General features: G+C 39.6%; 2 protein-coding genes across 10 annotated transcripts; both read left to right on the forward strand.

Annotated features, from left to right (window-relative positions):
• Positions 1-9,319: 9,319 nt before the first annotated feature.
• Positions 9,320-171,385, forward strand: LOC105729494 (tubulin-specific chaperone cofactor E-like protein). Of its 9 annotated transcripts, XM_064375502.1 has the most exons (32): positions 20,922-21,535; positions 21,722-21,829; positions 30,262-30,358; positions 30,598-30,747; positions 32,442-32,581; positions 38,427-38,608; positions 40,217-40,473; positions 43,450-43,576; positions 45,071-45,187; positions 93,335-93,399; positions 96,379-96,512; positions 99,721-100,008; positions 103,611-103,748; positions 104,098-104,263; positions 108,282-108,694; positions 113,992-114,562; positions 116,481-117,073; positions 118,294-118,867; positions 125,464-126,065; positions 133,343-133,904; positions 140,313-140,512; positions 145,244-145,627; positions 148,173-148,459; positions 150,412-150,692; positions 153,622-153,732; positions 154,926-155,128; positions 156,400-156,563; positions 157,026-157,274; positions 168,319-168,481; positions 169,567-169,654; positions 169,943-170,059; positions 170,608-171,385. In XM_064375502.1, exons 4-32 carry the CDS (start codon positions 30,615-30,617, stop codon positions 170,706-170,708), a joined length of 7,410 nt encoding a protein of 2,469 aa, XP_064231572.1. In that variant the 5' UTR covers positions 20,922-21,535; positions 21,722-21,829; positions 30,262-30,358; positions 30,598-30,614; the 3' UTR covers positions 170,709-171,385. The 9 variants fall into 9 exon arrangements, with proteins under 9 accessions (XP_012325706.1, XP_064231567.1, XP_064231571.1 ...); XM_012470282.3 differs by lacking the exons at positions 93,335-93,399; positions 96,379-96,512; positions 99,721-100,008; ... (18 more) ...; positions 169,943-170,059; positions 170,608-171,385 and adding an exon at positions 77,328-81,353 and having other exon boundaries at positions 21,370-21,535; XM_064375498.1 differs by lacking the exons at positions 93,335-93,399; positions 96,379-96,512; positions 99,721-100,008; ... (18 more) ...; positions 169,943-170,059; positions 170,608-171,385 and adding an exon at positions 77,328-81,353 and having other exon boundaries at positions 21,370-21,535; positions 30,262-30,334.
• A 96,241-nt stretch (positions 171,386-267,626) lies between these two features.
• On the forward strand, positions 267,627-287,448 carry SC5D (sterol-C5-desaturase). The gene is made up of 5 exons (XM_012470271.2): positions 267,627-267,700; positions 278,013-278,232; positions 278,981-279,113; positions 280,705-280,805; positions 281,392-287,448. Exons 2-5 carry the CDS (start codon positions 278,023-278,025, stop codon positions 281,845-281,847), a joined length of 900 nt encoding a protein of 299 aa, XP_012325694.1. The 5' UTR covers positions 267,627-267,700; positions 278,013-278,022; the 3' UTR covers positions 281,848-287,448.
• Positions 287,449-288,358: the final 910 nt, after the last annotated feature.

The following is a 288,358-nucleotide window of genomic DNA, read 5'->3' on the forward strand; positions in this document are numbered from 1 at the left end:
GTTCCTCAAAAGGTTCAACACAGTTACCATTTGACCCAGCAATTCCACTTCTACATATGGGTTGGTCAGTTCAGGCTGTTATAAGAAAACAGCACGGACTGCATGGCTTAAACAACAGAAATTTATTTTCTCACAGTCTGAAGGCTGAAAATTCCAAGATCAAGTTTTTAGCAGGGCTCTTCATGATTTGTAGACAGCCACTCTGTCCTCATATGCCCTTTCCTCTAAGAGTCCACAGAGGGGTAGGGACAGTGCAAGAGCTAGCGCAGCTCCTTTCTGGTATCTCTTTTCATACGAACGTTAAAATCCTATCAAATCAGGGCCCTACCTTTGTGACTTTATTTAACTTAATCGTTTCCTTAGAGTCCCATATCCAAATATAGCCATATTGATTAGTCATACTGGTTAGTTCAATATATGCATTTTGGGGGTGACACTAGCATTTAGTCTATAACAAGGCATATATTCAATGGCATTGAAAGCAGAGACTCAAACAGGTCTCTGCACTCCAATGTTCATAGAAGCATTATTCACAATAGTCAAAATGTGGAAAAAACACACATGTCCATGAACAGATGGATTAGGGAAACAAAATGCAATATATCTACACAATGAAATATTATTCAGCCTTAAAAATGAATGAAATCCTAATACATGCTTTCAACTTTTGAATTAGTCCATTCTCACACTGTTGTGAAGAAATAACCAAGACTGGGTACTTTATAAAGGAAAGAGGTTTAATTGACTCACCGTTTAGCATGGCTGGGGAGGCCTCAGGAAACTTACAATCATGGCAGAAGGTGAAGGGGAAGCAAGGCATCTTCTTCACAAGGTGTCAGGAAGGAGAAATACAAGCAGGGGAAATGCCAGACTCTTATAAAACCATCATATCTTGTGATAACTCACTATGACAAGAACAGCATGGGGGAAACCGCCCCATGATGCAATCACTTCCCACGGGTTCCTCCCACCAGGTCCCTCTCACAACACGTGAGTATCATTGGAACTACAATTCAAAATGAGATTTGGATGGGGACACAGCCAAACCATATCAACTTTGAAGACAGTATGCTAAGAGAAATGAGCAAGACACAAAAGGACAAATATTGTATGATTCTACTTATATGAGATACCTAGAACAGGTGAATTCATAGGGTCAGAAGGTATATTAGAGGTTATTGGGTGGGGGGCAGGGGGATGAGGAGTTATTGTTTAATGGGTAGAGTTTTTGTTTGGAGTGATGAAAAAGTTGTGGAAATTCAGAGGAGTGATAGCTGTACAACATTGTTGAATGTACTTAATACCACCGAATTTCACACTTAAAAATGTCTAAATAGTAGATTGTATGTTTTATATATTTATCACTATTAAAAATTAAAGTTGAGAACCATGGGATATATCTAAATGAATAGTATTAAAGAAATATTAACACTATCTTGTGCATTTTAAATATTTGTGTTAAAACTTATGACAGTAATAGTATATAATTCAGGTAGAGGTAAATGGTATTAAAAATCTGTATATGGCAAGACCCAGTCTCTACAAGATATACAAAAATTAGCCAGGCATGGTGGCATGCACCTGTAGTCCCAGCTACTTGGGGGGTCGAGGCGGGAGAATCACCTGAACCTGGGGAGGTCAAGGCTGCAGTGATCCCTGATGATGCCACTGCACTCAGCCTAGGCAACAGAGTGACACCTTGTTTCAAAAAGAGAAAACAAAAATCTTTGCATTGCCTGAGAAAATGGCAATAGTGTCAAGTAATATTAAATTTTATTATTCCAGGATGCATATTTTAATCTCCATATTAACCACAAAGAGAATAGTAAAGGTGTATATAACTTTCAAGCTAATAGTAGAGAAAAGAGAACGAAAAATGTACTCAAGTTTTTAAAAGGAGAGAATAATGAACATGCAACAGGTAAAAAAAAAAGTAGTAAACTGCTAGATCTAAACTTAAATATGTCGATATTTACATTAAATATAAATAGACAAAATTCTCCAATTAAAAGATAAATAATAGACTGAATTAAAACCCAATAACACTATGCTTTTTATAAGGGATACATTAAAATATAAAGTTACAGAAATAAAAGTATAGAAGAAGATTTACCAAAAGAAAGCTGATTAATATTAGGCAAAATAGTCTTTAAGGCTATTGTTAAAATATTACTGGAGATAAGTGGGACATATCATAATGAGAGAAAGTTTAATTTACCAGAAAGAGAATACAGTTTTAATTTATTTAATACAATTTTTAGTATTACACCACTGAAACATAAATCAAAAACTTGCAGAACCATAAGGAAAAAAAGATACATCTGTAGACTTAGTGAGATATTTTAACACACCTCTCTCAGTAACTAATACAACAAGTAATCAATCTGCTTGTAACAATTATTACAAAATCAATTTGTAACAAAATATCAATGAGGATATAAAATGAACCACATAATTAACAGAAGTGATCTAATTGCTTATATAGAACACTGAACTTAACAACTGTAAAATACAAATTATTTTAAACATTCACAAATAATTTATCCCCAAACAACAGGGACATGTCTGCTCAACTGGTGGATGGGGAGTGAGAGAGCGAGAGAGAGAGAGAGAGAAAGAGAGAGAGAAAGAGAGAGAAAGAGACCTCCACTGGGCCATAGCCTTTACTGGGGTCATTACCCAAGCAGGTTTCCCACAAGGTATTCTAACTGATGGGTTTAGAGCAAGCTGACATGGGGTCACACTGCGACTGAGAGGGGCTACTGTGGCATATCTGTGCAGTCCTTGGGGGTTAAGAGGATCACAGGGGTGAGCGAAGTAGGTTGTATCTAACCATCCCATAGGGAGATGGTCATCAGAAGGTGGTTGTATAAGGCAGGTAACTGGATCCACTGCATTAAGGAACTGTAAGGAGGTGGACAACTAGAAACTGTTAAAGTCACTATGTCCCACTTCTGATATCTGGTATGAGAAAGCTAAACTTATATTTAAATAGATGTTGAAGTAACACAAAATTGTAATAATTAACTATACTAACTAACTCATGGGCCAAAGAAGAAATCACAAGTGAAAAAATTTAAACTAAATGAAAATGAAAATACAACATCCAAATTAGTAGGGTGCAGCAAGAGTAGTGCCTGGAGGAAAATTTAGAAACTTGAATGCCTATATTAGAAAATAAGAAACACATAAAATCAACAATCTGAGCTTTCATATTAGGGAACTAGAAAAACAAGAGCAAGTTAAATCCAAACTAAAGAAATAAATAAAAATTAGAGCAGAAATCAATGAAATCTGAAAGAAATCAGTAGAGAAAAATCAATGAACTCAAAAGCCGATTCTTCGAAAAGATTAATAAAATCAATAAGCCTCTAGACAGGCTAAGACAAACAGAGATAAGACACAAATTACTAATATCAGAAATGAAAGAGAAACATCACTACAGATCCCATGGACATGAAAGAGATAGTAAAGGAATATTATGAAGAACTCTATGCCCATAAATTTGATAACCTAGATGAAGTGGAACAATTTCTCGAAAGACACAATCAATCAAAGCTCACACAAGAAGACAATCTGAAAAGGCCTATATCTCTTAAAGATATTAAATCAATAATTAATATCCTTCTAAAACATAAAGCACCTAAGCCAGGATAGGTCAATTGATGAATTTCACCAAACATTTAAGGAAGAAGTTACACCAATTCTCTATAATTTTTTAAGAGAATGGAAACAGGGTAGTACTTTCTAGCTCATTTTATGAAGCCAGCATTACCCTAATACCAAAACAGCACAAGGACATTACAAGAAAACTGTAGAGCAATATTGCTTGTGAACATAGATGCAAAAGTCATGAACAAAATATTAGAAAATAAAATCCAACAATGTACAGAAAGAATTATATATTACACCAAATGGGGTGCATTTCAGGTTTGCAAGGCTGATTCAATATTAAAAAATCAATTAATGTCATCCATCACATCAATGAATTAAGAAAAAGTCAGAAAATGTTTAAAACAGAATAATTAAAATGTACATATCAAAACTGAGGCTCACAACTTATAGTGTACTTAGAGATGTACAGTTTAAAGGCATTTTTTTAAAAAATAAGAAAATTAGAAAAATAACAGTAAATGAAACCAAATAACAGCAGATATGGTAAGATGAAAGTTAGTAACCACTTTTGGTTTTGGAGCATTTGATATGTGGCTAGACTAAATTGCTACAAGTGTAAAATATACACGAATTTTGAGGATTTAATATGAATAGAATAACACAAAATATCTTAATAACATGTTGGATATAGTGGGTTAATAAAATGAATTATTAATATTAATTTAACTTTAAAAAAATATTTTTGGCCAGGCGTGATGGCTTATGCTTGTAATCCCAGCACTTTGGGAGGCTGAGTTGGGTGGATCAGGAGATGAAGACCATCCTGGCCAAAATGATGAAACCCTGTCTGTACTAAAAATGCAAAAATTAGCCAGGCATTGTGGTGGGCGCCTATAGTCCCAGCTACTTGGGAGGCTGAGGCAGAATAGCTTGAACTCGGAAGGCGGAGGTTGCAGTTAGGATTTACCAATTTTACTCTCGGGTGTATTCCCAACAGAAATGTTTATATATGCACTAAATGCCAAGCCCAAGAATGCTCATAGCAGTGTTATGCATAATAGCCAAAACCTGGCAACAACCCAAATGTCCAATGGTGGAATGGATAAATAAGTAGAGTGTTACTATAAGATACTATGTAGCAATAAAAATGAATAAACTATAGCTACATGCAACAAAACGGATGCCTCTCATAATGTTAAGTGAAAGAAATCATCTTGCTTGATTTCATTTATATGAAGTTTAAAAACTGGGAAAAATAAACTACACTAATAGAAGTCAGGACAGCAGTTAGTTAACTTGGGGAGAATCGTGAGTGTAGGTACTGGGAGAAGTCTCTGGGAAATTGGCAATGTTCTATGACTTGAATAGGAGGTTGTTACATGCTTATCTGTGATAATCCATAGAGCTGTACATTTATGTACACCATGTGCATTTTTCTATATGTCTGGTATTCTTCACAATAAAAAAATTACGAGGGGTTAGTAAGACTTCTAGCAATTTGTTGCAAGTGATTTTAATTAATGTAAGGTCTTCTTGAAAATTAAGCTTTTTGTGGCTGATCCGATCGGAAATTGCAAAAAAGCAAATTAAGAGTTGTTTTTAAAGACCGTATTCTGCCCGGTAAGGAAATACCAATCCTTTGTAAATAATTCTAGGTATGACTCTCCAGTTTAAAATTTTATAAATCTTTGCCCTTTGCTTGGTCACTAGGCTTGGCATGACAGTACAGCTCCTGAAAAATATGTCAATATTGTTGACAAAAGTAAAATATAGAATCTGAGAACTGCAAAATTTAAAGGGGTCATCCATTTTGCATTTTTTTGACTTAGGATGTGTGTGTGTGTGTGTGTGCATGTGTGTGTGTGATGAAATCTGTAACACTTCCTTTTAAAAATGCATCCATGTGTAATATACACAATAAATATAATTTCAGGTGGTTCACCATGATAGTTTATCCAATCTCTGTTATTTGGTAGATAATGCTTTAGGCAGAAACAGTCCAAGAGACAGAGCTGGTTAGTGGAAAAAGCAGGACTGGTAGTAAAGACACAATCACCAAACCAGCCATTATTCTTTCAAGTGAAGCAGCTGCTTTTATCTTCCCCTGTGTTCCCATCTGTGTACTCTTGTTGTTCACATTAAATTATCATGTAATTACATCCTTATCCTCTTGTCTACTTGGGAAGAGCCTTCAGCTGTGAAGGTAATTCCCTTATCCCCTTTAAAAAAATAACATCCTGTAAGTTGCCCTGTATCACTGTTATTTGTGTATACATGTTATCTTTCCAATTACATTGTAGAGACTATGCCTTATTTATCTTTGTTTTCCCCAAACCACCTAGCTAAGTATAAGGAACACAAAAAAACTGTTACAAAATAAGCAAATGTTGAATTAAAATAACATGCAAATATCTGACTGAAACTTCATGACAGAACTATATTTCATCATACAAGGTCATTAAGAACTCAGATTCTGATCTCAGACTGACCTAAATATGAATTTGGACTTTGCCTTTTACTAGTTTTATGTTGCTGGGTGTATGACTTAATCTGAGTCTTAGTTGGTAGATCTGATAGCATTAAACATACTTCATAAGATCATTGTGAAGATTAAGAAAAAAACAGTAATCTACATGAAATGTCTCAAGCAGTGTCTGGCATAGTAAAACCTTAGAAAGTAGCTATGATTCATGGCATACCCAACTCTGAATTAAAGAGTCAGTAAGAGAAACATAGACTTAGAATCTTACAAGACTTCAAATCTTCTGATCCAGGAATTGTCTACATATTGTTTTAATAGGTTCTGCCTTTGTTCAACCTATTCCAATGACAGGGAATTAACTAGAACTGACTAAAGCAGCTCCAATTCTCCCAAAGTTCCTCCTTATTATTATGTTGCACTGTATAAAATTGCCCTTGGTAGGTCAAAGTGATCGAATTATGAATATTTTTTGGCTGGGCCTGGTGACTCATGCCTATAATCCCAGCTCTTTGGAAGGTAGAAGTGGAAGGATCGCTTGAGGCCAGGAGCTCAAGACCAGCCTGGGCAACATGGTGATATCCCATCTCTAGAAAGAAAAAAAAAAAATTAGGGAGGCATGGTGGCATACACCTGTAGTCACAGCTACTTGGGAGGCTGAGGAACAGGGATCACTTTCGCCCAGGAGTTTGAGGCTGCAGTGAGCTATGATTGTGTCACCGCACTCCAGTCTGGGCAATAGAGAGAGACCTTGTCTAAAAATGATAATTAATAATAATAATAGCTAACAAAACGGCCACAAATCTGCCTTGCTGTTTTTTTCTCTCAGTTTAGTTCAATGTTCATTCTCTTCTTTTCCTATATGACAGCCCTTTAGAAATAATGCAGAATCAATAGTGAACATGATAGACCTAGCTCCTGCCTTCATTGAGGCTTACTTGCTCGCCAAAGAAACAACAGGGAAATAAGCCATTATATATAATTTTCTGTCTCGAGGAAGTGAAAGAAGAATATTTGAAGCAAATGGCTTTGCGGAGGGAATTCCTATAGAATATATCATACAGGAAGATTTGTAAGTATAGAGCAGTGCAGTTCAATAGAACTTTCTGTGATAATGAAAATATTCTGTACCTGCACAGTCTAACATTATAGTCACTAGCCACATAAGGTGATTGAGCACTTGAAATGTGACTAGTGCCAGGTGACTGAGGAAATGAAACTCTAATTTAACTTAATTTAAATTAATTTTAATTTAAATAGCCACATGTGGCTAGTGGCTACCAGATTGAACGGAGCAAATGTAGAAGAGCAAACAGCAGCAAGAAATGAGGCTGGAAAAGTTAGCAGGGTCCAGATCAGGAAAAATTTTGAGAAGTACTTCAATAGTAATAGACTTTATCCTGAGATCCACAGAAACTCTTGAAAGGGTTTTAAGTTCCAGGGAATAACAAAATCAGATACGAGTTTTAGAAAGATAATTCTAGCTATCTTGGGGAGAAAGATGGGAGATGGTTAGTGGAAAAACCAGGACTTTTCCAGCTGTTTAGTGGAAAATCCAGAGTAGAGACATTGATCTTGTCTTTAGAAGTTTGTTCTATAAGGGGAAAGATGAGAAGAGGGGCAGAAAAATGACTGGAGGATATCTCAGAGATACAAAGAAGTGTATAATCGACCACACCCAGTCACATACAATACTCATATATGTATTTATATACTTTGCACATAGTATTTGTTAACAGTAATGACCCATATTTCTTGATTTTTTTTCTAGTTGCTCACAGGGCATGGAGCCTCTTGAGTATTTCTGGTGTCCCCAAAGGTACCTGAGCTCAGAAGTAAGTCTGTCAATAGACTATCCCTGCAGCATCCACCTTATACATTTCATTCTGCTCTTCTTGTGGTCCTCACCACTGAGGCTACTTTCGACTGTGGTCATGCCAATGATCTCAGTGCTCCCAAAGCCAGAAATTCTTAAATTGCCAGAAAGGCACTCTGTTCTCTATGGAAGGGGAAGTAAAGTCCCCTGCTCAGCAACCTAAGATACAATTCTTGGCTTATCATCCCCTTTATCCTCAGAGCAGTTTCTTTACCCATGTCCTCCTGGCTTTTTTCCCCTATAACCCCTCTGAGCACTACCTATGGGATATGACAAAACAAAACAAAATGACAAAAATAAGTCTCCAGGAACTGATGATGGTAGGCTGCTATTGGGTCTCTCCTAAATAATTTTGTTTCCCCCTTCTAGAAACCAACACAGACATACGCATGCACATTACATCCCCCATCTCTTTTCTGGCACACACCACACAAAAGCACAAACACTTTATGCACAAAGAAATCTTCATCTCCTAGCACTTCAGCTGACATTTTCATACAAGGCTGAATTTACTTCAGGATGAGCCAGCGCCATGCCTATTCCATGTATGTTTCTGCAAAAGAAATGGACAAAGGAGTACATAAGCAATCACAGCTCAACAGTCAGATATAACAATACTATGCATGGCATTGGAGCAATAGCGTGGCATAAAGTGAACTGCATGGACCCTGGTGCCAGCCTAACTTGGATTCAAATCTCACCCTGGTCACATTAACTAATGGGGTGGTCTTGGACAGATCACTGGAGCACTCTGCATTTGTTTTCAATTCTATAGATACCATCTCTTTGGAGGGTTGTACAAATTAAAAATAGCACATGCGCAGTGCCTGTACCTAGAAGGTGCTCAATAAATGAAAGCTGCTGTTACTATATTGGTGTTGGAAGCTCGGGATGCCACTTGTGAAGGGCGCATAGAAGGAAGGCCAGACTACCACCATATCCTGAGGGCTCCTCTAGTGTAGTTCCCTCATTTTGTGATTGAGGACACTGAAGCCAGAGACAGGAAGTGACTTGGTCCAGATCACAAGCAAATCAGTAACAGAGCCAGGCCAAGATTCCAAGTGTCTCTGGAAAGTTTCCCCGCAATGCTCCCTTCTGCAGCCCCTTTCCTCCTCTGATATGACAATGTGTACTCCCGTTCTGCCCCTGGGGATGTCCCCTCAATGGATGGGCACGAGAAAGAGCAGATGAAATGTTTGTGGTGAAGCCCAGGCCAGCACAGCCATCCCTGTCGCCATGGCAACCCAGCTCGGTTGGGTAGGACCCGCTCCTCCGGCGCCCCCTCCCATTCACGCAGCGGACGTGACACGTGCGGCGGGGTCACGTGTTGTTGTTGGGCCGGGAAAGCTGCTTCCGGGTCAATGCAGGACACAGGGCTCCGGCGGCCAGATTGGGGGACTAGGTGAAGCGGAGCCGCGCCGGGGCCGGCCGGGACCAGGCCCGAGGCTGAGCGGCGGCGACAGCGGTGGCCGGGAGGGGGGAGGAGAGGCGCAGCCGGAGGAGCCGCCGCAGCAGCTCCCCCGCCTCCCGGGCTGAGGGGTGAGTGGAGCCGGGCCCGCCGGCTCTGCAGGGCTCTCGAGGCCCGAGGCGCTCTCCTCCGGAGCCGAGGCACGGGGGGGTCTCTCCTGCAGGGTGTAGGGATAGTACACTCGGGGAAGGACTGAGAGCCACACGGGGCCGGTTTCGAGCAGCTGTGGGGATGGGATACCTGCCCTAGGGTTAGAGGGAGGATGGAGCCTGCCTGGCCTGGGCTAGGGCGGAGCAGGGAGGGTCCTGGGCTGGGCTAGGGGTCTGGCCCCGGGTTGGAGGAGGGCGTGTGGGGGAGCTTCCCCGGGTTCCTGGGAGAATCGAGGCGTCTCACCGTGCTCTATGTGGGGGGATGGGTAGATGCCTCTAAGCTGGTAGGAGAGGGAGACGTGTCTGGGACTGCTGGGGAAATAGGAAACTTGTCTCTGAACTACAGAATCCCAGAAAAGAGGACATCTCCCCAGGGAGGTTTGCTGGGGGAAGGACGAGCATGTCTAGGCTCTTGGGACATTAGACCTGCTCTTACCAGGGGCTGATAAAAGGATGTGGTAATTGAATAAGGGCTTTTGGGAGAAAAAATTTGCCCCAAGGTTGGGAGACTAAGAACGGGGCGGGGGGGGGGGTTGGGATAAGATGATGACTGACAGGAGGGTGCCCTGTCCTGGGATCTTGGGGGAAGTAAGGATCTGTGTGGAGCTTCTCTGTTGAGTTCTAGGTCTTCTAGTAGGAAGACATTCTGGGAATTGGTGAAGGGAGATTTAATATTGTCTTTTCTTGGGACACAGTGATTCCAGAAGCTGTAGTTGAGGAAAGTTGGTTGGAAGTGTTGAACTGTATACAGTCAGTGGAGAAAGGAGGAGCTCTCCTCTGAAGGTTGCTAGGCTACAGAGAGCTTGTAGGCAACGCCTAGGGCTGTTGAGGGAAGCTGGCAATGCTTTAAAGTCCAAATACTGACTGAGCTGGGGCTTGTCCCTTACTTCATGCTGCTGTGGAGCTCTTAAATTACTAGTCTATCTTGAGCAAAGAGTATGAATAGGTGCCAAGGACTAAGGAAAACATTCACCCTTTGGGTCCTGAGAAGCATTAGACCCAGATCTCTAGGGTGGTAGCTTTCAAACTTAAAAAAAAAAAAAAAGAAAGAAAATCATGTCTAACAGTAATAAGTACATCTTACATTCTGATCTAGTACATACCTAGGTATGAAGGGAAACTTTCACAAAACAGTATTTACCCTTATTACATGTGATATGTTCTGCTAATTTCTGTTATATTCCATCCTCTTGCATTAAAAAAAATGCTGGCTGATATTTACTAAATTGATGATTTGTGGGTCACAACTTGCAGTTTGAAAAACACTGTTTCTGAGGCACATTTATTTGGCTTCAATCAGTGTCCTCATTCTGTAAACTTCTAAAGAGTAAGGATGATTCTAGGAAGATGAATTTTTTTTAGGAAAGGGAGGGCAGCTAGGTGCAATTGATTGCTTCAGTTTAGATGTTTATACCATGTAGCATATTTGACCTGTGTTTTCTGAAGTACCATAATCTTGACCTTTGATATCTTAATGTTGCCTGATCATTTGATTGATGGAATTTTGTGTATGCATGCGTGTTTTAGTTTTCTCTGTCCTTTGCTGTGTCTGAGAAATATGAGAGGCCTAGTTCCATTTAGTTGCTTTATCACCACAACATAGTTAAAGAAATTTTATTTTACTTTTCCAGTGTTGTGAAAATACACTGATTTGCTTTTCTGCTATTTAAAAACATCCAAAGTTCTTCTTACTCCAGTAATTATTATGATATACTTTTTGCTACGTAATGAAAAATTTGTGAAAATACACGATAAAATATATATCAAAGCCATACAGTTTGTGGCTTTGGTGTATATTTTAAACTTAATCATAAACCAAAGTATAACTTTGAATCAGTTAACGACTTAATTCCCCCTACAAAAATTTTAGGTGGGTTCCTTAGAAAAAATAGTATTAACTAATAATAAACATTAATGACTGCTGAACAAAGTGGAGCCCTTCACATAATCTTAAATGTTGTAATGTTAAAGTCCTTTGAAAAGTTGTTACACAGCCTATTACTCCAGGACGTTGAGAGTCAAAGGATGTTGTCTAATTTCAGTAGGTACATTTATAGGGTATATATTTGAGACCAATCCAATAGTGCTTCTTTTTGTTGAGAATGAGTTCATATTACTTGTAACATAGAATTCAAAGACACAGTCATCAGGGCAGAATTACCCAAGTTAAACTTCATCAGTGGGGTCACATTCTTCATCAAATGCTTTATGAAAACATTCTATCATCAAACTTTGTGTGTTATAAAATACATCTTTCTTGCTTTTAATTATTTATTGGGTACTGATAGAGGGGTTATGCTGGCATATATCAGCTGTCCTTTAAAAATGACCTCTTAATCAGGGAAATATTTGTTTTAAAATACTTAACTTTAATGAATGTTTAAAGAAGATTTTCTTTTGTGGTAGGTGCTTGAACGTTAAGGAAGATTCTTATTTATTTCATTTTTCTGGGAATCATGTGTACTTGTCAATAAACATTTATGGAGAAGTGATCCTGAGTGATTGTGTTTGCTTTTTAACGGTTTTTGTTTCTTCTTTGATCCCGACACTCTTAAGCATGTCCACCTGTAGCAGGCTCTTTTCCCCTTCTAAATTTTGCTTCCAAACTACTATGATTTTGAAAATCAGATACTTATATTTGTTATATATAATACTTTTTTTCTTTTCTTAGTATGTGAACTGTATGACATGTATGTTGGTTACTTAGAGGCTAATTTACTTAGTCCTGGGCTGTGTTTTAAATAAGTGAACTCTTTATATATTTTGGGCCTGGTTAGCTATATAAGAAGTAATACGAAACTGATAGTGATACAATTTGGGCTTAAAGGGTAAAGGGAATCATTTATTTGCAATTGTTGCCTTTCTCCTACATGTGATTAGTCATCAAGATTTATCATTTCTCCCTTTTTCATGCTGCTGTTCTGACTTATTTCTTTGGGATGAGAATGGTAATAACTGGACAATTCCCATTGTCTGTCCCTTGTATAGCTTCATGAGAGTACTCTTCCAAAGAATATTGCTGTGATTATTCCATTTCCCTCCTCAAAAACCATTAGCTGCTTTCTGATACAGGCACTGAATAAAGCCCATAGTGTTTAGCTTGACATTTAGGGCCTTCTACAGCCTTTCTCTACTTTTTTTCTGGCATCTTCATTATACTCCTAAATGTAGTTCCTCTGCCTGCCAAGGCCTCTGCTCATGTACCTTCTTTTGTGTTTAAAATTATCCCTGAAAGTCTGCATATAAAATGTTCCCTTTCTTAATGAAATCCTACTCACTCTCATTTCATTTCAGATGACCCCTCTTCTTTGAAGTCTTTGTTGCTTATGTTGTCTGTACTACTTTTGCTGTATTGCTTGGTATTATTTGTGCACCTTATTTTTATCCCTTTTAGATTATAAATGCCTGGTGAACAGGAGGCTCAAATATCCTTGAATCATTAGGACATCTAGCACAGGGTCTACCAGAGCATAGTTCATAGACCAGATGAATTAGAATTGACTGAACATATGGTTAAAAATGTGGTGAATTAGAATTGACTGAACATATGGTTAAAAATGTGGATCTGGCAAGGCATTGTGGCTCATGCCTATAACTCCAGCACTTTGGGAGGCTGAGGTAGGAGGATTGCTTGAGTCTGGGAGTCGAGGGCAACCTGGGCTATATAGGGAGACCCATCTCTATGAAAAATTTAAAAATTAACCGGGCCTAGTGGTACATACCATAGTCCCAGCTACTTGAGAGGCGGAGGCCAGAGGATCACTTGAGCCCCAGAGGTTGAGGCTTCAGTGAGCTGTGATTACACCATTGCACTCCAGCCTGGGTAAGAAGAGTGAGGCCCTGTTTAAAAAAAATAAAATAAAGCAGATCCGTGAATTTTAACCTAGACTTACTGAATCAGAATCTCAGGTAGAACCTAAGAATCCACATGTTATCAAGCTGCCCAGATGATTCTTCCATACAGTAAAAGTTAAAAGTCACTGACCTAGCATGATGCTTTAAATTACAGTACGTACTCAAATAATTTTTCAGCAAGTGATGTTAATAAACTGAGCAATATCATAGTTCAGCAAACTGGTTTAATTTTAGGCCCTTGAAGTCAGCCTAGATTTAAATCTTGGTTTTGTCACTCACTGTCTCTGGGCCCATAACCTCTTTGCTTCGGTTTTCTGATCTGCAAAGTGGGACAATAGTACCCCTTATAAAAGTGTTGAGATAGTTAAATGAGAAAACACGTATAAAACAGCACAGTACACGACACATAGTAAACTCACAGTAGATTTTATCTGCTGTCATGAAGATGCCTAGCACAACAGTGGTCACCTAATAATTAATAAAACATTCTGAGGAGAGGTTCCAGGTCAGTCATTGTTACTAAACAAATTGCTCATACGGTTTTAAGAACTAAGGCTTAATATATTTTCTATTTTACATTAACAGATTGTGGCCCTGTGTGGTGTTTAAAGTCATAAAGGTGCTTTGCCTTCTTTAGAAGAATTGGTATCAAATTATCATGTTAAGTTTTTTCCCCTTCATCTCCCCACTGATAGAATAAAGTGCAAACTTTTGAATGGTGAACCTTACCATCTGGCCCTACCAATCCTTTATCTTCTAGCCATCGTCCCATATATACTCTACACCAACTGCACTACTTTCTCACTTTATTTTGCATCTCTCACTCATTTGTGTTTGTGCACATGCTTTCCCCTTGTTTTCATCTAGTAAATTCCTGCTGTTGTCTTGCAAAACTCAGTTTTACATGTGATGACTGCCCTCCTTGGTGAAGATAGTCACTCCCTCAGTGTTCTCAAAGTCCTTTGTCCATACTTATTATATATTACCTTTGTATACATTTGTCTTCTGGGAGGGAAAACGATTTAATCCTGGCATGTATTCTTACCTCTGCCAGACGGGGATGATGTTTGTTTATTTGATTCATATCAGCTTCTCCATTTATCTGTAATTCTCAGCTTTCACAATAATAACTAGTCTGTTTACCACTTACTACATGCCAGGTACTTAACTAAATGCTTCAAAAACTTTATATCATGTAATCTTCACAATAACTGTGAAATAGCTTTTAACAGCTTCATTTTACAAGTGAGGAAGCAGGCATAGAGATAGGTAAGTAACTTGTTCAAATTACACAGAAAAGTCCTAAGTAAACTCAGAACTAACTGAAGACCATGCTTTTAATCACAGTGCTCTTCTAAAAATGAAATTTAAACAGGTAACACATTTCCCAAACTCAGGATCTTAAAGCTGTGTGAAACTTTGATTAATCATTAATCATTCTTAGGATTGTGATCCATAACAAGTACTTTGTGAAAAGTATTATTTAAAACTGTCTTGGAATAATGCTTTTCTGGTGATTTAAAAAATTTTTCTTTCTCCTCATTCTACCATTGGTGAGCTTGATTTTCTTTTCGCTGTCAGAAGGTGTTGCTTCATGTCTATTGGAAATAAAATTCACTTTTTCATTCATCCAATGAGTATTTTTTGTCGTATGTCAGGCACTGCTCTGTACAAAATTGAACTAGACTGACAAATGCCTGCTTTCATGGGACCTATTTTCTGCTGGAGAACAAACACTAACCTAAGGATTATGATAAGTGCTATAAAGAATGACAGAGGGTGAAGTGACCATGAGTGATGGTGGCAGTAGTGCTATTTTTGACGGAGTGGTCAGAAGCAGCCTCTTTGAGAAGGTGACATTTGTGTTTAAATTTGAAACTTAAACACTGAGATGAAGCAGCTCTGCGAAGAGACAGGAGAAGGGCAGTCCTGCAAATGCAGAGGCCATAGAGGGAAATCAGCTTGGCAAGTTTGAGAAGTAGAAAGCGCAGAGGCTGAATAGTGGGCTAGAAGAAAAGAGTGGGAGGAAATGAGGTTAGAGACATAAACAGCAGTCAGATTAAGTGAATCTTTGGCGACTATGATGAAGAGATTGGATTTTATTCTCCATGTGAAGGGAAGCCATTGGAGAGTGTAAAGGACATGATTTGACTTAAATTTTGAGAAGATCACTTGACTGCTTTGTGGAGAATGAGTTGTACGAGAGTCCAGAGAGACCAGGGTGGAGGCTAATGCAGAGGTCCTGGTGAGAAGTTGATGATGGCTTGAATAAGAATAAAGTAATAGATATGGGCACAATTGGGCAAAAATGGAATGGTTTGGATGTGGTATTGATAGGTCTTGCTGATTAGTTATGGGGGTATGAGACAAAGAGAAAAGTCAAATATAACTTCCAAGATGGAAGTGAGTGGAGGAGGAGCAGATTTGGAGAGGGAATTTAGAGTTCTATTTTTGCCTTCCTGATTATACTATCCACTAGGATACCAGTATTCTGAATTTTGTGTTTATTCTCTACCTTTTCTTTACAGTTTTTGCCATATATGTATGTGACCTTAAATGATAAGATGATTAATTTCCATGTTTTAAAATTTTGTATAAATGGAATTATACTGTATATATTCTTGTGATTTTTTTAACCCATTCAGCATTGTTTTATTTTCTGCCCTTTGTGAACAAATCAACATTGTTTTTTAAAGCCATTCATGTTGATGAGGAAGTAGGCATAATGAACTACCAGTTGTTAATTTCCATTGCTGTGTAACATTTTATTTTATGAATATATTGTAGTTCACCCAATTGCCTGTTCTGAGATGTAAGGGCTTCTCCACTTCACCCACCCCAGACGCTCAGGATTTTTACAGCTTTAAACAATGCTGTTGTTATGGACATTCTTTTACTTGTTTCCTGGTACTCAGTACAAGTTACTATACCAGTTCCTGTAGGGTTTATACTGAGAAGTGGAATTGCTGGATCATAGAGTATGTACATAGTCTTCAACTTTACTAGATAGTAATAGATTATTTTCCAAGGTGTTTGTACCAATTGATACTTCCACTGGCTACATTGCCAGTTTCTGTTCTTCTACATTTTCTTCAATACTTGATGTTGTCAGAGTTTTTAAGTTTTGCTGATTTGTATAAAATGGTATCTCACCGAGGTTTTAATTTTTGTTTGGTAATTATTGAACGTGAGCATCTTTTGCATATATTAACCATTTTAATTTTATCTTCAATTAAGTACTTGTTTATGTCTTTTGTCCATTTTCCTACTAGGTTGTTTACCTTCTTTTTACTGTTTTTAAGAATTCTCTGTATTAGTTACCTGTGTTGCAAGTATCTTTTTTCCAGTTTCTGACTTTTCTTTTCATGTTTTTAATGGCTTTTGACCATCAAAAGTTTTTCTTTTCTTTATTTCTTTTTTTTTTTTTAAACGGGGTCTTGCTCTGTCACCCAGGCTGGGGTAGAGTGGTGTGATCTCTGCTCAGTGCAACCTTCACCTCCTTGTGATCCTCTCACCTCAATCTCCCACATATCCAGGACTTTTGACAGGTGCATGCCACCATGGCCGACTGATTTTTTTTTTTTAGAGATGGGGTCTTGCTGTGTTGTCCAGGCTGGTCCTGAACTCCTGGGCTCAAGTGGTCCTCCTACCTTGGCCTTCAAAAGTGCTGGAATTACAGATGTAAGCCACCATGCCTGGCCAAGTTTTTCATTTGACTGCTCAACTTTTTAAAAATGTACTTTAAATATGTTTGCTTTATGAAATATTTCCCTAAATCAAAATCATAAAGTTCTTTTCCTATTAGAAGAAATAGGAAACTTTATCTCCTTTCTTTCTCAAGGAGATAAAGTTTGCTTTCATATTTTATCTGGAGGTGAATTTTTTTGGTAGGGATCCAATTTCATCTTTTCCCAGATTGTTACTCACTGTCCTAGCACCACTTATTGAATAGCTTAATGTTTTTCTACTGATCTCTGTGCTACTTCCTGCCATATTTACATGGGCATGTTTCTGGGCTCTGTTTTCTGTTTCGTTGGTCTATTTTTCCTTCTCCAGGGTTATTTTCTTCAACAGAATGCAGTTGATTCTTGTTATTCACAGTACTTATGTAAAGTTGCGATGAACAGTGAATTAGTGAATATTGTTACTCCTAGGGGAAATACAGGGTTAGGTTCCTGTGATTCTCTGATCATAACATTTATATCAAGTAATCAATAGATAATTTTGTTTTATATCAGTTTCTGTTTAAAGACATTTAATATATATCATTGGTTCATTAACATTGAACTCACTGCAAACAGCCCTATAATTCACACCTGAATAAAGCGATCTAATTGTGTCTTTTCTCCATAAGGCATATTATAGAGCCTTATGCTTTAGAAACACTAGATGGCATTTCAACACTACCCTTAGGGACCACTTAAATAGTGAAATCACCAACAAAAAGCACAAAAATGAAAAGCATGGCACTAGATAGACCATGGAAAGGACACTTGTTTATATTATGAGAGCTGAAACAAGAAGGCATAGTGCCACGTTGTTCTACCTCAGCAGGGAACATACACGTTGAACTACTCGAATTTTTTGTCACTTTGTGATTATCTGTAAATGACCATGAAAATGCTGCAAGGGTTGATTTTGGGGTAACAGGTACCTTTTGGCAAATAGGGAAATTTGCAGATAGGGAATTTGTGAAGAATGAGACTCAACCTATGAAATACTGGGAGAGAGACAGTTTTTTCTTCTTTAGGAAACTTAGCATTAGCACTTTCCCCTTTCTATCGTATTTACACATATCTTTATAGCATTTTATTTTAAGAGAATAATGCAATGAATCTTTCAAATACTAAGTGTTCTGATAGATGCCATTATGTCAATAAAGAGACTTCTTTTTTGAGAATACCTTTATTATATTTATAATCATGTTATTATTTAGTTCATAGGTAAATGCTTGAAGCAAATAATTTCAGGAAAGAATTGCAACCCTTAAAATGTTGAAAACAAGTCTAAACTATTAAACCTTTATTATATGAGAATCGTATGGGGATCATATTTTCTCATAAGCATTATTAGTAACTTAAGGCATGAGTTTTGTAAAGGCAAGTACCATTTTGGAGGTTGCAATTTAAATATTGATTCTATTAGTCCCTCATTCATTTAGTGACGATTTCCTCATGAACATTGTTAAAGGATTCCAAGAAAAACATAAATGAAGATTATATACATTATAAATCAGATCTCCCAGTAAATGTATTTGTTGAGACTTGGCTGCTTTATCCCTCATGATTTAAGATCTTCAAGTGAATTATTAGCATTCATTTGTTAAGTGCCAAGAGTAAGAATCAGGAATTGTGGACTTTACCTATATTCATCTTTTTTTAATATAGCATACACTATATTCCTGTATTTTTCAAAAATGCTTATTTTATAGTAAAATACACATAACATAAAAGTGGTCATTTTAACCATTTCATAGTTCAGTGGCATTAAGTACATTCACATTGTTATGCAACCATCACCACCAATCAGCTTCAGAATTTCTTTTTCCAAACTGAAGCTTTGTGCCCATTAATTAATAACTCCCCATTCCCCATGCCCTTGGCTCCTGACAACCACCATTCTACTGTCTCCATGAACTTACCACTCTAGTTACCCCATATAAGTGGTGTCATATACCATTTGTTCTTTTGTATCTGGCTTATTTCATTTAGCATCATGTCTTCAAGGTTCATATATGTTGTAGCATGTGTCAAAAATTTTTTTAAGGCCGAATGATATTCCATTGTATGTATCTGCCACATTCTGTTTATCCATTTATCTACTTTTTGACTGTTGTGACTAATACTGCTTTGAACATTGGTGTACAAATATGTGTTTGGCTCCTGCTTTCAATTTTTGGGTATATACCCAGAAGGGGAATTGCTGGGTCATATGGTAATTCTATGCTTAATTTTTTGAGGAACATCATATTGTTTTCTACACAATTGTACCATTTACATTCCTACCAGCAGTGCACATACATTAATCTTGAGTTACTGAGCAGCACCTATTGTTATGAAGTGGTATAAATTATTAACTCTTGCATATGAGTTGTAAGGTATGGTAGAGGTACAAAATCATATATTCAGTATTAAATCTATTGTGGTTGTGGTTTTTGCTGACTACTTTAACTTGTGGTAGTGGCAAATATTTCTGACTGAGACATGATGGCACCTCTTTTGGAATCTCTGTGGAGTAGATAAAATTATGTATTCTAGCCGTAGCTATGAAGAATTTTTGTTTCTAAAATACTTTGATTTCAGAGTTTATTAATAAACCTACTTTTCATATTACATAAAATATATTTGGTATGCACAATCAGAAATGATTAGAAAACCTATTGATTAACACATTTATGTGGTGTCAATTATATGCAAAGTTCCAGTATATGATAGATAAAAGAAGCATTAGGATATGGTTGTTACTCTCAAGAGCTATACAGTTTGAAAACACGAGACAAACACATGAAAGTTACATTGCTACACATGCAAAATAAGGGTATATTATTCAAAATGAAAAGACATGCCCATATGTGATTGATCGCCCACTGAATATTTCAGGCAAGATTAACATGAGCTTAGCTCTAAGGAAACATCAGTATAGGGAGAGGTATCTGAAAAGGCTTCATCTCTAAAGTATATTTTGAGTAGTGTGTGGAAGGATGCATAAAATTCAGATAGGTGAAGAGGTAAGGGCAAGCTCTTCCAATTAAGGAGGAATAGCATAAATGTCAGACATTTTTACTGTGCCAAATCATTAATTGGCATTAATTTAGCATAGTCCTTGGACCTAAAAATTAGATTAAATCTACTTAACAAAAATTGCAAGTTAGTCCTCCAGCTCTAAGTTCAATTCATGCTATCATGTTCACTGAGCAGTGATGGTAGTAGTAATAGGGGCAGCAGGAGAAGTAATAGTAAGCTAATATTTATAAGTGCTTTCTATGTGCTAACCACCCTTTACCAATATTATCTCATTCATTCTTCTGTAACCCTGTGAGCTGGGGTTACAGGCTACTACCCCTTCCTGTGAATGAGGAAGGGTAGACTTAGAGAACTTAAGTAACTGGCCCACAGTCACACAGAGTAGTGGAATCAGTCAGGATTCACATACCCAGAGAGTTTAGTTTTAGAACCAGCACTTATTACCATTGGGCAATATTGCCATAGCACTAAATGTAGAAAGGGGCTAGTGAAAAAAATGTAGATTTTTCTTTTCTTTTTCTTAATGATCTGCAAACTTTTTCAACCTTTATGCGTGATTGATGTTTTAGATTCTGGCAATCCCTGGTTATTAGTCAGGGTGGTTTATAAACTGCTCTGGAAGGCTGTAGAGTGACAAACTAGTGATCTGTTCCTAATGAGGCTTTTACTTAACATGATGGCTTCTGTAGTTGCTCAAGAGCATAGATAATGGGAGTAATCTTTCTGTAAACAGCTAAGTAATGACCTTAAACTTGTGTGTTCACAGTGGAAAGAAAATGTGCATGTACAATTTTCTTCTGATGAAACCCAAAGTATTCAAGAAGAAAAAAAATCTTCGTTGCTTTTTGGAAGGATGGAAAAGTTGGGAATAATTTTTTCCCATTGATGATTAGACCAGTCAGTACTGCTGCTTAGTTTTTTGGTTCAGTTACTTTAATGTGGTTACAAGAGGAATTTTGGCTGTAATGGGTTTCATATATTTTTGTAAGTTATGTTTCCATGTCTTGTGTGTGATGTTGTATACTGTTGACATGAAATACTCCTTTTTTGGTAAAGATGGCATGGCTTAGCAGATTAAGGCTACAGAAAGTATGACTTAGCATGCTGGTAGGGCCACAGAAAGCCAAGCAAGTCCCCTCAGTTTCGTATCCTGTAAATAGAGATAAGTTTTTCTGTTTCAGAGAGTGGTTTTGGAAAATTACTAGGCTTTAAAATGATTGCTAATCTCAGTGTGAGTACACTTAGTTTGGGAACATCAGTTCAAGAGTAAATGTATCTAATCCTGCTTTGAATAAATGCAACTTTAAAGCCTTGGAATTTTACCAAATCGAATCTGGGCCAAATAGAAAGGTAGGAGTAGATGTAAATTTGTTTGTAAAGGAGTTGGGTGTGTATGTGGTGGAGCAGAGTGAGGGTGGAGGGATGGGCAGGATGGAACTCTCCTTGGACGCCCTTAGAATAAAAGTCAGTGAATGTTAAATCTTTTTCGTTTTGTTGCTGAAAGTATATGCAAAGTGCTTTTGTCTTATATTTCAGAATGTCTAATTTAATAGGGATATAGACAGTTGGTTTAAACCAACATTTTTGGAAGATGAGAGGCTATAGAAATGAAGAACGAAGTGTTTAGAAATATCACACAAACAGGTACTTCAGTCTAAATAGTAGTATTGTCTTAATTTTTTCCCCTCATATTTCTCATCAAAATTATGAAATTCTGGGGCTAGTGTATTTGGATCAGAAATTTCAAGGGCTGTGTTTATGTGTGATGGACTACAAGCACGAGAGTCAGTTATAGCTGCTAATGTGGAGTTGTAGATGAGAAAAATTTGTGTCTTTGTTCAACATCTAAAGTGCCTTATATGCAATATAGTTCTTTAGTAGAAAATATAGACAGCTCTGAAGCTGTACTTCTCACTGATAACATAATCACAGTTTTAGGTATCTTTGTCACTAATAACAATGAAATAAAGAATTTTTGATAGGTATTTTAATGTTTATGGTACTTTTAAGGAGAAGCATAGTACTATGATAAAAGAAGAGGGTGGTAGTGGCTGACTGATAGCATAATTAAAGGAATGATCAGGAGTCCAGATTCACATTTCATCTGGCAGTGTTGGATTTTAAAAAAACCTCCTACCAAGAAAGGTTGATGTGCCACATCACTACACTTGCGTATAGTGTAGTATACAGTTGAGAGACTTTGAGACATAGGGTGGTTCTTAGTAGGGTGTGAAATCGTGGTGGCATGGTGTGTTATGATAAGGGCTTTATCAGCTACACTCATTTTGCTTTTAGAATACTTAGAGTTAAGTTAGTGAATTGGCTAACTAAAATTCTACAAAATAGTGCTAAAATTTTTAGAATTACTTTATTTTCCTTTTTATCCAAAGAGAGCATCTACTTAGCTATATTACATAATGCTGAAGGGTAAAAACTGAGGTAGAATCACAGGTATAGACACTTCAGGATAAATGAAATTGGAAGTGCCACACAGACTGAAACCATCCAGCCTAATCATGCTGACTTGGTCAATGTCCCAGAAGTGTTTGTGTAGGAGAGACAGCTGTCATTCATGACTTCAGCTCCAAAAACTTATTAGTGGAATACTTTATAAACCTTAAAAATGATTAGGTAGATATGCACTTACTGACATGGAAAGTTTTTCATGGACTATTTAGCCAAAAGACAGGTTATAAAACTGTATATCTAAAACTATACATCTAATCTTTGTGTAAAATATATATATCTACATAGCATGGAAAAAATGGTCTGGAAAGATACACACCCTGAGGTGCATCCTCAGGCTTCACGTGCTTGCTAAATCTAAACCAGAGGCTCCTGGTGTGAATGTGGCTCTAACTATGCTTCAGATATGAAAAGGTTTTGATAATACTTATTTATATGATTAGCTTAGCTAATAAAAAGGGAAACTACATGGTGAGGTTACTGGTTTTGCCATTGTTGTTGCTTACTTATTTTTAATTGGAAATTGTAAAAAAATTCAGAATGAACATTGTACTTTTTTAAAAGCAAATATTTAGAAAAAATATTTTAGTAAACCTTTATTCATTGATTTATTTCATCTTTCCTGGAGGGAAAAATATATAACAGATACATATGCTTTTCCAGAATAAATCAGTTTTTTTGTGGATACTCTTGTGCTGAAGAGCAGAAAGACTGCTTTAGAAAACAAAACAAAAATTCCAGCTACCTAAAATGTCTAAGAATCTGGCAGAGTTTGCATACAGTGGAGAACTGTTCAAAAGAAGAAAGCTTTTTGGAGATGAGGTTAGAAGAAGAGTCCACAAAGTGAAGTTTAATGGGCTTAAAAAACAAAACAACACCAAAACTTGCAAAAATTGAGAAAGGTAGCAGTCCTGAGAGGTTCCTTGAAGGTGGCCAGGAGGTTTTCCTCCTCTGGCTTTGTTTTCTTAGTTTTTGCTGACCTCCTCTCATCCCTTCCAAATTCAGATTATACATTTCTGTCTTTTGTCTTTTTCCAAAAACAAAAAAAAAAGAACAACTCTTTCTTAACCCTTGGTTTTTTCCACCAACTGTCTCACCTCATTCACTTTCATTTAAGCCTCTTAAAGGTATGATTGCTACTCTTTGTCTCAGCTTATTTACTGTACTCCCTATTCTATGGTTTCTACTCCCCTGACTGTACTGGAAGTGCTTTTCCTAAGGTAAACAAACTCCTCATTGCGCAGTCCTTTACTGATTTTTAAATTCTCATTTTTGACCTCTCTGTATTCTACATAAATAACAGTAACCCTCATCCTTGCACTCTAGTCACAGTACTCTCAGAATTTTTCTTACTTTTATCTTTGTAGGATAAAGTAGCCCAAGAAAGGTCAATCATGACCTTACTGACCACTGTCACCTCTACAGTTGAATCTCCTGTCTTCCCTACCTGTCAGCACACATGTTTTATGTTTCAGCAGTACAGTTGATAACCCTTGTTTTTGGTCTCTTGTGCTTGCTCATGTGCTGTTGTTTCCTGTGCCTGGAATGCCATTCCCCACCTTGTCATCTAATCTTCATCTTTCAAAATGGCTCAGGATTCATGTACTTCCTTGATCACACTTCTGAAAGTTAATCACTTCTTATGTTTAATTCACTGTTTGTCTGGTTTATTTTAGGTATGTGTTACCTCATTTATTTCATTCTAGACTGTGGATGCCCTAGGGGCAGAGTTTGGATTTTATTCATTCTTACTTTCTTTATTGGTTAGCATAGTATTTGGCATAGATTTAGCATCTGGTACTTGCTTGTTGAACTGAAGTAAACGAAACTAAGCTCTGTGAAGGCACACGTTTTAAAAATAAATGAATGGGCAAATAAGCCTAATTGGGAGAATTTGTTAAGGTATGAAAATGAAAAGAGATGGCAGAGAAAACTAGATATATTTGTTGTCTGCATTTTTACTAAACAATTGATAAGGAAATTCTCATTCTCAAGTTGTCTTATGAAGAAAGCAATTACCCAAGTGAATAGCAAATCACTGAATGAAATGTCATCTGACCAAAGGAAGTTAAAGGTGAAATTGTGGAGCCTTTGGCAAATTGTTTACCTGAAGTTTTGTTTTCAAATAGTGGTAGCAAAATATTGGCAGGTAGCTTTTAGAGTGTAGTTTTTTCTGCCCTTCTCTGATGAATAGATATGATTGATTTGTTGTATACAAATAGGTCCTTGTCAAATAACTGAAAGTAATTTTAAACTACTCGAGAGTATTTTCCTTTTCTCCATTTCTGTGAAAGCTATGAAAACTTCTTCAAGATTTAGCTGCATCCTAAATTAATGCACATTTTGAATTACTGTGATTTCTTTTTCAAAAGCACATATCAGTTTCTAGCTATCTACTATTGTAGTAGCTTGAAACCTGCAGGAATGGCTTCCTGCTGTAGGAAGCACTTCTCTCTCCTTTTTAAATCTCTACAGTCCGAGGTGACAGGAAGGCCTGAATCTCCCAACCATCTTAAGGCATCACACCTCCTTAGCTTGTGGCTCCAGAGTCAGAATAATTTGGATCAAATTTGGGTAATTTGGATGAAAGATTTGGGTAACTTATAGGAACAAATTTAACTTGGCTAGCAAAGTAAGGGGAACTGTGCAAGCCTGAGGTATTCTTCCAGCCCTTCAATACACCCCATAGTTGAGCTTTCGCTTTGACCTGTGAAAGCCATGGTAAAGAAGGGCAGAATGCTGCCGTGGCCTTGGCAGCCTACTCATCTTCATCTCATTCCCTTCTCTTAGTTTTTGGTTCTCAGACTCGGATGTGTTTTGTTTCTGCTTGCTTTTTCTGTGCTGATGCTGTTTCACAAAATTATGTGTTTCTGTTTAGCCATCTATGTCATTTCTCGTTTCTTCCTTACTCCCCAGTTTCCTTAAAAATAATATTTTATATTCTACATATCCAAATTCCAATTTGGAATTTTAAAAATAGAAATATTATGACAATGAAGACATTAAAAAACCCTTTGACAAATGATTAGGTTATTTCCAGGTATGTTACTTAAAAGCATTTTACATTTCAAAAAGATGATGTATGTACATGGTGAATTCAAGTGGTTCAAAAGGGTAAACACTGGAAAGCAAATCTTTCCACTCATATTCCTCATTTCTTTTCTCTGGAGTCAACTGCCGATACTACTTTTATTCATTTCTATTTTACCCTTCCAGAGATAGTCTATGCATATACAAGCAGATAAATCTATTTTTATAAGATTTAAAATGTATATTTTGGCACTCTGTGGGGTACTTTTTATATCTTTTGGTATTAGTGAGTGAGGCTGGCAGTATTCATACTTTATGAAGTATACTACTGTACATTGTTTCTTTGTGAAATAAGTATTGACCTTGTATACTTACTACACAAAAGGATCTATCTTAGGTTTCCCAGTATTAGTGGTCAGACATGGCCTACTTTCTGTTTTCAGTTGTGTTGAGCTTCTTACTAATTTTGACCTAACCCTTTTATTGGGAACATAAAGTGCAAATTGTTTGTGTACTTAACCTCAATAGTGGTTAAGGGTACTTAGGTGACTGGATGTTCTGTTCTGATTTTAATGTAATTGGCAAAAGTGTACTGAACACCTTATCCTCCAACTCATACATTATCCTGACTTTTTCCAAACACTTTACAAGAGTATATTATAGTCAGGATCTTGAGGCACAAACGAATTGAGATTTTCACAGGCCCACTTTACAACTTAGTAATGGAACCAAGCAATATCACCAGAGATCCGTGGCTCTCTGGCTTTCAGCACTAATTCAGAACAGTTTTACAAATGCATTAGAACTCTGCCAGCTATAGAGGTAGTCTGATGTAGTTTGACACCTGTTATTTCCCGAATGTTATAGATTATCCTCCCACCCCCCCCCAAAACCTTTTAAAGGCTCTAGTTAAAGATCTTTTTCCATTCAGTATTTCCTCATTTTTCAATCTGTTTGGTTTTCAGCCTTTTTTCCCACCTACTGTTCCTCCTCAGACTGCCCCAACAGATTTTGAATAGAGTTACATTACCAATCCGTTTCACAATCTTAATGTTCTAATTCAAAATCTATGTATTAATGTGTACCCATCTGCATTCATGGAAAGTTAATCCAATCGTGTATCCTGGAAAATGACCAATGAAGGCACTTGGTGTTGCTTTTCAGTCTTAAAAAAAAAGAAGTATTTTTTAAAAATCCTATTTGGAAGAGTTCTTAACAGCATGGGACTATGAAGAAAAACTTTTAAGTTCCCATGTTTGCTTGCTCACTAGCACTTTAACGTGAATACGTTTTTCCTACCATCCCTTGGTTTCTCTGTATTTAAATTGTATATACAGTTATTGCCCTGGAACTGTATAAGTTTGAGTTTAAGTGGTTCTGAAGCCTCCAGATAAAAGGTGCTACTTAAACTCAGTGGTATTTTTTTGACAGTGACAGTTCACCCCCTCTACACACTTTTTATTCTTTTGAACTGCTGATTTTATGGAAGACAGCAATGTAACTCCTTTGGCTTTTTGTTAAAAATTTCTAAAACTTCTGTTGGCATTCTGCTTGAGACAGCTTTTTGATAGTATCAATGGTGCCTGTCGCTAGTGGCATAGCACCTGCTCTATGTTGTCTGCTGTTGGTGGTGAGGAGTTTACATTGAAAAAGCACTTTTCAACCTGAAGTTCCCAAAGCCCTAGATGAACACAACACCTTTCAATTTTGACACACTCAGTGTTGGAATAGAGGGCAGCTGCTATGTAGACAGTTAACACTGTGTAGATAGAAAGAACAAACAGTTTTGTACTGAAACACACTCTATCCTTCAGCTTACAAATGGGAATCTTGAGCAGTGGGCAGCCCTCTGTTTTCAAGGTCACTTTACTCATTATGAAATAGATGCCATTTACCATGAAAATTTTTGTTTGATGGATGAGCATGTGCTCAGTGAGCATCTCCTGTGTTCTAGGCATTTGTGAATTGCTTCCACAAAGTCCAGTAGATCATGGTCCTGATAGTAATCTAGTAAATGAGCCAAGTTTAACAACCACTTTTATATTCATGCTTTTTTCAAATTCTTATTACAAACCTGAGAGGAAAGTTTAGGCCATACGTAAGTGAAACAATTAAAGTAGAGAGAGATTAGATAACTAGCCTATGGTTTACCCTGCTAGGGAAAGAGCTTTGATTTCCTACGTCCATGTGCTTTCTGTTATACTACAACTTCCTCTTATAATTAGTGATAGATTTGAGAACTTTACAATGGCCCTGTAATCCAGATAGTGCATTTACATATTTTAGGGCTCTATAGCAACCCTGTACTCCAGAGAGTAGAGGTGTTAATACCTTATTTTATAGTTGAAGACATTTGAGATACAGTGACTTGCCTGATGGCACAAAACTATTAAGTAGTCAGAACTGGATGGAACGTAAACCTACCTTCCATCCTGAATTCTCTGCCCTTTCTTCTCAGCACCTGAGAGGCTAGTGATTTTAATACTCGGCAACATTTATCAAGCTGTTACCATGATGCCTGATGCTATCAATTGATACTGAAAGAAATAGGATTACACAGTTCCACTCCCCTTTATTATATAATGGTAGAGATAAGATAATCACATAAGAAAAATACCTAATGTTCATTATAATTAAACAGTATAAGCAAAAAGTAAACCAGTAACTATAGTGAAGCAAATATGTCACCACTAATGGGAAACAATTTGAAGTATTATCTGGCTGGTATCACACAGCCTTCTGAGAAGGTTTTTGGTTCTCATTCCTGCTAGTTTCTTCTGGGACAAAGTACGGGTAGTGATTTTTCAGCCTCTTTAGGGCTACTGGCTTCTTCCTTGTAATCTATAACCTTGTTTGGGTCTCTCTTATTTTAAGATATGAAATCTTGACAGTTGCTCCAATTCCCTCCTCTATTTTGTTCCTGTCTACCTTATCATCCCCATCTTCCTTCTCCACTTCCAGCAAAACTTCTCAAAATATTGGCTAAACACTCCACTGTCTGGCTGTTTTCTTTCTTTTTCTTCATGACTCTGCTTTCTCTGTCTGTCCCTTAAATATCAGTGACGATTGTCCTTCTGTTCTTATTCATAAGATTTTATATATCATAATGATGTCCACATCTTCATCTTTAGCTCACCTTCTCTATCCAACTTCAGATTGTTTCCCTGGATCGTCCACAGGCACTTCAAATTGAAGATGTTTATAGTGGAATTCATTATTTTCTTGTATAAAATGGGCTCTGTTCCTGCTTTCTTGTTAGTTAATGGTATCACCAGTCAGTGGGTCACCTGAACTAGAAACCTGGGAGTCATTTTTGACTTTGCCTTCTCCCCCTGTAATTTCTGAAAAGCTTGCTTTTTAACGTGACTGTGAATCTGCCTCTGCTTTCTATTTATTCTACTACTGAATCACTTCAGGCTCTCTCCTGATTTTTGCAGTATCTTCCTAACTCTTCTCCCTGCCTTTAGTCTTGTTTCCCACATATTCGTCAGCTCCATGATTGCCAGGATGAGTTTTCCCTAAAAATTAGTTGTTGTAGTCCCTTCCTCAAAACCTTTTAGTTTTTTCCATTTCCTGTAGGATAAAGTTCAGCCTCCTTATGTGGTATATAAGATCTCCTCTGAGGTTCCTGTATAGGTGCTCCTGATGATGTCTACCATTGCCAGGCTGCTTTGGCAACATCAGATCTTTTGTGCATACTCATATATATCATAATACATTTTTACTTCTGTTTCTTTTCTTATGATGTCCCTTCTTCTCTGAATATCCTAAAGCCTCTATATCTTTCTCCCTTCTGATTATTTTAGTAAAAGAGCCTGATACCTAATCGTTGAAATTACAGAAGTCAATTGTAGCTGCCTATATTTTGATTAATATTTAATATGGATCATAGCCAGCCCCTTAAGTCATGAGTTAAAGGTTGTCAGAAGTTAGTATGTTGTTTAATATAACCTGTTTTAGTGTATGCATGAGCATTTCTTAGTACTCATCTTCTCAGATGCTGGAGTCATTCAGTGTTTGGACCCTTAGCTGGTGCTAAACAGAAAGGTCCCTACCCAAACTCAGAACCAAAAGAGATGGCATTACATATTATTTAGGATTAGCTTCAGTTATAGGTAACTAAAAATTTGAAAAGAATGATGACTTAAACAAAATAGGTTGTGTATCTGTCACTAAAATTTCCAGAGATATGTACCAGTATGGCAGCTCAGTTACATGAAGTCCTCAAGGATGCAGAGCCCTTTCAGCTCTTCATTCTACTTTTCTTAGGGTATATTCCTTGGGTCATTGTCTGGTGGCATTAGTTTTCTAGGCAACAGATGGAGGAAGAAACAAAGAAGGAGGGCAAATGGCACACTCTGGTCATCTTTTAAGGATGACTCCTAGAAGCTACCACAGAATACTTGGTTTCTATCCCATCAGCTAGAACTTAGCCAGCACTTATTCCTAAATATAGTTATCCAGATATACAGTTAAATATTCTTTTACTGTAGAAGAAGATAATGAATTTTGAGGAACAGATATTAAAGGATTCATCCAAACTATTTAGCCTGATGTTCAATTTGTATGTTCTTTTTCAGACCTGTCTCCAGTTGCTTATCCACATGAATCCTATGCACCAGCTAAAAGCTTTCTCATTGCCATTGGTTGGAAGTAATCACTCCTCTTCTAAATCTTGTAATACTTTTCATCTGTATAGCAGATATCATATGCTCAACTGTTATTGCTGTCATTTGTCTATATATGTAGCTTCCTTAAATTGTTAGCTGCCACCACAGTATATGTTTCTAGGGTCAGTGACCAAGTATTATATGTCTTGCAATGCCCAGTGCTAGTACTTTATAAATAATTTGTTTTCAATAGATACTTCTTATATGAGTAAATAAATAATTTGATGATTTCTTGGTTTCTTGTAGCATTTTAAGAAAGAAACATGGATCAACCTAGTGGAAGAAGTTTCATGCAAGTATTATGTGAAAAATATAGTCCTGAAAATTTTCCTTACCGCCGTGGCCCGGGGATGGGAGTCCATGTCCCAGCCACACCTCAGGGCTCTCCTATGAAAGGTAAGAAACATGGGACCTAAAACACTTGCATTCTGGAGCTTACTTAGGATGTTAAATCACAATATTGCCTTGTTTACAAATGATTAATTTTATTTTTAATTACAGTCAAATAGTCTTTCCCCCTTGTTATGATTTCAGTTTTTTAAAGAACCTAACAGGACTGGTTTTCCTCCAGATTGACCAAGAGATGTTTTAGTTGCATGTGTAGGACGTAGGACAAGAATAATATTTGAGTTATAATATTTCAAATGCATATTCTTTTATGGAACTTAGAGGGTACAAAACAGTACAAGACTGGCCTGTGCCCTTCAGGACCTTATAGCCTAATTAGTTTATAAAATATTCACATTTAAAAGGTAAATCAACACAAGATAATTTATGTTGAGCCAAATGAATGGTATAGTGATGGGGAAAGAAATTTAAAAGATAATTAATGTGATCAAGAAATTATTCAGAGCTATGAGATTTTAATTAGTACTTCAAGAATGTAGAATTTGGTTAGAGATGAGATACATTCTAGGAGAGGGATTAGATGTGAGCAAAAATCTGTAACTAGAGATGTGCAAGGTCTATTTTTGCTTGCCTTTTAGCTTAATGTTGCAATAAAAAGTTCTTGGAAGTAGTTTTTTGTAATTGTGGGGGATTAATATTGAATCACTGTTTTTAGTTCTTTCAAAGGTTACTGAGTGTTTGCTGTTTCCAAATACAATAATCTTATCTCTGTATATAAAACCTGGAATGGCAGAGACAAGTGGCTTTCTTCCATGATAATTTTTTTTTTTCCAGGATCCATTCCCATTCTGAGAAATATGTTGCTGAAAGTAGCAAGATTACATGAAAACCATGTGATTTGAGGTCTCCATTAATAAAGTATTACTTTGATGAGTCCTTGTTTTATACCAAATGGGAAAAGAGTGGTTGCATTCTCATGTTTATACCTTCAGAGTGATTTTATTGACACATGTGTTTTTGAGCCAGGCAGTAGCCAAAAGTTGTTACCTTGGTTTCACCAAATTCAGTGAATAGTTTAAGACTCTAAAACACTTTCTGTCATTACAATATATTTTAAAAGAAGGCTAATTTTCATAAGGGACAGATTCTGTAGGGATATGAAGTAGAAATAATTGATAGACAAGAATGAGAATGATGTAGAGTTTTGAATGACCCACTTAAGTGAGGAAGATTTCTTGAATGATATAAACTTGATAGAAGTGATTTAGTAGGTAGATTAATTATTTAATGGTTTGAGATGATTTTCAAAGGCACAAAAGATAAAGATCCACATCAGGTAAGGAGAAAATAGCCATTCAGAATACTTTGGAACAAAATTAAAAAAATAAAAAAAGTATTGAGGCCTATAAGAAAGCACTGGTAGTCCACACATGAATTTCATGGATCCTGTGTTCAGATGATAAGATGATATCATGGACAAGGGCTCTGTTGTTGGTGAACAATCCTGCTACAGTTAAAGCCTAGAGGACTGCCGGTGCAGTACTTCTGAGCTCCTCCTGGGCAAATTTGACTGTCTCTTCTTAGAATTCAGTACCTTTTGGTTCCATTATAGCCTGTATTTTCTAGGTCCTTGTGTAATTTCACACCGTTTGATTTTTGTTTCTTGACAATTCCTGGGGGCTGAACATATGTAAACAAGAATTTGCTGATATAAAAAGTATTTTTTGTCCCTCATCATTCAGATCGCCTCAACCTCCCAAGTGTACTAGTGTTGAACAGCTGTGGAATAACCTGTGCAGGAGATGAAAAAGAAATTGCTGCCTTCTGCGCTCATGTGTCAGAACTAGATCTTTCTGACAACAAACTCGAAGACTGGCATGAGGTAAAGTTTTATATTGCTACATTTTGGTGAAAAGCAGGAATAACCATTGTAGCATTGTTTATGTTATTATATATTCTGCTAACTTGTGTTCTCACTTGATGACTGTATGTCTTCTTCTTGTCTGTATGTCTGTATGTTTGGAGATAAATAAGGGCCTATAATCCCAGTGCTTAAGGTGCTGAGGCAGGAGGATCACTTGGGCCCAGGAGTTCAAGACCAGCCTGGGCAACATAGCAATAACGCATCTTTAATTAAAAAAAAATAAAAAGATAAATAATTGACTCTGTCTCTGGTGATTTTTCAGTTAGCTTTGTTATTGTTAATTTCTTTTTCATCAATGTGAAAATCACTAAGGAAATTTAGGTATCAAGAGGTTGATTAGTCTTTATCAGTTTAAACTGCTAACAATGCATTACATTTTCTACTGTTTCATTAATTTATACATCCTATGTTCATTCTCTACTTCTACTTCAATATTTATTACTGTACATTGACATAAAATTATTGAAACTGAGATTATATTTATTCTTGTTATTGAAATGTATTCGAATACTTTGCAACTTTCCTTATATTATCAAACCTCTTGGGTGGTTTGACATAACTGATGTTCCGACTTCAGAATAACTATAAACTACATGCATAGTTTGTAAAAGTACACAAATACAGTTTTATAACGTTCTCTTATATATAACATCACCTACCTGCTTATAACATTACCTGATTAACTTCTAAGCTACCCTGAAGAATAAGGTTAAAATAGTTCTTCCTACTTGGTTCATTCTTCTGCCTTAATTTAGGCTGTCATTTTTTTATTTGACTTTAGGAAGACTTTCCTAATGGGTTTTCCTGGATCTGGCTTTATCCTGCCTCCGCTAAGCTACCACATACTCTTTTTAATAAATGAAGCATGATTATGACACCGTCCTGCATAAAGGCCTACAGTGTCCTTTCTTTGCCAGAAAGCTAAAGTCTGAACTCTTTAAGGATGGCCCTTCATCATATGGCCCTTTGCTGTTTCTAGAACTTTATCTCCATCATTGGCCATATACTTTTACTTACAGCTCATGATAAACTCTTGACATAAAAATCTTCCTTGCTTTTATTCATTCTGAACCCACTGCTCTCTTTCTCCTCTTGTCTACCTGGCCACTTCCTGTTTATCCTTCAAGACTTGGCCCAAGTTGCTATTCTCTGTGAAATGTTCCCTGGCTGTCTCACAGACAGAGTCAGATTATCCCAGAGCACCTACACTATACCACTGTGAAAGGATTTATCACAGTGTAGTGTAATCACTTGCTTGCTTGACAGTTTTCATACTAGACTATGAGCTTATTCCAAGTGGAGATTTTTATCTTTTTTTAAACCATAAACCCAGCATACTAAGTAGTCAAATGTTTGTTGAGTGTGTTAATTATTAAATGATTATATCTTAAGGATTGATCAAGACCTCTTATTCCAACTTTTCCTATGATCTTAAGAAATTTATGTAATCCTTTAGAGCTTTAGCTTGCTCATCCATAAGATAGACTTGCCGATAAAATTAATCATTGAAACACTTAGTAGATATTGAATGCTATACAAATTCTAAGATGGCTTTCTTGTTTAAGAAAAACTGATCCATAACCTAGTTTTAGTCAGGTTTTCTTATATTTATCTATTTTATGCCCTTGTTTAATCTGGTAACTGTGTTCTTGGTTATATTTCCTATTTTTATTAGGATTTTAATCAAAATTCTTTGCAATGCATGCCACCGATTTCTAAGTGATTTATTAACCTATGCAGATTTACGGGGCTATTCGAAAAATAACTTCTATTTGTACACGTATTTATTTACTTTTCTGAGCAACTTATATAGTTTATTCTTAAACAAATTACAGACTGCTTTCTTGGTACTCTGCAACATTTAATTGTCATGCATGCTTTGTCCACACTTCAAATTTGTTTCTTTGGAAACAGAAAATTTTACAAAGGTTTTGTGCTTTGACCAGGTATAGAAGCTTTTGCTAATTGGTGGGAACAGTGTAACAGTGATGTAGTTGTTACCTCAGGAGGAAGATGTATGTAATGTGTACACAGTGTGTACACTAAGTAATTCAGCATTTTTCTCTGCTTAGACAAAGGTCTATGTTAAGTTTTTCTCAAGCCACATTGACATATAGCCAGAGGGTCACATACTGATCTATACTGTACTTGTACTCAATTTGTATATTCGTAATTGCTCTAAAGTCTGTTTTCAGGCAGTTTTCAAGTAAATGTTTGTTGCTGCTACTTTCAGGTATCTATTTTCCAATTTATTTTTGTTTTCATCATTCCTTTATATGTCCTCCTTATCCTTAAATATGGTTGATCCCAGTCTTCTAGAGGATATATCAGATCATAGAGAAGGGAGAAATATGACAAAAGAATGTTGATTTTTAGGATTGATTAAACTCTTTGCCAGGTTACAAATGCTTCATAGGTTGTCAGTTTTAAGACATTAGATTTCAACCCCATTATAACCCATATCTCTGATTACCAAAAAGATAATTTGTCCTTAGCCATTAATGGAATTTATTTTAGCCAGTATTAATAGGGCAATGTGGAGCAAATTACATAATTTTTCCCTTAGTTTTTTAGATGACCAAGAATATTATAGGTTATAAGTAACTTCTTCTGTAGCTTAATTTAATGGCTGTAAAATATCCAGAGTCTAAGATAAACGTGGATGAGAAAAGTAGTACTTTTGAGGAGGCAAAGATTTCTCTTCACCCTTCTAAAATTGGGCACCTATGTTTAAAAATAATGCATTTTTTAGCTTTTGTCTTGAATTTTTGGCTGAGTAGATCCTTGTCTGACCTTTCCCAAGGTACCTTCTTTCTATTCCCTTCCTTATCAAAACCATTTTATAAAAGAAATTAAACCTAGTTGGTTGAGAGGAGGGAGGAAGTAGTTACTCAGGTAAGGTAGAGAATAACTTGGGTACAGATGACAGATTGTGATCTTAAAACCCTTTTCCCATTTTTCTTAAATCTTTAGTTTCTTCCTCTTTAGAAGCCAAAGTAAAGGGTCGCCTATTACATCATAGAACTGTAGAAACCTAAAAGGTGATCTGGGTTCGTCTCCATGTTCTGCACATGAGCCATACTCATTCCAGTTGGGGGAGTCTTTTTTATTTTTAGAATTTGAAAAAGAAAAAGCAATATACTACCCTAGAAGCTCATGGAATGTTTGTCAGCTTTTGGTATTGGGAAATTTTTCTGTCATAAGTAAATTTACCTGTGTAATGAATATTGTGTCTTCCTGAGTCTCATCAATTTGAGGTTACTCAAAAACCTTTTTCATTTCAGCCCTTTAAAGAAAATATTCATTTATTTCTAACATTTGTTATTTTTCCTGCTTGAATGATTAAATTCTAGTCTAGTTTTATCTTTTAGGATATTCTAGGGTTAACGAGTCATTATTCTGAAAATTTATTCTCACTGTACAGTAATGTTGATGCAAACTATGATGATTATGTCATGTATCTGCTAGCCTTGGGAAATCTCCCAGAAATTGTTTCAAAACCCTTAAATAATCTATTTTTAAAAGTGTTTTCTTCTTTATTATAAAAATAAGATATGAGAGGTAGTGGTTAGCAAAGGGTTTATGTTTTGTTTTTATTTAACTGGGGTTCTCCTATAATTAAATTATTCTTCATGCTTTAATTGGAGCATAATGCCTGTCCCCCTCCCACCCCTACAAAGAGATTAAATATAGCTGGTAAGCATCTTCTGTATGAAAGTTCTTCATATCAGTATTCAGTCATAGAATGCAGTACAGATTGGTTCCTGCATGAACTATTTAGCTATGTTTTGGTCACAGACTGAGCTCCAAATACTAGCCATATATTGCACAAATGTTTGATATCATTTGATCACAAAGGGGATAAAGCAAGAGAATATGTGCAGACTGATATAAATTCCTTACACTTTAAACAGAAAGTGTATTTTCTCTAAAAGGTAGCTCATTTCTTCATTTGTAAAATGAGGATAATGAGCTACCTTTTCTCTAAAAAGTAAAGTGAGGATAAAAAGGGTACCCACTTTAGAGGGTTAGTGTGTGGAATAAGTGAAGGAGTGAGTGCAAGGAACTTTTTCTTCGGACACACTCTTCTGAAACTTCTTAGAATTAATCTACTTCTCACTGATTTTAGAGCTCCTGAACTGATGTAAAATACAGGTTACTTTTTCTTTCTACCTGTAGTTCTCCCTCCTGGATACTCTTTTGGCATTACTTCTGGAGCTCTAAAAAGAAAGATTTTCAGGTTGCAACCCTGAAGCTTGTCCCACCTATGAGGCTTCTGATTCAATTATTATGGTGGAATCTTGGAATCAGTATATATTAAATTCTGTCAGTGATTCTGATGGGTAGCCAGGGTTGAGATAATGGTTCATACTATGTTTATGTTCATAATAGTTACATTTATTAAATGATTTTGTGCCATTAAGCTATTCAATAAATAAGTGCCCAGTACACAGTAGTGAACTAGGTAAGTACTGTATCTGCTTTTTTAGAGCTTACATGCTATTGGGGGGTAGGTAGGGAAACAAGTTTCAAAAATATGTGTCAATTGCTATGCTAAGCGCCTTACATGTATATCTCATTTAATCCTATCAACAGTCCTGTAAAATAGATGGGAACTGTTTTCCCTATTTTGCAAATGAGGAAACTGAGATTTGGAAAGGTTAAGTAACTTCTCTGAAACCACACAGCTAGGAAGTGTTAGAACCTCGTTTGAACCCAGGTTTTTCGACTCTAAAACTAATCCTAACTACTCTTTTCTCCTTTTCTTACAACTTTTACTTACCACATTGCCTGGCTGTTTGATGCTTAATACATTTGCTGGACATCTAGCATTTATTTCATACTTGTTTAAGCTGATCCTTCTCACAGATTGTACCAACTAGTCTTCAGTTTTCTTTATTCATTTTTTTCCTGGTTATGTTTATGATGTATAAATATGGTATATTGGAAAGAACAATGGCTCTGAGTTTTAAATCCCAGTCTTGACCTTTGTAACTGTAAAGCCTTAGTCAAATTATTTAACATTTCTTAGCCTCAGTTTTCTCATGTATTAAAATGAAAGTAGTATTATCTTGCAAGTTGTTTTTAGAATTTAATGAAATAAACTATATCAAAGAGACTAGTACTATGCAGACCAAATAGTTAAGGTCAGTAATGATCATTTTCTTTTTTTCCTTTTTGTCTACCAAGTTGCTAGCTAAATCATTAAGTTGATGGTCTTGTTTTCCCTTTCATTATATAGTTATGGATTTTTTTTGGTTTTGAGTAAACATATTTTAAAGTTTGGTACATCTTTGAACCAAATTGAAACTGTTTTCTAAGTGATTGTGATAATGCAATCAAATTTAAAATATGAATTGTTATCATGTGATTTTTAACCTTTAATTAGCCTTAATATTGTGCTAAGAATGAGAGGAAAGAGACATTCAAAGAGAATTATGTGACCTAATCTCAACTGTTTAAGAAATGTCGTCTAAACTATCTTTTCTCTACTTACCAAAGAGAACATCACATAAGAGCAGAATCAGAAACCTTTCTAAAGATGAAATAGGAAATTTTCCTTTTTACCATTAAGTTCTGTTATATACCAGTCAGTTATGCCAGTATTTCATTGAAAGATTAAATTATTTGCCAAGGTTTGCTGAAATCACTTATGTCCCTCTGTGAGTACCATCACTAAATAGGACTCCCCAACATAAACAGCCCTTTGCCTGGAGACCGGCTCCCCTAGGCTTTCTTGAGCATGATTGCTATTTAACACCTCTGATTACTGCCTGATAATGCTTTTCTTTTTTCTCCTTAGGTCAGTAAAATTGTGTCAAATGTTCCTCAGCTGGAGTTTCTAAACCTGAGTTCCAACCCTCTGAATTTGTCGGTTTTAGAAAGAACATGTGCTGGGTCCTTCTCTGGGGTTCGCAAACTTGTCCTCAACAACAGCAAAGCTTCTTGGGAGACAGTCCACACGATACTGCAGGAGTTACCAGAGTAAGCCCCAAGAGCATGAGGGCGAGGGAGCTATGTTGCCATCTGTGTTAGTACATAGGATTACTGCTGATCTCCCATCCAAGAAATACTAGAACTGCAGATTGAGTGGAGAAAGAGGTTAGAAAAACGAGGTTATTGGAATGAGAGCGTGAGAGTAATCTAGTAGCATTTCCAGTGGAATACATGTTCAGTGTTGAGTAGCACCAAGACATGGGATATGTCATCTCTGAGCTAGAAAATACCCCTGAGAAGCACTTATCACTCTAAATCAACTCAGCCTTACTCCATTTTAATCTTCTGATATGACAGTTGATCCTCAGCCCTTTTCTTTGGGAGGAAAAAAGTCATAGTATCTCTAAAATGTGTTAACTTTCAGATGATTAAGTGCCTAGTTGGTCTGATGGGAAAATTGACCTAGTATTATTTTCAATAATTTAAGAAAGAAATTATGCTTTTGTCAATTAAAAAATGCTTTATTATGTTTTGTTTGTCTCTATCTTTGTATATGTATATAAATGTGCAAAGGAAATTTAAAGAAGCCATAGTTTCTTTGACTACCTAAATATGGAAATTCTCAAAGCCCTTCAGAATCTTGTCCCACCCTACTTATTCCATCTTAATTTTGCACTCTCATTCTAATGAGATTGGTTTTCTCACTGCACCCAACACCTAGCATGGCATAGAATGAGCTTTTAAGTACCAATTTCATTACTAACCATATGACCTTTGATAAGCTACTTAATTTCTTTGAGCTCAGTTTTCTTGTCTGTAAAATGAGCATAATTGCATTTACCTTGCAGAAGTGGGAGTAAAATCTATAATACACCTGGGCCGGGCATGGTGGCTCACGCCTATAATCCCAGCACTTTGGGAGGCCAAGGTGGGTGGATCACGAGGTCAGGAGTTCAAGACCAGGCTGGCCAAGATGAAGAGACCCTGTCTCTACTAAAAATACAAAAATTAGCCAGGTGTGGTTGCAGGCGCCTATAAGCCCAGCTACTCGGGAGGCTGAGGCAGAGAATTGCTTGAATCTGGGAGGCAGAGGTTGCAGTGAGCTGAGATCATGCCACTGCACTCCAGCCTGGGTGACAGAGCGAGACTCTGTCTAAAAAGAAAAAAAAAATCTGTAATATATCTGGCATAGGGTCTGACACAGGGTAGGGATTCAATAAATGATAGTTATTATTTCTACTTCTAAACATTTGTTCATGTTGTTTCTGGAATTTTCTTCTATCTCTTCTCAACTTGTGGAAGTCCTCCCCTCCTTCAAGACCATGTATCCTTTCCTGGTTATTCTAACTATATTTCAATTTCATTCTTACGTGAATGACTATTATTCTTACAGTTAGTACTGCTTAATTTAGTACTTAATTACTTAAGCACAAAAGTAATTTAGTAATTTCACACTACCTTATATCATTCTTTGCTATTTCAGTGTGTACTGACCGAAAGACATCTTGGTATTTTCTCCACAATTCTAGTAGAGTCTCACATATAGTGAGACTCACATATAGTAGGCTCTTATTTATTTATTGAATGAGTGAAAATAGGTGTAAAGTAGAAACTAAACTGCTTTAAACAATGAAATATTTCCTTTTTTCTCTGCAGTTTGGAGGAGCTCTTCCTGTGCCTTAATGACTATGAAACAGTGTCTTGTCCTTCTATTTGCTGTCATTCTCTTAAGCTACTACATATAACAGACAATAACCTCCAAGACTGGACTGAAATACGAAAGTTAGGAGTTATGTTTCCTTCACTGGATACCCTCGTCCTGGCCAACAATCATTTGAATGCTATTGAGGAGCCTGATGATTCATTGGCCAGGTTGTTTCCTAATCTTCGATCCATCAGCCTCCACAAGTCAGGTGAGGTTCAGGCTGGTTCTTACTCTACATGCAAATTAATCTGAGCATATGCATGAAATACAATGAAAGTATATTCCTTTCAGTCATAGTTCTACCTTGTTTAGAGTGAAATTTTCTGTATGACATGCAGATGCTTATGACTGGCTAAATTTAAGACGTTAATTATCATAAATGATCTGATAAATATTAAGTGGCATAGCATTACATTAACAATTTATATTTTGTACATTAAAGGGTTCATGCTATGAAAGGAGTGAAATGAAATTGATGCACTGGATATTAAAAGACACAGTAAAAATAGTACAAAGAATTACAAAATAGACCATTTTATCTGGACTTAGTTTAAGGAATCCCCACTGCTGTCTTTTCAAATGCTGACTTTTTTAGTATCTGTATGTAATTGGTTGTCAGTTTATTGCTATTTGATCCTGTGTATCACAGGAATGAATATATTTAGCTTTTTTTTAATTGATAAAATTTTATAGAACAGTTTTAGGTTTACATAAAAATTGAACAGAAAGTACAGAGAGTTTTCATATTCCCCTTGTTCCCACATATATACAACTTCCCCCACTATCAATATCCCACAGCAAAATGGTATTGTACCATTTCAATCAAAGAGCCTATGTTGACTTATTGTTATCACTCAAATCCATAATTTACATTAGGGTTCACTATTGGTGTGGTAAATTCTATGGATTTTGACAAATGTGTAGTGACATGTATCTACAATTGTAGTAACATTCAGAATAGTTTCTCCGCCCTAAATATCCTCTGTGCTCCATCTATTTAACCCCTCTAATCACAGCAACCACTCATCTTTTTACTGTTTGCACAGTTTTGCCTTTTCCAGAATGTCATCTACTTGGAATTATACAGTATGTATCTGTCTCAGATTACCTTTTTCACTTAGGAATATACCTTTAAGTCCTCCATGCCTTTTTATGTCTTGATAGCTCATTTCTTTTTAGTGCTAAATACTATTCCATTTTCTGGATGTACTACAGTTTATCTACTCACCTACTTACTGAAGGACATCTTGGTTGCTTCCAAGTTTGGGCAGTTAAGAATAAAGCTGCTGTAAACATCTGTGTGCAAGTTTTTGTGTGGACATAAGTTTTCAGTTTGTTTAGGTAAATACCAAGGAGCATGACTGCTGCATCATACGGTAAGATTATGAGCCAAACTGTCTTCCAAAGTGGCTGTATCATTTGTATCATTTTGCATTCCCACCAGCAGTCCGAGAGTTCCTCTTGCTCTACATCCTTACCAGAGTTTGGTGTTCTCAGTGTTTTGGATTTTGACTATTCTAATAGGTATATTGTGGTATCTTGTTTTAATCTACAATTCTCTAATGATGTATGATATTGAACATCTTTTCATATGCTTTGTTTGCTGTCATTATATCTTCTTTGATGAGGTGTCTGTTCGGGTCTGTGGCCCATTTTGTAGCCAGGTTGTTTTTTTATTCCTTATTGTTAAGTTTTAAGAGTTCTTTGTATATTTTGAATAACAGTTCTTTATGAGACAAGCCTTTTGCAAATACATTTTCCCAGTCTGTGACTTTTCTTCTCATTCTCTTGATATTGTCTTTTAGCGTATTTCTTAAAATGCCTACATAACTAAAAATAACTCTAACCTACAACTGAAAAAACATGAAGTTAGTTTAATTTACCATAGAAGTTTTAAGAGTGGGAAGTAAGTTTTAAAATCCAGTGTTTTGCGCAAGGAAGCTGTTTATTTCACACCTTGTCATCCCTTGAGCTAACTATTCTTCCTCCTTGATGGAAATGCCATTCTAAGGGTAGAGGATGGTTGTGACTTGGGGGTCGTTATTTCCCAGAGTCCTCATAAATTGCTCTTCTGTCGTTACCTTTGCTGAAGGTTGATAAAAATAGGATGGGACTGTGTTCTTCTCTGAAGTAGATTTGATGCATTGTAAAATCGACCAGCTTCATTATTATAGGAAAATTTTTCCTACTTAGAAGACGTACTTGACTTAGAAGTCAAGTATAGACTTGGAGAATACATTTTCTCACAGCTATAGGGAGAGTTTCATTTTAGGACTAAAAATCCTAATTTACTACATACTCTCCTTACTCAAAGGTTTAGGTTTTTTCTTTTTGTTTGTTTGTTTGTTTTAAACTTTGGATCTGTCTCTTCTGATCTAACAGTCACTCCTCCATGTTCATGGACTCTTCATCCATGCAGTCGCCCAACTGCAGATCAAAAATACTTGGGGAAGAAGGGTAGTTGTGTCTGAACATGGACAGACTTTTTTTCTTGTCAGTATTCCTTATACAGTACAGTATCACAATTATTTACATTGTAGTAGCTATTAAAAGTAACCTAGAGATAAAGTAAACAGGAGGATATGTGTAAGTTATATGCAAATACTATACTACTTTATATGAAGGACTTGAGTATCTGTGGATTTTGGTATCTATAGGAGGTCCTGGAACCAGTCCCCCACGGATACAAGGGACAACTGTATTTAGTTTCTGGTTCTGTTGACCTTGCCTCACTTTAGAATTTTTCAGGTAAAAATTTGAGTATGTCAGTATCAACTCTGATCAGTAGTTTTATTCCATGAGTCTATATTTGAGTGAAATGAGTTGGTCACATAGCTTTCTTTAAGTTATATAATTATGGCATACATCCTGCTTATTGATGAAACTACCAGTGACCCCTCTTTATCAGTCATTTTGGTAGAAAATGAGTAGATGAGAGGATGTTAGACAGTAACGCTCTTCTTTGTTAACCCCTGTGATCACAGGTAGGAGAGGCTATGGGGAAGTTTCTGTGGTTTTAACTATGTTCTGTTCTTGCCTTGGATAAAGAAAACTTTCAGACGACTTTGTTTATGATCATTTTAACATTTCGGAAGTTATTAATTGAAATAATATTTTTTCTGTGTTTCACTTCTTATGTGTGTGCATCTCTGGATTTACTTAAACAATATATTTCTCAAATTAGGTTTGCAGTCCTGGGAAGACATTGATAAACTAAATTCATTTCCCAAACTGGAAGAAGTGAGATTGTTAGGAATTCCACTTCTGCAGCCATACACCACTGAGGAGCGAAGGAAATTGGTAATAGCCAGGTCTGTTGTCCTGATTGTTTTGCTTTATTTCTGTGGGGTCCTATTGTTTCATTAAAGGAATAATGCACTGTGTAGTGGGAGTGCACTATGAGTTTATTCATCCTTTGAGCAGACTGTGCTTGAAGGAGCTGCTTCCGTAGCTCTGAATCCTGGATGAAAAGGAATGTGAGCAATATGATGCGGAAAACATGAAATGTAATTTGCTGCTGACACCACTGAAACATTTCCCTACAAATCTGTACTTAGAATATTTGAAGTTCTGTTTTCGGTGATAAAGTAAAAGTATGTATAGTAGGGAATCATTTCTATTGTGGTTGTCCTTATTTTCTCTGTTAACATATTCATCAGTTAGATTGTAAATTCCTGAAACTTGGGCTATTTCATTAGTGTAAAACCTAAGAGAGCAGCATCTGCGTTTTCTTCTTGAATATAGATTGACTTAAATATGAGCACCATTATTTTTACCTTCTGTCTGACTCCCCTTGCCTTTTGTGTCTCAGCCTCTGCCTCCACACACTCGGGAATTTCACATGAGTATTTATTTTTGTATGAACCTTAAGCAGAAGTAAGATTTGGGCAAAAATGCAAGGGCCATAGAGCTTTGCTTTTTTCTCTTTGTATACTATACATAGTAGTTTAGAAAGGGGAACAGGAGGCTTTAAGGTCCTTTAAAGAAGAGTGGTTCTTTAAACAGGGTCTTGATCTTTGCGACAAGCTGATGCCTAGCAGATCCTTACTGCTTTGTAGTTGTTAACATACACATTAATACCTTTCTGAAGAAATAAATTTGAGCATACTTTTCTTTGAAGAATATGTCTTGCAGCAGGTCTTGTGGTTTATTTTCTTTACACAATTCTTTTGCAAATATGATAAGTTAATTCTTGAATTATATAACCCACTTTTACTGACTACTTTCTAGACTATGCTGTTTACTACAGTAGCCATTAGCTATGTGTGGCTATGAGTACTTGAAATATGTCTTGTCTGAATTGAAATGTGCTATAAGGGTAAAATAAATACTGGATTTCAAATATTTTATATAACTAAAAATGTAAATTAGCTCATTTAAGAATATTGATTGCATGTTGAAATGATTATATATTCTGGATACATTGGGTTAATTGAAATATATTATTAAAATTAATTTCATCTGTTTAATTTTTATATATTTTTTAAATATGGCCATTAAAGAAATTTTAAATTACATATATGGCTTTATTATATTTATGTAAGTTGAACAGTGCTGCCTAGAATCTTGTGTTGAAAGGGGAAGTGTGATCATGAAAGTTCAGTGTCACATGAAAGTGAAACTCAATTTATTTTGTCCTTTCAGTTTAGACCACTTTAGTTCAGGTCAGTAGTTGTATACAAATGGAACTACATCAAACGTGTCCTTTCAAGAAAATAAGACTGGGCCACAAGCCAATTATTTTTCTTTCTAAAGCTAAATATGTTAGTATCTTAAAATGTCTTTATTTTGGTTTTAACTTATAGATTACCATCAGTTTCCAAACTTAATGGTAGCGTTGTTACCGATGGTGAACGAGAAGATTCTGAGAGGTTTTTTATTCGTTACTATGTGGATGTTCCACAGGAAGAAGTGCCATTCAGGTAAAAAAATTCCTCGTTGGCAAAACACTTAGAGGGTGGTGATGCCAGTTAAGAACTCCTGTGGTACAGCAAAATCTAATCATTTGTTATTGGACCCTCTTAGAGAACTTTGTTAATATGTTAAAAAAAAAAAAAAGGAAGAAACACAAGAGCAAACTATTTTACCGCATTTTCCACAGTGTATTTCTTTTAGCTTTGCACATGTATTAACACATATATTAAGAATGATTGGGTAAGTATTTGACTAATTCCAGTAGTTCCTGCTGCATACTCCATATCATTTATTCCTTTTTGATCCTCTCCTTTGGGGTACATTTTTACTCACCCTTAAAATTAGTCTGTTCATTTATGTTGGATCTGCTTTTAGGATATACTAAGTTCTCCAGTTAGGAAGATTTGGCATATGTGCAGTAAGCTCACAGAATATGAGAAAAGGACTGGAAAATAGACTCTTGAGGAAATATTAAAGGAATTAGGATGGTGAATATCAAGAGAAATGCTGAGGGCTAAATTAGTAATTAGCTTTAAGTCTATGAAGAGTTAATAAATATTATTTGGTGAGGAACTAACTTTAATTCTGTAAATGTAAAAGGAAATGTAGCAGGTATGGTATAGGTAAACATACAAGACAAAAAAGATACCCCCCAAAACAGGTTTCTGGGTGTTGGTAACTAGAATCAGTTACTGGAAAAGTGATATGCTTTTCTTCCTTAATGACTTTAAGGATAATATGAATACCCATTTGACTGGAGGAGTTTTAGACAAACAGCCTGAATGTGAGTCACATTAGTTGTTCCTTTGGTTACAAAATGCCTGTGACTTTAATTGATTCTGTGATTCTAATTAAATCTGATTGAATGTGCCTCTCCTTTTTCCCCAAAAGTTCTCTATTGTTTATAGATTTTAAGGGGATTAGCATTCTATAAGACTCAATCAGTGCCATATAACAAGACTTTGTGCTATTATTAGTAGTGTTTTAAAGCCCAAGCATTTAAAAATATTAGATAAATCAAGTAAAAATTTTAAGATAACTTTTAAAAACTAAGAACAACTAGGTAGGGGAAAATAGATACTAGTTTATCATTTAACATAACCTAGGTATACTAGGTTAAACCAGATGAAATTTTTTTTAGGTAAAAAATGCTCTAGTATCTATGGTTTCATTTAGTTTAATCTAACATATTAATGGATTTGTTAGATTAATAAATAAATATTATGGCTTTGGGCATAAATCTCTCATCACAGTTTATTTAACTTCCAGTCTGCTACAAAAGTTTTTTTGTAGCACATACACATATATATACATGTACATACATACATATGTATGTACATATAGTCCTGCACTGCTTAATGACAGGGACATGTTGTAGGTTATATGGTACAGCCTATTACTCCTAGGCTATAAACCTGTACAGCATGTGACTTTAAGGGATATTGTAACACAATGGTAAGTGTTTGTGTATCTAAATACATCTAAACATAGAAAAGGTACAGTAAAGATACGGTATCAAAGATAAAAACCGGTACACCTGTCTAGGGCACTTACCATGAATGAATCTTGCAGGACTGGAGTTCGCAGTGGAAGAGTCAGTGAGTGAGTGGTGAGTGAATGTGGAGGCTTAGGACATTACTGTACACTACTATAGAATTTATAAACACTTAGACTATATTACATTTATACATTTTTTTCTTTCTTTAATAGTAAATCAACCTTAGCTTAACTTTTTTACTTTATAAGCTAATTTTTTAAAACTTTTTGACTCTTGAAATAACACTTAGCTTAAAATGCAAACACATTGTACAGCTGTATGAAAACATTTTCTTTGTTTATATCTTCTATAAGCTTTATTTTAAAACATTTACTTTATTTTTCTACTTTTTAAACTTTTTTATAAATTGAAAACGAAGCTACTAGCACAGACAAAACACTATGCTGATCCTGATGGTCAGGATCAATATCACTATCTTCCACCTTCGCATCTGTTCTCACTAGAAGGTCATCGGGGCAGTGACATATATAGAGTCTTTATCTCCTATGAAAGCAGTGCCTTCCTCTGGAATACCTCCTGAAAGACCTGCCTGAGGCTGTTTTACAGTTAATTTATTTTTTTATAAGTAGGAATATACTCTAAAATAGTGATATATAGTATAATAAGTCCATAAGCCAGTAACATAGTCATTGATTATCATTGTCAAGTATTATATACTGAACATAATTTTGTTTGCTATCAGCAGGGTAGTAAGTTTGTTTATACCAGCATCACTCAAACACTTGAGTTATATGTTGCGTTATGATGCTAAGATGTCACTAGTGATAAGAATTTTTCAACTGCATTATCATCTTATGGGGCCACTGTCGTATATGTGGTCCATTGTTGACTAAAATGTCCTCATGTGGTGCCTAACTGTACAGTGAATTGTTTTCTGTCCCTGATGGTATAATTATTCTAAGATCATTTATACTTCTGTACTAGTTGGTGTTCTTGAATGCGAGTCATAGAAACCAGCTTTAATTAACTTTAGTCAGGAGAGGAATTTATTGAAAGAATATTGGAAAATGTAAAGAATTGTTAGGTAGGATGGAGAACCAGCTTTAGACAGGAACCAGGGGAGTCAAGGATAGACATAGTTTGAACTCTTGTAGTGCTTCATATATTGCTGCTAGCACTGTCATCTCTAGACATCACATGCTGGATTTTGCCACTGGACGCTTGCAGCTGCATCACTGGACTTTTTATTCCCTCATGAGTGCTGAAAATAATTTCTCACTGTCCTTTTTATCCTCTCCATTTAAAAAATATTTACTAAGTACTTACCTTGTGACTAGCAGTGTTGTAGATGCAGTTAATAGAAGGGAATAAAGTTCCTACTTTCATAGAGCTCATATTCTAATGGGATTTCTCACTCACCTTTATTTACTTCATTCCCCAAGAATCAAAAATTTGCATGGGACTAACTGGCTATGTTTAGGACATGTACTCACACCCCATCTCCAGATATAGGGGGCTGGATTATCTGCAGGTGGTATAAAATCTTGTTTCCTCTGATCTTGGGACTTCCCTCAAATAGGAACAATTCAGAAAAAAAAATAGTATGTATTATTGTCTTATACTAGGACTCTTCAATATCTATGCATACATTTTCCCTATAGTTACATTAAAAAAATTATTCTTACCTGCCCTAATGCATTCCTTGCACAAATGAAAATACATTTCTTGCTCCTGAAATGGCATAACCTCAGTCTTAGGAATTGCTGCATCTAGTTCTCACAGTCTTGGATCTTTGGGTGGTATTCATTTCTCCTTTATTTCTGTATCTTTAAATCTATTGATTCAGTTGTAAACTTAACTACCCTAGTATATACCTTTTACAGAATAATGGGAAAAAATAGAGAAGAAAGAAAAGGAAAGTTAAAGTTCATAAACAATTACATGAAACAGGAAAGAACAAAATATAAATATGGATTGGTGCTCTCATTTTTCTACACTGATCCTGAGACTATAATTGGTATTTATGACTTCCCTCCACCATTATTTACCTTTTTCTCTTTGCTTGCAACTAGTTTTACCTGCAGATAACTTAGTTGGACACTATTCTGTACCTGTTTGTTAGGGGAGAGGGGTGGATCTCAATCTTTTCTGGTAGAATGTACACTCTTGGTAGTTTTACCTGTATTTGGTTTTAGTAGTCTAAGATTACTTTTTACCACTAGGCCTGGTAATACCAGGAGATACCACCAGGGATACTCTGGGTTCCATCTACACTCATATATTACCCTTCCTGTATTTCTTCTTCACAGTCAAGATTACTTATCTTAGCTGACAAGCTTTACTTCAAGTGGGGATTAGGGATAGGGGGTGATTTTTCCTAGTAATTTGTAGAACTTAAATTCAGTACTTGGAAGTCTCAACTTCCAGTTGGAATAATTGTTGTAGCACTAGTGTAGACATGCCTCTCGGGTTCTAAAGCCTCTAAACCTAGGAATATGAAATAATAGTTTTGCAAGTTAGTCACTAGACGTAATCATGAGCTGTATTGTGTTTTTCATGTTTACCCTTGAGTTTGCAGACCTATCTACTCTGACAAAGAATTTGTTCTTCAAGACCCATACTTACTAAAGAGTTAAATGGGAGTAAGATAAGTAATCATCATCCAGTTTTTCATGGTGGCAATGCTTTTCTGTTTCCTTTTAGGGAAGTGGTGTTGCTTTTGCTTCATTGTTTTTGTTGAAAGGGATTCGTAGACCACCTATTTATTATAATCCTAAAGACTCCATGACCAATTAGCTACTGCAAAAGATTCATTCATTTGGACTATTTTACTTACTGTTCTGGCCTTGCTATTTATGTAATTATGCCTACTTTCCCATGCACTAGTGGTTGAATGCCACTGCTTGATTTCTTACATCCTTCATTAAATTGAAATGGGCAACCCGATTTCAGTGTATCCGATCTGCATTCCTGACCTATAAAGCGTTTTTCAGATGTATGGGTGCTTTACTACCTAATAAATTTTCAAGGTCTTGGAGTAGGAAATGTCTTCTGGGTCCTTTTAGGGTTTGTAATGGAGAACAGGTAGAAGGACACAAGTAACACAATAATAATAATAATAATCTTCATTATCATACTTATTCTCTATATGTTTGTCCATATAAATAACAACAGCCTTGCAATTCTTTTGGTGGTTTGTAATTAACCCTACAGAGCATGCTGTTACCTGAGCTAGTAGAGCAGATTATATGTATGGAAGGGTCAAGCCAATGGGGAATAAGTTTACTTTTGGAAGGAAATTCCCTCAGGCAGGGGGATTTTACTGCCTTTGCAAGCAAGAAAATATCAGTTTCATTTGACAATGGGGGAGGGGCTACCCAGTTAGCAAGGGGGGCCTAAGTGAGAATTAGAGATTTAGGGTATTCTTACTCATCTCCTTAGAATCCTCCTGTATACCTCCATTCCAATTCTCTTTCTCTCTGTTTTCTAATCAATTGTCCAACATATATGTAATAGTCTCAATATGTTCGCAAATTTAACTGACTTGTACTTCAGCAACCTAGAGCATCAAACCTTGTGCATTTGTTTTTCTGGTTACCTCAGCTCTATTTTTATAAGAGAAAAAAGATCATTTTCTTAACAGTACCTGCATTTCAGTCTGTGCCTAAAGCCTAGTTTATAGGGATTTGGCCTTAACGTTTTCTTTATTTAAGCTATCCTATGTACTTAGAATAGCAGATGCCCTAACTCATAGTTTTGAATTCCTCATGCCCTGCATATTGTTCTATTCTCGACAGCACTCTTTAAATCACCAGCACAGCACAGCACTCTCTAAAACATTCCATGTGACCACAGGTGATAATTATTTCATTACTCCATGTCAAGGACTTACAGAATCCCTTCCATGAACACCAATATGATATTTACTGGCCTCTTCTAGGCCAGAAACCAATCCTTAATTGCCCTTAATTACCTGAGGGACTGTTGCTTGTAATCCACTCCTTGGTACCAATTTCTTAGTGCAAACAGCAGAAATCAATGCTGGCCAACCAAAGTAGAAGAGGAATGTAGTGAAAGAATAATGAATACTGTGTAGCTTACAGAATAGAAAAGATTAGACTTGAGCAGGATTGATGGGAAGCAAGGTACAGCCAAGGTTTCTGTATTTCACTATACAAACAATATGCTTCTGACACTGGTCATTTTACAGTCTTTAGTAAGCTGGTGGACTTCATTGCCCTCAGACACATACAGCCGTGCTTTTGACTTCTTTGCTCTTTTATATCTGTTGTGAATAATCTGTGTTAGACCTTGTGCCTTTGCATTACTCCTTAAGATTTAGAATCCCAGTTATAGTTAGAGAGGCTTATATCAGCTTCCCATGTTCTAGCTTCCAAGGAATGGAGAAAGAGAATATCTACCCCTCTTCAGTTTCTATAGTAGGAAGTGGTTCCTGCCTCTCACCTATTGATAGTTGGTTTTCTACCAATCAGAAGGGCATTCAGATGCTGGACAGCCAAAGTTGGCATATATCTACTATAGCATCTGTTCCTTAGTAGTTGTTCATACAGATCCCCTGGTGGAATTACCCATTTACTCAGCAAATGTCTTTTGAGCCCTTGCAATATGCCAGGAAGTGTTAGGCTCTTAAAAAGGAGCTATAATAGTATTCATGCTGATGGCAGAGTGAGTGGCGAATAAGAACAGAGGAAATTGCATCAAAATGCATTTGTTATGAAGTATGCATTTGTTACGAAATAGTGATATATAAAGAGTATTAGTATTATACTTCTCTCTTTCTCTTCAAAATTGTATCCATAATCTCTTTCTAAAATGCCAATGAGTAAGTAGCATGTAATACTGTGTATAGTTATTAAAAGATGGAATTTGACACTCTGCATCATTCAGTGTCTCATATAAAATTGAACTTTAGTTTCTAGGTAGGATGGAGGTATCCATTTATTTGGAGAAAACATTGCTTTTCATTTAATGAAATTTAAAAAAAAATCAATGTTCAACTCAATTTTCCTTTAAATTCTTACTTCCACTACAGCCTTCCTAATTTGTTTTCCTGAGCTTTTCTTCCTCCCTTCATTTTCCTCTTGTGTCAGTTAAACATGAAATAGCTCTAATTAACTTTGACATAAAGTAAGAAAAGTTACCCAAAATGTCTTTGAGGTTATGAATAAAGAGCCGACATGATCAGTTGAATGTCCTTTATGGTAGCAAAGTTATTTTGTGAGTCACTTGGATTATTCACACACATCTGTTTCTATGTGATTAGTCATTTTGGCAATAGAAGACTTTAAAGATGATCCAGAGATTCACATATCTGTTTTTCTATCCCAGGATAAAATGCAAAATCTGAATCATTTGAATTTTTACGATGAAAGGAATAAAATGTTTAGGGGACTGAAGGGAGACATACTTATTAAGAGCTTTATAATTTCTTACAGGTGCTCAGTTATCTTTTTTATTGCCTTCTACTGATAGGTAGAGCTGGAAGTTTAGCCTGTCTACTCTAGCTGGTTATGGCAATAATGCACTAACAAAAAACTGAGCAATCAGTCATATGTTTCATGTTTATTTACTTTGTGAAACAACAGAAGAGGAAAAGTCTGTTTTTTGATTCTTGGCCTTTGACCGTCATACTGTTTGCTTTTTCAATCAATAGACTCTTTCTTTTAAAGCCTTCATCTGCGCCATGTCTCTTAGTAGCTTATGTTGCAGTGGCATGGTATGCTTTTTCCAAATAAGTTCAATGTGTGCTGCAGGTAGCTAGAAAGATGTCCTTACTGGGCTGCTTATATTTTAATTATTAGACTCTCATGCCTTACCAGGAGAACTTCTAGGAAATAACTCTAGATTTTGGCTGGGTTTCAAAAGACAATTTAATTTATTTACTGAATACCTACTAAGGACCAAGAGGCACTGGGCTAGAAGCTAAAGAAACAAGAAAGGTAGCGTCTACTCTCAAGAAGCTAAGCTAGAGATAGATTTCCTTTTCTGGGCCCTCTTCATATTCCCAACCTCTAAAACTGGACTTACCCCAGGACTTGGTCCTTGGATATCTTCTCTTCTGTACTCATCTCCTATACACTTTTAGCCAGTCTTGCAGCTTTAAATGCTTTCTGTATTCTAATAACTGCCAAATTTATACATCCAGTTGTGATCTGCCCCTAAATTCCAGACTGCGATTTCCAGCTGCCTATTTGATACTTCTATATGGATGTTTAAACTTAATATGTCCAAAAGTGAACTTCTGAAATCCTCCCTTTTCCCTTTCCCTGCTTCTTTCACCCCCAGCCTCATGTGCCATATGTACTGCTCTGCCAGTTTTCCTCCTCTTTTTAATTCTTCCAGTTGCTCAAGGAAAAAACTTTGGAGTCATTCTTGATTTTTTTTTTCTCCCACACCCCACATCTAGTCTGTTTTTTTTCCTTTCGGTTCTACTTTCAAAAACTATGTATAGAATCTGACTACTGCTTACTATCACATTAGTCCAAATCCTTCATCATCTCTTGTGTTACTGTAGTAGACTACTGACGAGTCTCCCTGAGTCCACCCTTGTTCCCTTAAGGCCCATGCTTCTCATAGCAGCCTGTTTATAAGAACTCAAGTTTATTTTTTAAAAAAATAGGCCGGGCACAGTGGGTCATGCCTGTAATCCCAGCACTTTGGGAGGCCGAGGCAGGTGGATTATGAAGTTCAGGAGTTCGAGACAAGCCTGACCAACATGGTGAAACCCCGTTTCTACTAAAAATGCAAAAATTAGCTGGGCATAGTGGGGCGTGCCTATAATCCTAGCTACTCCGGAGGCTAAGGCAGGAGAATCGCTTGAACCAGGGAGTCGGAGGTTGCAGTGAGCAGAGATCACGGCACCGTATTCCAGCCCGGTGACAAAGCAAGACTCCATCTCAAAAAAATAAAAATAAATAAAAATAAAACAACAGAAGCCTTCCTTGCTGTTCCTCACACACATCGAGCACACTCCCTCCATAGGCCTTTGCAATTTGTTCCCTGTTTGGAATGCACTAAGCTACCTGCTTCATTCTCTCCCTCACTGACACCTTATCCAAGATTTCTTCTCTCCTCACCTGATGTATAGCACACCTCTATCTCCCATAATTCTCTTACCCTCCTTTTGTTAACATTTGTCTTGTCATTTATCAACACCTGACTTACATTTCTTGTATATTGTCAGTCTCCCCCCACAGTACTGTAAACTCTGTAGGAATAGGGACTTTTTCTGTTTTGTACCTTGCCATCTCCCCAGTGCCCAGAGTGGTGCCTGGCAGTATAGCAACTGTTCAGTAAGATGATTGAATATTCACTTTATACTCTGAGAGCACTAGGTCTGCTGGAAGAGGGTACTTTCCTAGAAAATGACTGAGTTAATCTGGTGAAGATGAGAAGAGAATATTCTAGACAGATGTGAGTACATGGGAAGTAAAGGCACAGAGGTATGAAATGTCTTTATGTGCAGTGAACTACAACAGTTTGATATGACTAAAAGTGGGAGCTGGGCGTGGTGGCTCATACCTGTAATCCCAACACTTTGGGAGGCCAAGGTGAGTAGATCACTTGAGGTCAGGAGTTGGAGACCAGCCTGGACAACATGGTGAAACCCTGTCTCTACTAAACATACAAAAAATTAGCCAGGCATGGTAGTGCATGCCTGTAGTTCCAGCTACTGGGGAGACTGAGGCAGGATAATCGCTTGAACCCTGGGAGGTGGAAGTTTCAGTGAGCCAGGATTGTGTCACTGCACTCCAGCCTGGGTGACAGAGCTAGACTCTGAAAAAATAAAAAGTAATAATAAGTGGGAATTATGATACATATTATGTTGGGGAGGAAGGTAAGAAACAGGGCAGGCTGTGAAAGACTTTGGTATGCTGTGCTGGGACAGTAGGGCTTATTCTTACAAGCAGTGGGAATTCATTGAAAGGTTTCAAGTTGGAAAGTTAAGTGGAGAGATTCTGATTTGTAAGGAGAAGAAGCTGAGAGAGGCCCAGAGACTTAATTAATAACTGAGACTGTAGTAATGGAGGACTGTGTGGTGGAGGTTGCTTATGTCTTTTTAGAGGGATTATATGTATTAAGACTGAATTTCACTCTAGAATTTGAACTGGTCCTCAGAAAACACACTGTGAAGTTGTACTTCTTGTCTGGTATTTATAGCCCTGATTTCTCTGAGAGTATAGAAATATCATTTAGAGAGAAAGAAAGGTATTTCTTTTTAAATGAAATTTCTATACTTTGAGGGTATAGAAAAATTATTTAGAAAGAAAGACCCATGTTTGTGGGTCTGGCACATACTAAAGTGTACGTGTTTCTTATTTTGGCCTTGCCCTTTATCAGATGTCTATCCACATTGCTTATATTTTTCAGTATTCCTTTCATTTTGTGTTTACTTTCTCTCTCCATTTCCTCTGAGAGATTGAATTTAAATTGCTTCTTTAGTGCTTACCTAATACATAGTCGTCCTCTGTTTAATTTTAAAGAGAAAAAAAGAAAAAAAATGCAACTTTTAGAAATCAACTTATCGTGTAACTTTGGGGACTCAATGATTTCTTTTTGTTTTTGAGGACAGCGGTAGGAAGTAATTGCATTGATTTAGTGTGTCTTTTCAGACTTTAAATTTTTGCTTATCATAAGGAGGAATCAGAAACATAGCTCCAGTGAACAATTTTTTGATAGAAGGAGGAAATTTTTTGCTATTGTCAGAGACAGTGGCAAAGCCAGAAATAGGTTTTCTTAGAGGCTTTTCTTTGCCTTTACTTTTCTTTGTTAACTTATTTTCTGTTTGTCCCGAGTAATCCCTAAACTATGTCCTGGGAAATCCTTTATGATGGCAAGAATTACATTAGGAATTCCTCAAATGCTGATTTGATTGTCATTAGTGGTATGCTTTTTGAAATATGGAGAGTATGTTTTTCCCTGCTTAAGACTAATGGCTTTTCTAAATAGAGCTGATTGTATCTCCATGTTATTGTGAGAGCAGGCAGCAGCCTGTATTTGGACACCACCTCAATGAAGGCTTATTTTGTCTTGGATGCTAGAGAAATCTTAGTGTGCTGTGTCCGTTACCTCATATTCCTTCCAGACAGAGGACCTGCTGTTGTGAAGGAACATTTCTGTACTGGACATGAGTCTCCTGGGGTTCTCCATATTGCCATGCTCCATCATCCTCTGACAAGGGCCATGACACAGCACTCCTCACATTCAGCTGTGAGTCTGAGGAGAAACAAAAGGGGCATTCTCCTTGGTGCACCATGGAGAGCCTCTGAAATGTTAGCTTTCCCTGTTGCTTACAGCCTTTGTCATTCCAGTTACCTTGGACTTTATTTTGACTTCTTGCCACTTTCCCAGACCAGCAGAAGACAGGCTACCTTCCGAATCTTGATTGGAGTTATATACAAGTATTTGCGTATACTCGCAAAGTAAAGAGAGAGCCCTCCCAAATCATGGGCTTGGAGGAAATTATCTTTGCTGTCTGAACTTTTGTTTTGGCCAGGGCTTGGGGCCGGTTTTATCTTTTCTGTTTTTGTTTGCATTTTGTCAGTAAAACAATACTAAAGAATACTGACAGTAATAAAACATTCATGTTTATACTGTTCAGAACTGAAAATAGTTAATATTTTATTCTACTTTGAGTTTATTTTTCATTAAAAAGAAATAATATTATACATAAAATTGGAGTACCTTTTTTCTACTACTCTCAGTCCTGTTTCTTACTCCAAGAGGTAACCACTAGCAGAAATTTGATATGTATCCAGTCTATTTTTCATATTTTATATCTCCATTAAAATATAAAGTAGCATTTTATAATTCTTTGTTAGTTGAATTGCAGTTTCTTCCCTCATACTGTGACTTTTCAACCTACAACTTTTAGATGCAACTAATGTCTGATTTGTCTGTCCTTAACTCTTTGGTTTATTCTTATTGCATCTTTTTAAAGAAACCTATTTTCCCCCAAAGTTCACTTAAGATAAGTTCCTAATTTTTTTTAAAAGATTTTTTACATTTATGACTTAAATCTACCTGGAATTTGTTTTTGTGTATAGTTTTAAATAGAGGTCTGAGGGTTTCCCGCCATATGGATAATTGGTATTTACCACTGATCTGCAATGCCACATCTGTCCTATGTCTTATTTTTTATATGTATGCTTCTGTTTCAGGATCCTGTTCTATTCCATTGGTGTATTTGTCCATCCCTTGTACTATCACAACATTGGTAAATTACTTTATATTAAGTCTTAATTCCCAATAAGAGTAAGTTTTCCTACCTTCTTGTTGCTTTTCAGATTGTTGCAGTTATTGTAGCCGCTTTTCTCTTACATATGAATTTTAGGTTCAGCTTATGAGTTCTATAAAAATTCTGTTGTAATTTGGATTTTGATTACATTAAATTTTATTGACTTATTTGGAAAGAATTTATATTGTGATGCTATTATATATTCCTATTTGTGAACACAGAATGTTTTTTCATTTAACTCAGAACATTTTTTATTTCCTTCAGTAATGTTTTCTAATTTTCTTGCAAAGGCCTTGTGCATCTTTGTTAAGTTTCTTTTTAGGTATCTTAAACATTTTGTTGCTATTTGAAGTGAAATCATTTTTTTCTGTTATCGTTTCTAATTGATTATTGTTACTCTATAGAAATGACATTGATTTTTTATGGTGATCATGTATCTGTCAGTCTTATATACAGAGTAATTAATCTTTATTTTCCGTTGGATTTCTATGGAGACAGTCATATCTATACATAATTTATATACCTTTTTTTTCTCTTGGATATGACCTCTGGTATAATATTAAAAATGAATAGTAAAAAAGGTCATCTTTATCTTTTTCTTCACTTCACAGGGAATGTATCTAAAGTTTCAATATGTAGTATTTCAATATAAATGCTGACTTTTGCTATAGGGTTTTGACAGGTTCAGGTAGTTTCTATCTCTGTTTTTCTAAGAGTTTCTTTTATAACAAGTGGACAATGAATTTTGTAGAATGTTCTTTTTGTATTGAGATGAGCATATTTTCTTCTGTAACTCTTCATTTTAATATGATACATTTTCAGATATTGAACCATCTATGCATTCCTGGTATATTCAACTTGGTTGGGAAATATTAAATTTCTTTTAAACATGTAGAATTTAATTTTATAATGTTATTTGGGATGTTTCCATCTATTTTCATATGTAAAATTGGCCTTTAGTTTTTTGTGGTTCTTACCTGGTTTTTTGAACATTGCACTGGCTTCATATAATGAATTGAGTTGGTGATTTCATATTTTTTCTACTAAATAACTGTTTCATTTAGATTTAAAATTTAATAGTAATTTATAAGCTTATGATTTGGGGGTAGGTGTTTTAGTTTTTAATTATTATATTTAATTTTCATTTGGATGGGCAATACTTCCACATGGAACCTGACTGGAAATTGGAAAAGGATGTATACCGCAAAGTAAGTCTTCTTCCCATTTGTATCCTTAGTAGTTACTCAAGTATTTGGCCCCTAGGCAGCCACTGATACTATTTCCTTGTTATAGTTTCCATTGCTGTTTAGTGTGTAATTTTTGTACACAAATGGTCACAAAACAATACACTCTGTACTATATCTTGTCTTTTTCATTTAACAATAGATCTTCAACATTATTCTATATTGAGGGTCTTTGTGATTTTTAAAATGTACTATATCAATATTCATCTCTTTTTTATTCATAATAATGTCTATTTCTGCCTTTCCATTTTTCCTTTATCAGTCCTGCTGTCTTTTGGTAGTGTCCTTTGTTTAACAGCAGATTGATTGAAGTATGTGACATAAATTTTACCCCTTTTAGTGTACATTTCTGAATTTTGACAAACACTATAGGCATATATCCACCAATATAATCAGAATATAAAACAGTTCCATCATCCAAAAAAAGCTAATATTCCTCAACTCTTCTCCCTGACTCCTACCCTCTGGCCACTACTGATCTGTTTTCTGTTCCTGCTGTTTTGATTTTTTCCAGCATGTCGGATAAATGGAATCATGTAGTATGTAGCCTCTTTTTAATTGAAATTTTTATTGTGATAATTGTAGATTCACATGTATTTGCAAGAAGAATACAGCAAGATCCCATATACCCTTTACCTAGTTTCTCTCAATTGTAAAATTTTGCAGAACCTCAGTACAACATCACAACCAGAATCTTAATGTTGGTATTGTCCAGTGACCTTACTCCGACTTCTTGAACTAAAACATACACACACACACACACAAATGAGTTTTATTGTGTGTGGAGGGGTTATCTATGCATTTCATTGTGTGTAGAGGGGTTATGTTAACTATCTGGAAGACCTCTGAAAAGCATCTGGATTGATTTCAGGTTTTGGTTTTTACAAATAAGAGAATCTTCTATGAACATTTGTGTGCAGGTTTTTGTGTAAACATTAATTTTCATTCCTCTGGAATAAATGCTCTGAGTGCCATTGCTGGGTCATATGGTAACTGCATGTTTAGTTTTATAAGAAACTACCAAATTGTTCTCCAGAAGGGCTGTACCATTTTGCATTCCCACCAGCAATAGAGGTGTGATCCAGTTTCACTCCATTCTTGCCAGTGTTTGGTGCTATCATCATTTTTTTAATAGTAGCCATAGTGATAGGTGTGTAATGATATCTCATTGTGATTTTACTTATATTTTTATGATGGCTAAAGATGTTGAACAGCTTTTCAGGTACGTCTTTGCCATATTTAAAGCCTCTTTGGTGAAATGTATTTTCATGGTTTTTGCTCACTTTTGAATTGGATTTTTTATTTCTTTACTGCTGAGTTTTGAGAGGTCTTTATATATTTTAGAGAGTAGCCGTTTGTTGGGTATTGGTTTGCAAATTCATTCTCTTGATATGTAGCTTGTCCGTTCATCCTTTTTACATGACCTTTCAGAGAACAAAAATTTTTAATTTGAATGAGTTTCAATTTATCAGTTTTTTCTTTTATGAATTGTACTTTTAGTGTTAACTCTTTGCCTAGCCATAGATGTCATTTTCTTTTTTCCCTAAAAGTTTCAAAGTTTTACTTTTTATATTTGCATCCATAATCCATTTTGAGTTAATTTTTGTTTAAGGTGTGAGATTTATGTTGAGGTTCTTTTTTTTTTTTTTTTTTTTTTTGTTTATAGTTGTCCAGTTGCTTCAGCATTGTCCATTGAAAAGGCTTTCTTTTCCCCATTGCGTTGCTTTTGTGCCTTTTTCAGAAATCAGGAAAGTATATTTGTTTTGGTGTGTTTAATTTGGTTTTCTTTTCTTTTGCAATGATCTGTATGTTTGTTGCTGTATGTCTATGACGAGTATCACAATCTCTTAATTAGTGTGACTGTATAGTAAGCTTTAATTAATGTTGAATGATTCCTCACACTTTAGTCTTCAAGATTGTTTTAGCTATTTTAGGGCCTTTGCCTTTCCATATAAATTTTGGACTAATTTTATCTCTGTCTACAAGAAAACTTTGCTGGAGTTTTGACAGGAATTTTGTTAAACCTATAGATTAATTTGAGGAAGGTTAATATTTTTTTAGTATGTGGGATCTTCCAGTACATGAATATATTATGTCTCTCTGTCTAGACCTTCTCTGATTTCTTCCACTAGCATTTCATAATTTTCAATGTACAAGTCCTATACGTCTTTTATATGATTTACACCTAAGTATTATAGTCAATTTGTGTTGCTTAATGACAGGGATACGTTCTGAGAAATGCATCGTTAGGTGATTTTGTTATGTAAACATCATAAAGTGTACTTACATAAACTTAGATAGTATAGTCTACTACACCCCTAGGTTATATGGTGTAGTTCATTTTCCTTTATGGTGTAGGATATGGATTAAGTGTTTTGTTTTGGCATATGGGTGCCAATTACTCCAGCAGTATTCACTGGTAAGGCTATCCTTTTTCTGTTGAATTGATTTTGTACCTTTGTCAGAAATAAACTAATCATATAGGTGGCCTGTATTTCTGTATTCTGTGTTTTATTGACCTGTATCTCTGTCTTTTTGCCAGTTCCACACCATTTTGATTACTATAGCCTTATAGTAACTGTTCAGTTAAGGTAGTGTGGGTCCTCCAACTTTGATCTTTTTCAACATGATTTTAGCTGTTCTAATTCCTTGCCTTACATATAAATATTAGGATATGCTTGTTGAAGACTAGGAAACATTCTTCTGGGATTTTGATTAGGATTGTGTTGAATTTATAGATCAATTTGGGCAGAATTAACATCTTAATAGTATTGAGTCTTCCTGTCCATGAACCCAGTATCTTTTTCCATTTACTGAAATATTTTTTTAAAAACTGGTGTTGGTATTTTCCACATAAGGATTCTGCACATATTTTGTTACTTTTTATTTAAGGATTTAATGTATCTTGGTCCTATTATAAGTAGTACTGTTTTAAAATTTCAAATTCAGTTGTTCACTGCTAGGCATAGAATTACAGTTGATATTTGTAATAGACTTTGTAATCTACAGCCTTGCTAAATTTATTAATTCTAGTAGATTTCTAATAAATTGTTTGTAGACAGTCATTATTGTCTATTACTTAGTATAGTGTATGTCTTCTTTTCCAATCAGTATGACTTTCTACTTTTTTGTTGTTTTTTAGACCTTATTACATTAACTTGGACCTCCAGTATAGTATTAGAGTAGGAGTAGTAACAGCAGAACACCCTATCCTTTTTCCTTGTTTAGGAAGAAATCATTCATTATACCACTAAAAATGATGTTAACTATAGGATTTCTTGTTCATGACCTTTATTTGATTAAGGACATTTCCTTCTTCCAAGTTTGCCGGAGTTTTTATTATGAATGGGTGCTGAATTTTTTCAAATGCTTCTTCTGCATCTATTGAGAAGTCTATACCATTTTTCTTACTTGATGTATCAATACAGTAAATTATATTAATTGAACTTTTAACCAACCTTGAATTCCCAAGATAAATCCCATTTGGTTATGATGTATTATCTTTTCTTGTATGTTGATAAATTTGATTTTCTAATATTTTGTTAAGGATTTTTGTGTTTATGTTTATAAGGGACATTTGTCTGTAATTTTCTTAAAATGTATTTGTCTTGTTTTAATATTAGGGTAGTGCTGGCCTCATTTATGACTATTCTCTCCTTTTTTTCTCAAAGAGTTTGTGTGGAACAGTGTTATTTTCTTCTAAAATATGTTGTAGAATTTATCAGTGAAGCCATCTGAGCCTGTTATCAGTGAAGCCACCTGAGCCTGATGTTTCCTTTGCTGGAGGTTTTAACTATGAATTAAATTTATTTAATGGATATAGCATGATTCAAATTATCTGTTTCTCCTTGCGTGAGCTTTAGTAGTTTGTATTTTTGAAGGAATTCATCCATTTAATCATAGTTGTTGAATTTATTAGCATAAAGTTTTTCATAGTATTTGCCTATCCTAAGCCTTTAATGTCTATGTGGTCTGTAGTGATGTCCCCTCTTATAGTCCCAATATTGGCATCATCTTTTCCTGATCAGTTCAGCTAGAGGTTTATCAAGTTTACTAACCTTTTTAAAGAACCAGCTTCAGATGTTATGAGTTTTCTCTTTTTCTGTATTTCATTGATTTTTGCTCATATCTTTATTAGTTTCTTTCTTCTTCTTGCTTTGGATTTAATTTGCTCATCTTTTATTACAGATTTTTAAGCATAGATCATTGATTAGATACTGTTCTTTTCTATTGTAACATTTAATTCTATAAATTTTCCTTCAAGCACTTCTTTAGATACATTCTGTAATTTGGGATTTGTTGTATTTTTAATTTTCATTGAATTCGGATATTTTCTAATTTATCTTGTGACTTCCTCTTTGACTCATTGGGTTATTTACAAGTGTGTTGTTTATTTTCCAGATATTTTCTTTTTCTTTCCAGGGATTTTCCTTATCTTTCGTTATTTCTCGTATAACTTCATTATAGTCAGAGAATGTACTTTGTACTGTTTCAATTCTTTTAAAGATTGTAGTGGTATGTTTGAGGTATGTTTCTGGTTTAGAATATGGATTCTAGGCAAATATCACATATGCAGTAAAGAAAAAAAATGTGTATTCTGCTATTGTTGGTCGATATGTTTACAAATACCAGGTCAAGTTGTTAATGTTAGTCAGGTCTTTTCTGTCATTAACAATTTTTTGTCTGCTTGTTTTATCAATTACTGAGACAGGAGTATTGATTTCTCTAACTATAATTCTGGACTTGTTTATTTTTACTTGTTCTACCAGTTTTTGCTTCATTATTTTTTGTGTGCTTATCAGTTTTTAGAACATACACATTTTGGATTGTTCTGTCTTTCTGCTGGAGCTCGCCTCTCCCTGTCTAATGGTTTTGCATTTGCCTCTAAGCAGCTCCCCTAACTCCTGGTCCAGAACCAGCTCTTATAATGGAATTTGGAGAAACTGTCCGGAAATAATTACAGAGATAGCGCATATTCCTAGTCTTAAGCACCAGGTGATTTGATTCAATTCCTGGTGGGAGCTATCCTCTTATTCTTTTACTTAGAACCATTGCTCTACAGAGGTAGCCTTAAGCAGTGGATCTGCACAAGTTTTCTTTTTTCATCCTTATTTCATACACAACCTCTCATCACCCAATTCTACCCCTGCTTCAAGCAGGGAACCTGACTTTGGTTCCCCTGCCTCCCATGGAGCACATTCGTCTCCTTTGCTTTGTAGAACCTGAACTCCTTACTGCTAATGCTGCTCTAGATTTCTAGCCTGGAGGTCTTGTGGTTTTAGTTCTATGATTTGTATTTCTGTTCAGTTTCTGGTCCATGGAGATGCTTATCATTTTTGAGCCTGAGCTATATTTTCTTAGATTACAAGCTTTTACATTTTATCAATTTTTACTCTGAGTTTGGAGCAGAGGTGCATCATGCTGATAAATGTGAATTTAAATCATTCTTTTAACTTCTGTATGGTGTTCTATCATATGAATAGATCATGTTCTATTTATCCATTTACTAGATAATTTTTGATAATTGAATTTAAGAAACAGTGAGTTGAAACAAATGTAGTTTCATGACTTAAGCCCTGTTGAAAAACTAAATGGAAAATACTAAATTCAGTTCAAGATACTTTGTTATATGTGTGAAAGGTGACCCTAAATAATTCTGGAGGTAGGTGAAATGCAGATATTTGAGGAAGACAAGTGGGAAACATCTATGGCTTCAGCTATGTAGGAGAATGAGCTCTGTGGTGGAACTCATAAAAAGAGAGTTAGGAGTGAATTTTTAGGACTACCCAAGTGTAGGTGATAATAAGAGAAATGAGATCCCTTGGAGAGATATTGAATAGGGACATTTGAAATGTAGGAAGGAGAAAAGAATTTCTAGAGCAGTATTTATTATTGCAGCAAACCACTAAGATGATGAAACTAAAACAATGATAGTCTCAGAATAAAACCTGAGTTATAATCTCCACCTTTCCTTTCACTAGCTATAAGGCTTTTGGTTAACAAACTAGGTCTCAATTTTTATATCTCTAAAATATGTAATAAATGGTTTACTAAGATTCCTTCTACCTGTAAAAGGTGATGCTTATGTATTTTAATAAATGGAATGTTAGTGACCGTGACCTTGAGAAAACTGTTTGAGTAGTTTGTAAAGTCTCAGTTGTAGAATGTTAAGGTTTCTTTGATGTCCCAGGATATGATGCCATATCAAAAGTGAGAAAGCATACTAAAGCAAGAGACATTAGGTAACAGCAGTCAGAAGGTATTTTGAATATACTTTTGAATCCCTCCCAATGCCTTGGGGAAAAAACTCAATAAATGTTTTTCTTTTAGTTAATTAAACAAGATTTGGTTTAACCAAGTGAACTGTCTGGGATTTTTCATGTTTTATTTATTACTTTTCTTAAAAATAGAGATATATGTATTAGGGATTTATTTTGGGGTAATATAGAATTACCTAGAGAAAAGACTTCAGTTGATTCAATATGGTTCTGCATTTGAGGAATGATAGATTAACAGAATTGTTAACTTGAGACTACTACATAAGCTACCCATGAATACACCTCTAGACAGTTGTAAGGAATAAATAGAGTACTTCTGGGATATTTATGATCCCATTGTGGTGTAGGCACCTGCAGAAAATATAAATCCCCTTATTTTTCTCTAGGTGCTCCTAAAGATTGTGGATTTGGAGATTTGATGTCCAAATATGAAAGCTTTCTGCTGTTGAAAAGTCCCTGATTCTAGGCAAATTCATTTTATAATTTTCTTTAGAATTATGTAAAATATATACTGTTTGTTTTATTTAGTTAGGATCTTTTATAAGGCTAATCAAAACTGAGAACAAATTAATCTTTTGCCTCTATCCATCTTTTGAGTTTTAGGTTTTATAATAAATACAAACACAGATTAAGAAATATGGCGGGAACTTGTAGTCTTTTTCAAATAGTGTACCACATCTTCCTATTTTGGAGTCATATATGAGTGAATTGTGATTGAGGAAATGCCCCCAGGTCTTGGGAATCAAGAGTGAGGATTGGCAAGAAGGAGATAGAGGCATACCTCTTCTAAACCTGGTCACCATGCTACTAAAATCTGCTCTTATGTAATTAGGTCGGTGTGCCATGGACCAGGACCTGAGTGTATGAAGGCTTGCTTATTTGCACTGGGAGTAGAGCTAGCCTTGTTCCATCATGGATGTTAGTTTTCACCTTGTTTCCCTGTTAGTATCACCTTCAATTCCACTCTACTGGTAGCCTGATTTCTAACTGCTTATGATTCAAAGACCCCTAAAGTTGAAAGAAGCTTTTCTCTCAGTGGGTGTTTGTATTTAATAAGGAGGAGGAAAAAAACACACCAGTTTGCCTGTGGGAGGTAATTCTTCACAAGGTTGCAGCTAACATTTGGTTTCCATTTATCACTCTCAGTTGCCCATGTGGTTATGCTGGCCTTTATGCTGTTTGTAGTAAATTTCGTTTTACTTGTGATTGGCCATTTTCTGTTAGAAGGTCATGGTGATGGACCAGAGAATTTCTGAACACAAATACGGCATACTTTATGTTTTATCATTTGGTGATAGTAATCCATCCTTATCAGTAATATTTTCCAAAGTAGGTTTATAACATTTTGCCCACTTCAGAAGTAGGGCTTATGAATATTAAATACTTGTTAACAGTCAGATGAAGATACTGATTGGTAGACTAGAAATTGAGATAATTAATTTTGAAGAATGCTTAGTCAGCAGAAACCATCTACCTCTTCAGAGTGTACTTCAGGAAGACATTGGAACTAATGCTAAGAAAAGCTTAGGCATACCATGCATGCAGTATAGTTCAGTTTGGGTGGACTTTTGCATAATGAATAAAATATACAAGCTGAAAGATTAGGAAAGAATTGCTTTCTAAAACTTACTGGACATTTTGTAAAATCATGATCTCTTATATTTACTAATTTTTCCTGCTTAAAGATAAGTAGAAAATAAGAAAATTGGGAGAAAACAGATTATCTCAAAATCATGATTTTTATTTATGTAACTAACTTTGAGGGAATGTATTCAATATGTATAGTGAATCACAACTCTAATACTCTTTCTTCCTTTGTATTCAATAGTGAATATTTCTCAGAGCCCACATCCAAAGCCTAACCTACCTGTAAAAGTCTGCTGGCCTTACCTATAAATTAAGAAATAAACATTGATTTTAAGATTTAAACAAGTAGAAAGGAAGGTACAGAAAATGGTAATGGTGATGGCATAAAATAAGGTTGGAAAGTTATAAAGGAACCAGATCATGAAGGGCTTTTTATACTTATTATATTTGTTTTCTATTGCTGCTATAATAAATTACTATAAATTTAATGGCTTAAAGCAATACCTACTTAGTATTCCACAGTCCTGTGGGACAGAAGTCTGGGCACAGTGTGACTCAGCTGGGTTCTGTGCTTAGGGTCTCACAAGGCCAAAATCAATGTGTGAGCAGAACTGTTTTCTATATCAGAGTCTCTGGAGGAGAATCACTTTGCAGGTACAGTCAGAATGGTGTCAGGATTCTCTTCTTTCTTATACTTTTCCTGTGTGCCCCTCCATCTTCAAACCAGCAATGATGTGTCAAATTCTGGTGCTTTGACTCTCTCTGACTTCTTCTTTTACTACTGGTTGAAAAAACTCTGTTTTTAAGGGCTCATATTATTAGATTAGACCTACCCAGATGTGGGAGCCAAAATTCTGCCTACCACAATCATGTTGAAGAGTTAGGACTTTATTTTGATGGGTATTGTGTGATTTTAAGTAGAGATACAATTTGTGCATTATAACAAACCCTGTGACTATCATAAAGACAAAGATTGTCTTGGGGCCACCCTGAGGTCACGGAAAACCATTAGCTAATTTAGGAAGAAGCCACCCTGAGGTCATGAAAAGCCATCAGCTATTTTAAGAAGAAAGGGATTTCATAGAGTGAATAAAGTGCTTACAAAATCTGTGAAAGAGCTGGAGGAGCAGACTAGGCTTCCTCTCTAGGACTGACTCTAGAGTAGTACCTTGGAACTGACCCACCAAGGGCACTGCTCACCTTTGTCAGGAATCAGGTGAAGGGAAAAATAAAATCATCAAGCTGCTGTCCCTGGTGCTGACCACACCACTTTAGCTGTGATCTGGAGATCAGCAAGCTGTTGCTCGGGCCATTAACTCTAGCAACAGACTGCTTGAATTGTGATCTAGTCATTTGGAAGCCTCTACCTAAATTGTTCCCACACTATGTCTACTAGATCTACTGCCTCTGTCTCCAGGGCTGTGACTGATAGAAGCTAAATCTCATTGGCAAGAGAGTGTGGGAAATGTAATTTTCAGCTTTTCAGTTTTGGAAGTACAGGAAAGCCTATCAGGAGGAGGTTGAAACAGATATTGAGAAAGCTTATCTAGTTTTTGCATCCACAAAAAATTGTAGCAATGTAGGTTACTAATGATCATGGCCTGAATTTATAAGGCAAGTGAACAGGAGAAATGCAGATAGGAATGGGATATATAGGAAGAGAATGAGTTGGATGTGGTAATTGAATGAGAGAAGTGGAGAAGAGAGATAGGAGAGAAAGAAATAAGAAAGACTGTTCACTTTCTGGCTACTATAATTAGGTAGTTTCCAGTGCTACTTAACTGAGATAAGAAAGACTAGAAGAGAACACGTTTGGGGTGTGGCAATTATTTTTGAGCATGTTGATTTTGAGAAAATTAAGACTTCTGAGTGAATTTATAGGTCATTTAATTTTTAAGTGTACTTGCCCATTTATGGAAGGTAGGCTAATTTCTGAATGTAAGTCATAATTTTGTGTACAAATATGTTTATGGTTGTGATTAATTCAGTTGGCTATAATGTCAAGTATGAATGAGTCTAGAGAGTATACAGTTGTTAAAATGATTTAGTTTTATATTTAAGTACAGTCAGGGCTTATCCCTAGTTTGTTAATCTCATTGTTGAGTAGTGGCGGTTTTTTGGTTTGTTTTTGCTTTTTTACCAGAAGGACTCACGGGTGCTTTATTTCTTAAGTTCTTTCTCATTTTAGAATATTTGCTTGTTAAATTTATTTCTGAAAAAAACTTGGTGCCTTAGTTAATTTTATGTTGCTATAACAATACCACAGACTTGGTAACTAATAAAGAAAATAAATTTATTTCTCAGTTCTGCGGGCTAGAAAGTCCAATATCAGGGTGCCAGCATCTGGCTATGGCTTTCCTGCTGTATCATCCCATGGTGGAAGGAGGAAGGACAAGCAAGAGAGGGCTGAACTTACTTTTGCCAGGATAACTAGCCAACTCCCTCTATAACAGCAATAATCTATTCATGAAGACAGAGCCCTTGTGACCTAGTCACCTGTAAAAGGTGCCCCGTCTCAGCACTGTTGCACTGGGAATTAAGTTTCCAGCACATGAGCTTGGTGATGGGGAGCACCTTCAAACCATAGCGCTAGATTAGGTATAATATTTTGGGGCTGTTCTTTCTAATTCATTTACTTGGGTCAGTTGTGGTGTTTTGCTCCTCAGTTGGTTTCTTTAGCTCTGCAGTCTCCATTTTCATCTCATTCTACAGTTTATCATTTGTCTTTGAGTGCCGATTTTATATTCAGGTACTTATTAATTTCTAGACTTGTGAGTTTTGTGGAGCATTTTCCTTTTCTTCAGTTGTGTTTTCTTTCAGATTGAGTCTGCCTCTGTCTTTTGCTTATGTGTTCCTCTCCTTTATTCATTTTGCTGTGGTATGTGCTCAGTTGCCATTTTGTATCTCATCGTCTTGCTTGTGCTTGAAGTGGTCACTTCTCTTCATGTCATCTCTTTGCTGAAATGTAGTATGAGTAAACTCTTTTTGACCCCTTTGACATTGTTTCTTTTGTTACTCCTAGGCAAAATTTGAGAGCTAGGGTATTACAATTTTACTTCTGTATAGTCTGAAGGTAAAACATCTCTAGAGTTGGGTTCAGTTCTTTCTTTCTTTCTTTATTACATATATGTGTGTATATATATATATATACACACACACACACACACACACACACATACACACACACACACAATTGCACTTTAGGTTCTGGGGTACATGCGCAGAACATGCAGAATTGTTGCATAGGTACCTACATGGCAATGTGGTTTCCTGCCTCCATCCCCCCGTCACCTATATCTGGCATTTCTCCCCATGTTATCCCTCCCCAACTTCCCTACCCCTTGCTGTCCCTCCCCTATTCCCCCCCAACAGACCCCAGTGTGTGATGCTCCCCTCCTTGTGTCCATGTGTTCCAGTTGTTCAACATTCGCCTATGAGTGAGAACATGTGGTGTTTGATTTTCTGTTCTTGTGTCAGTTTGTTGAGAATGATGGTTTCCAGATTCATCCACATTGCTACATAGGACACAAACTCATCGTTTTTTTATGGCTGCATAGTATTCCATGGTGTATATGTGCCACATTTTCCTTTTCCAGTCTATCATCAATGGACATTTGGGTTGGTTCCAGGTCTTTTTTATTGTAAACAGTGCCACAGTGAACATATGTGTGCATGTGTCTTTATAATAGAATGATTTATAATCCTTTGGATATATACCCAGTAATGAGATTGCTGGGTCAAATGGAATTTCTATTTCTAGGTCTTTGAGGAAGCACCAGACTGTCTTCCACAATGGTTGAACTAACTTACACTCTACCAACAGTGTGACAGTGTTCCTATTTCTCCACATCCTCTCCAGCATCTGTTGTCTCCAGATGTTTTAATGATCGCCATTCTAACTGGTGTGAGATGGTATCTCAATGTGGTTTTGATTTGCATTTCTCTAATGACCAGTGATGATTAACATTTTTTCATGTTTGTTGCCCTCATAACTGTCTTCTTTTGAAAAGTGTCTGTTCATATCCTTTGCCCACTTCTGAATGTGTTTGTTTTTTTCTTATAAATCTGTTTTAGTTCTTTGTAGATTCTGGATATTAGCCCTTTGTCAGATGGGCAGATTGCAAAAATGTTTTCCCATTCTGTTAGTTGCCAGTTCACTCTAATGATTCTTTCTTTTGCTGTACAGAAGCTCTGGAGTTTAATTAGGTCCCATTTGTCTATTTTTGGTTTTTGTTGCCAATGCTTTTAGTGTTTTAGTCATGAAGGCCTTGCCTATGCCTATGTCCTGAATGGTTTTGCCTAGGTATTCTTCTAGGGTTTTTATGGTGTTAGATCTTATGTTTAAGTCTTTAATCCATCTGGAGTTAATTTTAGTGTAAGGTGTCAGGAAGGGGTCCAGTTTCTGCTTTCTGCACATGGCTAGCCAGTTTTCCCAGCACCGTTTATTAAACAGGGAATCCTTTCCCCATTGCTTGTTTTTGTCAGGTTTGTCAAAGATCGGATGGTTGTAGATGTGTGGCATTGCTGCCAAGGCCTCTGTTCTGTTCCATTGGTATATATCTCTGTTTTGGTACCAGTACCATGCTGTTTTCATTACTGTAACCTTGTAGTATAGTTTGAAGTCAGGTAGCATGATGCCTCCAGCTTTGTTCTTTTTGCTTAGAATTGCCTTGGCTTTGTGGGCTCTCTTTTGGTTCCATATGAAATTTAAGGTGGTTTTTTCCAGTTCCGTGAAGAGGGTCATAGGTAGCTTGATGGGGATAGTGTTGAATCTATAAATTACTTTGGGCAGTAAGGCCATTTTCACAATATTGATAATTTCCTAACCATGAGCATGTAATATTTTTCCATCTGTTTGTGTCCTCTCTTATTTCCTTGAGCAGTGATTTGTAGTTCTCCTTGAAGAGGTCCTTTACATCCTTTGTTAGTTGTATTCCTAGGTATTTTATATTCTTTGTAGCAATTGTGAATGGCAGTTCGTTCTTGAGTTGGCTCTCTTTAAGTCTGTTATTGGTGTATAGGAATGCTTGTGATTTCTGCACATTGATTTTGTATCCTGAGACTTTGCTGAAGTTGCTCATCAGTTTAAGGAGATTTTGGGCTGAGACGATGGGGTCTTCTAAATATACAATCATGTCTTCTGCAAATAGAGACAATTTGACTTCCTCCTTTCCTAATTGAATACCCTTTATTTCTTTCTCTTGTCGGACTGCTCTGGCTAGAACTTCCAATACTATATTGACTAGGAGTGGTGAGAGAGGGCATCCTTGTGTAGTGCCAGATTTCAAAGGGAATGCTTCTAGTTTTTGCCCATTCAGTATGATATTAGCTGTGGGTTTGTCATAAATAGCTTTTACTATTTTGAGATATGTTCCATTGATACCTAGTTTCTTGAGAGTTTTTAGCATAAAGGGCTGTTGAATTTTGTCAAAAGCCTTCTCTGCATCTATTGAGATAATAGTGGTTTTGTTTGGTCTTTGGTTCAGTTTATGTGGTGGATTACGTTTATAGACTTGCGTATTTTGATCCAGCCTTGCATCCCCGGGATGAAGCCTACTTGATCGTGATGGATAAAATTTTTGAAGATTTTTGCCTCTATGTTCATCATGGATATTGGCATGAAGTTTTCTTTTTTCATTGAGTCTCTGCCAGGTTTTCGTGTCAGGATGATGTTGGTCTCATAAAATGATTTGGTAAGGATTCCCTCTTTTTGTATTGCTTGAAATAGTTTCAGAAGGAGTGATACCACTCCTCTTTGTGTGTCTGGTAGAATTTGGCTGTGAACCCATCTGGACCTGTGCTTTTTTTGGTTGGTAGGCTATTAATTGCTGCCTCAACTTCAGCCCTTGTTATTAATCTATTCAGGGTTTTGACTTCTTCCTGGTTTAGGCTTGGGAGGGTTCAAGTGTCCAGGAATTTATCCATTTCTTCCAGGTTTACTGGTTTGTGTGCATAGAGTTGTTTGTAGTAATCTCTGTTGATAGTTTGAATTTCTGTGGAATCTGTGGTGATATCCCCTTTATCGTTTTTTATTGTATCTATTTGATTCTTCTCTCTCTTCTTTTTTATTAATCTGGCTAGTGGTCTGTCTATTTTGTTGATCTTTTTAAAAAACAAGCTCCTGGATTTATTGATTTTTTGAAGGGTTTTTTTTGTGTGTGTGTCTCTATCTCTTTCAGTTCTGCTCTGATCTTGGTTATTTCTTGTCTTCTACTAGCATTTGAGTTTTTTTTTTTAAATCTTACTCCTCTAGCTCTTTCAATTTTGATGATAGGGTGTCAATTTTAGATCTTTCCTTGCTTCTCATATGGGCATTTATTGCTATAAATTTTCCTCTAGACACTGCTTTAAATGTGTCCCAGAGATTCTGGTACATTTTGTCTTCATTCTCATTGGTTTTAAAGAAGATCTTCATTTCTGCTTTCATTTCATTGTTTATCCAGTCAACATTCAAGAGTCAGTTGTTCAGTTTCCATGAAGTTGTGCAGTTCTGAGTTAGTTTCTTAATCCTAAGTTCTAATTTGATTGCACTGTGGTCTGTGAGACTGTTTGTTATGATTTCCATTCTTTTGCATTTGCTGAGGAGTGATTTACTTCCAATTTTGTGGTCAATTTTAGAGTAGGTGTGATGTGGTGCTGAGAAGAATGTATATTCTGTGGATTTGGGGTGGAGAGTTCTGTATATGTCTATTAGGTTTGCTTAGTCCATATCTGAGTTCAAGTCCTGGATATCCTTGTTAATTTTCTGTCTCATTGATCTGTCTAATATAGACAGTGGAGTGTTAAAGTCTCCCACTTTATTGTGTGGGAGTCTGTCTCTTTGTAGGTCATTAAGAACTTGCATTATGTAACTGGGTGCTCCTGTATTGGGTGTGTATATATTTAGGATTGTTTGCTCTTCTTGTTGCATTGATCCTTTTACCATTATGTAATGCCCTTCTTTGTCTCTTTTGATCTTTGTTGGTTTAAAATCTATTTTATCAGAGACTAGGATTGCAACTCCTGCCTTTTTTTGCTCTCCATTTGCTTGGTAAATCTTCCTCCATCCCTTTATTTTGAGCCTATGTGTGTCTTTGCATGTGAGATGGGTTTCTTGGATACAGCACACCAATGAGTTTTGACTTTTTATCCAATTTGTCAGTCTGTGTCTTTTGATTGGGGCATTTAGCCCATTTACATTTAAGGTTAATATTGTTATGTGTGAATTTGATCCTGCCATTTTGATGCTAGCTGGTTGTTTTGCCTGTTAGTTGATGCAGTTTCTTCATTGTGTTGATGCTCTTTACCATTTGGTACATTTTTGGAGTAGCTGGTACTGGTTGTTCCTTTCTATGTTTAGTGCTTCTTTCAGGAGCTCTTGTAAGGCGGGCCTAGTGGTGACAAAATCTCTGAGCAATTGCCTGTTTGTAAAGGATTTTATTTCTCCTTCACTTATGAAGCTTAGTTTGGCTGGATATGAAATTCTAGGTTGAAAATTCTTTTCTTTAAGGATGTTGAATATTGGCCTCCACTGTCTTCTGGCTTGTAGGGGTTCTGCTGTGAGTCTGATGGGCTTCCCTTTGTGGGTAACCTGACCTTTCTCTGTGGCTGCCCTTAGCATTTTTTCCTTCATTTCAACCCTGGTGAATCTGATGATTATGTGCCTTGGGGTTGCTCTTCTTGAGGAATATCTTTGTGGTGTTCTCTGTATTTCCTGGACTTGAATATTGGTCTGCCTTGCTAGGTTGGGGAAGTTTTCCTTGGTAATATCCTGAAGAGTGTTTTCCAGCTTGGAGTCATTCTTTCCGTCACATTCAGGTACACCTATCAAATGTAGATTAGGTCTTTTTACATAATCCCATATTTCTTGGAGTCTTTGTTCATTTCTTTTTACTCTTTTTTCTCTAATCTTGCCTTCTTGTTTTATTTCATTGAGTTGCTCTTCAATCTCATATCCTTTCTTCTGCTTGGTCAATTCGGCTATTGAAACTTGTGTATGCTTCGCGAAGTTCTTGTGTTGTGTTTTTCAGCTCCATCAGGTCATTTATATTCTACTTCTCTAAGCTGTTTATTCTCATTAGCATTTCGTCAAACCTTTTTTCAATGTTCTTAGTTTCTTTGCATTGGGTTAGAACATGTTCTTTTAGTTCTGAGAAGTTTGTTATTATCCACCTTCTGAAGCCTGTTTCTGTCAGTTTGTCATACCCATTCTCCATCCAGCCTTGTTCCCTTGTTGGTGAGGAGTTGTGATCCTTGGAGGAGGAGAGGCATTCTGGTTTTGGATGTTTTCATCCTTTTTGTGCTTGTTTCTTCCCAACTTTGTGGATTTATCTACCTGTGGTCTTTGCAGTTGGTGACTTTCGAATGGGGTCTCTGAGTGGATGTCCTTTTTGTTGATGATGAAGTTACTTCTTTCTGTTTTTTCAGTTTTACTTCTAACAGCAGGGCCCTCTGCTGTAGGACTGTTAGAGGTCCACTCCAGACCCTGCTTGCCTGGGAATCACCTGTGGTGGCTGCAGAACAGTAAGGGTTTCTGCCAGTTTCTTCTTCTGTTATCTTCGTCCCAGAAGGATACTCACCAGATGTCAGCCTGAGCTCTCCTTTATGAGGTGTCTCTTTGGATATATGGGGGTCAGGGAGCTGCTTGAGGAGACAGTCTGACCCTTATAGGAGCTCAAGTGCTGAGCTGTGAGCTCTGTTGTTCCATTAAGAGCTACTGGGCAGGTAGATTTAAGTCTGCTGCAGTGGAACCTGTAACTACCTTTTTTCCCAGGTGCTCTGTCCTGGGAAGGTGGGGCTTATTTATAAGTTCCTGATGTGCTGCTGCCTTTTTTCAGAGATGCCCTGTCCAGCAAGGAGGTAGCCTAGTCACAGTCTGCCAGCAGAGGCATTGCTGAGCTGCCATGGGCTCTGCCCAGCTGCTGTGTGAACTTCCTTGCAGTTTTGTTTATAGAGGTATAGTTAGAACTGCCTTGGTAATGGCGGTCTGCCTCAGTAATGGCGGTCTGCCTCATTAATGGCAGACTGCCTCTGTAATGGCAGACTGCCTCAGTAATGGCGGACTGCCTCAGTAATGGCGGACTGTGTTGGTAATGGTGGACTGCGTCGGTAATGGTGGACTGCATCGTTAATGGTGGACTGCCTCTGTAATGGTGGACTGCCTTGGTAGTGGTGGACTGCCTCAGTAATGGTGGACACTCATCCCCCCGACCGAGCTGGACTGTCCCAGGTCCAGCTGCACTTGCTTGAAACTCTCAATCCAGAGCATTTCAGATTGCTGGTCTTTGTGGCGGTGGGTCCTGCTGAGCCAGATCACCTGACTCCCTGTTTCAGCCCCCTTTTTTTCAGTTGAATGGGCAGCTCTGTCTCCCAGCACCAGTTGAAACAGCCGCCCAGGTTTGTGTGAGTTTTTGTGTGGAGATCAGCTGCGCCGGCTGAAACAGCCGTGCTGGAAACTCATGATGCTTTTCAGCCTGGGACTCTCCTGGTCTGTGAGCAGTAATAACTCATTTGGAAATGTAGCAATCACTCACCCTCTGCGCTGTTCTCTCTGGGAACTGCACTCCAGAGCTGTTCCTATTCAGTTCTTACTTGACCACTGGGTTCTGCTGTCTTTTCTGAGATTTTTTTAAATTTTCGTAACCTAGTTTCAGTTCTTTGAAGGCATATACTAGGATATGGGGTGGAGAAAAGATATCCCTAGACTTAATAATCTTACCTTTTCAGTTTGGAGCCTTGGAAAATTTTAAGTCCTGGTAGCTTTGTTTTTCTTTCTTTTGCTTTGTTTTGTTTTGTTTGCCTTTGCTAAAATCCTGATATCCTGAAGTCCCACCTAAGTAGATTTCAATCTTATATTTTTTAATGGGTGTGTGTGCTTTAATAATAGAAGCTCCAGAGCAGCAGTAATATAATGAAAATATTTTCATTTGTTTATGAACACAGAATTTACAAAGTGTTTACTCATTTGTTATTTTATTTAGTTTTTATGACTGTCTTATACAGTAGGAAGGGCAGAAATTATTCCTAATCTTACTAATGAGGAAACTGAGATTCAAAAAGACAGAGTAGTTACCAAGTCACACAGCTAATTATAAGATGGAGTCAAGACCCTGAAGACAGAGCCAGGGCTATTTTTACCATTCCCTGTTATTCCACTTATTGGAGATGATTACTTCCATCTCTAAGCATGGCCATCTTTTTTTTTTTCTTTTAAGAGATGGGAGTCTCACTATATTGCCCATGCTTGTCAAACTCCTGGGCTCAGTGATTCTTCCCCTTGGGCTTCCCAAGGTGGTAGGATTCCAGGTATGAACACTTACTGTACCTTTAATGCACCCACAAACCTTATTATGACACTGATTTTAATTGAGTTAAATCTAAAAGTAGTGTGGGGGAGGTAGGGGAATAATTTTATGTGACTTGTATTCTGATCCTTAATTAAAGTGACTTCAGTGTTTAATCTTGGTTTTAATAAAACTAATACTAATTTTTTTCAGCATTTTTTCCCTTTCTGGTATGTAGGAAACTTCTAAGAGTCCTTGATAAAATCAGATCTAAATCCTCCAAGGCTGGCGGTGCAGACAAGATTTTCTTTATGGGAAACATGACCTTTGAGGGCCCTATTCTCATCTCTGTAATTCACTTTCCTCTTGGTGTCTTTTTCTCTATATTCCTTCCTTGATCAAGAAACATACATCTCTTATTTACCACTTTTTTCCAAGAGTGTATTCTTGAGTCTTCCATAACTTCTATGTATTACACCTGAGATTAGGTTGGAACATTCAAACAAGGCATCACTGAAAGAGCTAGGTTAATTGCTAACATACAACTGCATGTTTTTGTTTATGAGTTATGTCTTCTCCAGGTGTCAGAAACTGCTAGCCTCCTTCCATCTTTCCATCTATTCCCAAGACTTACATGCCTACATGTCAGTCCTTCTTGATGATGACACCCAAGAAAGCAAGTTCTACAGAGAGACTGGAATTCTATTATCTTTATAGTGTCTACTTTTATAGGTTTCATTTTTTTCTACGCCTATTCTTATGTAATAATCGATTAACAGTAGGTATAGTGACCATCTTCAGGAAAAATGATTCCCCTGTCCACAAAGATATGGTTTTGCTGTGGCCTCCCTAGGGCGCTCAAGTTAGGTCACGGAATCTACAGGAGTCATGTGATAGAATAAGATTTTTAAAAGATGTTGAGAGTAGTAATATTGTTTATCTGTAGTTAGGAAGAAGTCCCCAGTTCATGTGCTAGTAGTTTAAGCTGACACTGTTTGTTTGTTTTTTTTAATCCTTCTAGGTATCATGAACTGATCACAAAATATGGGAAGCTGGAGCCTTTGGCAGAAGTGGACCTAAGACCCCAGAGCAGTGCAAAAGTAGAGGTCCACTTTAACGATCAGGTGGAAGAAATGAGCATTCGTCTGGACCAAACAGTTGCAGAACTAAAGAAACAGTTAAAAACTCTAGTACAATTACCCACAAGCAACATGCTTCTCTACTATTTTGACCATGAAGCACCCTTTGGCCCAGAGGAAATGAAGTACAGCTCTCGGGCGTTGCATTCTTTCGGCATTAGGGATGGAGATAAAATTTATGTGGAATCCAAAACAAAATAACCTCTACCAGCCTTGTGAAAATATACGCATAAGGACTTGTTGCAGGGCATTTGTTTTTAATGTGGTTTTCTTTAGGAGGGAGAAGGTTGTTTTTGTTTTGTTTTGTTTTGTTCTGTTTAGGTTTGGGAGGGGTTTTGTATATTTTTCCCGTGGAGTGGGTAGGGGGCCGTTTTTGGTATTTTCTACCACAGGTTTATTTGGTTCAGCCAGCGGAATTGGCCACATTTCCAGTCTATGTGCCCTCTCTAAGGAAAGATGACAAAGAAATCACCGCCTTCTTACTGTGTTCACTGGGATTTGTCTGCCACTTGGTTATCATTACTGTTGGGTGTACTTATGAAGATAGCATGAACGGTGTAGCCCCTCAGAAGGGTCTCTTAGAGAATTTAAATGGGGAGACAAGGAATCTTCACAGGAAGGGCCAGAACTTTTCTCTCCTAGTTCTTCCTTCCGCTGCCCTCCCTCCTTGCCTTTTTTGGTTCAATTCCATTTTTTTCATTTTGACGTGTGGTTTACCTAATAGTTTTGTTGCGTTCATAATTAACTTCTCATTTCTCAACCTGGGTGATTTTTTTTGTTCTCATTTCTTTCTTTTAAAATAATTGAAAGTGTTTTAAGCATTTTTCAACCTGATTCTAATCTCAGGTATGCAGTAAGAAGCTATAACTCTGTTAGAACCTTGAAGAAGAGTAGATGTAGAGTGAAAACTCCAGGAAAACTTGCAGTTATTCCAGAAGCACCACAGAACAGTCTGATCTCTTTGTATGTTACTAACTCACTTTTAATGCCCCTAGTACATTATATCAGCCATTATCTTTGTAACATGAAATATGTCAGATTCCAGAGTTCTTTTATTTTTGCTTATTGAATATATTTTCTCATATCTTTCTTTTTCATTACTTTAAGCTATTGGGAATCAAGGCCTGACTTTATAAAGAATCCGATAGAGTCCTGGATACCTGTGCCAGGAGAGTTGAGAATTAGCTCATAAACTATCTGTGATGTGTGTGGGGGAATGAAGTGGGGGAATGTGGGGGAAGAGCTTATGACTTACCCACTTGTGTCATTCATTCAAAGCCCTTGCTCTTGCACTTTGCAATCAAAAGTAGGAAACATTAATCAAAGGGCGCTTTTATTCCCAGGTTTTCCCTGGGACTTTGTGATGTCATAATTGGACAATTCTTTTGTTTTACATTTCAATTTAGTTGACTCATAGAAGAATAACTGCCCAACCTATGAGTAAAGTATAAGTGTCAAAATTTCAGAATTGCCTCCAAGTCATATTTTTGCAGAAGCACATTTAAAGCACTTTTCTTTAAAAGCTAGTTCCTTACCTGCTCTGAAACTTTTTGTTTGTTCTTCTATTCCTTTGTTAATCAGATGTAATCCCTTTCTTTCATGTGTATTTTTCTTGGTCCACCATGTTTACAGATGGGAGACTTGAGAAATACTTAGCATAACTGGGACAGAAGGTGTGTAAGTGAAGTATTTTTTCAAAGAATGCAATTATTATCTGATTGCATTTGACCTTTTGACCTTTGTTACATAATTCCACCCCTCCTACAAATTTAATTTTTTATGAAATTTTTAGATGACTCTTGTAAATTCTTCATGTATGAGGAGTTGTGTTTATTAATGCTACTTTTTAAATTTTCCTGTGCCATGTGGCAGATGTTTATTCTCTTAATGCACTTCAGGTTTGCTATCTGTAAAGCCTTTGACCCAGGCCTACTGAGTCAAATCTACATTCAGTGTATCATTAAAGGTGGAAACCAAAGGGTTTGAGAAAGATGAATAAGGCCTATTCTCCTTCTGCTGCAGACTTTATCTTTCAAAATCATAAAAATGAGCAACGGAGATCCAGGCTGGGCATAGACAAGAAATTATTTTGCAAACACATTTTCCTGACAGATTTTTGGAAGTAAGAAAAAAGTATGGCAACAGTATCATGAAGATTGAAACTGTAGGTGCTTTGTGTATGTACGCATGAGTGCAGATGAGTTTAAGAGAGAAACAGTGTAATTGAGCCCTTTGCTTTTGTCAGCCTGGGAAACAGATGCACTCTTATTTTTTGAAGTTGTATGACCCTGGACTGTTCCACAGCAGAAGGCAGAACAAACACTTATGTTATGCTTTAATCATAAGTGGAATGGTCACAATTAATAAGATATTTTATATATGGCAAAGTTTTATGAAACGCTTTTTTACTGTTAGAGACCTGTTTCTTCTGTTATCACAGAACACAGTGTTTATCAACTGCGGGCATAATTCTTTTATTATACAGTTGCATGTAAAGGGAGCTTCTCAATTAATTCAGCAGAGGTGGGTATTTTTAGGGCATTGTAATTGATGATTTTAATAATTGCCGAATAATTTTTGATTAAGAGAAAAAATGTAATACAATTACAGGTCTTTTAGAGTTACAGAACAGAAGTAAATGAAAAAAGCTATTTGAGCATGTGTACTTACAGATTCCTTTGGGTGGTTGAGTAAAGATGCTGCTTTTGAAATAAAATTGGTGCTGTGTAGACACTTGTAACCAAAATTATTTTTATAACAGGACTAAAAGAAGAGAAGAGACCATGGACCTTGAGTCTACATGTTATGCCTAATTGATTGTCTGCAGCTTACCTGTATTTTAATATTAACTTTGTCCAGATTCAGTGAGAGCATATTATTAACATTATGAGGCAAAATGCTGTCATAGTCAGTATTACTGATATATTGCTGTAGGCACGATATATAGAACATATCTTTTCTAAAATAGGAATTATTTCCAGTTACGAAAAAGGCAAAGAGTAATAAAACCAAATCAAAACCAAGGGATCCTTTCTACATGTGAGTGAATAACTGCTGAAGCCACAGTAGAAATCAGTTTTTGAATTTGAATTGTTGAAATATCCTAGATTGCATTAAAGGATAACATCCAGAGTCACATATCTTTTTTTATTATTAAAAGTTTCTGCAACCTTTTGCCACCATTGCTATAAATGCGTAAGAAAAGCAGATAGTATAATCCCCTTGTTTATTAAGACCTTTCAGTGAATATTAAGCCCCAAATATAACTTAAGCTAGTAATAACAGGGCTGAAAGCTACAATGTTGTTTTTAAAAATTTTGTTTATTTTTAAAGAAAAGAAAATTCCGTTCTAACCAGCTGTTCCAGCTGTGTCGCTAAATCAGCAGTGGTAGAAGCAGCGAGCACTTGCATTAAGAGCTGATCACCATTTGAGGCACGCCGCTGATAGCTGTTACTAACGCACATGTGAGTGTAGCTTGCTACATGGAAATGCTAGGCTCTGGGGCATGTAAAACATGAATACAGAATACTAGATTGTTCTAAGTAATGTCATTTCTGTTTATGAATTTGATTTTTCCCTTCATTTCATGTCAGATTGAAAATGCAAACAAACTGCTTTCAAGAACACCCAGAAGCTATCTGTGTTACCAGATGTGTTGTGAACACTCTACTATTTTTCATAGGTGCTTCCTTGAAATATATGTCCATTGTAGTGGTGGAGAGGGACTGGACTCTCTCAGGCTCTTTACTTGCCAGTTGTCTCCTGGAGTTAATGGAAATATATATATATATATATATATATTTTATTTTAGAACATAATTTAAACATGAAGGTCTATTCTTTGCACTTTTTATTAATATATAGAGAGAGATAATCTTTAAAAAAAATTAAAATTCAAGTCCATTTTCTCTTTGTGTTCTGATTTTTTTTTCTGGAGTGTGGGGTCGAGGTATATGTTTATTTTTATATAGCTAAAAGTGTTCACTGGTCCTGGGTTGAGTTCTCTGGAGGATTGGCCCAAACTCAAGTCTGACCACTTTGAAAAATTTAATTGGAATTTTTCCAGAGTTGAAAACTACAAAGATTCATAAGAAATGTATGATTGCTTTTCTGTTAGCAAAATCTTATACTTCTGACATGCTCCTTATACTCCTTTTTTATCCTTTGAGGATAAACCCTCTCTTGAGATATTTGGCATCACCTTTTATAATGAGTAAGATTGAAAATCTCATTTGTTGAAATTAAAATTTGCCACTTCTTATTCAGGGGGTCCTTTTTTACTTAGAAAATAGTTTTTTGTAGGTATTAGAAATTTGTACATTTGAACCCTGCTTGCTTATCAATAATTTCTTGGTAAGCCATTATGAATTAACCTTCCACCAAGGATTAAAGTCTAAGGACTGTACTTTATTTCTGTATTGAAGAGAGAGTCCATTAACTTCTCTTTCAATGTTTCAGAAGTACATAAGTATCATGACCTGTTTAAATTTAAGATTATTTCTGCTTGCTATTCAAACTTCAAAGAATTATGATTTAAACCTCGGTGCCACATTTTATTTAATTACTATTTAATGTGAGCTTCTCTGAGTACCTGCAAAGCAGACATGTATCAAGACATCCAGTTACTATTGAACTGAAAATACTGTGACGTTCTCTAGTTACTAGAATGGATTTAAAACAAGAAGGTTGAGTTTTGAAGTCACATTTCTCTTTCAGTTCTTCTCTGGAAAAGAAGTTCCTATTTGGTCTTTACAACAACCCTACAAGGTCAGCACTCTTATCTCCATTTTCTTACTAGTGAGGAAGTTGATGCACAGATAGGTTAAGTATACCAAAAGTCACGTGGCTGGTAAATGACAAGACCAGGATGCAAACCCAAGCAGTTTGGTTGCAGAATCCATGCACTGACAGCTGTACTGTAGTGCTTGCTCCTAAAGTTCCCCAGCACACACCTTTATTGTTAGTCTTCCTTTTCACTGAAAAACTAAAATTCGATGTCCTCAATATCCATTTTCTAAATTGATAGGCTCTGTAACAGAATCACCAATGTGGCTGATAGCTCTAGATCCAGATTGGAATTTGCCCTCACCATTTCCAGAATTGTGAAATTGTAGTTGGGACAGATCTGTTGTCCTCCCTTCTCCTCTGAAATTCCATACTGGACACAGGCTGGGTGTCATTCACAAGAATAAATGAACCAGTAATGTGACCCAAGGAGACTGATGATTTATTTTTTAACCTTGGGACATTCTAGAGCCCTAAAACTGGTTTCAGCAGATAGCCAAAGGTGAGAGAGATCACTCAGTTCTAACTCAGACTTTTACCAAGGAGACATAATGTTCCAAGTGAACTTAAAATTGGCATTTATCAAGGAAAAACAATGTTCCAGGAGGCTTTATCAAAGATTTTGTTATTGGAAAGGATGAAGCAGTCACACTACTGTTCCTCCTTAAAATTCAAGAGACAGCCTTGTAAAGCATATATGACTCTAAAAATAAAGGAGACAGGTTTTCTATTATGGTCTGCAAGATCCAGATCTGTTAGGAAAAAAAAAAGACAATGCAATTTCAGTTCAGATCATTCTGACTTCATCCTTGAATGCTTCTTAGTCACCTAAGTAATACAATTAAGGTGTTTAATAAATAAGAATGAGACTAGGGGAAGCAGACATCAAATAATACAGACTAAAGAGAAAAATGTTTTCTGAAATATTTGATACATTTGAGGGCAGATGTAAGCTTTATTCCACTGTTAGGGAATACAACTAGAACAATAGGAACTGTCTTGGTTGTGTTAACATTTTGTTTGCTTTAAATTTAAATTTCACTTTTCCATTACCTCATGCATTTTTGAGGCTCATGTTATGGACTACATTACCATTTTCAGGGAGAATGTAAGTATAGCCTTAGATGTAACCATCTTAATGACCTAGATCTAGGAGGTTAGATATTATTCAATCAGTGGATAAGTGGCTAAAACAACTGCACTACAGAAATATCTGGACTCCATAGTAGAGCATACAATGAAGCAAAACAGTTGTACAGGACTTGTAAATTTATCAAAGACACACATTGTCACAGATTCTGTTGTCCAGGAAGCAGATGCTGAGGTGGAGTTGGGAGTGCAGAAAGTGTTGTTGGGGAGTAACACCTGTGAAAGAACAGGGGAAGAAGTAGGGTTGAGCAGGAGGGACCATCAGACCATGCTACAGACCTAAGTCGGTCAGCCCAGTAGAATGCTCTGGAGCAAAGATTTTCCATTAGACAAGGACTTGCCCAGAAATGGCCAGGGTCCTTTACCAATGCTTTTCTGAGTCATCGATTTGGGAATGCCACAAGAACATAGCTTCAGCTTGAACACTGATACAAATGCTAAAGGAGCTAACAGTTGGAAGCTGTCAGCTAACCGTACTTCTTGTAGCTGGAAACCACTCCTTTTCTGAGGATGGATCTGAGTTGTGCATCTTAGTGTCTGCCATGGTCCTCTCCATGCAATGTGTAGATCCAATTTTCCATCCATGATCAAGGGCAGCTCCTCTAATGGCCTAAAACCCCTGTCACTGCAGTTGATTTTAGGGCTACAACTGGTACCCACTCTCTCCCTCTTCTGCTTCTGCTTCCATTGTATCCCCTTGACTTTTGTCTCTCTGGTCTCAGTGGCTTACCTGGTGGTTTCACTCAAACCTTAAACCTTAATTCCTTATAGTCTGAGTTCTTGGTAACCATATGCTGCTCAGACTAGGGTTGCTATACTTGTCCATCACAGTCCTAATTGAGTAAGGGAGTACCAAGAGACACTCAAATTGGTCACTGAGTTCCACATGTTATCCCTTAAACCCAATGTGTAACAACAGCCCTGCATCCTCCTGTTGATCAGAGTCAACCGCTCCTAAGGAGATGATGGTTCTTGTTCTTGCCTGCTAGTCTTTGGATACAAGGAGCCCAGTGTGCCCAGGCAGCATTACAGCTATAGCTTATCATTTGGGGGAACTCTTGCCATGTCCCCTGGTGAGAATGTACCCTCTTGAGGAACCAGGAGTTCAAACTGCATAGGCCAGAGATGAGGGGTTGGGGAGCACAAAGTTCCCCAGTAATCATTGGGAGTAATGGCAAGTAGGGCCACGTCTACTTCCACACCTTGGTTCCTGGATCCATGTACTAGGGACACTGCATCCTACAAAGGTCTCTGACTCACTGTGTACACAGTATCCTGGAGAATAGCACCTCATCCTTGCACAGTATTGTCTTCAGGGTGGTGCTTCACCTACTCCTTAAGCAATTTACTTCAATTCTCACCTAGGCTGGCATCTGCCTCATACTATCGCCACTCCAACCAGTGAATCCCATGGTCGTGGGCTAACTCGCACATTTTCTTTTCCATAAAGCAGGTTCCCTAGTCAGTTGCTATTTTGCATGGAATTCTACACCTATGGATCAGGCATTCTGCAAGCCTCCCATTAGTGGTGCTGGCTGAGGCCCCTGGGCAAGAAAGGCATACTCATGTCCAGAATATGGCTGTATCCCTGTGGAAAGGAAGTGCTGACCCTTCCAGGATGAAAGGGGTACCATTTGTTATTTTGCCAACAAATGGCCAATTGGTCTCCCCAACAGTAACATATTGGGGGTTTAGCCTTGGCCTCCGTTATTAGCAGGCTGAACATTTCAGAGACCACGGTAGCTAGACCAGCCTTGCTAAATGGGAGTTCATGCTATTTGACCCACGCACAACCTCCATCCCTGCTGCTATAGCCACTTCATACATGCGCCCATTGGACCAACACTGAGGAAGACTGCCTAACTTCAGCTGGCCGAGTCATTTTGTCGACTTGGTTGTTTAGTTCCTCTTTTGTAGTGGGTATTTTCTGACGGGTGTTAATATGTGACACAAAGATCTTCACGCTTCATGTCCATTCTCATCTGTCTATCCACATGTCTTTACTCCAGGGCCCTTTGTTACCGATTTTCCCATCTTTTTCTTTCCGGGCCCTTGTCCAGCCAGCTATGTGATTCACCACTGCCTATGCGTTTGTACATATTCTAACCTCAGAACACTGTCTCCTTTGACACAAAATACATGACAAGATATATCACCCAAAGCTCCACACATTGAGAGGCTGTTCTCTTGTCATTGTCTTTCAAACTACTTGAATGAGGCTGCCATGTAGCCAGCCAGTGTCTGCTTTAGGCTTGCACGTACACACGGAGTCCATCCATGTACCAGGCTTAGGCTTCTTCCTCCTCCTTCAGCTTGTCATATTCACCTTCCCACAGAAGACCATATGTGTGATATGGTTGAGGAGCAGGTACTGACACAACTGTGCCAGATGACATGGAGTCTGGACTAGCTACTCAGACATCTTACTCATGACTGGTTGCAGATATGTCATTTCCATCTTATGCTAGATTGCTACTGGGTCCATCTGACTTCATGACTTGGTGGGTCCAACAAGGCCTAGGTCTTCATGGGAAGTTCTGGATAAACGACCGCTCTCTCTTGGACAAATATTCCATCACATGGCCCAGTCCCTTGAGAAAAGCTGATTTTCAGGAGGTGTGTAATTCTTTGCCGCAGATGGCATGACCTTTCTCCAGAACTCCAAGGCCCTATGTGGTAGTTCTCCCGCTGGGAGAACTCCATATTTCATCTTTTTCCACCACGCACACCTCCAATATCAGAGGATCTACTGAACACATGGCCCAAGTAGCAGAGCTGCTTGCATAGTAGCCTGGAGTTGCAACAGAATTCTTTTATGTTTTCAGACCAACACAAAACTGGCTTAATTCCATATCACCTGGAATGTGGGCTGGAGCAGTTTCCCTGGGTTTGGAACATGTAGCCTCCAGAACCTGAAGAAGTTCACAAAGAATAAAGAATTTCTTTGTAGAGAGGCTACAAGATGCAACAATTTGTCTTTTCCTTTGGAGGAGTTGTCTCAGCATGTTCCTGGCCACTGGATTCCTTACAACTATACTGAAATAGCATCCCCGAATCTTTGTAGGATTTATCTCCCACCTTCTGGAGCACATGTGTGTTACGAAGGCGTCCAGCCTGCTGGCCATCTCTTACCCATTGTGACCAATCTGTTGATGTTGTCAATGCAGTGAATCAAGGTGTGCTCTGTAGTATCCAGATGGCTCAGATCTCTTTGCATTATAATATGAAAGAAGGTGGGAGTTATCATAGCCCTGGGGCAGAGCTAGAAATATATATATATTGCTGTCTATTCCATAAAATGTGAACTATTTTTGATCCTCATTCCTGATTCAAACAGGAAAAAAATGCACTTGTCAGATGAATGACCACATATCATGTATCTGAAGCACAGCAGCTGCGATTGGTACTACTACTTGGTTGAACTTGGAGTCATCCATAGCCATTCTCCAGAATCCATCCTAGCCAGTTCAATAAAGGTATGATAGAGTCCACCACCCCTTTTCTTTAAGAGTGACACTAATCTTTACCATTCTTCTCACAGCCCAGGATGTAATATTCTTCTCTATTACTACTTTAGCCAGAGTAGGAGTAGAGATTTCCACTTGGCTTCCTTACTATGGCAGTTGTTAATCTGTAGGCCAAAGACCCAGTGTGCCAAGTAGTCATACATCAATCCCAATTGTACACACTCACCGACCAGCTTCGCAATCTACCGACTGGTAAGTCAGCTTGGTCTCTCCCCACGCACCCGATGTTCCCTCACAGCCAGATTCTCAAAGGCATTTGAATTCATGTATGCCACCATCTTGTGTATCTGGTTATGCCCAGATGGCATTTATACCAGCAGCAGTCCTGCCTCGAGAAGGATGGAGCATCCAGTGTGGGTCAAAAGGGCTAAGTATAAATATCCTAGAGTGCATGAAAAAAGAAAGCAATTAGTATGCTGCTAGCAGTTTATTAAAACAGAGCCAACGATTTTGCTTCAAGACATTTAGATTGACTACTGGACTAAAACCTTAATAAAGGCTGGACAAGGAGAATCCTTCTCTGGATGAGTCTTTGACTTGAGCTTAATTTTATGGTACTATCTTGGGACTGAGAAAATAACCTTCATGGGATCTGCAGCACCTGTGAATCCATGTAAGCTTTTCTAGGATTCCTTTTATTCCCTGAGCCCTAGGTGTTCCCACTTTAACAGGGTCTTTGGGTATCATTATTAACTCAAACTCCTTCTCTAACAAATTAGTCCTCAAAATGCCTAAGCATTCTCCTTCTTCCAGTCTATGGTCACTTGAGTAAATGGCCAAAGGTCTTTCTGGGGACAGACTGGGAAAATTACTATACATATCTGCCATGGTGTTGGAGGGCCCTTCCCTTTGGTGACCTGTTACCTTTCAGTCTACAGATTCCAGATTTGAAAACTGACTCAGATCCAGAAACCAAGCAAGGATCATGGCTTTTTATTGGGACCACTGCTCTCTGCCTTGCTCAACCATCCTTGCTCTTTTTCTTTTTTTGAGGCAGAGTCTTGTTCTGTCACCCAAGCTGGAGTGCAGTGGTGTGATCTCAGCTTACTGCAATCTCTACTTCACGGGTTCAAGCAATTCTCCTGCCTCAGTCTCCCAAGTAGCTGGGATTACAGGCACACTACACGCCCAGCTAATTTTTGTGTTTTTAGTAGAGATAGGGTTTCACCTATAGGTCTTGAACTCCTGACCTCAGGTGATCCACCTGCCTCAACTTCCCAAAGTAGTGCTGGGATTGCAGGTGTGAGCCACTGTGCCCAGCCCTTGCTCTTTTTTATTATACAGAGGACGCAATGCTTTTGTTGGCTGCCCATCTGCTTTGCCCCTTGGATACTGTGCTCTATTAACCATGTCCTTGACTCTTCAAGCATCAGGCCCCTTGGCTGCCCCTCTGATCTTCTTGGTCATTGTAAAAATTGTGACCACCCCCCAACCTTCCTGGCTTCACACAGTAGAGTGATGTCACCTGGCCTATATTTCTTCACGGACCCATCATCTTCGTTGCTAGCAGAGAGCCAAGTTTCATGACCACCTTTCCTGGCATTAGCCTTGGCTGGCACTGGGGAGCCACCACTGAGCTGCTTAGTGATTCTGGTGCCTCCCTGCTCCAGTATATTCCTGCTGGCTTTGGTCGCTGGTGCATCTGTCCTCTGGCCTACCATGAAACATGATTGTCCAGTGGGCCTAGCAGAGTCACATAATATATCTATTCTAGCATGCAAACACCCGGGAGCCTTTCAGTCCCTTTTTTGGCCATCAGCCATGGTGATTCAGGCATTTGAACCTTGCTCAGTGTGAGCCGTCACTTTTTCCAGGCTTTTTGAAGCATCTCTAGGAGTGAGTTTGCATCATCCCCTGGAGTGCCCCTACGTCAACAAACTCTCCCTTGTTCTATCTTATGGTGCAGCCTCCTTGATAGAGCAGCCTCAGAATCCAGCCCCTGGGGATGCCCTCCCCTCATCCCTACCAGTGTGTGCTGGCGCTTCCCACTTGCAGCACCTTCATGGGCACAATGCCTTTCGTCTCCTGTCAGACTTGGCATATCTCTGGCTGGGTTATGTGGCAGCTTAGCTCTGATTACAGGCCTGGCATTCAGGAGAGAGGGTGGGAGCAGCTTTTGAAGGGAGCAACTGTTGCCTTGTGGGGGAAGTCCTTTTTATTGTCTTCCTGTGCTGGGAGAAATTTTAGCTCCTGATGGTGCGGAGCAGGATGTGTCTAAAGGCTCAGAAGTTTTGAGAAATAAGTCTTTGGAGGCATCTACCCAGATAGCCTCCAAATAAGGCTAAGTATATAAAATAGTTATATAGAATACCTATACACATATGTGTACATGTGTATATGATAAATCATATGTATAATATACATATATGTATGCATATAATATATAATAAATTATAAATATATATATATATATGTTTTTCCCATCTAGGCTTTGATATTGGCGTAGTAGAGCTGCTTCCCTTGAGCACCTGACCAAGTCTTTGTCATTCAGCAGGGCTCTCCAGAGAAAAAACTGCCCATTAGGGGAGTCTTGCTTTGGTTGGAAAGTGCTAGACCATGTAGCCTGACCTTGGCCAGTCATTGGCTGGGGGCTGCCCCATGAAGAGTGTGCCCTGGGATTCAGCACTGAGGCTGAGCCTTAGGTGCTGAGGGCTGGAGGCTGTTGGCCAACTGCACTTCTCACATCTCTGCTGTACAGGGATCTGAGTGGCGCATCTCCATGTCTGCCATAGCCAAAATAGCTGTATCATTTCAAAGTAGCTCACATCTGACCATCTGTTCCACAGAAAAAGGTATACGAAACTTAAGAAAACAAAACAAAAACAAAAACATTCCACACATAAAACCCATTCTTGCTGGGCATGGTGGCTCATGCCTGTAATCCTAGCACTTTGGGAGGCCGAGGCGAGAGGATCACCTGAAGTCAGGAGTTCGACACCAGCCTGGCCAACATGGCGAAACCCCGTCTGTACTAAAAATGCAAAACTTAGCCAGGTATGGTGGTGCAACCTGGTAATTTCAGCTGAGGTGGGAGAATTACTTGAACCTGGGAGGTGGTTAAAAAAAACAACAACAACAACAACCACAACAGCAACCACCACCACATTCTACTTGATTTTAGGGGACCGTAGTTTTTTGTTTTGTTGGCGCTGTCTTTCCTCTTGCCTATAAAGCAGCATCAACTTCTGCCATCTTTTTTATAAAGTGCAGATATCTTGGGTGACTAGCTCCGACCCATCCCCACTCTACCCCAGATCTAAATCTCGTCAGAAATCTTTGCTCACCTCACACTTTCAACAAAGTAAGTCCTCCTGCTGACACAGCATGAAAAGAGAATTTTGTCATTTGTCAATCTGTGACCACTGAGAACACACACCAGAACACACACTCACTGACCAGCTTCCCAGTCCAATGAGTGATAAGCCAGCCTGGTGTGTCCCCACACACCTAGTGTTCCCTCACAGTCAGATTCTCAAAGGCATTCGAATTCACGTTTGCCACCATCTTGTGTGTCTGGTTATGCCCAGATGGCATTTATACCAGCAGCAGTCCTGCCTCGAGAAGGATGGAGCATCCAATGTGGGTCAAAAGGACTGAGATATAAACATCCTAGAGTGCATGAAAAAAGAAGAAAGCAATTAGTATACCGCCAGCAGTTTATTAAAACAGAGCCAACGATTTTGCTTCAAGACATTTAGGTTGACTACTCGACTAAAACCTTAATAAAGGCTGGACAAGGAGAATCCTCTAGATGAGTCTTTGATTTGAACATGATTTTATTTTAAATAGGCACCCAAGAAACTAGATTTTCTGTTATATAAATATGTGCCTTTCCAAGCACTCCTAGAATCCAAAGAAAAGTAAATAGATGTGAGTCATTTGGAGAAAAGCAGTCATTTAACATCTGTAAGTAAATATGTGTGAAGGATTCATAACACCAGTGAGAGAATAAACAATGTGGGAAACCTGCTGAATTATCACAGGCTTTTGGAAAAACATGAAGTAATTTAAGCTAAAAAAACTTAGTTCACCAAGCACTCTTGTCCATTTTAAGACAACATGCTTAAACCCAGAATTATATTTCTTTTGTACAGTTGGCATTTAAATGTCTGTTCAGAGAAAATTTGGAATAATTTTTAAATTCCCAATGATTTGCAGAAGAATTTTTTTTTTCCTGCTACATTCAAGTTACTTCTTTCTGAATAGATTCCATTTAAACATTTTGAATAGTAGGTTTAGCTTATGCCTTAGCCAATCTTTCTCATTCCACATCTACTGGATGCTTGGAAGCATCTAACTGAGCACATTTCCCCCTTATTCACATGCCTTTTAAACTATTCACTTACTGCAAATTTTTATCAGGAAAGGTTCATCTCCCACCTCTGCCTCCAGTGACCCTCGCTGGGTGTCAGGGAGGTTTCCAGGGCATGGTTTGGGATTTCCCTTATGGAAGATCATGTCTAGTACTATGTGTCTTGATAGATTTTGCCTGGAAAGTGCCCTGTCCTATCTCCTGTAGAGTAGTTCATCAGAAAGAAAAGAGAGGGCATAAAACCTAAAAAGTTTGGAAAAGTTTCTTTAAATACTTCATGCATACCTGTGAAAAAATAGAGTAGAGCCTATCTGTGGCAACTGTTCAAAACCAGAGAAACAAAAAAAGACTTTAATAGAAAACCAACTTCATTTAAATGTTGGAGGCAGCTGCTTTGTTTGGAGTTTTAATCCCATGCCGGTGGATGCTAATTCTGTAACATTATACAGATGCCTTCTTTTGGGTACAAAGGTAGAAGGGGGGTTTTCTTTTGTGTTTTTCAGTGCAAAGTGATTCTGATCAGAAAGGCCCAAGGTTTCAGCTCCAAGTACCTGACATTTCCATCTGAATCTACTTTTTTTTTTAAGAGGAAAAAGAAGGTTTAGTTTTTCAGGAAAAGAACCTCTCTACGCAATCCTGAAACTGATCTTTAGATTTACTTTTCCTTAATCAATAGAAAAAAACTTGATTGCAACTCAACACTTACCTGTCTCTAGTGCAGGACTAACTTAATTTTTGGTTTTAAGAGTACGGGATTCAGACATCATTTCAGGAATCAGAAATTATTGGCAACAAGTTGAGGAGAATTGACATGAATTCTTGTTTTACCTAATTTTTCCTGGTTTACCAAGATTTGGCTTAATATTTCTGACTCAGTTCCTCCAGCCTCTACAGAACAGGTTAGTGACATTTTTCATAAATACAAATATCTAAATGAATCCTCCTTCCTCCTCTCTGAACCAGTTCCCTAAGGGCTCAAGTCTTAAACTTGCATGGTATCTGTCTCCGTTAAAGCTGTGTGTGATCTCTGCTAAAGTCTTTGTACCATTTTCTGCAAAACTATTATTTAATATGGGCTTGAAATTTCAACATGTACACTTGACAACTAAAGATTTGCAATAAAACTCTCACAGGATAAATTCATTGCCTTTCCCGTGAAAGTTTGGCTGAAGAATTGTGATAACTTCAAATGATAAGAGGAAGGTTTTTATTTTTAAGAATACTGTCAAGAGCAGACGTCATGGTCTAGCCACGCACTTTTGTGATGTCTAACTTGAGCTTGCATCCGTGTTCTCATTGCAGCTTTGCAGAGTGACACAGACAAAACATGCTCCTAATGGAGGGTAAAGCCACAGTGCAACTGATTTGTAAACTAACATGAAAACAAGTTCATCTTTGCTATGATCCTTCTTTAAGTAACTTGCTGGCACTAATTGGTTTCTTGTGCCCTGTAGTCTATTTTTATTGTAATTACAGCCCTGGATTGGTTCTTTTTTATTACTAATGTGTCTGTCATTCATTTCACTATGGGAAGTCAGTGGACAGAGTAGACTGTCCCTGAATCTGGTCAATACTTCAAAATGACGGATCGGCTCCATTCTATGGAGAAGGTGACGGCAAGCTCTAAATTCTCCTAGCAGTAGAACACATTGTATTTTAACCAACTTTTGTTTGACCCTGATAGAAAGCTGCTGTGAAAATTAGGAAGGCCAGGTCTCACTGGGAAATGGTTTCTGTTGCAGACACAACCCGGAATCTGCATGCGTCTTGAGCGTTGGGTCCTAGTTTTCAGTGCCTTATTCGATGCAGAGGAGATAGCTTTCCTTTACTCATACTGCTCTCACTCATTCTAAATAATTACTTGACAATTTGAATGATCTCATTACACTTCCAGACTGGTTTCTTCTGGGCATCTAATTTGTTCATGAAATGCTGAACTTAGGTGGACCTGCCAGCATTCAGGAGATTTCAGCCCAACTCAACACGGTTGATGTTGTGATGTGAATTTGTTCTATGATGGTTTTGATGGTCTTGGGATTTGTCACCAAACACACCTGGTGTTCTATTTACTCTGGCAAGCTGGGGATTTTTTTTCTTTTTCTTTTTAAAATTCCAGGATGAATTATTCATCATTCCTTAGAATTTGGATCTCTTTCATCTTTGCACTTGTACGGCACCAAGGTGAGTACTACAGAATTCCATAAAGCTCTTGGTTAGCATGCTCTTGAATTGATAAAGACATGCTTTTATTGGAACCATAATTATAAGGGCAGGTGCATGTGTGTACAAGAGAAAAATGTAATTGAATTCTATTATCAAGGGTAAAATTCATTAACTTTAAATGAGGTTTACTTATATTCCACTTTTTTCTTATTCAACTTCAAACACTACTTGTATATGTCAGTTTGTCCTGAGATAATGGAGTAGATTTTTTAAATAATGCAAAATTATTTCCATTAAAAGTAGATGAGACAGGTGTATGTGCACCCCATGTCTGATCACTGATTCTCACTAAGGCATTTAATTTGTGCTGGAGACTTTAAATAATCTACTTATTTTAGCCAAAAATGAGGAAATCACAATGGCATTGATGTAGTGGTTTGTGCATCAGTGACCTTTTACATGGCCCCCTAAATCTAAAACTGCAAGTGAAATAAGACAATTATTCCCCTCAGCGATTCCTTCTTTTTCTCCATGTAGCACTGCCTTGGATAAGCGAAAGGCCACATATACTTTTTTCTACTGTTGTTTTGGACTTTAGACAAAGATGGAGCAGTCTACGTAGATTTTAACTTTTTATGGCTAAAATTCTAAGGCACCTTTCTTTATTTTGCTAGTTTGCTTAGTTCAAGTGGCACATGAGTACAAGCCTGAGATGAACACGTCAAGCCCCTGTGCAGCTCTAATATTTTTCCCAAGTTGGTGAATTTAAACAGTTAAAGCATAGTGTGAAACACCATGAGAATGAAAGAGTGCCAGTGACTTCAACCTCTTACCCGAGCTCCAAGAAAGTATATCTTATTGATGGAAAAAAAATCCCGGAAACATATCTATGTTTATGGTGAAATTCTCAGCTTAGGGCAAGCAGGGTTAATTACTGTAGTTTAAACCTACACCTTTGTATTTAGCACCCTCTTTTTCATTTGACAAGTATTTATTATTTACTATATTAGATATTCTTGTTTGTATCCTTCTTAAAATTAAAAATATTTAACTGTCCATTTTTTCCTGTTAAAAATTGTGAGCGAATTAGGATTATCCGCGAAGAGAAGAATCTTGCAAACTGCCTCACCTTTGCATCAGAAGAGGAAGTTAGGGTCATTCTTGCTGGCCGTGGTTTTCTGTCTCCTCCATCGGGTATTATGGGTTTTCCATTCCCTAGGCAGATTGACCAATCAGTGCAACCCAAACTATCAATTCATCTTTTCATAAAAATGATTATAATTCAGTGTGAATTTGAGCCCTTATTCATACTTGGACACAACTCCTAAAAAGTTCCCCATGAAGGATAAATCCATGCCAGGACTTAATTTGTTACTGTTAACTTGAGAAATAAAAACCTGTGTATAATACTATAGTAGAGCTTATAAATTTTTTTTTTAATTCCTACCTTCCAGGAATTTTTAATTTGTTGCTATTATGTAAATAGAAATGTTAGACGACCCCTTTTCATCTGCTGGTTGTAACATTAAATACATCCCATGGGCAGAGAGCACCTATGATCTGACACAGCGCCTCCTACAGGCTCAAATTTGGGTGGCTTCTCAACAACTTCTGGGGTTTGGATGACAATGCATATACACTAATAACCTGACTAGTTTCCCTGCTCTCCCCGGATGTCAGCCCCTGGAAAGAGATTAGCTCTGTGTTGAGGCAGAACTCCTCTTGCTCCCTGCTTCAGAACTGGAGAGCTGGCGCTTGGCCTGGTGCAACGGGGCTGCTTTCTGGCCCCTTTGCACTCTCTTTTACATGAGCTGTTGTCTGTTCACTAAAAGCCTCCCAAAGGAGCAAAGACAGTCCTTGGCCAGTTGCTCCCCAGCCTATCGCTTCCATCAGCACAGAGCAGGGACTTTCCTGAGGAGAAGACCTGAAATGAGAAAGGGGCGTTGGCATCTCATGGCAGCAAGTAGGAACCTCAAGAACTGTGGCTGATGCCCAGAATGGACTTGCCACTGCCCTGTAAAAAAAAGGAAAAAAGGGAGAGAACGATAATGTTTTATTGTTTTATATTTATTCAAGAGAAGAAAGGACAGAGGCAGAGAAAAGTGACACCCAAAATGTAGATTATTTCATAGATGCTATTGGACTGGATCCTCAATGATGCAGACCCCAGGGAGCTTGTCTTGTTTCTCCCACAAAACTGAGCCACATCTTGCAACAAACAGTATGGACGGGAAACATGGAAGCAACAAGCCAGGGCTGCCAGGAGAGGGGTGACCCTGTCAGCGGGGGGTACAGTGTGTGTTTGTGTGATGGCTCTCTGGTGACCAGGAGGACCAGTCAGAGAGCCCTGCAACTCCTCTCCAAAGAGTTCTCAAGGACCCAACCCCCTGGCCCTGGAGGATCTCATATCTGTCTTTTGTAAAAAGGAGTTGGGCAAAGAGCCCCTTGCAGGGCCAGCCCTCACTCAAGGTCATTCACAGGCCAATTACTACAAATCCTCTCCTCTCACTTTTGTCCCAGTTCCCACTGTTGTTTGTTTCCTTCTGGGATCTGGGATTTTCTCCAACTGTGCGGCAAGAGGGAGGGAACTCCTTTCAGGAAAAGACATGATAGTGGAATTCTTGAGCTAGAAGGGAGCTTCAAAACTGTGGCCATGCCAGACCTGAGGCCACCTCTCAGTACGCAGAGAGCTCCAGGTTCTAGGGAAATTTCACAAATTTCCAGTCAGTTGTAACCATAGATATCACCAAGATGCTTGAAAGTGCAAGAACATGCACAAAGACAGGAGAAACAGTATCACTCCCATTCCCCCATTTCCCAGAGGCAGAAGATATTGCACTATGTATGGCCCAGGTCTAGGATGAATGAGAAGGCAGAATGACTTGCATTCAGCTTGCAAGCCTTACTAAAAGAAGCTGGCTTTGGTAGGTAGGAGGGATGTAGTTTGCCAAACGGAAGAGGGAGCTGCCATCTATTAACCATCATCTCTCTTGACAGCTCAGCCCAGGGAGCTCATGTATCCATTTTGGCAGAATGACACCAAAACCCCTAAAGTAGACGATGGAAGCTCATCTGAGATTAAGTTGGCCATCCCAGTTTTCTTCTTTGGCGTTCCTTACCGCACTGTCTATGTAAGTGGAGAAGCAGCCCAGCTGTTGCTCTCTGGCCCTCCCTTTTGTTTGTCATTAAGAAAAGCATTTTAAGTATCCTCTTCCAGAGCTCTGGGAAGGGAGGATTTATTGGCAGCCAAAACGACAGGTTCTGAGATTTCATGAGCTGATAGGTTTTATGATTAAGAAAGTCAAAGGTATATTTAATGGCTAATGTTCACAGTAGAGGAGTATACAGGGCAATAAATTGCTTTTGTGGGTGATTAAACACAGAAGTGAAGCAGAAGCCCCAGTGCCATGAACATTATTTCCGCCACTCAACGAGATAAAAAGATACAGTGAACCACAGTAGGAGCAATATCATTTTTCTTTTTCTTCCGGGGGTGTGAAAAGTTTAGGCATCTGCTGTTCTTGGGCTTCCTACCAATTTGAAGCAGAGTTGGAACATAGGAGATGGGTAATCAACTATGATATCAAAGTTGTTTACAGAATTGCCCACCCTCAATGGGTCTGTAGATAGGCCAGAGAGTCCCAGCATCCAACTTGCACTAAGAAATGGTCCTGTTTGTGATCAGAGCTCTCCCAGGGACCTATGTTCTCAGATTTTTGTTTTTGTTTTTTTGGATCTTTGGGTTTGCTGCTAGCGAAATTGTTGTACATGAAGAGAAGGATTCAGAGCAGCCAAGCCTGGCTTAATTCTTGGCCTTAAAGAACTGGGTGAGGCAGGTATAGATTATACCATGTCCCTGGAGGAAGAATGCAACTGTAAGCATGTTCACCTCTGGCCATCTCTATGTCTGGGACCTCTCTTTTCCCCAACTTTTAATTTATGGCTCAGGGACGATTCCCACTAGAAAAGAGTTTCCTATTCCATTACCTAAGCAGTGGTCCCCGAACCTGCAGAAACAGGGAAGCAGGGTCGCACAGGCACTCATTAGCAATGTCTTTTCTCAGGCCCCACCTCAGACCTACTGAGTCAGAAACTTTGAGAGGAGGGGCCAGTAATCTGTGTTTTAATGAGTCCTCCAAGTGGTTCTGATGCCCACAAAAGTTTGAGAACCACTGATCTTAACCATAGGATATAATCAAGACACATGTGAGTCATCACCAGCTTCTTCTGCCAGTCTGTGTGTTTTAATTACACCTATTGTTCCCTAGCGAACACGTCACTCTGGCATCCTGAAATGCCTTTTATGCTTTACTCATGGCAGGGCCTCCCTAGTCTGTGTTTGTAATAGCTGGTTGTACGTTTTGGGATGTGTTGACCTGATTTTGGCAATAAGGGAGTGAGGACTTCCGTACTAGAAGCCCAGTTAAGCTAGTTTTTCTTCTCTATTGCACTATGTGATATGGAATATGAAGAATTTTTTCTTGCTCTTGCAAAAGGAGGGTCCTTAGTTTGAGGCAGACTTATTTGAGGGTAAATTGTTCCTTGCATTTCCAACACTCTGAGTAGTGCAGTTTTCTTCAAGCCTCTGGGTCGTTCCCTATTACTGGAAGACAATAGGCTCTTAATGTCCTCGTAGCTCTGTCTCCTGCTTCTCTTCCAAACCCAAAGCCTTGCTTCCAAATATGAAGACCTACCCTTGGCCTAGATCTTGGTAACTTGCCTCTGGGATCTGGGCCACTGTGAGTGTCCATAATGTTAACAAGGATTTAACATACGATTGGAATGTATAGGAAAATGATCTCCAGGTTTTCTATATCCAAGAATTGCAGTTCCCATTACAGGCACTTCTGCTGCTGAAGCCATATAAACCATGGGGTTAAAGCAGTTTATCTACCAACGTACAGAGCTGCAAATTCAGGCAGCGGTCCCATGTAAACTGAGGGTATATCTTGGCCTGTGATTTCCAGTAAGTTTTCCTATTTAATTGGTTTACTAAGCCATTTACAAGCCATGAAGAAATCACCGTAAGATAGTCATTTACGTAAACAACGTAAAGTAGTCATGCCTCAATTTTTATGCAGTGATTATACAAAGACACTATCACACCACATGGGCTGGAATGGAACTGGGCATCTGTAGGTCTTAACCTTGCCCTTGCTCTGAGCATGGGAATGGTTGTGACATCAGTGGAGGTCTTTTAAATGTCCCACCCGGAGCAGGATATTGTTCATCAGATACTGGAGTTGGATGAAGGAGTGTTTGATTTATCTTTCTCTGACACTCTTCTTCGGTCATAAAATAGGAAGCAAGGCCTAACATAGGGCACCTCGATTTTCAAATTTAACTCTACTTCCTCGCTTATTTATATTTCCTGTTTCTTTTGTGTTAGTGACCCTGAATCTGTCTTTATTACCCATGTTATTCCCTATCTGGCCCAGCACACAAACACACCATCCCCAGTACACACAACCACACACCACCCCCAGTATACACACGTACACACCCACCCCAGTATATACACACACATACACACCACCCCAGTATACACCTATACATCCCACCTCAGTAAGCACACATACCCCACCCCCAGTATACACATACACGCATACCCACTCCAGTACACAAACACTGCCTATCCCAGTACACACACACCCTAATACACACACACATATACACCCCAGCACATACGCATATGTCCCACCTCAGTAAGCACACACACACCACCCCCAGTATACACACACACCCCCCACCCCAGTATACACCCCCTCACCCAGGACACAAACACACACATACACATCCCAGTATACACGTACACACCATCCCCAGTACACATACACAAACTCCCTACCCCAGAATACACACAAAAAGCCCACTCCAGTACATACACACACACTCCAGTACACACACACCTCACCCCAATACACACACACTTACACACCTCACCCCCAGTACACATACACACACACCCCTCAGTACACACACATGCACATCTCACCTGCAGTATACACACACACACACACACACACACACACACATAAGCACAACTCAGGAGCATTTGATAAGTGTAAATAGAGACAGGACAGGGAACATGAAAATGAGACTGATTATTAATAAGAACTGAAGCTGGTTACAAATCGAACGTGAAAGAAAACGAATGAGTTTGTCTGGAAGTAAATGAACCTCTTAGTTTGAGCAATGGAAGCTGGTGTTTGGGGGTCCTAATTCAGTAGCGTAAAAGTTGTTTCATTCATACAATTAGGCGAACGTCTGTCTTGGTTTGTGACTCTGAAGTTGGTGTGGCTTCAGATCCACTGTGCAAAACCTCTCTTATTTTCCTAGGTCAATAACAACGGAGTTGTTTCCTTCAATGTGCTAGTGAGCCAGTTCACGCCAGAATCCTTTCCCCTGACGGATGGGAGGGCCTTCATTGCCCCATTTTGGGCAGATGTGCACAATGGAATTCGAGGCGAGATCTATTACAGAGAGACCATGGACCCTGTCATCTTGAAAAGAGCCACCAAGGACATCAGGAAGTACTTCAAAGACATGGCAACCTTCTCTGCCACTTGGGTTTTCATTGTGACATGGGAGGAAGTCACCTTTTATGGAGGCAGCAGCACCACACCTGTAATAATTCAAATTTTCCGCTTTCCACTTCATAACCTGACATCTAATTCTTGTCCGTCTTCGCTACCGTGAAGGAGTCTAATTATTAGAGCTAAGGAGTGTCAGTTCCCTTGAGTTAAACTAATGAGTCTTGCTATCTACTTTGCAGGAAGCAGAGGGAACTATCATAGCTAACCAGCCCAGTCAGCCGTAATATTTCAGAAGATATGTTACCCCTATCACAAATCATTACTAATGTCTAAAAAGAACCCCTCAAAAACTTTCCTGCTGTCAGTGGCATTCCCGTTTTGCAGGAGAGTGATTGAGGCACTGAGACCCGTTCCCGGCCACATGCATAGGGACCCATCTAGGGACCCAAAGGTCCTTTTCCCTTGCCAGAGGTACAAATGCTTCTTTCCACCCCTAATTTTCTCCCCCCTCTCCCCAGTAGAACCTGGTTGGAAGAGAAAAATAGGGTCCCAAGTTTGGGCTGAGATGATCTGGCTCATTTCATTATGCTGTGACATTTTTTTTATTGTGACCAGGGCTGAAGTTATTCATATATGATGTTGATTAGAGTGGGCAGTTAAAGCGTTTCATGAATAAAGTTTTAACATCTGCTCTGGAATCCCAAATAAGCAGTCAAATAAAAGTCAAATAAGAAAGATTATCACTGGCATTATTGCAGAGATAATCAACTTTCTGCATAAAGGGACAGAAAGCAGTTTTCACAAAAGCTTGCAGCTTGTTTGGGTGACTTTGCCAGTGTAGAGTTTTGAAGTACAGACACATCTTCAACTGCATAATTTCTAGTAAGCAAAGACACTCAAAAATCTGCCCTCCACTTACTTAGGATTATTTCTGATTCCATCTGTTTTCCAATTGCCTTGGCAATGAGTCAATTGTTTAGGGGTGGAACAAAAACCACTGAGTTAGAGAGAGGTGGAAAAGTGCTGGGCTTGCAGTTCACAGCTGTAACACCATGAACACATTATGTTTTAGCACCTTCTAGCCAGAGCATCAAGAAGCACTTTATCGCTAAGAGGTTCTGTAGAACAGAAAGACACAAGTTTAAACAGCGGATGCATTGGCTAGAAATAACCTCTAAAGAAGCATACATTTCCCTCTGTCACGTTATGGATCGCTAACGACTCCTCGGGTGATGTTTTATGTCCTTTAAGCCTCACATTTTCCAGTGTTAGAATGCAGGATGCCAGCAATCGATAAATTTTAGTGTTGTGGGGGGGAAGAAAAGAAATGCCCGTCAAATGCTGACCACCACTTTTTCAAAAAAACTTCCATTGGCAATAAAAATGGCAAGATAATGTAGATACTTTCTGGTTTGTACTTTGGAGTAAATTTTTGAACTAGGTGAGAATTCTTTCTATGAGGATGAATGAAGCAACATCTAAGTGCTTTGAGCTCCTTGGAGAAAAAAGATGATGTAGTTCTCTGTGGCTGCAGAAGTGTCCATCCATCCCCATCTTTGAAATTGGTCCTGCCTCTTTCATCCCGTTATTCCACGTTTCCTCTTCTATATAGAAACACGTATCATCAGGCCAGCTAAACACTGGGCTTGAGAGATCTATTAAAGGCAAAAAAAAAAAAAAAAAAAATTCTTGTGTGAGGCCAACATAAGAGAAGGAAAGATGACATGTTTACTTCAAGAAAGAAAAACTAATATTTATTGAGAGTGCACAATGTGTCAGGTACCGAAGACTATTTTTGCATATCATTTAATTCTCCCCAAAATGTTCCCTGACGAGGACTATCTCCAATTTGAAGGGGAGGGAACAGGCTCAGAGAGGTCAAATATCTTGTTCAAGCGGCAAAAAAAAAGGATTCAAACCTCCTAGGAGGCAGAGCAGGGGTTCAAACCAGTTTCCCAACTCCAAATCCCAGACTCTTCTTTCTTCAGCTGCCTCCTCCTGGGTATCGCTGAAGTCCTCAGAAGCAAAAAAGGGTTTTTATTCAGAAGAATCTTAGAATGAATGTTGAAGAGTTCTGTGGCGTAGGAATGTGTGAGAGTTAGCCTGGGTGCGTGCGGATGGCGGTCAGCCTCTGGAGTGTCACTGGGACGGGTGGTTGGTTTAGAGGTGACTTCAGGGGTTGGAAATGGATTGCTCTTGAGAACTGCTTGGAACAAAGATATTTCCAGCTTCATTTTGGGAGAAGGAATTCACTCTGTAGGAGAATCCTGGTCTGAAGGAGGCTCTAGCTTTAGTCCTCGCATGACCTTGACTTTGCACCTGTCCCTCGAACAGGAGCTTGCTGTGACCTTACAGCAATCTTGAGCAGACTGCTCACTTGTCTCTGTGTTCCACTTTCCTCTTCTGTAGAACGGGGCCAGAGACTGAAGGTATATAGCTGAGCAAGTCTATCACAAACACCATCAGCTGTGGCCGGCACAGAGCGTGGGAAGAAAAGTTCTTTACAAAAAGGGCTCTTCTTACTTGTAGCTTGCCTCCCTTTATGGGATCATCTAGAATGGGAGATTTGGGGCTTCCAAGATCCTCTACCCCAGTTTGATTACACAGGATAAGGATTTGGGTCTTCCTCTGCATCAGACGGAATGTTAACCGGGATGGTGTCAGGCAGCTGGGAAAAGTGCTAGGTTTGAATAGAAAAAGGTCAATGCAGCCTCTCCTTTTAACTCTTATTTCTATTGAATTTCCTGAAAACATGTGACAAGGGGTAAGGATTAGCAAGAGGAAAATATAAAGGACATGGTTTGCTACAGCTTATTTCTGAAAACTGTTTACAAGTTTCATTTGAATTTAAATAACCTCTATCCTAAAAAGTTTAAAATGAAGACAGCATGGAATGACAGTGCTCTGAGAGACAGACTGGAACTCTGGCTCAAATCCCGTTTTCTGTTGCTGGGTCACTGTGAAATTTCCAGCAACTCATTTCCCGTAGTCCCTTGTTTTCCTAGTTATAAAGATAGACGTTGGGGCAATACGATAACCCGTCTTTGCGTTGGTCAGGGGTACAGATAAATGTTGAAGATTTTGCAGAATTAAAGTGATGCACAAATGCTCAATTAAAGGAGTAACTTCTCCCCTCAAAGTGCTTTTTAAAAATCACTTTCCCACTCCCATCTTTAAAAAGGGAGACACCTCGTCAAGATTAATGTTTTTTTTTTTTTTCCGGGAAGGGAGAGAGCGCAATCCACATGGTCGCTTTAATCACAGGGACTGATGTCTGCTCTGTCTTCCAACCCACCCTCCAAGGGGAACTGGTGCTTGCATCCCGGTCCCTGGGCTGGTCTTTCCTGTAGTTTATTCTCGTGCTGCCATCTATAGGTGGTTTCATGTTATCACATGCTTAGCCGGGCCTCTGAATTTCTGTCTGATAACAAGTGAGAGATGTAAGCGGGCGCTGAGTCAGACTCTGGGTTTATCTCAGGCAATTTCTCTTTTAGATGCACAATCCCACATGTCTTGCTTTCCCCACTGGAGGCGAGAACAAATTCAGAGAGGAGTCAGAGCTGGAGGGCCTGGCTGCAGAGCAGCTCTGAGCTGCCTGTGGGTGGGGAGGGCGCAGGCTGAGGGGAGGACCTCCTTGGGGCCAGGGCCTCCTGGGGAGTGCAAATTATGAGACTGAGCATTCCCATCCTGTAGGTGAACACCTTCCAGGCCGTCCTGGTGTCTGATGGCTCCTATACGTTCACCCTCTTCAATTATTACGAAATCAACTGGACCACAGGGACAGCGAGTGGTGGTGACCCCCTGACAGGTCTTGGTGGAGTGATGGCACAGGTAGGTGGCTCTCCACTTCACCCTCTCCCCCGCGTGTTTCCGTGGCTGTAGTCTCTGCTTCTGTGGCTCAGCATCCTGGAGGGAATCCTGCCATTAGCTTTTAACTAGAGATGCACGTCTGATCTTGCAGGTGGACTACGAGGCTAGTCCTGCTCATGTTTGGCACCCTGATTCGGCTATGAAATGAACTAGGCAGTCCTGTCTCACCTGGACTGCTGGCCTTAATGACTCCAGGAAAAGAGGGCTCTTGATTTCAGATGTGCTGGATTCTAAAAAATAAGGTAGTCGGGCCAGTTAACCCATGGGGGACTTTTGTACTCAAAAATCTTGTCTTCCTTTTGTGCTGCAGGCAGGATTTAATGGTGGAAACCTCACCAATTTTTTCAGCCTCCCGGGGTCAAGAACCCCTGAGATTGTGAATATCCAGGAGACCACAAACGTCAATGTTCCAGGCCGCTGGGCATTTAAAGTTGACGGAAAGGAAATTGACCCAGCCAATGGCTGCACCTCCAGGGGTAAAGCTTTTCCTCTGTCTCTGGCAAAGCAGGTTTTGTTTGGTGTAGATTGACAGGCAAGCTTTTAAGCCACGGGGGCGGACTCATCCCTGATGCCTTACTCTTTTGACATCTCTCAACCGGGTAATGGAGATCAAGGTAATTTTAGCATGCACATTCATCACACCAGGAGCTGAAACTCTGCATTCGCTACGTCGCAGCTTCGGAGGTCCTTTTCTGGGGTGTGCACAGAGCTATCAGTTCTGAACAACTCCGAAATGGACCAGAATCTTGAGTGACCTCTCGGCCAGAGGGACAGAAGGGAGCCCTCCTGTTTCACATCATTTTCGTTGCTGTTGTTGCCATTTCCTCCCCGCTTTACGTTTTTCTTCTCATCCTTATTCTCGCTCTGCCATCTGCACTTTGTAGATCCACAGGAGTAGGTGCAGTTGGAGTATTGCCAAGTTCCTATGACGGTAAATCAGTACTTCCTAGTATGATTAGAAAAGAGAAGAAACAAAAAGTAACGTAAGTCTTCATAGTAACTTCTCCTAAAATTTTCCCAGCATCAGCCAAACCTGCAGGGATTTGAGGAGAATCAAACCCGGCTTTCGGTGTCTGTGAATATGCTGTAGTTGAACGTTGATGGATGGCCTTCACATTGAGCACCCAAAGTTGGAGCTTTTCCTAAACTATCGAACCCCTTTAGATGTGCAAAATCGCCCTGGACTTTCAGAGAAACATCCTGGTTTATGGATTCCTGCTTTTATGTGTCCAAAAATATTTAGAAAACAGTATTTCTGATAATATTTCTACTTCCAGGAGGAGAGGCTATAGAAACTAGAAGCAGGAAATAATACATCTATTCGTTAGTACATCTACCCAGCCATCCATCCACCCACCCACCCACCCACCCATTTATCCATTCACCCATTCACCCACTCATCCACTACCCATCCATCCATTTATCCATCCACCCATTCACCCACCCATCCATCTACCTACCCACCCATCTATCTACTTACCCATCCACCAACCCATCCCACAAGTCATCCAGCCATTCAACGAGCCATCACATCTCTCTAAAAAACATTTTAAGAGCCCCATTGAAATGCCAGCCACTCTATTATGTGCTACACTTAAAGCTTCTCTAGCTGCCCGTGACATTACTGTGGTAGAGGAGACAGCCATGGGAACAATGATGACACAGCATAAGACATATTATGATAGACATGCATATAGGGTGCTGTGGAAGCATAGATGAACACTGTGGGAAATGTGTTTCCAGACCTCTAAGGAAGTTTTGGATAGGAATGAGAAGGTGCCTTTACCCCCTCAGATAGAAGCATGGACTGCTTGTCATGGCAGCCCTGGGAGGCCTCAGGCTTCTCTCTTGGCTTAGCTTCAATTTGTTGATGTTGTCATTTTTCTTTTGAGAGACAGGGTCTTTCTCTGTCGCCCAGACTGGCTGGAGAACAGTGTCATGATCATAGTTCACTGTAACTTCAAACTCCAAACTCTTGGGCTCAAGTGATCCTCCCACCTCAGTCTCCTGAGTAGCTGGGACTACAAGCACCACCACCATGCTCAGCTAATTATTTTTTGTAGAGATGGAGTCTCAGTATATTGCCCAGGCTGGTCTTGAACTCATGGCCTCAAACCATCCTCCCATCTCAGCCTTCCAAAGCACTGGGATTAAACGTGTGAGCCACTGAACCCAGCCTCAATATGTTTAATATACAGAAAAGTCACATTCACGTGGTCTGACACACCTATGCCCTCTGCCCCGTTCCCTGTGCTGTGATTAGTGCCTTCACTCTAAGGTAGATCATGTGTGAAGATGGCCTGCCTGGGCCCTAGCTTCTGTGAACTCTGTAAAGTCCCCAATTTTCAAAATAACAAATAAATGTTTTGCAGCTAAGCTGGTATTAACTGGATAGGAAATAATCTAGTTCCAGAGCTCATTAGGATTTGAGATTGTACCCTCCTTCAGATTGTAAACAGCATCACTTAAAGCCTGTCCCTTCCCTGTATAGCCTGGACCAGGAGCCTGATAAGTGCAGGCTCTTGCCCAAAAACCTCTTCCCTTTGTCCAAGCATCACAGAGATGACTCGCTGTGGCCATGCAACCTGAATGCCCAGTGACAGCCTCTCATGAGTCCTGTGAATAAAATGCTGTGATAATGGAAAACATTGGCTTGCAGAGCTGTGGAGTTGGTCAGATGCCAGCTGTGTACACAGTCGCCACTTCCACTTCATTCTTTTCCTCCTGAGTTATAGGTTTGGGTTTCATATATGGGACAAATTCAATATCCTTATACAGACTGCTATGCATTTTTATGTGCCTCTTGACATATTTCAATCTAATGAGATTGGGATTTGGCCTGGGGTATAGAAGGGGAAGTGTTCCATAGAGCTGGTTTATTATATCATCATTCCACAAACAAAATTATCTCAAAGAGTCTACCTTTTGGTCCAAACCTCTTCTATTCAAAGTCATTTTCCATTCATTTATTGAAAGCCTGAAAAAGCAGGGACTGGAAATGATGCTGAGTGGAGGCTGTCACAGTACATACAGCCCTGAACTAGTGCCAAGGAGTGCTGAGGATTGAGGGTCTGTTTTCAGGGCTGATGCCTATGACCTAGTGGGAATGTGACTAAATCTATTCTCTCATTTTTTGAGCCTATTTTCAACAGGTATAAAATGTAATTGCCTGTTGAAACATCATTGTTCTTGCTGGGCACATGGAGTCAAGACTGTTACCAACGTACCTGCGTCCTCCACTTGGGTTAACCTTGCAGCCTTGTACTATTTACTAGATAGTCTGTTTTATAAAAACTCGAGATGTTATTTACATTTCTTAATGCTGTGCCTTTGATACTTGCCTTTTCAGAATTTCTTGTTTTACAAGTGCTTCTACTTCTATCAACCTGTGTCAACTTTTTTATAGCATCACTGTTCCCTGTGAGACAGGGATGAGAAAATAGCAGTATCCACATTTTACAGGTTAGGAAAATAGACATGTGGAAGTTGAGTCAGTAGTCTTGGAAATTGACTGCAGATTTATGACTACTGCCCACTTCTCTTGACCCCGACCGCCAAGCAAGGACTAGATCATAGCCCCCAGCCCAGAGATGTTCCTATTTCAATTAAAGTTTGATGATAGCAACCAGAAAATTTCAAAGTTTTTTGGTGGGGGAGGTCATTTATTTAAAGAAATGATTTTAAAGATTGCATGTCTACCAAAGAAATAATACTGTTTTTAAAATTATCACATCCCTTAAAACCATTCCTCTCCTCCTTCCTCATTCTCTTCTTTACCTAAAATTTGTCAAGAAATTCTGTCCAGAGCATAGACAGAGAGGAGTCCTTGACTCAGACAGGGCCGTAGAGTAGGAAAGAAGACAATTCGTGTAGGTGTAAATCCTGCCTAAGCAGCATCTGCAGGATTCATGAGCCTTTATAAACGTGCCAAGAAAGTGGTCAGTGCTTTCCAGAATCTTCCCGGGGTGCTTGGGATTTATACTCATGCGTCTGACTCCTGATTAGTGCTATTGACCTTTTCCAGCACATACTGGGCCCCCAACAAATGTCTGTTGAATGAATGAACAAATTAGCAAACCAAACAATGAGTGTTGCCTAGTAACCTGGATAAACTGGGTCTTCTTTCGGAAAGAGAGGCAGGAAATGACTTCCAAGTGTCATACCCTTTCCCTGGATTAATGATAGTGTGGTTTTCCTTGAATGTGAGTTTGCTCACCAGCCATGGAGATAATAATACCAAGAGCTTAGACTGGATTCAGACAGACTCGGCTTGGAATCCTGGCTTTACCATGGAGTTGCTGAGTGATCTTGGATGCATTACTCAACTTCTCTTAAGCCTCAGTTTCCTCATTTGTCAAATGAGGGTGACTGTGCCTCCCTAACAGGGTTCTTACATGGATTAAATGGTGTAATGGAAGTAAAGCATTTAGCCCAATGCCTGGCACAGAGGGTAAATGCTCAGTAAATGTTGGCTCTAATGTCATTATTCCCCAGGACAGTTCCTTCGGCGAGGGGAGGTGTTTTGGGATGACTTGAACTGCACCATCAAGTGCCGCTGTCTGGATTTCAATAATGAGATCTACTGCCAGGAGGCTTCTTGTAGCCCCTACGAGGTGTGCGAACCCAAAGGCAAATTCTTCTACTGCAGCGCTATGGAGACCAGCACGTGTGTGGTGTTTGGGGAGCCACACTACCACACTTTTGATGGCTTCCTCTTCCACTTCCAAGGCTCCTGTGCCTACTTGCTGGCCCGACAGTGTTTGCAGACTTCCAGCCTTCCTTTCTTCAGTGTGGAGGCCAAGAATGAACACCGCGGGGGTTCAGCCGTCTCCTGGGTGAAGGAGCTCTCAGTGGAGGTGAATGGCTACAAGATTCTCATCCCCAAAGGAAGCTATGGAAAAGTCAAGGTGAGACCTTCTCTATCCTTCACGGGGAAATGGAGAAGCTGGAGATCTTCAGTCTAGGGAAGACTTCCCCAGATCTACTGGTTCTGCTGTTTGTCTCTCTACAGTGCCACAGGGATGCACAGCTCTCCCTGCCTTGCAAATAGCTTGTAAAATACTTTACTGGGCCAAATTTTACGTGTACAAGAGCTATCCTAAGCTCTCTCCTCAACATGTCTATCCGCTTTTAAACTTAGAGTACATTTACATTCCTAGTTCCCTCATAAACACTGGTAGACACACACACACACACACACACACACACACGTGCACAGCTCAGAAAAACTGGAGAGATAAGTTTCTCATGATCCTGGCTTGCAATAATTGTAGCCACATAGGCATACCCTGGAGGTGGTACAAACACAATACAAACCCCCAGTTCACTACAGCCTTTGATTAATAATCTTCACCCCACTTCAGCCCCAATTCTGTTTGCTCAAGAGCTGCTGCTTCATTTTCAGAGAAACCTCTAAATTGATTGATGTCTGCAGAGACACCACCTGTGCAGGCACCTGGAGTGGCCTTGGTGACTTCCTTAGTGAAGCTTGGGTGGGAAAGTCCCATGAAAGCCCTGCCCAGACAGCCCTCGAATAGAGCCCCCAACTCCCACCTAGAATAACAGAGAAGCACGTGGATCTCTGCTGGCCAGTTTAGCATATGCAAATGATTCCTGTCACTGTCCACCTTGATTTCAAGCAGGGACATCCACAAATGAGAGAAAGCAAAAAGCCACTAGCAATTACTCAATTTGTGCAGGCCCCAATTTTCAACAAGGTTAATCAAGACCTTGTTGCAACCATGTATTTATTCAAGCAGTAATAACCAAGACCACAAGGGGTTGATTGCTGCAACCCCGTGCAATCCTTAATCCCCACGCATGGAGGTCATTACAGAGATTACCAGCCAGAACTGATGCCAATGCAGGAATTTCTTTCTTTTTTAAAAAAACATGTTGTAGTTTTAATTGATGTAGCATGTCCAACAAAAGGCAGGACCAGGGAACTAATTCTACTCTTTCTGGCTCTGCCTTTCCCAGGTCTGTGCAGTTTATCAGTCTCATAATGAGGAAAGTGAGCTATTACTGTGGTTGAAATGCCAATGTGCTTGCTATTTGGTTAGTTGCTCTAGGGACAACTCCGTATATCAAATCAAGGCGAAGAGTTTAGATACAGAAGTTTGGAGATTTTCCCTTTTAAATTTATATTGTGCTGTTGAGCACTATACTTATCCTTGTAGATAGATGCTGGCATTTCAAGCTAGAAAAATTTTTCACTAGCTTCCCCTCACTTTCTTGTATATGGGGATGATGTATATGATATCAGTAGTTGAAAAAGAAAGCTTCGTGCTTTATTCCTATTTTGTATTTTGATTAAAATTCTTTTTCATTCTCAGTTTTTTTTTTTAGAAGGAAAGGGACACCGTCATTTCTTTCAGGCCCAGCAGCTCTGCTAATTTTGTGTGGCTCTGTTCCATCCTCCAAGCGTAGGGCACGGATTCCTCAATTTTCTGTAGCGACAGGGAGATGTGGATGTGAATGTAAATGTTTCAGAAAGAAAAGGTTATGTGACTCCAACTGCAAGCTAACAATGGCTTCCTTTTCCTTTTGCCAAATGGTTTCCAAGCGTCTCTGAATACACCTGCCCTGCTGGGGAGAGTGGCTCAGTGGATGGCAGAGCCCTGACCCAGGGTGATGTGGGGACAGGCAGGGAGAGGGCTGGGAAGCAGGAAGGAGCCTGAGACACCAGGAGGCAGCTGACTTCTTCAGCCACACTGTGCCAGGCCAGAAATGGCCACTAAGATCTGTTCTTCCAAACCACAGACCCCCTTTCTCCAGTACTGTCTCCATTGCTGGGATTAGGAGCTTGGTTCTGTACATGGATTTTCCCCCATTGAACCGTTCTCAAATAGCAAAATAAACATTGGGTCAAAGAAAGCCAGCATAAGTAAAAATCCATCTCAAATAAGTGTCTCCTTCTAGCTAAGACCAGTTCTCATCTTTCTTCCCCACATGAACACGAGTAGTTTAGGGTGCTTCCGTGAAAAGGGAGCGAAAGCCACCTAGCCCATGGCGTTGAGCAGCTTGGACTCTGGGGCTGGACCCGTTCAAATCCCTGCACCACCTCTGCCACCTGAGTGGCCTCTTTGAGCTTCATTGCCTTTGTCTGTGAAATGGGGGCCTCTAGGAGGCAGGGCCCTTGGGCTGTAGCTGGCCTTGGAGACCTCTCCTCAGCGCTGGGATACAGGCAGCATGGAGAAGTGGAGAGAACCTGGCTTTGGAGCTTGACTAACAGGAGTCAGGCTCTGGCACCTCCAAGTCACACCAGCCCCTATCCTCAATTTCCTCATCTGTAAAAGGGAAAAATGATAAGGACCTCTAAAGCAGTTATGAGAATTAAATAGAATAGCTACAGGGCAATGTCTAGTACAAAGCCTGGCACACAGTAGGAATTTGGTGCAGGCTAGTTCCCTATGACCATTCCCATGGAACTCTTTTTCAGTTCCAAGACCTACGCCTCTGTGATTCTACTTCTCTCTCCTCACACTGCCCCTGCCCACATCCTGGGAGAGGTACTTCGGAAGAGGGAAACGGCCAGAATGCGGGGAGAAGAGTAAGCAAACAGGCGAGGCTTATGTAGTTTGAGGACAGGGTCAGAGGAATGAAGCAAGGAATTACACTTTAGGGCAAGAGTTCTCTGGGAGCTCCTACTCTGAGCACTGTGGGACACAAGCACAATGCTTCTATAGTGAGAGTGAAAAGGGGTACAGTGAACACTTATGCCAGAAAAAAAACAAGGTGTCAACTGGAACATTACATCACCCACGTGCAAGGTCAGCCCGAGTGCAAAAGAACAGATGCAGGGAAACTGGGGCCCCGGGGGTTGCGATGGTGGAGAGACTGTAGAAATACCCAGAGCCGGCCTACCCCATGGCTTCTGCTTTGGGACACATAGGACTTTGCCCCTTGTTAGCAGGAGCTTAAGTGAGAGCAGAGGAGCACACTCAGCAGTTGACATATTTGACATTCATAATTACACAAACTCTTGGGGAAGATTTCCCTTTCCCCTTACTAGCACAGAACAGCGGGTAAGTGTTCAGCACTCTTACTAGCTGACCTTACCTATAATATGGCTTTTCTCTCCCTTTTCTCTTAGAGTAAGAAAAGACATATTATAGGCAAGGTCAGCTAGTAAGAGTTGGCTAACCCTCTACCTAGGAGATAAGAATAAATTAACACATTGGTGTTTCTTTCTACTTCTAGTTCTCTGCAGGATGGTTTATTTCTCAAGCTTACTTTCTTATTCCCTTCCCCCACTGTTATGATCTAAATATTTGTGTCCCCTCAAAATTTGTATGTTGAAATTCTGATTCCTGAGGTGATGGTATAAGGAGGTGGGACCTTGAGGAGGTGATTAGGTCATGAGGTGGAGCCCTTATGGATGGGATTAGTGCCCTTAGAAAGGAGGCCAGAGGGAGCTCATTTCTTCTTCTACCACATGTGAACACAGCTGCAAGGTGCCATTTATGAACCAGAAAGTGGACTCTCGCCAGACACTGAATCTGCTAGTGCCCTGACCTTAGACTTCCCAGCCTCCAGAACTGTGAGAAATAAATTTCTGTTGTTTATTAGCTACCTAGTTTATGGTATTTTGTTCTAGCAGCCCAAACAGACAACAACAGAAGATTGGTAACAGGAGTGGGGTGCTGCCATAATAAATACCTAAAAATGTGGTAGCAGTCTGAGTATAGTGGCCCACACCTGTAATCCCAGCAGTTTGGGAGGCCAAGGCAGGCAGATTGCTTGAGCTCGGGAGTTCAAGACCAGCCTGGGCAGCATGGCAAAAGCCTGTCAGCCTGTCTCTTAAAAAAAAAAAAAGCCAGATGTTGTGGCATGCACCTGTAGTCCCAGGTACTCAGGAGGCTGAGGTGGGAGGGTCACTGGAGCCAGGGAGGTTGAGGCTGCAGGGAGCCATGTTTGTGCCACTGCACTCCAGCCTGGGAGACAGAGCAAGACCCTGTCTCAAAAAAGAAAAAAAAATTGCTAGCAGCTTTAGGTAATTGGTAGAGGCTGGAAGAGTTTCGAAGTACATTCTAGCAAAAGCCTAGATTGTAGTGAATAAACCCTTAAGGGTGATTCTGGTAAGGACCAACTAGTAATCTGTAGAGACAGAGAGTTGCGTATGGCATCTGCCATAGTAAATCTTGCTATACATAAAGTCCTAAATACGTATTTGTAGAATGAATGGACCTTGCCTGTGCCTCCAGCTTCATTTTCAATCTTCAGCATCTCTTCCCTCTGTAGTCCAGTAACACCTCAGTGATTGCCCCCTAACCCCACCCAGCTCTTCCTCACCCTCCTGCCTCTGCTCTCTTATCTTGGAATTCTCTGCCCTTCCCCTGCTCTTCCTTTGACCACTTCTGTTTATCTTTAAAGACCCAGGTCAGACTTAACTGCCTCTAAAACCCTACATGATTCCCCTATGCTAGATTCAATGTTCATTTACTGCTCTCCCATTGCATCCTCTATTGACTTACACTTAGAGAGTATGCTGTAAGTACTGATGTGTGTCCTGCTTCTTCAGCAGACTGAGAGCTCCTTGAGGGACCAGGGCAATTACATTTTTTAATTCTTTTCTTCTCAGTTCCCTCAGTTCCTGACATAGTGCTTGGTACCTAGCAGGCGTTTAAATGTGTTGTTGTTGAATGGTTACATGACGTAGTTCTGATACAAGGAAGTTAGAGGGTACAACACTTGGAGAATACTACATCAGGATAGCCTCAAAGCTAAATGGTGTCCAACAGTGACCCAACACATACTCGAGCTGAGAGTGGGGTCAGGAGGACTAAAGGCAGTAAGGGGGTCCTGGCAATTACATGACTTAAGCTGAGACTTAAAGAATGCATATTTAGAGGAATACAGAGAAAAAGGGAAGTGACTGGTCTTTGAAGAAAAGATTTGGAGCTAGCCAAGAGCCAGCCAGGAAAGGTTGACAACCGTGCAGTCCCCAGAGGAGTCTGTAGTGGCACTGGGTATGCTGCAGCGATCACAGCCCATATACACAGTGCTTGGGCTGGCCCACAAGCAGCTCTCTTCAGTTTCTCCCAGGCCTTTGCCTTAATCAGAGGGAAGCCTACTGGAGCCTGGACTTAGGTGGCCATTCTCTCTGGAGCGTTGAGTTGCTTTGCCTTCCTTTCCTGCTCTCTGCTGGAACTCAGTGCCAGGCACCTGCTCACCTGCCTTTCACTATTACTGTTGTTGGCAGGTTAATGACCTAGTGACTTCTTTGCCCGTCACCTTAGACTTGGGGACAGTGAAAATCTACCAGAGTGGCATGACTACTGCTGTGGAAACAGATTTTGGGCTCCTAGTGACGTTCGATGGCCAGCACTACGCCTCTATTTCCATCCCAGGCTCCTATATAAACTCCACTTGTGGGCTCTGTGGAAACTATAATAAAAACCCACTGGATGACTTCCTCCGCCCGGATGGCAGGCCGGCCATGTCTGTCCTGGATCTGGGAGAGAGCTGGCGTGTGTACCACGCAGACTGGAAGTGCGACTCTGGCTGTGTGGACAACTGCACCCAATGCGACACTGCCACTGAAGCCCTCTACTTTGGCTCTGACTACTGCGGCTTCCTCAACAAGACAGACGGCCCCCTGTGGGAGTGTGGCACTGTCGTGGACCCCACCGCTTTTGTACACAGCTGCGTGTATGACCTGTGCAGTGTGAGGGACAATGGCACTCTCCTCTGCCAAGCCATCCAGGCCTACGCCCTTGTGTGCCAAGCCCTTGGCATTCCAATTGGAGACTGGCGAATCCAGACTGGGTGTGGTAAGCTGGCATCCCATCCCCGTGACAGGCCTCTCTTGTGCAGGGGGCAGGGATAGGCTTTGGGGGCTTCTCCAATTGTCCTTGTTAAGACTTGTGGCCCAAGAATGAGGGGGAGGTTGAAATATCACAAATTACAAAGAATGAATTGTGAAAGGATCTTTACTTTTGCTCCCACTTAATATCACAGCCAGGAAACAAGAACCCATTGGTGAACATACATGGTCTGGAAACATGGAAGGCATGGCAGGAAGTCCCATAGCAGGGAATGGCAGCTCCGGAGTTGAGCGAGGAGGTGGGGTGTCCAGAAGTGGAGGTGACTAGTTTTGTGGCTGTTGAGTTAATGCAGCTGTGGGCCCAGGCCATCAAAACCAGCCCTTGGGAAAATGGCTCACCTCCCACATAAAACCTGCAGCAATTTTTCCTTGGCACTTTCTTCTCTACTTTAAGACCCTTTAGGGTTTGTGCCCTGCTGCTGCTGCAGATGAGGAGTACAGCATATGAGTAAAGAAGCCCTTTTTCTTAAATGTTAGGATGGTTAGGAAAAGCCTCAACTTTGCGGGAAATCCAGGCTCTTTTGAATTACACTTTTGGATTAAGCAGTTTGTACTATTTAGTTGTCTCATTATTTTTTCCTTCTTAAATATTTCCTTCTTAAATGTCCCACCTAAATATTTATTTCTTTTTCTAGTTATATACGGTTTAAAAACAAATAGATTTAGTTTCCTTCCTAGTCCTTGGTTTTCTCCATATAAGTAAATAGAAAATTGTAATCCATGCATTTGAGAGTAGCAGGAAGGTGAGAAGATTTAAACGTTTATTTAAGTTCCAAGGCTAGAAGGAGAATTCTTCCTATCAGTACAGGTTGGAGTCATATAAACCATCATGTATCAGGTTCAGTTCTTAAGACTGGTCAAACTACAATACAAGCAACTGTATTCTTGTTGTATGACTCATCAGCCTCTCTTATGACCGGAACATCCATACTTGGATTCAAGTTGAGATTGAATACGACTTCTCTTTGATTCTTATATAAGCCAAGAGCATCCAAATTGCCTAACTAAAATGTCACAATGGCTATAGATATATATTTTCTAGTGGCACTACTTTCCCATCCTCCACATTTCTCTTTCTTTTCTCTCTCTCATTCTGGTGCAATGGACTCCATTTAATTCAGATAGCTAGTTTACCAGGCCCCTGAGCCCCTGCTTGTTGGATTCAACCAGACTCAAACATTTATGTAGACCCAGATGCTATTAAAGCAAGAACTGAAGATTTCTAAGGCAAGGAGGGCCTTTAGGAGACATCTTGCCTAGTCTCCTGCAGAAACAGCCACACAAATTCTTTGAATTATTTGCAGGTATCCAGGGTTATTTCTTATTTTTAATATCCCAGGAAATTCATCCCCACAGCCTTCCTTGGTCACACTTAGGTATTTTAAGTGCCTCCCTGTTGCAAATTCACGTTTTCGAATTACTCCTCTAATGGTTACATTTTTCATTTCTCCTGAAAGTTGGATTTATTTCCTTCTAAGAATGGGCCATGCTCTTTTAAATCAGATCAATTTATATGTCCATCAGTGGATGCTCTTAAAACATCTCAACAGTGTGGATCACCAAATAATAGACCTATATTGGGTAATCAGTAGTCTCGAAAGGATGGCATCCTGAAGTTTAATTTTAATCAAGATGATCACATTCCAATAAAAGTTCTCAGTCCAATCACACTGCTCAGTAGTTATTAGGAGAGTCGTTGAGCTGGGTTTTACAGATGCAACCTCAATTCCCTCTTCCCCGAATGAGAGGCCTCTTGACCCTCACTCTAGGAACTAAGTGATTCAGGAGGAGCGTTAAGATTCTGGCCGGTTAGCACTCGGGGTCCGTTCACCTTGTTATCGGCTCTCTCCCTTTCCCCGCGTCAGTATCCACGGTGCAGTGCCCGAGCTTCAGCCACTACTCCGTGTGCACCAGCAGCTGCCCCAACACGTGCTCCGACCTGACGGCCTCGCAGAACTGCGCCACGCCGTGCACCGAGGGCTGCGAATGCAACGAGGGCTTCGTCCTCAGCACCAGCCAGTGCGTCCCGCTGCACAAGTGTGGCTGCGACTTCAACGGCCACTACTACACCATGGGGGAGTTCTTCTGGGCCACGGCCAACTGCACGATGCAGTGCCTGTGCGAGGAGGGCGGGGACGTCTACTGCTTCAACAAGACCTGCGGCAGCGAGGAGGTGTGCGCCGTGGAGGACGGCTACCAGGGCTGCTTTCCCAAGCGGGAGACCGTGTGCCTGCTCAGCCAGAACCAGGTGCTGCACACCTTCGACGGCGCCGCCTACGCCTTCCCCTCCGAGTTCTCCTACACCCTCCTGAAGACCTGCCCCGAGCGGCCAGAGTACTTGGAAATTGACATCAACAAGAAGAAGCCCGATGCAGGCCCTGAGTGGCTGCGGGGACTTCGGATCCTGGTAGCCGACCAGGAGGTCAAGATAGGAGGCATCGGGGCTTCGGAAGTCAAGGTAAGGCTCCTTGCTCCCTTGGAGGGGTTCCTGGTGCGTCCGGCCAGGAGGAGGAGCTCGCCATCCTCTTCAGGTTTGCCTTTCTGCCTCTGCCTGTGAGTGGATTCTAGGAAGAAGATGGCTCCAGATGGGAGCATTTTCTAATGATCTGCACCAAATCAGACTTATCAGGTGGAGAAATGGCATGCAGCTGAGATTAGATAGAGCAGGACTAGCTCTCTGGAATAGCAAATACTTACAGAACACTTACTATGTGCCAAGCACTATTCTAAGCCTCTTATAAGCGGTGTCACACTTGATCTTATGATCCTCACTTTACAGATGAGAAAACTGAGGCACAGAGAGGCTAAGTAACTTCCACAGGGAAACGTAACCATGAAAGGGGATTCGCATCCTCCTGGTTGGCTCCAGAATCTGTGCTCTTAACCCTTGCACCCTACTAACTCCCCTACCTGTACATCATGGGTGGGGTGATGTAAGGGGTGACTCCTACCCCTCTGACTTGCTCTGAAAAAACCATCATTAGGCATCCAGACTCATAGATCCTTACTTAGCTCTAGAAGGAATCTTGAGAGTTATCTAGTGCATCTCCTCATTTTCACATGAAGATACTAAGAGGGTAAGTGAAGGTCCCACACCTAATTGTTGCAGAACTGGGATGTGACATGCATTTTATGTCACCTGAAGTCTAGTTTGGAAAACAAAAGCCAACACCGTACTGTCCAAAGAGATAATAAAATACCCATCCTCAAACTGGAAAGGATGTGTTTTTATTCCCATTGCCACAATGGCAGAGCTTAATTTATTAATAGACTAGTAGGAGGTAGATAGGTGAATGGACAGCTAGATCATCAGAGATATGCTATGTGCCCCCAAGGAGCTGGGACACCGAAAAAGTAAGATTGGAAGAGAAAAGGAGCTAGAAAGGCAGGGAAGGAGGGGAGCTGTTTTGAAAGGTACCAAAGCAGAGATGCCAGGCAGCAGGAGGGAGCCATGTATCTAAGACGAATTTTACTCGCATTTCAGTTTAGTTTGTTTTGGGCTAGCTTTGGGTCCAAAACACACAAAAATAAACAGCAAGTGGGTCTAATTAGGGGAATCCCAAAAATAGATAAATTAATAAATAAGCCCATGACAAATCAGCTGGTATCTGTGTGGGTTCCACAGACCATCGGTTTCTTGACCTCTCTGGAACTGACAAGGATGATTTGATTTTTCAGTTGAACGGTCAGGAAGTGGAATTGCCTTTTTTCCATCCTTCGGGGAAGCTGGAAATTTATCGAAACAAAAACAGTACGACAGTGGAGTCCAAGGGCGTGGTGACTGTCCAATACTCAGACGTAGGTCTGTTGTACATCCGGCTGTCCACCGCATACTTCAATTGCACGGGGGGCTTGTGCGGTTTCTTCAACGCCAACGCCAGTGACGAGTTCTGCCTCCCCAATGGCAAGTGCACGGACAACCTGGCAGTGTTCCTGGAAAGCTGGACAACTTTCGAGGAGATCTGCAACGGGGAGTGTGGGGACCTGCTGAAGGCCTGCAACAACGACTCGGAGCTGCTCAAGTTTTATCGAAGCCGCTCTAGGTGCGGCATCATCAACGACCCCTCCAACAGCTCCTTCCTGGAGTGCCACGGGGTGGTCAATGCCACTGCCTACTACCGCACCTGCCTCTTCCGCCTGTGCCAGAGTGGGGGCAACGAGTCAGAGCTCTGTGACTCTGTGGCCCGGTATGCAAGCGCCTGCAAGAACGCTGACGTGGAGGTGGGGCCCTGGCGGACCTATGACTTCTGCCGTAAGTTGGGGTTGGATTCTGGGAGAGGCTCTCTAGGCAGGAAATAGATGCCATACTGGGCCTTACTCAGGACTTCCCTCCCAAGTGGGACTGAGCTCAAGGGCGATGTTAATTACTGTGTATACCTGCCCTCGTCTGATGTGTCTCCCCAAAGACTCATCACTCCGAACCAGACAGCTTCTCATCTTTCCTTTTGTTCCCAACTGCACAGTACCTCTTCACTGTAGAACAATTAGCCATCCTATTTATATGTGGTTTTATCAAGCAGAGGGTAGAGACACCATGTCAAAGGACTAGAAATCTTTGTGATGGCTATGTAGGTGCCTTCCCCCTTGGCAAAGAAGAGCCCCATTCATTTCGATAGGAGGTGATGGCCAGGGCGCCTTTTAGGGCATAGAGATTAGCAGGCTCCCCAGGGCAAACCTGACAATGGGTATTAAGAGAGTCCTGTGTTGCTGGCTTTTAATTTTGTCCCAAGAGTATCTGACCCCTCTCAGCAAGGCAGTGGCAAGTACTAGTAGTAATTAGAATACTTGCTGGGAAGACCTGATATATAACACCCTTGGTTACTGGGGAGGCCACAGGGAGAAGTAACATGGCAAAAGGCAGGATCTACTCCTAGAGCAAAAACTGCCTCATCTGGGCTTCAGTACACATCCCTCTCCCTCCACAAAGTTGGGCCCCACACCAAAGCCACGGCCACCATTAATATTTCATCCCCTATGTCTGTTTATCTGTCCTCCGTTGTATTTTTTTAATTGGTAAAAGTACTTTTTAATTTGAAATAATTTTAGACTTACAGAAAAGTTGCAGGAATAATATAGTCTACCATTCTCTCAGCTTCCCTCATCGTTAACATTTTAACACATTTTCTTTATAATTTTATCTCTAAAAATATACTCAGTCTTTTTCTAAACCACTTGAGAGTAAGTTGCTGTCATTATGCCTGTTTGTACCTAAATATTTCACTGTGTTTCCTAAGAATAAGAACATTTATATGACCATAACATAATCATTAAAATCAGGATATTGCCATTAATACAATACTATTATGTAATCTGGTGACCATGCTCATATTTTGTTAGTGGTTCCAATAATGTCTTTTATAGCCAAAAAAAAAAAAAAAAAAAAATCAAAACAAAGCAAAACCCTGGAGTCCAATCCAGGATCACATGTTGCATCTTATCATGTCTCTGTAGGCGCCTTTAATCTGGAGTAGGTCCTCAGTCTTTGACTTTCATTGTCTTAGCATTTTTGAAGAGCACAGGCCAGGTATTTTGCAGACTGTTTTTCAGTTTGAGTTGGCCTATATTTCCTCATAGTTACATTGAAATTATGCATTTTTGGCAGGAATACCACAAAAGCAGTGATGTGTCTTCTCAATGTATTGTATCTGGAGGCCACTGATGTTGGTTTGTCCCCTTATACTGAGCATGATAGAATTGATCACTTGCTTAAGGTAGCATCTGTCAAATTTCTCCATTGAAAGTTACTGTTTTTTGCCATATAATTAATACATAGTTTTCAGGAAAACATTTTCAATTTAGATAGCTATTCTATTCCTCAAATTTTCATACACTAGATTTAGCATCCAGTGATAATTTTTGCCTGAATCGTTTATTACTGTTTGTGAAATGGTGATTCTTTTTCTAATTCAATAGCTCCTGCGTTTATTAGTTGGCATTCTATTGTAAAGAGATTTCTTTTTCACCCATTTATTTATTTTTATTTATTTACATGTGTATGGACTCATGGATTCCTACTTAACCAATCGTATCTGTTATCATAATTTGTTTTTATGCTTGAATTGTTCCATATACAGCTAGCGGGAATCCCTTCCAGCGGTGGTTTCTGTTGACATTTGCTTCATCATTTATTGCTTTCCACCAGGCACAATGTACTCCAGGCTCATCTTGTACTTTCTCTGCTCCAGCCTTGGTTTAGCCATTTCTCCAAGGATCTCTGGTTCCTTCCAGCGGATCACTGTGTTGAGGAGATAGGATCTGGGTGTCTGGGGTGCCCATTTCTTCCTAGAGTGTCATTGATTCTAGCGTCCCTTAGTGGAGAGAGTTAGGAAATGCATGTATGAGCCTATACACACCCTCCATACACATTTTTATGTAGCTAGCTATGTCGCTCTCTCTTTTTACCTGTCTCTGTCTCTATCTCAGCATGAGTTCATACTAAATCTACAATTTCAGTCCAATACCACAGAGTTTTCTAGTTTTCCATTTTTGATTTCTTTTCTCTGAGAATGAGAAACCTGGCCCATTGTATTTCTTCCTAAGTTTGTTTATTTTCTTAGCTTCTTATTTCGAAACAATTTCAAAGCTACGTAACAGAACACCTGTATACCCATTGCCCAGATTAACCTATTGATAACATGTGTTCATTTGTTTTATCATTCCCTCTCTCTCCCTGTCTCTTCCTTCCTCCCTCCCTGCTCTCCATGTAAGAGTGAGTTGCAGACTTCATGCCCTATTACCCCTAAAACTTCAGTATTTATTTCTTTAGAGTAGAGGCATTTATGTACATAACCACAGTACAGTTTTCAACCTCAGAATATTAAACACGATACAGTAATTTAATATCCACGTTCCAATTTTGTCAGTTGACTGAGCAGTGTTCTCTACAGCTCTTTTGGGGTGCAGGGGGGCACTCAGTACAGGCCTAGTCTGGAATCACATGTTATATTTCATCGTCATGTCTCTTTAGTCTCATAGCTTAGTTTTCTCTGTCTTTCCTGATATGGACATTTTTTAAGAACACAGCCTCCCTGCCTTTTAAAACAGAATGACCCTCCATTGGGGTGGATGTCCCATCCTGATGTGCTTCAGCTGTGCATCTCCACTCAGCCTCCCGGGCCGGTACCACGTGGCTTTCCTCATGGAATCACAGCACACGTGGAAGCACGATCTTGTCCAGCCTCCCCTCGTTGATGATGTGCATGTTGATCCCCTGGTCAAGGTGTTGTTGAATGTCTCTGCTGTAGAGTCACTGTGAGCTTTCCCTTGCAACTAATAAGCAACCTGTGGAGAGATACTTTAAGATCATGCAAATATCCTGTCTGTCAGTCTATCTATCTGTCTATCTATCAGTCGTCTTATCAATCTGAACATGGATGTCTGTTTTTTCCAGTGATCTATATTTCATATTCCATTTATTAATTATTTTTGTTGTTAAAATTGCTCCAGATTGGCCTGTAGGAGCTCCTTGAAGCTGGCTCCTGTGTCCTTTCGGCATGCTTCTGTCATTCTGTTTTGATCACTTTCTTCCCTTTGGCATAACAAGATGCTTCACACTCATCTTTTAATCTTCCCTGCCCCATGCTGGAATCAGCATGACTCCAAGAAGCCCTGGTAAGTGGGGAATGTTATTAGAAACCCAGATGTAAGGGAGAAGTCCCCATTGCTCTTAGGGTGTTTTTGCTTTGCCCCTAGGCCCTTTCAGCAGACAGAGCTGAAAACCAGCACACGCACACACACACACACACACACACACACACACACACACACACACACCTTTTTAAATCTATGATTTCTGACCTTGGGAAATCCAAGGAGCATGTGAAGGGTTTAGTGGCTGTCATCTCAGAGAAGGGCGGTTGTGTCCCTGGTGAGGCCCTGAGGAGGGACTAATAGCAGATGCTGAGACTCCAAAGCTACCTACAGCAGGAGAACCTCCACAGTTTCTGTTGGCCACCACATCTGGTGGGAATTTATCATACTTTCCCAAAGTCTTTTTCTTTTCATCCTCCTCCCTATATCCTCTTTTGTCCTGTCTCCAGCTTATCCAACACGATCTCTGTGTCTGCTCCCACACTGAGCCTCCCCGTTGTATTTCATTCATGCGGCAAGATTGTCGAGTCTCCCCCATACCAAATCTGTTCGGCTGCCAGGCCATTTCAGTGCCATCCTTTTAGACTGCTAACTCCTACCCGGCAGGGGACGTTTCTGAGTTGTTTTTGTGCTGCACGGAACACAGTTTGGTGGCATCGTGTGTGCCAAGTTAGCAGGGCGTGATGGTAATGTTCCCTGTTTTCCTGCGTGTGACAGCTACTGAGAAGAGCTTCTCACTATCCCTCATCTGGGCCAGCAGACCCGGAGGAAGCTCTTATCAGTGCCTTTTTTAGGGATGATGTGGGCAAAAGCAGTCACATGGAACATGGCTTTCTTGGGCTGAGGGCCAGGGCTCCTACTTGAGATGTCCCCCAGGATGTCTGATCTAGATCTGTGTACATGGATCTGGCAAGAAGGACTGGAAGTGCACACTTGATTCATCAGGCCTCCAAGTACTAAGGGATTAATCTGGTCAGAGTCTCGCAGAGTGGGGATTGAACTGGACGACAGCTGTGAATCAGGAACATGATCTTCTTTGAACCTGGAGAGACACAACTGCTGCCTCTGTGTTCAGATATTTTTAACTGGCCCTCCTGTTGGCAGAGCCAGGCTGCCCAATTAAGTAATTTCACAGAGGCATTTTGGGGCCTAGGGGAAGTTTTATTACTCTACGTCTGTATGTTCCAGACTTTCAGACAAATTCAGACAACACAATAACTCATAAAGTGAGAGCCATTTAAATAAGTCATGTTATTTGCTATCATCATAAATCTGCAGTCAGTGTTAGAACATTCATAATTTAGAGACAAATGTGAAAATCCCTCTATACAGCCATATATAATCAGTGCTGAACTAGCCTTCAACTCCAAAGCCGTATGGTATTGTAGGCAATGGGAGTAGAGATAGTCCTTTAGCCCAGAGGAAAAAATGATTGGCTTTCAGTCCACAATGCAGAGCTGTTGTATCGGTACTTGTGGGCAGAGCTATTCTTGCCATGCAATTTATTTCTCTGTAATGTCCTCCGTGTCCTTGGATTGTAAAACAGTATTAAGGAGTCATGGTACGTATGTGAGCCAAAGAAAGTTTTAAAGGCAAGATCTTATTTTCCCAGAAGATGGTGGGGTCCTTCGCAGATCTTTAGATTGCACAGACTTGTAGGAGGCTTCTTCTGTGCTCTTGAGTTCTGTCCCTGGCCTGGGCAAATTGTGACCCATTAAAGTAATAGAGAGAAATGGGAAGTATATTCACCACTACATGGTGAGCATCCCGTGCTGCTGTTAATACTTCTGTGCTGTGCTTTTTTTGTTTGTTTGTTTGAAACGGAGTCTTGCTCTTTTGCCCAGTCTGGAGTACAGTGGTATGATCTTTGCTCACTGCAACCTCCTCCTCCCAGGTTCAAGTGATTCTCATGCCTCAGCCTCCTGAGCAGCTGGGATTACAGATGTGTACCACCATGCCTGGCTAAATTTTTTTGTACTTTTAGTAGAGATGGGATTTCACCATGTTGGTCAGACTGTCTCGAACTCCCGACCTCAGGTGATCCACCTGCCTTACCCTCCCAGAGTGCTGGGATTGCAAGTGTGTGCTGTGCTTTTTCACTAAGAGACTTGATCTTTCAAGGAAGTCTTCTGGGAGGACGGGCAATTTGAAGTGAGACTTGAAGGATGGGTGGGTATTTGGCTTTGTGTGTGTGTGCCAGAGTGGGGTCCGTCTAGCAAGGAGAAAGCCTGTGAGCAAAGGGGATGAGGGGTGATCACCTTCTATGCAGAGAATGATGAGGAGGTGGATGAGGTCAGAGGGCACCAGGAACAGAGAAATGAAGGACAAAGGGAGTGACAGTGAGCCAATTTGCAGAATAAAAATACCTACATATAGCCTGTCTGTGTAATAAAAGGAGGTGCAAAGAGGGTAAAGGGCATACCACTGATGGAGGCCCTACTAAGAACTTGATAGATTAGATTATGAATCCTCAGAACAACCCTGCTAGGTAAATGTGGTTCGTACTTAATGAAAGAGGAGACAGAAGCTCTTAAGACATGAAATAACATCCCAGAGTTAAGTTAGCAGTAGCCACAGGTCTCTATGGTCCCCAAACATACAATGCTCCCTTTCCAGACTCTTTGAGTCAGTGGACCCAGATTACATCTCTCTCTGGCACTTACTAGTTAAATTAAGTTAAATCATTGAACTTCAGTGCCCTCACCTATAAGATGGGAATGATAAAATTTACCTTGCTTTCCAGGTTGTTGAGATAAGGTACAAAAAAGTGCCTAGGACAGTGCCTAGCATGTTACAGGTGCTCAATTCTGGGCCTTAGACTCTAAATTTTCTACATGGGCCAGGCACAATGGCTCACACCTGTAATCTCAGCACTTTGGGAGACTGAGGCTGGTGGATCACCTGAGGTCAGGAGTTCAAGACCAGCCTGGCCAACATGGTGAAATCCCATCTCTACTAAAAATACAAAAATTTGCCAGGTGTGGTGGTGGGCATCTGTAATCCCAACTACTCGGAGACTGAGGAGGGAGAATTGCTTGAACCTGGGAGGCAGAGTTGCAGTGAGCCAAGATGGTGCCATTGCACTCCAGCCTGGGCTACAAGAGTGAAACACACATGCATGCACACACACACACACATGCACAAATGCATGTATGCACACACATAGACATACACTCACGCACACACATGCATGAACACACATTTCTGACTCTGGCTTTTTTCCCTTTTCTAACCTGTCTTCTCCTTGACTACCTGCAGCTCTGGAGTGCCCAGAGAACAGCCACTTTGAGGAGTGTATGACATGTACAGAGACCTGTGAGACCCTGGCCCTGGGCCCCATCTGCGTTGATAGCTGCTTTGAGGGATGTCAGTGTGACGAGGGCTATGCCCTCCTGGGCAGCCAGTGTGTCACACGGAGTGAGTGTGGCTGCAACTTTGAGGGGCACCAACTTGCCACCAATGAAACCTTCTGGGTGGACCTGGACTGCCAGATCTTCTGCTATTGCAATGGCACAGACAACAGCGTCCACTGTGAGACCGTTCCCTGCAAGGATGATGAGTATTGCATGGAGGAGGGCGGACTGTACTACTGCCAAGCCCGCACCGACGCCTCCTGCATCATCTCGGGCTATGGCCACTACCTCACCTTTGATGGCTTCCCCTTTGACTTCCAGACAAGCTGCCCACTCATCCTCTGCACCACAGGAAGCAGGCCGAGCTCAGACTCTTTCCCCAAGTTCATTGTCACAGCCAAGAATGAGGACCGAGACCCATCGCTGGCCTTGTGGGTTAAGCAGGTGGACATGACCGTGTTTGGTTACAGCATCGTGATCCACCGAGCCTACAAGCACACTGTGCTGGTGAGTAGTCACGTGACACCCTTAAGAGGAGAGTCATGGGGACATCAGGACAGGGGTCAGCAAGCCAGGCTGCAGCTGAATCAGGCTGGTCTGGAATCCAAAAAACCCACAGTATATTAAAGCAGAGAGAGGCCCTAGAGATTTTCTGTCACTTCATCTTAGAGAGAAGGAAACAGAGGCTCAGCAAAAAAAATGATTTGCCCAAGTCACATACACCATGTTAGGAAGCAGACAGCTCTGGAAGTGGTGCCTTTCACATGGCAACAGAGCATGTTGGAGAGAGCGCAGACCAAGTTTAGCATCCCTGCTTGGTGGCTGCTGTGTGACCTCAGGCAGGCACTTAACCTCTTAGCGTGGCCACTCCATCTGTGAAAGAAATGTCTGCCTCGCACAGACTAGGCCTCCCTAACTGATGCTATTGTCCTTATCCACCCACTTCCCTTTTATGAGATTAGGGTGATATTCACCTGTTCTGGCCTCCCTCCATCTCTTCTGTCTCCCTTTTGGTACCCATGGGATCTATGAGTTCATGAGTCTCACATGCATTTGGAGGACTCAGGGCTCTCCTAGAATCTCTTTACTTACTTGGGCTTCAACTCCCTCTCTCTTTCTAAGCTTCCCACCCTTTTCACCCAGAGAGCACTTCCTGGACCATGAAGACAGGAGCAGTGAGGCTGAGGAGTTCTGTGTACTCCTCATCTGGCCTGCAGACATCAGCTGAGCCACAGGCCCAGCTATTCTTTCTCCAGGGTCTTGCTCTGCGCCTGACTTGAAATGCTAACAAGCAAGCCAACAGCCTCTGCTTTAGCATTTTAGGGAGATGATTTAGGGTGTTTGCCTTCTTGACATTATTATCACAGGTGTGTGTCATAATTTTTCTATCCCTAAAGGGACTCCTTTTTATCTTGTATACATTCTCTTAAAAATTCTGAGCTATACTGAACTAAACTATCTAAACCTAACTAAAGAGTTCCCTGGGCAACTATATTGACTTCTTTCTCGCCTTGGGATTTCCTCAACTTCCTTCTCTGATAAAGAGAGTTTCCCAAGCCTCTTGAATTATCTTTCACGTTTATTGAAAATCTGCCTTTTTAGCATCTAAGGGAGAAATTTCACTGTGCCATCCTCTTCGCTTTCTTGCACACCATAAACCTAAATCCCAGTTGTTTTCCTCTCTGCTTCTCCTAACAATGTATTCCAGTAGCCATTATTGCATTAATCAGGCTGTATTTTTTGTGATCTTCATGTCTAAAGCTCTCTCAGTTCTAATCATGGGCTTCTCAAGGGCAGAAACCGTACCTAATTCGCCTTTATGTTGAATGAATGGACAGTACCCTGCACCTAGTGACACTCGAAGCACTGGTCAAATGAATGAATGAAATGACACAATAATCACTTCCTTCCAGGGTTCCCATGACTTTTGTCACAGTGCTATTACTGCTTCATCAGTCTGAAGGGTTAAACTGCCGCTGAGGCAAGTTAGGACTGTGTCAGATGCTTGGCTTTTAGCCATATAAGATTTCTATATGTTTGGATAGTCGAAGCTGCCCATTAAAACAACTCCCCTTTATTCATTTTCGTCTTACATTAAAACAATCGTATCAACCGTTTTGCTCACGTTACTTGCATCATATTTGTCCTTTACTCTTTGTTTCCTTATGTGGTCTCTTTCCACCCTTAGATTTAGATGTTTCCATGCAGTCACTTATCTCCTCAACACCTGGTGCTCTTCCGCCTTTTTGCCTTTCAGGTTTTTTCTCTTCTTTTAAAATGTCATCTGTTCATGCGTCCTGTCCCATCTGGTTTATGATGAATTGTGTTTTCTGCCTTGTGTTACCCACTCTCCGCATTTAGGTATCTTGACATCTGAGGTTACACGTGTTGGTTTCGGACATCTTCCCAGTTCTTTCCACATGTAGACTGTGGGGTCCTCATGGACACCTACTCTTCTTTCATGCTGTCTCTTCCCTCTCCCTCACAATAACTGACTCCCCACTGTCTCTAGGTATTTCCTTCCCTTTCCCTCTACTTTAGGGTCAAGCCCCCAGTGGGTTAGCTCTCCTTCCAGGCATGTGCTCTGCCCCAATCACATGAGATTGCACTTATTGCTAAAGTCACAAGCCCAGAGAACCACACAGCTGATTTCTTCCTCACACAGAGAAATGGAGAGGGAAGGAGTGAGTTAGTTTATTAGAGGCTGCTGTAATGAAATACCACAGACTGTGTGGCCTGAAACAATGGCAACTTATTCTCTCTCAGTTCTGGAGGCTGGAAGTCCAAAGTCAAGCTGGCGGCAGGGTCACACTCCTCGTGAGATCCTGGGGAAGAACCACCCCCTGCCTCTCTCTTAGCTTCTGGCGGCTGTGGGCGATCCTCAATGTTCCTCACCCTGTGGCAGCGTAAACTCTAGTCTCGGCCTCTGTCTTTACATGGCCTCCTTCCCGCTGTGTCTCCTGTCTCCTCTGTGTCCAAATCTCGTTCTCCTTTTAAGGACGTCACTCACTGGAGTTAGCCCCACCTAATCCAGTGTGACCTCATCTTAACTTGATCACATCTACAAAGCCCCTATTTCCAAGTAAATCCATTCATGGGTGCTGGGGGTTAAGGCCTCAACATTTCTTTTGGGAGGACACATTGCAACCCACAACAGGGGCCACTGGAGACGATGAACAACAAAGAGAAATGGATCAAACAGGTGGGGGAACTCCTTGCCAGGGCACCTCTTTCTAAGCCACTGAGATGTCCTGAGCACTCAAGTTGGAAATAGAGTATATAGCTTTCAAACCCTTGACAAGAAGACCAAGTTCAGGGTGCATCGAAGGTTCTTTTCTTTTGAGGCATGGAGGAGAGATTTAATAGTTACTTCTGATTATTAAAATGCATTACAGGATCTGCTTATTCAATGATTTGCATTTGTTTTCCCATGATGTTATTACTAGTCACCGTCTCTCCCTGAGCCCGAAGAATAATGGCCATGAGGATGACAGTGTGAAATGAAGTGCTGGGTAAAACATAGCCCAGAGCGCAGGTCAATGCTGGGGCCCTCAGAAATGGAGGGTGATAAGAAACTGATTCCCTGGGACACAGGGTCTCTCTATGATACTGACCTTTCCCTGCACTTAGCAGCACCACAGGACATGGGAAAATCCACTAAGCCAAGAGAAGCTACAAATAAATATGCGATCTATAGACCAAACAGGGTACGGGGGTGAGCTGCAGAAGGCTAGCCACTCCTGGGGACACTGCCATCGCCCATCTCAGCCATCCACAGCCAGAGCTCAACAGAGACTGCCTTGCTCCTTCCCCTACCCCCAGGCTTCATCACAGCCAAGTCTGACATGGTTCAGGCCGACGGGGAGGTTTGCAGGGCCCTCATAGTCTGTGTCTTTATCACTTATTGCCAGTCAGGTGGCCATCAGAGAAGAGTGAGGTTTTGAGCATCACTCTGGTTTGGTTTAGTACCAGGAGCTTGTATTGATGCCTATTCTCTACCAAGTCTGGGGGTAGAAAAGTGTATCAACATGGCCTCTGTCCTAAGAAAGCTTAGAGTCTAGTGAGAAAGACAGACGTGTTAGCAGTTAATATCCACGTAACGTGAAGTGCTACAAAAATGCTGCTCATGGAGGGCGTGACAGCACAGAGGAGGGGTTGCCTAAATCAGCCGGGAGGACCTCAGGGAGGGCTTCCTGGAAGAGGAGACCCAGAGCTGAGCCCTAGAGGATTATACTAGCCAGGGCAAGAATGAGGTGAGGTTGTCCAGGCAGAGAGAATATTGGTGAAGACTCGGGGTGGGTAGAAAAGTGAGGGATGCAAGGAGACTTTACTGCAGAAGACCTTGCTGGAGAACTAGGTCAAGGTCTGTTGTTTAAAGGAAAACTCTCTCCAAAAACTTGTGGTCTTATTTCCAATGCTTAAATATTTGAAATATACATCCCCCCCACCTCCACACCTTCTTCTCATCATCCTCTGTGGCTTCCTCCTCCATCCATCAAGCCTGTTGCCATTCCAGCCTCTCCCTTTTCCTCTGACCTCCTGCCTCTGAGCTCCCTCTTTTCTCCCATTTCTTACTCACAGAGAGACAAGCAGGGCAGTGGTGCCAGGGTGGAGGTGGCATGCATGGGGTTTCTGAGACACAGAGAAGCTGAGCCTGTCTGAATCGAGGGTGTTCCTTTCTCCGGGTTCTCCTTGGCAATGGCAGAATTTGCAAGCCATTTAGCATCATCCAATTACATTGCCTCCTCAAGGCACTGCCTCCTGCATGACACCAGGTAGCCAGGAGTATAGAATGCAGGGTAACTTAGGAAGAAAAACCAGCTGACACTGATTGGCCTCTGAGTGCAAGGCTTTGACTTTATTTGCTGTGAGCTTTCAGCGCAGATCAGAGTCTCCATGGCCTGATCTCACTCCTCCTCTCACCCTCCATGCACCCTGTCACTTAAAGGACTGTCACTGCATCCTCTCCACCTCCTTCCTTCCAGGTACCGGGAATGAGGCATCTCTTCTCTTCCCCTGGCCACTCTCCCCCTGTGCCACCTCTTTGTTGCCTTCCCTGGGATCTTGGCTCTCTGTCATTTCCTCTCCCTTCTGTGTCTTTCTACAGGATCCTTTTCTTCAACCCATAAACATGCCCATTCGCAAACAAGCCTTGGTCCCAGTTCCCCACTAGCTTCTATGCAAGCTCTTGTGTTCCCTTCCTGGCCAGCCTCCTTAAGACCATCATCTCTGCTTCTGTATCTCCTGTTTGTTACTTTATTTGCTATTTGCTTCTGCAATCCAAATTCTGGCTTCATCATCCTACTTCAATTCTCTTATTAAGAGTGCTGATGTTTTTATTTTACAAAACGAATGGGTGTTTTGCAGGCTTTATCTCATGGGCCTCTTTCCTTGTGTGTATTGCATACAAGGGCCGCCATGATCCAGGCCCTCCCCCTCTCTCCATTTTCATCTCCCACCACTCCCAAGGCCACATTCTATGCCCTAGCAGCACTAAATTGTTGTAATTATTTATATTATCAGGATATTTTTCTCTTGTCTACCTGGACCTTTGCTGGGGCTGAGCCCTTTACTTGGAATTCCCTTGTCTTCACTCTCACTCCTCCTTGACTGGCCAACCCCTCCTCATCCTTTGAGACCAGGTGTGGGCACTGTCTTCTGCAGACAGTGTTGATCTTGTGCCCAGGCTGAAGCTGGTGCCTGTGCTTCTATGTGCCTCTATCATTGCTTTTATCACATGGTATTGTTATCTGTCTGTGCACTTGCCTCTGCCACATGCCTGTGAGCTCCTAGGGAAAGGCCATATGTGCTTTATCCCAGCCTTTATCACGGTGCCTGGCACTCAGTGGTGCCCAATCAATGTCTACTGGATGAATGAATGAATTCTGCCTCAACGAATACTCGAATAAGAGGAGATAGTTTTGAAGGGTGAGCATTGCCCCAGGGAAAAAGTGAGGTCAAGGGCACCCCTGTCGTCTTAGGTCAGGTTCCCTAGAAGCAACATCTGAGATGGGAATTCTTGGGAAAGTGAGGAAAGCACCAGGGCACGAGAACTCAGCCGGACTGTGGTCCAAGCCACAGACCAGCTTTAGCCTGGGCTACTGGGAGCCCTGGCGCTTGACTTCTGGTGTCAGCCAGTCATTGACCAAGAGCTACCCTTGGGTTAGGGGATCATAATCTGGGCAAAGTGGCTCCCATGGGGCCAAGGCCAGCTGTGAGTTGTCATTAGCCCATAGTCACAGTGCCTGGGGTTGGGGACCCTGGGTGGAGCACAGAAAGCATCCATCACACTTACAGTGCAGGAAATGGCAGGGTAGAATGGCATAGCTTGGTTCATTTAGGGAACTGCAAACTGTTGGGTGGTGTTGGTGTGCAGGAGGCCAGTGGGCTAGGTCTGAGAGGCAGGGCCAGCTCCTGGAGAGCCCAGGGTGATGTGCTAAGCATGTCAGACACTTGACTCAAGCCCTGGAGAGGGCTTTCAGTATTGGATTAACTGTTTTCAACTGCATTAAGATTATTGGCATTGCGGTAGTGACTGAATGGAGGGCCAATCCTGGGGCCAGGGAGACAAGTTAGGAGAGTATACTACTCTCCTAACTTGTACAAGGCGAAAGGTGATGAGAGTCTGAACCAAGGCAGGTGCAGTCACGTGGAAAGGGGTGTCAGCTAAGAGAGAGATGAAGGAGGCTGGGAGAATGGACTTCTGGTCAGAGAGCAATCTGAAAACACCTGCTTCTCCCACAAAGCAGACCAGCTCCCGTATGAGTCCTGGCTGTAGTGAGCAAGCCGGCGGTCTCTGTCTTCCATCATGCAGTAACCCAGCCACAGGCTATAGGATTTGGCTTCTCTGAATCAAAATAGTTCAAGGGCAGTGCAGTCCTGGAGTTTAATGTTAAGGGATTTCCCTCTTGTCTGAATTTCAAAATATGTGGGAGGAAACATGTCAAGCGCCCCCTCCGTGGGAGACATTGTGCTGAGTGTCTGGGGGGTGATGAGGGGAAGGCAGGCATAAAGATCAATGAAATGTGGGTCCTGCCCTCAAGTTGCCCATAATCTTGTAGGCGAGATGAAAGTGCATACACCCAACCATAACATAAGGCAGATTGTGATGTGTGCTGCAATACAGTGTATGCAGGCTTGATCCTGGCCAGAGGTGGAGAGGAATACAAGAGAAGTATAAATAACCTGCCCTGGTTGCCCAGACAAGGGAGTGATTAATTCTGACCACGGGCTCAGAAAATCTTGCCTTACAGAAGAGGGGACATTGGAGCAGGGTCTGGAGGATGAGAGGGGTGTTGATAGGTGTAGTGGCACCCCAGACAGAGGGAACAGCAAAGTGAAGCCATCCTTCAAGGAAAAACAAATCTCAAAGGAGTTAATACATTGGGGCTTGCCTAAAATAAATTCCATGGTAGAGCTAGAAATAGAAACACAGGAGTTCTATGTTTTGGCATTTCAGTCTAAACTTTAATTGAATTCTTATTACCTTTACATTACCTTGGAGAAAACAATTTGAACTCCTGGGGGAAATAATGCTATGTAAACAGAAGGCACTGAAATAAATAGGTATATTAGTGTACCAAGGATAGCCATTTGCATCTGTTCAAATCCTAATAATAATAGTTGACTGATATAAACAACAGTACATGCAAAGACTACATTCAACCTGTTCAAACTCCCCTCTGGGACTTGTCTTTCAAGAGACTCATTGTTAGGAGAAGAGCTGGGAAGCTGGGAAATCTCTGGGCCAACTGCGTTTCTCCACCTCATCTCTCCTCTTCCAGGTCAACAGTGAACGGCTCTATCTGCCCCTGAAGCTGGGACAAGGGAAGATAAATATCTTTTCCTTTGGCTTCCACGTGGTGGTGGAAACCGATTTTGGCCTGAAGGTTGTATATGACTGGAAGACCTTCCTGTCCATCACGGTCCCTCGGAACATGCAGAACAGCACCTATGGCCTGTGCGGCCGCTACAACAACAACCCCGACGATGACCTGGAGATGCCCATGGGTCTGCTCGCGTCGAGTGTCAATGAGTTTGGGCAGAGCTGGGTGAAGAGGGACACCTTCTGCCAGGTGGGCTGTGGGGACCGCTGTCCGTCCTGTGCCAAGGTGGAAGGGTTCTCCAAAGTGCAGCAGCTGTGTAGCCTAATCCCCAACCAGAACGCTGGCTTCTCCAAGTGTCACGGCAAAGTTAACCCCACCTTCTTCTACAAGAACTGTCTGTTTGACTCTTGCATCGACGGGGGCGCGGTGCAGACCGCCTGCAGCTGGCTGCAGAACTACGCCAGCACCTGCCAGACTCAGGGGATCACAGTGACTGGCTGGAGGAATTACACGTCCTGCTGTGAGTCCTTCTCATTGTCTCTTCCTGTAGCTTCTCCTCTTTCTTGATTGCTCTGGGAAGGCCAACCTCACAACTCCCTAGAAGTCAGAGCAAATTGAGTAGCAATTTAAGGATATGCACTTTGGAACTGAGTTTGTTATCTGAATGAAACATGATATGTAACCTCCCAGAGCCTCCATTTTCCTTATTGGTAAAATGGAGTTAGCATCATTCATTTCATGGGTTACCCTGAGGATGAACTAAGATCATGCATATAAAGCACAGAGTATCAGACATGGCACTTGGACGCACCAAGTTCACAAAAGAATGCTAATAAGACTAATGAAAGAAGAGTTAGTTCTAGCACCTCATCAGTCCATCCTTGTGTTAATAATCTACATGCTTTGTCTAAGCATGTTATTCTATTTAATTCATATACGTCATGTTTCAGCTTTGTGTTTATGAAACATAGCAGAATATTAAGAGTACATTGGAGAAGTAACTAGAGCCCCTGGATTCTAGCCTTTACTCTATCTTTAAGGATCTGTGTGACCTTGGGACAATTCACTTTTCCTCCCTGGTTCTCAGTTTCCCCTTCCATAAAGCAGCGATAATGCTGCCTTTACGGTTTATGCCTCAGAAACGTCAGGGAGATCCAATTAGGTAATTGAAAGCCAGGCACACTCTGTGCATGCTAAGCGGTATTGTTATATTAATGGCTTGTTCTGAGCCAAGCCCCGTGCTAAACGCTTTATCAATATATCTCATTTATTCTTCTCAATGACCCAATTAGTCAAGGAGCAACTGAGACTCAGAGGAGTGAACTAACTTGCCTAAGGTTATATAATCTGAGTGGCAAAGTCAGGACTTAAGCTTCTAACCCAAAGCCCAGGCTCCCAACCCATATACTATACTGCTGGACCAGGTACTGGAATAATTTACCTGCATTAAGCACGTAAGAACAGGAAAAACATTGCGGGGGAAACCTGACTTTATCTAATCTGCCTTGATCTATTTTCCCATATCAATCGTATTAACAATAGCATGTTTCTTTTAGAAGGTCTATAGCTCTTTTAAAACTACAAATTGTTCCGGAATGCATAGAGCTCTAAATAAGTGATATAGCAGGGTCTCCAGAGAATCAACTCCTATTTTCATCCTGGAAAGGGAGATTCAGATGAAAAACCAGAAACAGTACTGTGGTTTAACACTCACACAGTCAGATTACATTCCATAGAATTGGATTCATGTAGATTGTAAGGGAAGGGTGGGAGGAAGTTGAAGGTAGGGAACAGATTCCAAATCCCATTTCATCCAGGCTGTCCCTGAGTAGGTGAGGCCAGGCAGGGTGGAAATGGTGCCAGTGGGGATGACAGTCCAGACAAACTGGCCTCTGATGACTTCAATAAAATAAATATGTCTATAAAAAAGCTTGGATCTGGATAAGTCCCCAGAGCGACTCTGGATTCATTGGGGTCAGTCCAGTAGGACCAAAGAGCTTGTCTTCCACTAAATCAGAAAACCAAGCTCTGGACCCAGAGGCCTAAACATGATGCAGATCGAGGAAGCCATTTTGGAAGGGAATGCTTGCCTGTTTCCCCTTGATACGTGTTACAAAGACTTCCCTCTCCCCATGCAGCCACACCCTGCTGGGTGCACTGCTCTCGAGGTGGCTGGGGTGGGGGCAGGCACGCCAAAAACCAATGCTTCCAACTGCAACCAACAGGGAAATGCACACAGTGGGCTAATGCCAGGAACTCTCACCTCAATTGATAGGGCTTCATTTTTGTCACTAGTGGAAAAGAAAATAAATTGAGTCAGCAAGACCTCATAACCTTACCTCCAAGGAAGAAGGTTCCCCCCACCACAAAGCTTGGCTAGGATAAAGGATAAGAAGGTGATTTTTCTTGTCTTCTTCTCCCTTCTACCAGCAACCCTTTCCTCTCCCCTCCCAAATTTCTGTCCAAACGTTGGTTGCCTCCTCTCTACCCTGTCTTGGGTCCTATCCCAAGTTGCCAGCAGGCAACTTAGAATCATTCCCACCACAAACAGGCTTCGATCTTCCCTACCTTGGCATTTCAAGACAGGGGACAAAGATCCAAAGGTTAGAGTACCTGAGGAGATGGTGGTAATGAATGGCAAAAAGAAAAGCTAAAATAAGAGAAAAAGTATATGCTTTAAAGATGGTGTGGGGGTGGGACTAGGGGAGAGGCCATGGTTGGAGGTAGCTTCCTTTTTCATTTTGAATTTCAAAAGCAGAGAAAAGTTGTGGGAGACTGAGCCCTAACTCAGCCTTTCGACCTGAGAGTGGTGTTGTTTGTAAACTGTCTCTGATGTGACTCCACATCATGTGAGGGCAGTACCCATCTCTCTATCTACCTCCCATTCTACCAAAAATTAATCCAATCTAACACTCGCTTGATATGAGAAATGGTGCTTTAGGAGAAAAGGGGTTAACCTTGAATTGCCCGTCAAACTTGTGCTTTATTGGGAACAAGGTAGAATGTTGATATTTTTCAATGATCTTACTGTTCCTGTCAATGGGATAATTTATTACTCAATTACCTTATTTGTAAACTCATTGGAAAATATCGTGACCCAAGTTGAACAAATATGCTTACAGGGAGAAGGGAAGGTAAATTGTCTTAATTACTATCCCCTCCTTAAAATGCATTGAGCTGAGTCTGTCATTCTTTCAGTCCCTTAATCGGGGACTGTAATTAGGGTATTAGCTGGTGAGAGGAGAAAGAGAAGGAAATAAGAAAGGAATAAATGACAGTTACTTGGCTCTCACTATGTGCCAGGTTTTAAGTGGGATCTGGGGACTCATCCATGTACTTCTCATGGCAACCCTGCAAAGTAAGTACTACTCATAGTCCCATTTTCTAGAGGAAGAAACTGAAGCTCAGAGAAATAAAGTTACTTTCTCCAGAGAGGTGACCTGAGTAAGTTGGAAAGTGGCTCCAGAGACAGTGCTCTCCCTTCTGTGAGTGCTGTCTCTCTGAGCCTGGTCACCCAGTGCCTAATGTGTGGCCAAAGTCGGTTGTCATCATCAGTTTCCCTTTTATTGAAGGCAGCTGCTGCTACTTCAGAGTTCTAGGTCCAAAGCCTGGTAATTAGGATTTTTCTTACATATTTCTCCATACATCCAATAAATTCCTGTTGAGTAATTGTTAAAAAAATATCCTTCTGCAACTACAACAATTACTATTATGAATTGCAGAAGTTATTACTGAAGTACCAGGCACTATATGAGGATCTTTATGAATTGTGTCTCATTTTATTTTGCTAACTACTTGATGAGGGAGATATTGTGATCCCAGTTTTATAGATGAGAAAACAGGTTTAGAGAGTGTAAGTAACCTGTCCATGGTGCCATTGCTTGTTAATGACAGAACGAGGCCTCAGATCCAGGCTGGTCTGATTCCAAAGTCCCTGTCCATTCTGCTGAGCTGGACTGCTTTTTAGGGGGCCCCATTCATCCTGTCTACCAGGGCAAAGATGCTGCCTATGGCGAGAGGCACATTCTTGACCATGGTACAAATCCAAGTACAGAGCCCAGCTCATCACTCCACAGCTCTCAGTCCATCATTTGGTGGGGACAGAGAAACAGTGGATCAGTAATAGGAATCTGAAAGTTTGTTTTCAAGAATCAAGTATTTCTTAACCATCTGCCATGTTCTCAGCACTGTTTTGGGTGGCATGAAAGAATCAGAGGTGAAATATGGTGTTTATCATGTAGTTGGAGAAATAGACCCATTTGAAATACTTGCAAGAACAACAAACATCTCTAAATTGGTAATACATCTTCTCAAATATTACAATGTATTGCAGACCTTCCGTCACTGTTAACACTGGCATATGAACAAGTTAAGCAAGTGAATAATAAAAATAAAACAAGTGAATACTGGCACATGAACAGAAAGTCCAACCAAGGGAAAGAAGAGAAAGTTCAGAAACAGGCCTAAACATTAAAGAGAAATTAGTGTATGGTAAAGCTGGCGTTTCAAATTACTGGAAAAACATATTTGTTATTCAGTAAATAGTAAAGGGTCTAAGGGCAAACCAGCTGGGAAGAAAGCTAAATCCCTTCTTCATTTCTTACTCTAAACAAAATCTGGGCAGAACGAAGATTAAACACAAAAAAATTAAATCACAAAAATCCTAGAAGAAAACAAAGAGGTATTCTTGATAATCTTGCAGTGGAGAGAACATTTCAGAGCAAAGTATCTAAAGCTAAAAGGGAAACTTGATAAGTTTTATCACATTAAAAATTTTATATCTCCACATGGCAAAGAGAAAATAACTTCAAAAAAAGTTTAAAAATTATTTAAAAAAATACAAAGTCAAAAGACACATGATAAATATTTTGTAACACATATAACATACAACAAAGGCCTATTTTAATTTTTAAATGTTTTATAATTTAATAATGAAAATATCAACAACATGAAATGGAAAAGCACATGAAAAGGCAGTTAACAAAAAAAGATCTATGAATGGATTATAAACAAATAAAAAAAGAGAGGATCAACCTTACAAAGAAATGCAAACTAAGTAAGGAGATAGCACATACAGCATTTTTACCTTGTTTCCAAGAATCAGGCAATTTGGTGACAGACAATCAAGGAAAGTGTGGGAAAACAAACCTCCTCCAATAGCCCAAGTAGGAGGACAAACTGGCACAGCCTTTTTAGAGGACAACTCGGTGGCATTCATACCCTTTAACCCAGTAATTCCACTTTCAGTAATTTATTCCACAGATGCCCTTACTCATGAGGGCAAAGATATACGTACCGGGATGTTCACTGCAGCATCAGTGTGATTACATAAAATACACACATCATGCAGCAGCGTGAAAACAGTAAGTTGAGGCTAAATGAAATATATATTGACATAAAAAAGAAATGAGCAGAAATGTGTGTATATTATGCTCCCATTTATGCATAAAAATAGTGGTCAGGGCATACACGTATGCTTGTGTGCATACACGCACAAATGGGTGCTTATATATGCATAGAACACTTCTGGAAGAATTGACTATAGTTTGCTATCAGAGATTGCCATTTCATCACGCTTTTACTTGTATGGTTTGCACTTTCCACAATATGCAAATATTATGTATTAAACTACAAATATCTTTTTAAAACATGTAGTATATTGTGATAGTGGTTATATGAATCAATACATGTGTTCATAGGACTGTGTACTCTAAAAGTAGATGTTACCACTAGATAATTTTAAAAATGAAATAACCCCCCATATAGATACTGCGTATGGTATAGAGTAGAAGTTCCCACATAATAGTGGTTGTGCTTTTAGTTCTTTAAAAAAGTTCTGTAAAAATTAAAATAAGCCTTTGTTGTATGCATTGATTGAGATAATAGCTTCTATGAAACTTTTTAAGCAAACCTATCTTTAATGATTGACTAATACTTACTGAACAATTATGTGCCAACCACTGTTCTGAGCACACAGACTCCCTTAATCCTTTGCATCCAGCCATGAAGTGGATGCTATTGGTATCTGTATTTATAGATAAGAAAGCTGAAGCTCAGAGAGCCTGAGTGATACTCTGGGTCTCTTACAGCGAGTTCCAGAGCCCACACCCTTTACCAGGACCCTACTTGCCTTCTGTGTAAGCAACTAGATGCATTTGAAAAATGGTAAAACATAACTGATGTGAGTCAGTTTGCACACACACATGCACATGCACACACACGTGCACGCCAGCATGGGTACTCATGCACACACACACAGTGCACATTTGCCTTCTTAGAGATCATGGGGCTCGGGCAACTACTGACGGTAAACTGCTGGCTTACAAAAAGGTTCTGTAGAAGCTCTGGGGTGAAGAGAAGCTGACACTGGTCTAAGAGGGAGAGCTATATGCTTAAGGTGGGACTCCCACTGGGACTTGAAGAACCGGGAATTTGGATAGGTTCAGAGGACAAAGAAGGGCATGAATAAGAAAGATCAATGTGAATGAAGATCTAGAAGCAGGAGGAGTGTGGGTGCCCTGGGAGGCAGGAGGCAGGAGGAGTGTGGGTGCCCTGGGAGGCAGGAGGCAGAGGAGTGTGGGTGCCCTGGGAGGTCAAAGGGTGACATGACTAACTGGAGATTCAGATGTGGGGTGGGTTTAAGTGGAAGCAATAGAGGATGTCAATGGCCAGGCTGAGGAGAGAAGGACCATGATATGAGAAGCTCCAGCCACCTCCCTCTGCATGCTGGCCCATTATTTAAGCAGGAAGGAATCAGACCCAGGCTTTCTATGAGCAAGAGGGCAGTAATGAAGAAAGGCTGCAGACCTCCTGCCTCCCGCCTCTCCCCGTGCCCTCCATCTCCCTGAGTAGTTGAGCAATGGCTATGAGAAAACCCTCCTCAGAGCCTTGTGATCGTGCGAGTTTTGACTTGTCTCTTCTGTTCCAGCTGTCACCTGCCCTCCAAACAGCCATTACGAGAGCTGTGTGAGTGTCTGCCAGCCCCGCTGTGCTGCCATCCGCCTGAAGAGCGACTGCAACCACTACTGCGTGGAGGGCTGTCAGTGCGACGCTGGCTACGTCCTCAACGGCAAGAGCTGCATCCTGCCCCACAACTGCGGATGCTACGCCGATGGCAAATATTACGAGGTATGGGAGACCCACCCGGTCTTTTCCTCCTTGCCAGTGATCAGATTCCTCTCCAACTCGAAGAGGCTGGTCAGATTGACCAACTTCCCCACTTCATTCTGAAGAGCGTCATGTTCGTGGCAGGGGAGTGGGGGGAGTGGGATAGGGGCAGAGAGGTTAGCACACAGTTCACATGATGCCCTTGGGCACTGGGTGTCAGATTTGGAAAAGCACCTGGGTGTCTCCCTTCTCCCTCCTCCACACTGGAAAGGTCTCCAGCACTCTGCCTCCCCTACTCACTCACATTTGTGTGTCTCTGTTGTGCCTTTCTCTGATTTTCTGTCCCGTAAATCTCAGTTTGAAAACTTCACATACAGCTATAGTTTGGAAATATGGTGGCTATGAATCTGACATTTGTAGCTGTCTTAGCTAAGGACATTTTTAACTGGAAAATATGGAGCTGGAGGCTGAGTGGGGTGGCTTTCCTTCTTCTGGCTATTGAGGCTCCATGAGGGTAGCTGTGGCTGCCATCTCCACGTGTGCCATTTGTCATTCTGGTGTCATCCCCAGAGTTTGATCTGGACTGCTAATGCCATGCCCCCCCATTCTACCCTCTGCGGCGCCCTCTACAGGGGTTTAAACATAGACCTAATGAAGATGCCCTTTGTAGATGTTTCTCAATAAAACATATTAGTTCGCAAAATCATTTCACTTTTTGGACTTTGTAATCTTTCCTTATGTTCCATAATACTAAGCTAGAAAAGCTCTTGCCTAGACAAGGTATTTAGTTCATGGTTTGACCTCAAGCCCATTCTCTGTTTAAATAATATCAAAACCGTATGTTGGTGAGTTAGATGTTTAACAACTACAAATAATTGAGTATCTGCTGTTTGCAAAGCACTGTGCTATGGTATTGTGGGGGATGAGAAAGCATGTCTCCTGCCTTGAGGATCTTAAAAATCTATTCAGAGGAGAGAAACAATGTACTTTATAGAACAAGAGAGCAGTTACAAAATAACCTATCAGCAAGTGAAAAATAATGCCCTACAGAACTAATCAATTTTAAGTGAAAAAGAATAGTAGCATTTAAAATAAATCTAATTGAAATGTCTGAATTGGAAATCAACTAGATGAAAAATAAATAATACCTCCTTTTTGTAAAGATGCATTGACTTGTTCAACTTGCCCTAACTTTGGGGATAAATAAAAGAAATGTGGAAGTTACCCTCAATTTCACTTTCAGTGGAAAATTTATTTGAATGTTACATTAGAAAGACAGGGAGGAAGAAAGTAAAATAGTGAGACTAATCAAAGAAGACTTCTTGAGAAGGAGAGTGTTGAAATGAGCTCTTAGAAATATTATTTAAGAGGAAAAGGGAGGGCATGTGGAAAAAATTAATGAATTCTGTTTTCTCACAGTCGAGGAGAAGACAGAACCAGGCTCAAAATTCAAAAAGCATTCTTTAAACTGTATTCCCCAGCCCAGAGACTTACCAAAACCTATCCGTCTCTCAACCGTACCATGCATCCTCGGCAGGCATCCTGAGTGTCAGTGTGGCATGACTGAATGAGACCTGGGTTCGATCCTAGCTGTACCACTGCTGGAGGTGCGACACTGAGCAAATGCTGTCATTTCCCTGAGCTTCTGTTTCCCTGTGAATGAAATGTGGCTAATGATACCAACCCAGCAGGGCTATTGTATAAATAATCAATGCTGGGTTTCTAGCCTAGTACCTGGCATCGTGTCCTCCAATAATTGGTAGCTGCTATTGTTATTGCTGTTTTGTTATTCTCTTGAGAAACATTTTGTGAACGAAAAATCCAGGCGTGTTAATGAAAGGATGCAAATAAAAGCCCTTGGAGCTCTCAGGAAAAGCATGGTCAGCTCTTGGCTCCTATTAGTACTACAGTGTAAACATTATGATCATTTTTTCATCAGAACATCAGTGGGTTTTGACAACAGCTTACATCCGGGAAGCAGCAAACTCAGAGAACAAAGAAGCCACATCCACTTGCTACCATTCCAAAGCACTTGGGGGCTTGTTCATAGAACACATTTCTGTGGAAATAAATAGAGAATATGTCTGACTATTAGCATGTAGAGTGATCACCCAGCTGTCATTGTCATGTATGATTAAGAAAAAGAAAGCAGCGTTGGGCCAGCCACTTTATTGTGATGCCAGTTTCACGATCAGATTCTCTTGTGGATGAGTTATTTACCCTTTATCATATCCACATACATCAAGTTATTTTTCTCTTTTCACCACTGTAATGGCTGACTTCTTATCAGAGAGAGGCCAAACCATCCACTCAGTTATTCTATAAATCTGATAAGAGAAATGAAGTCAATTTGTGAGGCTGTTGGCACCCAGAATATGTTAGATAAGTCTGGAAGGAGAGGAGACAGTTCCAGGAACGACTTCACTTTGAGGATGAAAGAATCAGCAATAGCATCTTGAAGTGCACTGCAATCAGGAAACTTGTTCTGGAGGATCTCATCCTCTATCTATTTATCCTTGAATCTGAGTCATATCTGTAGTTGATATCCAGGGTGTTGATGTCTCTAGTTAAAGCAGAAAAACTGACCAGACAGAAGCGTAGGCCTTTTCGTGCTATTGAAAGATCTTTTCTGGCTAGCACTATTTTGGGAAGTCAATAATGCATTGAAGTGCCCACATCTCTATGACACAGTCTATTTGTTGGTACCACATCCCACTTGGACAATCATGGCCAATTTCTAACAGTTTCCTGGAATTGTTGGTCTCGAGCAGGTGCAACATCAAGAATGCAAACCCTACAAAGTACAGTCATGCCTGCAGATTGCTGTCTGTTTTGGGAAAAAGTAGAAAATAATATTCTAGTTGTGGGACTTCTGGGAAAGAAAAGAATAGCTGTCTCCAGTTGAGGATACACTATGTTGTAGGTATTTTATATAATGTTGTATAATTTCTTCACTATCTGAAAGAGGATGAGCTGTTCTACTCTGTATAATAATAGCAGCTTCTATTTATTGAATGCCTACCCTATGCCAGGGAGTGTGCTTTATACATCTTATTCAATTTAATCCTCACAACTGCCCTGCAAGGCATTATTTTTTATTTAATTTTATTATCATTACTTTTGAGACAGGGTCTCTCTCTGTTGCCCAGGCTGGAGTTTAGTGGCAAGATCATTACTTACTGTAGCCTCTATCTCCCCGGCTTAAGCAATACTCCTGCCTCAGCCTCCTGAGTAGCTGGGTCTACAGGCATGCACTACCATGCTGGTTGTTATTATTGCTATTATTATCATTGAGACAGAGTTTTGCACTGTCTCCCAGGGTGGAGTGCAGTGGCATGATCTCGGCTCACTGTGACCTCCATCTCCCAGGTTCAAGTGATTCTCCTGCCTCAGTCTCCCAAGTAGTTGGGACTATAAGGATATGCCACCATACCCAGCTAATTTTTGTATTTTTAGAAGAAATGGGGTTTCACCATGTTGGCCAGGCTGGTTTCGAACTCCTGACCTCCTGATCTGCCCACTTCAGCCTCCCAAAGTGCTGGGATTACAGGCATGAGGCACTGTACCTGGCCTATTTTTTTTTAAGTAGAGATGAGGTCTCACTGTGTTGCTCAGGCTTGTCTCAAACTCCTGGACTCAAACAATCCTGCCACCTCGACCTTCCAAAATGCTGGGATTACAGGCATGAGCCACTGTACTCAGCCACAATATATTATTAATATCTCCAATTTAGAAAACAGCAAACTGACACCAGGAAGGTGAGTAACATTACTGAAGATGGCACAGGCAGGGATACAGGGCTAGACTGAAACTCAGATGGTCTGATCCCAAAACGTTCCTTTTATGGACCCCAGGTGTTCTCTGGATCTCTCACAGAATTCAGGGCACATGGGAATGAGGGTAATTCCAACAGAAGTAAGTTGGAAGCAGAATAGACACAAGGAAGGGTGAGGACTGTGAAATGTGAAATGGTTAGTCAGAAGTGTTGGTCATCGCTTTTTTACAATTATTTAAGATTTGAAGGGCCAATTTATCTTCTTGAGTGAATTTTAATTTCATCTTCCAAGCAGACCCTGTACTTGTTAGAAGTGTGATTCCTTGATGAATGTTTTCTACCAAATATTTTTCCTATTTACCTAGTTCTTCTAACAGCTGCACATTCATGTTGGCTGTAATTCGTTCTATAATCCAGCCACGAAGATTCTGGAGTTCTTGATTAAAATCACGCAACTGGTGGCCAGGGTGGTGGCTCACACTGGTAATCTAAGCAGTTTGGGAGGCTGAGGCAGGAGGATCACTCAAGCCCAGCAGTTCAAGAACATAGTGGGACTCCGTGTGTACAAAATATACAAAAATTAGCTGGGTGTGGTGGCGTGTACCCTTCCAGCTACTCGGGAGGATAAGATAGGAGGATCACTTGAGTCCAGGCATTGCCGGTTACTTACAGTGATCTCTGATTGCGCCATTGCACTCCAGCCTGGGCAACAGGATGAGACCCTGTCTCTAAAAATAAGTAAGTAAGTAAATAAATACATAAATAAATGTCGAAACTGAATATTGTGTGGCGTCTAAGTCGCATGGAAATGATGGAGCATTTGAGTTGAGGCCGTTCCCCCACTGCTGCCTCCTACAAATTCCAGCCCCATTAAAAATAGGCCAGCCCAGCCTGGAAAAGGAGCAGAGGGACTGAGCTTTGGGGTCCCCAGCCCCGAGCACAGTCTGAATTTAATGCACACGGCGCCTCTCTTCCAGCCCAAGCAGCTGTTCTGGAACAGCGACTGCACGCGGCGCTGCCGCTGTTTCCGCCGCAACCTGATCCAGTGCGACCCGCGCCAGTGTAAGTCGGACGAGGAGTGCGCGCTGCGCAACGGGGTGCGCGGCTGCTTCAGCACCAAGACCTCCTACTGCCTGGCGGCCGGCGGCGGCGTCTTCCGCACCTTCGACGGCGCCTTCCTCCGCTTCCCGGCCAACTGCGCCTTCGTGCTGTCCACCATCTGCCAGAAACTGCCCGACATCTCCTTCCAGCTTATCATCAACTTCGACAAGTGGTCGTCCCCCAACCTCACCATCATTTCGCCCGTCTACTTCTACATTAACGAAGAGCAGATTCTCATCAACGACCGGAACACGGTCAAGGTGACCAGCCTGCTGCCCATTCTTAAGAAGGGGCACTGGCCGGGCGCGGTGGCTCAAGCCTGTAATCCCAGCACTTTGGGAGGCCGAGGCGGGTGGATCACGAGGTCAAGAGATCGAGACCATCCTGGTCAACATGGTGAAACCCCGTCTCTACTAAAAATACAAAAAAATTAGCTGGGCATGGTGGCGCGTGCCTGTAATCCCAGCTACTCAGGAGGCTGAGGCAGGAGAATTGCCTGAACCCAGGAAGCAGAGATTGCGGTGAGCCGAGATCGCGCCATTGCGCTCCAGCCTGGGTATCAAGAGTGAAACTCCGTCTCAAAAAAAAAAAAAAAAAAAAAAAAAAAAAGAAGGGGCACTGAAACAAGGGGTTGGCTAGGGGACTGTGTGAGGGTCTCCCAGAGGGCCAAGTTGTAGGACAGACTGTTGCTTCATGATGTACCATACACACAGTTATCAGGTTTATTTTTTTATTTTTTATTTTTTTTGAGATGGAGTCACGTTCTGTCACCCAGGCTGGAGTGCAGTGGCGCGATTTTGGCTCACTGCAGCCTCCACCTCCCAGGTTCAAGTGATTCTCCTACCTCAGCCTCCTGAGTAGCTGGGATTACAGGCATGTGCCACCACACCTGCTAATTTTTGTATTTTTAGTAGAGATGGTGTTGCACCATGTTGGTCAGGCTAGTCTAGAACTCCTGACCTTGTGATCTGCCTGCCTCGGCCTCCCAAAGTGCTGGGACTACAGGATTGAGCCACTGCACCCAGCCACAGTGACCAGATTTTAAAGAACCAAAGTATGAAGATGCTTTAAGCATAAGAATGAACACCATTTGGTTCTTGGCTGATGATTCCATAGGCAGGAGACTTGCAGGGTCTCAGAGCCAGGACAACGGTATGGTTGCGAATCGGGCTTCAGGTGACCAAACTGTAGTTAAATCAGTTTTTACTCTGATTGCTTTCCAAAAAGCATCTCATTTGTTTTTAACAGCCCTTAAGATTATTCTTGGCTCTGCCCTCCTGTAGTAAGACCCACCCTTCATCTCTGCCATCCTTTCTATAAGCTAAGAGAAAGCAAGCATTTGCCTACAAAACACCATCCTGTGTAAAAACCCCGAGCACACCTCCATTATCCAAGGGCGCCATGTTGACATGCTGAGGGGCAGGAAATGGGAGGCTGCACAGGGTGAATTTCTCTTAGATTGGCTCCTCCTTAGGCCCATCGCCTGGTTTCTTGTTTATCTTACACCTGTGTATAAATAAATGTAACCCCCCACCCACCCACCCCCACAACAAATATGGCTCTCTGACTTGAATTCCTCTCACCCCTTGCATTTAAGAAGCTCATCTGCTCAGATGAACTGTTGATGGTGACCCAGCCTCCCAGCTAGAGCAGGCTACTGCAGCAGGTTGCCCTGAAGGATGGAGCCAGGCCTAGCACTGTGAGCACAGAGAGGGAGGGACCCAGAGACAGCCACGTTAACATTTCTTGGAATTGAGTGTTAGTGCGTGTATCTGTTTTCCACCTGCTCAGATAATCAGGCCTTGGGTGTATCTTTAATTAAAGAGTCATCAAATAGTGTATTATCCAGCGTCAGGAAAAAGACCAGCAGTATTTTGTGAGCTTAAAATGAAGAATCTGAAATTTAACACTGGTTTTAACTTCAGTGAAAGGTGCTACTGTTTTCGACATTCTCATTCCTTTTGTAAATTGGCCCAGATAGGCAACGACAGCATTGGTGCAGAATCCAGGAGCTAGAAAATGAAAATGACCACCTGAGAGAGCAAAACCGGCATTGTGACTGAACAAAACACCCCAAGCTAGCCAAAACAGTAGAGACTCGTGTTTTTAAAAGGTGTCTGCCTTTTTTTATGTTAAGGTACAAAAGCTACTAATAGCCTGGGGAGAAAATTTTTATTTTGTAAGTACAGGAAAAGCATGTTATATTCTGTCCCAAGGGCTAAGGAAAGAAAATGTTAGAAAGCAGGAAAACGACAAACGTAGAAAATAACGTGCCTGTAGGTCCTCTGGGGGAACCTCTAGTTTGAACATTATAAACAAGAAAACGATAAACATGGCAATGATGCCCAGATCCACTTTAACTGTGTTCAACTCTGCTTGGCACAGGATTGGGATTTCATTTTCAGTAATTGGTTTATGCTGGGGAGAGCTTTATACCAAAATCCAGCCATTCATTGTGGGTTATACTTTTCTCAGGTTTCCTTATCTCTCACCTCCTCTGCTCTCTTTCTGCTCCTTTGGAGCAACTATGCAGTAACATGAGTGAACGCCTTTAAACTCTAAAGCAGGGGCCGGCAAATCCTCCTGCAGCCTGTTTGTGTACATAAAGCTTTGCTGGAACACAGCTACACTCATTTAGCTGCGTAATGTCTGTGGCCACTGTCATGCTGCAGGGACAGAGTGGAGTCATTGAGACAGAGATCACAGGGCCTACGATGCCCAAAATATTTTCCCTGGCCCTTTTCTGAACAAGTTTGCCAACCCCTGCTCTAAGCGTACTTTCTCTCTTTTTCCCTCCTCCACTAGGTGAATGGCACACAAGTGAATGTTCCATTTATAACTGGTTTGGCAACCAAAATCTACAGCAGTGAGGGGTTTCTGGTGATTGACACCAGCCCAGACATCCAGATATACTACAACGGCTTCAACGTCATTAAAATCAGCATCAGCGAGAGGCTGCAGAACAAAGTGTGTGGTCTCTGTGGTAACTTCAATGGGGACCTAACAGATGATTATGTGACCTTGCGAGGGAAGCCGGTGGTGAGCAGCGTGGTGCTGGCCCAGAGCTGGAAAACCAATGGCATGCAGAAGAGGTGAGGGTGTGGAAGTTCAAGCCTGTGGCCCGGGTCCTCTCATGTCTGTGGGTGGTGTGAATGAGGAATTCGCGTTCCTTAGCACGGCCTCTGCCCCCCTACAGAGATGAGCCAAAGCTCTTTGGAGTTTTGATGCTAAAAACTGGCACATCAGAGGCCCCAGTAATTTCGTGAACTGCAGAGGAAGGAGTTGGGCTTAGATGATATGACTAAATTTTCATGTCATCCAGCCCTTGGCTAAACAGGAGTGTGCCCACGATGAGAACTCTGCAGCCTTGACCCAGCTGCCCACCCGGGACCTAGGTACCCTGCTGGGCATGGAATTAAGAGTCGAGTCGATGGAGAAGGGCTGTCTTTGACTTCTGCCTCCCTCCCTCCTTCCCTCTCTACCTCCCTCTCTCTCTCCTTCCCTTCCTCCCTTAGTGCTGGGTCTAATTGTGTGTCCTTGCCTCTTACAAGAAGGCTTGACTGTGGTTGTGTAGATAGAAGTTGGTGGGAATCAGGAAAGCCTTTTTTAAAAACAGAAGTTACAAAGGTTATTATCAGGCCCACCCCGGCCAGCAGAGAGAGAAAGTGAGCTAAAGAAGTTATTCCAAAGGTTTTTAATTTAGGGTCCCTCAGGGCTGCTAAGTATGTTGATTCCTTTCTGGATCTGTAGATACGCTTCTGTTTCCTGTTAGTTCTCTGCTTGTACAATGGCTCAATCACATTGCTTTACATGCTAGATATCAGCTAAATCCTCAGCCATGGAAATCACACTTTAAGCCCTCTCTGACCCTTCCCCAAGTGGACACTGAACAATGTATCATATATTAAACTATCCTGTGAATTATGGGACTCAGAGCTGTGAAAAACCTTGGGCGATATCTTATCCAATCTCTTCCTTTCCTAGGTGAAACAGAGACTAAGGCAGAGAATGACTTACATAAGGAGGCCCCATATATGGCAAAGCCAGGACTAGATTCCAGGATTCCTAATTTGGTGCTTACTCTAGAAGGCCATGTATTGACCCACAGATAGAAAAGAGAGAACTTTGGACATTACATTTAGAACACTACATTAAGCCATTGTAGTGTTTCCAAAGATAGGCAAAGTTCAGTTCCTCCTAAGGAATTATAATTCTGTTTGAAATTGTCTGGCCTGCCTCCCTCCCTCCCCATTCCCTTCCCTTCCTTTACCCTGCCGTTCCCTTCCCTTCTCCCACTCTCCTTCCCCCAGTCCCATGCCCTTCTCTTCTCCCCTGCCCTCCTCCTCCCCTCCCCTCCCCTTTCCCTTCCCCTTCCCCTCCCCTCCTCCTCCCCTCCCCTTCCCCCCCTCCCCTCCCCTTCCCCCCCCCTCCCCCCCCTCCCCTCCCCTTCCCCTTCCCCTCCGCTCCCCCTCCCCTTCTCCTCCCCTCCCCTCCCCTCCCTTTCCTTTCCCTTCCTTTTTAAATAAACTATTATCAGCTGGACACCAACTTTCTTTTAATGTTTTGCTTTTGGTCTCTAAGAGCTAAAGTGGAACTGGCTTAGAAGAATTCCTTTCAAATCTTTATTTCCACCAAGTATCATTACTACTATCTTTGTTATTGGTTATTATATCAATACCTGTTAATGGTTATTATATCAATTATATCAATCATATCAATCAATTATGTCAAAGTGTTCATGGTTATTATATCAATATCTGCCTTTCATGTGGCACTTTGGCCACTAATCCATCATCCCATTTTACCCTCACTGTATTTCAGTGATATAAACAACAGGAATTACCGTTTCGCTTTCTTAGATGGATAGAATAGAGACCAGTAGTATCTGACTTACCGAAGGCCACAAAGCTAATTAGTGTTGGGATTGACACACTGCACTAACTTCAGGGGTAGTAAAACAGGTTCAGATGTGGTTTACCTTCCACTGGAGATCTCAGATGGCTGTGTTTGCTTCACTTAGTCTGACCAGACCTCTTGCCCCCAGCTGCAACGAGCTGCAGTTCTCACAGTATGCAGCCATGTGTGACAATGTGCACATCCAGAAGATGCAGGGTGATGGCTACTGCCTGAAGCTCACCGACATGAAGGGCTTCTTCCAGCCCTGCTATGGGCTTCTGGATCCCCTCCCCTTCTACGAGTCCTGCTACCTGGATGGCTGCTACAACCACAAGAAGTTCCAGCTGTGCGGCTCTCTGGCTGCCTACGGGGAGGCCTGCCGCTCCTTTGGGATCCTTAGCACCGAGTGGATTGAGAAGGAGAATTGCTGTAAGAGAATTATTTTATTTCTGTGGATTCCATTTTCTGTAAAAAGAACAGCTTTGCTGGTAGCATTACTTTTTCTAGGGATGACAGATCCTCTCCAGATTTACTCATAGATCTGCTTCCAGGATTGGATAGTAGAGAGTTGTGAACTGCAGCCGAGATTCGGTGACGGCCCCTGCCGTGGAGCCTAACACACCTATGGTTCCTGTCCAGTTATGGAATTTGGAAAACAAACATGAGAAGATGGGGCTCTCTGGGTTGGAAGAGCCCTGGTTTAGTGGCTTATGAGGTAGAGGGACATAGTGTGGGATTCCCCGTGGATTTTAGTTCCCAAACAGCTTCACCTTGGCTCCTTTAACATGAGCTGATCCTCTATCAGAAAGGGAAGGCAGAGGGTAGGTGGAAGCTGGAGCTGGAACTGAGCTGGTTCTGTCCACCTGGGTTGAAAGGAAGCTGCAGTTGACTGTGGAGATTACATATATTAAATCAGCTGGTAAAATAAAGATATATAGAAGCTTGTGGGTTTTTTCTGTAGTAAGAAAATTATTTTGATGTGTATTTCTATTATTCAATTTGTTCATTTTCTTACTGTGTTAATCAAATAGGGGAGCAATTACAGATGTACAGAAACACATATGAATGTGCCATAGACATACATGTGTGTCCATATACATAAATGGTCACTCACAGTAGTGTGGCCAATAGAATGTGTGTTTTGTACCCTGACACACAACACCAACCCAGTGTGTATACGGGTACCACTGTGAAAATACGCTGACTCCAAGACGATACATACACATTAGTTAATTTGTGGACTAAACCTGATAAGGTGTAGGAATACACTTAATTCAGAACCTAAAAACAATGCAGTTAAATAAAATACATTTTAGCAATTTCAGAAACTGTTAACAAGCAAATTACTAGTCTCTGTTGGAAACTAACAGAAATATTTGTTATTAATATTTTACTCTGCTCTGTATACTTTCAATAACTTTACAAATTCACTGTTTCGAACCTTTCAAATTGTCAGGAATTTTTTTTTGAGACGGAGTTTTGTTCAATCTCCCATGAGTGCAATGGTGCAATCTTGGCTCACTGCAACCTCTGCCTCCCAGGTTTAAGCGATTCTCCTGCCTCAGCCTCTCGAGTAGCTGGGAATTACAGGCACCTGCCATCATCCTTGGCTAATTTTTGTATTTTTAGTAGAGACAGGGTTTCACCATGTTGGCCAGGCTGGTCTTAAACTCCTGACCTCAGGTGATCCACCTGCCTCGGCCTCCCAAAGTGCTGGAATTACAGGTGTGAGCCGCTATGCCTGACCCAAATTTTCAGGAATTAAAAAAAATACATATATCATTTAAAAAAATACTCAAAGCTTACCTCTGTCTAAGGGCATGTCTTATTTGCCATTTGGCAGATGGACCACCATATTTGTAAATGAACTTTTCCTTCCTGTGGGCTGTAACCTCTGCACCATCTTTCTGTTATTCTCCTTGTCATTCCCATACAGAGTTGATCAATCCTAACATTCACTTGGTGGCTGCCATGTGCTTAGCACTATGCTAGGTGCTGAATATACTGGGCCAGTGAAAGGATAAGAGGGAGCCTTTAAAAAATAAATATGATTAACTTATGCTGATGGCTTTCTTTCAGTTGTCTTTCCAGAAATTAAGACAGGCTGATGCTGAGCCATCCATGCACTCCCACCTAATGTAATTAGTTACCTACCAGAGGGGCATGGCAGCTGAGTCAGAAGAGGTGTATGGAGCTGTGGGCAGCTTGGTTTTTTTGCTTTGTTTTTAAACTCTTTTTTCCCTGTGTGTGTGGGTATCTGTGTCTGTGGTGAGAACATTAAACTCTGCTCTGTTGGTAATTTTCAAGTGTACAATGTATTGGTACTAACTATAGCCACTTTGATGTACAGTAGATCTCTTGAATTTATTCCTCTTGTCTAAATGAAGTTTTGCATCCCTTTAAAACTCTTTTTAAAAAAAACTCTTGAAGCCAACTTGGCTCCTGCTGGGATTGAACAGTTGTTTCTTTAGCACTATCCATCATATACTATGATGAACAGGAGGAATATTCTGTCTTGATAGGCAGAACGATTATTTAAATAAAGAAATAAACATCTAAAAGAAAATGCTCCTAATTAGTGGTTCTCAAACTGAGGCATTGACTATTTTGCAGGTGATCTCATCTGTTACAGAAATATTGTTCATAATAACATGATGATGATACTCCCCAGAACGTCTTTATTTTACTTATAGTTTTCCCCTTTTGGCAAAACAGCACCATGAATCTAAGTCAATGCTTGTGAGTTGTGTGGAGGTTTTACCTTTGTCTATTTTTACAAAATCAAGTAGAAGATCATGGGGGAAAGTGGACCATGAATCAAAAAGGACTAAGAAGGCCTGGTGTGGGAGACTTCTCCAGGATCATGCTGGCCTTAATATGATCATTATTGATGCATATTTATTGTGCACCAACCATGAGGTGGTTGAGGGCTGGGATGTAGAGATAGATGATTTGGATGCTACTCTTTATATAAATATCAATGCAAATCGTTGTGCTATAGTGTAGTGGGTGCCATAATCGTGCAAAGATTACTGGGGTTAAGAGCATCTGTGCGTTCACTCTTCACCACTTACCTTCACTTTTTGCCTTGGGCAAGTTTCAACTGTGAAATAGAGCTTATAATACTCAACTTGAGGAGTATTCGTGAGGGTCAAAGAAGCTAATCCAAGCCCATAGCAAGCACCTATTTGCTACCTGTTGACATATTTTCTGGAAGGTTGACCTGTCTGTTAGCTTGCAGCTGCCATCTGACCATTTCCAATGTGATTAAAGTGGCAAGTCCAGAGTGGAACCAAATGCTACAGCATGTAGGTGTGAAAGTCAAGTTGTGCATGTTTCTGTGTGTTTTTCTTTTTAGCAGGAGTGGTTGAAGATCCCTGTGTGGGGGCAGACTGTCCCAACCGAACCTGTGAGCTGGGCAATGGTGGGGAGCTGTGTGGCTGCATCGAGCCGCCCCCCTACGGAAATAGTGAGTGACACGGGCCACCTCCCCACCCAGAAAGACCCCATGGGAGGTGCTACTCTGGGGAAGGATCTGGATGCATCCCACTTAGTGAAGCTTTCCAAAATAGTGAAGCTTTCAGGAGCATTTAAGCAGAACAAGGAAGCAATCTGACTGCTTCAAAGTATAGCTACACCCTTTTCTTCAGTTCATTATGATGCACAAATTCGTACATAAATGGAACCAGCCAGTTCCATCTGAGGCCACGTTCAACATCAGAAAGGTCCAAAGTGACTTTTTTAGATGCACAAGGAAATAGTGTATTTTGATGCCAATACGAAATAATTAGGATGAGTGTTATTTAAAGCCAGATTGATTTGTCCCAAAGGTTTTGTCCTGAAGATATACACAACTGAAGTGTTTGAAGCAAGCCATAAATAACTAGGACTCCAGGACTTATCCCTTACTGTAGCTCCCTTGGTATGGAAATGGCCTCGTCCCCTGCCGAGCCTGCCTGGATGGCAGCTTGAAGCAGAGCTGCTTTGCCTTCTGTCTCTGCTCCCCTTCTGAACCAAATAACTTAGAGGCAGCTGCTAAATTTAACAGCATTCGAGAATGAAAATCCAGTTGACCAAAGGCTCCATAGGAGGGGACAAGGGCTTCACCTAAGCAGATAAAAATGTTTTTCTCTGTTTTTGTTGTGCTTATTAGCTGGTGTTTATATGCTCAAGAGAAAATGTCAATTGGTGCATTGCTATGTCAAAAAGCAAGCTCCTAGTGCTCACCTGGGAATCGCTAGGGTTCTGCTGAGCTGAATCAGCAGGGGCTTTGGATATAGCCTGGCCAGTGCTGCTGTCCTTTGGAGCCGTGCTCTTCAGCCAGACCACAGTGTGTCAGATTTGGTATGTTCAATATGTAGCTTACAGAAAAGTAGCTGCTACCAGCATGGTGGTGGAAGACCTGGGTTTGTAGAGAGAAGACAGAAGACACTTTGTTAGCATTTTGTTCTTTTTTAAAAGGCTCCACTAATGCCCAAGTTACTGCTTTGACTGAATTCATATGCTCATTTGGTCTGATCAAAGCATAATTAGAAACACTGCAGCCTTTGGGTGGAGATCATTTGCCTCTTCTGAAGGAGAATGGTAATGGAATGCTTTTCTCCCACTCCTGCAGCAAGACCAACTCCACTGATTTGCCTTTCGTAACAACTGTCCCCACAGACTCACATGACATTATTGATGCAGAGGTGACCTGCAAAGCAGCCCAGATGGAAGTGTCCATATCCAAGTGCAAACTCTTCCAGCTCGGTTTTGAGCGGGAGGGCGTGAGGATCAATGACCGACAGTGCACCGGCATCGAGGGGGAAGATTTTATCTCCTTTCAGATCAACAACACCAAAGGGAATTGTGGAAACATTGTGCAGGTGAGAGAACCAGCAGGAAAGAGCACCTGGCAGAGGCAGCGACAGCTTCGAGTGTTTGCACATTTCTTGTCCTTAAATCCAACTTCAGGGTGATCTGCTTAGAAATATGCTCCTTAGAAAACAGAGAGAGGCATGTGCAAAATGAAAGACAGCAAGAGCAGTCGTCATTTGATGCTAAGTGGCTGACGGAGTTGAAAGTGATGTGTTTTTTCCTTGGTTCGTGATGTCTTCTGTTGTTCTTTATTCTGTATGTGGACAGAATTGTGACTTCTTTTATGCTTCTATTGTGCTTTGAGGTAAATACATCTAGGCTTAGCTATTTCAGTGGGTAAGGGAGTCATTTAACACTCAAAGCCACTCATTTAACAGGTGGCTTCAGGCCAAGTGCTGTGGCTCATGCCTGTAAACCCAGCAATTTGGGAGGCCAAGGCCGGAGGACTGCTTCAGGCCAGGAATTCAAGACCAGCCCAGGCAATTAGCAAGACCCTGTCTCTATTAAAAGAAAAATCTAAAAATTAGCTGGATATGGTGACAGTGCCTGTAGTGGTGTCTACTTGGGAGGCTGACATGGGAGGATCACTTCAGCCCGGGAGTTCAAAGCTGCAGTGAGCTATGATAGCACCACTGCACTCCAGCCTGGGTGACAGTGAGACCCTGTCTCTAAAAACAAAACAAAACAAAAAACAGCTGGCTTCAGAAATGTAGTGAGGTCCCAACTTTTAATGTCAGATTATCCAATGTATAGGTTAGCAAAACATCTTGTTTCCCTTCTTTTTCCATCTTGCTGTGTGTCTTCTCTTCATGGTTCTATTCCTTAAAACTTTTATCAGAGGCTGAAAGGAGTAAGGAGGTGAAACTTGTTCATTTTGGTCCTTGCAAGCATGTCTGGTGATGGATTTGGTGGAGAAGAGATTTCAAATTAAGCATTGAAAAAGAAGATTTCTATTGCCCAGCAATGGAAATCGTTCATGCTATTCCGAGCTTGGGGTCCCACAGATAGCTGGGGTCTGGTAGTGGTTAGAATTCAGTAGTACACGAAATCACTTTCCACGGGTATTCAAGGTTATCAGACTGAAGGGTGCTACTGATAACTATTGTAATACCTTTTTCCCCCAAGTAAATCCTAAGGCCAGCTCCATGCTGATTTTTACTGGCCTCTAAGTTATGTGTGGAAGGAAGCCATGTCTCTACTTTCAGAGATATGGATTTAACATGCAAGCTACATACTCTTTCCCAGATGTAATGATTTCTGACTTCCCCTTGCTCTGCAGTCCAATGGCACTCATATCATGTATAAAAACACAATCTGGATCGAAAGTGCCAATAACACTGGCAACATAATTACCAGAGACCGCACGATCAGTGTGGAATTTTCATGTGCTTATGAACTGGATATCAAGATCTCCTTGGATTCTGTTGTGAAGCCTATGCTAAGGTAAGTCATCTCATGGGCTGTGCACATTGCTTTTTCTTTTCCTTGACAGTTAAGGTTAGCATAATCAAAATTGCTAGCGTTTGTCTTTGATGCTCTAGAAAAAACATAATTCATGTTTCTTGAGCTGAAATGCTTTCAACCAGCAACGTTCAATAGAAATCTCTGTGATGACGGAAATGTTCCATCTGTACTGTTTAATGTGGTGGCTACATGTGGCTGCTCAGCACTTGAAATGTGGCTCAGGGGGCTGCGGAATTGAATTTTTAGCTGTATTTAATTTTATTTCATTTAAATGTAAATTGCCCCATGTGGCTAGCAGGTACTATATTGGACAGCACAGCCTTAGACTTTGCTACGACATGCTTTGCTCTCTCTCTCTGCATTCTTAGCCTGAAAAATGGTAGGTAATTGAATAGGTAACATTGTTTTGGGTGCCTGTCTAATCATTGCTTTCTGTTTTAGTGTAATTAACCTGACAGTTCCAACCCAAGAAGGCAGCTTCACCACCAAGATGGCGCTCTACAAAAATGCCTCCTACAAGCATCCTTACCGCCAGGGCGAAGTAGTGTTGACGACTCGAGATGTGCTGTATGTAGGGGTTTTTGTGGTTGGAGCTGACTCCACACATTTAATCCTAACGCTCAACAAATGCTATGCCACACCCTCCCGAGATAGCAATGATAAGCTCCGATATTTCATCATTGAAGGAGGGTGAGCAGCCTTTTTATAGACAACAGTCTCAGAGTTTCTAGTATAATATTGTCTGCATCATTTTTTTAGATAAGGGAATGGAAACTATTATTTGTTGACTGCCTACAAGGCCAGCATTTTGCATTTATTAATTCATCTAATTCTGAAGACAACCTATGAGGTAGATATTATAAGCCTCCTTTTACAGGCAATCAAGTAACTTGCCTAAAGTCATACAGAAATATAGTGGTAGGTATCCCAAGTCCATGTGGCATTAACTACAAGATGCTTTGTTCTCAAAGTGGGGATTCTGTGCTGTCTACTTTGAACTTCAATTTGGGAGGAATGTGGAATTCTGGAAATCAAAGAATATAATGAGAATAACTACAGGTTAATGAACATGATGTCTATAAAAATAAAAAAGAAATTAACATAAAAGCTGATAGGCTCAAAAAGTTTCTTTTTACCTACCACTATATGCTTACCACCTAGTATATTTCCTGAAACATAGTGATTACACAACAAAATGCCTTGACTGAATGAATGAGAAGAAAAGACTATAGACCAACCACAATAATTATCTTTATTAAAAAAAACTTTCTGGTTATGTTAGACAGTTTACATTTATTATAATACATTTTATAACAATTCATTAAATAGCTTTATCACAAAGAAAATTCATATATAATACAATTTATTTGCTTTAAGTGTAAAAATCAGTGGTTTTTGGTAAATTTGCAGAGCATTGCAAATATCACCATAATCTAATTTTAGAACATTTTCATCATTCCTTACAATAATTACTTTTTATATGAATTTATTTTAAAAATCTATTGATACATTTACATATTTATGAAATACACGTGAGATTTCGATACATGCATTAAATGTGAGTGCTCAGATCAGGGAATTTAGAATATCCATCACCTTGAATATGTATCTTTTCTTTGTGTGGGGAGCATATCAAATCTTCTCTTCTGGCTATTTTGAAATATGCAATAACTTGTTGTTAACTATAGTCACCCTACTGTGCTATCGAACACTAGAACTTATTCCTTCCATCTAAATGCATGTTTGTAGCCATTAACCAACCTCTCTTCTTCCCTGCTTCTTTCTCAGCCTCTGGTAACTGTCTACACTTTACTTCCATGAAATCAATTTTTTAAGCTCCCACATATGAGTGAGAACTTGAGATATTTGTCTTTCTGTGTCTGGCTTATTTCATTTAACATAATGACTTCCAGTTCCCTCCATGTTGTTGCAAATGATAGGATTTCATTTCTTTTTAAGGCTGAATAGTATTCCTTTGTGTATATATATCACATTTTATCTATCCATTTATCCACTGATGTATACTAAGGTTGATTCCATATCTTGGCTATTGTGAATAGGGCTGCAATAAACATGGGGGTGTTGGTATTCTTTTGATATACTAATTTCCTTTCCTTTGAATACAGATCCAGTAGTGGTCTTGCTGGATTATGTGGTTGTTCTATTTTTAGGGGTGTGTATGTGTGTGTGTGTCTGTGAAACCTCTGTATTGTTTTCCATAATGGCTGTACTCATTTATATTCCCACCAGTAGTGTAGAAGAGTTCCCTTTCTCCATATTCTCACCAGCATGTGTTACTTTTTGTCTTTTTAGTAATAGCCATTTTAACTGGCATGGCATGATATCTCATTGTGGTTTTGATTTTTATTTCCCTGATGATTAGTAATGTTGAGCATTTTTTTCATATACATGTTGGCCATTTGTGTGTCTTCCTTTGAGAAATGTCTATGCAAATCCTTTGCCCACTTTTTAAAGGAATTATTTGTTTTCTTGCTGTTGAGTTGAGTTTTTTGCATATTCTGGATACTAATTTCTTGTTAGATAGATAGTTTGCCAATATTTTCTTCCATTCAGTGTGTTGTTTCTTCACTTTGTTGATTGTTTTCTTTGCTGTGTAGAAGCTTTTTAGTTTAACATAGTCCCATTTGTCTATTTTTGCTTTGTTGCTTGGGCTTCTGAAATGTTACCCATAAAATATTTACCTTTACCAAAGATGAAGCAATTTCACTTTGTTTTCTTCTAGTAGCTTTATAGTTTCTGGTTGCACATTTAAATCTTTAATCCACTTTGAGTTGATTTTTGTTTATGGTGAGACACAGGGGTATAATTTAATTCTTCTGCATATGGATATCCAGTTTTCTCAGCACTAGTTTTTGAAGACAGTATCCTTTCCCCAATGTATGTTCTTGGTGACTTTGTTGGAAATCAGTTGACTGTAAATACATGGATTTATTTCTGAGTTCTGTTTTGTTACATTGGTCTATGTGCCTGTTTTTTTTTTACCAATACCATGCTGTTTTGGCTACTATAGCTTTGCACTATACTTAAAAGTCAGGTAGTGTGATGTCTCCAGCTTTGTTCTTTTTACTGAGTATTGCTGTGACTATTCAGGGTATGTTGTGGCTCTATACAAATTTTAGGATTTTTTCTCTATTTCTGTGAAGAATTCATTGATATTTTGATAGAGATTGCATTTAATCTGTAGATTTTTGAGAGGTAGTATGATCATCTTAACAATATTAATTCTCCCAATCCATAAGCATGAGATATCTTTCCATTTGTTTGTCCTCTTCAATTTCTTCCATCAGTGCTTTGTAGTTTTCCTTGTAGAGATCTTTCACTTACTTGGTTAAATTTATTCCTAGATTTCTTATTTTTTGTATGTATTGTAAATTCTATTGCCTTCTTGATTTATTTCTCTGCTAGTTCATTATTGGTGTATAGAAATGCTACTGACTTTTGCATGTTGTCATTATGTCCTGCAACTTAACCGAATTTGTTAATCTGTTCTAAGAGTGTTTGATGGACTCTTTAGGTTTTTCTGTATATAAGATCATGTTATCTGCAAAGGGACAGTTGACTTTCTCTTTCCCAATTTAGATATCTTTTATTTCTTTCTCTTGCTTGATTGAACTGGCTAGGACTTCTAGTACTATGCTGAATAAGAGCGATGAGATTGAGCATCCATGACTTGTTCCAGTAACTTTCAGATTTTCTCCATTCAGTATGATATTACCTGTGGGTTTGTCATATATGGCCTTTATTATGTTGAGGCATGTTCCTTCTGCACCTGATTTCTTAAGAGTTTTTATCATAAAGGGACCTTGAATTTTATCAAATTATTTTTGTGCATCTATTCAGATAATTGTTGTTTAGGAGCATATTATCTGCTTTCTATGTATGGTTTTTATTGTTCATGTTTGTGTGATATATGGCATTTATTCATGTGTATATATTGAAACATTCTTGCATCCCTGGAATGAACCCTGCTTGATCATGGTGTATTATCTTTTTCATGTGTTGTTGGATTCAGTTTGCTGGTATTTTGTTGAGGATTTTTGCATTTATGTTTAGATATTGGCTTGTAGTGTGTGTGTGTGTGTGTGTGTGTGTGTGTGTGTGTGTGTGGTGTCCTAGTCTAGTTTTAGTTTGGCATCAGGGTAATGCTGATCTTGTAGAATGAACTAGGAAGAATCCTCAAATTTTTTCCTCTTCAGTTTTTTTGACATAGTTTAGAAAGCACTGATGTTAGTTCTTCTTTATAAGTATGGTAGAATTTAGCAGTAAAGACAACTGGTCCTGGACTTTTCTTCGCTAAGAGACTTTTTGTTCCTGATTCAATCTCATTATTAGTTATTGGTATGTTCAGGTTTTCTATTTCTTCCTGGTTCAACTTTGGTAGGTTGTATGTGTCCAGGAATCTATCCATTTTCTGTAGGTTTTACAAAGTGTATAGTTGTCCATAACAGTCTCTAATGATTCTTCATATTTCTGTGGTGTTAAGTAGTATTATCTTCTTGTATGGTTCTCATTTTATTTGGGTTTTCTCTTTTCCCCTTAAGTTAGTCTAACTGGTGCTTTATCAATTTTGTTATCTTTTCAAAAACTAAATTTACATTTCATCGATTTTTCATTTGTTTTAGTCTATACTTAATTTAGTTATGGCTTGACCTTTATTATTTTTTCCTTCTACTAATTTTTGGGTTTAGTTTTCTACTTTTTTGATGTAGGTATATATTGTAATAAACTTCCCTCTTAGCACTGCTTTTTGTTGTATCTCACATGTTTTAGCATGTTCTGTTTCCATTTTTATTTGTTTTAAGAAAAATTTTTAAATTTCATTTTTAATTTATTCTTTGACCTAGTGGTTGTTCAGGAGCATGTTATCTGCTTTCTATGTATTTGTTCAGTTTCTAAAATTTCTCTTATTATTTATTTCTAGTTTTATTCCATTATATGCTCTGAAAAAAATAGTTGATATGATTTCCATTTTTAAAAATTTGTCAGGACTTGGTTTTTGGCCTAACATATGGTCTATCTTGGAAAATATTCTGTGTACTAATGAGAAAAATGTGTATTCTGCAGCTGTTGGGTAAAATGTTCTGTAAATGCCTGTTAGGTCCATTTGGTCTAAAGCGCAATTTAAACAAATTTTTTGTTGTTGTTGATTTTCTTTCCAATATTAAGAATAGGGTGTTAAAATCCCCAACTTTCATTACATTGGAATTTATTTCTCCCTTTAGATCTAATAATATTTGTTTTATATATTTGGGTGCTCTGGTATTGGATGCATATATATTTAGAATTCTTGTATCCTCTTGCTGAATGTATCCTTTCATCATTATAGAATTATCTTCTTTGTCTCTTTTTACAGCCTTTGACTTAAAGTCTGTTATATCTGATACAATTATAGCTACTCCTGCTTACTTTTGGTTTTGATTTTCACACATTATCTTTTTCCATCCCATTACTTTTAGTCTATATGTGTCTTTGCAGGTGAAGTGAGTTTCTTGTAGGCAACATACATTTGAGGTTTTTTTTTTTAATACTTTAAGTTCTGGGGTACTTGTGAAGATCATGCAAGATTGTTACATAGGTATACAGGTGGTTTGCTGCATCCATCCCCCCGTCACCTACGTTAGGTATTTCTCCTAATGTTATCCCTCCCTAATCCCCCCACCCCCTGCTATCCCTCCCCTAGCCCCCCGCCACTCCTCAACAGGCCCTGTGTGTGATGTTCCCCTCCCTGTGCCCATGGTTCTCATTGTTCAGCACCCACTTATGAATGAGAACATGTGGCATTTGGTTTTCTGTTCTTGTGTCAGTTTGCTGAGAATGATGGTTTCCAGCTTCATCCATGTCCCTGCAAAGGACATGAACTCATCCTTTTTTATGGCTGCATAGTATTCTACGGTGTATATGTGCCACATATTCTTTATCCAGTCTATCATTTATGGGCATTTGGGTTGGTTCCAAGTCTTTGCTATTATAAACAGTGCTGCAGTGAACATACATGTGCATGTGTCTTTATAATAGAATGATTTACAATCCTTTGGGTATATACCCAGTAGTGGGATTGCTGGGTCAAATGGAATTTCTATTTCTAGGTCCTTGAGGAATCACCACCCTGTCTTTGACAATGGTTGAACTAATTTACACTCCCATCAACAGTGTAAAACTGTTCCTATTTCTCCACATCCTCTCCAGCATCTGTTGTCTCCAGATTTTTTTAATGATCGCCATTCTAACTGGTGTGAGATGGTATCTCAATGTGGTTTTGATTTGCATTTCTCTAATGACCAGTGATGATGAGCATTTTTTCATGTTTGTTGACTGCATAAATGGTTTGTTTTCTTTTTAGCCATTCAGCCAGTCTATATCTTTTAAGTGGGGAATTTAATCTGCTTACATTCAAGGTTATTATTGATAAGTGAAGACTTATTCCCATCATTTTGTTTATTGTTTTATGGTTGTTTATATACTCTTTGTTTAATTATCTCTTATCATTTATTATTGTGGTTTGGTGGTTTTCTACAGTAGTAACATTTGGCTCCTTCTCTTTCTCTTTTGTACGTATGCTCCATCATTGAGTTTTACCCTTTTGTGTGTTTTTATGATGCCATATGCCATCGTTTCACTTTCGAATGTAGGACACACTGAGATTTTCTTGTAGGGCTGGCCCAGTGGTAAATTCCCTCAGTTTTTGCTTGTCTGGGAAATACTATTTTTTTTCTTCATTTTTGAAGGATAGCTTTGCTAGGTATAGTATTCTTGATTAGCAGGTATTTTTTTCTTTCAGCACTTTGAATATATCGTTGAATTCTTTCCTGTCCTATAAGAGTTTTTCTGAGAGATCTGCTGTTGATCTGATGGGATTCCATTATATATTAACTTGATGCTTTTCATTCACTATTTTTAGAATTCTCTTTGTCTTTTACTTTTGTCACTTTGACTGTAATATGCCTTAGAGAAGACATTTTTTGGGATGATTCTATTTGGGATCTTTGAGCTTCCTGTATGTAGATATTTATATCTCTTGCAAGACTTGGGAAGTTTTTAGCTATTATTTCATTAAACAGATTTTCTATACCTTTGCATATCTTTTAACCCCTCTGGAACTCCAAAAATTAGAATAGTCACTTTATATTATAAATAATGTCTTGTATTTCACATAGGATTTCTTGTTTCTTTCTTATTCCTTTTTCTTTCTTTCTTTTTTTTTTTTTTACCTGATTAGGTTATTTCAAAAGACTTCTATTCAAGTTGTTTGATCTAGTATATTGTTGAAGCTCTTGATTGTATTTTTTTAAATTTCATTCATTGAATTCTTCAGTTCCAGAATTTCTGTTTGGTTCTTTTTATATGTCTCTTTGTTGAATTTCTCACTCAGATCATGAATTGTTTTTCTGATTTCTTTGTATTGTTTATTTGTGCTTTCCTGTATCCCACTGAACTTCTTTAATATCATTATATTGATTTCTTTCTCAAGTATTTCATAGATTTCTTTTTTTGTTGGGATGTGTTGCTGGATAATTATTGTGCTGTTTTGTGTTCTTGCTTCATATATATATTTCTTATGTCCTTATGTTTGTTTCTGTGCATCTGGTATAATAATTGCTTCTTCCAGTTTTACGGATTGGCTTTTTCCTATAGATGTATCTATAATGCTGGTTCTTCCTATAGATGTATCTATAATGCTGGTTGGGTTTAACTTTGGCTTTGATTCTGGGAGGACACAGTAGTGTAGTCTCCATATGATTTCTTCAGCTGTAATCAGCATCAGTCATGTCTGTGAGTTAGTCAGTAACTTAGGCTATTAGTGAAGGATATGGTGAAGCTTTGCTGGGGCGAGGGATGCCAGGTGGGCCAGTCCTTGGATACCAGTGGTGGTGATAGCAGGCCAGGCCTGCCAACCTTTGGGTGGCATTAACAAGCACTCATGGTAGTAGGTCTGGGCAGGCCAATCCTCGGTCAGTGGCAGCAGTGGGCCATGTGGATGGGTGGATCCTCAGGCCCTAAGTGGTGTGCATGGCATCAGTGATGGCAGTAGCAGCAGTGGGCCAACTCTCAGGCTCCAAAGGCTCACATGGGAGTGCCAGTGGTGGTGGTGGTGGTGGGCCAGTCCCCAGGCCCTCAGGTGGCACATATGGGTGAATTCTGGCAGTGGCGAAAGGCTGGGTGGGCCTGTCCTTAGGTTCCCAAAAGGCAAATTTTAAAGGCAAATGTATTTGTTGGCAGTGGTGGACAGGGCAGGGCAACTATAAGCCCCCAGATGATGTGCATGGGTGCTGGGGATAGCAATCAGGGCAGGCCTGTCTTCAGATCCCTTGATGATGTGTGTGAGCACAGGGGTGGGCTGATCCCCAGGCCCCCTTGATGGTGCATGTGGGCACTGGCAATGGGTGGGGCAGGTCAGTTGTCAGGTCCCCCCAATGGTGCATGCAGGCATCAGTGTTGGTGGGTGGGGTAGGTTGATCCCTAGGTCCCCCCAACAACACACTTGGTTGCCAGTGGTGGTGGAAACAGGTTGGGCAGGCCTATCCTTAGACCCCTGGAAGACGTATGTGGGTGCCAGTGGTGACTGGTGGGTGAGTCAATCCCCAGATCCCTGGACAGCAAACATGGGCACCGGTAGTGGTGGGTCAGGCAGGCCTGTCCTCAGGCCCCATGACAGCACCTGGTGGGCTGATCTTCAGGCCTCCTGAAGGTGTATGTAAGTGTCTGGTGGCCCTACTGCTGGGGAAGTGGCAGAGTTGCTGACATGGCAGCAGCTGCAGGCAGGCGGCTCTTGGGTTCTAGGGAGCTTGTGCTTCAGCCCCCTTTGTCATGGGGACAGCCTTTCTGGTGCATTGCATCACTGTTCCCCAGGGTAAAGGACACTGTGTGTGTTAAAGTGCTGGGGACCCAAATGCATCACCAAGTCTAGCCAGTGTTATGAACCTGTAGCCTTTTGAGTAGACATGGGGGGTGGGTGTTAGCAGGGCTCCAGGGATGTGGAGAAGCAGGGCCTGTTGGGCCTTAGGGCAGGATATAGTCTGATGGGGGCTGGGCTCTGAACGTGGTACCATGCTGCAGCTGCTTGGGTCTGGGGGGCTGGAGGGTGTGTGATTCAGTGTGAACTCCTTCTCTGGAACAATACTGTTATGCAGAGTCCAGGTAGCTTCCTGTACTAGTCTCAGGGCCCAGATGGCTCTCCTATGGCTAGCATTACCAAAGTCTGAAGTGGAATATGGACCACTGGGGATCTCTCCATGACCTTTTCCCATATTGGGAAGTTTCACCTGGCTCCAAGCTGACCCTAGCAGGGCCAACTGCTTTGCTTCCTTCTATTTTCTTGCCTCAGAGCTCCTCTGTCCCTCTTTTGCTGAATTCCAGTGTTCTTTCTTTGATGCTGTATTCAACTTGTGATCGTCTACTCGCTGTTTTGGTTCATCTTTGTTAGGAAGGCAAGTTCTGGGTGCCTCTAGTCAGCCATCTTGAAGCCCATAATAATAATAATTTTTTTTTGAGACATGGTTTCACTCTGTTGCCCAGGTAGAGTGTTGTGGTATGATCATGGCTCAATGCAGTCTCAACGTCCTGGGCTCAAGTGGTCCTCCTACCTCAGCCTCCTGAATAGCTGGGACTACAGGTGCACACCACCATGCCTGGCTAATTTTCTCTATTTTTTGTAGAGACAGGGTCTCACTGTGTTGTTCAGGCTGGTCTTGAACTCTTAGGTTCAAGTGATCCTACCATCTTGGCCTCCCAAAGTGCTAGGATTACAGGTGTGACCCACCATACCCAGCCAGCCCACAATAATTCTTAAGGTGGGTTAATGTGTTAATCTGAATTATTTATAAGTGGTAGAGACCAATTCAAACCAGTTTATGCAAAAACCAAGGCGTTTAAAGGTTACAACCTCAAATCACAGGAGTGGATGTGACTTCAGGGATGATTGGACCCAGGGAGACAGATGCTATCAAGACTCTCCACTTGCTTTATCCCTTGTCTCGTCTTCTTTTTCTTTCTCTCATTGACCTTGTTAGCCACTGGCAATCCTAGACTCACATTCTTACAGCATTATGACCAATGAGGAGAGAGTACTTCTAGCTCCAGTGCACGGAATCCCAGGCCTATCTTGGATCACTTGCCTATCCTTCGTTTGGGGGGTAGGGGTATGCACCATCACATTTGCCTGGCCTGGTCAGCACCCACCCTGTGGCGGTCAGAGAGTGCTATGATACTGTAATTAGCTCTATGGTTGAGGGGAAGAGAAGAAGAATGTGGTTCTGGGAAGACAAACAATAGACATTCACTAGTTTGCAGATGAAACAGGCTCAGAAAGCCTAGGCACAGAGCACACTCAAGGTCACACAACTATCAAGGAGCAGAGAAGGAATCCTTTTAGGTTTTAAGACACACTGACTCCCTAAGTGGCCAGGTGTGGTGATTGGCATGAGTTGCTGAGTTGCATTGTGGAATTTTCAGCAAAGACCTCACTAAGGCATTTGTATTTCTGAATTGGTGTTTATCCTCCTTAGAGGCAGAGGGAGGGACATGGTGACTACTTGGTGTCCTGCAGGCCTAGGCGAGTGGGTGACCATCGCATTTCTCCTTTTGTCCATGTTTCTTCCTCCTCTTATTGTATTCCTTTCCCAACATAGAAGGGTTAAGATCTGAGACACTCTACAAATGCAAACCCAGATTATAGGGATTGTGTCTCCTTTGAAGGACATGGTAGCAGTTAGCATTTTTAAAATGGTATTTAATAGACTTGACCCAGAGAGGGAGAGTGAGCCAGGGAGCATGTTCATAAATCTCAGCTTACCCTAGGGTCTGTCTGAATAAAGTCTTCAAATTGGACTGTTGTTGGGTGGGAAGCTACTTCCTCATGTCTTGGTGCCTGCACTCAAGGAGCTCAACAGAGGGCTGTTGGCAAATCCAGGAAAGGCCATTTGTTTGTGCCTGGTCCAGGCATGACTAGGGAACATTTATAAAGGAAAGGGTGCCATAGAACTAGTGTTGGAGGAAGATCAGGAGTGATGCATTGTACAAAGAGCAGGAAGATCTTCCAGGCGGGGGAAACATTGCGTAAAAAGACATAGGACTATAGGACCCTCTGTTACATTTGGAGAACTGTGCATAGTTGAAGCAAGATATCTGTGCCTGAGAGATGCCTTGGCTGACATTGTTTCTTGACTCAATACCACAAGAAGGAAGGGGCTGAGAAAAGTGGCAGGCAGCTACATCAAAGCAACTCTGCAGCTCACCCCGACGGGTATTCTTTCCCCGCCAGCTGCTACCTATTTTGACATGAGGGAAGTATTCCCAACAGGGTTTGAGTCAGGGGCCCCTGCCAACATTGATAATTAACTGAAGAAAGTACAGAAGAAGTAACAATGAATCTTGTGTTTATTAAATTGATATTGGTAAAACACAGCATTATGAGGGTGTGGAATGAGAAACTGAAGCTTGGGGAAATTGAGTGTAGTCCCTGCAGTCGTTTTGTTTTTAGTTGCAGTTAGGATACTAATTCAAGGTGGTATGTGACGTTTCAAAACAAACTATGAAAATATGAAGGAGTGACAATAAATGACAAACCCATGCAGTCTAGAGGTCACTTTCAAATGTAAAGGCATTTCTGCCATTTATGACGGTTTTATGTGAAATGTGAAATTTTGAAATGAAGATGAGGATTAAAGTGTAAGAGGAAAACATGTGAAGCAAAGATTCCATTATTTTTTCTGAATAGGTGTCAGAACATCAAAGATAACACCATTGGCATCGAGGAGAATGGGGTCTCCCTGACCTGTCGCTTTCACGTCACCGTCTTTAAGTTCATAGGGGATTACGATGAAGTTCACCTTCACTGTGCAGTGTCGCTCTGCGACTCAGAAAAGTACTCCTGTAAAATCGTAAGTGAGAGTGTGAAAAACAATGTGCTTAGCCTTATTTCTCACTGTCTCAGTTTCCCAACATGAGGGTCATGAATGCCAGGTGGCCGGGCTGGAATCATTCAGAGATGCTTGGGGTGGACAGTCATCTTTGACGGGACAATGTGAGAGAACACGGGGAAATAATATCTATTTACTCTTCTGTCTCTGAAATATCAACCAGTCATTGGCTTAACACTAGACTTTGTTTCTCAAAGCTCGGCACTATTGACATATTGGACTAAATAATTCTTTGTTGTGGAGGACTGTTCTGTGCACTGTATGTCGGCACCATCCCTCACCCCTACCCACAAATACCAATCACACCTTCCCCTGGTTGCAAAACCCAAAATGTCTCCAGATGTTGCCAGCTTGCCTGGTTGAGAACCACTGCACTAGAGTGTCAAGGAGCCAGACAGCCTGACTCTGATGACCAGTGGGCCAAATTCCACTCCACTACAGAACCAAACTCCTGAGCTCAGGATGCAATTTATTCACGTGTCCTGCAGCTCACCTGATCTACCTCAGGGCTCTGGAGGGGGTGAGGGATGAGGTAGCAAAGCAGTCATCTCTTCCATGCCAGGCTTCCACCCCCACCACATATGGGCTGGGTCCTTAAGATTTGATTGCACCAATACCTGGCCCCTAGCCTTTAACATTGCAGCTTATACTTACACCATGTTTGCAGAATCAAGACATGAATTATGGTCAGAGCAACTCACAAATGATACTGCATACATTAGTGTCTGATGAGATACAGCAATCCTATTCCTGGGCAGGGAGCCTCTTTGAATCTAATTCCAGTGTGGATCAATCAGAAATGAAGGAAAGATTTTTGAAAAGGAAAAAGTACTAATTCCAGGGTGAAGACTATATTTATTTCTGTTCAACATATAGCCACGAGTCCCAGTGGATTCAATGATCAAGAATGCATTGGTTCTAATTAATCTGAGCAGCAATAATGCTTGAGGCCAGAGCCACTGCCTGTTTTAGAGGTGAAAACATGGTGAAGAATAAGTTATCAGCTTAATCGTGTGAAATTTTCCCCCTGGTGTTCTGTCTTGCAGACTTGCCCACAAAATTCCAGGATTGCCACAGATTATACAAAAGAACCCAAAGAACAGATCATTTCAGTAGGACCTATTAGGAGAAAAAGTACGTATTTTCTCTAAAATACACCCTAAATTATTAAAACAACGGAATTTGAGGGCTCGGATGGGTTTCACTCTGATATGGGTCCAGTGGATGAGGAGGCTGGTGTTGGGGACACGGGGTTTGGGAAGATCACCCATTTCCTTAAGGAAATCTTTTCATTGACTTATAAACATTCAACAATGGCATTGAGCTTTTCTTTGTCCACTTCTCTTTTTAAAGCCTTACCCTTCCATACCAATGGAAGGGTTAAACTGTCTGTGGTTAATTTGCCTAACTGCTCTTTTGCAGGGCTGGACTGGTGTGAGGACAATGGAGGGTGTGAGCAGATTTGCACAAGCCGTGTGGACGGGCCTCTCTGCAGCTGTGTAACAGGAACCCTGCAGGAGGATGGCAAGAGCTGCAGAGGTAGACACTCTTCTACCATGGGGCAGGCAGCTAGGGGACACGGGAGGGTCTTTACCCCCAGAAGGAGAAATTTGAAGCCCACTCGATCGGCAAGTCTCCCTTGAAAACTCCAGAAATTAAGAAGGAAAGCTGGGGAAGATGCCCAAGGAATTCTAGGACCATTAAAACAAAACAAAACAAAACAAAAAACACCCTTGCCCTTTCATCTAAAATATAAAGGCAATTAAAAAAAAAACAAGTTATCCAACCATTTAAGGACTATATATTGGCCTACATCTGGCTGCCAAGTCTACTTGGGCTAGGGTTGGGATTGAGATGCTTCCTCCAGCAAACAAGCCTTAGCACATGGTTTCCTTGACCTCTTATGAGGTTGTCAGGAAGAGTGGCTCAATTCTGCTGCTTTGCTGCCGTAGTGCCATTTGGATAAAATGGCTTCTTGGCTATGAAATTTCCTTTCTTTAGCTGAGTGCTGCAGAGATGTCTGATCCCTACCAAACAGGTATTCTTTTCTTTCCCATAGGACTTACTGCATTTCTCTCTGTTTACAGCCTCTAATTCTTCAATCAGACTTCAAGTCTGGACACTTCTTCTCATCGTGATCCAGATTTCATTATGGCATTTTGTCTATAAATCAGGCACAACCTCATAATTAACTCAAGGTTTCTATATAAAGTACTGTAATTTACTTACTTCAACTCCCTGTAGGATAAAAAGCGTGTGCCCTTAAGTCAAAACCTATTTGAAAATGTCCAGCATCTCAAAATGATGCCTCCTGCCTCCAACGGTCTGAGGTCCAGAAACCAGCGACCATCCAACCTCCTCTTTCAGAGTAGGAAACGGGGCTTCTACAAGCCAGTTGTGGAAAGTATATCTCTTGTGTAAAATTCCCAAACAGTTGTCACTAGAAACTTTGGTTCACATGAAAAACCAGTAAAGAAAAAAAATTCTGGTTAGAGAAATCGGACTGGAAATCTGACCACAGAAATCTGTCAAGCCAGTGCTATTTCTGGATCACAATTTTTTTTATAGAGAGAGGGCCTGTTGGAATGATTTTGAAGTGATGACTGGAAGGTTTGACTCCCTCTAAGGAATTTGCTGGCGTTTGGAAGTGTCTGATCCATGATGCGCAAGTGTTCTGTCTATGAGGCGCTGCTCCCTGCACTGTGTCCTTCAACCTTGCCATGGCAGCTTTGGCCACTGGGCATACTGTTGACCTGGGGAACCCCACCTACTCTCCTACACCCTCAAACCCAATCCCTTGTTTTTACAAATCAACCAAATAATTTTTAATGTGTTTTATCCTTAAATAAACTTTGTGTTCAAGTATTCTCATTACTTGGTGGCTGGAATCATTCTCATTGATGTTACACTTTGTACACTAAATAGCATGCCATGAATTTTTTTTTTTAAGAAGTAGCAGCAATTGGAGCAGGAGGGCACCGTTGGCCAGAACGTTAATGCACTGTCACATTGCTGTTCATGTGTACTTACAGAGCATTAGCAGAGCATTAAGGTGCTGTGTAGAAGAGAAGCAGGGAGCATCCTCTTTTGTAAGTGGTACACAAACACGTATCTGCTATAATTAACTACAAAATGGAGGGTCTGCTAAATATATCCCTGGAGTGCTTTGCTTTTTAAGGGCAAAAACAAAGCAAAACCCGCTTCGGGTTTATTTTGAAATTGTCTTGGATTTAAACGGATAGCGTTTTTGTATTTTTCTGAGAATGCTGAAAAGCTGAGCATAAATGCTTAGTATTCTTGAATGTGAGTGTGGGTGAAAGGGCCATTGTCTCCTATGTCAAAGCACTGGCATCACAGTGTCATCAAGCTGAAGAGGTGGGGTGTAGGCTGAGTGTTCACTAAGCCATTTTGTTCTTCCAGCCCCCTGGGACAGTCAACACATTCTAGCTTATCTCAGCAGTCACACATGCTATGCAGCTAAGTGGACCACTGGTATTGATGGAGAAAAATATGTGTCTGCTTTTGCTTGGACATCTTAAGATCTTCTGGGAAAATGCTGAGCATTGGGATAGATTAAGGAATCAAGCCATCTACTCTAGCTGAGACATAATACTTCTTCCTCACGAAGATAGAAATGAATGTTACGCGTGTGTTCTTTGTTTGCATGAAAACCTGGATTCCAGACTATCCCACACTTCAAGATCTTAGGATTCGGATGAGCTCATGCACCATTTCCCATTCACACCATTAAAGGTTTAGGCTTTTGAAATAAAACAGATTGAGTTGAATGCAATAATATCTCATTTATGGTTTTACCTGAGATCCTTAGATGAAATTTTTATTTTTATTTTTTTGAGACAGGGTCTCACTCCTGTTGCTGAGGCTGGAGTGCATTGGCATGATCTTAGCTCATTGCAGCCTCGACTTCTTGGGCTCAAGTGATCCCACCACTTCAACTTACTGCGTAGCTGGGACTATAGGCACACACCACCATGCCTGGCTAATTTTTTTATATTTTTAGTAGAAATGAGATTTTGCAATGTTGCCCAGGCTGGTCTTGAACTCCTAGGCTCAAGAAATCTACCCATCTTGACCTCCCAAAATGCTGGGATTATGGGCGTGAGCCACCATGCCTGCCTCTTTAGATGAATTTTAACTAAAAACATGCAAGGAGGAAATGGTATGTCACTTACTTGATGACACCTCTTTATTGATTCTCATATTAAAGTCATTAGAAATTCTTCGATTAAAAACTCCAGGTTTTTTTTTAAGCTTTTTAATTGAAACTTTTATTCTTGCCATACTTTCATTCTTGGACTTTGGTTTTCTCACTTGTTTGGTATCTTTCACATGTCTATCATCAGGATAAACCAGATGATAATGCCACATCAGAAAACCCCAGGCCGCGTATGAGGGCTCATACTTATAATTCCAGCACTTTGGGAGACCCAGGTGGAAAGAGATCACTTGAGCCCAGGAGATTGAGACCAGTCTGAGCAACATAGCAAAATCCCATCTCTACAAAAAGTACAAAAATTAGGGTTGGTGGTGCATGCCTGTAGTCTCAGCTACTTGGGAGGCTCAGTTGGGAGGACTGCTTGAGCCTGGGAGGTTGAGGCTGCAGTGAGCCATGATCGTGGCACTACACTCCAGCTTGGGCAACAGAATGAGATTTTTGTCTCAACAAAAAGAGAAAACCCCAGAATCTCAGTGATTTAACAAAGGTTTCTTTCTTGCTTATATAAGTTGCCCCTGCTTTCATTGTCGTCCTGGAATGGAAGTTGCTGGAGGATTTATTATCCTTCAGTATTGTCAACTCAACATGTGGCTTCGAGATTCACCTTGGCAAGGGAAGACAACATGGAGAACCCCATCCTAGCTCTTCCGTGTTTCTCCACTTCATTGGTCAATGCAAGCCAGATGGCTGTAACTGACTTTTAGAGATGAGGAAGCGCAAACTTCCCGTGTGCCTGGCAGGCAGAAGAACTGGAAATCAGTGGTGATAGTGCTCACATTGCTTTTGAGTCAACCACTTCTATCTGGATTAAAGGGAAATACTTCTACAGAATTGAAAACAAACAGGCCCTTTAGTTGACTTCCTGGAAGGCAAAAGAACTGATTCTTTTGAAGATCCTGATTCTTCTACTAATTCTCTGCTTGAAACACAAATTATTACATGCCTCAATACTTTACTTTTCCTCTCTGTGACATAAGAACATGAAGCTTCTTTTCAAATGTTCTTATGTCACAAAGTGACACCAGACAAATGTAAGCCATATGAGAGTATATGTTAAGGGACCTTCAGAACATTGCCTTTTCCTGCTGTTCTAAAAGATCTACTTGAGGGGTAGAGGGGTGGGAAAGTGCATATTTAGTAAAGGTTAAAAAGGAAGTTAATTGGGAATCTTGTTGACTTGGTATTTGTTTGATATCAAAAGAAATAACATATCTTGAGGTCTGGCATTTGTGACCACTGGGAATTCTGTAATTAGCTTTTTAACCAGTAGTAGGTATGTACTCTACTCAAAATTCTAATGGCAAAACTTGAGACCGCTAATTGTTTAACATTGTCTAATATTCTAGCTATTTTTAGAACCATTTGACATTTAGTGGGAGCTTGAAATCTAATAAAATTTCTTTCAACCAAAGGAATTAAGTAATTATCAAAAGATGACAATCATGCAGGACCAGGATAATAAAGAATTACTTCTTTACTAATTCTGAATTAATTTAGCATCCCTTCTGTTTTGAACCTCCTAGCCTCTCTCTCCTAAAACTCAGGGTATCTCTACAGCTTGTATTTCATTGCAATTTGGGTCTGTTTAGAAGACCATGATGGTATTTTGCAGCGCCCCATGCGCTGACATCTGCAGCACAGCCCAGTGAAAAAGGAAATCAAACAGCACCCTCTAGTGTCTGCTTTTTATTTTTGCAAGAAGCTCAAATGTGTATTGAACCACACCAATCAAATTATGATTCCCGTCCCCCGCCCCACTGCCCCCCTACAACCTTAGATGCAGAACATTAAGAGAATATAGCTTTAGAAAACACATCAAATACCAAGGACATTTTCTGGGGAACAGTATGGGATTTATTTTTATGCACACAGTACGCATCACTCCAGGAAATACCAGCACTTGGCATCCCATTGCAAATTTTGCCCTTAATATCTGTTTCTCTAAGGTGTTGACAAAAATAGCTGTCAAGAAAAATTAAGTATCTCTTTAAAATGTTGAGAAATAAACAATCTGATCAAGAAAAACTCATGCAATATTTAGTGGTCTTTTTTTTCCCCCAGCAGAATGTAAAATACTTTCAGATGCATCTACAGTACAACAGCAATAACTCTGTTCTGACTAATGGAAGGCTCTGTTTGTGATGGTTTAATTATATTTGCTGAAATACGACTCTCATATAAGACAACATCTCCATGGCAGAGGGACAGATCTCTGTGCCTATAGATAGAAATAAAATACAAAAGACTCATCATTCCATGAAGAACTCAGCAATCAAATTCTATTTGCTAAGGCAACAAATGGAGGAACAATGTTCACTGTACATTTCATTGTGCGTTTCTGTTTGCATCTAGCCTCTAGGTTAGCTGTTGTTTTGTTCAGTAGCATAAGCTACTGATAGTGAAATAGTTTTGAAATTAAGATAGTGTCTCATTGGGTGAAATAACAATTGCTTACACAAATGTAGCATCTTTCATAACTAATGCTTTGCCACTGTATTTAATATTGTTCAGTCCTAAATCACGCTGCATTCTGACAGAGAAATTAGAGGAAACGTATTGAGATGAAGTTATATATATCCAAAAGCTCTAACTAAAGAAGAACAGAAACCCACTCATATATATACTCTTATACGTATAGGTTTATTAATTTTTAACTTCTATTGAGACATATTAGAATGATAGTTGTCTTTTGAGACTTTTAAGAACAAACTTAGAAACAGAATTCTTTATTTTCTCCCCCTAACTTTTGAATCTCTTTGTGGAATCCTTTAGGGTGCAAAAATCCACTGATATTGCCCTATTTCAGTTGGGCAAAAATATATTATTTTACTGAAAAAGATAACATTTAATTACCTTAAGACTTGAAAACTTTTGCATTGGATCGATGTAGAATTAGTGGAATTGTTTAAATTTAAAGATTGTATTCACATAGAAATTTGCTACTGAGTTAATTACATGTTAACCAAAGGCAGAAAAAAACAAGGTTCCTAGTATTTCCCTCTTATCTGCCACAAACATTCTTAATCAACAGGCCATCCTGGTCCTTCAATGTGGTTTATATTACTATGTGGGTCATTCAAATCAGGGAGTTACAAGTGTGTACTTATTCACACTTGCCATGAGTCTTTACATTGATGACTGCAAAATGCTGTTAAGGAATATCTGCAGCAGTGCAGGGGACAAAGTCTGCTCTCCTGAAAAGTCACAATCAGAAAGCAATTTGGCAAACTAATTTGACAAGGGGAAAATGACTTAACATATAATGTGGAAGCATCTAGGTGTCATATCAAAACATTCAAGGCATGAAATGAGAAAAAGGGCTGTGGATAGCACATAACTCAATTTTTACCTTTATAAAAGCCCCACATTTGAAATACTTACTTTGAACCTCCAAGAGAGAAGAAGAGTGGAAGTATTCTGAATATTAATTAAGATTAGCAGAAATGTAGTGAATCTAGAGATACTTGGCCCCTATGGATTTTTTTCGTGTCTCCTGTTGTTAGCCTGTTCTATTTCTATTCTCAACCCGGTCCTGTTGATCCACAATTACTTTCATTAGTTAACTTTATGCTGAACCCCAAAACTAAGTTGACATTTGTATGTTATTTAGACAAATTTCCCTGGAAACATAGGCTGCCTAAATCACAGGGAAACATGTCTCCCTCATACAAGTTTAAATACTTCTTATTCTGAAGAATAGTTTCACAAAGTCACAACCCACAATGACCTTGTTGTATTTCCGGGCATTATACTCTAGAAACACAAATTCAGCAAAAGTCAACTTTCCTGGTAGATCCCCAAACAGGCACCCCCTAACTCACGCAGACCAAGAAACCTCACCACTAGAATGATTTCTGCATCCTCGGCCTTAAGGTTTTACATACTGTGTTGGAAAGATACAACTGTAGAACTTTAATGTGTGGTGATTTGATAAACTTTACAAATAAAATTTGTAAATATGGTTGTATTTCTAAGTCTTCTACCAGAAAGTATCATTCCGAGATGCTCTCTTGTTATAGAAGCAGCAACAAAAACAACAAAATTCCTCATCTTTGGGTCTGCTGTTAGAGGTGGTTCTTCAAATGCCTCCTTAAAACATGAACTTGAGTCACTGATCACTGGCAAAGTCTGCTCTTACTGTTTTATTTGTAAAACAATTCTCACATTATTTATTCCAACCCTATTCTGAGTTTTTCCTTCTCATCAGAAGAATGTAAATGTACATAGATTGGAAAAATGAGAATGGCAGAACCTTTTAGTTTTGTGAAGGTAGGACAAGAACATTTTGTGCATATATGTTACAAAGCTCAGCTGAGGATGGTGGAGGGACTGAGGAGGGCCAGGGCAGGGCTGTGGGTGGCCGCTGCATTGGCCTCAACATCTCATGGAACCCTGAGTTAGCCAGGTGGGCCAGATGCCCCTGAAGGTACAGTCTCCTTCCAAAAAATGTAAAAAAAATTCACTTTACTAAAACCCCTAGCAGATTTTATCAATGATAGAGAAAATAATCTTAATTCTGAGATATTTGGAAAATATTATGAGAAAGAAAACAATGAATCTCTTGGATTTAATTCAGTGACTAAAAATATACTGGAACCAAGAGCAACAAATGAAATATAAAGACAGAATTGCCCTGAGGAAAAAAGTTTGAATTTAACAAAATAATTCCTTGTAGACACTAAACCAACTTAAGGCAAGCAACCAAGTACTTTGATACCATTGCCTTTAAAGAAACACACGATTTCATAAGTGGAAAAAAAACTAAATTGATTTCCTTGAAAAATTAGTAAATAAATATTACAGCAAATCCATAGATGTATTAGTTCGTTCTTGCACTGCTATAAAGAACTACCCAAGACAGGGTAATTTATAAAGAGAAGGTGTTTAATTAGCTCACAGTTTAGCAGGCTGTACAGGAAGCATGGTTGGGGAGGCCTCAGGAAACTTACAATTGTGGTGGAAGGCAAAGCAGGCATGTCTTCACGTGGCCAGAGCAGGAAAAAGAGAGAGTGGGGGAGGTGCTACACACTTTTAAACAACTAGATCTTGTGAGAACTTACTATCATGAAAACAAGGGGGAAATCTGCCCCCATGATCCAATCCCCTCCCACCAGGTCCCTCCTCCAACACTGGGGATTATAATTTCACATGAGATTTGGGCAGGGAAACACCCAAACCGTATCAACAGGATACTAAGAAACACCAGTCATTTCCCCAGGACGCTGTGAAACAATTTCCTTGGCCATTCCTTTAGCTAAAGTCCCAGTTATTAAGGACAGTTAAGGTCTCATTTTATTTTTGCATTTTTTGTGTATATGTATGTGTGTGTAAATTAAAGCTTCAGGGTAAGTTGCAGAAAAAGAACCTCAACCCGATCAATCTTAAAATTTTTAGCATTTAGCTCTAAAACTTTATTCTCCAAAAACACATAAATATTTAGCAAAAGTTCTATTTTATTTTCCAAAAGTTAGATGGTACTAGGAATCTGTTATTCAAAATTCATTTATCTCCATTTATTAGGCTTTCAGATTCTCAAAGACCTTCTGTGGATTCCTCTGCCAGCTTGTCTACTTTTGTCAAGATAATACTCAAAACCTGAGAGTCAGAAAAGGAGTTCTGACTTTTTAAATGAAAGAAATATGGACCTCTCAAACTGATCTCAAAGAAAAATGGGACCCAAGACTTTCATTAAACGACATGAAATAGAGCACTTGGCAAATGCTGGATAACAAAGTCCTCTAGGGTAAAAGAAAGAAAGAAAGAAATCCTCATGACTAAAAATCAGTGTTTTTACCTTTATGTTGTTGTTTGGGCAGAATCGATAAGCTGAATCAAATTTCTCTTTAAAAGCAATTTAGAAAAGAATGAATGTGCTGCTATATTCCTCTTGTAAAAAAAAAAAAAAAGTTTACCTTAGTGGGAAATGTAAATGCATGAGCCAAACACAAATTCCAAGAATGACATCAGCTTCAACCTGGGATTCTAGCTGTTCTTTGCTACAGTCGTAAAGTGTAAACTCAGTGGAAATTCTGAGCCCAATTCATCTAGATTTAGAGCCTGCGTGTGGATTCCTAGGGGCCCTTTCTGAGGCAGCACTCCTGCCTACTCCCCTGCTGTTTCACCAGCATTTGATGACTTCACATGTAAATCTGGCTCCTCTGTACTATGTCAGGATTTAGAAACAGTTTTAAAAAATAAACCCCAACCTGGTTAGTTGACCTTAAAGATTAGAATCTTTCAGTCAACTAAAGAATTAAGGCTTTTCTTTTGGAAGAACTCGTTATTGTTCATTTGCCCATTATTGTTCACGAACTAATTCAGTGACCCTAGAAAACAGTTATTTCCTGATTTCATAGATGAAGAAACAGTGATTCAAAGAGGTTAAGAAACCTGCACAAGGCCATTTTTTTGATTTCACAGAATTTTTGATAGAGTTGAAAGAAGCATTGCAGGGGACCTTGTCTGGGCATCTTAGTAAACAAAATGTGAAATACAGTGAAATTTATGTTATGCAGCATCACTGTCAATTTGGAGGACAAAGGTCCATCAAGTACACTATTGCCAACAGAGGCTTATCATAGGGATTATCAAACTTCAAAAGAGGCTGGTCGTGGTGGTTTACACCTGTATTTCTAATACTTTGGGAGGCCGAGGTGGGAGGATCGCTTGAGGCCAGGAGTTCAAGACCAGCCTGGGCAACACAGGGAGACTCCTGTCTCTAAAGAATAAAAATTTTTTTAAAAATTAGCTGAGTGTGGTGGTCCATTTCTGTAGTTACAGCTACTTGCAGGGCTGAGGTGGGAGGATCACTTGAGCCTGAGGGAGTTGAGACTGCAATGAGCTGTGACCATGCCACTGTACCCCAGCCCGGGTGAGAGAGAGACACTCTGTCTCAAAAACAAAATCTTTTTAAAAGGAATTTTTGATTTTTTAAAAAATTATTTCATACTAAAATTTGATCAAACATGAGTTAGTTTTACTCATAGCATAATATTGCACAGTACACATTCTGGAGTCTGACAGATCTGGGTTTGGATCCTGGTTTCACCACTTATTCCTTGGATGTACTTGATTCATTCATTCATCAAATATTTATTGATTGTCTACTTTGTGCCAGGTATTAGGTCTACAGTGGTAAATCAACCAGATATAGTCCCTGCCCTCATAGAATTTGTGGTTTAGGGGGGCAGAGCATTAATAAACAAGTAAAGATACCAATAAAGATGTAATTTTTAAAGGAGAAAAGTCCTGTGAAAAATACAGATCAGATATTAGGGTCAAAAATGGGGATGGAGAACCCATGCCAATTTCAAGCAGGCCTTCTGAGACGGTACCACTCAGCTAAGATTTGAGGGAGAAAAAGAAACCAGCAAGGGTGAAGTTGGCGGGGGGAGTGGGCACCAGGGGAGGCATTTCAGACAGAAGCCAGAGCAAGGACAAGGCCTGGAGTCTTGAAAGTGGCATGTTTGCAGGGATGAGAAGCAGCCAGTGTACGTGGAATGTTCTAGGCTGACAGGAGCTAGGTCTGCAGAGGAAGGCCGGGACCTTGTCGGCCATGAGAGGGAGGCTGAATTTTATTTCTGGGACAATAGTAAGCTACTAGAAGATTGTAAGCAGGAGAGTGACATCATTCAATTTACATTTAAAAGTAATTCTCAATACTATATGGAGAATGGATTTAGAGGGAGAAAGACGGGATGCAGGAAGAACAAATGACTACTATGTTAGTCCAGGGCTAGAGTACTGGCAAAAGCTCAGGGACCTGGGATACGGGAGAAATGGATGGTATTGAGCTGCATTTTGGAAGCAGAAGCTACGGGACAAAGTTATGTCTTGGATTTGGAGAGAGGGGAAAGATAGGAATCAAAGATGTTTTTGATTTGCACAACTGGATAGATGATGATGTCATTTACGGAGATGATAAAAATTTGGTGAGAAATAGCTTCAGGTAGAAAATCAAGTGCTGATTTCTGTACATGTTGAGCATGAGATGTCTGCAAGAGATCCAACGAGAAGTGTCAAGCAGGCAGTAAGATCCATGACAGGAGCTCATCAGACTTGTCTGGGATGGTGACAGCCATATGTAGAGATCATATGCATTTAGATGGTATTTTAAACTTAGGGCAGAGTTTAGAGCATGAGACTAGAAGAGGCCTCAATCTCAAGAGGCCTGAGAATCGATGGGATCAAAATTTAGAGGCCAGGAAGAAAGGGAGAAATTACCAAGGGAGACTGAGAAATAGCTGGAAAAAGCTGAAGAAAACTCACGAGGGAGCCTGATCAAGAAAAGTGAGTATTTTAAGCAGAATATTCTGTTATACTCTATTTAAACTGATAGAAGTGAGTATTTTAAGCTAATTACCTTGAGCACAGGATGATCTCAGGCAAGTTGTTTAACCTTTCTGAGAACCTATGAAATCTATAAAATAAATTAAAATTGAAATATTACTTCTCCCTTATGGTTGTTTAAAGTATTAAGTGAAATGACAAATCTAAGTCACTTAACATGGGGCTCTGTGTATAGTAAGTGTACAGTGTAGGTTTTTTTTTTTTTTAAAAGAAAAGCCTTCATTATCTCAACGTCATTAATTGTCACTGTACTGTAGATGTGCAGACGATTGGCTAGTAGAGAATTATGTCTATAAGAATGCCAACTAATCTAGCTTTGACTATTCCTCCTTACTTGCTGAAAATCACTTAAAAGGTATGATAATGAATCTTTTCTTGTAGTAAACCATGACTTTTCAGTGTCAGTGAAAGGATGTACCATTAATTAGTCCAAAGGCTACTTTACTTGTCCACCATTGCTTAACACTATTTGGCTTTCATGTAAAGTGTGTAAGTGTTTTGTTGTTGTTGTTTTCAATTAATTTTAACTGCAACCTGAGGAAAGACCAAATCGGCAAAGTTATTAACATCTTAAAAACACTAAGCCACTTACTGCAAAAGCTTCCCTACAGGAATCTCCTATGGGAATAGTCTCCAAAAAGCTTGCTGATGTTTCTTAATACTGAAGTGTTGTTTAAAAAGGAAACTCATCAAGCGTGCAAGGCTTTCCAAAAAGGCAAGAGAAATTAAAAGCTGCTAGAACACTGAAGCATTAATGAAAAGGAAATGAGCAGCTTTCATTTATTAAAAATTATATAAACTCATTTCAAACCCATTATTATTGCACTTGGATCTTTTTGCTAACTGTTATCAGCAGGTAGAAATATAAGACAAAAATTTGTCCTCAACTACATGAAAAAACAGGAAACTCTTTTCAAAATAGTGATTTTCGTAAAGTTCTATTAGGTAGATTGGCTGGGCATGGTGGTTCACATCTATAATCCCAGCACTTTGGGAGGTTTAGGTGGGCAGATCACCTGAGGTCAGGAGTTCAAGATCAGGCTGGCCAACGTGGTGAAACCCCATCTCTACTAAAAATAAAAAATCAGCCAGGTGTGGTGGCATGTGCCTGTAATCTCAGCTACGCAGGAGGCTGAGGCAGGAGAATCACTTGAACTCGGGAGGCAGAGGTTGCAGTGAGCTGAGATTGCACCACTGCACTCCAGCCTGGGCAACAGTGAGACTCCATTAAAAAAAAAAAAAGAGCACTGATAAGTTACTTTGTCCTATGAAAATTCATCCAACTAAAATTTAAAGATTAAAATAAATTTTCTAAGTTCAGACACACACAAACAACTAAGAGAAATCAAGGAAGCACTGCTCCCCTATCATTCTCCAGAGTGAACACTCAGAAATATTCCCTCAATTCACTAAAAAGATGCACCACAACCTTTAACGAGGCAGTGAAGATCATTTTATAAACAAATAACACGATTCTCCATGAAAGATCTTACCAATTTGTTAGTATTTACCCAATGAATATAGAATTAGTGGATAAATATCATGAAAGACGGAGAAATGTCGATGAAAGACTATGATGTGAATTGGATACCTGGGCCCTAACTGATTATTGTACTAGGGTGTATGTGACCTTGAGCTGACCAAGAACTTGCATCCCTTCTCCCTACTCGTTTTCCAACTTAGCCACGTGCCTACTCACACACTGTTCCTTCCCATCTCTCACTATATTCCAACAACTCTTTAAGGCAATAACAAGAATATAGAAATAGCAACAAAAAGGCATTATTTAAAACTAGCTGAGAGAGAAAAAGGTGAAGAATATAAAACAGTACAGAAAAATTAGACGTGTTTTTGCATGCCATGAAATTCTATGAAGTGCTAAGGATGGGCCACTAATTTGATTCAAAGCACTCTGACAAACAACCCAAAAGCCACTCAGTTGAGTGTCTATAGGATAAAAACAAACTGCTTAGGATAACTGATAAATGAGGTGGAAAAAAACAGATATAATTATTCATTAAGCCCAACCAGTGTTTCACTTCTTCTGTTGGGATCTACATATCCGTGGGAGGTACCTTTTGTTAGCTATGACAGCCACTTAAACCAAGTATCAAAATAAATTGAACTAAGAACCATACTGTCAAATTGCTGTATTACAAAGAATCGCATAATTATTCCCTGTACTAAAAACAGAAAGAACTAGTTCTTAAGTGCTCTCATAAAGAAGACAGAGTATTATAACAATAAGAAGCCATCATTTACTGAGTATTCTATGTGTACTGAACTCTACGATCTGCTCTTCTACATGCATTATTTCATCAATTCCATCTTCATTCTAGTTTTTGCCATGAGTTTAAAAGGGAGTATTTTTTTCTTACAGAGTCCCCCAGTACTGGTTAATAGTATCATGCCAGTGTTCAGTAAAAGCAGTTCTGCACAGTCCAGGGACTTAGCTCTCTAAAGATGTGGCTTTAAGGGTGGTCTAAACTTGGAGCAACATTGTGGCTGATAAACGACCTGCAACAGAATCACCTGGGTTTGTGTTTAAAATTTATATTCCAGGGCCCTCTGCAGGCTAACTGAATCAGAATCCTGAGGGTTATGTCCAGGAGATAGCATTTTTAATGTGTGCTCATATTAGGCACTCCCAGTTTGAGAACTGCTGTCTTAAGGTATCATGAGCAATGGTCTCCAAATATTTTGATTTCCCAGTAAGAAAGTTTTAGCGCATGCCTTTCCAATTTAATATTTGTGTTTATGGACAAATTAGATATTAGTGCTAATTTACTAATATGTTTATTATAAAGCATACATACGTTTTCAGAGGATCAGATTTTAAATAATAATTATTATGTAATAATATCTTAGGAGCAAAATGATAGAATAAACTTGTTTGTGAAAACTTCAGATACTTACCTGGTAATTCTATAATCATTAGGTAAATACTAGCAAATTTGTAAAGTTTTCTTATGTTGTTATTCTTGCTTATGAGTGTAATGTTTAACTTGTTAAAAAGTTTTGAGAAGCAAGTTTGTAACTAATCAAAGAAAATGTCCAAGTATTTACTTTGTTGAATTGTAAATGTTTAGTTAAATTTTGGTTGTGAAATATTTTGTAAGTGTAAGAGTATATTAAGATAAGCAGTTTAAATAATTATGATAAACTGAACACTCTTGTGCCAACCACATAGGTTACAAAATAGGATATTACTAGTATTTCAAACGTCATTTGTATGGTCCTCTCCAAGTAAATCTGTGCACATACTCCTCCCCAAGGTAACCATCATCATATTCATCATTCATCTGTTTTTCCCTGTAATTTTAATGCCTATGTATGTATTCCAATGTATTATTTCTTTTTCCTTTGTTCAAACTGCATATAAAAGGGTTCATACTGCACACATTTACTAACTTGCTTTTTTCATTCAACACCATCATTTTGAAACTCATCCATCTAATAGATATAGCTCTAGTTCATTCATTTTCATCTCTGTATGGTAGTCCATTATAAAAATAATCCACAATTTGTCTACCATTCTATTATAGTTGGACATTTGAATTGCATCTCTCTCTCTTTCTTTCTTTTCTTTCTTTTTTTTAACAAACAGAACTGCCATGGAGATTTTGTTCATGTCTTCTTGTGCACAGATCTCAGAGTTGCTCAGGCATCTATCTAGGAATGAGTTTGCTGGGTCAAAGGGAATGCTCAATTTTACTAAGTAATACCAACAGTTTTCCAAAATGATTGTATCAATGTATTGTCTTATTTTTATTTTTTTATTGCATTTTAGGTTTTGGGGTACATGTGAAGAACATGCAAGATTGTTGCATAGCTGCATACGTGGCAGTGTGATTTGCTGCCTTCCTCCCCTTCACCTATATCTGGCATTTCTCCCCATGCTCTCACTCCCCAACTCCCCAACTCCCCATCCCCCACTGTCCCTCCCCATTTCCCCCCAACAGACCCCAGTGTGTAGTGCTCCCCTCCCTGTGTCCATGTGTTCTCATTGTTCAACACCCACCTATGAGTGAGAACATGTGGTGTTTGATTTTGTGTTCTTGTGTCAGTTTGCTGAGAATGATGGTTTCCAGGTTCATCCATGTCCCTACAAAGGACGCGAACTCATCGTTTTTGATGGCTGCATAATATTCCATGTTGCATATGTGCCACATTTTCCCTGACCAGTCTATCATCGATGGGCATTTGGGTTGGTTCCAGGTCTTTGCTATTGTAAACAGTGCTGCAATGAACATTCGTGTGCATGTGTCCTTATAGTAGAACGATTTATAATCCTTTGGATATATACCCAGTAATGGGATTGCTGGGTCAAATGGAATTTCTATTTCTAGGTCCTTGAGGAATCGCCACACTGTCTTCCACAATGGTTGAACTAATTTACACTCCCACCAACAGTGTAAAAGTGTTCCTATTTCTCCACATCCTCTCCAGCATCTGTTGTCTCCAGATTTTTTAATGATCTCCATTCTAACTGGTGTGAGATGGTATCTCAATGTAGTTTTGATTTGCATTTCTCTAATGACCAGTGATGATGAGCATTTTTTCATATGTTTGTTGGCCTCATGTATGTGTTCTTTTGTAAAGTATCTGTTCATATCCTTTGCCCACTTTTGAATGGGCTTGTTTTTTTCTTGTAAATCTGTTTTACTTCTTTGTAAATTCTGGATATCAGCCCTTTGTCAGATGGGTAAACTGCAAAAATTTTTTCCCATTCTGTTGGTTGCCGATTCACTCTATTGACTGTTTCTTTTGCCGTGCAGAAGCTGTGGAGTTTGATTAGGTCCCATTTGTCTATTTTGGCTTTTGTTGCCAATGCTTTTGGTGTTTTGGTCATGAAGTCCTTGCCTACGCCTATGTCCTGAATGGTTTTGCCTAGATTTTCTTCTAGGGTTTTTATGGTGTTAGGTCTTATGTTTAAGTCTTTAATCCATCTGGAGTTAATTTTAGTGTAAGGTGTCAGGAAGGGGTCCAGTTTCTGCTTTCTGCACATGGCCAGCCAGTTTTCCCAGCACCATTTATTAAACAAGGAATCCTTTCCCCATTGCTTGTTTTTGTCTTAACAACAGTGCATGAGAGCTGCCATTGCTCTGCCTCTTTGCCCACACCTGGTATAATAAAGCTTTTCTTTCCCTTGTTTCTGCCAATCTGTTGGGTCTGAAACAGTCTCATGTTTTTAGTTTAATTTTCTTGATTACTATTGAGGCTAAGTATCATTACATGAGTTTATGAGCCATTTTGTTCCCTATTCTGTGCCATCTGTTTGTCTTTTGTTCATTTTTTCTATTAAGTTGTCATTTTCTTAATTCATGGAATTATTTTGTATTCCAGACTCTAATCTTTATAATTACATGTACTAAAAGCATATAACCCCAATATGTGACTTGTTTTAATGCTCTATTTATTTTCTTTTAAAAATTATAAGTTCTTAATTTTAATACAGTTGATTTATCAACCAATGGTTAGTGGTCTCCCTCCCTCTCATGCCCTTGCTCTTTCTCCGTTTGTGTGTGTGTTTTAAGAAGTCTTTTCTTACTCCAAGTTCACGAAGCTATTCTCCTAAAAGTTCTAAAATTTCAAATTTTATATTGAAGTCTTTACTAGGATTGATTTTTGTATGAGATTGGGATACAATTTAATTTTTCTTTTCATTTGGTAACAAATAGCCTAATCACTATTTACGTAATAGTCTATCATTTCTCCATTGTTTTTCAATGCCTGCTTTGTATAAATGGATTTTTTCTGAGCACTCTATTTTATTTATTGGCCTATGTATTTATCCCTGCCCTAAAACCACAGTCTTTATTAGAACTTTATAATAAATTTTAATAACTAGAAGAACATGTCTTTCTCTTTTTTTCTTTCTGTCAAGAATGTCTTGGCTATTTTCAGGCATTTGCTCTTACATATAAATTTTAGAATCAGGCAACTCCTAAAGTTCCCCAAATCAAAACAACCACAAAAAGCCTGTTGGAATTTTTATTGGAATTGCATTGAATCCAAAGTTCGATTTGAGAAATGACATCTTTATAAATAATATTAACATTCCTTACCTATGAACACAGTATTCTCTGTTTATTTAGATTTTTAATATCTTTCCAAATGATTTGCAGTTTTTTCTTCCTCAGGTTTCATAACTCTTTTAAAAACAATTCCTGGGTATTCTATTTTTGTTGTTAATGTAAATGGTATTTGTTTCTTAATATAACTTCTAACTGTTGCTGATGTTAAAATGCAATTGTTTTGTATATCAAATTTCTAGTGATCTTGATATTCTAAATAATTTATCTGTAGAATTGTTGGATTTTCTACATACACAATAATATAACCTAAAAATAATACAATTTTTATCCCAATTCTTATACCTTTTACTTACAATTTTTGTCCTATCTTGGTTGGGGCAGAATACTTTGGGAAGTGTTCAATAGGAGTGATGACAGGTACTTTTTGTCTTGCTCCTAATTACTGATGAAAACTTTCAGTGTTTCTCCACAAAATCTGACCTTTGCTTTCAAATGTTTGCATGTCCTTTATCAGCTTACAAAAGTTACCTTATATTTCTGCTTCGCTTACAGTTTTCATTATGACTGGATGCCGAATTTTCTCAAATGCTTTTTCAGTATCTATTGAGTTGATCATATGATTTTTCTCCTTTAACTTATGAATGTGGCATATTGCTTAATTGATTTTCTAATAGTATGCTCAACTTGCATTCTTGGGATAACTTGCTTATGAGATACTAACCTTGTGAACATTGTTGGATTGGTAATAATGTGTTTATATTGGCCTGTACTTTTTCTTTCCCATATGATCCTTACTGGAATTTCATACCAATGCTACCCTCGTAAAATAAGTTCCTGAATATTTTCTATTTTTAATACTTCTCTGCGATTGTTTTTGAAGGTTGGAATCTTGCTTATCACTTTTTCTGTTGATGTTTTGTAGAACCCATGTGTCCCTAGAGTTTTCTTGGTGGAACAATTTTTAACCACTGATGTCAATTTTTTCTTGAATCAGTTGTGATATTTCATTATTCTAGGTATGGTTCCATTAAAAATTTTAAATATTATTGGCATAAAGTTGTTTATATCTATTTACTATATTTTTAGTGTCTGCAACCTCTTTTAGGAAGTCCTTTTTTCATTTCTGATATTAATTATTTTGGCCTTCTCTATTTTTACTTTAATCAATCTTGACAGATGTTTGTCAATTTTATTAGCCTTTCAAAAATTAATCTTTAATTTTGTTAATCTTTCCTAATTGTATTTATGCTTTCTATTTTACTAATTTCTGTTGTTGTTACTATTATATATTTTCTTTAATTTTGCTATTTTTTTCTGACTTCTCAAAATGTAGGCTTAACTCATTAAAGTAATTCTTTATTTTTTCTAACATAGGTATTTGAAGCTATAGATTTTTTTCTAAGAACTAATTTAGCCCAATCCTAACATTTTAAATATATAGTGTTTGTTTATTGTTACTCATTTAAAATACTCTCCAATTTCTACTACACAATTTAATAATGTTTAGTAAAATGTTATAAGCAATTTGTAATATTGCATAACTCTCAAACTCATTTAATATTGGACAGATTTGTTTTCACATGATGGATGCTTAATGTTAATTTACTCATGGCGTCGTGCTGCTTACAATGTTGCTATTGTATTTTATCTGTTATTTCTTTGTGGGAATCTTTTTTAGCCACATCATTTGGAAACCATAAATTTCACCTAAATTAGTGTAAATAAAGTGCCTGTGTCACAAGGTGGTGAAAGATGAGGAATGAATGAAGATGGCAGCCTTTCTTTTTGTGACATGCCCACTCTTTCCTCAGAATACTCAGGATTGGTATATCACAGGTCACTGTCTGACTTACAATCAAGTGAAAGTATCAGTGTTAACTAATGTATTAATTATTAGTAAATTTAATTTAATTCCCTTGATAGCTAAAAATTTAAAAAGTAAAGGTTGATGTTTTCTCATCACCCCCCAGCTGGTTTGGAGTCCACTCATCTGGGGCAGTAATTCTCATCCACAGATGGCAATAGTGGGACAGCATCCTTCAAGGGAGACATGTCAGCCTCTGAGATACGAAAGATGGACATTTTGGCTAATGAACATTTGCAAAGGAGACAATGCTTCTCAAGTGGAGTGCATATCACAGTCTTTGGGAGATGCAAGAGATTTTCATGTTTATCATGGTATTAAAAGATTGAAAACACACTGATACAGACTGAAGAATAACTAGACTACATGTTTCAACTTTACTCTGTAAAAGCTCTTTCTTTCCACAGAGCTATCAGATACCTGGAGGTCAGCTAGGCTCTGTTGCCAAGCGTAAAGAGAACCATGACTTTTACACCCAGCTGAGCTGAGATATTCTCAATACACACCAGTCACTATCATTCCTTTTCCACCATAGTTCCCAAATTTTCCACCCTGCATTCTCCTTTCCATCTAAATTTAAAATTGGGAAAGAGTGTGAGGCAGCCAGGGAGACCATGACAAACAAGGGCCACGAGGCACTGGGTGACAAATGGCCTTTATTTTTTGATATCTCATTTGTCAAAGTGGATGGCATGTAAAATAACTTAAATTGTTTGTTATGTTTATGAGGTATGCAAAAATCCTCTTACATGAGAAATACCATATAGAGGTACCTAAGTATGTTTAAGTGATGCAAGCTCTCACTTTTCTAATTCAGTGCCCACCATCTAAAATGATGCTTGATTGATGCATTTCAGAAAACACAACCTCATGCATTTTAACCACTCAGCAAATGTTTCAGAAGACACATATCAATAAGTTGCTTACCAGCAAATATTGTAACCTACCTGATAGACCAGTCATTCTAATTATACTTTAAAAGGAACAGAAATGAAAACAATTTACAAGAACTTCTCCTATTACTGATATTGCTGCTCAAGCATAGAAAACAAGAATTCCCCTTTCCACATCTGCTTGTTCAAAGGGTCATGCTTCCATGACTTTCCAGAAACTTGTCTTAGTTCTTGGAATAGTAAATATTAAAAAAAGAGAACTGAATCTTAGACTCAATGACAATATTAGTCTGATCTATAAAAGTTAACCACAAGCAAATACAACGTAAAACCTACTTAACATTTTTTAGGTTTTCTTCAAGGTAAGAGTGTGTTTACTATTTTAATATTATATGTTGGGGGTGAGTGTTAAGGAGATATTGATCAAGGATACAAAATTTCAGGAGAAATAAATTCAAGAGTTACCATGGTAACGACAGTTAATAGCAATGTATTGCAGTCTTGAAAATCATTAAGAGAGTAGATTTTAAGTGTTCTCACTACATAAAAATATAAGTATGTGAGATAATGGATATGTTAATTAGCTCCATTTAGCCAATCCGCAATGTATATATATGTCAAAACATCATGTTCTACATGATCTTTGAGAGGCTGAGGCAGATGGATCACCTGAGGCCTGGAGTTCGAGACCAGCCTGGCCAATATGGCGAAACCCCTTGTCTACTAAAAATACAAAAATTAGCCGGGCATGGTGGTGCATGCCAGTAATCCCAGCTACAGGCTGAGGCAGGAGAATCGCTTGAACCCTGGAGGCAAAGGTTGCAGTGAGCTGGGATTGTGCCACTGCACTCCAGCCTGGGGGACAGAGCGAGACTCCATTTCAAAAATAAATAAATAAATAAAATTAAATTAAATTAAACAAACATTTTTGAAGAGTAGATGCCATCTTTCTGAGGAAAGCTTCCCTGGGCCTCAAAGGTAGCGTAGCTGCCACGTAGGAGTTCTCTAGCTTCTCGTACTTATTTCTGTTACAGTGCTTATCATACTCCATAGCAATTGCTGTTTACTTACTTATCTTTCACTAAAATACAATCTTCCTCAAGCAGGTATTAATCTATTTGACTCTCAGTACTTAGCACAGTACTTTCTTGGCCCATAGTAGAAACTAAAAAAAAATCCATTTAAGTAATCTCAAAATTTCACAAGACTGCAGATTACTATAGATATTTTATCTAAATAAATCCCTGATGTTAAACTAACCACTCCACTTACTCTCATTTCCTATCATAGTCGTTTCAACGTGGTCCCAGACTGGCAACATTAGCCTCACCTGAGAACTAGTTGTAACTACATATTCTCAGACCCCACCCTAGACCTGCTGGATTAGAAACTGGATCCAGCAATCTATAGGTTAGTAAGACTTTCAGGTGTTTCCAGTGTATGGGGAAGTCTGAGAAGCACCACCCTGTATGATTTTACTATCCAAATAAGTGTATCGCACTTACAAGGTGGGTAATTTCCTAAACACATACATTGATGAAATCTCTAGCCAAGCGCACCACCTTGCAAAAGGGACACATTATAGGCTATCTGTGGATTTTGCCAAAATTATAAAAAGGCCAGATGGGATATTAGAGTTAATTTCACATGTGCACACATTGCCAAAAATGTTGGCATTGAAAGGATGCCAACATTTTTGTAGGATTATCAAATAGACTGCAGACTTTCAAACCACGTTGCTGGATCCCTAAAATTCTTGCAATCTCTGCAAGTGCTACCGCAGACAGAGTAGATGGGGCTGCAGCCTTCTCTCACTCCACTGCAAATAGAGCATCTTCTGCTTGGTTTCTGTATTCTACATTGGGGTTTTCTATAAGATTTCATGTGAATAAAGGATTCGTGCTCTGACACCAAACAAGTTTCAAAGCCACTGACACCATTTCTTGAACATGTGGGAAAACTCGCTCCACTAATCAGTATATTTTTAAGATAACCCTAACACCCTTTAAGAAATCACCTGTAAGGTGAGTCATATTAATTTGCTCCAAACAAAAGAGTTTCCACTGTGAAAAACAGAATGAGTTCTTTATATACATTATCTCAGGAATCTTTACAACTACTTTATGGCATAGGCACCATCATCTTCATTTGATAGATGAGGGAACTGAAGCATCGAGTCTCAGTAACTTACTAGAGGGTCACATAACGAGTACTCAGTGGAGTCAGATTCTATCCTACACAATCTAGCTCCATAGACTATGCACCTAAAGCAATATGTTAAGTTGCTTTCTAGTTAAAGTACTGAAGTTTCTAAAAGCACATATATTATTTCAAAAGGTTACACACACAAACACATACACACACACATACACACACACACACACACACACACACAAGAATGGTTCCAGAAAATCTCTATATCACCTTCACTGACTAGCATTTTGGGAGAGAAGGGAGTGGCATCACAGCCAGAATGCTGAGAATTGTCCTCATGAACAGCCCAAGTTCATCTCTGCAGTACACCACAAGGAGTCACACTACAGATGGGTGATTAACTGTTCTGATGATTACAAATGATCACAGTGCGTGACTTCCAAATTTGGGAGATGTTTATCAAAACATGAATGTGCCTTTGACAGTGTTTCACACATAAGAGAATAGTTTATCAAGCATGTCATGGCAGCAAAAAAAGTTGAGAACTGATTGTTGCATTGGCAGGTACCATTGCAGTTCAGCTGATTTGAATTATCTACAAGCAGAGGACAGAGTGACCTAATACGCAACTTTCTAAGGTTCAAAAATGTCTGAAAGCTGAGAATATTAAAAGGAGACAACGACGTATGAGGGTCTTTGTGGTGTGGACTGTAAAGTTGTTTGTTGGAAAAGAAAAGGCACAAATAAAAAAGTGAGAGATGGGCTTCAAGTGCTTAAAGGAGCTGAATTTTCTAGAGCAAGATATTCCTCAGTCATCTTTAGTGTAGCCATCCAGGCCACCTTAAGTCATAATAGCATTCTAAATTTTTTATTGATCATTCTTGAGGAACATAGATGTTTATTTATACTTTATCTAACACATAAGCCTTTCTCCAAGCTGATATTTATACGTAGTTCCTAACCATATAGATCACTTACAGACTCAGGATGTAAATCAAACATATCATTCCCTCCTTGCCTTTTAACATCCCATTATACAATAAAATATATGGCTATTGGAAGAGCTACATCAATTTTCCTTTTATACAGCATAAACAGTCACTTAAACCTCTTTCTCAGTATTTAAAACACAATTGATAATATATTTTCAATTTCAACATCTAAGCTTGGAGAGAGGCAACATGTCCAACCAGACGCGGCTGGAAAGCATATCTTTCTTGGAGCAGAACCTTGACACTTTGAATATTTCTTTTGGTGGAAAATATCCGAAGTCAATAGAGAGGCAGTATAGGCACTGTGGTTGAAGTGGGAGGAAGCATGGCAGCCTGCTCAATCAGCAGGCACCAGGACCAGCCCCATGGACCAGACCTAAGGAAGGGGTTAGTGAAGGAACTCCCAAGCACCACATTCCTGATGCAGACCCCTGAGATTATAGCTATCGGAGTTCCCATGACACCCATAGACAGTTGGGCTGGAAAGGGGAGCTTCCTGGAGAACAAGCAGAGGCACAGCTCTAACCTGCATGGAGCTCAGAAGACTTCTCTGTACCGTGCACCTGCAACAAAATGTAACCATAGCTACCCATCTCTCAAGGCTCTCAGTCTTACATTGAATGGCTGCATCTCCTGCTGTCTGCCAGACCAGGAGAGAGCAGGATCTGGAAGCACTCTCACACCCAAGACAGATCCCACCACCATTACCCTGGGACTGAAGTACAACTGATCCATGAGACCCTTGCTTACCAGCACCTCCCAAGACCACCTGCCTGGACACTCCCACAGTAGGGTGCCCACAGCACAGCCTCCACTCCTTGCATAGAGTGTGATGCAGGTTCATGTGCTGGCATGGGAACTGGGTGCCCCGCCCTTTGCAAGTCTGGACCAGGAAGGGTGTGGCCTGATAGCCTCAGTTTTTCCCCTAGGGGAGTCCTGCAGCCCAAAAACACCTAGAATGGCCCAGAAATCTGGGCATAGATGGCTTTATCTAACAAGCATAGCTGGTTGAGCATACAGCCAGGGTAGACACCAGAGAGATGTTGGAGGAGAATGAGCCAGGCAGGCCCCACAGTTGCCTGCTGGGCTAAAAACCCTGGACTGCGGGTATCATATCAGTTGCACATACATTGTGCCAGTGCCTTGCCTGGGGATCCCTCACCCTCAAGCACTGCATCACCAGACCACCCACAGATACACACCACAACGTGCTCTGGCATTGGCAAGCACAAAATCAGCAGTTCCCCAGGGAGTTACAGATCTCCTGGGATTTGCAGGTCCCCTGGCTACCTAACCCTCAGTGTGGCCTGCCTCTAAGAGAGAGTAGATCATGTTTCCTTTTTGGGACAAAGGAAACACAGGTGTGGCAATAGTTGCTGAAGGAGCACCATTAAGGCCCAGAAATGGACTTGAAGGGAGTCATCTCTTGTCCCCCTTTGAACGTAAATGCCCTAAACGCTCTATTTAAAAGACAGAGAGTAGCAAATTGGATCAAAAGACCCAATCTTCTGTCTTCAAGAGACTCATCTCACATGTAATGACACCCATAGGCTCAAAGTAAAGGGATGGAGAAAGATCTATCATGCAAATGGAAAACAGAAAGAGCAGAGGTTGCTATTCCTCTATCATATAAAACAGACTTTAAGCCAACAACAGTAAAAAATAGGACAAAGAAGGGCATTACATAATGATAAAAGGCTCAACAAGAGGATTTTACTACCCTAAATATACATGCACCCAACATCGAAGCACCCAGACTTATAAAATAATTACTACTAGACCTAAAAAAAGACTTAGAGAGCCACACAATAATAAGAGGGGACTTCACACCCCACTGAGAGCATTAGACAGATTTTCAAGGCAGAAAACTAACAAATTCTGGACTTAAATTTGAGTAGGTTTTTAAGATACTGACAAACTGAATCCAATAGACATCTACAAAATACTTCACACCACAACCACAAACCTTCTTCTCATCTGGTCATTATGACTAATCATCAGAGAAATACAAATCAAAATTAAAATATAATACTGTCTCACATCAGTCAGAATGGATCCTCATCTCTCACCTTCTACAAAAATCAACTCAAGATGGATCAAGGACTTAAATATAAGACCTGAAACCATAAAAATTCTAGAAGATAACTTCAGAAAGTTATTGTCTTAGACAAACACTTCATGACCAAGAACCCAAAAGCAAATGCAACAAAAACAAAGATAAATAGATGGGACTTAATTAAACTAATAAGTTTCTGCACACTGAAAGAAACAATCAACAGAGTAAACAGACGACCCACAGACTGGGAGAAAATATTCACAAGTTGTACATCCAATAAGGACTAATATCCAGAATCTACAAGGAACTCAAACAAATTAGCAAGAAAAAAAAACAAAAAATCCCATCCAAAAGTGGATTAAGGACACGAGTAGATAACTCTCAAAAGAAGATATGCAAATGGCTAACAAACATGTGAAAAAATGCTCCACATCACTAATTATCAGGGAAATGCAAATCAAAACCACAATGTAATACCACCTTTCTCCTGCAAGAATAGCCATTATAAAAAAAATTGTAAAATAATAATAGATGTTGGCAGGGAAGTGATGAAAAGAGAATACTTCTACACTGTTGGTGGGGATGTAAACTAGTACAACCACTACGAAAAACAGTGGGGAGATTTTTTTTTTTTTTTTTTTTTTTGAGACGGAGTTTCGCTCGTTACCCAGGCTGGAGTGCAATGGCACGATCTCGGCTCACCGCAACCTCCGCCTCCTGGGTTCAGGCAATTCTCCTGCCTCAGCCTCCTGAGTAACTGAGATTACAGGCACATGCCACCATGCCCAGCTAATTTTTCGTATTAGTAGAGACGGGGTTTCACCATGTTGACCAGGATGGTCTCGATCTCTTGACCTCGTGATCCACCCGCCTCGGCCTCCCAAAGTGCTGGGATTACAGGCTTGAGATTTCTTAAAGAACTGAAAGTAGAATTACCATTTGATCCAGCAATCCCACTACTGGTTATCTACCCAGAGGAAAAGAACTCATTATTCCAAAAAGATACTTGCACACATATGTTTATAACAGCAAAAATATGAAACCAGCCCAAATGCTCATGAATACATGAATGCATAAAGAAATTGTTTTATATATATATATCCATATATATGGTCTAATCTTATAGGTATATATGGATGTATATATATTTTATATATATATAAAAATATGTAATATATATATATTTATACATATATATAAATATATATATAATTTATATATACATATGGATACTACTCAGCCATAAAAAGGAATGAATTAACAGCATTTGTGATGCAATTGGAGACCGTTATTCTAAGTGAAGTAACTCAGGAATGAAAAACCAGACATTGTATGTTCTCACTCACAGGTAGGAGCTAAGCTATGAGGATGCAAAGGCATAAGAATGATTCAATGGATTTTGGGGACTTGAGGGGAAAGGGTGGGAAGGGGGTGAGGGATAAAAGACTATAAATTGGGTACAGTACAGTGTATACTGCTTGGGTGATGGGTGCACCAAAATCTCAGAAATCACCACTAAAGAACTTATTCATGTAACCAAGCACCACCTATTCCCCAAAAACCTATAAAAATGAATACTAAAAATAAAATAAAAATGAGTAAAGAACCTGAGTAGACATTTCTCAAAAGAAGCCATACAAATGGCCAGTGAATATATTAAAAAAACTGCTCAACATTATTAATCATTATGAGAATAAAAATCAAAACTAAGATGACATATTACCTAACACTTATTAAAATGGCATTTAGAAAGATGAGACATAAAAATGTTGGCATGGATGTGGAGAAAAAAATCCTTGTACACTGTTGGTTGAAAGGTAACCTGGTAAAACTAGTATAGAAAATAATATGGAAGTTCTTTAAAAAATTAAAAACAGAACTTCCATATGATTCAGTAATCCCATTAGTAAGTATATATCCAAACAATATGAAATCATGATCTCAAAAAAACACACACTTGCATGTTTATTTTAGCATTATTCTTAATAGTTAAGATATGGACACAACCTAAATGTCCCTCAATGGATTAATGAATAAAGAAAATGTAGAACTACACATGCAAGTGTGCACACACACAAACACACACACACACACACACACACATATATACAGAGAAATATTTTTCAGCTTTAAAAAAATCTTGGGTGTGGAGGGAGACAAATGCAAACATGTTAGGCAAGTCGTGCAAAGTTTCAGTTATGCGGGATGAATAAGTTCTGGACATCTAATGTAGAGCAATGTGAGCACAATTAACAATACTTTATTGTATACTTAAAATTTACTAAGGGTAGATTGAAAATACAGGTAATAATACATGACATAAACAAATGGAAGAACACTCCATGCTCATGGATTGAAAGAATCAGCATTGTTAAAGTATCCATACAGCTCAAAGTAATTTACAGATTCAACGCAATCTTTATTAAATTACCAACATCATGCTTCACAGAATTAGAAAAAACGATTCTAAAATTCTTATGGAACCCAAAAGGAGCCCAAATAACCAAAGCAATCCTAAGCAAAAAGAACAAAACTGGAGGAATCACATTACCTGACTTCAAGCTATACTACAAGGCTACAGTAATGAAAGCAGCATGGTACTGGTACAAATATAGACACATGGATCAATGGAGACTCTTGAAATAAAGCCACACACCTACAACCAAACGATCTTTGACAATATGGGCAAAAATGAAGAATAGGGAAAGGTATTCAATAAACAGTGCTGGGAAAACTGGCTAACCATATGCAAAAGAATGAAACTTGACCCTTAGATACAAAAAATTACTCAGGATGGATTAAAGATTTAAATGTAAGACCTCGAATTATAAAAATTCTAGAAGAAAACCTAGGAAATACCCTTCTGGACATCTGCCTAGGCAAATAATTTATGACTAAGTCATCAAAAGTAAATGCAACAAAATCAAAAATTGTTAATGAGGCCTAATTAAACTAAAGCACTTCTGTACAGGAAAAAAAAAAGCAGCCTATCAATGTAGAACACAGACAGTCTACAGAGTGGGTGAAAATATTTGCAAAGGATGCATCCAACAAATGATTAATATACAGAATTTACAAGGAACTTAAACAATAATGAAGAAAATAATGAAGAAAAAAATAAATCCATTTAAAAGCGGGCAAAAGACATAAACAGGCACTTCTCAAAAGAAGACAAACAAGCAGCCAACAAACATATGAAACAATGGTCATCATAACTAATTATAAAAGAAGTGCAAATCAAAACCAAAATATGATACCATCTCACACAAGTCAGAATGATTATTATTAAAAAGTAAAATAATAATAATAACAAAAGGTGTTGGTGAGGTTGTGGAGAAAACAGAATGCTTATACACTGTTGGTGAGACTGTAAATTAGTTCAGCCCTTGTGGAAAGCAGTTTGGAGATGTCTCAAAGAACTAAAAATAGAATTACCATTCAACCCAGCAATCCCAATACTGGGTATATACTCAAAGGAAAATAAATCATTCTAGGAAAAAGGTATCTGTGCTTGCATGTTCCCTGCAGCACTGTTCTCAAGAGCAAAGGCATGGAATCAACCTAGGTGCCCATCAGTGGTAGACTGGATATAGAAAATGTGGTACATACCATGGAATACTTTCACAGGAGAAAGTGAAATAATGCCCTTTGCAGCAACATGGATACCATCAGAGGACATTATCCTAAGTGAATTAACACAGAAACAGAAAACCAAATACCGAATGTTCTCACTTATAAGTGAAAGCTAATCATTGGGTGCACATGGACATATGGATGGGAATGATAGACACTGAGGACTCCAAAAGAGGGGAGGAAGGGTTGAATAACTACCTGTCAGGTGCTATGTTCACTATCTGGGTGACAGGTTCTATTGAAGCTTAAACCTCAGTATCACACAATACACCCATCTTAGTAACCTAAATGTGTACCACCAAATCTAAAATATTTTTTAAAGTTTTTAAAAAATAGAAAAAACTTATAAAAAGCTATAAAAATGACACCAGTGAAAATGACAGAGTAAGGACCCCCAAAACTCCTCCATAAAAGCAATGAGTACAGAGGCAAAATTTTCAGAGTCAACTTTTTCAGAACTTTGAAAATTAATCAAAGGCTTGGAGCAATCAGGGAGCATTTTTTTTTTCCAAGAGAAATGGTTGAATCTTGGTAAAAACAATGAGCCTCATGACATTCCAATTGCCTTTTCCCTCCCCAGTTTCTAGCTGTAGGGTAGCCACATAAACCAATGGCCCACAATAATGGTTAAAACCAGTAGCCTGGCAGCCACTGGAGGTAACAGAAAGGGGCTAGTGCTCCTTCAAAGCACGATAGGAGAACCAAAAAGCTGGAGGAAAAAGGCAAGGTGTGAAATGTCTACCTGGGGCTTACAGATACTCTCAATATTCCTGGAAATCTAGAAGGCCACACAGATGCACAGGATTGTGTACAAGCCCAGATCTCTGCATGTACTCAGGAAAGACCTGAGAGAGCACTAAGCTCTCACTTCTGGCTCCATGCAAACAAGAAGTGAAGCTAAAATAGAGAAGAGTACCTGGTTGAGTGCTGAAGGCAGGCCCTAATACACACACACAGTGCCCTTTTACAAAGACTGGGAGACTTCATGGTTTCCAGACATCTAAGCAATTCTCTGTTCAATTGTTAGCGCATCAGTAAGCTAATCAAGCAGAAATGTCAGTGGCCACATATAAAAGAGAATGTACACGTTACAGAATTTGTTCAGAAAAGTCACTAAACAAACGAACAGCAACACCGGCAAGCAGCAACAACAACAAACTTTGAGAAGTGGGGAGAATCTGCTTTCCAGAGCTGCTACATTAAATTATTTTAAATGTCCAGTTTTCAATAACAAAAATATATGTGATATAAAAGAAACAAGAAACTATGGCTTACTTATACACAGGGGAAAAAGTGGTTGGTAGAAATTGTCTGATATGGTTTGGCTGTGTCCCCACCCAAATCTCACCTTAAATTGTAATAACCACTACCTGCCAAGGGTGGGGCCAGGTGGACATAATTGAATTATGGGAGTGGTTTCCCTCATACTGTTCTCATGATAGTGAATAAGTCTCATGACATCTGATGGTTTTATAAATGGCAGTTCCCCTGCACAAGCTCTTTTGCCTGCCGCCATGTAAGCTTTGCCTTTCTCCTCCTTTGCCTTCTGCCATGATTGTGAGGCCTCCCCAGCCAAGTGGAACTGAGTCCATTAAACCTCTTTTTCTTTATAAATTACCAGTCTCAAGTATGTCTTATTAGCAGCATGAGAACTGACTAATACACTGTCCCTGATGAAGCCCAGATATTGGATGGACTTATTAGACAAAACCCTTAAATCACCTACTGAAATCATATTCAGATAAATACAAAACAAATCCCAGTGGTGGAACTCCAAAGTCTGAAATCACAGTGTCATCAGAAATGTGCACCCTCCTAAGGCTTTAGAGGAGGATTCTCCCTTGCCTCTTCCAAGCACTGGTGACTCCAGGCTTTCCTTGGCTTGGAGCCACGACTTCAATCTCTGCCTCCATCTCCACATGTCCTTGTGCGTCCGAGTCTCAAATCTCCCTCTACCTTTCTCTTACAAGGACAACTCTATTGGACTTAGGACATTATTATGAATTATCTTGGTGGTCCCAATATAATCTCAAGGACCCTTATAAGAGGGAAGCAGGAGGGTTAGAGTCAGAGGCGATGTGATGACAGAAGCAAAGGACGACACCTGGGCAGAAGGAGATGTGAAGATACCATGCAGCTGACTTTGAAGATGGAGGAAGGGGCCCACGAGCCAAAGAATGCCGACAGCCTCTCTTCCCCACAAAAGGCAAGGAAACAGAGTCTCCTTGCCTAGAAACTATTCTACCTCTTCCCTGGCCCCTTCTCTTTTTTGCCAACCTCCAGCATCCCCTATTTCCACTAAAGATATCATTTGTAGTAACCAGATTCTACTGATTCTTCCTTATGCATCTAGCTCACATTTCTCCTTTCCCTTTCCATTGCAATGTTCTTATTTAAGTCTTCCTAGAGTCTCTCCCCTTTCAAGTTGTCCTCCACATGGAAGTCTTTTTCTAAATGACATTGCTCCACTGTTCAAAACCTCGAAAAGCCTATTACTGATACAAAATAACATCAACCTCTCTGAAGCCAGTGCTCAATGTCCTCTGCAGTCTGACCATTATGTAATAGTTGCACATCCCTTGAAACACCTTCAGTAGGCTGGCTTGCCGAGGTACCCATGCGAGGTCAAGTGTAAGGTAATGGGAGTGGCATGCTATGTGGAAACTGGAGCGCACAGCCTCCACCCCCATTGCCGTTTTTTAAAGATTGTATTTTACCCTTTTTTACTAAAAAACACAAATTTGTTAAACATTTTAATTTGAAATAATTTCAAACTCATACCAATGTATTACAAGGTAAATCTTGTACTTTTCACTCAGATTCCCCAAATGTTAACAGACTCAAGAAACAAACCATCCTTGATTTGTCATTCTCTCCCTTTCTCTCAATCAGTATTTGGACATCATGCTCCTTGTAATATGGTTATAGAGAAGAGCGTGCTTCAACTTTCCCCCTTCCCGCTGCCTGCTGCTGGCTGTGATTCATTTTTGCAGGGCTATGCACCTGATCAAAATCAAGCCCATCAGTATCCCAAACCCAGGGTTTTTAGCATTAGAACCAAATAAGAGTTTAGCTTCTTTTTGTGGAAGAAAGGCATCAATGTCAAATGCAGAAGCAGCTGGTGGCTTGTCCCCTGCCAAGTGGAGGAAGCCAATGTGGGAGAGGAGGCTGTGGACACAGGAAGGAGGGCAGTTACTAGAAGCTGGAGGAAGTTTAGGACAGATAGTCCCATGTATATTTACTATAGCAAGAGTTAGAAATAATTTCGCTGGGAGGCCGATGTGGTAGGATCACTTTTGCCTGTGAGGCGGAGGTTGCAGTAAGCCAAGATTGTGTCACTGCACTCCAGCCTGGGCGACAGAGCAAGAAAGAAATAATTTCGTGAAGAAGAATAAGAATGGACAGCACCATGACATAGGCAAAATGGAGCAAGTGCACCTTTTAGGCACAGGTGTTTTAGGAAGATGAACTCTAGCAGTCCATTCAGCGTCGTATGGAAGAAAGGCCCGGGGACAGGACTTCACCAACTAAGAGGCTGTTATTTTAGCCAGGCAGTGAAACAATCTGCAAAATGTTGGATGTACTTCCTTTAAAGTGTCTCGAGTTCGAGTTCATCATTTATTGTCTACTGTCCTCATCAGAGCCCTCCTCTTGGAGCTCATCATGTGGGTTTTAACCTGTTTGTTTGCAGGTCTGTTTCCTCTGCTGGATAATAACCTTCACCAGGACCATTCACCTTTGCATGTGGTGAGAATCACAGTGAAGCCAAATATAGTGTAGTGTTAATACATACGTCTTGGAGTCAACCAGATTTTTGAACCCCCATCTATATCTCGTTTTTAATAACTATGAGATCTTAGCTAAGAAGTTTTGAGGCATAATCCCTTTATCTTAGCCTTAACCTTTCATCAGGCTGCTGTGAAGAGTAAATTAGATTAAACCATCAAAGCATAAGTGCCTGGAATATATTAAAATTCAGTAACTTTTATATATTGGTATCACAGCTAGTTCAATGTCTGGCACATGGTGGATATTCAACAAATGCTAATTATTATGATTACATTTATTAATAATAATTTTTAAAGTTTAATGATACCACTATTGGAAATAAGGGAGCTGGGGATGTTAAACCATGTAGGTAAATGCGGCCTTGGCATAACACTAAATAAAAACAGCTGCATCTTTGAGCCACATATAGCATAGTTAAAAATGTTTAGCAAAGTTATTTTAAGCCCTTCTGTAGCAATTTCATTCACAGTGTTTAAGTGGCTGGTTGCATCGGGTAATCATAGAGAAGCCCCTTCCAGACACCTCTAATCCCACCAGCAGTGAGTTTTCTCAAAACATTACTCATCCAGCAAGGCGTGAGTAGGTGAATCAAGGTGGAAAATCAATGAAATTCAGAGAGAGGAAAAATTGACACATTAAAAACATAGATAGAATCAATTTTGTTGTCTTTATTTCCACCTTCAAAATCATATTAAGGAAGAATCAGGACTTAGTGAGGAGCCAGCGGTTGGGAATACAGACAAGCAAACCATCAGACCTGACGACTGTCACATTCCGTGTAGTGGCCACCTCGTGATTTTCACCTGGTCACTCACAGTCATTTACTCATGCGTCTAGTCCTGGCTTACAGCTCTCCTTTCTGTCTCTACTTCTGTCATCGTGCTTGATGATTTCAAATGCATGCAGATCATCTATCCAAAGCCTTGGAATGTCAGGTCTCTGATCCACTCCACCTCAGCCATCACTCACATGATCATTTCCTAATTCTGAAGAACTGAACGAAATCTGAAATCTTAATGTTAAGCACCACACTCCTGGACTACCCTCTCTTAGCCTTCCAACTCATTTACTGCCATCCCATCAATTTGCTGACCCTGGCAGAGCCTCTAATCTGTTAACGTCACCACTTTTCCTCTATCCGTGACACCCCCTTGTCCTCATTTCCCTCATTACCTAACTTAGGTTCTATGTTAGGCATTAATATTAGCCTATGTGCCTTAAATTGAATCTTAATATGTTCCAGGCACTTAGGCTGACATAGGTCCCTTATATAGGATAACATAGGCACTTAGGTCTCTTATATATTCACCCCCTTGCAACCATGCTAAAATCTTTTGCCCACCTCTTCCTGCGTAGGCACCTGGAATGTGCCAGCCTTAGTTAAATGTGAAATTCTGTGTATTCTATGTCTGCAGCCCAGAAGCTGAACAGTGTTAGAGAAAACTGCATACCTCTGCCCATTGATTTCTTTTTGCATGAATGACATAAGAACTCAAAGGGGCAGTCATCTCAACCAGACAATCCTAACACATTTTCTAGTGACTTCTCCCTCCCTCTCCCTAGAGCAACTATTTCCAAACTCAATCTCTTGCTTTAAGCCTACGACACCTTTTAGCCCACACATTGTTAAATCACTGACAACAAAAAGCAGCAATCAGATGAGCCACCCTTCAGTTGCCCCCCAGCAAATCTACCAACCTCTGTATGCGTCTGTACCCACCTTTCCTGCCTTCTCTCCTGGGGTGGACAATGCATTTCAGCACCTATCAGAGGTAAACACCTCCTCTTGTGCTTTGTATTCCAAACCCTCTTGCCGTCTCTACAGTTTTCTCTTGCAATACTTTATTGTTCTTGCATCATCCATCTCACTCTGTTTACTGGATCATTCCCCTCAGCATACAGATATGCCTTCACAATACCAATCTTTAAAAGAAGTCCCTTGGCTGCCCCTCAAGTACCACCCCATTCCTCTGCCTCAGTTCAGATCAAAAGTCCTTAAAAGAACTGTGTATTTCCCAGTCTGGGCAACATGGTGAAACTCCATCTCTACAAAAAAAAAAAAAAAAATGCAAAAATTAGCTGGATGTGGTGGCATGCACCTGTTGTCCCAGCTGCTTAGGAGGCTGAAGCAGGAAGGTCACTTGAGCCTGAGAGGTTGAGGCTGCAGTGAGCTGTGATTGTGCCACTGCACTGCAGCCTGGGTGACAGAGCAAGTCTCTGTATCAAAAACAAAGAACAGAACTGTGTATTTCCACTCCCTCAATTCCTTCTTCTTTAATCCACTTTGGTTAGGTTTTGGTCTTCATCTCTCCACTGACCACACTCCTAAGAAAGTCATCATGACTTCTAACCTTGCTATTCCCAATAGTACCTTCTCTGTCCTTGACTTACCTAACTTCTCAATAGTATTTGACACACTTCTTTAACATCAAGTTTATTGACACATAATTTACCAACAATAAAATGCACATACAGTTTGGTGAATTTGACAAGTGCATAAATCTCCATAACAACTATAACCACAGTCAAGGTACAGAATATTTCCATCACCACAATCAAATTATAGAATATTTCCATCACCCCAAAAGTTACCTTTGTACCCCTTCCAATCAATCCCCCAAATCATCCTAAACTCAGACAACCACTGATATCCTTTTTATCACTAGATGTTAGATATTTTTTAGAATTTCATATTAATGAAATCATGTACTAGGTACTCTTTTTCTTGCTTTTTCACTCAGCATAATATTTTTGAGATTGACTGCTATTATCGAGTATATCAGTAATTCATTCCTTTTAGTGAGTAGTATTAATATTGTAGGGGTAAACCACAATTTGTTTATTCATTTACCTGTTGATAGATATTTGGGGTGTTTCTAGTTTGGGACTTCTGTGAATAAAGCTGTTTTAAACATTCATGTACTGGTTTTGGGTGGACATATAAGTTTCATTTCACTTGGATAAATTCCTAGAATTTGAGTTGCTGGGTTATAAAGTATGTTTAAATTTATAAAAATACCAAACTGCTTCCAAAGCAGTTGTACAATTTTACACTCTCACTAGCAGTGATGAAAATTCTTGTTGCTCCATAATCTCACCAACACTTAATATTGTCAGTCTTTTTAGCCATTCTAATGGGTATGATACAGTATCTCATTGTGGTTACGAGTTGCTTTTCCCTTTGACTAATGTATTAGGTCACTCTTGTGCTACTATAAAAAAAGTACCTGAGACTGGGTAATTGATAAAGAAGAGAGGTTTAATTGGTTCACAATTCTGCAGACTGTGCAAGCATGGCACTAGCATCTGCTTGGCTTCTGGGGAGGACTTAGGGAGCTTTTACTCATATCAGAAGGTGAATCAGGAATAGGCATCTCACATGGTTGAAGCAGAAACAAGAAAGACCGTGGAGGCAGAGGAGGTGCCACATGCTTTTAAACAGTCAGATCTTGTGAGAACTCACTCACTATCAGGAGGACAGCACCAAGCCATAAGGGATCTGCTCCCATAACTCAAATGCCTCATGCCAGACCCTACCTTCAATGTTAGGAATCACATTTCAACATGAGATTTAGAGGGGACAGCGTCCAAACTATATTATTTCTCCCTTGGCTCCTCAAATGTCTCATACTTCTCATATTTCAAAATACAATCATCCCTTCTCAATAGTCCCCTAAAGTCTTATCTCATTCCAGTATCAACTCAGAGTTTCCAAGTCCCAAGTTCAAAGCCTAATCTGGAGATGAGTTCCTTCCAACTATGAGCCTGCAAAATCAAAACAAGTTATTTACTTCTAAGATACAATGGAGGTACTGACATTGGGCAAACATTTATACCTCAAAAAGGAGAAATTGGCCAGAAGAAAGGGGCAACAGGCCCCAGAAGGACAGTGTGAAACCCAGAAGGACAGCCGTTCAATCTCAAATCTCCAAAATAATCTCCTTTGATTCCATATCCTACATCCAGGGAACACTGGTACAAAGGCGGACTCTCAAGATCTTTGACAGCTCTGCCCTGTGGCTTTGCAGAGTTCAACCTCCTCAGCTGCTTTCACAGGTTGGAGCTGAGTGCCTGTGGGTTTTCTAGGTGCAGGGTGCAAGCTGCTGTTTGATCTCCCATTCTGGAGTCTTGAAGATGGTGGCCCTGTTACCAGAAAGGGATCCCAACCCAGACCCCAAGAGAGGGTTCTTGAATCTCAAACCAGAAAGAATTCGGGGTAAGTCCACAGAGTAACATGAAAGCAATTTATAAAGAAAGTAGAGGAATAAAGAATGGTTACTCCAAAGGCTGAGCATTGGCACGGGCTGCTCTATTAAGGATACTTACGGTTATTTCTTTATTATATGCTAAACAGGGGCTGGATTACTCATGAGCTTTCCAGGAGGGGTGGGCAATTCCCAGAACTGAGGATTCCCTCCTCTTTTAAGACCATATAGGATAACTTCCTGACTTTGCCATGGCATTTGTAAACTGTCAAGGTGCTGGTGGGAGTGTCTTTTAACATGCTAATACATTATAATTAGCATATAACGAGAAGTGAGGACAACTAGAGGTCACTTTCATTGTCATCTCGGTTTCGGTGGGTTTTTGCTGGCTTCTTTAGCGCATGCTGTTTTATCAGCAAGGTCTTTGTGACCTGTATCTTGTGCTGACCTCCTAACTCACCCTAAATTTAAGGTTAGACTTAGCATGCCTACCCTTTTGGACTGCAGCTCAGCAGATCTCAGCCTCATTTTACCAGCCCCTATTCAAGATGGAGGCCCTCCATTCTGACTGCCTCTGACACCCCTTTCCCACAGCTCCACTAGGCTCCACTAGTGCCCAGTGGGGACTCTGTGGGAACTCCAACCCCACATTTCTACTCTGCTCTGCCTTAGTAGAAGCTCTCTGTGAGGGCTCCACCCATGCAGCAGGCTTCTGCCTGGGCACTCAGGTTTTTCCATACATCCTCTGAAATCTAAGCAGAGGCTACCAAGCCTCCTTCACTATTGCAGTCTACATGCCTACAGGCTTAACAACATGTAGAAGCTGCCAAGGCATATGGCTTGCACCCTCTGAATTAGTGGCCTGAGCTGTATTTGGGGCCCTTTGAGCTGAGGCTGGAGCTAGAACAGACAAGATACAAGGAGCAGCCTCCTGGGATGGTGCAGGTAGTGGCACCTTGGTCCTAGCCCACAAAACCATCAAGTACTCTTAGACTTTTGGGCCCATGATGGGAGGGGGCTGCCTTGAAGATCTGTGAAATGCCTTTGATGTCTTCTTCCCATTGCCTTGGTATTAGCACCTGGTTCCCTTTTAGTTATGCAGATTTCTCTAGCAAGAGGTTGCTTCTCAGCCACTTGGATTCTTCTCCTGAAAACAAGCTTTTCTTTTCTGCTACATGACCTGGCTGCAAAATTTCCAAACTCATATGCTCTGCTTCCCCTTTACATAGGAGTTCCAACCTTAACTCATTTCTTTGCTCCCATGTCTGAATGAAGGTTGTTAGAAGCAGCCAGACCACATGTTGAACACTTTGCTGCTTAGAAATTTCTTCTGCCAGATACTTTAAGTTGTTACTCAAGTTCAGACTTCCAGTTTCCTAGGACATGAACACAATGTAGCCAAGTTCTTTGCTGGGGCATATCATAGTTAACTTTTACTCCGGTTCCCAATGTTTCTTATTTCCATCTGAGACCTCATCAGCCTGGCTTCACTCTCCATGTTACTATCAGCATTTTGGTCACACCTTAACCAGTCTCTAAAAAGTTCCTAACTTTCTGTCATCTTCCTGTCTGCTTCTGAGCCCTCCAAATTCTTCCAACCTCTGCCCAATACCCAGTTCCAAAGTTGCTTCCACATTTTCAGGTATTTGTATAACAATACCCTATTCCTGGTACCAATTTTCTGTTAGACCACTCTTGTGTTGCTGTAAAGAAATATCTGAGACTGAGTGATTTATAAAGAAAAGATGTTTAGTTGGTTCACAGTTCTGCAGGTTGTACAAGCATGGCACAAGCATCTGCTCAGCTTCTGGGGAAGCCTCAGGGAGCTTTTACTCATGGCAGAAAGGAGAAGCAGGCCTAGGCATCTTACGTGGCCAGTGCAGGAGCAAGATTGAGAGTGAGGAGGAGGGCACCTCTCACTTTTAAATGACCAGATCTCATGAGAACTCTGTCCATGATGACCACTATCACGAAAACAGCACCAAGCCATGAGAGATCTTCTCCCACAACCCAAATGCCTCCCACTAGGCCCCATCTCCAACATTAGGGATTACATTTCAGCATGAGATTTAGAGGGGACAGCATCTAAACTATATCAACTAATTACGTTGAACATCTTTTCCTGTGCCCACTGGCTGTTGTGTATATTCTTTTGTGAAGTGTTTGTTCAAATCTTTTGGTTTTTTAAATTTTTTTTTGTCTTCTTATTATTGAGATGCAAGAGCTTTCTGTGCATTCTAGATAAATCCTTTGTCAGATACATGTAAGTTTTTTTAGTCCTGCTTTATGACTTTTTCATTTTTTAGTGATGTTGTTCAAGAAAGTCTTAATTTTGATAAAGTTCACTTTATGAACTTTTTTCCTTACAGTTCATACTTTTGTGTCTTATCCAAAAGTTCTTACCTACTCCAAAATTTTAATGGTTTTATTATATGTTTGTTTTTCTGGAAGTTTTGTAGTTCTCACACTTATATTTTGGTCTATTAGAGCTGATTTTTGTGTATGATGTAAGGGCTGGAGTTCTTCTCAGTATGGATATCTAGTTTTTCCATCACGCCTTGTTGAAAGGACTATCCTTTCCTTATTTAATTATCTTGTCTCTCATGTCAAAAATCAACTGATGATAAACACTTGGGTCTATTTTTGGACTGTATTTTGTTCCATTGGTCTATAAATGTGACACCATTTTTCCCCTTGCTTGCTTTCCATGATGCCATACTCTCCTGATTTTCTTCTTCAGCCATTTCTCAGTGTCTTTTTTCTATATCCTTTTAAAAACTGAGGTACCCAGGACTAAGCCTTCTTTCCTTTAAAAAATCTTACACACTATCCCTTCATCAAAGACTAGCAGGTATTAATTAGAAAAAAGGAGTAGGAGGCGAGGTGGGGACACAGAAGAGATGGATAGGGGAAAGATGTAAAATGCCTTAGAATGGCCAGCATGTGCAGGATCAGCAGGTGAGGGAGAAGATGGTGCCCGGGAATTGATGGAGGATAGCTGGAGTCTGGACTGTAAAGGAGAAAACAGGCAAGAGGTGAAGTAAGACAATGTATATGGTTTCATGTAAATATATGTCTGCAGTCATTAAAATAAAGTTTATAAAGAATAGTCATTACAGAAAATTCACATTTTGTAGCATTTGAAAAACAGGATCTGTATGAATTACATAAAGTTTATATATTAATAGGAGCATTTTAAAAAGACTGAAAGACGTACCAAAGTATTAACAGTAGCTATTCTTGAGTATTAAGATTGCAGATAGCTTCCTTTTTCTTGTTTCACTTTTCTATATTTTCAATGCTTTTACAATTAGCCTTGTTAAATATGTAATGACATTTTTAAGAGCACGACAAAAAATGTGTCTTATTTTTAAAAGCGCTGAAAATTTACTGTGAAGAATAATCTGTATGTTCCTTGTGTCGTAAAGTTTGTGGCTTATGATTTTATTTATTTAGAGTTTCAGGTTCATTATTTGGTAGCTCTTAGATATAGCAGATGAAGAAATAAAAATTGACATGATCTCAAACAATTAGTTGATTAAAAAAAAAAAACAACACCACAAAAACAAGTTTCTGAGTTGAAAGAACATTTCCCTAGGAACATACAAATCACAGCACCCATGTCTGATTCAAACTAATCAAACTGTAGACTGCTGGGAATACTTGTTACAAAATCATGCTTTTAAAATATTTATTTATACTTCCCAGACTTTTGATATTATGGTGGAAATGAATGAGAGAATATTTTGAAATTATCTGATCATTTGTACAAGTATTCTACCTACATAAATACAAATTACTGTTATTATTATTATTTACCTTACTCTAGAGTCCCAAGCCAGCTTTTGTAATTTTATATATAAATTTGCTCACAAACTGGTGAGCCAAATGGATAGAGCAAAAGCAGTCAGCCAGGAAAATTTGCATCTGGATTCTCTGTAGGACTCAGGGAGAGTGTCACCTTGCAGTTTCAGGGGCAAATTTATTTGTGTAGGACAGATGGTTGCCTCAAGAACCATTTATAACACAAATTGCTATTACAGTGTGCCATTCTCATTAACTTAGAACCAGATTAGTTTTGCCTGAGTTACAAATGGATAAAAAGTCTATCTTCTTCACACTTTTAATAATATATCTGTACATATCTTAAACTATACTTTAGAATATATTAACCTAAACTCAGGAAGTAAATAGGGATTTGTGAATGATTGTAACCCAGGCATCTACCTTCCTCTTTTGAGGGGGCACTTTACTCTGGCATATTGAGGGGTTGATGCTGTGTCGGCTCTTGAGTCAGTTCTTGCTAGAGTTATCATTTGAGCATCTCTTCTGGTTTCTGCTTAATTCATATCTGCTCATTACTTATAACTCTCAGACTAAACTCCCTTGATATGAAGCTGTAATTGTCAAGAAGACTCAATGGAGTTGTGCTCAGGTGGATTCAGTCTGATGGAGACCATGGGAAGCTTCTTAGAGAAAGCTTCTCTTGAGCCAAGTCTTAGAGGGCACAAGGGACTTGGCTAGGCAAATGAAAATGCCCTCTGGGGAGGGACAGTGTGGTGTACTTACTGGTTCAGGCAAAAGGGTGAATATGCAGCTGAGAGACAATAAATTAATACCTGGTGTAATGCACATAGACTTTCCATGCAGCTTGTTTTGGTAGCTGGACTTAAGAGTTCAAGTAGGGACATGCGGGAGATAAACCTCTAGAAGTAACTAGACTACCATGTTAGACTGTTTTCGGATTACTATAAATAAATACCAGAGGCTGGGTAATTTATAAGAAAGGGAGTTAATTGGGTTATGGTTCTGCCCGCTGTACAAGAAGCACGGTACCAGCATCTGCTCCTGGTGAGGGCATCAGGAAGCTTTCAGTCATGGTGGAAGGCGAAGCAGGAGCAGCTGCATCACACGGCAAGAGCTGAGCGCAAGAGAGAGAGAGAGCACGGGGAGGTGCCACACACTTTCAAACAACCAGATAGCATGTGAACTCAGAGCAAGCACTCACTCATTACGAAGAGGATGATGCTAAGCCATTCATGAAGTATCTGCCCCCATGATCCAATACCTCCCCTTAAACCCCAACTCCAACATCGGAAGTCATATTTCAACATGAGATTTGGAGGGAACAAATGTCCAAACCGTATCAATCATAAAGGATATTAATATTATAGGCAATGTTTGCAGAATTGAGTATGGTCTACAATTACTTCCCTTTCCTTCATATTTTTACTATTCTTTGCTGCCTGAACCTGTTTCCATCCTCCCACCCATTCCTTCTCTTGCCTGGTTTTTCTGCCAGTGGTGATCTAGCAATTTCACTTTTTTACCCATCAAAATAGTATCGATTTCTCCATAACAGTTTAGTTTTGTCTCACTTAGTTAACAGGCACATTCTTAAATGCTGCTTTCTATACTTGTCTCACATTCTCCTACCTTCAGCTCCTGACAACTGCCTCATTTGCTCTGTATTTCCAAAGGTGAATTAGTAAGAGAAAGAATTAGACAGTTTAGATAATTCCTTTCTTCTTTATCTAGCAGAGCTTTCCATGACAGCCCTATCATGAGCTACTAGCCGGACCTTGGATTGGCTGGCCTTGGGTCAGACTCCAGGTCTGGTGGTACCTGGCAGGAAGGGCAATTTGGATAAGGGCACAGAAATCACATGGACAGGATGGGACTGCTAAAGGCTGTTCCTTCAGCAGGAACTGTAAGCAGGACCTTTGCCCTTTGACCAGGCTAAGGGAAACAGGCCTTGTCATGCATGGGTTCAAAGTCCAGCTCCACCACTTACTAGCCTTGAGTAAGCTATTCAGTCTCATTAGAGCACTAGACCTCAAAACTTTACATTAAGAATGAAAAATACTTAACTTGCAGAGTGAGTGTGAGAATTAGAGATCGTATATAAAATATCTGCTTCACAGCAAGTGCGTAATAAATAGTAACACACAAGGCAGAAGGGTCACTTGAGCTCAGGCATGTGAGACCAACCTGGGCAACATAGTGAGACCCCATTTCTAACAAAATATTCACAAAATTAGCCTGGTATAGTGGTCCATGCCTATAGTCCCAACTACTTGGGAAGCCGAGGCAAGAGGATCCTTTGTGCCCAGGAGTTTGATGCTGCAGTAAGCCACGATTACATCACTACAGTCCAAAAAACAAAAGAAAGAAGCACAGAATGTTTAACCCAGTCTTAAAATGAGACTTTCCCTATCCACTGCCTCTATTGTTGAATATTTTAAGTTCAACGGTTTTCCATTTTTATAATTTCCAATTTTTCATTTTTATAATTAATGCTGCAGTAAACATTATGAATATGGCTATTGCTTTTGAATTATTTTAAGATAAATCCTTAAGATGTGCTTTACCAGAACAAAAGATATAAATATCTCTATAGATTTTAACACATACTGTCAAAGAGGGATGCAAAATAATTTCATGCATAGTGCCAAAAAATGTTCAAATTTTCCCAGTTATCTTGAAGGCACACCTGAATTAAATATTACACTTGGTTTTCTTCTTTTGTGCTTAGTAGATATAAACGAGATCTTGCTTGCTAATGTTTGGATTTGTTATTATGACTAAGAATATTAGATTTTAAAATGTCTATTGATTTTCATTTTGTGTGACTGAACTGCTCATGTACTGCTTATTAATGAGGTTACAAAGTGTATATAATAAGCACATATACATATATGGGATACACACACATATATACACACATATATACACACACACATACACAAATATATGTACATATGCATACACACACATATATCTCACTTATGATTCTCATCTCATTATAAAATTTTTCTGTGTAATTTCATATACTTACAGATTTCCATTCCATCATAATAGTTGAAATTTCTGTATTTATGTCAGCACCACATTTAAAATACATTCAAATATGTGGAAGGAATATTTTCCTTATTCTGTTCTTCTTTTTTAAAGATTATTTATTATTATTGCCTACAAATTTATTCAAAATTCATTTCAGAATTGTTTTATGGAGCTCTATAAAACAATTAGATTGGAATTTTGATTGATGTTGATTAATGCAATCCATCCATTAGAGAAACTATTTCACTTATCTACCAGTATAGAAGAGATTTCTGAAATATTTCTGCATACCAATATAATTTCATAATTTATCTTATGTAGTCATGCAGACCCCAGATCTAATTCATAATGTGTATCTTTACTTTATTAGAGTCTTTATTATTACTATTAGTTTTAAGCTGATTTCTCAGGTTTTATGACTACAAATAATGCCTTCTTGTTACAAAATTTTAATCTCAGACCCAGATAATGAACTTTTGAAGTAAAATTTTAAAAGGAAAGAAAGAAAGAAAACAAAGAAAGGAAGTAAAGGGAGAGAGAGAGGAAGAAAGAAGAGGGGGATGGAAGGGAAATTTCAACCAGACTCCACTGTTTTTAAACATCTGTTTGAATTTGTTTATATCTTTTTAAATGCGATTTATATATTTCTTCTTTAAATACAAGTATGATTATTATATATATACCCTTCTGGGATTTTCCTGAATTTCATTACCTACAGATAACAACACTGTTTTATTTCTTTCAAGTAATAACCTCTTATAACATTTTCTTTATTGTATTATTAACTCTCAAAGCAACGTAATCAAAACAGTAACAGAGAAATGAGGAAATGGGAGTATACAATCCCTTCTCTTTACAGTTCCACTTTGCTTTTGGGGGAAAACACACGTCTACACCCCCTCACTACACTGGACCTACACTAGTATTTAATCTCGTTGATAGCTTGGAAGATTGATTGTTGTATGCTTTACCAATGGAAGAGGGCGCCCTATTAAAAGATTAAAAGATGTGTTTCTCACAGACGCCTGTTGTGGGGGAGCAGGGCTAGGGGAGGGATAGCAGGCGGTAGGGGGATAGGGGAGGGATAGTATCAGGAGAAATATCTAATGTAGATGACAGAGTGATGGATGCAGCAAACCACCATGGCATGTGTATACCTATGTAAAAAATCTGCATGTTCTGCACATGTATCCCAGAACTTAAGGTATAATCATAAAAAAAAAATCTGTATTAGTCTATTCTCACACTGCAAAAAAAAAAAAAAAAAAAAAAAAAAGCACAATATGTTTCTGTATATACATGCTCAGACCTAATTTCTCTGCCTAAAAATGAATGGTCTGCTACAAAGGACTGACAAAGAATAAGAAGAGAACAGGTCTCACAAAGGCCTCCTGTTCTTTGCTGAATTCTCCAACACAGCTCTATGTTCTAATTTATATCACAGGCTTGCCTGTGACAATAAAGGAGTATTTTGTTTCCTGCAGCTTCCTAGCTCCAAATGCTTAACATGTTGATGCCTCCAGTGGACCAAGCACCAATGTGTCTAGAAACGAGCACATTGGGAATACAGTGCTGTGTGGGCAACTGCTTCTAGCCCACTAGTGTCTTTGCATGAAGTAGAAAATTCCCATGAAGATGCCTGAATGCTTTTTGTCAGAATATATTTATCATTTATCTGTGATATGTATTTATCATATTATTTCCATGATATGTATTTATCATTTATCTATGATAAACACAATATGAATGGTGTGTGAAACGAAATTAAATCTTGGGACTCCCAACTTATTAAGCCAAAGGGAAAAGTCTAGCTGGGAATTGGATCAAGCAAACTTGCCTCCCACTTTTGGTTCCTAAATAAGATGGCTACAAGATGAAAAGCTACATGCCTCCCTCATATTTTGCCCACAAGGAAATTCCTAGTGAGCTGCAAGACCTTTTAAAGTGTTTCTGTTAAAATTTCACCATGGCAATGTAAGTTGATAGCTTATCTTTATAGGTGCAGTCACCCCCAGCCCACCAGACACAATGCATATCTGATTGGTCCCCTGTTCCATTTTGTCTATATTATCTTACGTAAAATTACAGATTCCCTGTATTTTTCCTCTGCACCATTTGTCTATGTCATCTTATGTAAAAAAAAAAAAAAAAAAAAAAAAAAAATGCAGATTCACTGAGCCAGACAAAGGCCTGAATATTTTCCCCTACCTTCCTCTTACATGAAAATTGTGTACTTCTCAATATTCCACTCTTTCCCCTCTAAATTTGGAACCCCCACAATCAACTTCAGAGAAAGGCATACACCTGTCTCCCAGGACGCACACTCTTATATCTTTGGCAAATAAACATCCTGAAATGATTGAGACTTATCTTGTCATTTTTCTCAGTTGACAGGTGTTTCCTAAAACCGGTCAATATACAACCTGCAAACTGTATGTGGTGGCCCGGCCGGGAGCAGAGATTGCAATCCATGCTGAAGCTGCAGTGAGTTCACTGACAGTCAGGAGAGTGGCAGCTGATCTGAAATCTTAGTAGTAGCTGGAATCTACAGGTAAGCCCTCAGAGACTCCGCCTGTGATTATGAATATCATCAGATTGTTGCGAAAACTGATCGATTTTGATGCTAGAAAAGAGTTGCCTAAGATCTCAAACAGAGAAAACAGAGCTCTTGTCTTAGGCAGATCACGATTTCGTAGAGTAGGGGTGGATATTCTGAGGACTTTAAATTGCAGAGGTAGCTGCAGTTTTTGTCAAAGTGCCATGGCAAAGGACAAAGCTATTGCCAGAGCCAGGAAGGCTCACCACAAATAGGCTTTTGTAAAATACAGGAATTGGGCATGGAAGTAGTACGTGCAATTTTGGAAATGCAAAGTATTGGTAGTTATAAAATGAAGATAGATAGATAGATAGATAGACAGATACACACTGTATGCACACACACACATTTTCTTTCTCTTTCCATTTATTCTACTTACCAGCTAGAACTAAGGGACTGTCGCCTTTAAAGTGTCTGAAGTAGCAGAGCAATGACAGGTGAACATAGACTCTTTTGTGTAGTGAAGTTAAGCAGGACTAGAGTCATCATAAAGAAAATTGGGGATGGGTTAGTGAGGAATACGTGGCAGATGTAATTGTTTCTCATGGAGCCCTTGAGGTAACACATTCTTAGGAAATACCAACAACTGTGGGATGGAATGAAAATCAGCTTGGGGACTTACATATTCAGGAACATGGTGGGCTAGATAGCCAAAACATTCCTTCCAATACAAACATCTGGAAATACAAGATAAAATATGGCAATCATATTGATAAAAGTACACATGACCTCACAGAAGGTCAAAGAAATTCTTATCATTCAAAACTAAATGGGAGCTGGAAATTAGAATGGAAAGCTGACAACAAAACCTTCACTGCCCTTCATGTATTTGGCAATGTTGGCAGCCTCGAAGTGGTTATTTGAATGGCTACCGGGAGAGACAGAAGATGAACCTGCCAGAGCAAGGGAGGATCCTTGGAGAGCAATACCCATGATGACAATGGACCAACTAGACTCACGTCTAGTTTGCTAAAACTCACATCAGAGCAAAGGAAACCAGAAGGGAAATTGTCTGATTTGGCCTGGAGTATTAGTAGGAAAAAAGTTGCCTTTGAGAATTTGTAACCACAGGTCTATCCAAAGTGACACTGAGGTTCGAATATTTTTAAACATAATTCATGGTTAAGAGACATGTAGGTGGCTCTCACCAGTAGTCCCAGCTACCCAGGAGGCTAAGGTGAAAGAATCACTTGAGCCCAGCAGTTTGAGGCTGCAGTGAGCCATGATCACACCACTACCCTCCAGCCTAGGTAACAGAGTGAGTGAGACCTTGTCTCTAAAAAAAGAGAAAGAGAGAGAGAGTGAGAGACAGACATGCAGGACGGATGGAAACACGGTAGAGGAAATAACCAAATACATGATGGCTGGGAATTTTGCAAAATTGATGGAAGGCACAAATCCTCAGAAACTGGAAAAGAATCATGAGTAAAAATAAATTCACACTTATACAGTAGTAATGAAACTGCATAATAGCTTAAAGATAATGAGATTATCTTTTATTTTATTTTATTTTATTTATTTTTTTATTGCATTTTAGGTTTTGGGGTACATGTGAAGAACATGCAAGATTGTTGCATAGGTGCATACGTGGCAGTGTGATTTGCTGCCTTCCTCCCCTTCACCTATATGTGGCATTTCTCCCCATGCTATCTCTACCCAACTTCCCACCCTCCACTGTCCCTCCCCATTTCCCTGCAGCAGACCCCAGTGTATAGTGCTCCCCTCCCTGTGTCCATGTGTTCTCATTGTTCAACACCCGCCTATGGTGAGAACATGCAGTGTTTGATTTTGTGTTCTTGTGTCAGTTTGCTGAGAATGATGGTTTCCAGGTTCATCCATGTCCCTACAAAGGATGCAAACTCATCATTTTTGATTGCTGCATAATATTCCATGGTGTATATGTGCCACATTATCCCTGTGCAGTCTATCATCGATGGGCATTTGGGTCGATTCCAGGTCTTTGCTATTGTAAACTGTGCTGCAGTGAACATTCGTGTGCATGTGTCCTTATAGTAGAACGATTTATAATCCTTTGGATATATATCCAGTAATGGGATTGCTGGGTCAAATGGAATTTCTATTTCTAGGTCCTTGAGGAATCGCCACACTGTCTTCCACAATGGTTGAACTAGTTTACACTCCCACCAACAGTGTAAAAGTGTTCCTATTTCTCCACATCCTCTCCAGCATCTGTTGTCTCCAGATTTTTTAATGATCTCCATTCTAACTGGCGTGAGATTGTATCTCAATGTAGTTTTGATTTGCATTTCTCTAATGACCAGGGATGATGAGCATTTTTTCATATGTTTCGGCAACCAACAGAATGGGAAAAAATTTTTGCAGCTTACCCATCTGACAAAGGGCTGATATCCTAAATTTACAACGAACTAAAACAGATTTACAAGAAAAAAACAAACAAGCCCATTCAAAAGTGGGTGAAGGATATGAACAGATACTTTACAAAAGAAGACATACATGAGATTATCTTAAGAGCAGAGAGCAAAGACAGATTATCTACAAAGGAATAGCAACTGACTGACAGCAGGCTCTTACCAGCAAAACTAGAAGCCAGAAAACAGTGGAAAACAATTAAAATGCTGAGCCAAAAGTAAATGTTAACTTAAAATGTTATGCCTTGGCCGGGCATGGTGGCTCACGCCTGTAATCCAAGCACTTTGGAGGCCAAGGCGGGTGGATCACCTGAGGTCGGGAGTTCAAGACCAGCCTGACCAACATGGTGAAACCCCATCTTAAAAAGGAAAAAAAAATGTTATGCCTTGAGGAAAAATGTATTTCAATAATGAGGGAGTAATGATGTTACAGTGGGTTGTTGATTTTCTTTCCAGAAACGTGTGGCCAATGGTGCCGTTGCCCGAGTTCTTGCCCTGCATCCAGGAGGAAGGAGGTATGAAGACAAGTGAAGGGTGAAGAAGATGAAGAGGAGCTTTGTTTCATGCTAGAAAAGCACAGAAGAGACCTGCAGTGGGTAGCTCCTCCCTGTAGGCAGGTGGTCCCATCTGGTGGTCCAGTGTTGAGCTCTATAGCAGAGAGGGGACCCTGAAAAGGGGAGAGAGGAGGCCCTGGAGAGGGGAGAGAGGGAGCCCTGGAGAGGAGAGAGGGGGCCTTGGAGAGGGGAGAGAGGGGGCCCTGGAGAGGAGAGAGGGGGCCCTGGAGAGGGGAGAGAGGGAGCCCTGGAGAGGAGAGAGGGAGCCCTGGAGAGGAGAGAGGGGGCCTTGGAGAGGGGAGAGAGGGGGCCCTGGAGAGGAGAGAGGGGGCCCTGGAGAGGGGAGAGAGGGAGCCCTGGAGAGGAGAGAGGGAGCCCTGGAGAGGAGAGAGGGGGCCTTGAAGAGGGGAGAGAGGGGGCCCTGGAGAGGAGAGAGGGGGCCCTGGAGAGGGGAGAGAGGGAGCCCTGGAGAGGAGAGAGGGGGCCCTGAAGAGGAGAGAGAGGGGGCCCTGAAGAGGAGAGAGAGGGGGCCCTGGAGAGGGGAGAGAGGGAGCCCTGGAGAGGAGAGAGGGGGCCCTGAAGAGGAGAGAGAGGGGGCCCTGAAGAGGAGAGAGAGGGGGCCCTGGAGAGGAGAGAGAGGGGGCCCTGGAGAGGAGAGAGAGGAGACCCTGGAGAGGAGACCCTGGAGAGTGAGACTCTCTCTGTAGGCAGGTAGTTGGCACCTCTCTGCAGGTTTCTGAAGCTCTCTCAGAAAGGGTAGCTTCTCTCTGCAGCTGGTGGTCTTATTGTTTCTCCATCCTCTGCCCTCTGCTCTGGTTGTCCTCTCTTCTGCTCTGGCTTAGCCCAGGGCTTTTATGTACCTCAGAGGGGAGGAAGTGCCTGCAGATTGGTCCATAGTGGCCATGGGTGGCTTGGAAAAGGCACCACAAATCTCCACTCCAGTCTGCGGAACTGGCAGCAAGGCCCTCAGCCTTCAGGCCCTCCATGGCCTAAAGGTGGGGCCTTCCTGAAGACCCACCCCCTTCTGCCCAAGAATCCATCTGCCTGCCACTGCCATTCATGGCCCCTGGGCTCACCCTCAACCCAGGTTCCAGATTGGAGCGGGGCAGGGAAGCAGTGGGAGCAGACACACCTGAGCCTGCAGGGATTGAGGGGGCACCTGCCTGTGCCCCACAGGGTGCAGACTGCAGACGCCCGAGTCCTGCACCTGGGAGGACCCCCTGAAGCTGCACTGGGAAGTTCCTGCCCCACCAACTCAGAATGGGTGGGGCTCCCACTTGTTCCAGATTCCTGCCTGCCCGCTTTGTGGAGTGGGAGGCCCCAGGGTCGGGCAGCCGCAGCTGCACCCAGGAGGGCAGAGATCCTGCCTGCTCCCGGCCCCTCCAAGAATGCAGGGAGGCTCACATTCACAGCTGCAGTTTGGGCAGCTGCAGCCTTGTCCAGCAGGGTGGGACTTCTGCCTGTTCCATGGAGCCCGAGGCCTGGGTCTGCAGCCCTGCTTCGGGCGGCTGCAGCGGCCCCTGAGGGCTCCAGCTATACCTCCCTGCTGCAGCAGGTGTTATGGCAGCAGCCACTGCCATCAATAAGACAATTTTAGACAAAGTAGACCAGAGAATTGACCACCAACAGAGCTTTATAGAATGAACTTTCAAAGGTTATATTTTTAAAAAAGAACAACTTTTTCCAAAATAAAGGTCTGAGGTGCAAGAAATAATGGTAAAAAAGAAAATAGTAAACATGAAGAGGAATATAAAAAGTGCCTTGCTTACAGTAACGATAACGTTGAATATGAGAAATAGAAAGAGAAAAGACTAAATTTCTGTACTTCAATGACCAGTAACACAGCCGGGGAGGGGAATGTAAGTCAAAGCACTCTAGGCTCCTGATATTACTGGGGACTGTAGAGATACTGATTAGCTTTAAACATTGTTATGTTGAATATGGATTCTAAAAATTTAAGTGAAACCACTAAAATAGTAGAAATGGAGTATATAATGTTCAAATGGGAAAATGAGTAAAATCACAGTAATTCCAAAGAAAAAGAACAACAAACATGTATAGAAAAGGAATCAGCAGAAAGCAAAATATATTGTATATATCAGGCAGAAACCTTTAATCATAATACATACGGATGAGTGAAACTTACTAATTAAAAGACAAAGTTTGTCCAATTATATTTTTTAAAGTCCAACTTTATACTACTTATAAGAGATAACCTGAAACATAAGAACAGGCAGAGATTAAAATAAAAATTAGAGAAAAAATATACTAGGTAAATGCTAACCGAAACAAAGGTGTTCAAGTTATCAATTCCAGCAGGCTGGCTTTAAAGGACAAGCATTTGATTAGAGATAAAGTTACTACTACATTATGATAAACTTTTCATTTCACCAAAAAAGATACAAATATTCTGTACTTGGATGCACTTGACAGCATAACCTCAAAATATGGAAAGCAAAAATGGACACAATTTGAGAAAAATTACAAGTCTATTATCATGTCTAAGATTTTAATATGCCTCTCTCAGTAATTAGAAAATTTAACCAACAAAAAATTAGAAAGAGAAAATTTGAACAACACTATTTACTTGAGTGTTTACTAAGTGAAAATCTGTGCACGTTCTTTTAAAGTACATGTGGAACATTATGCAATTTGGGCATTTGCCCAACCAAAAGCAATTATCCAAAAAGTTTAAAGAGCCTGTATCACACAAAGCACACTCTCTGACCACAAGACAATTATAGTAAAATTCAATAATGTTGAAAAAGTGAAAAATCATACAAAACTTAGGTTTGCAAATTCAAAAGCACAATAGGTGAGCTTTACTGAATGCTTACTACGTTCTAGATCCATGTTTACGTTTATTAAGGATTTTATGTTTATTAATTGCTTAATCTTCACAACAACCCAATAACATGGGTATAATTATAATTCTCACTTTACAATGAGGAAACTGAGGAACCGAGAGTTTAAGTAGTTCATACAAAGTTACACTGTTAGTGAGTGTAAAAGTTGGGATCGAGCCCAGGCAATCTGATATTAAACCTGCACTCTTAATTGCGACATTGTGATACTACAGCTGCTTTCACTCTTTAAATAATTCATGGGGAAAGAAACTATCATCGTAATAGAAATCATGATGTTGAAAATACTTATCAAATTTGTGAAATGTATTTGAAATTGTTCTTAGTGGGAAAAGTAAAAATACGTATTATACCAAAGGAAAAATGCATGGTAATAATTATAATGGTTATTGATATATGCTAAGTAGCAAATTTAAGCAGAAATTTTAAAAATAAAAGAACAGGCTCAGCATGATGGCACACCCCTGTAATCCCAGCACTTTGGGAGGCTGAGGTGGGTGGATCACTTGAGATCAGGAGTTCGAGACCAACCTGGCCAACATGGTGAAACCAGTCTCTACAAAAAATACAAAAATTATCCAGGTGTGGTGGTGTGCATCTGTGGTCCCAGCTACTCCAGAGGCTGAGGCAAGAGGACCATTTGAACTTGGGAAGTAGAGGTTGCAGTGAGCTGAGATTGCGCTACCATGCTCCAGCCTGGGCGGCAGAACCAGATCCTGTCTCAAAAAAATAAATAAATAAAAAATGAAAGAATAGTTCGAACAACTTTCTGCCATCAAATGTGAAAACTTCGGGGATTTCCTGAAAATATGAATGTGATTTACTAAAATTGACTCAAGGGAAAATAGAAAACTCAATTTCTCTAAAACCATGAAAAAGACTGAATTTGGAGTTTAAGATCCACAGTCAATAGAGGAGAAAGATAGACAGTACATACATAGATTTAAAAAGCCAGCCAATGTACATGTAGCTTCAGAATTACAGGGTTAGTTTCTAGATTGAGCATCAGGATATAATGAATTTCTAAAACCTGATCTAAGCCTGGCTTTAATAAAATTTGAAAAATTAGAAACCTGCAAGAGATTTCTAATTGTATTATGATGGTTCTTCGCATTTTTAGGCCTTTTTTATTTTATAATAATACACAAATAGTTTTATCTAGTGTCCAAACACTAACTTCAGTTAAACTAAATGTTGACCTTTGTAGAGTATTGTGTAAAATTATACATTCATTCTCAAAAGTAGAGAAAATTCTATATGTAACAAGCTTATAACATTCTCATAATTTGTATCTGTCAGGTCCTAATAAGAGATGAAGAACAATGAAGGCATTGTAAAAAATACTTTGCTTCCCTGCCTTCATACAATCCTCTAACATTCGAAAATTTATCTGCAGGGCCCATTGAGGCCAACTGATGACTCAAACAACCCAACGATACTGTCTTTATGCCCTTCCGTTGCTTAAAATAAAGAGCTCAAGGGTCATTTGCACAAATCAACAGACAAGTCAAAATGTTAGCCATATAATACCAGCCATATTTACTTCAAATGAAGCAAACCTGTCATGCCATAGGACAAAAACAAATGTGACATCTGATGACATCATCATACTTTTGTCATTTACCATGCCAAAGAAAAAACTTTTTTTTCCTGAGACAGAGTCTTGCTCTGTCACCCAGGCTGGAGTGCAATGCTGCAATCTCAGGTCACTGCAACCTCCCTCTCCTGGATTCAAGCAATTCTTCTGCCTCAGCCTCCAGAGTAACTGGGATTACAAGCACGCACCACCTCGCCCAGCTAATTCTTGTGTTTTTAGTAGAGACAGGCTGGTCTCAAACTCCTGAGCTAGTCATCCACCCATGTTTGGCCTCCCAAAGTGCTGAGATTACAGGCATGAGTAACCTCGCCTGGCCTAAGAAAAAAGCTTTTTTTTTTTTTTTTTTAAACAATACAGATTGAAATAGAATAAAGAGGATAAAGACAACCACAAAAAATGCCAATGACATCAAGCGTGGCATGATAAACTCTGTGGTGTGCCGCTTACCTGGGTGCCCTATGCACGGGCTATGTGCTTATTTTGCTTAATGCTAATCTAATCTCTTAACCTAGACTAATGTGTAATACTATTCATGTTATTTTCCACCGTCCCTAATATGAGAGATTGTAAAATGCAATCCCGTTTACAAACATATACACTCTGGAATATGTTTATGCTTTTATAATAAAAATATTCGTGAAGCTCAACAGAAGGGTATTCCACATCTAGTCTAGCTACTGTGGAATTTCATGAGAATTTTTCTTACTGTTTTGATGAAAAAAAATGTTTTCATTAGGATGATCTCAATTGGAATAGAAAAAAAAAATGGACTTAAACAATAAAGAGCTAACCAGTTGGCATTTACACAAAGTCCAGAGATAGGCTCCGTGTTAATTGGTTCAGAGGCTCACTTGGGTCAAAAACTTAGGTTCTTTCCATCTCTTTGCTCTGTAACCGCCTGGTCAATATCATTTCAAACCCAAGAGCACAGGGAGCAAGCAGGATCTGCCCTCTCCCTTGCAGCTGTAGCTGCCTGTCCTGCGGCTGCAGACCTGGGCCTCACACTCCAAGGAACAGGCAGGAGCTGGGGACAAGCGCTACCCCTGCCCTTTCCGAGTTGGCTGCCGCTGCCCTCCCAGGTGCAGGACGCAGGCATCTCTGCAGCCTGCCCTCAGGGGCTGGGAAGCCTCCTGTCCCTGCAGGCTTCGGAGTATCTGCTCCCGCTGCCTGGCCTCTCTCTGCTTGGGTGCCTGCTCCAGTCTTTGAGCAATGTTGGGGCCGAGCTTCAGGTCCATGAATGGCAGCAGGAGGCAGACAGATTCCAGAGTGGAAGGGGTTGGTTCCCCAGTAAGGCCCCACCTTCAGGCCAGGGAGAGCCTGAACACTGGGGGTGGGGCTTCCTGTCTGGCAGATCAGAGTGGGGACCTGTGGTGGTTCTTCCTGGCTGCCCATGGCTGCCCATGGACCAATCGGTTAGTGTTTCCTCCCTTCTGAGGTCTGTAAAAGCCCACAGCTCACCTAGAGCAGGGCAGAGGGCAGAGAACAGAGAGATGATGGGATGACCAGCTGCAGAGAGGAGCTACCTTCTCTGCTGAGAGCTTCAAAGACCTGCGGAGACTTCAAAACCATCTGCCTGCAGAGATGAGCCACACTTTCCAGGGCTTCCTCTCTGCAGACAGCTGAGCATTCAAGGAGAGGGCCTATCTAGGAGCCACCTGACTACAGAGAGGAGCTACCCTCTGTGGGTCTCCTCTGAGCTGTTCTAACACTAAATAAAGCTCCTCTTCATCTTCTTCACCCTTCACTTGTCTGCATGCTTTATTCTTCCTGGACATAGGACAAGAACTCAGGGCAAAGGTGCCACTGGCCACAGAGGTTTCCAGGAAGAACACTGACACCCTAAAGATCCCGTAACAATTCCTCTCTAGGCTGTAGGACAGCTGGCCAATTACAGTAAGGCCTGCTCACTCTCTTCTTCACATTCAGCAGAGAGAAATTGCCTCTCCCTAAGCCATCAGACAGAGTGTATCTTCAGTCTTTTGGGGTCAGTTTGCAATGCTACCCAAACAATGTAGGGCTGGTTCCTTGAAGCAACCACTGATTGGCCTGCTGCCCAAGCCCTCCTGCTAAGTTCAGTTCAGTTCCTCAAAGCTCACTGCTGCAACATGATGGAAAGTGGGGGTGAATGTGGAGGAATCAACTACTCTATCCACTACGAAAGATATCCTCAGAAAACACTCATGTTTTTACTAAACTGACACTTGACTGTACATATATTTTGAAGTTTGCTAAGATGAAAGGAATTATAGCATTTCTTCCTGTTAGTGTCTAAAGTAGATCTCTGCAAAGGTTATGTGCCATCTTGGATTGCTATTAGATTTCAGGCAACTCATGAAATATCAATATTCAAATATAAATAAGATGTATAAACTGATTTTTAACCTAATGAAACAAGTCAGTTATCAGATTAAATAATGTTACACTAAAAATTGTAGCTAGGCATTAAAGGCAACAAATATGTTCAAAGACATAGAGAGATTCTTTCAGTTGGGGGAAGACCACTCCCCTAATAATCGAAGGTTGCCCTATATGACAGCTACGGTGCATAAATATTTAAACATAAATTTGTTCTTGAGTTGCGGGAAATTTATTCATCTGTCTGATATCATCTACATATATGGAATATATTCATTCTTTTCGCTCTTTAAAATTTCTGTAAGGAAGTAATACATGCATGTTGAAACAAAATTTAATGTGTCAATAGTTTTTAAGTCTCTTTCTCACTTAGAATTTCCCAGAATCTTCCTTCTTAAAGGCCTAAGATTATCAGTTTCTTGTGTGTCCTTCCCCAAATATTCTGTATATATGAAAACAGATACATTCTTTTTTTTTTTTTTTTTTTTAAGACGGAGTCTTGCTCTGTCTCCCAGGCTGGAGTGCAGTAGTGCAATCTCAGCTCACTGCAACCTCCACCTCCCAGGTTCCAGTGATTCTTCTGCCTCAGCCTCCCAAGGAGCTGGGGTTACAGGTGTGTGCCACCATGCCCAACTAATTTTTTTATTTTTATTTTTAGTAGTGATTTAGTAAAATTACTAAAAATTTTAGTAGAAATTTTTTTTTTAGTTTCACCACATTGGCCAGGCTGGTCTTGAACTCCTGACCTCAAGTGATCCACCTGCCTCGGCCTCCAAAGTGCTGGGATTACAGGCATGAGCCACTGCACCCAGACCCTAGATACATCCTTTTAAAAAATACAAATGGGAACACACCTACACAGTTCAGCACCTTGCTCATCTTCGTTTGATAATACACTGTGTTTATACTCATAGAGTGAGCTAACCTTGCATAACTGCACGACTGTATCTCATGACCTTGAAGTGGAGGTGAGGACAGCACTTGGACTTAGATGGGGGCTGGTGTAGGAGTGACCCGTTGCCCAGCAAGGGAAATCCAATGAAAAACGGGAAATCCGCAGGAAAGTGCCACAGTACCTGGAGGGAGGGAAACAAAATTGCCAACAACAGGTGAAAGTGATGGGGATAAAGAAGGCTGGGGCCTCACAAATTGCCTATGGTTGATTTTTTTTTTTTTTTTTTTTCAGTCAGGATCTTTCTCCATTACTCAGGCTGGAGTGCAGTCACATGATCTCAGTTCACTGCAACCTCTGCCTCCCTGGTGCCAGCGATTCTCCTGCCTCAGCTTCCTGAGTAGCTGGGACTACAGGCAGACACCACCACACCCGGCTAATATTTGTATTTTAGTACAGACAGTGTTTTGCCATGTTGGCTAGACCAGTCTTGAACTCCTGACCTCAAGTGATCCACCCACCTTGGCCTCCCAAAGTATTGGGATTACAGGCATGAGTCCTGCACTCAGCCTGGTGTTTAATCTTTCAACAAACTTGAGTCAGGGTGAAGAATTTTACTATGTTTCTGAAAACAAAGAATTCTTTACTTAGTTAACGAAGTTTTTCTTTTCTTCCTCTTTGTGTAACAGTTTTTGAATGGGCTCTTATTGAATAAAAGCCTTTCATCCTAGTGCAATCCTATAGTTAGGGTATTTCTGCATGTGAGATTCTTTACTTCACCACTAGATAGACCTATTTAATATTTTGTCTTCCAAGAAAGCGAAACAATTTTATATTGTGAGGTCTTTCTGACAAAGATTTAGACTGCTCACCTTAAAACAAGAGTTGAGGGTTTAAAATTATAATAAACAAAAATCACTATTACAAAATAATGAGTAAAAGGTACTTCTATATTTAAATAATGTCAATAAAAACAAACACTTGTATAACTGCCTCCTGGCTTAACAAATGAAATATAACCAAATAAATCCTTGAAGCCAACTATGCTTCCTCTCTGATTTTCCCCTTCTTTTTCCCACCTGGATAAACCACCATTATAAATTGTAAATTACTGGCTATTAAAAAATCGTTTTATAATATGACATATCTCTAAACAATATAATGTTTAATTTGTTTAGGTCTTGAAACTTGTGTAAAATAACTTACATTGAATTTATTTTTCTCTGACTTGCTTTTTGCACTAATTAATATTTTTGAGATTCATTCACATTGATATGTTTAGCATTTTAAAAAAACTGCTTGATGGTATTATGTTCTATAGACTAAAATTCATTAATCCATGTTACTGATTTTGGACTTGCTTGTTTTCATTCAATATTATGATTTCAAGATTTTCATGTTAACTCATGAAACTGAGATTAAAGTAGACTAAACATTCCTGATTTATAATCTGTATCAAATACTTCCATGGTCAATCTTGGGGGTCTGATCCTCCAGTTTACCCTTTTTTTCTGCTGGATTGGATTGATTTGGGCTTGTTTCCATATGTGTTTTAATAATTTTTTAAAAAATACTACAAATACATTTCCTTTAGCAGAGAGTCTCTGAAAACAATGTCTTCATTTTTACGTGTATGATCTTATGGCATTAATTAGCCACTAGAAGTTCTTCACTTCTCCCATCTAGAGCTCATTTCACTCACTGCTCTGTTTGGCTCCTAGACTGTCACTGCCTCCAGCAATGAGGAAGCAAGCACCTTTTCTTTGGGGCAAGGAATCCACGATCTGTTGTCTTCTCCAGTAACAAATATGTTGGAAAGCTGGACGGCAAAGCTATTGCCATTGACATCTTCCACATGAACTGCATTAAAACAGTCAGGCTGCCTCTCTCTTTCTCTCACTCTCTCTTTCTGCTGGTGATTACACCGATCTGTTCCAGGTTAGCACTTTCAGTCAACATACATAGGTTAGCAGAACTTGGTGAAATGGTTAATTAATTTGAGCAAACTCCAAATCAATCTGGAAAATATCAATCTGGGTGATGACCACAGAGATCTTTCTTTTTCCTCAGAACTTTTACTTGGCCTCCTCAGGCATAATTTGATGAACATTAAAGTGACCTCTGGGTCACAAATCAGATGGAACTTCTCACCGGCCTTGTCAACGCTGATGACGGGCATAAAACTGGCAGGGCAGTTCACATCATTGAGGAGTCTGCCACCGGTTTTAATAACCCACTGCATGCACATCTTTTTTACTTCCTCTTCTGTAAGAACACTGTTTCTTAGGGAAGTGATGAGAGGGAGCAGCTTGATGGGGCCAGTGGATGTACAAAGGGCAAGCACACCTGTCAGTTTTTCAGCATCCAGTGCTTTGGAGCTGCTGCATACTTCAGGATGATGAGTCATAGCTGTTCTAGGTACAGAAAGAGCTGAAATCAATGTTTTAAGTGAATTCCACAGGGAGGAGTAAAGAGCCCTTCTTTTCAGAGTAGTGACCTATTGCTGTTTTCATCCTAGCAGAACAGCTAAAGAGAAAGGAATACATCGTAATAGATGGTAAGGAGAAACTGGCCATATTTACTGGCTTTTTGATGACTGCATGTGAACTATCATGATAAATTAGAATCCCAAGGAGCCCTAACCACAGAAGGAGCGGACCTCTATCTGCCATGTACTATCATGTTCCCCATGTTGCACACAGGCCTTCACCAAGGTAACATAGCTAGTACATGGAAGACTGAGAGGAGAGTAAAAGAGCTTAGAAAATGCCCAGATCATTCCCAAATTAAGACATTGGCCTGGTAAAGCTGGGAGCAGTGCAGAAAGAGGAGAAAACTCTCTCCAAGGCACTCTGACCTTTCAATTGCCAAAGGTTGGAGGTAGAGAAGGGGAGCTGAGAGAAACCCCTTCAAGGTACTGTAAGTCATTACTTAGAGCAAAGCAGTGACCCTCCAAAGACTGGAAGCAGGCCAGCAGGGTATAGAGATGGTGTACAGACATACCTCATTTTATTGTGTTTTGCTTTATTGAATTTTGCAATTGTGTGTGTGTTTTTTTTTTTTACAGATTGAAATTGTGTGGCAACTTCACATTGAGCACCATTTTTCCAACAGCATTCACTCAATTCATGTCTCTGTGTTACACTTTGCTATTTCTACAGTATTTTAAACTTTATTATTATTATTTTATCTGTTATGATGATCTGCTATCAGTGATCTTTGATGTTACTATTGTAATTGTTTTGGGACACCATGAACTGTACCTGTATAAGACACTGCACTTCATCAATAAATGTGTGTTCTGACTGTTCTACCAAGCAGCCATCTTCCTGTTTCTCTCCTTGGACCTCCCCATTCCCTGAGACACAACAATATAGAAATTAGGCCAATTAATAATCTTACAATGGCCTCTAAGTGTTCAAGCTAAAGGAAGAGTTGCATATCTCTCACTTTCAATAAAAAACTAGAACGATTAAGCTTAGTGAGGAAAGCATGTGGAAAGCCAAGACAGCTGAAAGGGAAGCCTCTAGCACCAAACGCTTTGTCAACTTGTAAATGCAAATAAATAGTTCTTTGTTTGTTTGTTTCACTTATTTTTTCTTTTTTTGAGAAGGAGTCTTGCTCTGTTACCCAGGCTGGAGTGCAGTGGTGCAATCTCTGCTCACTGTAACCTCTGCATCCCTGGTTCAAGCAATTCTCCTGCCTCAGCCTCCCAAGTAGCTGGGATTATAGGCACCTGCCACCATGCCCAGCTAAAATAAATAGTTCTTGAAGGAAATTAAAAGTGCTAATCCAGTTAACACACAAATGATAAGAAAGATCAGCTTTATTGCTGTATGGAGAAAGGTTTAATGATCTGAATAGAAGATTAAACCAGCCACAACATTCCCTTAAGCCAATGCCTAATCTAGAGCAAGGCCCTTAAATGAAGGTGAGGCTCTCCATCAGCAAGATTACAACTTTCTGAAGGCTCAGATGATCATTAGCTTTTTTTTAAGAAACAGTATTTTTTAATTAAGATATGTACATTGTATTTTTTTAACATAATGCTATTGCATGCTTAATAGACTACAGTATAGTATAAACATATCTTTCATGTATACTGGGAAACTAAAAAATTGGTATCACTCACTTTATTGTGATATTTGTTATTTTGTGGTGGTCTGTAACCAAACCTGCAATATGTCCAAGGTATAGCCATTGTATTAGTCTGGTCTCATGCTGCCATAAGGACATCCCCAAGACTAGGTAATTTATAAAGGAAAGAGTTTTAATTGACTCACAGTTCTGAATGGCAGGGGAGGGCTCAGGAAACTTACAATCATGGCAGAAGGGGAAACAAGCACATCCTTCTTCACATGGCACCAGGAAAGAGAAATGCTGAGCAAAAGGGGAAAAGGACCCTTATTAAACCATCACATCTCGAGAGAACTCACTCACTATCACAAGAACAGCATGGAGGTAACCAACTCCATAATTCAGTTACCTCCAACTGGGTCCCTCCCATGACACGCAGGGATTACAGGAACTACAACTCAAAATGAGCTTTGCGTGGGGACATTGCCAAACCATATCAGTAATATAAAGTATGAGATGGAACTAAAGAACAAAGAGAAATGCTCAGTGACTCAAAAACTGGAATCCAGACTGTGAAGCAGAGAGAAATGTCTCATGGTTCAGAAAAATTGTCTGTGCTATAAATTAGCAAGGAAATTTCTGATGTCTTACTGGTACATACTTGGAGCTTCTGCAGAGCTAGAGATTCTTAAAATTCTGACAGAAGAAGAGCTGAGTATTTTCTGGAGAAAATATTTACTTCAGTCTCTTTTGTTCTTTTATATACTACAAAGCACAATAAAATGAGATATGTCTGTATGCCATCTCTCTATGCCCTACTAGCCTGCCTTCAGTCTTTGGAGAATCACTGCCTTGCCCTGGGAAATGGCTTTTATAGAGCCTTGAAGGGGCTTCTCTTATGTCTCTTTCTCTGACTCCAACCTTTGGCAATTGCTGCCTTGCATTCAATGAAAGCTCAGAGTGCCTCAGAGAGATTTTTCTCCTCTTTCTGCACTGCTCCCAGCTTCATTGGGCCAATGTCTTAATTTGGGAAAAGTATGGGCACACTGTACAATCAAAACTGTGAGAAGCCTGAGGTGAACCACTTAAGCCCAGGAGTTTGAAACTAGCCTGGACAACACAATGAGACCCTGTCTCTACAAAAAAAAAAAAAAAAAAATTAGTTTGGCATAGTGGTGCATGCTTGTGGTCCCAGACACTCAGGAGGCTCACTTGATCCTCAAGCAGGAGGATCACTTGAGCTTGAGAAGTTGAGGCTGCCATGAGTCATGATCATGCCACTGCACTCCAGCCTGGGTAAAAGGTGAGACCTGGTCTCAAAGCAAACAAACAAACAAACAACAACAATAACAAAGATGAGACACAAAAAATGCAAGAAAAAGGAACCCATGATTATAACAGGAAAGAAGCAGACCTTGAGGTAGATGAGATGTTGTAATTATCAGAAAAGGATTAAAAATGACCATGAAAGTTGGGTGCGGTGACTCATGCCTATAATCCCAGCACTTTGGGAGGCCAAGGTGGGCGGATCACCTGAGGTTAGGAGTTTGAGACCAGCTTGGCCAACATGGTGAAACCCTGTCTCTACTAAAAATACAAAATTAGCCAGGCATGGTGGTGTATGCCTCTAATCCCAGCTACTTGAGGCTGAGGCAGGAGAATCAAGCCAGCAGGCAGAGGTTGCAGTGAGCCGAGGACGTGCCATTGCGCTCCAGCCCGGGTGACAAGAGTGAAACTCTGTCTCAAATAAATAAATAAATAACCATGAAAATGTTATTTAACATGAAATGTTAAGGTGAAAAAGCTAGATGACATCCATGAACATATGAGAAATACCAGCAGATATGGAAACTATAAACATGGACCAAATAGGAGTGCTAAAAATAAAAAATATCTATCATTAATAAAGAATTTATTCAATGATATCAACAGTAGCGTAGACACAGAGGAGGAAGATACCTGAAAATTTGAAGATGATAAAGGTTATAAAAACTGAAACACAAAAGTAGAAAGTAGAAAATACAAGAAAATATCTGAGATCTATAGGACTCATATATGTAATTAGAGTAGCAGAGGAAAAAAGAGAAAATGGGGCAAAAGAAATTATTGGAGGGATAATTTAGATTTTCCAAAATAGTTAAAAAAAAAGCAAACTTCAGACAAGTTAACTGCACACTTGCATGTGTGCACACACATGCCCCACATAACACACTTAAGAACATCAGACTCAGCCTGCTGAAAACAAAGATAAAGAGAAAATCTTAAAAGCAACCATTAAATATTACACACAGAGAAAAAAAAAGAATTATTGCTGACTTCTCATCAGAAATAATATAATCCAGAAGACAATGGAAAGACCATTTTTAAATGCTTGAAGAATGTAACTTAGAATTCTATATATATTAAAATACGTTCTTCAAAAGCAAGACAAAATAAAGACATATTTAGATGAATGAAAGTGGAGATATTTTATCTCCAAAGGGTCTGCACTGTAAGAAACACTAAAAGGGTTGTTTAGGCTGAAGAGAAATGATACCAGATAGAAGTTCAGAACTGAAGGAAGGACACAAGAAAGGTTTGTGAATAAATACAAAAAACCAGTTTCATTACGTTTAAGAGATAAAAACATACACATTTATATCTAAATTTCTTTAAAAGATCATAAACTACTTATAACAGAAATAATATGTTCATATAAGTTATATTATTGTGAGGTTTATAACATCTGTAGAAGCAAAATACACAACAAAAGCACAAAATATGTGGAGGCAGAGGGGTAAATAAAACAATATTGTAAAATTCTTATATTGTTCACAAAGTAGTATTAAACTGTTTTAAGATAGACTGTGATAAATTGAAGACATAGATTGTAATATTTAGAACAACGCTAAAAACTACTCTTACAGGTATAGCTCGAGAAAGCAAAATAAAATTATTTTTAAGAACCCCACAGAACTCAATTCATTTAAAAGGGTGAAAAGCCTACTCTGGCTGCAGGGTGATGAGCATATCAGAGATTGATGAGCAGGGGTTGGGACACAGTGGCCAGAGTGATGTGAGGGCTGCAGGTGGACTGACTTCTTCCTATGCCCAAGGTCCTCAGCAGGCCACTTAACTCATCATCAGGTGGCATCATGTTAGGAGGATGGTAGCACCTGGAGTGGCTATACATGTAGAAGGTCAGTAGCCAGGATGAGCTGAGCTCAAGTTTGTGATGTATTAAAACTAGCATTTCACTCATCCCCTTCCTTGCTACATTCTAAAGCTGTTTTTGATATTTAAATGAGCTTTTAGCCTCTTGGTGAATCTTTATGTATTTGCAGGTCACACTTTTAACTGTCCAGGTGACTCAGTGAAAGCTCTTTTTCTGAAAAAGTGAATATTTTAGTTTACATAATCAATTGCTTTTTCTCGAGCTATCAAAAGTTTTATACAATTGAAAAATATGTGTGGGTGGGGGAAGATAATACAAAGATACGTTGAATGGGAAAAAAAAAAAACCTGGCCAAATTAGTGTTTCATATCATTTATGGTAAGTTAATAAATTTTTTTAAAAAGATTTTGAATGTAAACTAATAGATTAAAAAGCAAACCACTCTCGTTTGTTCAAACAATGATTACCGTAAACCCTGATATATTTATTAAAATATTTTATTAACATTTTTAAAAAGGAGGCAGAAAAGGAGAAACAAAAACAAGTTGCAAATAGGGACAAATAAAAACAAATTCTGAGATGGTATACGTCAGTCTGACAACATCAATAATTACGTCAAATATAAATGGACTAAACCCAAGCTCTAAAATAGCAATCATCAACTCAAGGGAAAATGCCAGCTCCAGGGTTCCTTTTCTATTGAGGGAATAGCTTTTAAAAATTATGTCCTGTGGTGCAGACTCTGCAGTTTGTTGGTTCTTCAAAAAAACTAAATATAGAATTACCAAAGGATCCGGCAATTCTACTCCTTAATATATATCTGAAAGAATTAAGAGCAAGAACTCAAACCCATACTTGAACACTAATGTTCATAGCAGCATTATTCACAATAGTCAAAAGGTAGGAATAATCCAAAAGGCCCATCAACAGGTAAACATAAAGCAAATGTGGTGTATATATGTAATGAAATATTATTCAGCCTTAAAAAGGAATAAAATGCTGATACACACTACTTGACATGGATGAACCTTAAAATTACTGTGCTAACTGAAATAGTCCAAACACAGAAGGACAGATTATTGTATGATCCCACCTATATAAGGTACCTAAAATGGCAAATTCATAGAGACAGAAAGTAACATAGAGGTTACTAGGGGCTAGGAGCAGTGGGGGAATGGGGAGTTATTGTTTAATGAGTACAGAGTTTCTGTTTGGGATGATGAAACAGCTCTGGAAATGGATAACAGTTTCTGTTTGGGATGATGAAACAGCTCTGGAAAAGGTGATGGTTGCACAACATTGTAAATATGCTTAATGCCTCTGAATTCTATTTTAAAATTGTTAAAATGGCACATTTTTATGTGTATTTTATAACACAATAAAAAATTAGAGGGAAAATCTGACTTCTGATTATTTCCTCTACTTTATGCTCTAGTTGTTATGCTTTCAAACTTTTTTTTATTTTATTTGGGCATGTATATATTTTGCCATATTACTGAAATTGGCAGACAGAGCTCTAAATATCTTGTACATTTTTTCTCTACCTAATTCTTTTTCTTGTGTGCACAAGCATACATATACACATTACTTATATAACTCCTTCCTTTCTTCTATCTCTCTACTTCTCTCTCTGTGTCCTCTAATGAGTTATCTTCACTAACTCTAATTCTTTTTCCTTGCCCTTCAGGCATTCCTCATTACATGCTAATCTCACTTCTGCAATTCCACTTACCTTCCTCCACAGCCATTAATTATGCTTCTATCGCCACAGTCAAATCTAATGATAACTTTTCAGACCTTATCTTAATTGCCTTCTGCCCAGGCTTGGCATTGTGGATTACAACTTCATTTTTTAAACACTCTTCAGCCTTGCTCTCTGTAAAACCATACTCTCCTGGTCTTCCAACCTCCAATTTCACTTTCTAAGTCTCCTTCACTGGATCTTTTTCCTTTTCCTTTTCCTCAGCTCGACTCTTAAATTTCCATACCTCCTAAATTTCTATTTAAAAGTATCTTTTCCTTTTTATTCAAAGTGCTCTTCTGAAATATTTCATCTACTTTTTTTTTTTAACTATCACCTGTAACGGAACTCAGCAGCTGTTACCTATGGGCCAAATGCAGTACACAGAAAGGAGAAGTTTTATTGTTGTTGTTTTTTAATTTAATGGCTTAAACAGGATTTGTAATGTCTAGTTTGTCATGGTCTCCGAGACTCCATATATGTTTATACTCCCTACATTTTCATATCTAGTTGTGATATCTTCTTTTCTCAGCCCCAGGTCTTTAAGTCCAATTGCCTAGTAAATGTTTGAACCTGGTATTGCCCTTAAGACCATATCTAAAATTGAACCCTTGCTCCTACCTGAAAGACCTGTCCTTCCTGTTATCGTCCCTTTGTTGAGTGATAAATTTCATTGTCAGCCCAAGCCACCATACCTAAACCTGGAGTCATTCTTGGCTTTAGAAAGAGAAACAATAATGAGTTATTCAATCTTGTCAAATGTATACCCACAATAACTCCAGACCTCAATTATTCTGCTTCATCCTTGTAATAACCTCATTTTAAGTACTCATGACCTCTCATTTAGATTTAAATAGTGTCTTAATCTGTCTTTCTACTTGCACTTTTGTCATCCTAAAAATTGTCCACGTTGCACCTAAAATTACCTAATACCCAACTTTTTTCTTCTCTCCTTTCCTTAACAGTCTTTAATAGCTTCTCATTGTTTACAAAATAAAGACCAGGCTCCCTAACACTACCCATCTGTCTAGGCCATCTCCTGTAATTCTTTGTCATATAGATTATATCTCAACAATTCCAAATTAATTATTTATGGGTTTTTTTTTGGTACATACAGTTCCATACCTGAAACACTCTCTTCTTCTGTCTGATAATTTATTATTCAAAAACTGGTTCAGGTGTGACCTTCTCTCCTCATTTTATCTGATATTTTCCTCCCTATAGAGTTATCATTCACCTTGTGTAATACCTCTATATTTTGGATATATTTCTGTTATTACATGTACTATATGGTTTAAATTTTTCATTTTTTTATTGAGGTATAAAGAACTTACCATAAAATTCACCTTTTTATAGTGTACACTTCAGCAGTTTTCACTTTATTCACAGAGTTGTACAATCATCATCATTATCTAATTTCAGAACATTTCATCACCCCAAAAAGAACCCCCGTACCCATGAACAAACCATCTCTAATCCCCTGCTGCCTCCCTGCCTGCAGCCCCTGGCAAACACTATTTACATTCTGTTCCTGTAGATTTTCCTATTCTGAACATTTCATATCATTAGAATCATATAACGGCCTTTTTGTGCCTAGATTCATACTGTTTTCAGAATGCATCCATATTGTAGTATTGTTATGTTGGGGTTCAGGGGAGCCCTCAGTTCCCCTGAGAGGATGTTTCTCCAGGTTCTTGGTCTATTCACTCCCCAAGAATGGGAGAGGAGACCACGGCGCAGTGCACAGTAAATGCTGGACTCAAAAGTGTTTGTAGAAAGTGATTTATTAGGTAGAGAGAGAAAAAGGAGGAGAGAGAAAGAAACAGCTAACTCTCACACTGAGTGAGAGAATCCAGACAGATGGAGTCCGGGAGAGGACAGCAGCTTCCACTCTGAGTGGAAGGGAATAGAGAGAGAGATGGAGTTTAGGAGGGGAAGACGGGCTTCCACGAGAGAGTGTGGAAGGGAACTCCAGAAGGGAAATCCAAGAGAGAGAAAGATGGCTTCCACGAAGGGAGTGTTCGTGGAAAGGGACCCAAACATGGAGTCCAAAGGGGTGGGGAAGAAGGGGACTTTTAACCTGGGAGGAACCCCCACCTTCTCTAATGAAAGGAGTTCCTTAGAACTTCTGCTGGAGTGATTGACTCTTAGTTTCTTCCCACGCCCGTGAAATTTAAACATAAACCGTTAAATTTCCCAGATGAAGATGGATGGGAAGGGGAGAAAATATTGCCCTGGGAAGTTCTTACCCTAGAAACTACACCCCCTTGTGGGCCCGGAAAGATAACACATTCCCTCAGTATGGATCAATATTTTATTCTTTTTCATGATCAAATAGTATTCTGTTATATGGATGAATATATCCAGGTTTATATGGTCATTGACTGATAGACTTGAGGTTACTTCTGCTTTTTGGCTAGTATAAATAATATTGCTATGAATATTCATAAACAAATTTAGGTGTGGAGACATATTTTGTTATCTTGGATATATTCTAGAAGTAGAATTATTGGGTAACATAGTAATTCTGTGCTTACCATTTTGAGGAACTACCAAACTATTTTGCAAAGCAAATACACCATTTTACATTCCTATCAGCAATATTTGAGTTTCTCCACATCCTTGTCAACACTTGTATTACTCGACTTTTTGATTATAGCCCACTTAGTGGGTATGAAGTGACATCTCATTGACCTTTTGTTTAGCATTTCTCTTATGACTCGTTAAGTGAAGCAATTTTTCATGTGCTTATCATCCATTTGTGTATCTTCTTTAAAGAAATCTTGGTTCAAATGATTTGCCTATTTTAACAATCGGGTTATTTTTTTCTTTTTTGTTAAGTTGTAATAATTTTTTATGTATTCTTGATACAAAACACTTACAGGCATATTATTTTCAAAGATTTTTCTCCTATTCTTTGGGTTGTTTCTTCACTTGGTTGGTTGTTTCCTTCCCTGTGCAGAAGCTTTTTAACTTGATATAATCCCATTTGTCCATTTTTCTTTTGGTTGCCTTTGCCTGTGGGGTATCACTGAAGAAATCTTTGCCCAGACCAATGTCCTGGAGAGTTTCACCAATGTTTTCTTATAGTAGTTTCAGAGTTTAAGGTCTTAGATTTATCTTTAATCCATTTTGATTTGATTTTTATATGATGAGTGATAGGGGTCTAATTTCATTGTTCTGCATATAAATATCCCGTTTTGCCAGCACCATTTATTGAAGAGACTGTCTTTTCCCCAGTGTGTGTTCTTGGCATCTTTGTTGAAACTTAGTTCACTAGGTGTGAGGATTTGTTTCTGGGTTCTCTATTCTGTTCCATTGGTCTATGTGTCTGTTTTTATGCCATTATCATGCTGTGTTGGTTACTGTAGCTGTGTAGTATAATTTGAAGTCAGGTAATGTGATTCCTCCAGTTTTGTTCATTTTGCTTAGGATAGCTTTAGTTTTTTAATTTATTATACTTTAAGTTCTGGGGTACATGTGCATATCATGCAGATTTATTATATAAGTATACATGTGCCATGGTGGTTTACTGCATCCATTGCCCCGTCATCTACATTAGGTATTTCTCCTAATGCTATCTCCCTCCAATCCCCCACCCCCCTGCTATTCCTTCCCTAGTCCCCCCACACCCCAGGCCTGGTGTGTGATGTTCCCCTCCCTGTGTCCATGTGTTCTCATTGTTCAACACCCACTTATGAGTGAGAACATGCAGTGTTTAGTTTTCTGTTCTTGTGTCAGTTTGCTGAGAATGATGGTTTCCAGATTCATCCAGGTCCCTGCAAAGGACATGAAATCATCCTTTTTTATGGCTGCATAGTATTCCATGGTGTATATGTGCCACATTTTCTTTAACCAGTCTATCACTGATGGGCATTTGGGTTGGTTCCAAGTCTTTGCCGTTGTGAACAGTGCCACAGTAAACATACATGTGCATATGTCTTTATAATAGAATGATTTATAATCCTTTGGGTATATACCCAGTAATGGGATTGCTGGGTCAAATGGTATTTCTATTTCCAGATCCTTGAGGAATCACCACACTGTCTTCCACAATGGTTGAATTAATTTACACTCCCACCAACAGCGTAAAAGTGTTCTTATTTCTCCACATCCTCTCCAGCATCTGTTGTCTCCTGATTTTTTAATGATCACAATTCTAACTGGTGTGAGGTGGTATTTCAATGTGGTTTTGATTGGCATTTCTCTAATGACCAGCGATGATGAGCTTTTTTTCATATGTTTCTTGGCCACATAAATGTCTTCTTTTGAAAAGTGTCTGTTCGAAAATCAAACACCACATGTTCTCACTCATAGGCGGCTGTTGAACAATGAGAACACATGGACACAGGGAAGGGAGCATCGCACACTGAGGTCTGTGGGTGGGGGGGACTAGGGGAGGAACAGTGGAGTGTGAAATGCTACTGATTTTTGTATGTTGATTTTGTATCCTGCAACTCTATTGAATTTGTTTCTCATTCTAACAGTTTTTTGGTGAAGTCTTTATGTTTTTCATATATAAGATCTTGTCATCTGCAAATAATTTGACTTCTTCCTTTCCAATTTGGAAGCCCTTTATTTCCTTCTCTTGTCTAAATGCTCTAGCTAGGATTTCCAGTACTATGTTGAATTACAGTGGTGAAAGTGGTCATCCTTGTCATGTTCCAGATCTAAGAGGAAAGGCTTTTGGCTTTCCCCATTCAGTATGATACTAACTATGGGTCTGTCATATATGACATATATAACTCTGTTTTTCTATGATTTGTCCCTGGCGCCTTATTTAGTTCATTTGGTGAGGTCATGTCTTGATGCCTGATGCTTGTAAATGATTGTCTGTGTCTGGGCATCGAAGAGTTAGGTATTTATTGTAGTCTTCACAATCCGGGCTTGTTTGTACCCATCCTCCTTGGGAAGGCTTTCCAGATATTTAAAAGGATTTGAGTGTTATGACTTAAGCTGCATCTGCTTTAGGGAGGACTCAAAGCCCAGTAGCACTGTGGTTCTTGCAGACTCATAGAGGTACTGCCTTGATGGTCTTGGACAAGGTCTGGAAGAATTATTTGGATTTTTGTTCTTTTCCCTTACCTTCTCTCAAACAAACAAAGTCTCCTTCTCTTTTTGTTTTGAGCCATGCATAGCTGGAAGTAGAGTGACACAAGCACCCCTATGGTTACCACCTCTAGAACTGCTCTGGGTGACACCTGAAGCCAGCACAGCACTGGGTCTCACACAAGGCCTGCTATAACCTCTTCCTGGCTACCATCTATATTCACTCACAGCCCTGAGGCTCTACAATCAGTAGGTGGCAAAGCCAGCCAGGCTTATGTCTTTCCCTTTAGGGTGGCAAGTTCTCCCAGGCCCTGGGAAGTTCCAAATGTGTCATCCAGAAGCCAGGGACTACAGTAAAACACTTTAGAATTCTACCTGGCATACTATTGTACTGCAGCTGAGCTGGCACTTGAACCACAAGACATAGTCTTTCCATATTTCCCTCTCCTTTCCAAAATGAGAAGAGCCTCACCCTATGGGCACTGTGATCTCAGGCCCACAGGGAGTAGTGACAGACTACTGCTGATGTTTCCATAAGACCCAAGGGCTCTTCAGTTAGTAGGTAATGAATTCTGCCAGGACCAGCTTCTTCCCTTCAAGGCAGTGGGTTCCCTTCTGTCCCAGAGCATGTCTAGAAATGTTCCCTTCTGGCCTAGGGTGTGTCTAGAAATGTCTTGCATCTTGGATAGCAGGACTAGAAAGGGGGCCTCATGACTCTGACTGGTGCCCTATCCTGCTGTAGCTGAGCTGGTATCCAACATGTGAGATAAAAGTCCTCCCCACTCTTCTGTCTCCTCTCTTCAAGTGGAAGGAAGGGATCTCTTTTGGAGCTGTGAACTATGTAGCATGGGGTTCAGGGAGGGGTATTGCCAGTGAGGTAGGGGCCAACACTTGACTCGAGAGTCAGGGCTCAAACATTGAAACAAATTGAGGACTAGCTAGAACAGGGCCAGAGCAGGAGCAGCTTTCCACAAGGCATTCATTCCCATCAGTGTGCCATGTCAATTTACCATTGTCATGACAACATCCAGGAGTTACCGCCTCTTTCCAGGGCAGTTGGGAGTAGTAACATCCCAATAGTTACTACTCCTTCCCTAGAAATTTCTGCATAAACTGCCCCTTAGTTTGAATGTTATTAAAAGCAGGTATAAATACAACTATAAAACTGCCCCGCTCTGCAGGAGCAGTTATGGAGCTATAACACTGCTGAAGCTGTAACACTGCTGCTTCAGTAAAGCTGTTTTCTTCTACCCCCATCTCGTCCTTGAACTCTTTCCTTGGCAAAGCCAAGAACCCTCGTGGGCTAAGCCCCACTTGGGGGCTCACCTACCCTGCATCAACTTGGTGCTCAACATGGGGTGAAGAAAGAAGACAGCATCATGACAGTCCATGGTCACTGAGCAGCAGTCTGCAAGGTGGCAGTGATTGGCAAGTGGCAGTCAGTGACTGGCAAGTGGCAGTCTGCAAGGTGGCAGTCAGCAAACAGCAGTCAGCAAGGCAGCAGAAGTGATCAGCTAGTGGCAGCTGGCCATTAGTAGGACAGTGATTGCCAGAAATTGATGGGGCAGTCAGCAAGCTGGCAGTTGGTGGGCCAGTAGTTAGCAGGATGATGAACTGAGAGGCAGTGAAGCAGAGCTGTAACGCCCAACCTCTAACACTAGCCAAAGGCTCTTATCAGAGTAATCATTTTTCCTTGCATGCAGCAGAGCCGATCAGATGGGCAAGTGGCCATAGTGCCACTGGTTTGTGTGGGACCTGCTGCTCCAGCTGTCAGAAGAGTGGGTTACTGGCCCCATGCAGACCCTCCCAATGTGGAAGCTGAGCCCACTGCTGGGGTGGCCATAGTGCCACTGCCTCTTGTGATAGCTGCTACTCCACTGGCAGACTGGTTAGTAGCCCCCATGCAGGCCCCCATTGACCTCAGCAGCAGAGCCCACCCATGCTGAGGGATCCTGGAAGGATCGTCACCTGGGTCCCATGTGGAAGATCAGTTAGTGCCATTTCTGCTCTGGTGGATGGAAGTGTTCCTTCTGCTTCCATCTCTATGGTATTGGGAGAACTAGGGAATAAAAGCCTTTGCCTAGATGATCAGTTAGAAGTCCCTTATTGTTTGAGTGCCCCAAAGCATGTCTTTGTCACTTCTTCCCCTAGTCCTTTATCTTCTCATTTTATTGTTACATCAGTCATTTCATTTTCAGCCCTAAAATATGTGCAGTCTTACATTTGCTTTTAACTTTCTGTTAATTTTGTGTGGACAATTGTTTAAGGTAGGACATTTGCTTGTGAGAGGTCCCCTACTTGGTCTTGGCTTCACTATTACCTGACCCCTGAGTGCACCAGAGTTTCCAGCATTTGGTGAGAGGATCCTCATTGGCTGAAACTTGGGATCTCCGAGTTTTCAGCATTGGTATTTTGTCCACTCCTCAGGTGCTCTGGGATATTTGGTGCTGACATTCCCTTTAGGGTTGAGGGTTATAGACCTCCTCTTAGGAGAATATTGGTCTTGCCTTTTTCTGCCCTAAAGTTAGAAGTACTACTTTTCTAATAGCCAGTTGCTAGCCCCTTCCTTTGTATTGTCTTACAACTGCCTTGCTCAAGCCCCTCTTGGTCAATGGAACTGGGAGTTTCCAGGCCCCTGGTCTGATAAACAGCCACCTATAGTGGTAGACAAGTGGCCACCCAAATATTTCAGTGTCTCCACTACTGGGCAGGTTCTTCAACAAGTCAGGGCCTCTGAGGTTTCCCTTTATTTATGGAGAAGTCATTATTTTTCCTCCAAAATTTAGAAGCACATGCATTACATTGCAAAGAATCCCTTCCTGGGATAGGGGAGGGGAGAGGTTTAGTTTAGAATCTGCCAATGAAAGACACTTGTGTGATATTTGAGGAATAGAAGAGATGTGGAAGTCATCATTCACTAGTAGAGGCAGGCAGACTTGTGGACAGAAGGCAGAAAGAAAGTTTGCAGCAGCTCCCAGGCAAGCTTCTGAAATTGCCTACTTCCATACTATAGATAGCTGATATCTATGGAAGTTTACTGTGATTTCTACATCCTTTATCTTCTAGAAACTCACAACAGTCCTCCCTGACCTTCACTCCCTCTAGGTCTTCCAGTAATTTTAAGAGCGTCTAAATACATACATAAAATCTCTTCTAACCAAGTATCTATAGTAGTTTCTGATTTCCTGTCTAAACTCTAACTAATAAAGACTGTGATATCAGTATTGGTTTCAGGAAAGAGATCCTAAAGGAAACTTTAATTAGTTGTATTGCCTGGTTATGTATGTAATCATTGATGACTTCAACACTAGTAACAGAATGCTAGTAAACTGTTCAACACTTGGTAACAGAATACTAGTAATCCATGGCATTCAGTGAAAAACAATTACTTAAAAATTCTTACCGTGGTTGACACAGAAGCACTTTAAGGTGGAAAGGAGGATGGTACTAACTGTAAGGGTGGGCTAGCTGCTTCAAACTGCTGGAGATCTTGTAGAAGAAATATGGCAAGCTCAGGACTTTGAAATCTTGGTTCAAAGTACCTTAAGAGAACCAGAGAACTTCGGGTTCCCTTCAGAGTCCCATGAGGAAGTCTCTCATCTCTTGTACTCTCAGGAGTTGACATGTCCAAAACAAACAGATTTAAAATGAGATACTGACGATGACATAATTAGAAAATAAACTGTGTTCACATTCTTGTCAAGTCTCTTATGTAAAAATTATGGCATACATTGAAAAAGAGCAGAATCTGAATGTTAAGATTATGACATTTGTGTGGATTCCAATGAAACTGAGAAACCTGAACTTCCAAATTTCTCCCTTCTGGCAGAAGTACCTTATCTTTCTTTCCCATCTTAGATTAGCCTCCTGAGTTATCTTCAGACCCCGTAATCTTCTCACTTGAAGTATCTTTGGATGCTTTCAAACACACCCTGAACATCTTTCATAGCTTCTTGACCTATAACTAGGGCAAAGGTTGCCAACTTTTTTCCTAAAGGTACACTTTGTAAATATTTTATGTTTCCAAGCCATGTAGTCTCTATCATAACTGCTCAACACTGTTGTATTGCAAAAGCTGATATAATCAATATGTACACAAATGGGCACGGCTGTATTCTGAGAATATTTTATTTATAAAAACGGATTTGCTCACGAGCCATTGTTTGCCAACCTGTAACCAGCAAAAGGGTCTGGCTGCATACTGCTAGCAGAAAGAAGCCAAAATCATAATGAGGTGTGATAAAAAGAGAGCGAGACTTTATTATTTGTGTCAGCAAGGGGAAAAGCAGGTGAAAAAAAATTCCACTCTTAAATTTGTGGAGGGAACATAGGAGGTTCTAAAGAGAGGGTTTGAAATTCAGAAGAGTTGGGAGGGGTGGTGCCTAGGAGGTAATAGGCTGTGTGATTTGCTCCAATGGCTTATCTTGAATTATTGTTCCATCTGGTGAAGGGGCTGGCACCGTCGTGGGTCCTACCAGGTTATAACTTAACTGCAGTCAATCTTGTAGTCAGTCTCTAGCTGGAAGTGGGTTCTGAACTTGAAGTAATCTTTTGTTGGAGAGAGAATTATGGAGGTGTCTGATCCCTATAAGGATCCCATCTCTGAAGATTTTAAGGAAATATATGACCAGAGAAGTGAGTATGAGGTGTGCTTAACAAGCATCTGGTTAAATAAATGAGCATAAGGCATGGGAACATAAATGGGAAAGGGAAGGGAGTGAAGGAAAGAAAACATTCTGAGGTTGTAAAGTTGATCTCAGAGCTACATCTTGAAACCTAAGAGGTTATGGAGGCAGGGGGAAGGGGAAAGAAAAAAATGTTTTAGAATGTGGTTTAAGGCTAAGCTGCTTGGTTACAAACCCCTTCTCTAAGGGGATGTATACAAGGACTAACCTAAGAAGAGATACGTTATATACCAAAAGGATTACAAATTTTTCCAATTTATATCAACAGAAATCTGGGAATGAATTATAAGAGCACTAAGCCAGGTAGAAGTTTATTGAGGGTAAACATTTTAGAGAATCTGCTTCCAATGTTTACTTTGAGCAGCTGGAAGTGGCAACTGCTCCTGACTAACTGTCACCTCTCCTTCATCTCACCCCTATCACTAGTTGATGGAGGAAGAAAATATTTGGGACTATATTACAGATTGTTCTATATAATTATTATTCTGTACAAATATTATACAAATGTTATTCTGTACATATTATTCTGCACAGTAAGCTGCCATCAGGCAGAATTGAGTGGCTATAGCATTATAGTTTTACTCAGGATGGCCCTGAATGACAAGGACAAAAGGGGCTAGTATAAACAGTACATTTAGCTGTTCATTTGCCCGGAAAGAGGGATAGGATGGCCAGATATAATATAGACCAACTTAGACTCATGAGCGAGGGCCATATTGTCTATAATATAGACCAACTTAGACTCATGAGCGAGGGCCATATTGTCTATAATATAGACCAACTTAGACTCATGAGCGAGGGCCATATTGTCTATAATATAGACCAACTTAGACTCATGAGCGAGGGCCATATTGTCTATAATATAGACCAACTTAGACTCATGAGCGAGGGGTAATGCTTTGGCCATATTGTCAGGGATTTGGAAAGAATAAGTTTAGAGAACTAGTAACAGTGAGGTCTAAGGATACACTTCTCATAATGTACACACTGTATGAGAATGTTTGAGTCTCATCTGAATTGAACACATTACTCACTGCTGAGGCAGCTTCAGAAATTAGGTGATAAAAAGGTCCTCTTCTGTAAGTCATTAGTTAGCCTCTTTTCAGATACTCCATATCAATCTGTAGACTCAAGGCAATCACAGTCAAAATGCCTGAAGGGTGGTTTTTTGTGAAAATTGACAATCTTATTATAAAATAGAAATGCAAAGGGCCAGAAGAACCAAGATGATCTTTAAAGAGGGTAGGAATGTTAAAGGGCTTATTCTACTGGATATCAAATCTTGTCATAAAGCTTCTGGAATGAAGTTAAGGCAGTGTTGGATTAAGGCTAAGCTGCTAAGCTGCTTGGTTACAAACCCCTTCTCTAAGGTTACAAACCCCTTCTCAGTGTAATCTACAAGAACAGCTAGAAAAAGCAATTAGACAGATCAGAGTTCAGAAACAGACCTTCTATATATGAACACTTGAATTTTTGACAAATATGGCACTGTGAATAATAGACATTTTTCATTAAATGATGTTGAGTTGATTAGATAGCAATGGAGGGGTTAATCTTGATCCTTACCTCACACAGTTCATAAAAATCAATTTCAGATAGATTGTAAACATAAATGCAAAAATAAAGTTTTTAGAAGATGATATAGAATGTCTTTGTGACTTGGACATGCAATGATTTCTTAAATAGGATCAAAAGAGCGCCAAATAAATATAAAAGATTGAAAATGTCACTACATTAAGAATCATATAATTTTAAATCACTTAAAAATCAAATACCTAAGAATAAGTCAAGCAAAAGACATACACCAAAAGATGCCACATGACAAAGAAAATTCAGGCTACAATCAGAGAGAATATATATGTGCAAGACATACAACTGACAAATTATATATACAGAATATATAAAGAATGCCCCTGGCCCCAGGGGCTACAAAAGTAAATAAATAAATAAACTCAAATATTGGTGTTAAGCAAACAGAGGAAATTACTGACAAGAATTTAAACCGAAAGCCAGCCCTTATAAATACTAGAGGCCAAATTCTTGCCATCTTAGAAACCTCAGAATAAGAATTTCAATTAGAGTGATCTCAGATTAGAAGTATCCTCAGAGGGCTGGCTGAAGCAAATTCAATTTCCCCATGGAGAAACTCATCCTGGGTCTCAAAGGATTCCAACATATACAAATTATTCATTCTTGTGCCTCATTTATAAAATGATTCTTCATTTGAGCCTTCTTGTGCCATTCTCGCATTGCAGAACACGCTGCTCTTTCACGTCTGTCATCCTTGCACAGGCAATTCCCTTCACCTTTTAGTTCTATCTCCCGACCCTGTGAGCTCCCTTTTCTCCTTCCAATCTTAGCTTGAGCTGTGAAGCTTCTTGGACTCCCTTCAACAGTTAATATCCTCTCTGTGCTCCTGTCCTATTTTAGCACTTAAATTGCATGTATAACCCAAATTTCCCTGGGCCCCATCAGTCTGTGGTTATGAGTGACAACACATCAATATTAATAGCTCAGATGTCACAGATTAATTGTTCCTTTTCCCCTCAGTCTCACACAAAATCTCCTTTGGATAATTCTGGAGATGTATGGGTGTGCCCCGATTGTGCTAGTGAACAATGCTGTGCTCTGCTGTTGCTAAGAGAACCACATCACCAGCTTTCTGTAAGAGCATTGTTCCTGGCCCAGACTCCTAATCCCAGGACTCTAAAGTGAAAAAGTGCAATGATATGCAAACACCATAGCAAGCGTCATCATTTTTTTGTTTGTTTGTTTTAATAGAAGTAAATGGCAGAATATGCAGCTAGAACTGTGAAGCGCAGTTGCTCTGCAGAGCAGCATCAGGAGACAGGCACTGCTTTCCTTTGCTCTCTTTATAAGCTATATTATTATCTGTATTTTTAAATGTTATGCATCTATATCTTTGATACAAATAGACTAAAAACTTTTTAAATGGCACAGGATGCCCTTCATTCTCCACTGCATTGCAGTCAGACTGTCTTCTGTGAAGAAATGAGGAGCCTGCCTCTTCTCACTGCGTGTCTCATTTTGTCACCACATGGCCCTGAAGCAAATTGCTTCTACCTCCGTAATCCAGAGGTCTTTATGAAAACATCTCCTTCAGCCTCTGCTTGCAACTCCATAACCTAGGATCATGGTTCTACATAATGCAGTAAGGATGGCCTCGTATTTCTTGAAAAACATAGGCACTTTCTTACATACTGCAGAAGATAGTATAGATGAGTGCTTACAGTGTGAGCTCTGACTTTTGCTGTTGGACAAGATGGAATAAGGGTCAGGATTTACCCTCCTGCCTGAAACAACAGCAACAACTAACACAACCAAAATACATTTAAAAATGGCTTTTAAGATACTAGATATCAGGCAATGAAGGATAGCATTGCTTAAAAAATGAGAAACAAATGAGCCATCAAATTGCCAGTTTACTGCCCTGAGAGAGTTTCTAGGCTGTAATGCAGGGACAGAGAACTAAGGTGGAGCCTGGTGGACTCCCTGAAATGAGGAGACAGAGCTGAGAGTATGGAGAGACCAAGACAGCTAGGGTTCATTGGACAGAGCACCAGAGAGGAGGGAGCTGCACAGAGGGAGAATCCCAGAGATCTGTAGAGGGTCTCCTTGAGTATCAATCAGCAGATGCATTTAAGGAAACTACCTAAGGCTGGGGGGAAAATATCCAAGAAAATTAGAGGGAACAGGGCCCAACACTCACATGGGGCCAATCTACTCACCAGCTAGACAGGAAAAAAATCATCATTCTGGCTCTACCTCTTAGTCTTTTCAGACTGATATGAAAAATGCCATAGACCAAATAGCTTATAAACAACAGAAATTTAATCTCTCACAGTTCTGGAGGCCAGGATGTCCAAGATCAAGGTGCTGGCAGATTTGATGTCTGGTGAGGGACTGCTTTATAATTTATGAATGGCCATCTTTTTGCTGTGTTCTCACATGGCAAAAGAGGCAAGACAGCTCTTAGGGGCCTTTCACAGGGACACTAATCCCATTAATGGGGACTATGCCCTCATTATGTAATCACATCCAAAGGCCCTACCTCCTAATACTATCACATTGGTGATCAGGTTTCAATGTATGAATTTTTAGACGACATAAACATTCAGACCATAGCAACCTAGCAACCTCTTACAAGCTGTGTGCCCTTGGGCAAGTTATTTCCATTCTCTGTGGTTCAGATGGAAGGAAATAAAGATTCAAGCACCAATAAACGAAATAGCAACTAGAAAGACAATGGAAGAGATCAACCAAACTAAGAGCTTTAAAAAAGATAAACATGGTTGACAAATCTTTAGCGAGATTATAACCAAGAAAAAAAAAGAGGATTTGAATTTTAAAAATTGTTAATGAAAGAGAAGACGTTACAACTGACATTACAGAAATATAAAGGATCATACAAATCTACTACAAACAATTATATGCCAGAGAATTGAATAACCTAGTAGTAATGGATACATTCTTAGAAACATACGACCAACCAAGATTGAATCATGATCAAATAGACAATCTTAACAAATCAGCAACAAGTAAGTATATTATAAAGTCCAGGTGTGGTGACTCACATCTGTAATCCTTGCACTTTGGAAGGCTGAGGAGGGGGAGGATCACCTGAGGTCAGGAGTTCGAGACCAGCCTAACCAACATTGTGAAACCTTGTCTCTACTAAAAATACAAAAATTAGCCAGGTGTGGTGTTGGGTGCCTGTAATCCCAGCTACCTGGGAGGCTGAGGCACGAGATTCGGTTGAACCCAGGAGGCGGAGGTTGCAGTGAGCGGAGACCATACCATTGCACTTCAGCCTGGACGACAAGAGCAAACCTCCGTTTCAAAAAAAAAAAAAAAGTGTATCATAAATAACCTAACAAAAAAAAGCCCAGGACAGACGTCTTCACAGGTGAATTTTACCGAACATTAAAAAAACCTAATACCTTTTGAACAATGAGAACACATGGACACAAGGAGGGAAGCATCACACACTGGGGTTTGTTGGGGGGAATAGGGGAGGGACAACAGTGGGTAGGGAGGTTGGGGAGGGATAATATGGGGAGAAATGCCAGATATAGGTGACAGGGAATGGAGGCAGGAAACCACATTGCCACATATGTACCTATGCAACAATCCTGCATGTTTTGCACATGTACCCCAGAACCTAAAGTGCAATGAAATATATATATATATATATATGTGGCAATGTAATGGCATCAGGATTAAATAAAAATTATCCTACAAAAAACAAACAAACAAAAAAAACCCTAATACCAATCCTTCTCAAACTCTTCCAAAAAAGAATGAAGAGGAAGAAACACTTCCAAACTCATTTTATGAAGCCAGCATTACCCTCTTACCAAAGCCAGATAATGACACTTCAAGAAAATTACAGCCAATAACTCTGATGAAAACAGATGCAAAAATCCTTAACAAAATACTAGCAAACCAAATTCAAAAGCACATTAAAAAGATCATACACCATAATTAAGTAGAATTTATCCCTAGGGTACAGGTATGGTTCAACACACAAAAATCAATACATTGTAATACACCACATTAACAGAATGAAGAACAAAAATCATATGAGAATTTCAACAGATACAGAAAAATAACTGGACAAAATTCAACACCCTTTCATGATAAAACTCCTCAACAAATTAGGCATAGAAAGAATGTACCTTAACATAATAAAAGCCATATACGACAAAGCTACAGTTAACATCATACTTAACAATGAAAAGCTGAAAAGTTTCCCTCTGAGATCAGAAACAAGACAAGGGTGCTTAGCTTCTTTTCAATATTGGAGAAGTCCTAGCCAGAGTCATGAGGTGAGAAAGAGAAATAAAAGATATCCACATCAGAAAGGAAGAAGTTGAACTGTTTCTGTTTGCAGATGACACAATCTTGTATTTAGAAAATTCTAATGACACCACCAAAAATCTGTTAGAACTAATAAAACACACTCAGTAAAGATCAACACATAAAATCAGATGAACACACTCAGTAAAGATCAACACATAAAATAATAAAACACACAATAAAACACACTCAGTAAAGATCAACACATAAAATCAGATCAACACACAAAATCAACACATAAAACTCAGTTGCATTTCTTTCTTTCTTTCCTTCCTTCCTTCTTTTTTTTTTTTTGAGAAAGGGTCTTGCTGTCACTCAGGCTGGAGTGCACTGGGATGATCTTGGCTCACTACAACCTCTGCCTCCTGGATTTCAGTGATCCTCCCACCTCAGCCTCCCAAGTAGCTGGGACTAGAGGCATGCACCACCACGTCTGGCTAATTTTGGTGGGTTTTTTTTGGTAGAGATAAGGTTGCATCATGTCGCCCAGGCTGTTCTCAAATTCCTGAACTCAAGCAATTCACCCACCTTGGCCTCACAAAACACTTTCAGGAGTGAGCCACTGTGCCTAGCCTCAGTTGCGTTTCTATACACAGTAAAGAACTACTTAAAGCAGAAGTTGATGAAAACAATCCCATTTATACTAGCATCAAAAAGAATAAAATACTGAGGAATAAATCTAACCAAGGAAGTGAAGAATCTGTACATGACAAACTATAAGATACTGATGAAAGAAACTGAAGAAGACACAAATACATGAAAAGTATCCTGTGTTGTGGATTGGAGGAATTGATATTGTTAAAATGTTTATATTACCTAAAACAATCTGTAGATTCAATGTAACCCCTATCAAAATTCCAAAGGTATTTTTTATAAAATTAGAAAAAAAATTCCTGAAATTTGTGTGGAACTACAAAATTCCCAGAACAGCGAAAGCAATCTTGAGAAAGAACAAAGCTGGAAGCATTACTTTCTGATTTTGACCTATAGTCATGCATCAACAAAAATGGGGATACATTCTGAGAAATGTGTCATTAGGTGATTTTGTCATTGTGTAAACATCATAGAGTGTACTTAAACCTAGATGGTGTATCCTATCTAGGCTATAAAGTATAACCTATTGCTCCAAGGCTACAAACCTGTACACCATTTATACTGTATCGAATACTGAAGGCAACTGTGTAACACAGTGGTATTTGAGTATCTAAACATATCTAAGTTAGAAAAGGTACAGTAAAAATTACAGTATAAATGACAAAAAATGATACACCTCTAAAACTGTCTAGGGTATTTACCATGAATGAAGTCTGCAGAACTGGAAGTTGCTCTGAGTGAATCAGTGAGTGAGTAGTGAGTGAATGTGAAGACCTAGGATGTTACTGTACACCACCGTAGTCTCTATAAACACTTAGGCTACACTAAATTTTTTTTAATTTTATTTCTTCAATAATAAATTAGCTTATTGTAACATTTTTATTTCACAAACTGTTAATTGTTTTAACTCTTTTTCCAAATAGCTCCTCTCAGCTTTTAAAAAATTTTTTTCCACAAGTTATTGGGGTACAGGTGGTATTTGGTTACATAAGTTGTCTAGTGGTGATTTGTGAGATTTTGGTGCACCCATCACCTAAGCAGTATACACTACACCATATTCATAGTGTTTTACCCCTCACCCCCCTCCCACTCTTCCCTTCAAGTCCCCAAAAATCCATTGTATCATTCTTATGCCTTTGAGTCTTCATAGCTTACCTCCCTCATATCAGTGAGAACAGATGATGTTTGGTTTTCCATTCCTGTGTTACTTCACTTAGAATAATAGTCTCCAATCTCATTCAGGTCACTGCAAATGCTGCTAATTCATTCCTTTTTATGGCCGAGTAGTATTCCATCATATATATATATATATATATATATATACACACACACCACAGTTTATCCACTCATTGGTTGATGGACATTTGGGTTGGTTCCACAATTTTGCAATTGTGAACTTTTGAATAACAATTTCTTTTTCTCTGGGTAGATACCCAGTAGTGTGATTGCTGGATCAAATGGTAATTCTACTTTTACTTCTTTAAAGTAATTTAAATTTGCATTTAGAGAAATGCAAATCAAAACCACATTGAGGTACCACCCCACGCCAGTTAGAATGGCGATCATTAAAAAATCTGGAGACAACAGATGCTGGAGAGGATGTGGAGAAATAGGAACACTTTTACACTGTTGGTGGGAGTGTAAATTAGTTCAACCATTGTGGAAAACAGTGTGGCGATTCCTCAAGGACCTAGAAATAGAAGTTCCATTTGACCCAGCAATCCCATTACTGGGTATATACCCAAAGGATTATAAATCATTCTATTATAAAGACACATGCACATGTATGTTCATTGTGGCACTGTTTACAATAGCAAAGACCTGGGGCCAATCCACATGCCCTTCAATGATAGACTGGACAAGAAAAATGTGGCACATATACACCATGGAATACTATGCAGCCATAAAAAATGATGAGTTCATGTCTTTTGTAGGGACACGGATGAATCTGGAAACCATCATTCTCAGCAAACTGACGCAAGAACAGAAAATCAAACACCACATGTTCTCACTCATAGGTGGGTGTTGAACAATGAGAACACATGGACACAGGGAGGGGAGCATCACACACTGGGGTCTGTTGGGGGGGTTGGGGAGGGACAGCAGTGGGTGGGGAGGTTGGGGAGGGATAACATGGGGAGAAATGCCAGAAATAGGTGACAGGGGGATGAAGGCAGCAAACCACACTGCCATATATGTACCTACGCAACAATCCTGCATGATTTGCATATGTACCACAGAACCTTAAGTTCAATAATAATAAAAAAAAATCTCCACATTGTTTTCCATAGTGGCTGTACTAGTTTACATTCCCACCAGCAGTGTAAATATGTTCCCTGTCACTGCATCCATGACAACATCTACTGTTTTTTAATTTTTTTGATTATGGTCATTCTTGCAGGAGTAAGGTGGTATCACATTGTGGTTTTGATTTGCATTTCCCTGATAATTAGTGAGGTTGAGCATTTTTTCATATGTTTGCTGGCCATTTGTATACCTTCTTTTGGGAGTTTTCTATTCATGTCCTTAGCCCACTTTTTGATGGGATTGTTTGCTTTTTTCTTATTGATTTGAGTTCGTTGTAGATTCTGGATATTAGTTCTTTGTCAGATGTATAGATTGTGAAGCTTTCCTCTCACTCTGTGGGTTGTCTGTTTACTCTGCTAACTAACTCTTCCTTTCACTTTGCAAAAGCTCTTTAGTTTAATTAGGTCCCAGTTTTTTATCTGTTTTTATTGCATTTGCTTTTGGGTTATTGGTCATGAAATCCTTGCTTAAGCCCATGTCTAAAAGGGTTTTTCCAATGTTATCTTCTAGAATTTTTATAGTTTCAGGTCTTAGGTTTAAGTCCTTAATCCATCTTCAGTTGACTTTTTATAAAGTGAGAGGATTCAGTTCTATTCTTCTACATATTGCTTGCCAGTTATCCCAGCACCATTTGTTGAACAGGGTTTCCTTTCCCCACTTTGTGTTTTGTTTGCTTTGTTGAAGATCAGTTGGCTGTAATTATTTGGGTTTATTTCTGGTTTTTGTATTTTGCTCCACTGGTCTATGTGCCTATTTTTATACCATTACTATGCTGTTTTGGTGAGTATGGCCTTATAGTATAATTAAAAATCAGGTAGTATGATGCCTCCAGATTTGTTCTTTTTGCTTAGTCTTGCTTTGGCTCTGTGGGCTCTTTTTTGGTTCCATATTAATTTTACAATTGTTTTTTTCTAACTCTGTGAAGAATGATGGTGCTATTTTGATGCGGATTGCATTGAATTTGTAGATTGCTTTTAGCAGTATGGTCATTTTCACAATATTGATTCTACCCATCCATGAGCATGGGATGTGTTTCAATTTGTTTATATTATCCTATAATTTCTTTTAGCAGTGTTTTGTAGTTTTCCTTGTAGAGGTCTTTCGACTCCTTTTAAATTCCTAAGTATTTTATTTTCTTGCACCTATTGTAAAAGGGTTTGAATTCTTGATTTGACTCTCTGCTTGGTCACTGTTGGTGTACAGAAGAGCTACTGATTTGTGTACATTAATCTTGTATCTGGAAACTTTGCTGAATTCTTTCATCAGTTCTAGGAGCTTTCTGGAGGAGTCCTTAGGGTTTTCAAGGTAAACGATCATATCGCCAGTAAACAGGGACAGTTTGACTTCCTCTTTACTGATTTAGATGCCCTTTATTTCTTTCTCTTGTCTGATTGCTCTGGCTAGGACTTCAGTACTACATTGAAGAGGAGTGGTGAGAGTGGGCATCTTGTCTTGTTCCTGTCCTCAGAAGGAATGCTTTCAACTTTTCCCCATTCACTATTATGTTGACTGTGGGTTTGTCATAGATGGCTTTTATTACATTAAAGTATGTCCTTTGTATGCCAATTTTGCTGAGGGTTTTAATCATAAAGGGGTGCTAGATTTTGTCAAATGCTTTTTCTGCAACTATTGAGATGATCATGTGATTTTTGTTTTTAATTCTGTTTACGTGGTGTATCACATTTATTGACTTGTGTATGTTAAACCATCCCTGCACCCCTGGTATGAAACCCACTTGATCATGATGGATTATCTTTTTTACATGTTGTTGGATTTGGTTAGTTAGCATTTTGTTAAGGATTTTCACATCTATGTTCATCAAGGATGATGTAGTTTTCTTTTTCAGTTGTGTCCTTTCTGGTTTTGGTATTAGGGTGATGCTGGTTTCATAAAATGAATTAGTGAGGGTTCCTTCTTTCTCTATCTTGTGAAATAGTGTCAAAAGGATTGGTACCAATTCTTCTTTCAAAGCCTGGTAGAATTCTGCTGTGAATTAATCCAGTTCTGGACATTTTTTGTTGGTAATTTTTAAATTACTGCTTCAATCTTGCTGCTTGCTATTGGTCTGTTCAGGGTATTTAATTCTTCCTGATAAGCTGGGAGGGTTGTATTTTTCCAGGAATTTATCCATCTCTTCTAGGTTTTCTAGTTTACATGTGTAAAGGTGTTCATAATAGCTTTGAATGGTCTTTTGTATTTCAGTGATGTCAGTTGTAATATCTCCTGTTTTGTTTCTTAGTGAGGTTATTTGGATTTTCTCTTTTCTTGGTTAATCTTGCTAATGGTCTATCAATTTTATTTATCTTTCTGAAGAACCAGCTTTTTGTTTCATTTATCTTTTGTAATTTTTTTGTTTCAATTTAATTTAGTTCTGCTCTGATCTTGGTTATTTCATCTGCTAGATTTGGGTTTGGTTTGTTGTTGTTTCTGTAGTTCTTTGAGGTGTGACCTTAGACCATCTGTTTGTGCTCTTTTAGACTTTTTGATGTAGGCATTTAGGACTACGAACTTTCCTCTTAGCACTGCCTTAGCTGCATCCTAGAGGTTTTGATAGATTGTGTCATTATTGTCATGCAGTTCGAAGAATTTTTAAATTTCCATCCTGATTTTGTTTTTGACCCAATGCTCATTCAGGATCAGGTTATTTAATTTCCATGTACTTGCATGGTTTTGAAAGTTCCTTTTTGAGTTGATTTCCAGTTTTATTCCACTGTGGTCTGAGAGAGTGCTTGATATAATTTCAATTTTCTTAAATTTATTGAGGCTCATTTTATGGCCTACCATATGGTCTATCTTGCAGAAAGTTCCATGTGCTGTTGAATAGAATGTGTATTCTGCAGTTGTTGGATGAAATGTTCGGCATATATCTGTTAAGTCCATTTGTTCCAAGGTATAGTTTAAATCCATTGTTTCTTTGTTGACCTTCTGTCTTGATGACCAGTTTAGTGCTGTCAGTGAAATATTGAAGTCCCTCACTATTATCGTTTTGCTGTCTATCTCATTTCTTAGGTCTATTGGTAATTGTTTTACAAATTTGGGAGCTCCAATGTTAGGTGTATATATATTTAGGAATGTGTTATTTTCCTGTTGGACAAGGTCTTTTACCATTAGATAACATCCTTCTTTGTCTCTTTTAACCACTGTTGCTTTAAAGTTTGTTTTATCTGATATAAGATTAGCCACCTCTGATCACTTTCAGTGTCCATTTGCATGAAATGCCTTTTTCCACCCCCTTACTTTAAGTTTATGAGAGTCCTTATGTGTTAGGTGAGTCTTCTGAAAGCAGCAGATAGTTGGTTGGTGAGTTCTTACCTATTCTGTGGTTCTGTATCTTTTAAATGGAGCATGTAGGCAGTTTACATTCAATGTTAGTATTGAAATGTGAGGTACCATTACACTTTGTTGCCTGTGTATTTTGGTTTTGGTTTTGCTTTTTAACTTGTATTTTTGTGTTATAGGTCTTCTGTGACTTATGCTTTAAAGAGGTTCTGTTTTGATGTATTCCTAGGATTTCTTTCAAGGTTTAGAGCTCCTTTCAGCAGTTCTTGCAGTGATGGCTTGATAATGGCAAATTATCTCAGCATTTGTTAGTCTGAAAATGATTGTATCTTTCCTTCATATATGATGCTTAGTTTCACTGGATACAAAATTTTCAGCTGATAATTGTTTTCATTGAGGAGTCTGAAGATAGGGCCCCAATCCCTTCTAGCTTGTAGGGTTTCTGCTGATAAATCTGCTGTTAATCTGATAAGTTTTCCTTTGTAGGTTACCTGATGCTTCTGTCTCACAGCTTTTAAGATTCTTTCCTTCATCTTAACTTTGGATAACCTGATGACAATGTGCCTAGGCAAAGATCTTTTTGCGATGAATTTCCCAGGTGTTCTTTGTGCTTCTTGTATTTGCATGTCTAGGTCTTTAGCAAGGTGGGGGAAGTTTTCCTCAATTATTCCCCCAAATACATTTTCCAAGCTTTTAGAATTGTCTTCTTCCTCAGGAACACTGATTATTCTTAAATTTGGTCATTTAACATAATTCCAGACTTCTTGGAGGCTTTGTTCATATTTTCTTATTTTTTCTTTGTCTTTATTGGATTGGGTTAATTTGAAGAACTTGTCTTCAAGCTCTGAAATTTTCTTTTACTTGTTCAATTCTATTGCTGAGACTTTCCAGAGCATTTCACATTTCTAAAAGTGTGTTCAAAGTTTCCTGATTTTTAAATTATTTTTCTTTTCTTTTCTTTTTTTTTTTTGAGATGGAGTCTCCCTTTGTTGCCCAGGCTGGAGTGCAATGGTGTGATCTTGGCTCACTGCAACTTCTGCCTCCTGGTTTCAAGCAATTCTCCTGCCTCAGCCCCCTGAGTAGCCAGGACTATAGGTGTGCACCACCACACCCAGCTAATTTTTGTATTTTTAGTAGAGGTGGGGTTTCACCATGTTGGCCAGGCTGGTTTTGAACTCCTGACTTCAGGTTATCCATCCACCTCCACCTCCCAAAGTGCTTGGATTACAGGCATAAGCTACCAATTGTTTTTCCTTTATGCCATATATTTCCTTAATTATTCCTCCTTTCCCTGTTTGTATCATTTTTTGGATTTCTTTGCATTGGGCTTCACCTTCCTCTGTTTGCTCCCTGATTAGCTTAATAACCAACCTCCTGAATTTTTTCAAGTTAATCAGGGATTTCTTCTTGGTTTGGATCCTCTGCTCGTGAACTAGTGTGATTTTTGGGGGTGTTGACAAGCCTTGTTTTGTCATATTGCCAGGGTTAGTTTTCTGGTTCCTTCTCATTTGGGTAGGCTATGTCAGAGGAAAGGTCTAGGGCTGAAGGCTGTTGTTCTGAGTTTTTTTTTGTCCCATGGGATGTTCCCTTGATGTAGTACTCTCCCCCTTTTCCTGTGAATGTGTCTTCCTGTGAGCCCAACTGCAGTGTTTGTCTCTCTTCTGGTCTAGCCACCCAGTGAGTCTACCCAGCTCCAGGCTGGTACTGCGGGTTTTCTGCACAGAGTCCTGTGATGTGAACTATCTGTGGGCCTCTCAACCATGGGACCAGTGCCTCTTCCAATGGAGGTGGCAGAGAGTGCAATGGACTCCATGGGGGTCCTCAGCTTTGGTAGTTTAATGATCTATTTTTGTGCTTGTTGACCTCCTGCCAGGAGGTGGAACTTTCCAGGAAGCATCAGCTGTAGTAGTGTAGCAAGAGACCGGTGGTGAACAGAGCACTAGAACTCCCAAGATTATATGCTTTTTGTCTTCTCCTGCCAGGGTGGGTAGGGAAGGACCATCTGGTGGGGGTGGGTCTAGGCTCGTCTGAGCTCAGACTCTTCTTAAGCCTGTCTTGATGCAGCTGCTGTGGGGGATGAGGGTGAGAGTCCCATGTCACTGGAGTTGTGTACCTAGGAGGATTAAGGCTGCCTCTGCTGAGTCATGTTGGTTGTCAAGGAAGCAGGAGAAACCCAGCAGTCAAAGGCCTCACCCAGCTCCCACGCAAACTGAAGGGCTGGTCTCACTCCCACCATGCTCCCAGCAAGCAGTCCCCAGTCTGTTTGCAGGTGGAGGGCAAGGTGGGTTTGAAAACTTGCCCAAAGCTTTCTACCTCCCAGCTTCAGCTTCTCCAGTAGGGGTATGTGTTTGGGAGGGGAGGGTCTCCCCCATTTCCACAGTTGGAGCACTCACAGTATTTGGATGTCTCCTGGGTCCTGCAGGAGCAGTCTGCTTCCTTCAGAGGGTCTGTGGGTCCTCTAAGCATTGTTAGTTTGTTCTTGTAGTCAATGTGAAGCTGTGGCATATAAGGGCTCCTCAGCTCCTATTCCCTGAATCCTTCTCCTTCTTCTTTTCTCTCTTCCTCTCCCCCTCAGTCTGCTGGACCCTCACAGAACTGCTTTTTTAACTTATTGACACTTTTGTAATAATACTTACCTTAAAACATCAAAGCATTGTCTAACTGTCTAAAAATCCTTTTTTCTTTATATCCTCAATATAAAACCATTTTTCTTTTTTCATTTTTTAATTAAAAATTTTTTTGTTAAAAACTAAAACACAAACACACACATCAGTCTAGACCTACACAGGGTCAGGATCATCAATATCACTGTCTTCCACCTCCACATCCTGTTCCTCTTTGAGATTTTCAGAGGCAATAACATACATGGAGCTGCCATCTATGATAACATTGTCTTCTTCTGGAATGCCTCCTGAAGGACCTGCTGAAACTTTTTCATTTAACTTTAAAAAATATATAAATAGAAGTAGTACATTCTACAATAGCAACAAAAAGTATACTACAGTAAATACATAAACCAGTAACAGTCATTTATCATCAAGTATTATTTACTGTAAATAATTGTATGTGCTCTACACTTTTATTATAGGACTGGCAGCACAGTAGGTTTGTTTATATCAGCATCACCATAAACACATGAGTAATATGTTGTGCTATGACATCAACAACAGCTATGACATCACTAGGCGATAGGAATTTTTCAGCTCCATTTAAATTTTATGGCCACCATCATATATGTGGTCTGTCATTGACTGAAATACTGTTATGTGGCATATGGCCTTATATTGCAAAGTTATAGTTGTCAAAACTGCATGGTACTGGCATAAAAACAGATACATAGACCAATGGAACAGAATAGAGAACCCAGAAATAAACACATACATAAATAGTCAATTTACTTTTTTTTTCCCCCTTGAGACCAAGTCTCGCTCTGTCACCCAGGCTGGAGTGCAGTGGTGCGATCTAGGCTCACTGCAACCTCTGCCTCCCAGGCTCTAGTGATTCTCCTGCCTTAGCCTCTTGAATAGCTGGGACTACATGCATGCACCACCACACCTGGCTAATCTTTTTGTATTTTCAGTGGAGACAGGGTTTCACCATGTTGACCAGGTTGGTCTAAAACTCCTGACCTCAAGAGATCCACCCACCTTGGCCTCCCAAAGTGCTGGGATTACAGGTGTGAGCCACCGTACCTGGCTGTCAAATTACCTTTGACAATGGTGCTAAGAAAACAATGGGGAAGGGACAGCCTCTTTAATAAATGGTGCTGGGAAAGCTGGACATCCACATGCAAAAGAGTGAAACTGGACCCTTATCATCCACCACATACAAAAAGTAACACAAAATAGAATAAAGTCTTAAATGTAAGACCTAAAATCATAAATCTAGTAGAAGAAAGCATAGGGTAAAAGCTCTTTGACATTGGTCTTGGAAATGATTTTTGGATATGATACCAAAAACACAGGCAACAAAATGAAGAAAAAAAGACGTGGAACTACATCAAACTTTTTTTTTTTTTTTGAGACGGAGTTTCGCTCTTGTTACCCAGGCTGGAGTGCAATGGCGCAATCTCGGCTCACTGCAACCTCCGCCTCCTGGGTTCAGGCAATTCTCCTGCCTCAGCCTCCTGAGTAGCTGGGATTACAGGCACGCGCCACCATGCCCAGCTAATTTTTTGTATTTTTAGTAGAGATGGGGTTTCACCATGTTGACCAGGATGGTCTCGATCTCTTGAACTAGTGATCCACCCGCCTCGGCCTCCCAAAGTGCTGGGATTACAGGCGTGAGCCACCGTGCCCAGCCAACATCAAACTTTTTTTAAAAGCTTATTCCCATCAAAGGAAACAATTAACAAAATGAAATGGCAGCCTATGGAATGGGAGAAAATAAACCATATGTCTGATAAAGGCTTAATATCCAAAATAAATAAGGAACTTGTCTTAGGCCCTTTGGTCTGCTATAACATGATACAATAAGCTGGAGAATTTACAAGTAACAGAAATATATTACTCACAGTTCTGGACGATGGGAAGTCTAAGTCTAAAGTGCCGCCAGATTTGATGTCTGGTAAGGGCTCATGTCCTTATAGATGGCTGTCTTCTCATTGTAACCTCACATGGCAGCAGGCCAAGGGATCTCTCTGGGGTCTCTTTTAGAAGGGCACCACTACCACTTATGACTGCTTCATCTTCATAACCTCAACACCCCCCAAAGGCCCACCTCCTAGTAACATCACTTTGGCAGCTGAGATTTCAACATAAGAATTTTGGGGAGACATAAACATTCAGTTCATTGCAGAACTCACACAATTCAACAGCAAAACAAACAAACAAACAAAAAGCAGCCAAATAGCCCAATGGAAAAATGAGCAAACGTGAATAGATATTTTCCCAGAGGAGACATACAAATGGTACAAATGGCCAACAGGTATATGAAAAGGTGCTCAACATCATTAATCATTAGGGAAAAGTAAATCAAAACCGCAGTGAGATATTACTTCATACCTACTTAGATGGCTATGATAGAATAGGTGAAAGATGACAAGTGTTGGGGAGGGTGTGGATTAAAGGAAACACTTGTATATTGTTGGTGGGAATGAAATAAGTACAGCCATTATGGGAAACGATATGGAGGTTCCTAAAAAAATTAAAAATAGAACTACAATATGATCCAGCAACTCCAATACAGGGTACATATCCACAGGAAATGAAATCAGTATGCTGAAAAGATATTCTGTGTTTCCATGTTTATTGCAGCATGTTCACAGTAGCCAGGATAGGGAAACAACTTAAGTATCTGACAATGGCTATTTTTCTTAGCACTCATTTTCTTGATTTTCATAGAAAATGATTTCTTTTCTTTGCAGACTCAAATTTTATCATTTTATGCAATTAAATTACATTATGTAAGTATGAGGTATACAATAGAAATAAAAGTTTGGGAACAAACATAATTGACTCTTGGGGAGTATTCCACTTAGCAAGTGGAAGCAGATACATAGGAGTAAACCAAAGTGAAGGCTACTAGCTATGAGTCTTCAGTATTTTACGAGGATTGGTTGGCATATTTCAGAAAGGGAATCAAGAATATTACTTAAGTAGATGATGATTAGAAAAACTTCTACTGTAGGCACTTATGTATGTCCTGAGTTCATGTTGGCATCTAATTTTTGGAGGGATCTATGATCATTAAAATGTTAAGTACTGTTAACTTAAAAGTTACACAATTTATAAATCTAAGAAAGAAGAGAAGAATTTATTTCTTACAAAGTGTTACAGACTGCAAGGTGACCATTCCACAAGCTGGGAAGTGTGCTTTTAGCCAAAATCAGAGATGGGCACTTTGAAGAAGGAGGGGTTGGAATAGGAGCTTTATGCTTAACACGTTAGCTAAACATGCATATTCAATAGGTTAGAGGAGGAGCAATGAATACTCATGAAGCTGAGCCTGACACATGCATGATAAACAAACATACATGTAACATATGGCCATGGTCACTTTTGGATGAAGATTTAACATTTAAATATATTACAATTGGGCCTTATACATCAAAATGTTTTTTCAGGTCATGAAGTCACACTGATGTGCAACTTCTGTAAACCAATCAGGACCACCCCATGATCAGTGGTATTCTTATCAGAAGAAAGTTACTAAAACCAGTCTTTTATCCAACAAAAGCTGTAGTTGTGATTTGTGGAACAGGGGATCAGTTAAGTCAGCATCTGGTGAAGCTGCAAACTGTTCTAATACTGCTTATTGAAGGCCAGTGTTTGTTCAGCTGCTAAAGAAAAAGAAAAATCTTGTGACAGAACATAGTTTATTCTTTTAAGTGTAGGGTACATGACTTAACCTTGCCTGGCACAACCTTAGGTCCTGTTTATAATTTGATAGCATATTGCCACAAATAATCTGTTCTGTCAGTTTTGTAATCTTTTTTTTAACATCAGTGCTGGTCAGTTGTTGTGTCTAAAAAGGGAGGGGGTAAAATAAGGCCTGTCTGACCTCTCATTCTATCATGGCTAAGTTTTTAAGGCTTTTCTGGGATCCCTTTGGCCAAGAGGTGGTCTGTTCAGTCCGTGGGGGGGCTTAAGATTTTATTTGTAGCTTAAAGTACCATAGTATGAATTAAAATCCAATCCATGAGGCCAGGTTAAGGAATAAACACTTTCTCTTTCTGTAATCTATTTTTGGACACTTGTGCATCCACCTTTTTCATGAAGATTCTTTTCTCCCTAAAAAATAAATTCATGCAAACAGATGCTTCTGAGCTGGTGCACAACCAGTTCATCAGAAACATTCACTCTAAATAACCTGGGGCCTAGTGTTCTTAGTACAGTCCAACATGATGTAATGAAGATAGGTTGATAAATTACTGATGCATTCAGTGGCAACATTTCACTAAGAAGTCTGTTCTGTTTTACACAGCTGAAAATCAGTTAGAAAGTAATATGGTTTGGATGTTTCTTCTCCTCCAAATCACATGGTGAAATGTGACCTCCAATGTTGGAGGTGGGCCAAGTGGGGATGCTTGGCTGTTGGGGCCAGATCCTTCATGAATGCCTTGTGCTGTCCTCACAATAGAGTGAATTCTCACTCTATGAGTTCACATGAGATCTGGTTGTTTTAAAGAGCCTGAGTTTAAAAGAGAGAGCCTCCTCCCTCTCTCTTGCTCCCTCTTTCCATGTAATAGGCCTGCTCCCCCTTTGCCTTCCATCATGATTATAAGTTTCCTGAGGTCCTCTCATCAGAACCAGATAGCAGCACCACACTTCCTGTAAAGCCTGCAAAACTGTGAGCCAAAATAAACCTATTTTCTTTGTAAATTACCCAATCTCAATTATTCCTTTATAGTAATGCAAATGAATGAATGCAGAAAGAAAGAGTCTGCATTTCCTAATTTCAGAACCTATATTATCTGTAGTTTCCTTTGTGGTATGTTTGTAAAGACAAAGGTTGTTAAACAATTTAGTGTTCTTGTTAAAGTATAATGTTATGTAATGAACATGGGCTAATAAATTATTGATGCATTAAATGGCAACATTTCATTAAAAAAATTCAAACTTGCAATCTCAGTTTAGAATCTTCCAAGTGAATGAGGATCCCTAACTCTGTTCAGGTCAAATGTTGCCCTCTCAGAGAAAGTGACTGACCATGCTGTCTAAAGTAACAGCTTCCATTGATTTTGATTCTCTTACCCCCTTTTCTTTTTCTTCATAGCATTTATCACTATCTGACATTGTATTACATATCTATTTATTTATTATTAATTTTCTATCTTTTTACTAGTATGTAAGCTTCATTAAAGCACAGACTATTTCTTTTATCAATGTAACTCCTCTGCATATGACAGTACCTGACACTTATCACCATTACATAATGATTTATTGAGTAAATGACTAAATGGTTTGTTTCCATGCTCATGTTCCAGTCAGACATGTAGGCAGGTATTGTGGCTTATCTCTGAATTCCTTGGCACTGGCTGGCTGGCATAGAACCTTGTAAATAATGAATAAACAAATTACCATTTGATCAGTGTGCCTGGATAGAGAAGACATGTGGGAATGCTGCACCCCAGGATGTGCTATTAATATACTTACACACCATGGAATACTATGCAGCCATAAAAAATGAGTTCATGTCCTTTGCAGCGATGTAGATGAAGCTGGAAGCTATCATTCTCAGCAAACTAACACAGGAACAGAAAGCCAAATACCACATGTTCTCACTCATAAGTGGAAGTTGAACAATGAGAACACATGGACACAAGGAGGGGGATATCACACACCAGAGCCTGTTACAGGGTGGGGAGCAAGGGGAGGGATAGCATTAGGACAAATACCTAATGCATGTGGGACTTAAAACCTAGATGACAGGTTGATAGGTGCAGCAAACCACAATGGCACATGTATACCCATGTAACAAACCTACATGTTCTACAGATGTATCCCAGAACTTAAAGTAAAATAATTTTTAAAATACACTTAAAATTCATTTTTTTAACGAGATTGTTCTCTTGAGGTTTACTTATGACTACTTTGAGTTGCCAGGAGTGAGTGCACATTTCTTGGGAATCCCTAACTCACCAAGAATACAGACCACTTGTAATAGCTAAGGTATATTCCACAATAAAATTTTAGAGACTCAGGGTATTTGATATTTGCTTATAACATTTCACTTTTGAGCTTTTATTCATTTAATAAATGTTTTATCATCTTCTATGCTCAAGAACATTTTTAAGTGTCCATTAAAATCATTTCACTGGGCAAAACAATGTTCCTTCCCTGATTTCCCTCATCAGAATAGCCATTTTGTCTCTGTGCTCAGTCTATACCACCAGTTATTGTTTATTTCCTGTCCTTGTAATAAGCAACATAGTTATTTATACATGCCCATTTCTCCCATAGCACATAAGCTCTTTAAGTTGGGGACCCATGTGTCATTATTGTAACATCCCTTTCCATTCCCAGTGTTTAGCAAGATGTGTTATACGAAGTAGACACTCAAAAAACTTTTTAAAGTTAAAATTATTTTTACTTATATAATCTGAGTCACTTTTTAAAAAACCACCTAGAGTATTTTAATTTTAACTTTGTCCCGTATCCTATGTACATTTCAAGTTTAACTACCAGAAAAGGCTTTTCAAGGCAGATGGAATCATGTCTTTTTTCCCCTTAAAAATCCCTCATTGGTATCATTTGATCTTCACATTATTTATGTAATAGATAAAGTGGCCCAGTTTGCCACTTTGAAGTGGCTAAGCTGGTATGACAAGTCAGTCCCCTCTGTTTTAACATGTTTAAGGACAGTCCCTGTGAAACGACCAATCTTTTGGTACCTTATTTCTGCTTTCCTCCGTCCTCTTCTGGCTATGAAGCCACCCTCCTCTGCTCAGCTGTTTCTGGGAATGGGAGCTGCCCGATTCACGTGTAGCAAATCAAAGCCAATTCGATCTGCAGCAACTTTGGTTTTCAACAACTTGTTCTCTGAAAAGCTTTCTGTCCATGTTTACCCTCATCTTGTCACCATTTAGACCCCTACATAAACCGGCTCAGGGAGCCTCCAGCCACTCAGCGCTAGAAAAGCGGGGGACTACGCGTTAAAACATTGAGCACCTGTTTGGGAACGTCTGTGCCTCCTACCTTGAGGGGGAAAACGCCCCCGACATTCGCGTCAAAGGAAGTGTCATCTATCACCCTCAACGCAGGGCATCCGTTCTAGAATGTTTGCATAAACATCGTAAACCTGCCTGGTACCACTCTAAGTGACAGTCACCAGAGCCAATTTACAAAGAAAGAGAAAAAACAAACGCAAAACCCAAAACTCCATCCTCCGCCCTCTGGGTACCAGAATCCGGCGCCCAGCCATCCCCTTAGTCAGAAGACGGAGGGGGTGTGGCCGAGCGCGCGGGGCCCACGTGACCGCGGAGAGCCGCGCGCAGGCACGTCGCGCGATCTGCCGTCATATCAGCTTATGGCGCCGGCCGCTGATTGGCTGGCCGCTCCATCCCCTGGGCGCCGGCTCGGCTCCTCCCGGCCCAGCCCGCTTGTTGGCTGCCAACCTGCCAGGGCAGTCTGCAGAGCAGCGGCGTGCGGAGCGGCGGCTGACCACCTCCAGGTGGGGTCGGTGGGTGGGCGGGGAAGGAAGCGGAATACACCTGAGCGGGCCGGGCCGGGGAGCGATGGACTGAAAGGGATAGAGAGACTTCAGCGCCTGGGACTCGGGTGGGCGAGGTTGAGGGTGTACCCGAAGCTCGGGTTTTCTCTGCCCCGCGGGCGATTAGCGAGTGCCCTCTGGATGCCAGGCGTTGTGCTAGGAACGCGGTGGTGAAACGGATCAGAGTCCTGCGCCGAGTGGGGGGATAGGCTGGTAGGTAGCCAGGCATCCCCAGGACTGGCGGTGAGGGCTGTGCCGGGGGAGCTGCGGGCGTGGGGCTGCGCCACCCGGGAGCCCAAGAGGGATCGCGGGGCCCATGGGAGGCCTGGATGTGAAAGAGCCCACCGTGGACGGGCTTGAAAATGCAGTGTTTTGTGCTGGTGTTGCAGATCTCTTACTCAAGGGAAGTCTGGTCTGGCTGCTGAACACGAATGCTTTACTTTTCCCTTCGTTCTTACAGGAGTTTTTTTCTTTTAAGCTCCAAAGGAATCAGGCCCAAGAACTGGTCGGTATCAGAACTCCTGACCATTGCAGTGCAAGCTTCTGTTACTGCAGCGTAATTAGGAGGGGCAACAATCCAGGATTGAGGAAACTAAAAGGAAACGGGAAATAATCTATTCCTTTAGCATCACAAAAGGAAAAATAATGTATACTACCATCCCTGTGTTACAGCAGAGTAGATTTGGAGGTGGTACAAGTGAAGAAAACAAGACCTCAGTAGATAAAGCTTCCAAACTGGAAAGTTTGTGGCAGCTTGGTACTTTTAAAGGAAACTCTCTGGGAAGTTGTCTTTATATCACTATCATTTTTTTTAGAGTTTCTAATGATTAATACCTAATAAATAATAAGGATCACCTATTGATCCTTGATAATTTACAGAGTGCTTTTCCATTCATTATGTAATGTAATTAATTAGCATCATCCTCAGAATTCCTCATCTGTATATAAAACTTTTGTTTGTTTTTGTTTTTTGAGACGGAGTCTTACTCTGTCACCAGGCTGGAGTGCAGTGGCACTATCTCAGCTCACTACAACCTCTGCCTCAGGGTTCAAGCTATTATCCTGCCTCAGCTTCCTGAGTAGCTGGGACTACAGGCACGCGCCACCATGCCCAGCTAATTTTTGTATTTTTAGTAGAGGTGGGGTTTCCCCATGTTGGCCAGGTTGGTCTCGATCTCTTGACCTCATGATCTGCCTACCTAGGCCTCCCAAAGTGCTGGGATTATAGGCCTGAGCCACCATGCCTGGCCAAACATCTTGAGAGGTAATATAATGTGATAGCAAAGAGAAAGGGTTCTGGATTGTACATCCCAGCAGGTTTTTTGTTATTGTTGCTTGTTACTAAACAAGTTATTTAAATACTCCTGACCTCTGTTTCCCTATCTATAAAGTGGGGATTATAGAAGTACCTATCTCATAGAGCTATAAAGAGTAGATGAGGTTGTACAAAAATACCTGGTTCTCAATGAATATTAGCTATTATTTTCTGTACTTTTTTTTTCTGTTTTGAGATGGAGTTTTGCTCTTGTTGCCCAGGCTGGAGTACAATGGTGCAATCTCAGCTCACCACAACCTCTGCCTCCCAGGTTCAAGCGATTCTCCTGCTTCAGCCTCCCAAATAGCTGGGGTTACAGGCATGCACCACCACACCTGGCTAATTTTATATTTTTAGGTAGAGATGGGTTTCTTCCATGTTGGTCAGGCTGGTCTAGAACTCCCAACCTCAGGTGATCCACCTGCCTCAGCCTCCCAAAGTGCTGGGATTACAGACATGAGCCACGGCGCCTGTCCTATTTTCTATACTTTTTAAGTGAAGCAGAAAGGTAATAGTAGACTGAGTTGTTCTAAGCCTGATATTGTTATTGTAACTGCATTTTAAGAAAAGGTTTCTTTAATTCTGCAAGGACAAAATATTTAAGCTTCCGTTTGAAGCAGTGGTACTTAATTTAGGGTCTTTGGAATCCCTTACTTCAGGGCTTATAACCCCTTAAAATTGTATGAGCTTGTAGAGGCACTGAGAATTAAAAAGAAAATTCAGGGGTTACAACTTGAAGTAGTGGTGAAGAAGCAGTAGAACTTGGCGGAAGTTCACAGACTTTGCAACCAGATTGTATGTATTTGTGTATTTGCATCCTAGCTCTAGCATTTATTTACTCTTAGGATCCTGTGCAAGTTACTTAAAATTTTTGTATCTATAAAAGATAAAAAAAAGTCCAGCTTCTTTATCTATAAAATAATACTAATACCTAACTTTTGGGGTTTCTCAAAAGGGTTAAATGAGTTAATATATGTAAAATATTTACATTACCTAGTATATAGTAAATATTACTATGTACTAGTAATATTTAACTATCAATTATTTTTCAAAGAAAAATCAAGTGGTACCTGTTTTATCTTCATTGAAGTAATTTTGACTCATTTTTGACTGCTGTAACAATGATAACAATATAGGTCCTATTTTATTGAGTACCTTTTGTGGGTCAAATGATGTCGAAAGGCTACTTAGTCTCTAAACCTTACGACAATCAAACATAATGTTTGTGTCCTTTTTGGTTGCACCATATACTGTTCTAGGTATTGTATAGAATTAGGGCTACCTGGCACTGTAGGGAACATGTAGATTGGTTCATCAACTCTTACTAACCTTTAGTGATGTAGCAATATCCTTTTCAGTTATTAAATGTTTATCTCCCTCTGGTACTACATACTTAGTACACTGTCCCTGCTACACCACCTCCCTTGACAGTCCTCACCCTTATAACTTCAACTACTACCTGTATACAACTAGCCTCGCTTGTGAACTTCACATTTATGTTTACATGTGGCCTATTGCTTATGTCTAGGATATAAGATGAGCCAGATAATTAGATTTTAAGATCTACATTGAACCCATTGTGAACCCCAGATATCTGAGACAGGTCTTAGTCAATTTAGAAAGTTTATTTTGCCAAAGTTAAGGATGCACCCACGTCACAGCCTCAGGAAGTCCTGACAACATGTGCCTAAGGTGGCCCAGGATATAGTTTGCTTTTATACATTTTAGGGAGACATGAGACATCAATCAGTATGTGTAAGATGTACATTGGTTGCGTCTGGTAAGGGGGGACAACTCACAGTAGAGGCTTCCAGGTTATAAGTAGATAAGAGACAAAGGTTGCATTCTTTTGAGTCCTTGATTAGCTTTCCACTGGATACACAATTTAGTCTGGCTCAGTAAATCTGCATTTTTACGTAAACAGTAGGGCAGAGGAAGCAATCAGATATGCATTTGTTTCAGGTGAGGCTCAGAGGGATGACTTTGAGTTCTGTTTGTCCTTTGTCCACAAAGGAATTTTCTGAGGGCAAATTGCGAGGGAGAGATGTGGCTTCTTATTTTTGTAACTATCTTATTTAGGAATAAAATGGGAGGCAGGTTTGCCTAACATAGTTCCCAGCTTGACTTTCCTCTTAGCTTAGTGATTTTGGAGCCCCAAGATTTATTTTCCGTTCACACCATCATTCCTTACCTATCCCCTATTCCTACCCTACCCAAATCTGCTAGCTCTGTCAGTATTCCCTATTTCAGTTACAATGACATCACCATCTACTCAGACCAGCTAAAATCTCACAGTCATCCTAGATTTTTCTGCCTTTCATATTCCAGCATCTGTAAGTTATCCAAATCCTGTGGATGTTTTTACTTGCGAAATCTCTGTTGGCTCGTCTAACAGCCACTGCCTGAGGTCAGGCTGTCATTTTCTCTGGGTTAGTCTACCACAGGAACAACCAAACTAGTCTCCCTTCTTCTCACCGATAACTCGTATTTCTTTTCTTTCTTTTTTTGTAGTGACAGAGTCTTGCTGTGTTGCCCAGGCTGGTCTCGAACTCCTGGCTTCAAGCAGTCCTCCTACCTCAGCCTCCCAAAGTGCTGGGATTACAGGCATTAGCCACCTCACCTGGCCCAGTACTCCAGATTTCTAATGCAGTGGTTTTTATGAAATATGAGTCTAATTGTATCTTTTTTTTCCTCCCCAGAAATCTTTAGTGTCTCCCCATAGTGTGTGAAAGAAAGTCCAAATTCCTCAGCAGGATAACAGATCCCTCCATACATAGTCTAACAGCAATCTCCTTTACAAGTCCATTCCCTAACATGTTTTTCCCTCTGCTCCACCCCTATCACCCTAATGCCCAGCAACCATTCCCAGTGAGCCATGAATACACCATGCTCTTCCCTTGCTTTGCAGTTGTGATTTCTCTTTGGAATGGCTATCCCTAAGCTTTTCTTTCTGATGATATCCTTCCAAGTCCAAATCTAATGTCATATTCACTAGGAAGCCTCTTACCATAAACTGAGATAGTTGTGTTGTCTTTGCTGGTTTTATAGAATTTGCATATATATCTGTATTACAGCACATGTCATATTTATGTAATTGTTTTTGTAGTTGCCTTACCTTCAAGACTGATTTAGACTGTGTCTTTTTAATGTTTGTATGCTCACTACCTAGTGTAGTGCTTAACACTTAATAAGTTCTTATTTGAATGAATTAACAATGGCATGTATGATGAGGGATATATGTTGATATCTGGCATTTGGTGCTAATTAAATTTTTATTTCCCTGACAAAGTGAGGAAATGTTTATAATTCATATCATGAATGAAGGACCACCAAACTCCCTAATATATAAGGAGCTTCTAGAATTTGACTTTTGTAAAGATACTAAAAACCCAGTGGGAAAATGGACAAAAGATAAAGACAGATAAATGCAGGAAAAAAATAAATTATTCTAAATATATGGAATGATGCTCAACTTTACTCATATTAAGATAGATTCAAATCAAGTATACCCCGAGATAGCCCTTCTTTCCTGATGAATATGTGGACGTTTGATGATATCCCCTGTTAGTAAGATTGTAGAGAAGTAGGTAAAGTACTATCCTACATCGTTTGAGGACCGTGAAGTAGTTACAACCCTATGGAGAGAAATTTAGAAGTATCTACAAAAGTTATGAGTGCATAACCCTTTGGCTCAGCTCTTTTGGTTTTAGAAATCTGCCTAATGCAGGGCTTGTCATTGTAGCATTATTTGTAATAGCAAAACATTGGAACCTATCCAAATATCTAGATATGTGTTAAGTAAACACATATGTAACACTGAATTAGACAGAATTCAGCTGAACTCACACAAAGGGACACAGGTCCATAGTCCCTAGTCACAATTTGCAAGTCTGGAAAGCCCTGAAAAAACAAAAAGTTGTTTTGTTTTTGCTTTAAGTTCTGCTCTCAAATTTGATGACAAATTCTGACTCCAGCTGACCGGGGTGCCCGTCATGTCTTGGCACACCTACCAGGTATTTCTGGTGTTGTTTATTTTTATGTTACTTTGGGTTGAACGTGGCAGTGTGGGAACTACCACCATATGTGACTTAAATAATAGAAAAACAGATTGTGGATATTTTATAGTGGTAGTAAGAATTAAGAATTGATGAAAAATAGGGAGAGATTGCACAGGACCGAAAATGAAGATTCAAACAATGTTTTGGTTAAGTGGATTTCACGATAGGAAGTAAACAGATGCCACTGATTTCTTTGTTGATCATGAAAAAAGCTGGCATATATAATGAACTGCTACTGAAAGATGTATGTTAGTCTTAACAAGAAATAAATTGAAATGCAGGAAGCAGTGTGGTGAAAAATATCTAAAAGTATGGCCAGAGTCAATTGAAAAGTTCAGTATTTCTAGACAGCTCTTTTATGCATTCTCCTCAGCTGTATGTTATGTTAAAAACATTTTATCATTTACTTTTCCCTCACTGTGACCAGAATACAGTCATTTCCTTTGGGTCTTGCTCTGTTGCGCAGGCTGGAGTGCAGTGGCATGATCATGGCCCACTGCAGCCTTGAACTCCTCAAGCAGTCCTCCCACCTTAGCCTTCTGAGGGTAGCTGGGACCACAGGGCTGTGCTACCACGCCCAGCTAATTTTTGTATATTTTATAGAAATGGGATTTTACTGTGTTGCCCAGGCTGTTCTCCAACTCCTTAGCTCAAGCAATAAGCCTGCCTCCCAAGTGCTGGTATTGCAGTCTGAGCCACCATGCCTGGCCAGAATACAACCTTTTTCTCCAAGGAGTGTTACACTCGGGGAAAAATCAAGTGTATTGCTTGCACAGTTAAGGGAGGCCTAGGAATCAAAACTTCTTTTAAGACTTCAGTTGTAAAGATCCTGTTTTCAAAATTACTTAATACTTGAAATGATGTTGATAAATCAGCAATAATAAATGTTTAACATTTTAGCTGACAATGGGGTTTGAAAATGAACCTGTAGATACTTTGAAGGATTTTCTATCACTAATGAGATGATAATACCTAATCTCTTTAATTATACCATACATTTAATGGCCAAAGCCATAAATATGTCCGGAGAAGCTGATGTTGAAGAAATGCTGTTGGCTGGTGGGCACCTGTAGTCCCAGCTACCCGAGAGACAGAGGCAGGAAAATCGCTTGAACCCAGAAGGTGGAGGTTGCAGTGAGCCAGGATCATGCCACTACACTTCAGCCTGGGTGGCAGAGTGAGACTCTATCCCCGCCCCCCAAAAATGGGCTGAACATGGTGGTACACACCTGTAGTACCAGCTACTCAGGAGGCTGAGTTGGAAGGATCACTTGAGCCTGGGAGGCGGAGGTTGCAGTGAGCTGAGATCATACCATTGCACTACAGCTTGATTGACAGAGCAAGACCTTGTCTCTAAATAAATAAATAATTTTAAAAACACACACACACAAATATTTGATGTGTTTAAGGACAGGGTGAAGTTTTGACCTTTGCAAAATGTATTCATAGAAATTTTGAATTCCAAAATACATCTGATGCCAAATGTTTTAATTAAGAATGGTAGTAGACCTGTACTATAAAAAAAGGAGGAGATGGTGACTTCCAGAATAGCAGAGTAAGAATCTCTGAAAATCTCTTCTTTATAAAGAGCAACAAAAAAATGACAGAAGTTGTCAGAATCAACTTTTTTAGAACTCTAGAAATTAAAACTTCACAAGTTACAGCTTTACAATAATCTTAACAGCCTTTATTTGAGAAAAATGGTTGAATCTCAGTAAGAACAATTAGCTTTGTAGCATTTTTCATCTTTTTCCATCCCCCTTTCCGTAGCTTCATGGTAGCCTTGAAAACTAAGCCTTACAACACAGTAACTATGAAAAACAGCAACCTAGCAACCGTGGAAGGTACAGAACAGGTTTGCAGCCCCACCAAAGGCCACAACCCAGAGAATCATCACCACTTGACCTCTCTGGCAGTTCTCAAGGCTTGTGTTTATATGACCTGTCTTAGAGCTTGCTCAATGTTGTCCTGCCCCAGGGTATTTGTCAAGAAGAATCATTATTTAACATAACAGGTCTTAGAGGCACTGTTATCAGCTGGCACTAACAAAAGCCTGGCCAGCAATACGTAAAAGGGGACACAGAAATGAGATATCCATAGGGGGCTTTGAAAAGCTCTGATATTTTCCTGAGAATCTAGAATGATTCCTGTGAGAAGGGCTGTTGCACATACCCAAGAAAGGGGAGAAGGCCCTCATTTCTCTTCTTTGGCTGACCTTGAGGGTTTATGCAAGCAGAAAGTTCAGGCCAGTCAGAGTTTTAGACTGACGACAGAAGTATTGAAAGCATGGCCCAACACAGCATCTTGGCAAATGCTGGGGGACTTACTGGTTCAAGGCATTTAAGAAAATCCTTCCAGTTATTAGTAAGAGACTTGTAGCTGGACACAACAAAGAAAACAGGTATATAATTAGTCCAGAGAGTCACTTACGGCACAGCAACAACAGCAACTTAAAGCCCTGGGGCAGGATGGGCTGTGGTGCATACGTCTGATTTCCAGAGTTACCCCATCATATTACTTAAAGTGTTCCATTTTCCACAAAATGTTACAAAACACACAAACAGAAAAATATGGCTTATACACACAAAAAGACAGTCAGTATAAACTGTCTCAGAAAGCCCATATGTTGGATTTACAGGGCAAACACTCTAAATCAGCTACTACAAATATGTTATAAAAGAACTAAGGAACATCATGTTTAAATAACAAATAGTAAGGAATACCATGTTTAAATAACAAATAATAAGATACACCATGTTTAAGTAATAAAAAGAACATATTAGAACAATTTCTTCCCAAGTGGAGAATATCAATAAAATGATAAAACTTATTTTAAAAAGAACCAAATGAAAACACAGCATTTGAAAAGTACAGTGATTGAAATGAGCTGTCTTGCTTAAGAGCAGATTTGAGCCAACAGAACACAACCTAAAGATAGGTCAATTGAGATTATACAGCTGGGAAGAGAAAGAAAATGAAGAAATATGAACAGAGACTTGGGGGAACACCATCACGCATTTCAACATAAACATAATAAGAGTTCCAAAAGGAGAAGAGAGAAATGCAGAGAAAGTTTAAGAAAGAGTGGCCCCAGAATCTCCAAATTTGATGAAAAACTTTACACATCCAAGAAGCTCAACAGTGTAGCGTTGGGGTTTCTTTTTGGGGTACTGAAAATGTTCTGAAACTTGATAGTGGTAATGATTGGATAGCTCTAAGAATATGCTGAAAAACTAGTGAATCATATACTTTAAAATAGCAAATTTTATGGTATGTGAATTGTATCTCAATAAACCTGTTTCATTAAAAATAAAAAAAAGGGGGGAGCATGATCTTTATGTAGAGATGGAAAGATCTCCAAGATATATATTCAGTTTTAAAAAAGGAACTTCACAGTATATATAATGTGCCACATTATGTAAGGAAGGAGAGAAAAATTTGTAGTTCTTCCATCTTACATTAACAAACACTGTAAGGATTCTCAGGAAATGGATAGATATGGTCACCCAGAGAAGTGGAAGTAAAATGATGGTGTGGTTTACAGTGACATGGATGGAAGCAAGACTTCACTGTATATCTTTTCCGATTGGTTTCTCATTTTGAAGTATGTGTGTATTATTTTTTAAGAAACTTTCTTAAATCCCTGTGGGGATTTAGTGGAGAAATCTCATAGGGAATCTAGTGGAGTGGAGGAAATAGGCTACAAAGAAGTAAGTAAGTATTTTCAGAATTTTCCTTACCTATGGGCTGTTTTATTTCATCAATTGATATTTATTAACTCGGCCCAGTATGTAGGAGATAAAGGCCATTTGAACACCTGAAATCTACTGTGGGTAGGCACTTTGCAGATTGGCTTCTTGCTCAGAAGTTTCAGTTCTTAGTTTCTGAGCACATTTTCTTGTGCGAACAATGCAGTGAGGAATGAGTAGATCATAAATGATAGATTCCACAGTCAGATCACAAAAGCTGACCATAATATCACCAAATTGTATTGTAACAGGACCAAGAGTATAGAGTGGACTTAAATATTTACTGAATTGTTTAAAGTATTTTAGAGTTTAAGCATCTGAAACAGGAGTTGGCAAACTATCTGTCAATGGCTGGGTAGTAAATGCCTTTGGTTCTGCGGGCCATACTGTCTCTGTTGCAGTGATACAAGCCCGCCTTTGTAGTAGAAAAGCAGCCATGGGTAATATATAAACATCTGGGTATAGCTGTGTTCTATAAAGATTTTTACAAGACAGCCTCTGAGTTTGGCCCATGGGCTGCAATTTACCAACTTCTGATCAGGAATATTATAAGGAGAGAAGTAAATGTATTCTAGTTCTTAACACCAATAATACATCTTTCTTTGTTCTGTCTATTGGAGTGTCAGAAGAACAGATAGTCCCAATTCTATGGTTGTGGTGGCAGCACGGGTATCTTTTAGGGAATTTATCTTAGGTGTCAGCATTGAAGCAAAAATCTCTGAAGTATGAGTCCTTGAAGAAGAGAGATGCACTGAAACTTGTAGCTGAAAGAGGAAACTATTTGAGTACTTAGTCCCCTGCATTCCCACCTTTACTACTTGCCATGCTGCCATAGGACACAATAGGGAAGGATACTGAAATGGAATTCGATCTGAGCTTGTGCCACTTAGCAGCTTGATGACCTTTCCTTGGCCTCAGTTTCTCCAACTGAACTTTAGTATCCCCATACATAATGTGAAGAGATTAGACTACAGATGATATCGAAGATCTCTTCTGGCTCTAAAGATGGCATTTAGGGGATTCTGATAGCAGCAGATATACTACGTGTGATTGTTTTTAAATCAGGAACTTCAGATATAGGATTTCTGAAAAGTGTTTGCTTGGAAAAATGTAGACATTGTAAGTAATTGTCACACATGCTTATCTTTTAGGGGCTAAGCCATGGACCTTGTACTCAGTGTTGCAGATTATTATTTTTTTACACCATACATATATCCAGCTACGTGGCCAGAAGATGACATCCTCCGACAAGCTATTAGTCTTCTGATTGTAGCAAATATTGGTGCTTACATCCTTTATTTCTTATGTGCAACATTGAGCTATTATTTTGTCTTCGATCATGCACTAATGAAACATCCACAATTTTTAAAGGTATGAAATTTTTTAACCTATTTTCTATTACGGTAAAAATAACAATATGATATATTTCTGAGATTTTTAGATTATGCAGATTATATGTAACCATTAAATAAAATTTTGGAGACTAGCCACAAATGGGTTAGATATTATCATAAGGGTTAATCCCATCTCTCCTTCCATTAATTTAAACAAATCTAACATTTTAATAAAACTATAAGAGTAGTATCTTATCTTGCTAGATGCATATTGGAGCATTTCTATACTGATATTGATGAATAAATAAATGCATACATTTATGTAATTATTTTAATATGTGACTTTCACAAACTGAAATTTTTTTACCGTGTTTTGTTTTTTGGCTAGATAGGGGATTCAAATTCAATAGTTTTAAAGTTGTTTATAATCATTTTAAAATTTCAGTTATTTGTACTTGTCAGTGACTCCAGGAATTGAACAGCAAAAAGAAAAAGAGAGGATTGGGGATGGAAGTTAATTAGGAAAGAAATGGAGTTTAGAATACAGATTTTATGGGAAGAAGAAAAGGTTTCATAATTTTAAATACTTACTGCATTTGCTCAGTACAAAAGGAATGATTTTCTTACATACCAATTTTCATGTATTTAAAATTTTAATAGAAACAGTTTGGAGGTAAGCCCCTTCATGTAAAAGAGATTTTAAAAATCCAGTCCAGAACAGTTCTATGCTAGTTTTGTTTAACACAGATTTTGTGATTTTTAAGTATTGGAAATTTCACTTTCAGAATCAAGTCCATCGAGAGATTAAGTTTACTGTCCAGGCATTGCCATGGATGAGTATACCTACTGTTGCACTGTTCCTGCTGGAGATAAGAGGTTACAGCAAATTACATGATGACCTAGGAGAGTTTCCATATGGTAAGTAAATAACATGAGTGTCAGGAAGAGAGTAGTCTAAGCACAGGTTAGTTTCCTTAAAAAAATTAATCTGCCTCTTTTTTTTTCATCCTTTAAAATAATTACAAATTATTCTGTTGTTTTTAATGTTCTATTTTCATGTGTTCTTGTCTTGCCACGTGTACATTTCTTTACTTTTTTCTATCAATTTTAAAGTCTGTTGTAGATGAGATTGGGTCTGGTGGAAGATTGGAGTGATCAGAGATGGGTGCTTGCATTTGTTTTCTATTATTCAACTTTTAAAAAAATAACTTGAGTAGCTTATGATAATTGCTGAAAGTTAGAAAATACAGATGTTTAAAATCCATTATTCTGCGTCTTAGAAACTGTAACTCTTTTGGCATATGTCCATCCACTTTTCTGTGCCTATATACTTCATTGTTTACATTTCACAGATGAAGTCCTGAGGTGCATAGTAATTTGGACTCTTAATTTTTTTTTCGCTTAGCAACTTATATGGTTGTATTTTCATGCCAATAAATATTGAGATTATGTAATACATTAGTCATAGTATTGTGTGGATATTCATAAGTTATGGAAATGATACCTAATTGTTAGACCTTCAGATCATTACTCTTTTTTGTATTATAAACAGTCCTGCAGTGACTAAACTTTTATGAAATTTTGAAAGTTTTTCAAGATACATTTCTAGGATCTAGTATGTATAAAGCAAGAATCATAGTATTTATTGAAGGCTGATATGTGTCGGTGACAGTCCTCAGCTCTTCACAAATACCAATCCATTTTTTTTTCCTACAATTCTATGAGACAGGTGCTATCACTGTGCTCCTTTTATAGATGAGTCAATGAGGGGTACTTAAAGTTTCAGTAACAAGTAGGTAGCAGATCTGAGACTTGAACTCAGGCTTGCTGGCACCAGCACGCCCGCTCATTAACTAATAAGTTACTTATTTAGAAGAGGGAACAAAAAATTATATACTAGGGTAATGAATTGGCTGGGCTTTGAAAAATGGATATGATTATGAGTAAAAATAAAGGGAGGGGGGTATTTTAGGTTCTTGGACCCCTATGAGGAAAGATACAGAGGTAAGACTTCGAAGACGTTGAGAGGACATTGAGTAAACCTGTCCGGTTAGAGCAGAAATACAGGAGTGATGAGGTTGGAAAGATCCGAAAGGGTTGGAGTATGGAATAAATGCTAAATTTAAAGTATTGCGTGGAAAGTACATTTTAAGCAGGGAGATAATGTGTAAAGATAGGTTTTAGGAAGATTAATATGAAGGAAGTGATTATTCTCAGAGATTTAGATATAAAGATGTCAGGAGTATCCTGTCTCATAAATATCTTTATAGTTTAATTAAGAAGTACTTTAGGTAGAAAATTTCAAGTACTTATGAGAGGGAAATCAGGAAATGACTGGATTCTAGGAAGTCAGGAGAGATTAGTTTATAATATATTGAATTAGCCAAAACAGATCGTTGATAGTGTTTGAGGCTAGGATCCAATTTTGCACTTAGATGGACATGTGAAAAGTGACCTCTAATCCTAGGAGCTGAGTTTTGATTCTTCTGTTTCCCATTTTCTTATCTAGGATTGCTTGAACTCGTTGTCAGTGTAATATCTTTCCTCTTTTTCACTGACATGTTCATCTACTGGATTCACAGAGGCCTTCATCATAGACTGGTATATAAGGTAAAGTCACTTGTGGGAAAAAGAGAAAAAAAGTTACACATTTCAGCAATGTATGATTATAAATTCTGTTCTCTGTTTCCAAGAATTTTCCTCTAACCATATTAAATGTCTAAGTAGCCATAATCATAACAGGTGCAGGGTGCAGTTTGTTCATATGCTTCTTTATGGATCTAAGGGGCTGTCTTAAAATTCTTCTGTTCTGGCAATAGGTACACATGGACTCACAGAGTGGAATAATAGACATTAGAGACTCCGGAAGGTGGGAGGATGGGAGAGGAGTGAGGGATGAGACACTCCCTATTGTGTACAGTGTGTATTGTTTAAGTGTTCAGGTGCTGGGTACACTAAAAGTCCAGACTTCACCACTATGCAGTATATCCATAGAACACCGCTGCACTTGTACCCATAAATCCATACAAAATTGTACTGTTTTAGGGCAAAGAAGAAGGGCATTTTATAAAATAATTCTGCTGATTTCTACAGGACTTTTTAGTTAGGTTGTTTCCACAACGTGAGTACGAGAAGCTAGGTTGAATGTTGTACAGGGTAAAGTCTGTGGGGCTAATTGTGTCCTTTTCTTCTGTAGCACCTACATAAACCTCATCATGTTTGGAAGATTCCTACTCCATTTGCAAGTCACGCTTTTCACCCTGTCGATGGCTTTCTTCAGAGTCTACCTTACCATGTATACCCTTTTATCTTTCCGTTACACAAGGTGGTTTATTTAAGTCTGTACATCTTGGTTAATATCTGGACAATTTCCATTCATGATGGTGATTTTCGTGTCCCCCAAATCTTACAGCCGTTTATTAATGGCTCAGCTCATCATACAGACCACCATATGTTCTTTGACTATAATTATGGACAGTATTTTACTTTGTGGGATAGGATTGGAGGCTCATTCAAAAATCCTTCCTCCTTTGAGGGGAAGGGACCACTCAGTTATGTGAAGAACATGACAGAAGGAAAGTGCAGCAGCCATGCAGGAAATGGTTGTAAGAATGAAAAATTATTCAATGGAGAGTTTACGAAGACTGAATAGATTATTGCCCAATTATTCTTAAGTAAGGACGAAGAAGGGAATATAATATTTCTTTTTTTTTTTAATAAGGAAAAAATAATCTACATACATCCAGGATACATAGTAAATGGTATCATTTGGAAATCAGCATTGTGGGCACTGCTGAGGAAGGATCATAAGCGTAGGTCAGGAGAAGATGCTGTGACCACCAGGATTTTAATCTCATGCTTAAAATGCCACATGTCGTCCAGGGGACAACTTGTGTCTTTCTAGCAGCAGATCTGTAGTTTGTATAGTCTCAACAATGATTTTAAATAAGATAGAGAATAAATTATTGAGGGGACTAGGCTATATCCATTTGCCTTAATCCACTCATTTTTGTTAAGAATCATTGTGCTTAATAATACCAAGACTAAGCACCATTCAAGAAATACTAATGTAAAGACTATTTCTTGTTTCAGGAGAGGTTAATTCTGCAATGTTGGTATGAGAACGGTGACTTGTAGTACTTTATTCAGGTCAAAACATCAGTGTGGAAAAAAAAATTCTGATACATTAGAGGCTATCTAAATGACCTAATTGATGGCAGGTATAATAAGACTATCGTCTTCCTATATATAGGAGGCTCATTTTCTGGGCACACTGTCCTCTATTACATTTTACTCATGAATAAATAAATTGGAATTTAAAAATATCGATACCACCATGATTGAATCCAGATCTGGGGTTATGTAACTAAACATTGTGATGGTTATTATTTAAAACCATTATTTAATAAGAGTAAAAATATGTGAATCTGGATGTATTTAGAAAGAGAAATTTGATGCCCAAATAATATATTAGGCACTACTGATTGTTTAGTTAAATTGATGCACTGCACTTTTGATATTTCAAAGTTACAAACCTGTGATTTTTTTGTAAAAGGAAATAATTGCCAAATACCTAGGCCCATTGCTGACGATTAGTTTTAAAATCGTATTCCTCCTCTTCTCCCCTCACTTTTCCCTACTTTCTGTGCAAAAAAGATTTAACAAATACTTTCATAAGGAAATGTGTGTCGTAATGTAAATATATTGCAAAAACATAGTTTGTAAAGGCATTCTATAAGCTATTTATGTAAAATCAATAAAAGTTGATCATTATAATTAAACTGTATTAGTTAATATTATAACAGCACAAAGTATTCTTTGTACAGATTTTGTGCCAATTTGAAGCCACAGAAATGATGTGGATTGTTAAATGTGTTTCAGAACGTCCCCAGATACTCAGTGTCAAGGGGAGAAAAAACCGGGTACCACATTCTGTTTATATTTCACATTTTAACTAGATTTGAGTGTTTTAGCAAGAAACCAGTCATAAAATCTAGTGTCTGGGGTCCAGAAGAAAATGTCTTTAATCTTTGAGTTATCGTCACAGTGTCGTCTTATTTAGATGTACCAATTAGTATTTTGTAATGGGCAAGTGGTCGTTTAGTGCTTTTCACTAATCCCACCCACTCCCAGTGCTTCACCTTGCCCAAGAAAAGGAAATTAAGGAAAAGTAAACTTTGTTTCCTAATATAAGGACAGCTAATGTTTATTGAGCTTTTCCTCCTTGCCAGGAGACTGGGACCCAAAGAAGTTAAGTAACTCTTCCAAGGATTGTTTCTCTCTCATATAGTGTCCCATGTGGATGTTTGTGGTCAGTGGACAGCTTTCCACCTAGTCATTCTGCAACCCAGGCTCCTTCCTCTTGGGGCTCTGCCTTTCTCACTGTCCATAGAGCCCTCTTTGTTGAAGGAGCACATAGGGAAAGAAGGAAAAGTCTGCGTGGAAAATGTTTATGGGTCAGGCCTGGAAGTGGTGCATATCTCTTCTGCCCATGTTCCTTTGGACAGAGCTCGGTCATATGGCCCACCTAGAGAGATTTTGGAAAATCTGCCCAGCTGTGTGCCTGGAAAGAACGGGTCACCATTTTCTTGAGCAGCTAACCAGTTTGCCATATTTGTGTTATTTATTCCCCTCTTCTTGATGTTGAAGTGGTGAATGAGCCATAAAGTATTTCAAGTTATCCATACACTAATCGTCTTAGTGTCTTTAATTAAATAACTCCTATATGAATGTTAAAGTTTCTTCTAGATTCTCATTCCTATATAGCTAATAGAGAAGAAAGAACAGCTTCCTGTGAGGAAGACAGAGGCTTCCTCATAGGTGTTAGGAATAATGAAACTTGCCTCTGCCCTTTCACCCATGTCAAATTCTGATCTTTTAAAGGAGTGTTATGTAAGTAGTCCTAACATTTTAATATACACTACCACCACATTCTCCTATTTTCTATTAGAGGAAGTCAGAGAATATTCATGGAAGTGAGGACCAAAATTACCTTCTACAGGTGACTTCGAAACCTTTTATAGTTACAGGACAGAAAGTGAAAATCAAGGTTATGTTTTCTACTTTTGTGATAGAAATTGAGAAGTGGGTGGATTTGGTTCGAGAAGACCTTTCAGAAACCTAGAGACTGAGTCTTTGTCTTCCTTCCTGTCTCTGCATTACTGAGTGTGAATTTCCTCATTCCCCTGTATCATGTTTTCTTCCCATCTTCTAAAAGCTGGGGACAGATTTGGAAGAGAATTACAAGTCCAGTTTTTTGATACATGGAGTTTACAGTGCAGGCAAGTGATTTATATAGAAAAAGGGTCTGGGAAAAGGATGGAAACCAGGGAGACAACTGAGAACAAAGGTATTTGGGATGAACCCAGATAGAAGAGAAGTTTGAAATCATGAGATTGCCACACAGAGCATGAAAAAAAAAAAGATACTCAAAGACACTTACCAACTTGAGGGGTGCAACGGTCTGAATGTCTCCTCCAGAATTCGTATGTTGAAATTTATTCGCCAGTGTGATAGCATTTAGAGGTGGGACCTTGAGGGAGTGATTAAGTCATGAGGGCTCTGGGATTAATGATTTAAAGAGGTGTGAGGCAGCCGTTCAGCCCTTCTGTCTCTTCTAACATGTGAGAACCCAGCAACAGGGTACCACTTGGAAGCAGAGACTGGGGACTCAGCAGACACCAAACCCACTGGTGCTTAGCCTTGACTTCTCAACCTCCAGAGCTGTAAGAAAATAAATTTCTATTATTTATAAATTACCCAGTTGAAGATACTTTGTTAAAGCAGTACAAATGGAATAAGACAAGGGGGAAGAAACTTCCATTCCTGATCTTCCCAACTTCTTCAAATTCATAACACTTGAATGACAGTCTGATTTCAGCACTTACCGCTATCACCTATTATTTTTATGTGTGCCTTATCCATTCTAGATGCCAGATTCCTTGGAAGTAGAGATTATATCTGAATCATCATTGTATTAAACCACTTATTGTCAAAAAATGTCCAAGACGTGGTTAAGGTTCAATAAATACTTTGTTGGATTTATTGATAAAACGGCAGAAATGTCATTCTCTTCAATATATATTTAATAAATCCCTGACAGTTGCCAAGCACTGCACTAGGTACAAATTTTAAATCTCTTCTGATGCTGTCTTTTTAGCCAACAATTTGTTTCTCATTTATTCATTAGCTGACATCTGCTAAGTGCCTTGGAGGGGTCAAAAGGGGAAGTAACAAGAAATCAAAGATGGTCCCTACATCAAGGATAAACTCCTTCTTTTGTCACTCAGAGTCATAACCCTTTGGAAACAAAACCCACCAGTATTCCAGATTTTGACCACAGATGAATCAGTAATACAAGAACTGGTTAGAGGGTTGAATGAATCTGTATACTCAGCACTTAACACAGTACTCTGGGTAAAAGGAAAAAGATCCTCAAAGATATTAGTTGGTTACATCAAGAAAGGGCAAACCTAGGAGTTTCAGCTATAACTTCATCTCAGAGGAACAAGAGCTTTGGAGCTAAATAGGGCTCTGCCACTTGCAAATTGCATGATTGTGGTTTCTCCATCTGTAAATTGATTAAAACACTGCCTATCTAGTAAGAAAAAATAAGTTAGAAGCATCCAATTAAATGTTAACTGAAGCTACTGTTCACGTAAATTGTGCTTAATGCTTTTTCTTTCTAGATTCCATGATTATTATCATTATACCTCGATAGGCCCTCAATAGAAATCAGTTGCAGGGGCAAAAGCCTAGATGTTTTCACCTTAAAATAGGAGGGTGCAAGACATTGAGCTGAAATAGAGATAAAGGGTACAGAGAAAACTCATATAAGTACAACTGACATTGTTAACATTATTTACTCTAAGTTATCTTTGTAAGAGCGGTAAAATACATACATTATTTGTTGTTACATAATTTCATTTAAAAAACACTTCACTTTGTGTGTTTTTGTATTGCTATAAACCATAAGGCCAGTCTACAAGGTTTGTAGATGAAATAGAAAAAAACATACCTTCCTTGAAAAGCAGAATAAATTTCTTAAGAAAGGCAGGAAGTGTTTGAACCATGAGTCAACAAGCTTTACTGTCAAAGCAGGTTTTTGGTATGAAAAAAATACTTATAAATACTTGTTTTAATATTTGCTTTATTAAAATACGTTTAAAATACAGCTTTTTAAAAATCTCTAAGCTTAACTTGGAAATCTTATAAGTACTGTAATTGTTAAAAATGAGAAATTATATTTCCATTTCTTTAACTAAATTTGTAAGTTCCAATTATCCTGAACATTTAATACCCTTACATATTTTCTGAATCACATTTTCTTAAACATTTGATAAAAGATTAAATATTTTGATCCAACTACCAAAAAGGCAGACTTGTGTACTTGACAGATTTTTCTAAACACTTGATAACTCACGATTCTAAGATAAACACAAAATAGCATATCAAAAGTTAATCACTCAATTTAAAAGCATTTATACCATAGGCTTTTATTCATTTCTTGAATAGTTTTGTTACATCTTCCTCTTTTAGGCTGCAATGAGCTATAATTGTACCACTGCACTCCATGCTGGGTGACAGAACAAGACCCTATCTCTAAAAATAAATATATATATGTATCTTCCTCTATTATACTTTAACTCATTAAGCCATTTTATTTAGATGGAAACTTGGCCCCCTGACATGTGCTATCAAACAAATAGAAACCTAGAAATTTAGTGCACATTCAAATATTAAAACAGACACTGGTGTGGTGACTTTTGTCTGTCCCTTCACTGGGACTTTTTTCTTTCTGATCGACCTAATGAAAGTATAATTTACATACAATTAAGTGTAGCCATTTTTAATGTAGAATTCAATGAGCTTCGATGAATGTGAACACCCAGGTAACCACTACCCCCAATCAAGATAAATAACATTTTCTTGCCAGAATAAATTTCCTTTCCCTTTGCAGTTATTCTCCCCAGCCGTAGGTCACCACTGATCCACCTTCTGTTACAGGAAGGTTATTTTCTTCCCTGTTTCAGAATTTCATATAAATTAGATAGTACGTACTCTTGTGTTTAGTTTCTTTAGCTTAACATTTTTAGAGATACAAGCTGTTGCATATGTCTGTAGTTGTTTTTATTTCTGAATAGTATTTCATTGTAGTATACCACAATTTGTTTATATATTTACTGATGGATATTTGTGTTATTTCCAGTGTGGGATTATTATGAATAAAGTTGCTACAAACATTTGTGTGCAAGTCTTTGTGTGGATATATGTTATTATTTCTCCTTGGTAAATATCTGTTGGATTTGCTGGGTCATAGGGAAGAGATATATATGTATGTGTTTAATTTTATGAAACACTGAAACTATTTTCCAAATTAGTCGTACCATTTTACCTTCCTGTTACCAATGATGAGAATTCCATTTTTCCCACATGTTCACTAACAGTACTGTCAGTCCTTGTTTGTAACCGTTCTAGTGGGTGTGAAGTAGTGTCCCACTATGACTTAATTTGCATTTTTCTGTGACTAATGATGTTAAGCACCTTTTCTCCTGCTTTTCTTTTTCTTTTTCAAACTTTCTGTATCTTTTGTAAAGTGTTTGTTCAAGTCTTTGGCCATTTTAAAAATTAGGTTGTTTTTGTGTTACTGATTCATAAGATTCTTCATTTATTGACACAAATCCTTTGTTAGCTGTGTTACCAAGATGTATATACTCCAATTTAGCTGGTCTTTTCATTTCCTTACTATCTTTTGATAAGGAAAACGTGTTTAATTTTTATTCATACCAGTTTATCAATTTTTATCTTTCATAGCTATTGGATTTTTTGTTCCACCTAAGGACTCTTGCCAATCCATAAGCAAGCCTGGAATTCCTTTGTGGGAAGGTTTTTCATGAGTTTAAATTCTTAGAAGATAAAGACTTCATGTTTTCATCTCTTCCTTTGTCAATTTTGATACACTGTTTTTCAAGAAATTTGTTTACTTCATTTAAGTCATAGCATTTGTTGCTATAAAGTTGTGACATTCCTTTTTTTTTTTGCTGGCAACTCAATCTTTATTGACAATTTCATTTTTGGGGTAACCAGTGCTAAGAGGTGGAAGGTGAGGTCACATTTATGTGTGTCAGGGACCCCAAAGCACCCCCTCAGGAGAGAATAAATCC

The sequence above is a fragment of the Aotus nancymaae genome, unplaced genomic scaffold (assembly GCF_030222135.1).
Source record: "Aotus nancymaae isolate 86718 unplaced genomic scaffold, 86718_ANA_hifiasm-v0.15.2.pri h1tg000012l, whole genome shotgun sequence".
Taxonomy (NCBI): Eukaryota; Metazoa; Chordata; class Mammalia; order Primates; family Aotidae; genus Aotus; species Aotus nancymaae.

Excerpts from the sequence above, each read along its gene's own strand:
- SC5D (XM_012470271.2), top strand. The coding sequence starts at position 278,023 with ATGGACCTTGTACTCAGTGTTGCAGATTATTATTTTTTTACACCATAC. Across the intron at positions 279,114-280,704 it reads CCTAGGAGAGTTTCCATATG|GATTGCTTGAACTCGTTGTC; the intron begins GTAAGTAAATAA and ends TTTCTTATCTAG. Across the intron at positions 280,806-281,391 it reads ATCATAGACTGGTATATAAG|CACCTACATAAACCTCATCA; the intron begins GTAAAGTCACTT and ends TTTCTTCTGTAG.
- LOC105729494 (XM_064375502.1), top strand. The coding sequence starts at position 30,615 with ATGGATCAACCTAGTGGAAGAAGTTTCATGCAAGTATTATGTGAAAAA. Across the intron at positions 145,628-148,172 it reads ACGACCGGAACACGGTCAAG|GTGAATGGCACACAAGTGAA; the intron begins GTGACCAGCCTG and ends CTCCTCCACTAG. Across the intron at positions 157,275-168,318 it reads TATTTCATCATTGAAGGAGG|GTGTCAGAACATCAAAGATA; the intron begins GTGAGCAGCCTT and ends TTTTCTGAATAG.